Source organism: Pristiophorus japonicus, unplaced genomic scaffold (assembly GCF_044704955.1).
Source record: "Pristiophorus japonicus isolate sPriJap1 unplaced genomic scaffold, sPriJap1.hap1 HAP1_SCAFFOLD_620, whole genome shotgun sequence".
NCBI lineage: Eukaryota > Metazoa > Chordata > Chondrichthyes > Pristiophoridae > Pristiophorus > Pristiophorus japonicus.
The window spans coordinates 8,444-296,801 of record NW_027254532.1 but is presented as its reverse complement, the minus strand read 5'-3'; the positions used below and the strand labels follow the sequence as shown (position 1 = coordinate 296,801).

At 48.7% G+C, this 288,358-nt stretch overlaps 1 protein-coding gene and 2 long non-coding RNA genes across 4 annotated transcripts; 1 reads left to right on the top strand and 2 right to left on the bottom strand.

The window, feature by feature from the left end:
* Positions 1-51,452: 51,452 nt before the first annotated feature.
* LOC139255689 (uncharacterized) lies at positions 51,453-177,253 on the bottom strand. 2 transcript variants are annotated; one of them, XM_070873966.1, is made up of 7 exons: positions 177,021-177,253; positions 162,382-162,732; positions 102,837-103,181; positions 88,790-88,934; positions 79,870-79,913; positions 59,582-59,625; positions 51,453-52,994 (listed from the first exon to the last, which is right to left on the bottom strand). In XM_070873966.1, the coding sequence occupies exons 1-7, from the start codon at positions 177,070-177,072 to the stop codon at positions 52,878-52,880; spliced, it is 1,098 nt and encodes a 365-aa protein (XP_070730067.1). In that variant the 5' UTR covers positions 177,073-177,253; the 3' UTR covers positions 51,453-52,877. The 2 variants fall into 2 exon arrangements, with proteins under 2 accessions (XP_070730067.1, XP_070730066.1); XM_070873965.1 differs by lacking the exons at positions 51,453-52,994; positions 59,582-59,625; positions 79,870-79,913; positions 88,790-88,934 and adding an exon at positions 92,157-92,729 and having other exon boundaries at positions 177,021-177,252.
* A 55,216-nt stretch (positions 177,254-232,469) lies between these two features.
* Positions 232,470-256,235, top strand: LOC139255690 (uncharacterized). Its single transcript, XR_011592062.1, has 3 exons — positions 232,470-232,548; positions 245,356-245,430; positions 256,176-256,235. It is a non-coding gene; the product is annotated as an uncharacterized lncRNA (long non-coding RNA).
* LOC139255692 (uncharacterized) lies at positions 243,180-271,796 on the bottom strand. The gene is made up of 7 exons (XR_011592063.1): positions 271,753-271,796; positions 269,010-269,055; positions 247,938-248,096; positions 245,999-246,337; positions 244,963-245,063; positions 243,938-243,979; positions 243,180-243,794 (listed from the first exon to the last, which is right to left on the bottom strand). It is a non-coding gene; the product is annotated as an uncharacterized lncRNA (long non-coding RNA).
* Positions 271,797-288,358: the final 16,562 nt, after the last annotated feature.

Here is a 288,358-nt window from a genome sequence, read left to right as displayed (position 1 = left end):
GGACCGAGAATGGGACGGACCGGGAGAATGGGGACCGAGAATGGGACGGACCGGGAGAATGGGGACCGAGAATGGGATGGACCGGGAGAATGGGGACCGAGAATGGGACGGACCGGGTGAATGGGGACTGAGAATGGGACGGACCGGGAGAATGGGGACTGAGAATGGGAAGGACCGGGAGAATGGGGACTGAGAATGGGACGGACCGGGAGAATGGGGACTGAGAATGGGACGGACCGGGAGAATGGGGACTGAGAATGGGACGGACCGGGAGAATGGGGACTGAGAATGGGACCGGACCGGGAGAATGGGGACTGAGAATGGGACGGACCGGGAGAATGGTGACTGAGAATGGGACGGACCGGGAGAATGGGGACTGAGAATGGGACGGACCGGGAGACTGGGGACTGAGAATGGGACGGACCGGGAGAATGGGGACTGAGAATGGGACGGACCGGGAGAATGGGGACTGAGAATGGGACGGACCGGGAGAATGGGGACTGAGAATGGGACGGACCGGGAGAATTGGGACTGAGAATGGGACGGACCGGGAGAATGGGGACTGAGAATGGGGACGGACCGGGAGAATGGGGACTGAGAATGGGGACGGACCGGGAGAATGGGGACTGAGAACGGGACAGACCGGGAGAATGAGGACTGAGAACGGGACGGACCGGGAGAATGGGGACTGAGAATGGGACGGACCGGGAGAATGGGGACTGAGAATGGGAAGGACCAGGAGAATGGGGACTGAGAATAGGACCGGGTGAATGGGGACTGAGAATGGGACGGACCGGGAGAATGGGGACTGAGAATGGAACGGACCGGGAGAATGGGGATTGAGAATGGGACGGACCGGGAGAATGGGGACTGAGAATGGGACGGACCGGGAGAATGGGGACTGAGAATGGGACGGACCGGGAGAATGGGGACTGAGAATGGGACCGGACTGGGAGAATGGGGACTGAGAATGGGACGGACCGGGAGAATGGGGACTGAGAATGGGACGGACCGGGAGAATGGGGACTGAGAATGGGACGGACCGGGAGAATGGGGACTGAGAATGGGAAGGACCAGGAGAATGGGGACTGAGAATGGGACCGGGAGAATGGAGACTGAGAATGGGACGGACCGGGAGAATGGGGACTGAGAATGGGATGGACCGGGAGAATGGGGACTGAGAATGGGACGGACCGGGAGAATGGGGACTGTGAATGGGATGGACCGGGAGAATGTGGACTGAGAATGGGCCGGACCGGGAGAATGGGGACTGAGAATGGGACGGACCGGGAGAATGGGGACTGAGAATGGGACGGACCGGGAGAATGGGGACTGAGAATGGGACGGACCGGGAGAATGGGGACTGAGAATAGGACGGACCAGCAAGCCCTTTGGTTGGAGGTAAGTTGCTGCTCTGTGTTTTTCAATTCTTTTAATGTGTTGGGAGCTGTCTGTATGCTTCACTTTCCAGCCTCAGCTCACATTGTGTCCCTGGTTACCATGGTATCCCGATCTTTTTGGCACAGATCAAGGCTCCACCCCCAAAACTAAAGGTCGGGTTAGGCCAAAATGAAGAAATCCAACGGGGAAACTTAGAATCTTTTAGTTTTGGCAAACTTAGGCCCCAAAAACTCGGGCGTAACTCTTCAAGTATGCCAAAAAAACACTTTGGGGAAAACTGAGCACGTAATCTTGCTCATTGAGTTTTATAATTGTGCTGTGTTCGGCTGAACCCAACTGAGATGGTGAAATGAAATGTATTCTTCTGTTTTGATGATTCTGTATTATCTTTGAATGTACAGCAGTTTAATAAAATACTTTATTCCAGTGGAACCCATCGTGATCTCACTATTTGTTGATGAATCATCTTCACGTATCCAGGTATTACATAAGAACAGGTATTACATAAGAACATGAGAAATAGGAACAGGAGTAGGCCATACAGCCCCTCGAGCCTGCTCCGCCATTCAATAAGATCATGGCTGATCTAATCATGGACTCGGGTCCACTTCCCTGTCCGCTCCCCATAACCCCTTATCTCCTTATCGTTTAAGAAACAGTCTATTTCTGTCTTAAATTTATTCAATGTCCCAGCCACAGCTCTCTGAGGCAGTGAATTCCACAGATTTACAACCCTCTGAGAGAATAAATTTCTCCTCATCTCTGTTTTAAATGGGCGGCCCCTTATTCTAAGATCATGCCCTCTAGTTCTAGTCTCCCCCATCAGCAGAAACATCCTCTCTGCATCCACCTTGTCAAGCCCCCTCATAATCTTATACGTTTCAATAAGATCACCTCTCATTCTTCTAAATTCCAATTAGTAGAGGCCCAAACTACTCAACCTTTCTTCATAAGTCAGCCCCCTCATCCCCGGAAACAACCTAGTGAACGTTCTCTGAACTGCCTCCAAAGCAAGTATTTCCTTTCGTAAATATGAAAAACAAAACTACACGCAGTATTCCAGGTGTGGCCTCACCAATACCTTTATATAGCTGCAGTAAGACTTCGCTGCTTTTATACTCCATCCCCTTTGCAATAAAGGCCAAGATTCCATTGACATTCCTGATCACTTGCTGTAACTGCATACTATCCTTTTGTATTTCATGCACCAGGACCCCCAGGTCCCGCTGTACTGCAGCACTTTGCAATCTTTCTCCATTTAAATAATAACTTGCTCTTTGATTTTTTTTCTGCCAAAGTGCATGACCTCACACTTTCCAACATTATACTCCATCTGCCAAATTTTTGCCCACTCACTTAGCCTGTCTATGTCCTTTTGTAGATGTTTCATGTCCTCCTCACACATTGCTTTTCCTCCCATCTTTGTATCCTCAGAAAACTTGGCTACGTGACACTCGGTCCCTTCTTCCAAGTCGTTAATCTAGATTGTAAATAGTTGGGGTCCCAGCACTGATCCCTGCGGCACCCCACTAGTTACTGGTTGCCAAACAGAGAATGAACCATTTATCCCGACTCTTTGTTCTTTGTTAGTTAGGCAATCCTCTATCCATGCTAATATATTACCCCCCAACCCCATGAAATTTTATCTTGTGCAGTAACCTTTTATGTGGCACCTTGTCAAATGCCTTCTGGAAGTCCAAATACACCACATCCACTGGTTCCCCTTTATCCACCCTGTTCATTAGATCCTCAAAGAATTCTAGGTATTCTAAAAGATTTTCCCACTTTAACCATGGCTTGAATTTGATCCTTTCAATAACACACAATATTAAACCAGGCCGACACAGCAGTTTGATGACTGCAATAATGGGAAGATTGCAACATAGCACGACAGTTTTGACGAAAGGTCATTGACCTGAAACGTTAACACTGTTTCTCTCTTCACAGATGCTGCCTGACCTGCTGAGTATTTCCAGTATATTCTGTTTTATTTATCTATTTAACAGACTGCACAACTATTTAAGAATCCGTATTTACTCACCAGCATTTACACACACGATTTTTTTCTGTCGTGTTTAAAGTCTGGAGAATGCTGATGAAGTGTTGCAAAACAGAATCACCAGATCATCAGGAGGAGAAATAGAACCTGTGCTTCGGGAAGAGGGAGCAAGGACAATTGTCCAATTTGGCACTCCAGGGCATCCTCCCCACTCCACATGCCTGACAGGGTTTGCACAATGTGCCAATTCCATCCTCGTCACCCAAAGACACTTGTAAATTCCCCAAATATTTTTATAGCCCTGCGGTGACCCACCAATAACTTGCACCAGATAGATGGGCAAAGTGTTTGCTTGCACCATCACACATTGACCACTGCCCCAAGTGTGATATATTCTTCACAACATCACAAACACACGAGGCCAGAAATTCAGTATCGCTGGAGAGCTGGTGCTCCCCCCACCTTTTTGTGGCTCAGCCACGCAATATTCAGCTCCAAAGGTGAACACATGGGATCCAGCACCAATCAACCCTTCCAAAGTGGATTTTTCAGCAGTGTGTCTGCCTTCATTTGAGCGTTATCACCACTGAGAAATTCAGCATGCAGGTAAGGGTTTTAATGAGCCAGCTGTCTCTGGTCTTTGGCCTTTTTAAAGGTACCACACAAAAGGTTACTGCAGAAGATAAAGGTACGCGGACTCAGAGGAAATGTATTAGCATGGATAGAGAATTGGCTGGCTAACAGAAAGCAGAGAGTCGGGATAAATGGGTCCTTTTCGGGTTGGAAATCGGTGGTTAGTGGTGTGCCACAGGGATCGGTGCTGGGACCACAGCTGTTTACAATATACATAGATGACCTGCAAGTGGAGACAGAGTGTAGTGTAACAAAATTTGCAGATGACACAAAGATTAGTGGGAAAGCGGGTTGTGTAGAGGACACAGAGAGGCTGCAAATAGATTTAGATAGGTTAAGCGAATGGGCTAAAGTTTGGCAGATGGAATACAATGTCGGAAAATATGAGGTCATCCACTATGGAAAAAAAAACAGTAAAAGAATATTATTTGAATGGGGAGAAATTACAACATGCTGCGGTGCAGAGGGACCTGGGGGTCCTTGTGCATGAATCTCAAAAAGTTAGTTTGCTGGTGCAGCAGGTAATCAGGAAGGCGAATGGAATGTTGGCCTTCATTGCGAGAGGGATGGAGTACAAAAGCAGGGAGGTCCTGCTGCAACTGTACAGGGTATTGGTGAGGCCGCACCGAGAGTACTGCATGCAGTTTTGGTCACCTTACTTAAGGAAAGATATACTAGCTTTGGAGGGGGTTCAGAGACGATTCACTAGGCTGATTCCGGAGATGAGGGGATTACCTTATGATGATAGATTGAGTAAACTGGGTCTTTACTCGTTGAAGTTCAGAAGGATGAGGGATGATCTTGTAGAAACATTTAAAATAATGAAAGGGATAGACAAGATAGAGGCAGAGAGGTTGTTTCCACTGGTCGTGGAGACTAGACCTAGGGGGCACAGCCTCAAAATACGGGGGAGCCAATTTAAAGGAATTTCTTCTCCCAGAGGGTTATGAATCTGTGGAATTCTCTGCCCAGGGAAGCAGTTGAGGCTAGCTCATTGAATGTATTCAAATCACAGATAGATAGATTTTTAGCCAATAAGGGAATTAAGGGTTACGGGGAGCAGGTGGGTAAGTGGAGCTGAGTCCACGGCCAGATCAGCCATGATCTTGTTGAGTGGCGGAGCAGGCTCGAGGGGCTAGATGGCCTACTCCTGTTCCTAATTCTTATGTTGTTATGTTTGCAGCAAGGCTCTGAGGGGGGAAGGAGGTTGGAAGGATGGCTGGCGTAAGAGGTGCAAGGAGAGCCAACAGCTTTACTGATATGGAGCTGGAGACACTGATGGACGATGTGGAAGACAGAAGCATACAGTTTCCTGACGTGGGGAGACCTGGCAGACAGGCAGTACATAATGCATGGAGGGAGATTGCAGGGGAGGTGTCAGGCACCTCCATGTAAGTGAGGACGCACCCTCCCCGGAGGGTGCTGGCCAGTCTGCACCCGGCCCTTCCAGGGTGGTGATGGGTCGACGCCTCCTAGCTCTGGGGCGATGGGGATTCTCCTCCTCCTGCACCTCCTCCTTCTCGGGTGGTACTGCTCGCTTGACCTCCAGTAGCTGTCCGCTCGGGTTGTGCAGCAGGCCACGACGATTATGGAGACCCATTGAGTACTGCAAGGTCCCACCAGAGCGGTCCAGGCACCGGAACCTCTGCTTCAGGATACCTATACACTGCTCGATGATGCACCTGGTGCCACAATGAATGTCACTGTATGCATGCTTTGGCACTGTCCTGGGATCTGCAGAGGAGTGAGCAGCCAAGTGGACAGGGGATATCCCTTGTCCCAAGCAGCCAACCGCAATCCTGATTCGGGCCAGGGAAGATGGCGGGCACATTGGTCTGACACAGAATGAACGAATCATGGCTGCTGCCTCCCTTGCTCACTGCCTGTCTGCACGGTGCTGACAGTGATGCCTTCTCCTGCATGTCGCCCTGCTTCTGACCAGGTATATCAGGTCTCCCATCCTCAGGGTGAACCCTGCCAAGCAGGTCTCTGCAGCCCACAGGACTCCACTAAAGAGTCAGACCAGAAAGTTATACAAAAGTACAGGGGTATGTGCAAACATCTGAGCAGCACTCAGCGAGTTTAATGGAGCCAAAACAATTAATAAAACTTTATCAAAAACTAAATACTGCAGACCATGGAAAATGAAATAAAAACACGAATAATTAATAAAACGATATCAAAAGATAAACACCGCGGATGCGGGAAAATGAAACAAAAACAATAATAAGTAATAAAACTTTTTACCTATCAAAGGGGTGTCGCCTTCAAGCATTGCATGGAAAAGCTCGCGGGAGCACTGCCGAGAAAAGTCCTACCTTTTCCTCGGTGAATTTTGCTGTGATAATCCATTCCTAGCGGCCCGCACGCTGCAGAGCTCACCGCTGGAAATCCTCCTTTAGGGCGGCTTCACCGTGTCGTTTCCGGTGGAAGTGAACACCACTTAAATCCTCCCTGAGCTGAATGTGGCTCGGGGAGGGAAAAGTACCCGACCACAGCGGCCCATCGATTTTGGCGATCGACCGTCCAAACTCCGTGGTAGCCGTCACTTCGGGGACAGTGAATTTCGGGCCCACAGATTACAAGATGGCTCTACAGAAAACTTGTCATGTGGCCTTGTCTCACGATCCTTTTTATTGTTTACTTCATTAACACAGTAGTCCACTAGGTGGACCTGCGTGTGCACTAGGTCCGTGCAGCAGAGCTGGGCTCTCGTCGTCTTGGTTAATCCCTGCCACTGGACCAAGACCTCGCTCTGTCAAGCCCGTGTGGTGGCTGGTGTGCAACGGCCACCACACATTTAAAAAATCCACGCACTGACATCTTCCACCCTTCAATAGTTAGTTCAGGACCTGGAATAACAGGTCCTTCATTGAAATACCTGTGACGTGGAAGCAAGTCATCCTCAATTTGAAGGACTGCCTTTGATGATGATGATGATGATTAGGTGGACCATTAGTCCACTAGGGGGAGCTCTATATTTCACTTCTTCCTCCTTAATGAAGAAGTAATCATAACAAAATCATCATACATAACTTGCATGGTTATACACAACAAAAGGTATGGACTTACTTTGACATATTTACAAATGAAACTTAACCACTGGTTTTCTGTTTCGAACAGGATACCTTCACTTCCTTGAACAGAACCTTCCAAACTTGGTGTTGAACTTAGACTCATTCTAGGCTGAGCCTGAGGAGAGCTTTTCTCCAAGGGCAACCCTTGTTCTACATTTTGACTCTCTACAACTTCAGACGGTTTGTCTGGCTGACTCGGACTCGGACTCGGACTTAAATTCTGACTTTCTCTTGGACTTGTTTCTGGTACATCTGATGTAGGATTTGCTACTGGTACTCTAGTTGTAACAAGACTTATCTGATTCCTCAGAAATCATTGAATCATTCCAACTTTCAACTCCATCCACATCTATCGGTAAAATATGATAAATGTGAACAAACCTAAACTTTCCATGATCAAACATCTTGACCAAATATGTGAGAGGATCACCTATCTTCACTATTCTTCCTGGTGCATATAGGTACCAATGATATAGGTAAAGAAATGGGGTGAGGTCCTACAAGCTGAGTTTAGGGAGCACGGAGTTAAGTTAAAAAGTAGGACCTTAAAGGTAGTAATCTCAGGATTGTTACCAGTGCCACGTGCTAGTCAGAACAGGAATCGCAGGATAGCTCAGATGAATACATGGCTTGAAGCGTGGTGCAGAAGGGAGGGATTCCAATTCCTGGAACATTGGAACCGGTTCTGGGGGAGGTGGGACCAGTACAAACCGGACAGTCTGCACCTGGGCAGGACCGGAGCCAATGTCCGAGGAGGAGTGTTTGCTAGTGCTGTTGGGGAGGGGGTAAACTAATATGGCAGGGGATGGAAACCTATGCAGGGAGACAGAGGGAAGTAGAATGGAGGCAGAAGCAAAAGATAGAAAGAAGAAAAGTAAAAGTGGAGGGCAGAGAAACCCAAGGCAAAAATCAAAAAGGGCACATTACAGCAAAATTCTAAAGGGGCAAAGTGTGTTAGAAAGACAAGCCTGAAGGCTCTGTGCCTCAATGCGAGGAGTATTCATAACAAGGTGGACGAATTAACTACACAGGCAGCAATTAATGAATATGATATAATTGGCATCACGGAGACATGGCTCCAGGGTGACCAAGGCTGGGAACTCAACATCCAGGGGTATTCAACATTCACAAAGGATAGACAGAAAGGAAAATCAGGTGGGGTAGCGTTGCTGGTTATAGAGGAAATTAACGCAATAGTAAGCTTGGATGATGTGGAATCTGGATGAGTGGAGCTACGGAATACAAAAGGGCAGAAAATGCTAGTGGGAGTTGTGTACAGACCACCAAACAATAGTAGTGAGGTTGGGGACACCATTAAACAAGAAATTGGGGATGCATGCAATAAAGGTATAGCAGTTACCTTGGGCGACTTTAATCGACATATAGATTGGGCTAACCAAACTGCTAGCATTACACTGGTGGAGGATTTCCTGGAGTGTAGTAGGGATGGTTTTCTAGACCAATATTTCGAGGAACCAACTAGAGGGCTGGCCATCCTAGACTGGGTGATGTGTAATTAATTAGCAATCTTGTGCGAGACCCCTTGGGGAAGTGTGACCATAATATGATAGAATTCTTTATTAAGATGGAGAGTGACAGTTAATTCAGAGACTAGGGTCCTGAACTTAAGGAAAGCTAACTTCGATGGTATGAGACGTGAATTGGCTAGAATAGACTGGCAAATGATATTTAAAGGGTTGATGGTGGATGGGCAATGGCAAACATTGAAAGATCACATGGATGAACTTCAACAATTGTACATCCCTGTCTGGAGTAAACTTAAAACGGGGAAGGTGGCTCAACCGTGGCTAACAAGGGAAATTAAGGATAGTGTTAGATCCAAGGAAGAGGCATATAAATTGGCCAGAAAAAGCAGAAAACCTGAGGATTGTGAGAAATTTAGAATTCAGCAGAGGAAGACAAAGGGTTTAATTTGGAGGGGAAAATAGAATATGAGAGGAAACTTGCTGGGAACATAAAAACTGACTGCAAAAGCTTCTATAGATATGTGAAGAGAAAAAGATTAGTGAAAACAAACGAAGGTCCCATGCAGTCAGATTCAGGTGAATTTATAATGGGGAACACAGAAACGGCAGACCAGTTGAACAAATACTTTGGTTCTGTCTTCACGAAGGAAGACACTAAAAAATCTTCCGGAAATACTAGGGGACCGAGGGTCTAGTGAGAAGGAGGAACTGAAGGAAATCCTTATTAGGCATGAAATTGTGTTGGGAAATTGATGGGATTGAAGTCGGATAAATCCCCGGGGCCTGATAGTCTGCATCCCAGAGTACTTAAGGAAGTGGGCCTTGAAATAGTGGATACATTGGTGATCATTTTCCAACAGTCTATCGACTCTGGATCAGTTCCTATGGACTGGAGGGTAGCTAATGTAACACCACTTTTTAAAAAAGGAGAGTGAGAGAAAATGGGTAATTATAGACCAGTTAGCCTGACATCAGTAGTGGGGAAAATGTTGGAATCAATTATTAAAGATAAAATTGCAGCGCATTTGGAAAGCAGTGACAGGATTGGTCCAAGTCAGCATGGATTTATGAAAGGGAAATCAAGTTTGTCAAATCTTCTGGAATTTTTTGAGGATGTAACTATTAGAGTGGACAAGGGCGAACTAGTGGATGTGGTGTATTTAGACTTTCAAAAGGCTTTTGACAAGGTCCCACACAAGAGATTGGTGTGCAAAATTAAAGCAAATGTTATTGGGGATATTGACGTGGAGAACTGGTTGGCAGACAGGAAGCAGAGAGTCGGGATAAATGGGTTCTTCTCAGAATGGCAGGCAGTGACTACTGGAGTGCCGCAGGGCTCAGTGTTGAGACCCCGGCTCAGTGCTGGGACCTCCGCTCTTTACGATATACATTAACGATTTAGATGAAGGAAATGAGTGTAATATCTCCAAGTTTGCAGATGACACTAAACTGGGTGGCGGTGTGAGCTGTGAGGAGGACGCTAAGAGGCTGCAGGGTGACTTGGACAGGTTAGGTGAGTGGGCAAATGCATGGCAGATGAAGTATAATGTGGATAAATGTGAGGTTATCCACTTTGGGGGCAAAAACACGAAAGCAGAATATTATCTGAATGGCAGCAAATTAGGAAAAGGGGAGGTGCAACGAGACCTGGGTGTCATGGTACATCAGTCATTGAAAGTTGGCATACAGGTACAGCAGGTGGTGAAGAAGGCAAATGGTATGTTGGCCTTCATAGCGAGAGGATTTGAATATAGGAGCAGGGAGGTCTTACTTCTCTCTCTTACTCTACCTCCATCTTGATTCTCTTTCCGTCTTGATTGTTTCTCTTCTACTGACTGTGCCAGGTTTGGCTTTAACAACGAGAACCTGGTTTGTGGCTGTCATTTGAGAAACAACTCTGCTGGTGTTCTCCCAGTAGTGGTATGAGGAGTATTGCGATAAGTAATTAGAAAATTTGCTACATTTTGGTCCAATGTCGTTTCTTTGGATTTGGATCCAACATTTGCTTGATGAGGGCATTTTACAATTTGTACTGTGCGCTCTGCTGCACCATTTAAAGTGTGGTATGGTGGAAGTTTGGTATGTTTCACACCATTTCTGCTCATGAACTGTGCAAATTCTTCTGAACAAAACTGTGGCCCATTATCAGACACAATTTCTTCTGGGAGGCTGCAAGAAGAAAACAATCTTTGAAAATTGTCTCGGACGAGACTTTTCCTAAACCCTCCACCGCCAGATTTCTGGCTAAAAATACTGCGAAGATTTTTCAAATAATACTGGTGAAAAAGTGCATAAAACAGGGAAAAATTACCGCCTGGCGAAAAAATGGATCTTACACGTAGATTCTTGGCGGTTAAACACACAACTTGGCACAATGTGTGGTTCTTAGCCAGAATGGGCGGTAAGTAATCAAACTTTAGACCGAGGCTGCGGTTGGGCCCAGGGAGGGGGAAACTCAAAAAATATTTTTTAAATGAAACAAAAAATAAAAATTTAGGAAACATTCTCAAGACCCTTTTCAACTTAATCATCGTGAAGGAATATAAAAAACCTTTAACTTACCTTTCTTTACCGGGTACTTACCTCCCTCTCTGCTCCGGAGCTTGTCATGGGCGTTTTTTTTGATCTTACGTATGGGTCACCGTTGAGGCAAAACTTGGACTGTGCCGGTTTTTTCGGTGGTGCACACAGATGCATGTGGGCCGTCTGCTCCCAGCGGTATTTTGAAAATATCAATGGGATTCTTTAAAAAATGAAGAGGGAACTTTCGCCGGGTTGTTTTCTGCCGAAAAAGAGCTGTACCTCCGAGAGAACCGCCGAAAATGAAGAGGAAAGTCAAGCCCCTAGTGTTTTACTTGTTATTTTCTGCATCGGAAACACTTCTACCCCCTTCAAATGGCTATCAATCACAATGAACAATTTGCTGTCCTTCTCGCTCAGTAAAATCTACATGTAACCTTTGCCACACCCTAGGAGCCCATTTCCATGGCTGTAATGGTACTGATGGTGGTTGCATGCTTACCGATTGACATGTTGTACACTGACTAATGATGTACTCTATATCTTTATCTAGATCTGGCCACCATAAGTAACTGTGTACAAAACTCTTGGTCAAGCACATTCTTAGGTGCCGGTCATTACGATCTCCTAACAATTTGGACCTGAACTTATTTGGAATAACTGGTCTTGCACCCCACAATCATTATCCACTGATAATTCATTCCTACGAATGAAGTATGGATGAATATGTTTCTCTGATACCTGGTTTAGCCATCCATTTGCTATGTGATCATACACCTTTGACATAACTTGGTCACGTTTGGTTACTCTTCCAATCTCTTCCGCTGTGACTGGCAGTTCATCAATGTATAAAAAAATAGAACACTTCTTCCCTATTGGGCATAACTTGTGATGGGGATGGCAACCTGGACATAGCATCGCATTACTGTGATCAACATTACTTAGATCTACCTTCGAGATGTTTTCAGTTTCTAGTCTTGAGTTCTGGCTCAACGTTCTCCTTGAGTGTGTATGGTACGGGACGTGGCTTTCAGTCTAGCATCCTTCTGTTCCCTGACACTCGCCTTGAAACTTTGAATTGGACTGTCTGTTTCACGGAACAACTTCAGATACTGCTTGATGACATTATCCTTCGATGCAAATCTCATTTCAAAACGAAAAATCTCATTCCAATCCAGCTTCAGTGATCTGAACCAATTTCTACCAATTAAGGCAGGCTTGTCTCCTGCCACTACTAAGAGAGGCAAGCTCTGAAACTGATCCTTGTGTTTCACCGGTATGGTGATACGTCCTACAACAAGGATTTGCTCTCCTGAGTAGCCTCACCACTCTATCTTCGACTTCTCCAATGGAAAATCACTCAATGTGTCGACATATAGCGATTCCGGTATTACGCTCACTGATGCTCCAGTGTCGATTTCCATTGGTATCCTGGTTCCTGCAACGTCTACTTGGATGACGATATTTTGTGAATTGCTGTTAGATACCTTTGTGGTCCTGATGACATGCATCTCCAGAACCTGCTCATCCTGTTGCTTCTCTTCAATGCTACGTAGTCTCTGGCGATTCCTACTTCCTCGGTCCAGTCACTCGTACTGTCACACAGGTATGTGTTCAGACACAAGTCCATGGCACAAGTATGTTGGCAGGTTGGTAACCTGTCAAAGGGTGTTGGGCAGGAATCACCAATAGCATCTTTTCTGTTTCTGTACGTGTTGCCCAGGAACCAGTCTCAGCTGTGAGCCCGTGACGAAGCTGCCCCCAGGGGCATGGGCCCCACCTGTGAAGAGATCGCAAAGTTTCTCTTTAAGGAATGGACTCAGTCGAGAATATTTTGTGCATTTTATTTTTGGCTGAGGGTATTTGTCCTGAGCTGGGGTCACCCTGTGCAGATAAGAAAAAGCTGTTTTTTGTTAAAACTCCAGAGACTGCATGGCAGTTAGCTGTGACAAAAGAACTGTCATTCATCCATTGACAAGGGGCCGTCGGCCAGGAAGGGGGGTCATTGACAAGGGGCCATCGGCCAGGAAGGGGGGCCATTGACAAAGAGCCGTCGGCCAGGAAGGGGGGCCATTGACAAAGGGCCGTCGGCCAGGAAGGGGGGCCATTGACAAAGGGCCATCGGCCAGGAAGGGGGGACATTGACAAAGGGCCATCGGCCAGGAAAGGGGGGCCATTGACAAAGGGCCGTCGGCCAGGAAGGGGGGACATTGACAAAGGCCGTCGGCCAGGAAGGGGGGACATTGACAAAGGGCCATCGGCCAGGAATGGGGGACATTGACAAAGGGCCATCGGCCAGGAAGGGGGGACATTGACAAAGGGCCATCGGCCAGGAAGGGGGGACATTGACAAGGGGCCGTCGGCCAGGAAGGGGGGCATTGACAAAGGGCCGTCGGCCAGGAAAGGGGGGCCATTGACAAGGGGCCATCGGCCAGGAAGGGGGGCCATTGACAAAGGGCCGTCGGCCAGGAAGGGGGGCCATTGACAAAGGGCCGTCGGCCAGGAAGGGGGGCCATTGACAAAGGGCCGTCGGCCAGGAAGGGGGGACATTGACAAGGGGCCGTCGGCCAGGAAGGGGGGACATTGACAAGGGGCCGTCGGCCAGGAAGGGGGGCCATTGACAAAGGGCCGTCGGCCAGGAAGGGGGGCCATTGACAAGGGGCCGTCGGCCAGGAAGGGGGGACATTGACAAGGGGCCGTCGGCCAGGAAGGGGGGCCATTGACAAAGGGCCGTCGGCCAGGAAGGGGGGCCATTGACAAGGGGCCGTCGGCCAGGAAGGGGGGACATTGACAAGGGGCCGTCGGCCAGGAAGGGGGGCCATTGACAAAGGGCCGTCGGCCAGGAAGGGGGGACATTGACAAGGGGCCGTCGGCCAGGAAAGGGGGGCCATTGACAAGGGGCCATCGGCCAGGAAAGGGGGGCCATTGACAAGGGGCCATCGGCCAGGAAAGGGGGGCCATTGACAAGGGGCCGTCGGCCAGGAAGGGGGGACATTGACAAAGGGCCATCGGCCAGGAAGGGGGGACATTGACAAAGGCCGTCGGCCAGGAAGGGGGGACATTGACAAAGGGCCGTCGGCCAGGAAGGGGGGCCATTGACAAAGGGCCGTCGGCGAGGAAAGGGGGGCTATTGACAAGGGGCCGTCGGCCAGGAAGGGGGGCCATTGACAAAGGCCGTCGGCCAGGAAGGGGGGACATTGACAAAGGGCCGTCGGCCAGGAAGGGAGGCCATTGACAAGGGGCCGTCGGCCAGGAAGGGGGGCCATTGACAAAGGCCGTCGGCCAGGAAGGGGGGCCATTGACAAAGGGCCGTCGGCCAGGAAGGGGGGACATTGACAAAGGGCCATCGGCCAGGAAGGGGGGCCATTGACAAGGGGCCGTCGGCCAGGAAGGGGGGCCATTGACAAAGGCCGTCGGCCAGGAAGAGGGGACATTGACAAAGGGCCGTCGGCCAGGAAGGGGGGCCATTGACAAAGGGCCGTCGGCCAGGAAGGGGGGCCATTGACAAAGGCCGTCGGCCAGGAAGGGGGGCCATTGACAAAGGGCCATCGGCCAGGAAGGGGGGCCATTGACAAGGGGCTGTCGGCCAGAAAGGGGGCCATTGACAAGGGCTGTCGGCCAGGAAGGGAGGCCATTGACAAAGGGTCATCGGCCAGGAAGGGGGGCCATTGACAAAGGGTCATCGGCCAGGAAGGGGGGCCATTGACAAAGGGCCGTCGGCCAGGAAGGGGGGCCATTGACAAAGGGTCATCGGCCAGGAAGGGGGGCCATTGACAAAGGGCCATCGGCCAGGAAGGGAGGCCATTGACAAGGGGCTGTCGGCCAGGAAGGGGGGCCATTGACAAAGGGCCGTCGGCCAGGAAAGGGGGCCATTGACAAAGGCCGTCGGCCAGGAAAGGGGGCCATTGACAAGGGGCTGTCAGCCAGGAAGGGGGGACATTGACAAAGGGCCGTCGGCCAGGAAGGGGGGCCATTGACAAAGGGCCATCGGCCAGGAATGGGGGCCATTGACAAAGGGCCATCGGCCAGGAAGGGGGGCCATTGACAAAGGGCCATCGGCCAGGAAGGGGGGCCATTGACAAAGCCACTCTAATATGCAAAAGCACTTCTCATCTCCATCTCAGAAGAAGAGCAGAACAATGAACCCACTCGTTGGCCAGCCAAAGAGGAGCCAGGTCTTTCCCAACACAAAGACTGAGAGAAATGCCCAGACTAAGGGCCATTAGTCCAATACACATGGGTTGGATGGCCCATCACTGACTAAGTGCCCGTGCTTAGAAACAAAATGAGTTTAAAGATTGGCGGGAAAGATAGGGGGTAGCATGACTCCAATAGAGACTGGCTCTTTCCACTTTATTTTTAGCTTGTAGCTTGGAGCTTGCAGCTTGTATCTAGAGAGAGCTTTCTCTCTCTCTCTCTCGCTCTCTCTCTCCACCAAGATCGATGGACCAGAGGAAGAAGTCGCAGTGCTGCAGAAGAAACCGCCGAGACTGAAAACCAGGCAGTGACTTCCCACAGCTGAGCTGAGCGAGGACACCAACAGTGTGTGTAGTGGTGAGCATGATCGCGTGTGTCCCAAGCTGGTAACCAGAGATCCCAGGTGAGCTGGGTGAGACTAAGAGCTCAGGGTTTTCTCAGAAGTGAAGCTTTTCAGGGCTATTCTGGGGAGGAAGCTTCGACTGGGTAATTTGTTGGTAGGGGTGGAGTTAGAATCCACCAGGGAATTACTGCATGTTACTAGGTCTCACTTTGTGCTGTATGTATGTTGTTTGTAACCTGGATTTTATTCTCCACAGAGACAGTGATTTTGTTTTAGTGCAGCATGTTTTTAAACAATGTATGTTAGACCAAATAAAATCAATACGATTTTTCACCGAAGTATTCCTGTCCATGATTTATTCCATTTACACTCTGAATAATAATTCCCGGGTACAGAATTCTCGTCCATCCAGCAATTGGGCTAGTATTGAAACCACTTACACCACCTTATCCACCGGCCTGCTACCAGTGCCACATTAAGGATGTTATAGCAGCGCATTTGTAAAGAGGTGACATGATAGGTCCAAGTCAGCATGGATTTGTGAAAGGGAAATCATGCTTGACAAATCTTTGAGGATGTTTCCAGTAGAGTGGTCAAGGGAGAACCAGTTGATGTGGTGTATTTGGACTTTCAGAAGGCTTTCGACAAGGTCCCACACAAGAGATTAATGTGCAAAGTTAAAGCACATGGGATTGGGGGTAGTGTGCTGACGTGGATTGAGAACTGGTTGTCAGACAGGAAGCAAAGAGTAGGAGTAAATGGGGACTTTTCAGAATGGCAGGCAGTGACTAGTGGGGTACCGCAAGGTTCTGTGCTGGGGCCCCAGCTGTTTACATTGTACATTAATGATTGAGACGAGGGGATTAAATGTAGTATCTGCAAATTTGCGGATGACACTAAGTTGGGTGGCAGTGTGAGCTGCGAGGAGGATGCTATGAGGCTGCAGAGTGATTTGGATAGGTTAGGTGAGTGGGCAAATGCATGGCAGATGAAGTATAATGTGGATAAATGTGAGGTTATCCACTTTGGTTGTAAAAACAGAGAGACAGACTATTATCTGAATGGTGACAGATTAGGAAAAGGGAAGGTGCAACGAGACCTGGGTGTCATGGTACATCAGTCATTGAAGGTTGGCATGCAGATACAGCAGGCGGTTAAGAAAGCAAATGGCATGTTGGCCTTCATAGCGAAGGGATTTGAGTACAGGGGCAGGGAGGTGTTACTACAGTTGTACAGGGCCTTGGTGAGGCCACACCTGGAGTATTGTGTACAGTTTTGGTCTCCTAACTTGAGGAAGGACATTCTTGCTATTGAGGGAGTGCAGTGAAGGTTCACCAGACTGATTCCAGGGATGGCGGGACTGACATATCAAGAAAGACAGGATCAGCTGGGCTTATATTCACTGGAGTTCAGAAGAATGAGAGGGGATTTCATAGAAACGTTTAAAATTCTAATGGGTTCAGACAGGTTAGATGCAGGAAGAATGTTCCCAATGTTGGGGAAGTCCAGAACCAGGGGTCACAGTCTAAGGATAAGGGGTAAGCCATTTAGGACCGAGATGAGGAGAAACTTCTTCACCCAGAGAGTGGTGAACCTGTGGAATTCTCCACCACAGAAAGTTGTTGAGGCCAATTCACTAAATATATTCAAAAAGGAGTTAGATGTAAGTCCTTACTACTAGGGGGATCAAGGGGTATGGTGAGAAAGCAGGAATGGGGTACTGAAGTTGCATGTTCAGCCATGAACTCATTGAATGGCGGTGCAGGCTAGAAGGGCCGAATGACCTACTCCTGCACCTATTTTCTATGTTTCTGTTTCTCTTTCACTTGAGGTCATCTTTACCTCCCAAATTGTCTGCAGACATTCACATATGATTAGGCACCATCATTTCATCCTCCCAAAAGTCCCTCTCAGCCTTCCTCCATTGATTCTGAACAGCAATTTACTCTCAACTTCAAATACACTGCTAACATTGACTTCAAATGCACTCCTGATCATCCTTTGTGACACACATTCTCACCCTCAGCCTCACAATGCCCTGCAAAGCTAACACAAATTTCTTCTCTTTGCAAGGAGATCATTTCTTTTGCTTTACGCACCACTTTACACAATTACACAAACAAATACTTTGAAAAAGTTCACCTAACAACTGACACTTTCAATTTGTTCACTGCCGTGCGATGGGTTACTACTTCTGCACCACTCTGCTTGCCAGCATTGTCTTGTTTAAACCTCCACCTGCTTTGTGCAGCACTCACTGCTCCACCTTACAATTTGAAGCAATCACATCACGTAATCTTCCCTTTGTAAATTGATGCAGCCATTACACATACTCTCAGTTGTCATCATATTATCGTGCCACAAGTCCATTTCCACCCTTCACTTTTAGTGCTTGAGACCAATTGTTTCAGTCGACCGCAAATACATTGACAAAATCTTTTGACACACAGTGATGCTGCACTTGTGACCAATTGACCTTGTGAGCCAACACTGCCCCCGAGCTTGCAAACCACCCGCTTGGCCAGCTTTCCCTTCAGAGCCTTCATGTAAGACTGTCTTTACTTTGCAATGGACTGCAGGAATTCCCCCGACTACTGGTGGCCATTACTTGACTATTTACCCAGTGTCTCTCAGCCTCACTGTGTTGATTGTGGGCAGCAATTGAATGAGTTATTTAAAAGTTGATCTTGCTGCTAGCAGAGAATGGTTTCGATCCATTGACCTCTGGGTTATGGGCCCAGCACACTTCTGCTGCACCACTCTGCTCAGCTGCTTCAAACTAATATTCCACTGGATCTGCATTTCAAACTATCCCCAGGTGCCACATTTCTCTTTCACTGGAGGTCATCTTTACAATCATAGAATCATCGAATCACAGAAATTTACAGCACGGAAGGAGGCCATTTCGGCCCATGGTGTCCGCACCGATCAACAAGAGGCTATCCAGCCTAATCCCACTTTCCAGCTCTCGGTCCGTAACCCTGCAGGTCACGGCACTTCAAGTGTACATCCAAGTACTTTTTAAATGTGGTCAGAGTTTCTGCCTCTACCACCCTTTCAGGCAGTGAGTTCCAGATCCCCACTACCCTCTGTGTGAAGAAATTTTCCCTCAAATCCTCTCTAAATATTCTACCAATTACTTTAAATTTATGCCATCCGCTTGTTGACCCTTCTGTTAAGGGAAACAGGACCTTCCTATCCACTATATCTCGTCTCCTCATAATTTTATCCAGCTCAATGAGATCTCCCCTCAGTCTCCTCTGTTCCAAGGAAAACAAACCCAGTCTATCCAATCTGTCCTCATAGCTAAGATTCTCCACTCCCAGCAACATCCTCGTAAATCTCCTCTGTACCCTCTCCAGTGCAATCACACCCTTCCTGTAATGTGGTGACCAGAACTGCACGCAGTACTGCAGGTGTGGCCTAACCAGTGTTCTATACAGTTCAAGCATAACCCCCCTGCTCTTATATTCTATGCCTCGGCTAATAAAGGCAAGCATTCCGTATGCCTTCTTAACCAACCACCTTATCCACCTGGCCTGCTACCAGTGCCACATTTCTCTTTCACTTGAGGTCATCTTTACCTCCCAAATTGTCTGCAGACATTCACATATGATTAGGCACCATCATTTCTGTTGTGTTCAGACTAAATTCACAGGACTGTATCGCAAGGTCAAACTGTTGTGACCTTGGTCTCTTTATTCAGACTCTGGAGTGGAGAAGCAGCATGGTGAATCACCTTTTATACCTGCTTGTCCCAGGGTGCACAGGTGACCTTTTGGTCTCCCACAGGTGAGCCTAGTGGCAAGTCTTACATTTGTGTAAGGGCTACATACATACATAACATCACTCCCCCCCCAAAGTCTTATTGTGCAAGTTATTTGCAAGTTGAGACGATCTGGTGCCCCGTGTCTCCGGGTCGATCGCCTGGGTTGAAGTTCTGACATTGTTCATCCTTGTGGTTGACGGTGAAGTTGATCGTGTTAGTGGGTCACTGGGAGCCAGGTCCTTTCACAGTGGTTCCTGGTTATCTGTTGTTCGCTGTTTGGTCTTGTCCAAATGCTTTACTCGTTAGCCCGGAACATGGTTTCACAATTACACGCTCTGTTTTCATCACACACACTCCATTCAACCCCTTGGCTAATGCAGTATTGGTGGTCCAACTGGGGCCCTGAACATGGTCTACATCACTTATTCTGATGTTGGGTGGAGGGCCGTGAAATCATGGTGCATTCTCTGCTGGTGGCATGTGGAAGGCTCGGTTCTGAGTGATTCTGTCTGGTGATTGTGTAACACCCAGGATAGCCGGGTCTGTCGGGAGACTACCGTGACACGCGTGGTGCTGACCCTGAGGCCTGGCGAGCCCAGGATGGCCGCAATGGCCTTGAGACTTTCGGTCGTGGCGGGAGGCCTAGTGGTCCCAGTGGAGATTGGGCCGTAGTATGGGGACCCCGGACCACCGACTGTGTGTAGCCGCCCTGCCTTACTTTGCAACATTGGGATGGGTCTATTGTCTCTGCGACGGATAGGTTGCCACATCCCGTCTAGCAGTCCACCTTTGGCCGGCGGTAACGTGGGATCCTGGCTGGTCCAGGTCCTAAGCTGGTGGGCCGTTACGGTTAACCCCTCACTTTCTAGCACTTCCACAACTGCGAGTGTGTCTGCAGGCTGCGCTGTTTCCACCCCGGGGGTGGGCAACGGTGGCCAACTGAGAGCATAGGTGCCGCTCTCTGTGCCTGGCCCGTGGCGGATCATGTTACAGTGCACAGACAGTGTTGGACATTCTCCAAACAACACATCGATAATGGTGCCTCTGCTCTCCCAAACTTGTGGGGTGAGCAGCTTGTCTGACTCGAGCACATATTGGGACAGTCTTTGGTACGTCTCTTTAGTCCCGTGATCACAGGCTGCTGCTTTGTTTAACTTATTTGCTCCATGTTCAATCGTTTGTTGCTGCACAACACTCCCGACCCCGTGCGGTAACATCTCACTTGCTACGAATACTTTGTTAGATACATATACAACTGGTTGGGGTTCGCCCGCTACTTTGGCTTGTTGTAAGGTACCCCCATACAATGGTACATCATTGGCCACGAAAGACCGCTCGCAAGGCTTACATGGTGCACACAATTTATTGGAGCGTAGTGGGTTCCTGGCCTTCTAAGCGGCCGCCCCTTTACCTTTGCCCCAAACCCAGTCGTCTTCCCTGCTGGGCGACACATCCCTCCGTTCTGTTGCAGCGAACTCCCGTGGTCTGGACACTCTCTCGTCCCGTGGTCTGGACATTCTCTCGTCCCGTGGTCTGGACACTCTCCCGTCCCGTGGTCTGGACACTCTCCCGTCCCGTGGTCTGGACACTCTCCCGTCCCCTGGTCTGGACACTCTCTCGTCCCGTGGTCTGGACACTCTCCCGTCCCGTGGTCTGGACACTCTCCCGTCCCGTGGTCTGGACACTCTCCCGTCCCGTGGTCTGGACACTCTCCCGTCCCGTGGTCTGGACACTCTCCCGTCCCCTGGTCTGGACACTCTCTCGTCCCGTGGTCTGGTCACTCTCTCGTCCCGTGGTCTGGACACTCTCTCGTCCCGTGGTCTGGACACTCTCTCGTCCCGTGGTCTGGACACTCTCCCGTCCCCTGGTCTGGACACTCTCTCGTCCCGTGGTCTGGTCACTCTCCCGTCCCGTGGTCTGGACACTCTCCCGTCCCGTGGTCTGGACACTCTCTCGTCCCGTGGTCTGGACACTCTCCCGTCCCGTGGTCTGGACACTCTCCCGTCCCATGGTCTGGACACTCTCTCGTCCCGTGGTCTGGACACTCTCTCGTCCCGTGGTCTGGTCACTCTCTCGTCCCGTGGTCTGGACACTCTCTCGTCCCGTGGTCTGGGCGCCCTCTCGTTCCCGTGGTCTGGACACTCTCTCGTCCCGTGGTCTGGACACACTCTCGTCCCGTGGTCTGGACACTCTCCCGTCCCGTGGTCTGGACACTCTCTCGTCCCGTGGTCTGGACACTCTCCCGTCCCGTGGTCTGGACACTCTCCCGTCCCATGGTCTGGACACTCTCTCGTCCCGTGGTCTGGACACTCTCTCGTCCCGTGGTCTGGTCACTCTCTCGTCCCGTGGTCTGGACACTCTCTCGTCCCGTGGTCTGGGTGCCCTCTCGTCCCGTGGTCTGGACACTCTCTCGTCCCGCGGTCTGGACACTCTCTCGTCCCGTGGTTTGGACACTCTCTCGTCCCGTGGTTTGGGCGCTCTCTCGTCCCGTGGTCTCGACACTCTATCGTCCCGTGGTCTGGGTGCCCTCTCGTCCCGTGGTCTGGACACTCTCTCGTCCCGCGGTCTGGACACTCTCTCGTCCCGTGGTCTGGACACTCTCTCGTCCCGTGGTCTGGACACTCGCTCGTCCCGTGGTCTGGTCACTCTCTCATCCCGTGGTCTGGACACTCTCTCGTCCCGTGGTCTGGACACTCTCTCGTCCCGCGGTCTGGACACTCTCTCGTCCCGTGGCCTGGACACTCACGCGTCCCGTGATCTGGGCACTCTCTCGTCCCGTGGTCTGGACACTCACTCGTCCCGTGATCTGGGCACTCTCTCGTCCCGTGGTCTGGGCACTCTCTCGTCCCGTGATCTGGGCACTCTGTCGTCCCGTGGTCTGGGCACTCTCTCGTCCCGTGATCTGGGCACTCTCTCGTCCCGTGGTCTGGACACTCTCTCGTCCCATGGTCTGGACGGTCTCTCATCCCGTGGTCTGGGCGCTCTCTCGTCCTGTGGTCTGGACACTCTCTCGTCCCGTGGTCTGGACGCTCTCTCGTCCCGTGGTCTGGGCACTCTCTCGTCCTGTGGTCTGGACACTCTCTCGTCCCGTGGTCTGGACGCTCTCTCGTCCTGTGGTCTGGACACTCTCTCGTCCCGTGGTCTGGGCGCTCTCTCGTCCTGTGGTCTGGACACTCTCTCGTCCCGTGGTCTGGACGCTCTCTCGTCCCGTGGTCTGGGCACTCTCTCGTCCTGTGGTCTGGACACTCTCTCGTCCCGTGGTCTGGGCGCTCTCTCGTCCTGTGGTCTGGACACTCTCTCGTCCCGTGGTCTGGACGCTCTCTCGTCCTGTGGTCTGGACACTCTCTCGTCCCGTGGTCTGGACGCTCTCTCGTCCCGTGGTCTGGGCGCCCTCTCGTCCGTGTCGTGATGCCTCCTGCCGTGATCTTCCTCACCAGATATTTTGCCTCTGGTGTCAGGAAGACACACTCGGATTGTTTCGGCCGAAGTCCCACTCCGCATAGTCGACCTGGAGCCTCTTCCATCGTGGCGAAGGGGTCGTCGGCTTCGGGTGGTAGGTACCGCGCCTGTCTCGCTGCTCGGTTGAACTTTACCTCCTCGTGGTTGTGAGGAGCAGTCTGTGACTCAGGGATCTGCGAATGGATCTACACTTCGATGCCTGGTTCAGCTGGAAGTGGGGGTATGCTCGGTCTTTGGGAAAGGGAAGCCTCGTTCACCGGAGGAGGTACACAGAGGTCTTCCCAGTTCCATCGGATCTTCCCCGTCCACCTCCTGCCAAGCAACGTTGGCCCATCACCTGAAACAATCCACAGTGGTAAATCGTGCACTGCTCCCTCATGGAATACTCTTATGTCCACACTACCAATAACTGGTATCAGTTCCTTGGTGTGGGTGCACAGCTTTGCCTGAATCAGGATCAGCTTGGGTCGCTGTGCTCTGTCGCCCCATAGCCTCTCGAAAGCCTTCTGGCTCATGACTGATTGACTCGCCCCCGTGTCTAGTTCCATGGAGACTGGAGTGCCGTTAAGTTCAACTTTTAACATTATCGGAGGGCTTTTGGTGGTGGAGGTATGTATCCCATATACTTCCTCTTCATCCTCAGGTTCAGTTGCCTCTCCTGCTCGTTCAGTGTGATCCTCGCTGGATCGGTCGTCCTCTCCTGACTCTGCCACATGGTGAGTCAGAGATAGTTTGTACATTCGCTGGAGGTGCCCCATTGTTCCACAGCCCTTGCACACATAGGGCTTGAGTCGGCATTGATGAGCTCTATGGCTGCCCCTGCAGTGCCAACATGGTGCTAATGGATACGCATTCACGCCCCACGGTGGACTCTGAGTTACTCTAGGCTTAGGTCTGGCCTTTGTAATCGGGTGGGCCCTGCCCTGTACAGGTCTGCCTGCTGCAAACATTATTTTGTGCACGGTGCTTGCCGGTGAACTTCGATTCTGTGAAGATATCTGTTTTGTGTTATCGCTCGTGGATATGAAAGCTTGGGCTATCGTGAGGGCCTTGCTCAGATCCAGGGATACAGCAGACAGCAGTTTGCGAAGGGTGACCTTGTGGCCAATTCCAAGCATGAAAAAGTCCCGCAACATTTCCCCCAAGGATCCTGCAAAGTCTCACTGCCCCAAATTCTGGCCCTCGGAGCGATGGTGTGTGTAAAAGTGATACCTGGCTTGAGGATGCTCTCCTTTGGCTTGAGGTGTTCCTTTGCCAGCGTACACAGCTCTGTGTAAGATTTGTCTGTTATTTTGACCGGTGCCAGCAAATTTTTCAGGAGGCCACAAACCGAAGACCCACATACGGTGAGGAGAATCACACTGAGCTTGGTCGCTGTCTCAGCCTTGTCCAGCTCGTTGGCCACGAAATACTGGTCGAGGTGCTCCACAAAGGCTTCCCAATCATCACCCTCAACAAATCTCTCAAGAATAACAATGTCAGGCATTACCGAGTAAAATTTCCTGATCTGTTACTCGTCGCCAATTTGTTATGTTCAGACTAAATTCACAGGACTATATTGCAAGCTCAAACTGTTGTGACCTTGGTCTCTTTATTCAGACTCCAGAGTGAGGAAGCAGCATGGTGAATCACCTTTTAGACCTGCTTGCCCCAGGGTGCACAGGTGACCTTTAGGTCTCCCACAAGTGTGCCTCCTAGAGGCAAGTCTTACATTTGGGTAAGGTCTACATACATACATAACAATTTCATCCTCCCAAAAGTCACTCTCAGCCTTCCTCCATTGATTCTGAACAGCAATTTACTCTCAACTTCAAATACACTGCTAACACTGACTTCAAATACACTCCTGATCATCCTTTGTGACACACATTCTCACCCTCAGCCTCACAATGCCCTGCAAAGCTAACACAAATTTCTTCTCTTTGCAAGGAGATCATTTCTTTTGCTTTACGCACCACTTTACACAATTACACAAACAAATACTTTGAAAAAGTTCACCTAACAACTGGCACTTTCAATTTGTTCACTGCCGTGCGATGGGTTACTACTTCTGCACCACTCTGCTTGCCAGCATTGTCTTGTTTAAACCTCCACCTGCTTTGTGCAGCACTCACTGCTCCACCTTACAATTTGACGCAATCACATCATAGAAACATAGAAACATAGAAAATAGGTGCAGGAGTAGGCCATTCGGCCCTTCGAGCCTGCACCACCATTCAATATGATCATGGCTGATCATTCCCTCAGTATCCCATTCCTGCTTTCCCTCCATACTCCTTGATCCCTTTAGCCGTAAGGGCCATATCTAACTCCCTTTTGAATATATCTGACAAACTGGCCTCAATCACTTTCTGTTGTAGAGAATTCCACAGGTTCACAACTCTCTGAGTGAAGAAATTTCTCCTCATCTTGGTCCTAAATGGCTTACCCCTTATCCTTAGACTGTGACCCCTGGTTCTGGACTTCTCCAATATCGAGAACATTCGTCCTGCATCTAACCTGTCCAATCCCGTCAGAATGTTATACGTTTCTATGAGATCCCCTCTCATTCGTCTAAATTTCAATGAATAATAAGCCTCGTCAATCCAGTCTTTCTTCACATGTTATTCCTGCCATCCCAGGAATCAGCCTGGTGAACTTTCGCTGTGTTATGGGCATTAGGCACCTGCTGAATATATCAAAACTTATATAGGTTTAAAGTGGCCGCATATAAAATGGCTGCCCAAGCATGATGGGAACTCAGTTAGTCAAGCAATGAACTGTTGACTGAGGCTGACCGAGCAATGACCTAGTGAGGCCCACTACCGGGAATGCCTTGGATCATCTATTTGAGACAAGATAACTATAACGAACCATTATAGTACCTGGTATGGAATGTCTTTAATCAAGGACTTCGCACAGCAGAGCCCCAAGGAACAGAGATAAGGGGGGGCCTACATAACGAGGTTATTAATCAGCCCGAACTGACAAGAACCGAACATACAGCCCCTGAGGTATCAGGGGAATTCTTTTGGGTTAAAGAAACCTATATGTAATCTATAATCATTATGATTGGATTGTGTCCAGCCGAAGTGGGCTGAGTAACTGCAATGAACTATTGTAAAACATATAAATATCGATGAATTTCTTTGTTCGGTGGAGAGAGGTGCCTGGACTTAGATCAGAGGCTTCCTCCCCGCCGGCGTAAATAAAGGCTGTTTTGGCATTGGAACCGATCCCGAGTGTTGAGTGATTCTTGCGTGAAAACATCCACGCTAACAGTGGCGTCACGAACAGGATTTCCCGGAGTCGCTGGACGCCCTTGGAAAAACCCGGGTGAGTATAAAAAATGTTTAATTATGAAGGGTGTGGGAGGTGGAAGCCGGTTGATCGACACGAGGAGACGGTCTAATATCTCAAACGCCTAGCCTGAGCCTGAATTAAGAGGACTTTAGTCCCACGTGACGGCCAGGAACTAAGTAGGCGTAGGGAACACACTTAGACCGTGGGATCGTGATACCAAGCGACACTTCCCAGACCCAGTAGTGTGATTTGAAAATATACCCCGGAGCACAGTGACCAACGAAAACCAAACCTGTGAACAGAGTCGGACCGACAGGCAAAACGGTGGTAGGTAGTCGCTCAGGAGGCGTGGGGCACTGCGGGAATTGCTTAAACACGTTTTAAGAATTGTATAAGTTTGTGTAACAACAGAACTTGTGACCTGACAGTAGCCAGGAGACGGTCTACTACAAGTTACGCGAGGTAGAAAGCGGACCTCTGAGAGTAGATTCCTAACGGTTCTAGTCCTACCCAAGAATGGCCAATAAAGCAAATAACCTCGAGTGGGGACTGGAAGGGTCCCTTACTCGCCACCTGGCGGAAAAACAAAAGAAACTAATTGAGAATATGATTAAGTCAGGATAGGACCTCTAGGACCCGCCAGCAAATCAGCGGGAATGGTGGGAGAAGGAAAAGAAAGATAAAAATGAAAAGGCTGTGGTCTTGATACTGCGAGCCCACGTAAAATTAACAGAGGAAGTAAATCAATATGTCAGAAATAAAAAAAAACCTGATAGTGATTATCTTAAGTGAAGTATGGATCCAAGAATAGAGCCGGCTAAACAATAAACTGTGTTGAATGAAAAGAGACTTTTGTGAATGTCTGTCTAGGAATAAGATAAAGAACAGAGAAGGGAAACTGTAATGCCTTTTTTAAAAAAAAGAAGCCTGTGTGTGTGTGTCGAGGCTGCAGGCTGGGGAAGTAAGGTCCCATTTTTCCTTTGTGTAAAACCTTGACGTGAAAGCTTCTAGCTCAGTAAAGAGATTTTTACATATGCTGCGTCAGAAGCTAAAGCTTAAAAAAAATGTAATTTATGAGATACTGTATCACAAAATTGAAGTTACAGAGCAAAAGGTTAAAGTTTTTGATCAGCTTCTGAAACAGAAGTTAGGCAAAAAAAAACAGTGTTACCATATTTGACATTTTGTAATTCAACAATAAATATAAATTCTGCAAAAGGGGAGCAGAAATTAGGATGGGAACAGTGAAGAATTAATTTTGTTGTGAAGGTTTCAAGTACCACTGGTTAAGAAAAGGCATAACAAAATGCGATACATTTAAAACAAAAAGTTAAATCTGATCTCTTTAAAAAAAAAATAAAACTAAAAGGCTTGAAAAAAGATGTAACGTACTAAATAAGTGCTGAAAAAAATGTGTTTGCGTGGAAATTCATAACCTCGTCGCCAGTTGTAGTATATGTAAGCATTCTAATAATGACTCCATGAGGTAAGGGTATAGTACTTGAACTGTAGTGACCTTAGTCCGTTTATTGCAGCTCCTTGAGTGAGGACACAATGAGGCGAACTCCCTTTTATACTTGGTTACCTGCAGTTTGCAGGTGACCCTTAGGTCTCCACCAGCAGCTCCCTCTGGTGGTACAGGTATGGAGTGTACAGTGTGAAGGTACATTCAGTGGTCTAGTGTTACAGTATATACATTAACATACATAACATTCCCCATGACCGATGTCAGTCTAACCGGTCTATAATTCCATGTTTTCTCTTTCCCTCCACTTTTAAAAGGTGGGGTTACATTAGCTACCCTCCAATCCATACGAACTGATCCAGAGTCTATAGAATGTTGGAAAATGACCACCAATGCATCCATTATTCCAAGGGCCACTTCCTTAAGTACTCTGGAATGCAGCCTATCACGTCCTGGGGATTTATCGGCCTTCAATCCCATCAATTTCCCTTGCACAATTTCCTAACTAATAAGGATTTCCTTCAGTTCCTCCTTCTCACTGGACCCTCGGTCCCCTAGTATTTCCGGAAGGTTATTTGTGTAGTGTATGTAGGCACCTGTAGTAATGACTCCACGAGGCAGGGTATGATACTTAAACAGTGTAGACTGTAGTCCTTTATTTGCAGCTCCTGAGTGAGGACAACAAGCTGCAAGTTCCTTTTTATACTGGGTCACCTGCAGTGTGCCGGTAACCCTTATGTCTCCAGCAACAGCACCCTCTGGTGTACAGGTAAGGTGTGTACAGTATAAGGATACATTCTGTGTGGCATAACAGTGTTACAGACATCACACAGTAAACAGGCATGCATACACAACAATACTCCCCCCTAAGCATTTTTCATGTCCTTATTGTCATGACCAGGGGAGGTGATCAGTGGTGGGCTATGGGAGGTTGTGGTGAGGGTTGTGTGGTCGCCAGGTGTGACCCCTGTGCTTGAGATTGGCCTCGTACGTTTCTCCTCCCTCACACACAGACCAAGTGGGTGTCACTGTTGTGGGATCCCTCGGGGGGGTAGCCACGGCAGCAGTGGGTGGTGTGTATACACTGTGATGTGGGTAGTTGTGGGGTGGTGGGCAGGGCCACAAGACTGGGTGGGCTCCTTGTCCACCAATTGGGATGAGGGTCAGGTTATCCCAGGGTTTGCCAGGGAAGCTGGAGGATATTGGCCTCAAGCTCCTGGTGTTGGCCCTGGTGGCCAGGGATTGTAGGGCTGGTCTGGTGCAGGTTGCCATTGGTGGTGGCTGGGCTGCCTATTGACCACTGTCCCTGTAGTGGGTCTGCTCCCACTGGCTGTGTGTGTGTCCTGCAAGGGGCATCACATTCATGCCAAAGGTCCAGGCTACATGGTCAGGTAGCCTTCTGGACCTGGGGGTCTCCCATAGGGAGATTCCATTGGCATCGGCATGGTCCCTGTAGGACCCAATGTCCTTTGGCAGTGTCCTACCCGTATACATGATCACACATAGTCGAGCCTGCATTATACATTCTAGCATTTGCATCACTTTTGGGTGTCTTGGTTTCAACAGACATGATTACATTAGGCATTTCACATTCTCTATCATTATTGTTAAGCATAATATACTTGTTCATAACCTTACTGATACCTGCATTCATCTCATTAGTCACATTAGTTAAACCAGCATCACAATTCATTGTTACATTGCATACATTTTCATACTTGGAACCTTTAATCATATCTTTAGCTTTAAAGTCCATGTACTCAAATAGTTGAAACTTCCCCTTTAAATTTCTTTGGTTACCAGTCTCCTTTAAGGGAGCCTTCAAATCCGATTGGTTGTTCGGTGTCATGTGATGCTCCTCCATCCTCACTCGTGGTATGGCGGCAGCCATTTTGATGACAAATGTTTCTCCTCGAGGTGCTGGTGCCTGCAGGTGGTCTTTTCTTCCGCAGGGCCACTTCGCCTGATGTGGACCAGGTTCATCCAATTCCTGCCCAGCAACGTGGGACCGTCGCCAGCTACAATCCACAGGGGGAGTTTGTTCAACACGCCGCCCTGGGAGACCTGGACGTCTACGCTGCCAATGATTTGGATTTTACCTTTGGTATCAGTGAGCAGCTTTGCCTGGACCGGAGACAGTTTTGGTCGATTGGCAGGATTTATCCAAATTTCTTCAAAGGTCATTTGGCTCATCACAGACTGTCTCGCCCCTGTGTCGATCTCCATAGAAACTGGGACCCCGTCAATGTCTACTTTTATCATCCACGGAGAACTTTCAGTGGAGCAGGTCCAGGGGTTGAGCAACTTCACCTCCCTCTGTGTCGGAGCCCTGGTGATCAGCCAACTCTTCAGAGACGCGGTGAGTAAAGCTTTCTCTGCACATCCTTTGAAGGTGCCTTTTCTCTTTGCATGCATAGTCTTTGTAGTGGCACTGGTGGGCCCTGTGGTTTCCTCCACAGCGCCAGCATGGGGCTAGCTGGTTTGCCCCATGTGGTGGACTCAGGGTTGTGGGACTCGGGGCAGCATTTCTGCCCTGAGAAGTATCAATGTGGTGCACTGCTCGCGTCGGTTTAGAGTCCCTTAGTGCTTCATTTAGGTGGTCGCCAAAGTCGCACGGTGCAGCCAGTCTCCTTAAGTGTTGCAATCTTTCTACAAAAGCGTCCCAATCTTCCCCATCGGTAAATTGCTGAAAGTTGCTGAGATTCGACATGCTGAGCGTGTGGGTCGTGACCTCGTATTCCCGTCGCCAGTTGTAGTGTATGTAGGCACCTTATGTAATGACTCCACGAGGCAGGGTATGATACTTAAACAGTGTAGACTGTCGTCCTTTATTTGCAGCTCCTGAGTGAGGACAACAAGCTGTGTGTTCCTTTTTATACTAGGTCACCTGCAGTGTGCAGGTAACCCTTAGGTCTCCAGCAGCAGCACCCTCTGGTGTACAGGTAAGGTCTGTACAGTGTAAGGGTACATTCAGTGTGGCATAACAGTGTTACAGACATCACACAGTAAACAGGGATGCATAAACTACAATTTGTATCTTCCTTAGTGAAGACAGAACCAAAGTATTTGTTCAATTGGTCTGCCATTATTTTGTTCCTCATTATAAATTCACCTGATTCTGACTGCAAGGGACCTACATTTGTCTTCACTAATCTATTTCTCTTCACATATCTATAGAAGCTTTTGCAGTCAGTTTTTATGTTGTAAGGGGAATAGATCGGCGTTTCTACAGATTTACAAACCTCTGAGAGAAGAAATTCCTCATCTTAGTTTTAAATGGGCAGCCCCTTATTCTAAGGTTATGACCTCTATTTGTAATCTCCCCCATCAGTGGAAACATCCTCTCTGCATCCACCTTGTCAAGCCCCCTCATAATCTAATACGTTTCGATAAGATCACCTCTCATTCTTCTGAATTCCAATGAGTAGAGGCCCAACCTATTCAACTTTTCCCCCTCATAGAAACATAGAAAATAGGTGCAGGAGTAGGCCATTTGGCCCTTCAAGCCTGCACCGCCATTCAATAAGATCATGGCTGATCATTCACCTCAGTACCCCTTTCCTGCTTTCTCTCCATACCTCTTGATCCCTTCAGCCATAAGGGCCATATTTAACTTCCTCTTGAATATATCCAATGAACTGGCATCAACAACTCTCTGCGGTAGAGAATTCCACAGGTTAACAACTCTCTGAGTGAAGAAGTTTCTCCTCATCTCGGTCCTAAATGGCTTACCCCTTATCCTTAGACTGTGTACCCTGGTTCAGGACTTCCCCAACATCGGGAACATTCTTCCTGCATCTAACCTGTCCAGTCCCGTCAGAATTTTATATGTTTCTATGAGAGCCCCTCTCTTCCTTCGAAACTCCAGTGAATACAGGCCCAGTCGATCCAGTCTCTCCTCATATGTCAGTCCTGCCATCCAGGGAATCAGTCTGGTGAACCTTCGCTGCACTCCCTCAATAGCAAGAATGTCCTTCCTCAGATAAGGAAAAACTTCTTCACTCAGAGAATTGTGAACCTGTAGAATTCTCTACCACAGAAAGTTGTTAAGGCCAGTTCGTTAGATATATTAAAAAGGGAGTTAGATGTGACCCTTACGGCTAAAGGGATCAAGGGGAATGGAGATAAAGCAGGAATGGGATACTGAAGTTGCATAATCAGCCATGATCATATTGAATGGTGGTGCAGGCTCGAAGGGCCGAATGGCACCTATTTTCTGTGTTTCTATCATCCATTGTGAGTGTGCACACATACAGGCCAGCAATCAACAGGCACTTCAGCTCCTGTATCGTGTTGGTGAGGAACAAGTTAAGGTGAAAGAGAGTGTGGCAGATGTAATGTGAGGAGTTAGGGGAACATGTTCTCAATTTCATCACTCGAGTAAGGTCGGTTAGCCTTTTCCTGCATTGGTTGGGGGTCCGCTGGTGAATGGAGGTCCCTGAAACCTCCTCCACAATTTCCCTCCAGGCTTCGGTGAAGACGCTCCGAGTTTGTCTCCCACCACTTTCAGGGAAGAGTAGCCACCTCCTTCCCTCCACAACTTCCATTCGAGTCTCCAGCTCTGTGTCGCTGAAGCGGCTGGCCCTCCTCAAACCTCCCCTTGCAGCCATCGCCTCAGATGTAAGTCAGAACGGACTCAAGACACAGCTGCAAAACCTGCCCTTTAAGGTTAGCATCAAAGGGCAGGGAGGGGAATGTCGCGCTCCAAACACCACTCCGCTGCCACACCGCTGAAAGCAGCATTACTGCTCCGCTCCGTTTCGGGCCCAAAAAGACCAATTTCCCTCCTAACACCACCCCATCCATCTCGAGGTAAGGGACACTCAAATGCAGTGCATGTGACCCGTTTCGGGCAGATGGAAATTTTGGCCCCTTGGTTTCCCAATATTTCCAGAAGTTTTTTGTGTCTTCTACTGTGAAGACAGAGACAATGTATTTGTTTAATGTCCCTGCCATGTCCTTATTCCCCATTATAAGTTCTCCTCTAAGGGACCCACGTTTACTTTTGCTGCTCCCTTCCTTTTTACACCCTACAGAAACTTTTACAATCGGTTTTTACATCCGACAGAAACTTTTACAATCGGTTTTTACATCCTATAGAAACTTTTACAATCGGTTTTTACATCCTACAGAAACTTTTACAATCGGTTTTTACATCCGACAGAAACTTTTACAATCGGTTTTTACATCCTACAGAAACTTTTACAATCTGTTTTTACACCCTACAGAAACGTTTACAATCTGTTTTTATGTCTCTTGCTATTTTACTCTCATATTCTTTTTTCCCTCTCTTGATCAATTTCTTGGTCATCCTTTGCTGAATTCTAAAATCCTCCCAATCCTCAGTCTTACTACTCCTTTTGCCAACATTATAAGCCTCTTCATTTAATCTAATAACCTCATATTATCTTTATCTTCTTTTGTTAGCACCGGTTGGATCATTTTTCCCGTGGGGTTTTTATTCCTTAAGCGAATGTATATCTATTGTGAAATATAACATTTTTCTTTAAATGTTTGCCATTGCTTAGCTATTGATATCTTTTAATCTAGTTTCTTTTAATGCAGTTTCCCAACCTACCTTAGCCAATGGTCCTCTCATACCCACGTAGTTTGCTTTGTTCAGATTGAAGACCCTGGTTTTAGATGTGACTGAGTCACTCTCAAACGCAACATAAAATTCTGTCATACTATAAAGATTTGCATTTATATAGCCTTTCATGACCACCAGACAATGAAGTATTTTTTGAAGTGTAGTCATTATTGTAATGTGGGAAATGCGGCAGCCAATTTTCACACAGCAAGCTCCCACAAACAGCAATGTGATAATGACCAGCTAATCTGTTTTTTGTTAAGTTGATTGAGGGATAAATATTGGGCAGGACACCAGGAACAACTTCCCGACTCTTCTTCAAAATAGTGCCATGGGATCTTTTACATCCACCTGAGTGCAGATGGCGCCTCAGTTTAACGTCTCATCCGAAAGATGGCACCTGCGACAGCAGTGAACTGGAGTGTCAGCCTAGATTTATGTGCTCAAGTGCCATGGAGTAGGGCTTGAACTCAGAACTTTCTGACCCACTGAGCCACAGCTGACACTATGGACATTATGGTGAAAAAGGCCCCTTTACTACAAGGTTATTAATGAACCCTGTCTCATTGCACAGTACTAGATCTAAAATAGCCTGTTCTCTCATTGGTTCCTCGACATACTGATCTAGAAAACTATCTTGAGTACTTTCCATGAACACGTCCCTCTGTCCTCACCAAACATGCACTTTCCAGCAGGTGTCGCTGGTTAGCACAGGATAATTAAAGATAATCCAGGATAATTAAAGCAGTTACCACAAGTACTCTGGCTGAGATCACTTCATTCAACATGGAGCAAGGATCCAAAGTGAGACACTTTTCACGTGAAGCCACATCAAAGAGCCACTGGAGCTTTGGGAAGAAACACATTCTGAAATGTGTATGTGAGTGGGAAGGAGGGTCTCAAGTCTACGAAGCAACGTTGGTTTGGAGTTGCGCTCTTCAGGATAAACTGACATGGGGTCAGGGGTTACGATGCAGCTCGTGTGGAGGATAAGTTCTCCTCCAATTTGCACACCATCCTGACTTGGAAATATATCGCTGTTCCTTCATCGTCGCTGGGTCAAAATCCTGGAACTCCCTCGGGAACAGCACTGTGGGAGAACCTTCACCACACGGACTGCAGCGGTGCAAGAAGGCAGCTCACCACCACCATCTCCAGGGCAATTTGGGATGGGCAATAAATGCTGGCCTTGCCAGCGACGCCCACATCGCAGTACAAAAATAATCCCTTTTTTCATTTAATCACTCCTGCCTCCCACCCTATCATAGACCTTTCTTATTGTTCTTTCCTCCACTCCCTCTTTCCCTGCCTCTGGACTTGTCTAAAACCTGTTAGATCTCTAACTTTTTCCAGTTCAGATGAAAGGCCAACAAGCTGAAACATTAACTCTGTTTCTCTCTCCACGGATCCTGCCCGACCTGCTGAGTATTTCCCAGTGTTTTCTGTTGTATTTCAGATTTCCAGCATCCAATATTTTGCTTTGGTTAAAAAAGCATACGAGATCCTGGGCTTTATAAATAGAGGCAGAGTACAAAAGCCAGGAAGTTATGCTGAACATATATAAATCACTAGTCCGGCCCCAGCTGGAGTACTGTGTCCAAATCTGGGCACCAGACTTTAGGAAGGACGTGAAGGCTTTGGAGACTGATTGCGAGCTGGATACAGATTCAATAGTAACCTTCAAAAGGGAATTGGATAAATACTTGGAGAACAAATTTCAGGGATATGGGGAAAGAGCGGGAGTGCGACTAACTGGATTACTCTTCGAAAGCACCAGCACAGCCCGAATGGCCTCTTTCTCGGCTGTACTACTCCAGGATTCTATTTAGAATTATAGATTTGAAGTAATTGGTAAAAGAGCCAGAAGTGAGATGAGGAGAATTATTTTTACACAGGAGTTGTGACCTGACCTGCACGGCCTGAAAGGGAGGTGGAAGCAGATTCAATAACTTTCTGAAGGGAGTTGTATAAATACTTAATGGGGAAAATACAGGGCTATGGGGAAAGAGCAGGAGAGGGGGACTAATTGGATAGCTCTATCAAAGAGCCAGCACAGGCACGGTGGGCCGAATGGTCTCCTTCTGTGCCGTACGGTTCGATGATTTAACGTGTTCCCTACTTTATCAGTTTCCTGTCACATTGTCACGTCTCTTCACTTCATTATTTTACTTCTCAGAAGTCTCACTTTTGCAGATATATTTACTCTATTGATGTGTCTGTAGATTGGGGAGAGAGGGTGTCTGTTGTTGTGGGTTTTTAATGTAAAAGGCCAGAGAGCGGTTTGTCTAAACAGACTCTCCCTCCTCCGAACTGAGACCTGAGCCCTTACTCTCAGGCAGCCCAGTTAACCACAAGCACGGTCGGTTACTGGAGAACACGTGATGCCTACTACATTAGGGTGTAAATATCACACTAGGCCTCGTGCAGAGGCTAAACCACTGATCACATTTATGTATAATTAAAAATTATTCACAAAAGCAAAAAACCGCAAGCAGAATACTAAACAGAGCAATAGTTATAGAATTATTTGACAGCAAAGAATGAGGCTTTGAGGCTGATTTTAATCCTTCCCGCCCAGTGAAACTGGGCAGGTGGACAGTTAAGGCATAGAAACATAGACATAGAAAATAGGTGCAGGAGTAGGCCTTTCGGCCCTTCGGGCCTGCACCACCATTCAATAAGATCATGGCTGATCATTCCCTCAGTACCCCTTTCCTGCTTTCTCTCCATACTCCTTGATCCCCTTAGCCGTAAGGCCATATCTAACTCCCTCTTGAATATATCCAATGAACTGGCATCAACAACTCTCTGCGGCAGGGAATTCCATAGGTTAACAACTCTCTGAGTGAAGAAGTTTCTCCTCATCTCAGTCCCAAATAGCCTACCCCTTATCCTAAGACTGTGTTCCCTGGTTCTGGGCTTCCCCAACATCGGGAACATTCGTCCCGCATCTAACCTGTCCCGTCCTGTCAGAATCTTATACATTTCTATGAGATCCCCTCTCATCCTTCTAAACTCCAGTATATAAAGGCCCAGTTGATCCAGTCTCTCCTCATATGTCAGTCCAGCCATCCCTGGAATCAGTCTGGTGAACCTTCGCTGCACTCCCTCAATAGCAAGAACGTCCTTCCTCAGATTAGGAGACCAAAACTGAACACAATATTCCAGGTGAGGCTTCACCAAGGCCCTGTACAACTGCAGAAAGACCTCCCTGCTCCTATACTCAAATCCCCTCGCTATGAAGGCCAACATACCATTTGCCTTCTTCACCGCCTGCTGTACTTGTATGCCAACTTTCAATGACTGATGAACCATGACATCCAGGTCTCGTTGCACCTCCCCTTTTCCTAATCTGCCGCCATTCAGATAATATTCTGTCTTCGCGTTTTTGCCCCCAAAGTAGATAACCTCATATTTATCCACATTATACTGCATCTGCCATGCATTTGCCCACTCACCTAACCTGTCCAAGTTCCCCTGCAGCCTCTTAAGAGTCCCCCTCACAGCTCACACCGCCACCCAGTTTAGTGTCATCTGCAAACTTAGAGATTTTACACTCAATTCCTTCATGTAAATCATTGATGTATATTGTAAAGAGCTGGGGTTCCAGCACTGAGCCTTGCGGCACTCCACCAGTCACTGCCTCCCATTCTGAGAAGGACCCGTTTATCCTGACTCTCTGCTTCCTGTCTGCCAACCAGGTCTCTATCCACGTCAGTATATTACCCCCAATACCATGTGCTTTGATTTTGCACACCAATCTCTTGTGTGGGACCTTGTCAAGAGCCTATTGAAAGTCCAAATACACCACATCTACTGGTTCTCCCTTGTCCACTCTACTTGTTACATCCTCAAAAAATTCCAGAAGATTTGTCAAGCAAGATTTCCCTTTCATAAATCCATGCTGACTTGGACTGATCCTGTCACTGCTTTCCAAATGCATTGCTATTTCATCCTTAATAATTGATTCCAACATTTTCCCCACTACTGATGTCAGGCTAAACGGTCTGTAATTACCCATTTCTCTCTCCCTCCCTTTTTAAAAAGTGGGGTTACATTTGCTACCCTCCAGTCCATAGGAACTGATCCAGAGTCGATAGACTGTTGGAAAATGATCACCAATGCATCCACTATTTCTAGGGCCACTTCCTTAAGTACTCTGGGATGCAGACTACCAGGCTCTGGGGATTTATCAGCCTTCAATCCCATCAATTTCCCTAACACAATTTCCAGCCTAATAAGGATATCCTTCAGTTCCTCCTTCTCACTAGATCCTCGGTCCCCGAGTACTTCTGGAAGGTTATTTGTGTCTTCCTTCATGAAGACAGAACCAAAGTATTTGTTCATTGGTCTGCCATTTCTTTGTTCCCCATTATAAATTCACTCGAATCCGACTGCAAGGGACCTACGTTTGTCTTCACTAATCTTTTTCTCTTCACATATCTATAGAAGCTTTTGCAGTCAGTTTTTATCTTCCCGGCAAGCTTCCTCTCGTACTCTATTTTCCCCTCTTACTTAAACCCTTTGTCCTCCGCTGCTGAATTCTAAATTTCTCCCAGTCCTCAGGTTTGCTGCTTTTTCTGGCCAGTTTATATGCCTCTTCCTTGGATTTAACACTATCCTTAATTTCCCTTGTTAGCCACGGTTGAGCTACCTTCCCCATTTTATTTTTACTCCAGACAGGGATGTACAATTGCTGAAGTTCATCCATGTGATCTTTAAATGTTTGCCATTGCCTATCCACCGTCAATCCTTTAAGTATCCTTCGCCAGTCTATTCTAGCCGATTCACGCTTCAAACCATCGGGATCGGATGGAATCCCTGCTGAAACACTGAAGTATGGCGGAGAGGTACTACCGGCGCGAATACATGACATCATCTCTCTCATCTGGAGGGAGGAGAACATGCCGGGAGATCTCAGAGATGCAGTGATCATGACCATCTTTAAAAAAGAGGACAAATCCGACTGCGGCAACCAGAGGAATCTCTCTGCTATCAGCCACTGGGAAAGTCGTCACTGGAGTCCTCCTCAATCGCTTTCTCCCTGTGGTCGAAGAACTCCTCCCGCAGTCACAGTTCGGATTTCCTCACCTGCGGGGCACAACGGACATGATTTTTGCAGTGCGACAGTTGCAGGGAACAGCAGCAGCCCTTATACATGACCTTCTTCAATCTTACAAAGGCCTTTCGCACTGTCAGCCGTGAGGGTCTATGGAGCATCCTCCTCCGTTTCGGATGCCCCCAAAAATTCATCAACATCCTCCGCCGGCTCCACAAAGACATGCAGGCTGTGATCCTTACCAATGGATCCATTACAGACCCAATCCACGCACGGACCGGGGTCAAACAGGGCTGCGTCATCGCCCCAACCCTTTTCTCAATCTTCCTCGCTGCCATGCTCCACCTCACAGTCAACAAGCTCCCCGCTGAGTGGAACTAAACTACAGAACCAGTGGGAACCTGTTCAACTTTCGCTGTCTCCAGGCCAGGTCCAAGATCATCCCAACCTCTGTCGTCGAGCTACAGTCTGCGGACGACGCCTGCGTCTGCGCACATACAGAGGCTGAACTCCAGAACATAGTCGACGTATTTACTGAGGCGTACAAAAGCATGGGCCTTACGCTAAACATCCGTAAGACAAAGGTCCTCCACCAGACTAGATACAGCAAGCTAAAAGTAAGGTGTGACCATAGTCCTTTATTACAGGTCTCAGAGTGCCTCTCCAACCTGTGAGGCCCCCTTATATACAGCTGCTCCCAAGGGATTGTGGGACCCCTTGGGACTCCAGGGGATAAGCCCTCTGGTGGTTAGACATAGTATTTACAGGTTTACATACATAACCCCCACCCCCGCCCACCAAAAGTTAATAGTGCAACTATTTACAATCTGAGTCGATCTGGGGCCTTCCTTTCCCTGGTTGATCGTCTTGGTGCAAATGCTGGTTTTGGTGAGTCCTTTGTTGGGCCCTCGCTGGCCTTGCTGGGCTGCTGGAGGTGGCGAGTCCTGCTGGGCTGCTGCTGGTGATGGGTTCTGCATCGTGGTCACCCGCTGTGTCGGTTGCTACTTGTGTGTGTTTGGAGGGTCGAAAAAGGTGGAGTCTATTGTGGGTTGTTCTGGATAGTCCGTGAATCTGAGTTTGGTTTGGTCCAAGTGTTTCCTGCAGGTGAGTCCATTTGAGAGTTTGACCACAAACACCCTACTCCCCTCTTTGGCCAAAACAATGCCAGGGAGCCACTTGGGACCTTGTCCATAGTTCAACACAAATACAGGATCATTTATCTCAATTTCACAGGAGACATTTGCGCGATCATGATATGTATTCTGTTGAAGCTGCCTGCTCTCTACCTGTTCATATAGATCAGGGTGTACTAACGAGAGCCTTGTCTTAAGTGCCCTTTTCATGAGCAGTTCAGCGGGAGGGAACCCAGTGAGTGAGTGGGGTCTTGTGCGGTAACTAAGCAGGACTCGGGATAAGCGAGTCTGCAGTGAGCCTCCAGTTACCCTTTTCAAGCTCTGCTTGATTGTTTGAACTGCTCGTTCTGCCTGACCGTTGGGCGCTGGTTTAAACGGGGCAGATGTGACATGTTTGATCCCATTGCGGGTCATGAACTTATTGAACTTGGCACTGGGAAACATGGCCCATTGTCACTTACAAGGACATCAGGCAGGCCATGTGTGGCAAACATGGCCCGTAGACTTTCAATGCTGGCAGCGGACGTGCTTGCCGACATTATCACACATTCAATCCATTTGGAGTACGCATTGACAACCACTAAGAACATTTTTCCCAAGAATGGGCCTGCATAGTCGACATGGACTCTGGACCACGGTTTGGAGGGCCAGGACCATAAACTTAATGGCGCCTCCCTGGGTGCATTGCTTAACTGGGAACATGTATTACATTTGTGCACACAGGACTCTAAGTCTGCATCGATACCGGGCCACCACACGTGGGATCTGGCTATCGCTTTCATCATTACGATGCCTGGGTGGGTGCTGTGGAGATCACTAATGAAAGTGTCCCTGCCCTTTTTTGTCACCACTACCCGATTACCCCATCGGAGGCAGTCTGCCTGTGTGGACATTTTATCTCTGCGCCGCTGGTACGGCTTTATTTCTTCCTGCATCTCTAACAGGACACTAGACCAACTCCCGTGGAGCACACAGTTTTTTACTAAGGACAGTAAGGAGTCCTGGCTCATCCAGGTTCTAATCTGTCGGGCGGTAACAAGTGATTGCTCACTCTCGAATGCTTCCATTACCATAACTAAATCTGCGGGCTGTGTCATCTCCACCCCTGTGGTGGGCAATGGCAGCCTACTGAGAGCATCAGCACAGTTTTCTGTGCCTGGCCTGTGGCGGATGGTGTAGTTGTATGCGGACAATGTGAGCGCCCATCTCTGGATGCGGGCCGATGCATTCGTATTTATCCCCTTGCTTTTAGAAAAGAGGGATATAAGCAGCTTATGGTCGGTGTCAGATTCAAGTTTGAGCCCGAACAGATATTGATGCATTTTCTTTACCCCTTAAACACATGCTAAGGTTTCTTTTTCGATCAAACTATAGGCCCTCTCGGCCTTAGACAGACTCATGGATGCATAAGCAACTGGTTGCAATTTCCCAAATTCATTAGCTTGTTGCAATACACACCCTACCCCGTACGACGACGCATCACATGCTAGTACCAAACGCTAACATGGATCATACAACACAAGCAATTTGTTTGAACATAACAGCTTCCTAGCTTTCTCAAAAGGCATTTTCTTGGCTTTTACCCCATACCCATTCATCTCCTTTACGCAGTAAAGAGTGCAGGGGTTCTAACAATGTGCAAAGACCCAGTAAGAAGTTACCAAATTAGTTCAGGAGTCCTAGAAATGACCGCAGCTCCGTCACGTTCTGTGGTCTCGTTGCGTTCTTGATTGCCTCCGTCTTCGAATCGGTGGGCCTGATGCCATCCGCCGTGATTCTTCTCCCCAGGATCTCCACTTCAGGCGCCAGGAAAACGCACTTCGAGCGTTTTAGCCTGAGCCCCACACGATTAAGCCGACTAAGAACCTCCTCCAGGTTCTGCAGGTGCTCGACGGTGTCCCGACCTGTAACCAAGATGTCGTCCTGGAAGACCACGGTGCGCAGGACTGACTTCAGCAAGCTTTCCATGTTCCTCTGGAATATCGCCATGGCCGATCGAATCCAAAATGAGCATCTGTTGCGTGTTGATGCAGGTGCGGTCTTTCGATGCAGGAGGCCTCCAGCTCCTGCATCATGTAGGCCGAGGTCAAATCCAGCTTCGTGAACATTTTTCCTCCCACCAGCGTCGCAAATAGGTCGTCTGCTTTCAGTAGTGAGTATTGATCCTGCAGTGAGAAACGATTGATAGTTACTTTGTAATCACCACAGATTCTGACGGTGCCGTCTCCCTTGAGGACAGGAACATTCGGACTGGCCCACTCATTGAATTCAATCGGCAAGATGATGCCCTCTCATTGCAGCCTGTCCAGTTCGATCTCCACCCTCTCTCTTATCACGTAAGGTACCGCTCTCACCTTGTGATGGATGGGTCGTGCCCCGGAATCAAATGGATCTGCACTTTTGTTCCTTGGAACTTCCCTATGCCTGGTTCAACAGTGAGGGGAACTTGTTTAGGACCTGGGCACATGAGATGTCATCGACGGATGAAAGCGCTCGGACGTCGTCCCAGTTCCAGCGTATCTTCCCCAGCCAGCTCCTGCCGAACAGTGTGGGACCATCGCCCGGTACCACCCAGAATGATAACTCGTGCACCGCTCCATCGTAGGAAACCTTTCCGGTAGCACTGCCGATTACAGGAATCAGTGCCTTGAGGCCTTGCTGCACCACAACTTATCGAAAGTCTTTTTGCTCATTATGGACTGGCTTGCACCAGTGTCCAGTTCCATGGACACCCGGAGTCCATTTAATTCAACCTTCAGCATTATCAGGGGACACTTTGTGGTAAATGTGTGCACCCCATATACCTCTGCCTCCTCGTTCTGAGTCTCTGGTTCATCGTGGTCCACCGTGGATCTGTCATCCTCTGCAACATGGTGGCTTGCAGGATTAGCAGGGTTTGCAGCTTGCCTGCACATGCGTTGGAGGTACCCATTGTTCCACATCCCTTGGAAACGTACCCTTTGAAGCAGCATGAATGGAAACGATGATCACCCTCGCAGCGCCAACAAGGTGTTAATGGCCTTGCATTCATCACCCTTGATGGTGGACTCAGTCATCTGCGGTCATGCAGTTGCAGGCGTGTAAGTCCAGCCCTGTACATTTCGATTCAAAAACAATGTTACCTTGTTCACAGTACTTGCAGCAGCACTCGTGTGCTGAGAAATGTGTTTGGTATTGTCACTGGTGGCGATAAATGCCTGGGCTATCACGATGGCTTTACTCAAGGTTGGGGTCTGTACAGTTAAAAGTTTGCAAAGTATTACTTCATGGCCAATGCCAAGTACAAAGAAGTCCCGGAACATGTGCTCCAAGTGTCCTTCAAATTTGGAATGTCCTGCAAGGCGCCTTAGCTCGGCGACTTAGCTCGCCACTTCCTGGCCTTCAGACCTCTTGTACGTGTAGAACCGATACCTCGCCATCAGAACGCTTTCCTACCGGTTTAGATGCTCCCGGACCAGTGTGCACAATTCATCGTACGACTTCTCTGTGGGTTTCGCTGGAGCGAGCAGATTTTTCATGAGGCCGTACGTTGGTGCCCCGCAAACGGTGAGGAGGATCGCCCTTCGTTTGGTAGTGTTCGCTTCTCCTTCCAGCTCGTTGGCCACGAAGTATTGGTCGAGTCGCTCCACGGAGGTTTCCCAATCATCTCCCTCCGAAAATTTCTCCAGGATGCCCACGGTTCTCTGCATTGTTGCGATGGGGTTCGCCGTTTGTATCTCGTCGCCAGTTGTTACGTCTTGAATAAAGAGTCAGACTCGATACTGCAAGCTCAAAGTAAGGTGTGACCATAGTCCTTTGTTACAGATCTCAGAGTGCCTCTCCAATCTGTGAGGCCTCCTTCTATACAGGTGCTCCCAAGGGATTGTGGGATCCCTTAGGACTCCAGGGGATAAGCCCTCTGGTGGTTAGACATGGTATTTACAGGTTTATACCTCCTACATGCGCTACTGCGCAAGGGAGACGACTGGGTATGGGGGAATTCACAAGAGGCTGCCTTTAAGAAAGCCAGAAACTTATTGTGTTCTAACAAACTGCTTGTCCTGTATAACCCATGTAAATGATTGGTGTTAGCTTGCGATGTGTCATCATACAGGGTCAGGTGTGTGTTACAACAAGCTCATGAATCGGGAATTTTGCAACCATTTGCATATGCATCGAGGAGTTTGTCCAAGGCCGAAAGGGCCTACAGCATGGTTGAAAAAGAGGCTCTGGCGTGCATTTAAGGGGTAAAAAAAAATGCACCAGTACTTATTGGCCTCAAGTTCGAGCTTGAAACTGACCACAAGCTGCTCATATCGCTATTCTCGGACAGCAAAGGGATTAATATCAATGCCTCTGCCCGCATCCAAAGATGGGCGCTCACGCTGTCGGCATACAACATGTAATCTGCCACAGACCGGGCACAGAGAACTGCACAGATGCTCTCAGTCGGCTACCATTGCCCACCACCAGGGTGGAAATGGCACAGCCAGCGGATTTGCTCATGGTCATGACGAGAAGTCCCCCGTTATGGCGCCCCAGATCAGGACCTGGAACATCCAGGATCCTTTACTGTCCTTGGTAAAAAACTGTGTCCTCCATGGGAGCTGGTCCAGTGTCCCAGTGGAGCTGTCCCTGTAGGCGGACTGCCTTTTGAGGGGCAATTGTGTAGTCTTGCCCAAGAAAGACAGAGACACATTTATTTGCGAACTGCTAAACACCCACCCAGGCATCGTAATGATGAAAGCCATAGACAGATCCCACGTGTGGTGGCCCGGTATCGACTCAGATTTAGAGTATGCGTGCGCCAGTGCAACACTTGCTCTCAGCTGAGCAATGCACCCAGAGAGGCACCGCTAAGTTTGTGGTCATGGCCCTCCAAACCGTGGTCGAGGATCCATGTAGACTATGCGGGCCCATTCCTCGGCAAAATGTTTTTGGTTGTCGTAGACGCTTACTCAAAATGGATTGTGCAATAATGTCTGTAAGCACATCCACGGCCACCATTGAAAGCCTACGAGCTATGTTTGCCACGCACGGCCTGCCTGATGTCCTAGTCAGCGACAATGGGCCGTGCTTCACCAGTGCTGAATTCAAGGAATTCATGACCCGTAATGGGATCAAACATGTCACACCTGCCCCGTTCTCGCCCACATCCAATGGCCAGGCAGAACGGGCAGTTCAGACCATCAAGCAAAGCTTGAAACACGTGTCAGAAGGCTCCCTGCAGACCCGGTTATCCCGAGTACTGCTCAGCTATGGCACCAGACCCCACTCACTCACCGGAATTCCCCCAGCTGAGCTGCTCATGAAAAGGGTGCTTAAAATAAGCCTCTCTCTTGTCCACCCTGATCATCCAAATGGCTCACTGGCACGGTCACAGCCAAAGAGGGGAGTAGGGTGTTTCAGGTCAAACTGACCAATGGACAAACACACAGAAAACACTTGGACCAAATCAAATTGCGGTTCACCAACAGCTACGTACAACCTGAAGAGGACACCACCAACTGTGACCCTCCAACACACACACACAAGTGGCAACTGACATCACAGTTGACCACAAAACCGAACTCATCATCCCCAGCCGCCCGGCAAGGCCGGCTGCCCAACAGCCCAGTGATGAACTGACCAACCCACCCACACCAGCATTGGTACCGAGACGATCGACAAGGGAGCGGAAAGCCCCAGATAATCTCACCTTGTAAATAAGTGTAGTGTTGACTTCATGGGGGAGTGATGTTATGTATTTAACCCTTTGTAATCTGCATCACACCTGACCACCAGAGGCCCACCTGTTGGAGTCCCAAGGGATCCCAGCATCCCTTGGGATCACAGTATATAAGCAGGCCTCCCACGAGGTACCTGTACTCTGGAATCTTAATAAAGGAGCGAAGGTCACACTTGCTCATTACACTCAGTACTCAGTCTGACCATTTATTATGAGTGTAACACTGGCCATTTTTCCACAGTGAGGATTTGGAAAAGTTACATTAAAATATTAGAATTTTACAAAAATGAAGTGTGTTGACAGACGGTTAACGATGGACTGAGATGGAAAGTGACTAACATGCTAATTGGGCTGGATGTTGAAATCGTTTCCCCAAAGCCTGATCAATAAGACATTGCTTGTCCTGTCTCAGTATCTACTCCCTGCTGCTGCTGGGCTTCACTGACAGCCCTTCCCTGCCACTTGTTTTTCTGAAGCTGTTCCTGGGGTTGCTGATGTCATTGGTCAGGCCACATCGATTTTATTGCATTTACAGAAATCACTTACAGCATGTTCAGGTGTTTTGCTAAAATAATTCGACAGTGCTCTTTATGTGGTGCAGAGATTCACAGCCAATCAGTATTTTGCATTTTTAACACAAAATACAAACAATGAGGAAAGCAGAATACAAACAGCGACGAGCACAATTGTCAGGGTGCAGACTGTGGCACTGCTTCACAGTGAGTGATGTGAGGGGGTCTCACCCATTGTGGTGTGGACCACACTATCTACAACACTAAGGGGCTGAAATTGGCCCTTTCTATAAGGCTTCTGGCCATGTGAAAGTGTCGGCCACGGGTCGGTGCGGAATGGCACCGAGTCTCTGCAGAGGGGCCACCATTTTAAAAATTGTTCTTCCTCGAGTTTGGAGCGGTGTAGGGGACGGTTCCGCCTGTTTTCCTGCCGCGGCGTGCACCCGCTGACCCCTTACCGACCGGCAGTGACCCCTTCCCGGAATTACCCCTCGGGAGCAGCCCCACCGCCGATCGGTGCCCCAACAGCTTTTGCTGTCGGTACATTCTCTGTGACTTGGCCACACAGCTGCCCTTAAAGGGGAGGTGGCACTGCCCACGATGCAATCTTATTTTTTTGTCAGCCCGACCCGGCAATTGGGTGTCAAGCCGCTGGCCCGGCCGAAACCCTCCCTGGTGGCCCAGTGTTTGCACTAAAGTGGCTGCAGAGTTCGCGGGCCCTCCCCTTTAACTGATGGGGGAGGGACATTGTGACACGCCAGCGCGATGACATCATCAGCACGGCACTGAAGGCTTGCAGCGTCGGTCACTCTGCCCCGCCCCCATTCCACCCCCTCCAGTAATGGTCACTTCGCTCCGCCCCCACTCCACCCCACCAGTGATAGTCACTCCTCCCCGCCAGGGATGGTTACTCCTCCCCGCCAGTGATGGTCACTCCGTCCCGCTAGTGATGGTCACTCCTCCCTGCCCCCACTCCGCCCCACCAGTGATTGTCACTCTGCCCTGCCCCCACTCCACCCCACCAGTGATAGTCACTCCTCCCCGCCAGGGATGGTTACTCCTCCCCGCCAGTGATGGTCATTCCTCCCCGCCAGGGATGGCACTCCTCCCCGCCAGTGATGGTCACTCCTTCCCGCTAGTGATGGTCACTCCTCCCTGCCCCCACTCCGCCCCACCAGTGATTGTCACTCTGCCCTGCCCCCACTCCGCCCCGCCAGTGATGGTCACTCCTCCCCGCCAGTGATGGTCACTCCTCCCCGCCAGTGATGGTCACTCCTCCCCGCCAGTGATGGTCACTCCTCCCCGCCAGTGATGGTCACTCCTCCCAGTTAGTGATGGTCACTCCGCCCTGCCCCCACTCCGCCCCGCCAGTGATGGTCACTCCTCCCCACCAGTGATGGTCACTCCGCCCCGCCAGTGATGGTCACTCCGCCCCGCCAGTGATGGTCACTCCTCCCCGCCAGTGATGGTCACTCCGCCCCGCCAGTGATGGTCACTCCTCCCCGCCAGTGATGGTCACTCCTCCCCACCAGTGATGGTCACTCCGCCCTGCCAGTGATGGTCACTCCTTCCCACCAGTGATGGTCACTTCTCCCCGCCAGTGATGGTCACTCCTCCCCGTTAGTGATGGTCACTCCGCCCTGCCGCCACTCCGCCCCGCCAGTGATGGTCACTCCTCCCCACCAGTGATGGTCACTCCGCCCCGCCAGTGATGGTCACTCCGCCCCGCCAGTGATGGTCACTCCTCCCCACCAGTGATGGTCACTCCTACCTTGGGGGTAATATATTAGTATGAATAGAGGATTGGCTAACGAACAGAAAACAGAGAGTTGGGATAAATGGTTCAGTCTCGGGTTGGCAATCAGTAATTAATGGGGTGCTGTAGGGTTCAGTGCTGGGACCCCAACTATTTACAATCTAGTTTAACGACTTGGAAGAAGGGACTGAGTGTAACGTAGCCAAGTTTGCTGATGATACAAAGATGGGAGGAAAAGCAATGTGTGAGGAGGACACAAAAAATCTGCAAAAGGACATAGACAGGCTAAGTGAGTGGGCAAACATTTGGCAGATGGATTATAATGTTGGAAAGTGTGAGGTCATGCACTTTGGCAGAAAAAAAATCAAAGAGCAAGTTCTTATTTAAATGGAGTAAGATTGCGAAGTGCTGCAGTACAGCGGGACCTGGGGGAACTTGTGCATGAAATACAAAAGGATAGTATGTAGGTACAGCAAGTGATCAGGAACGCCAATGTAATCTTGGCCTTTATTGCAAAAGGGATGGAGCATAAAAGCAGGGAAGTCTTGCGACAGTTATACAGAGTATTGGTGAGGCCACACCTAGAATATTGCGTGCAGTTTTGGTTTCCATATTTACGAACGGTTATACTTGCTTTGGAGGAAATTTAGAGAAGGTTCACTCGGTTGATTCCGGAGGTGAGGGGGTTGACTTATGAGCAAAGGTTGAGTAGGTTGGGCCTCCACTCATTGGAATTCAGAGGTGATCTTATCGAAACGTATAAGATTATGAGGGGGCTTGACAAAGTGTGGATGTTTCTACTGATAGGGGAGACTAGAACTAGAGGGCATGATAGTAGAATAAGGGGCCGCGCATTTAAAACTGAGATGAGAAATTTCTTCTCTGAGGGTTGTGAATCTGTGGAATTCACTGCCTCAGAGAGCTGTGGAAGCTGGGACATTGAATAAATTTAAGACCATGATCGGATCAGCCATGATCGTATTAAATGGCAGAGCAGGCTCGAGGGGCCGTATGGCCAACTCCTGCTCCTATTTCTTATGTTCCCTGCCCCCACTCCGCCCCGCTGGTGATGGTCACTCCTCCCTGCCCCCACTCCGCCCCTCTAGTGATGGTCACTCCTCCCTGCCCCCACTCCGCCCCTCTAGTGATGGTCACTCCTCCCTGCCCCCACTCCGCCCCTCCAGTGATGGTCACTCCTCCTTGCTTCCACTCCGTCCCTCCAGTGATGGTCACTCCTCCCTGCCCCCACTCAGCCTCTCCAGTGATGGTCACTCCTCCCTGCCCCCACTCCACCCCTCCAATGACGGTCACTCCTCCCTGCCCCCACTCCATCCCTCTAGTGATGGTCACTCCTCCCTGCCCCCACTCCGCCCCGCTAGTGATGGTCACTTCTCCCTGCCCCCACTCCGCCCCTCCAGTGATGGTCACTCCTCCCTGCCCCCACTCCGCCCCTCCAGTGATGGTCACTCCTCCTTGCTTCCACTCCGTCCCTCCAGTGATGGTCACGCCTCCCTGCCCCCACTCAGCCTCTCCAGTGATGGTCACTCCTCTCTGCCCCCACTCCACCCCTCCAATGACGGTCACTCCTCCCTGCCCCCAATCCATCCCTCTAGTGATGGTCACTCCTCCCTGCCCCCACTCCGCCCCGCTAGTGATGGTCACTCCTCCCTGCCCCCACGCCGCCCCTCCAGTGATGGTCACTCCTCCCTGCCCCCACTCCGCCCCTCCAGTGATGGTCACTCCTCCTTGCTTCCACTCCGTCCCTCCAGTGATGGTCACTCCTCCCTGCCCCCACTCAGCCTCTCCAGTGATGGTCACTCCTCTCTGCCCCCACTCCACCCCTCCAATGACGGTCACTCCTCCCTGTCCCCACTCCATCCCTCGAGTGATGGTCACTCCTCCCTGCTCCCACTCCACCCCTCCAGTGATGGTCACTCCTCCCCGCCCCTCCAGTGATGGTCACTCCCCCCTGCCCCCACTCCGCCCCTCCAGTGATGGTCACTCTTCCCTGCCCCCACTCCGCCCCGCTAGTGACGGTCACTCCTCCCTGCCCCCAATCCGCCCCTCCAGTGATGGTCACTCTTCCCTGCCCCCACTCCGCCCCGCTAGTGATGGTCACTCCTCCCCGCCCCCACTCCCACCCTCCAGTGATGGTCACTGCTCCCCGCCCCTCCAGTGATGGTCACTCCTCCCTGCCCCCACTCTGCCCCTCCAGTGATGGTCACTCCTCCCTGCCCCCACTCTGCCCCTCCAGTGATGGTCACTCCACCCTGCCCCCACTCCGCCCCGCTAGTGATGCCCACTGTGCCCCGATGATGAGGCCACTTGAGCCCCACTCCAAAAGACGGCACCAAGTGCTGAATTTCTCCGGTTTACCCGCCCCGTCCATTGGGGCAGCCAGAACACATTGAAAACAGGACAAGAAAGAAAAGAAAGGCTTATTGGGTTTGGATGAAGACAACTCTTCAGCCCACTTGGACTCATCCCTCCGGAACACCAGCCCTCATGTCCCATCCAGCTGTTCCTTAAATGAATCCAGTGGCCTGGGAAAACATTCCAGCTGTTACATAAGAACATTAGAAATAGGAGCAGGAGTCGGCCATTCGGCCCCTCGAGCCTGCTCCGCCATTTAATGTCATGGCTGATCTGATCATGGGCTCAGCTCCATTTCCCCGCCTGCTCCCCATAACCCTTTATATTCCTTTATCGCTCAAAAATCTGTCTATCTCCACCTTAAATATATTCAATAACCCAGCCTCCACAGCTCTCTGGGGCAGAGAATTCCACAGATTTATAACCCTCTGAGAGAAGGTCACCTTCTGTGTGAAGAAGCAGATCCCAATGTCTGTCCTAAGGTTCTCCTCTTTTCCTGGTGTATCTGAAAGTGTTGTTCCGGTGTTTATACAGCTCCTCTAATGGCCTCAGGATGTTCCAAACTGCTTTACAGCCAATGAAGTAGTTTTGAAGTGTAGTCACTGTTGTAATGTAGGAAACATAGCAGCCAATTTACACACAGGAAGCTCCCACACACAACAATATGATAATGACCAGATAATCTTTTTAGTGATGTTGGTTGAGGGATAAATATTGGCCAGGATACCGTGGATAACTCCCCTGCTCTTCGAAATAGTGCCATGGGACTGTTTACATACAACGGCCTTATGGTGAGAGATTGTGTAGAATGGGCCGATACTCTCTGGTGTTTAGAAGAATGAGAAATGATCTCATTAAAACATAAAAGACTTTGAAGGGGATTAACAGGGCAGATGCTGAGAGGTTGTTTCCCGTGGCTGGAGAGTGTGGAAGTTGGGTCATTGAATATATTTAAGACAGAGATCGACAGTTTCTTCACCGATAAGGGAAGAAGGGGTTATGGGAAGCGGGCGGGGAAGTGGAGCCGAGTCCATGATCAGATCAGCCATGATCTTATTCAATGGCGGAGCAGGCTCGAGGGGCCTACTCCTGCTCCTATTTCTTATGTTCTTCAGAGGACAGACGGGGCCTCCGTTTAACATCTCATCCAAAAGACAGCACCTCTGACAGTGCAGCACTCCCACAGTACTGGGAGTGCCAGCCTCCATTATGTGCTCAAGTCTCTGGAGTGGGGCTTGAACCCACAACCTGCTGACACAGAGGCGAGAGAGCTGCCCATTGATCCACGGCTGACACTGGAAATGTGTCTGATTTGAGGTCGCTCGTTGGAAGCCGATGAGCTGAGCTATCCTTACACTCATTATTTTAACTTTTATTTGCCATTTGATAAATGCATCGCTTTAAGCTTTTTATTGTAAATTTAAATAACCTTTCTCCCAGATGCTTTAAACCAGTCTCTGATTGGCTCAAATCCTGCATCAAATTAATGTTTTATTTATTCCGGACACTAAACATCAGCCCATTGAAGTGACCAGATATCGCTATTTGGCAAAACTCAGGTCATTTCTCTCTCCGTTAACACAAGACCTGGGCGATGTGGATATAGCAATTCATTGCCGTAAAGCCAATTGAATCACAACCAGACTCGTACTCCCAGATTCTAGTCAAGAAGCATGTTATTGCTCACTGGCACAGTTAGAGAACATTCAATTTTATTTATTCAATTTTAGTAACAGAGAATCACCCCTGATGGTTTGGTGGGAAAGTGCACTGTGTGGTACTGAGGCAAACAGACCAGGGAGATCCCAGTGGTGTATGTGGGTCTCACTATCTATCCTGAGACAGGGTCCCAGTGGTGTGTGTGGGTCTCTCTATCCTGAGACAGGGTCCCAGTGGTGTGTGTGTGGGTCTCACTATCTATCCTGAGACAGGGTCCCAGTGGTGTGTGTGGGTCTCACTATCTATCCTGAGACAGGGTCCCAGTGGTGTGTGTGGGTCTCACTATCTATCCTGAAACAGGGTCCCAGTGGTGTGTGTGGGTCTCTCTATCTATCCTGAGACAGGGTCCCAGTGGTGTGTGTGGGTCTCACTATCTATCCTGAGACAGGGTCCCAGTGGTGTGTGTGGGTCTCTCTATCTATCCTGAGACAGGGTCCCAGTGGTGTGTGTGGGTCTCACTATCTATCCTGAGACAGGGTCCCAGTGGTGTGTGTGGGTCTCACTATCTATCCTGAGACAGGGTCCCAGTGGTGTGTGTGGGTCTTACTATCTATCCTGAGACAGGGTCCCAGTGATGTGTGTGGGTCTCTCTATCTATCCTGAGACAGGGTCCCAGTGGTGTGTGTGGGTCTCACTATCTATCCTGAGACAGGGTCCCAGTGGTGTGTGTGGGTCTCACTATCTATCCTGAGACAGGGTCCCAGTGGTGTGTGTGGGTCTCACTATCTATCCTGAGACAGGGTCCCAGTGGTGTGTGTGGGTCTCTCTATCTATCCTGAGACAGGGTCCCAGTGGTGTGTGTGGGTCTCACTATCTATCCTGAGACAGGGTCCCAGTGGAAACACATACATTTACCTCAGTGTAGCTGAGTCAGGGAGCGGGTGAGGATTCCTGTTTCTAACCACAGCCTAGTGACCCCTGACAGAAAGTGTGGGCAGTGAGTGAGGATAGAATGATGCCCCAAAGGCTCACGTGTGAAGAATGGTCACTTGGGGCGAGGGAGGGATGGGCCCCGGGACCTATGGGACTTCAGTCCGACAGGGCTCTGCACCTTTGGGTGAGGAAATTCGACAATAATTATTGAGCAGAAATACCAATATACCCCAGTGAACACCTCTCTACCACTCTTTCCTCCTTTAAGATGCTCCTTAAAACCTACCTCTTTAACCAGCTTTTGTTCATCTGCCGCAATTTCTTCGAATGTGGCTCAGTGTCAAATTTATCTGTTTTGTCTTATAACGCGCTGGGAAGTGCCTGGGACGTTTTACTACGTTAAAGGTGCTATATAAATAAAAGCTGTTGTTGTTGTTGAGGTCCTGTGGGATCGGAGGTACCGGCCACAAACACTGTCCTTCACCAAACCACTTGTAGGTGCTAAAGAATGTATTCCCAGTCACTATGGGCGTTTGATGGCAGCATATTCGGTTGTCTCCTCACTGATTATTAATGTCGGGCCCACGGTTTTCTGTCGCAGGAACTGAGTATCGGCGTAATACAGCTCTCCTTCCTCCGACTGAAACACAGTGACATACATAAATACACAGATTACCACACGGAAACAGGCCTCTCCCCCAACCCACGCACTTACTTAAAGCACAAACCCATCAACCCACATCAGAGGCAGAGCCGGGATCCCCTCTCATTTATACATAAGCTGAGGTTCCGTCAGTGTCCTGCTAAAGGCACTGGCCCTCAGTAACGTTCCTGGGGCCTCTGGTACCTGGTCTCAGTGGCCTTTGCTCACGTCTGACCCTCGACATTAACTCGAGGCGGGAGTAGTGAGAGCTGGGGGCTGGGCCGTACGGCAGACCATCAGGCCCTTCACACCGTGAGGCCCGGGAGATTCTAACTCTCAGGCCTGCTCTGCACAGGCCCCGTCGCTGTCCTGCCCAAACACGGCGGGAGGGTGAGCTGGCAGGCGGGAGGGGGGGAGGGGATTACTGGTGGGAGGGAGGGGAGGGGGGGGGGAATTACTGGCGGAGGGAGGGAGGGGGAATACTTAGAGGGAGGGGAGGGAGGGGGATTACTGGAAGAGGGAGGGAGGGAGGGAGCGGGATTACTGGCGGAGGGAGGGAGGGAGGGGGATTACTGGCAGAGGGAGGGAGGGAGGGAGGGGGATTACTGGCAGGAGGGAGGAAGGGAGTGGGATTACTGGCGGAGGGAGGGAGGGGGGGAGGGGGATTACTGGCGGAGGGAGGGAGGGGGAATACTGACAGAGGGAGGGGAGGGAGGGGGATTACTGGAAGAGGGAGGGAGGGAGGGAGCGGGATTACTGGCGGAGGGAGGGAGGGAGGGGGATTACTGGCAGAGGGAGGGAGGGAGGGTGATTACTGGCGGAGGGAGGGAGAATACTGGCAGGAGGAAGGGAGGGAGTCGGATTACTGGCGGAGAGTGGGAGAGAGGGGGTTTACGGAGGGAGGGAGGGAGGGGGTTTACGGAGGGAGGGAGGGAGGGGAATACGGAGGGAGGGAGGGAGAGAGGGGGGATTACTGGCGGAGGGAGGGAGGTAGGGAGATTACTGGCGGAGGGAGGGAGGTAGGGAGATTACTGGCAGAGGGAGGGAGCGGGGAGGGAGATTACTGGTGGAGGGAGGGAGGGAGGGGGATTATTGGCGGAGGGAGGGAGGGAGAGGGATTACTGGTGGAGGGAAGGAGGGAGGGAGGGGGATGACTGGCGGAGGGAGGGAGGGGGATTACTGGTGGAGGGAGGAGGGGAGGGGGATTACTGCCGGAGCGGGGGAGGGGGATTACTGGCAGAGGGAGGGAGGGAGGGGGATTACTGGCGGAGGGAGGGAGATTACTGGCAGAGGGAGGGAGGGAGGGAGATTACTGGCGGAATGGGGGAGGGGGATTATTGGCGGTGCGGGGGGAGGGAAATTACTGGCAGAGGGAGGGAGGGAGGGGGATTACTGGCGGAGGGAGGGAGATTACTGGTAGAGGGAGGGAGGGAGATTACTGGCGGAGGGATGGAGGGAGCGCGTTTACTGGCAGAGGGAGGGAGGGTGATTACTGGCAGAGGGAGAGAGGGAGGGGGTTTACTGGCAGAGGGAGGGAGGGGGATTACTGCCGGAGGTAGGGGGGGAGGTGGATTACTGGCAGAGGGAGGGAGGGAGGGGGTTTATTGGCAGAGGGAGGGAGAATACTGGCAGGAGGAAGGTAGGGAGGGGGATTACTGGCGGAGAGAGGGAGGGAGGGGGTTTATGGAGGGAGGGAGGGGGTTTATGGAGGGAGGGAGGGAGGGGGTATACGGAGGGAGGGAGGGAGGGAGGGGGGATTACTGGCGGAGGGAGGGAGGTAGGGAGATTACTGGCGGAGGGAGGGAGCGGGGAGGGAGATTACTGGTGGAGGGAGGGAGGGAGGGGGATTACTGGCGGAGGGAGGGAGGGGGATTACTGGCGGAGGGAGGGAGAGAGGGGGATTACTGGCGGAAGGAGGGGGAGGGGGATTACTGGCGGAGGGAGGGAGGGAGGGAGATTACTGGCGGAGGGAGGGGGATTATTGGCGGAGAGAGGGGGATTACTGGTGGAGGGAAGGAGGGAGGGAGGGGGATGACTCGCGGAGGGAGGGAGGGGGATTACTGGCGGAGGGACGAGGGGAGGGGGATTACTGGCGGAGAGAGGGTGGAGGGACCTTCCTGTTCCTCCGGCCCCACAAGTCAAATTTATAGCACGTCCCTTTCTCACTTTAAACCCTTGATTAAATCATCCCTCAACCTTCGAAACCCCAGACAATACAAGCCAAGTTCATGCAACATATCCTCATAATTGCACTGTGACAAAGCACTCAGACCGGTTCCTGCTCTTTTAAAGCTTCCTGTCCGAGGCCTCACTGCAACACGCACAGACTCTGGCTGCTGTCTGTCACTGGCACTGAGACACACACAAACACTCTCCACAAACACATACACATACACTCCCCACCCACCCACACACACACTCCCCACCCTCACACACATACACACACACACTCCCCACCCACACGCACTCCCCACCCACCCACACACACACTCCCCACCCTCACACACATACACACACACACTCCCCACCCACACGCACTCCCCACCCACCCACACACACACTCCCCACCCTCACACACATACACACACACACTCCCCACCTACACGCACTGCCCACCCACCCACACACACACTCCCCACCCACACACTCCCCACCCACATACACACACACACTCCCCACACACACACACACTCCCCACCCACACACACACTCCCCACCCACACACACACTCACCACACACACACACACTCACCACACACACTCCCCACCCACACACACACACACTCCCCACCCAAACACACACACTCCCCACCCACACACACACACACTCCCCACACACACTCCCCACCGACACACACACACACTCCCCACCCACACACACACAAACACCCTCCCCACCCACACACACACACACACACACTCCCCACACACACACACACACACACACACACTCACCTTCCCCACCCACACACACACTCCCCACCCACACACACACGCACACTCCCCCCCCCCCCCACACATACACACACACACTCCCCCCACACACACACATTCCCCACACACACGTACACACATAAGAACATAAGAACATAAGAATTAGGAACAGGAGTAGGCCATCTAGCCCCTCGAGCCTGCTCCGCCATTCAACAAGATCATGGCTGAGCCAGATCGAGCCAGTTCTATTTCCATGCTAATACATTTCCTCTGACTCCGCGTACCTTTATCTTCTGCAGTCACCTTTTGTGTGGCACCTTATCGAATGCCTTTTGGAAATCTAAATATACCACAACCATCGGTACACCTTTATCCACCATGCTCGTTATATCCTCAAAGAATTCCAGTAAATTAGTTAAACATGATTTCCCCTTCATGAATCCATGCTGTGTCTGCTTGATTGCACTATTCCTATCTAGATGTCCCGCTATTTCTTCCTTAATGATAGTTTCAAGCATTTTTCCCACTACAGATGTTAAACTAATCGGCCTATAGTTTCCTGCCTTTTGTCTGCCCCCTTTTTTAAACAGAGGCGTTACATTAGCTGTTTTCCAATCCGCTGGTACCTCCCCAGAGTCCAGAGAATTTTGGTAGATTATAACGAATGCATCTGCTATAACTTCCGACATCTCTTTTAATACCCTGGGATGCATTTCATCAGGACCAGGGGACTTGTCTACCTTGAGTCCCATTAGCCTGTCCAGCACTACCCCCCTAGTGTTAGTGATTGTCTCAAGGTCCTCCCTTCCCACATTCCCGTGACCAGCAATTTTTGGCATAGTTTTTGTGTCTTCCACTGTGAAGACCGAAACAAAATAATTGTTTAAGGTCTCAGCCATTTCCACATTTCCCATTATTAAATCCCCCTTTTCATCTTCTAAGGGACCAACATTTACTTTAGTCACTCTTTTCCGTTTTATATATCGGTAAAAGCTTTTACTATCTGTTTTTATGTTTTGCGCAAGTTTACCTTCGTAATCTATCTTTCCTTTCTTTATTGTTTTCTTCGTTATCCTTTGCTGTCGTTTAATATTTTCCCAATCTTCTAGTTTCCCACTAACCTTGGCCACCTTATACGCATTGGTGGCCAAGGTTAGTGGGAAACTAGTAGATTGGGAAACACACAAAGGGTTTCACAGAGACAATCCCTTTGAACAAATCCCAGCCTCGTGTCGGGTGCCCACACACACCGATAATCTGCGGCACCTGCTCCTGACCCTTCCAGCAGCTCACCGTCCCTCTGCCTGCACAATAAGGTGCGACTTAACAGGAGAGAGGAGGCCGGGACAGGAGGGCCCACAGACAAAACCCCGAGAGCCTTTGGAGGGGAGCCGCTTGGAAATGATTGTGCCTGGGAGCAGAGGGATTGGGACAGGCTGAAGCCGGAGGCTTCGCCCTCACTCAGGGACAGGAGCACCTTACGTTATCCCTTCTCTCCCTACTGACATCCTGACCCACCATCACCCAGGGTCCAGTCACACCCAGCGGGCTCAGAGTATTCCCACCGCAGTAATAGTCACAATGTCATTGGGACCCCGATTGCCATTTCGGGTGGGAGCGGGCAGGAGCCTGGGCTGTGCTCACACCGACCCGACCCGACCCACGGGCCATGGAACGACAGATTTAAATGAGGCCGGTGGCTCACAATCGCAGGGAGGAGGGGGAGCTCGGCACCACTGGAACGGTCACCTGACCATCGCTCCCTCAGTCAGTCACCTGACCATCACTCCCCCAGTCAGTCACCTGACCATCACTCCCCCAGTCAGTCACCTGACCATCACTCCCTTAGTCGGTCACCTGACCATCACTCCCCCAGTCAGTCACCTGACCATCGCTCCCCCAGTCAGTCACCTGACCATCACTCCCCCAGTCAGTCACCTGACCATCGCTCCCCCAGTCAGTCACCTGACCATCACTCCCCCAGTCAGTCACCTGACCATCACTCCCCCAGTCAGTCACCTGACCATCACTCCCCCAGTCAGTCACCTGACCATCACTCCCCCAGTCAGCCACCTGACCATCACTCCCCCAGTCAGTCACCTGACCATCACTCCCTCAGTCAGTCACCTGACCATCACTCCCTCAGTCGGTCATCTGACCATTAGTCCCCGGCCCGGGAGTCAAACTAGACCCCAACCTGTGAAAGTCACGTGAGTTCAGGATCAGGCTGGGCCTATTATTAGGGAGGGTCGCTGAGCACTTGGACAATATGAGCTGGTCAGAGAGAGCCAGCATGGATTTGTAAAACAGAACTCATGTCTAACGAACTTAGTTGAATTTTTTGAGGTGGTAGCTAAGGTGCTCGATAAGGGAGAGTCTGTAGATGTTGTTTATATGGACCCAGGCATTGAAAAAGCTTCCACTTTCGAACGGCTGGAGCTGGTCAGTGACATTATCAGAGTCGCCTAGTGACCCAGATGACAGGCTTTGCTACAGCAGGAAATTCAATATTAGTTTTTGTAAATGACAACGAATTCAATGCTTGTTCAGAGTCACACGATCACACTGATGAATTTCTGTTTCCGTGAACAAGGTATGGCAATTCGACCTTATGGCTTTAAAGGGATGCACCACGTGTTACTCAGCTCCACCCGAGCTCCACCTGAGATAGATCAGAATATCTTTAAATGGCGAGAAGCTAGGAACTGTGGAGGAGCGAGAGATTTAAGGGTCCATGCACAGAAATCATAAAACCCAGGGGACTGGTACAAACAATAATTACAAAGGCTGATGGAATGTTGGCCTTTATCTCAGGGGAGCTGGAATACAAAGGGCGGAAGTTATTCTACACTTGGATAAAACTCTGGTTACAACACATCAGGGGCACTGCGTTCAGTTCTAGGCACCACACCCCAGGAAGGATATTGGCCTCGGAGGGGGTGCAGTGGAGATTCACCAGAATGATTCGGGGACTAAAAGGGTTAGATTATGAGAACAGGTTGCACTGACCAGGCTTGTATACCCGAGTATAGAAGATTAAGGGGTGATGGAATTCAGGTGTTTAAGATGATCCGAGGAATTGATAGGGAAGGTACTGTGGGAAACTATTTCCTCTGGATGGTGGAGTCCGGACATGACCTTAACATTAGAGCTCGGCCGTTCAGGGTGAAATCAGGAAACACTTCTTCACACAGAGGGCAGTGGGAATCTGGAACTTACCCAAAAAAGCTGAGGCTGGGGGGGTCAATTAAACATTTCAAAACTGAGATTGATAGATTTTCGTTAGGCAAGGGTATTAAGGGTTACGGAACCAAGGCGGGTAGCTGGAGTTGAGATACAGATCAGCCCTGGTCTAATTGAATGGCGGAACAGTTCGAGGAGCTGAATGGCCTGCTCCTGTTCCTATGTTCCCTCACTCACTGCCATGGTTACTGGTACTGTCCAAGCTACACATGATAAACAGTTGCTTGGTGTGATATCGGGAGGGGCTGTTGCCATTTGTAAACTGTTTCCCAGCAAGAGTCAGCTCCTTCAGAAGAACACTGGTCATAAGTAAAAGAAACACACTATAACGTCCAGGGCTGGAGAGGAAGTGATGAGGTGTATTTAACAGCAGGATATCGGTATAAAAGCTGTTGCTCAGTACTCACCACAGTCGAGGATGCGGCTGCCTGTTTATTAGTCTGGGTTGCAGCTGAAATATAAGAACCTGTGTGAGTTTATTATAGCTGCCACATGTATGACTGATAATCACAGTGAAACCAGTGTGGTCAAATACTCTTCGACTGTATCCCACTCAGCAACCTGCAGCAAACCATGCAGCATACATGTGGTGATAAGCCACACACTCTGTCAGTGCTCTACACTGTACACCACGGGAGTCAGGTGTGGCTCAGTGGGTAGCACTCTCACCTCGGGGTCAGAAGATGGTGGGTTCAAGCCCCACTCCAGGGACTTGAGCCCATAATCCAGGCTGTCACTCCAGGCTGGACTGGTGCACATTCCCCTGAATGATCCTGTACTTGTGGTCTGACACCACCTGTACAATGATGGATAGAAGCCTTTGCTATAGATGCCCACCTTGGGATAGTCATTATGGGTCTTGTTGGCTGTGTATGTGCCATCGATGAGACCCTGCACTTTACAGAAACTGCAACAGGTAAAAGTGCTGTGGCCACTCGAGCTGTTGTCTCCTTTCAATGGACAAAGTGACGAAGGTGTTTCCCCTGCAAACCTCGGCTCCCAGGGCCTGCTTGCGGCATCAGCGGACTGAAGTAATACTAATGTTACAAATGTCTCCAGTGGTGGCTTGAAAGGATCTGATTGCACAAAAGCTCAATGTTGTGATGTTCACCCACAATGGCCATGTCTGTCCCTGTGCTCGGCCCACTCTGGATTCCTGGCTTCAGCACGTGGCATAACTCTGTCACAGACTGCTTCGTGAGTGGAGACAGAAAAGACGGGTCTCCTCAGGTATGGCCAAGTAGGTGTGAAAGTGTAGTAGCTGGGCAGAGTCAGAGTGGGTGCCAGACTCGAGATATAAGCACATCTGTGCTTTTCCTCTCTGTGACACCCTCCACCTCCTCGATCTCCAGGCCAGCCGCTGACAGACCCAATGCAACGTCCATGTTTATCACCAAAATGGCCCAAGCCAAAGTCATCACCAGCATTCTGTGTGACTGTGTCCATGCTGCATTCTCCCTCCTCGGCCTCTATGCAGCCTTTGACACAGTCGACCCACACAATCATCGTCCAACATCTCTCCTCCAGCTCAGTGCTTCCACTTATCTGCATCAATGGCTTCTCTTCTCAAACCTCCCCCAAAGCTGGATCCTTGGCCCCCTCCTTTCTCCCATCTACATGTTACTCCTTAGCAACATTACCCAGACGTTGTACCTCACTACCACTTCGCTCGAGCCCTCCTCGGTCTCTAAATTGTCAGACTGCTTGTCCCACATCCAGCTCTGGATGAGCAGAAATTTTATCCAATTGAATATTGTTTTCGGTCCCCGCCACAAATTCCGTTCCCCCCTCTCCTCTCCCCCCCCTTCCTGACCCCTCTCCCCCTCCCTCCCCCTCTCCCTTCCCCCTCTCTCCCTCCCCTTCCCCATCCCTCTCCCCCCTCCCCCTCCTCTTCCCCCCTCCATCCCTCTCCACAATTCCTGTCTGAGGCTGAACCAGACTGTCATGTATTCAACTATCATTGTAACCCATATATAAGCTGACCTAAGTTGTACACCTTGAGAACATTGACCACAAAGGGGTGAACTTGTGGGAGACACTCCTAACCTGGACTTTCAGGTATAAAAGGGGAAGCTCCACCCACCTTCATCACTTGAGGTCTTGGTAATAAAGGTAACTGGTCACAGAATGACCTTCTCTCAATTATGTGCATTTATACTGTATAGTAAAGATATATCATTGGCGACGAGAAACTGGGATTTAAACCATTTGAGCATGGCAGCACAGAAGAGAGGTACTGTGTTGGTGATGATTGGGATGACTTTATTGAGAGACTACAGCAAAGTTTTGTCACTAAGGAATGGTTGGGACAGGATTCGGCCGACAAACGCAGGGCTCATCTCCTGATGGTTTGTGGATCCAGGACGTACTCCCTGATGAAGGACCTTCTAGCGCCAGAGAAGCTGGCAGACAAGATGTTCGAAGAGCTCAGTAAGTTAATCGGGTTACACTTTAAACCGGCGAGCAGCATGCACATGGCGAGACACTGGTTTTACATGCACCGGTGGCGAGAATGGCAAAGCGTTCCAGACTTCGTGGCAGACCTCCGGCGACTGGCGAGCCTATGTAAGTTCCCAGATGCATGCAGAGCAGAGATGCTGCGAGACATTTTTATTGAGGGCATCAGGCACGCTGGGGTTTTCAGGAAACTGATTGAGACCAAAGACCTGAGCTTGGAAGCGGCGGCTCTGATAGCCCAGACAATTATCTCAGGGGAGGAAGAGACAGGAATGATGTATGACAAAAATCTTAGCTCAAATGCGGCAAACGACCAGGGAATCAACATTGTTAACGCGGCACACAGTTCTCCAGGCAGACAGGAGCAATCCAACATGCCCGAGCATGTAGTCGAACCCAAAGGGGGCATTCAACAGAGACAATGGCTAGCTGAACGGCGATTCCATCGCAATGGACAATGTGGCAGTAATGGGGCCATCAACACCTGTTAATGGTACGCTTAAGGACAGTTGCAGAGACAGTCAGAGACAATCGACTGGTAATGGACCTTTTGTTTCCAACAACAGGGCCTCCAGCTCATGCTGGAGGTGTGGAAGCAAACACCCAGCCAGAGCTTGCAGGTATCAGCAATATACCTGCAGAAACTGCAACGTCAGCGGTCACGGCGCATATGTGCAGGAAGCCTGCAGCAGGTTGATGTACAAGAAGGACAGGTCCAATGTAAGCCCTACGAGGCCAAATTAATACTGGGGGAAATCGCTGGAAGCTGAAGTTCAGCGAGTTCATGTGGAGCACATATACAGTTCATATACCAGGACGCCACCAATAATGATGAAAGTGCTCCTCAATGGCATCCCAGTATTAATGGAGCTAGACACAGGGGCCAGCCAATCCCTGATGAGTATCAAACAGTTCGAAAGGTTGTGGGTGCCCAAGGGCAGGAGGCCAAAATTATTGCCGATTGACGCACAGTTACGGACATAAACAAAGGAGATCATTCCGGTGCTCGGCAGCGCCACGGTAAACGTGACCCACAAAGATTTGGAGAACAGGTTGCCACTCTGGATTGTCCCGGGGGACGGTCCCGCACTGCTGGGGAGGAGTTGGCTTGCTGTCATGAACTGGAAATGGGGCGATGTCAATGCAATTTCTTCTGTGGAGCGAGTATCATGCTCACAGGTCCTGGACAAATTTGACTCATTATTTCAACCCGGAATCGACACTTTCATTGGGGCCAATGTAGTGATTCACATAAACCCGGACGTCAGGCCAGTACACCACAAGGCCAGAGCGGTGCCGTACGTGATGCGGGAAAAGATAGAATGCGAATTGGACCGCCTGCTGAGGGAAGGCACCATCTCGCCAGTTGAATTCAGGGACTGGGTGAGCCCGATCGTGCCGGTGCTCAAGGCAGATGAGTCGGTCAGGATATGTGGCGATTACAAGGCCACCATCAATCGGGTGTCACTCCAAGACCAGTACCCGCTACCGATAGCGGAGGACCTCTTTGCGACGCTATCCGGTGGCAAACTTTTTTCAAAATTGGATCTAACCTCAGCTTACATGACCCAGGAGCTGGCGAGTGAGTTGAAGAAGCTGACCACCATCACGACACACAAGGGGTTGTTTGAGTATAACAGATGTCCGTTCGGGATTCATTCGGCCGCCGCGATCTTTCAGCGAAATATGGAAAGCCTCCTCAAGTCGATTCCAAGGACGGTGGTTTTTCAAGACGACATCCTCATCACGGGTCGCAATACTGAAGAACACCTCCACAACCTGGAGGAGGTGCTACGCAGACTGAACCGGGTAGGGCTGTGACTGAAAAAGGCGAAGTGCGCCTTCTTAGCTCCAGAAGTAGAATTCCTGGGGAGGAGGGTAGCAGCAGACGGGGATCAGACCTACTGCGTCCAAAACAGAAGCAATCCAGAGAGCACCCAGACCCCGTAACACGACGGAGCTGCTTTCGTTCCTGGGGCTCCTGAACTATTTTGGTAACTTTCTTCTCAAATTGAGCACGCTATTAGAGCCGTTACATGTGCTCCTACGCAAAGGTTGCGATTGGGTCTGGGGGGACAGCCAGGAAAGGGCTTTTGATGGAGCATAACAAATTGCGTGCTCTAAAAAACTGTTAACGTTATATGACCCGTGTAAGAAACTTGTTTTAACGTGCGATGCGTCGTCCTATGGTGTCAGGTGTGTGTTGCAGCATGTCAATGCCAATGGGCAGTTACAGCCAGTAGCTTATGCCTCCAGAAGTCTGTCCCAGGCAGAAAGAGGCTACGGGATGGTAGAAAAGGAAGCGCTAGCATGTGTATATGCAGTAAAAAAAATGCACCAGTACCTGTTTGGCAGCAAATTTGAGCTGAAGACAGATCACAAACCACCAATGTCCCTTTTGGTCGACAACAAGGCCAAAAATGCGAATGCATCGGCCCGCATACAGAGGTGGGCACTCACGTTAGCCGCCTATGACTACACAATTCGGCACAGACCGGGCACTGAAAACTGCGCCGATACACTGAGCAGGCTCCCACTAGCCACCACTGAGGGGACAACTGAGCATGATGCTGAGATGGTCATGGCTGTTGAAGCTTTCGAAAGCGAAGGCTCACCTGTGACAGCCCGTCAGATCAAAGTCTGGACAAATAAAGACCCGCTACTGTCCTTAGTTAAGAAATGTGTCCTGAATGGGGACTGGGCAGCCATGTACGGGACATGCCCTGAGGAATTTAAACCGTTTGATAGGCGCAAGGATGAACTCTCGATTCAGGTTGATTGCCTACTGTGGGGAAACCAAGTAGTCATGCCCCAGAAGGGCAGAGAGGTGTTTATCAGAGAACTTCACAATAGCACCCAGGCATTGTCATGATGAAGGCAATTGCCAGGTCACACGTTTGGTGGCCAGGAATCGATGCAGACCTGGAACTTCGTGTTCGCAAGTGCAACAGGTGTGCTCAGCTGGGCAATGCACCCAGGGAAGCCCCCCTTAGCCCCTGGTCCTGGCCCGCCAAGCCATGGTCATGCATCCATGTGGACTACGCAGGTCCTTTCATGGGAAAAATGTTTTTGGTTGTCGTTGACGCCTACTCCAAATGGATTGAGTGTGCCATTTTAAATTCAAGCACATCCTCTGCCACGGTAGAAAGTCTACGGGCAATGTTCGCCGCCCATGGTCTACCGGATGTCTTGGTCAGCAACAATGGCCCGTGCTTCACAAGCACTGAATTCCAGGACTTCATGGCAGGCAATGGAATTAACCATGTCAGAACGGCACTGTTCAAGCCGGCCTCAAACAGCCAGGCGGAACGAGCAGTGCAGATAATCAAACAGGGGATGCTCAGAATCTAAGGGGGTTCCCTACAAAGCCGCTTGTCATGCCTCCTGTTGGCCAATAGATCCCGACCACACTCGCTCACAGGGATTCCACCCGCAGAGCTGCTAATGAAAAGGACGCTCAAAACCAGGTTATCCCTTATACACCCCACCATGAAAGAAATTGTTGAGAGCAGGCGTCAGTTACAATGTGACTACCATGACAGGAATGTGAGGGCGCGATGTATTGATGTCAATGACCCTGTTTTTGTCCTTGATTACGGTGCAGGTCCCAAATGGCTCGCAGGCACTGTGATTGCCCAAGAGGGGATTAGGGTTTTGGTAGTTAAACTTACCAATGGACAAATCTGCCGCAAACACGTGCATCAAACTAAAAGGAGGTTCAGCAACCTCATAGAAGAAGCAGAGGAAGAACATGACGTAGAGTTTACTCCACCACAGGTGACCGAACACCGGAACCAAGTGGAGGAGAGCCCAGTCACTGTGGGCAGTCCGGACAGGCCTGAGGCACCGCAAACAGCAGACACTCAGGCCAGCGCCCAACAACCGGAGCCCCAACTCAGGTGCTCTACAGGGGAGCGTTAACCACCAGAGAGACTTAATCTGTGATCCCAACAAGACTGTGAGGGGGTGGTGATGTCATGTATTCAACTATCATTGTAACCCATGTATAAGCTGACCTAAGTTGTACACCTGGAGAACATTGACCACAAGGGGGTGAACTTACGGGAGACGCTCCTAACCTGGACTTTCAGGTATAAAAGGGGAAGCTCCGCCCACCTTCATCACTTGAGGCTTGGTAATAAAGGTAACTGGTCACAGAGTGACCTTCTCTCAAGTATGGGCCTCGTGTGCAGTTATACTGTATAGTAAGGACATATCACAGACTGTTCGCAACCTTGGTGTCATATTTGGCCCTGAAATGAGCTTTCGACCACATATCCACAGCATAACTAACACCGCCTATTTCCATCTCCGTAACATCACCCGTCTCCACTCTTGCCTCAGCTTATCTGCTGCTGAAGCCCTCATCCATGCCTTTGTTACCTCTAGGCTTGACTATTCCAACGCACTCCTGGCTGGCCTCCCACATTCTACCATACGTAAACGAGAGGTGATCCAAAACTCGACTGCCCGTGTCCTAACTCGCACCAAGTCCCTCACACACTCTCCCCCTCACACACACACACACACACACACACACACTCTCCCCCTCACACACACACACACTCTCCCCCTCACACACACACACACTCTCCCCCTCACACACACACACACTCTCCCCCTCACACACACACACACTCTCCCCCTCACACACACACACACACTCTCCCCCTCACACACACACACACTCCCCCTCACACTCTCCCCCTCACACATACACACTCACTCTCCCCCTCACACACACACACTCTCCCCCTCACACACACACACACACACACACACTCTCCCCCTCACACACACACACACACACTCTCCCTCACACTCTCCCCCTCACACATACACACTCACTCTCCCCCTCACACACACACACTCTCCCCCTCACACACACACACACACTCCCCCTCACACTCTCCCCCTCACACATACACACTCATTCTCCCCCTCACACATACACACTCACTCTCCCCCTCACACACACACACACTCTCCCCCTCTCACACACACACACACACACACACACACACACACACACTCTCCCCCTCACACACACACTCTCCCCCTCACACATACACACTCTCCCCCTCTCACACACACACACACACACACACACACACACACTCTCCCCCTCACACACACACTCTCCCCCTCACACACACACACTCTCCCCCTCACACACACACACTCTCCCCCTCTCACACACACACTCTCCCCCTCTCACACACACACACACACACACACACACACACACACACACACTCACTCTCCCCCTCACACACACACACACACACACACACACACACACACACTCTCCCCCTCTCACACACACACACACACACGCGCACACACACACACACACACACACTCTCCCCCTCACACACTCACTCTCCCCCTCACACACACACACACACACACACACACACACTCTCCCCCTCACACACACACACACACACACACACACACACACACACTCTCCCCCTCTCACACACACACACACACACGCACACACACACACACACACACACTCTCCCCCTCACACACACACTCTCCCCCTCACACACACACACACACACACACACACACACTCTCCCCCTCACCCCTGTGCTCATTGACCTACATTGGCTTCCGGTTAATCATGGCCCCGATTTCAAAATTCTAATCCTTATTTTCAAATCCCTCCATAGCCTCATCTCTCCCTCTATCTGTCAAACGTCCCGTGGTTGCATGGATATGAAATTGGTTAAGTGACAGGAAAAAGAGCGCATCAGAGAGTCATAGGGGTACACAATGCCCCCCGCACGCACCCCGTTTTTTACCATCGGTATGTCACGTGTCACCACAACTGTCCCCTTCAACTTCAGTCCACAGGGGCACCAGGGGGGGTCTCGACCGGGCCAGCGGCCCCCATGCTGCCTGTTGGTGGCCCGGCCGAACCCGCGGTATAATTGTCGGGCTGACCTGGCAGTCGGCCGACAAGAAAAACATGGCGGCAGCGGCAGTGGGTCCTCCCCTTTAAGGGAAGCTGCACGGCCGCTGCAAAAGACCACAGCCTCACCGGGCCACCGGGAAAAGGTTGTTTTGGCACCGCCGAGTGGGCCGAAGATTTTCCCAGGGGAATGTCGCTATCGGGGGGTTGGATCGGCAGTGTGCACGGTGATGATGTGTTTAACACCGATCGGCAGCAGAGGGGTGGTAAGGGTGGGATCGGGGCACCGCCGGGAAAACTCGGGAGAGCAATTGGGCTAGCAGCAGTCATTCCAGCAAAAGTCCCCGGCCACTCCACTCCGCAGTGGGGCCGCTGATTTACGGTGGTAACAGGCCTTCAGGAGAGGGGCGAATTTCAGCCCCATAGAATCATCAAAATTTACAGCACAGAAGGAGGCCATTCGGCCCATCGTGTTGGCGATGGCCGACAAAGAGCTATCAGCCTAATCCCACTTTCCAGCTCGAGGTCCGTAGCCCTGTAGGTTACAGCACTTCAAGTGTACATCCAAGTACTTTTTAAATGTGGTGAGGGTTTCTGCATCGCCCGCCCTTTCAGGCAGTGAGTTCCAGACCTGTTATGTATGCAATAAAGGTTCAAGCTGAGTATTGTTTTACTAAGCAAGGTCCAACCTTGGCTCTGCTTTATTTAGGCCCAAAGTGCCTGACTCGCAAAATGGCTGGCCTTTTATACCTGAGCAGCACCATGAGCGTGCTGCTCAGTGTCCTCCAATAGTGACAATAGAATGTACATACATGACAATACCCACCTCTGAGATCTTATCACAGACTTTCACAGGTTGAGACGGTCCGATGCTTTGTGCTTCCAGGTTGACCGTCTCAGTTCAATTCCAGCCTTGGGTGAGTGTGCGGGGTCTGTTGTGGCTGATGGCTGGATGACTGACTTGTTGGGGGTGGCAGTGGCCATGTCAGGAATTGCAAGTCCATTTTTATTGAACATGTCTGTGATGGAAATTCCAGGTTCACTGATGACCCTTGAACCCACTGAAGGCTGCTGGTAGGTTGGTTGGTCGTCGATGGTTTCTTCGTCCGACTGCTCTGGCTCGTCTGTGTGCCTCAGCTTTGTCTGATCCATGTGGTTCCTGCAAGTTTGCCCATTCTTGAGCTTAATAACAAATACTCTGTTGCCCTCCTTGGCCATGAGCGTGCCAGCGATCCATTTGGGACCCTGACCATAGTTCAACACATGTACAGGATCATTAGCAGAAATCTCGCGTGACACAGTTGCGCGATCGTGGTAACCTTGTTGACTTTGTCTTCTGTATTCAACATGATTATTTAAATCCAGGTGTACCAGAGATAGCTTGGTCTTAAGATCTCTTTTCATCATGAGTTCAGCAGGCGAGACCCCTGTGAGTGTGTGGGGTCTTGTCCTGTAACCAGCAGTATGCAGGACAAGTGGGTCTGCAGTGACCCTTAGGTTACTCTCCTCATGCTTTGCTTGATAATTTGTACTCCATGTTCAGCTTGCCCGTTGGACACAAGCTTGAACGGTGCTGACTTTACATGTTTTATGCTGTTAAGTTTCACAAACTCCTGAAACTCCTGACTGGTGAAACACGACCCATTGTCGCTCATCACTATGTCAGACAGATCACGTGTCGCGAACATGACATTGAGATTCTCTATGGTTTCCGTGGACGTGCTGGATGACATGATTATGCATTCTATCCACTTCGAATAAGTGTCCACCACCACTAAAAACATCTTGCCCAAAGGGACCTACAAGATCTACATGGATCCTGGACCAAGGTTTGGATGGCCGTGACCACAGACTCAGCGGCGATTCCGCTGGTGCTTTGCTGAGCTGCATGCAGATGTTGCACTTATGCATGCATGCTTCCAGCTCAGAATCAATTCCTGGCCACTATACGTGGGACCTGGCGATGGCCTTCATCATCACTCTACCAGGATGTGTGCTGTGTAACTCATGCACAAACTTCTCTCTCCCTTTTTTGGGCATTACAATGCGACTGCCTCACCATATGCAATCTGCTTGAATAGACAGTTCGTCCTTGCGATGAATGTACGGTTTGGCCTCCTCGCACATTTGCTTAGGTATGGCAGACCAATCCCCTTTGAGGATGCAACCCTTTACCACCAATAAAATTGGGAAATGGCTGTTCCAGGTCTTAACTTGTTGAGCCGTGACAGGGGTTCCTTCACACTCAAAAGCATCCATGATTAACATTAGATCCGCCGGTTGTGGCGTTTCCACCTCCGGTGTGGGCAACGGCAACCGGCTCAAAGCATCGGCACAATTCTCTGTGCCAGGTCTGGGGCGAATGATATAATCATAGGCAGATAATGTCAGCGCCCACCTTTGGATGCAGGATGAAGCATTGGTATTGATATCTTTGCTCTCGGAAAACAACGAAATGGGCGGCTTGTGATCGATCTCTAATTCGAACCTCAGACCAAACAGGTATTGATGCATCTTTTTAACACTGTACAACACGCTAAAGCTTCTTTTTCCACCATGCCGTAGGCTCTTTTTGCTTTGGACAAACTTTTGGATGCATATGCGACAGGTTGAAGTTTCCCCGACTCATTGGCTTGTTGGAGTACGCAACCAATTCCATATGACGATGCGTCACAGGCCAAAACTAAACGCTTACATGGGTCATAATGTACCAGCAGCTTGTTCGAGCAAAGCAGATTGGTGGCTTTCTCACAAGCTCTGTCTTGCGATGTGCCCCACACCCAGTTGTTGCCTTTTCTCAATAGCACGTGCAGTGGTTCCAGTACTGTGCTCAATTTAGGTGGGAAGTTACCAAAGTAGTTGAGTAGGCCCCGGAACAACGCAACTCCATCACATTCTGCGACTTGGGTACATTCTTGATGGCCTTGGTTTTCACGTCAGTAGGTCTGATGCCATCAACAGCGATTTTCCTCCGAGGAATTCGACCTCCGGTGTCATGAAGACGCACTTCGAGCATTTCAGTCTGAGTACCACTCTATCCAAATGCAATAGAACCTCTTCCAGGTTGTTCAGATGTTCCTTGGAGTCACGACCGGTGATCAGGATGTCATCTTGGAACACGACGGTTCTGGGAACGGACTTCAGTGGACTTTCCATATTCCTCTAGAATGTTGCTGCAGCCGAGTGAATTCCAAACGGGCACCTGTGGTAAATAAACAGTCCTTTGTGCGTGTTAATGCACATCAGTCTCTTCGGTGTCTCGACCAACTCCTGCATCATATCGGCCGACGTCAAGTCCAGTTTTGTGAACGACTTCCCTCCAGCTAGCATCGCAAACAAGTCATCAGCCTTTGGTAACGGGTACTGATCTTGTTTCAAAACCCTGTTGATCGCAGCCTTGTAGTCTCCACAGATTCTGACTGTGCCATCACTTTTCAGCTCAGGAACAATGGGGCTGGCCCATTCATTAAATTTGACCGGTGATATGATCCCTTCACGCCGGAGTCTGTCCAGTTCAATTTCGACCTTCTCCCTCATCAGATACGGCACTGCCCGAGCTTTATGATGGACGGGTATTGCATCTGAGTCCAGGGGGATCTGCACCTTGGCTCCTGTGAAGTTACCGATACCCGGTTCAAACAGCGAGGGGAACTAGCTCAATACTTGGTCACATGTATCTTCCTCCGATGACAACGCCTTTATGTCATTCCAGTCGCATCTGATTTTCTCCAACCAGCTCCTGCCGAGCAGCATTGGGCCATTGCCTGGAACAATCCACAGCGGTATCTCGTGAACCACACCGTTATATGACACGTTAATTTGTGCACTGCCAATCATCTTTATCAGTTCTTTGGTGTACGTGTGCAGCTTGGTGTTAACAGGGCTCAGCTTGGGCCTCACAGTCTTAGTATCTCACAGCTAATTACATGCCCTCTCGTTCATGATCGATTGACTCGCCCCCGTGTCCAGTTCCATCGATACCGGTATCCCGTTAAACTTCAGATTAATCAACATTGGTTTACTCTTGGTTATGAAAGAGTACAGTCCATACACTTCCTCCTCTGGCATCTTGGATTGTGTATCCGGATCAGCGCTAGTCTGACTCTCATCCTCCACATGGTGTGTCGCAGCTCACTTGCTCATCTGCGGACACTTGCGCTGGAGATGCCCCACTCTCAGACAGCCTTTGCAACTATATTGCTTAAATCGGCACTGCTGGTGCCGATGATTTCCCCCACAACGCTAACACGGAGAAGTCGGATAAATTCCCGCTGGCGGACTTTGGGCAGCCACAGGTTTCGTGAACGCAGCCAGATAGGCCCTGCCATGTGCCGCTCTGCCGAACACCGAATCAATCACATTTACAGTACCTGAGGAGGTTTCGTTCTTCACCGATATTTGCTTTAGACTCCTGTCCATCATCGACTGCGTCGGCGGCAGTCGGGAGCAGCGTCGGAGGTGCGTGGAGAGGCCTATAAAAGGCACAGCAGGGAGTCCGGGGCCCAGCGTCAGAGGTGCGTGGAGAGGCCTATAAAAGGCACAGCAGGGAGTCCGGGGCCCAGCGTCGAGGAGGTGCATGGAGAGGCCTATAAAAGGCACAGCAGGGAGTCCGGGGCCCAGCGTCGAGGAGGTGCGTGGAGAGGCCTATAAAAGGCACAGCAGGGAGTCCGGGGCCCAGCCTCGAGGAGGTGCGTGGAGAGGCCTATAAAAGGCGGGACTTGTGCAGCGACAGGGAGAAGGCAAAAAAGAAGTAGAAAGAAATCAAAAGGTGACGTCACAGCCAAGAGGGTAAGTGATTGGCTGGTGATTGGTGAGTAGTTTTTCTTTTTTCTCTTCTATATCAGTCAGTAACTTTTAACATTGTTGTTGCCAATTTAAGTGTATCTAAGGGTTAAGTCATGGCAGGAGAGCTCGGTCGGGTGTTATGCTCCTCCTGTACCATGTGGGAACTCAGGGACGACACCAGTGTCCCTGACGACTATATCTACAGGAAGTGTGTCCACCTCCAGCTCCTGACGGTCCGCGTTGCGGAGTTGGAGCTGAGGGTGGATTCACTCTGGAGCATCCACGATGCTGAGAATGACGTGAGTATCACGTGTAGCGAGTTGGTCGTACCGCAGGGAAAGGGTCCACAGCCAGATAGGGAATGGAAGACCAACAGGAAGAGCAGTGCAAGGAAGGTAGTGCAGGAGTCCCCTGTGGTCATCCCCCTGCAAAACAGATACACTGCTTTGGGTACTGTTGAGGGGGATGACTCATCAGGGGAGGGCAGCAGCAGCCAAGTTCATGGCACCATGGCTGGCTCTGCTGCACAGGAGGGCAGGAAAAAGAGTGGGAGAGCTATAGTGATTGGGGATTCAATGGTGAGGGGAATAGATAGGCGTTTCTGCGGCCGCAACCGAGACTCCAGGATGGTATGTTGCCTCCCTGGTGCAAGGGTCAAGGATGTCTCGGAGCGGGTGCAGGACATTCTAAAAAGGGAGGGAGAACAGCCAGTTGTCGTGGTGCACATTGGTACCAACGACATAGGTAAAAAAAGGGATGAGGTCCTACGAAACGAATTTAAGGAGCTAGGAGCTAAATTAAAAAGTAGGACCTCAAAAGTAGTAATCTCGGGATTGCTACCAGTGCCACGTGATAGTCAGAGTAGGAATCGCAGGATAGCGCAGATGAATACGTGGCTTGAGCAGTGGTGCAACAGGGAGGGATTCAAATTCCTGGGGCATTGGAACCGGTTCTGGTGGAGGTGGGACCAGTACAAACCGGACAGTCTGCACCTGGGCAGGACCGGAACCAATGTCCTAGGGGGAGTGTTTGCTAGTGCTGTTGGGGAGGATTTAAACTGATATGGCAGGAGGATGGGAACCAATGCAGGGAGACAGAGGGAAACAAAAAGGAGGCAAAAGCAAAACACAGAAAGGAGATGAGGAAAAGTGGAGGGCAGAGAAACCCAAGGCAAAGAACAAAAAGGGCCACTGTACAGCAAAATTCTAAAAGGACAAAGGGTGTTAAAAGAACAAGCCTGAAGGCTTTGTGTCTTAATGCAAGGAGTATCCGCAATAAAGTGGATGAATTAACTGTGCAAATAGATGTTAACAAAAATGATGTGATTGGGATTACGGAGACGTGGCTCCAGGATGATCAGGGCTGGGAACTCAACATCCAGGGGTATTCAACATTCAGGAAAGATAGAATAAAAGGAAAAGGAGGTGGGGTAGCATTGCTGGTTAAGGAGCAAATTAAGGCAATAGTTCGGAAGGACATTAGCTTGGATGATGTGGAATCTATATGGGTAGAGCTGCAGAATACCAAAGGACAAATAACGTTAGTGGGAGTTGTGTACAGACCTCCAAACAGTAGTAGTGATGTTGGGGAGGGCATCAAACATGAAATTATGGGTGCGTGCAATAAAGGTGCAGCAGTTATAATGGGTGACTTTAATATGCACATAGATTGGGTTAACCAAACTGGAAGCAATACGGGAGAGGAGGATTTCCTGGAGTGCATAAGGGATGGTTTTTTAGACCAATATGTCGAGGTACCAACTAGGGGGGAGGCCATCTTAGACTGGGTGTTGTGTAATGAGAGAGGATTAATTAGCAATCTCGTTGTGCGAGGCCCCTTGGGGAAGAGTGACCATAATATGGTGGAATTCTGCATTAGGATGGAGAATGAAACAGTTAATTCAGAGACCATGGTCCAGAACTTAAAGAAGGGTAACTTTGAAGGTATGAGGCGTGAATTGGCTAGGATAGATTGGCGAATGATACTGAAGGGGTTGACTGTGGATGGGCAATGGCAGACATTTAGAGACCGCATGGATGAACTACAACAATTGTACATTCCTGTCTGTCGTAAAAATAAAGAAGGGAAGGTGGCTCAACCGTGGCTATCAAGGGAAATCAGGGATAGCATTAAAGCCAAGGAAGTGGCATACAAATTGGCCAGAAATAGCAGCGAACCCGGGGACTGGGAGAAATTTAGAACTCAGCAGAGGAGGACAAAGGGTTTGATTAGGGCAGGGAAAATGGAGTACGAGAAGAAGCTTGCAGGGAACATTAAGACGGATTGCAAAAGTTTCTATAGATATGTAAAGAGAAAAAGGTTAGTAAAGACAAACGTAGGTCCCCTGCAGTCAGAATCAGGGGAAGTCATAACGGGGAACAAAGAAATGGCGGACCAATTGAACAAGTACTTTGGTTCGGTATTCACTGAGGAGGACACAAACAACCTTCCGGATATAAAAGGGATCGGAGGGTCTAGTAAAGAGGAGGAACTGAGGGAAATCCTTATTAGTCGGGAAATTGTTTTGGGGAAATTGATGGGATTAAATCCCCAGGGCCTGATGGACTGCATCCCAGAGTACTTAAGGAGGTGGCCTTGGAAATAGTGGATGCATTGACAGTCATTTTCCAACATTCCATTGACTCTGGATCAGTTCCTATGGAGTGGAGGGTAGCCAATGTAACCCCACTTTTTAAAAAAGGAGGGAAAGAGAAAACAGGGAATTACAGACCGGTCAGCCTGACATCGGTAGTGGGTAAAATGATGGAATCAATTATTAAGGATGTCATAGCAGCGCATTTGGAAAGAGGTAATATGATAGGTCCAAGTCAGCATGGATTTGGAAAGGGAAATCATGCTTGACAAATTTTCTGGAATTTGTTGAGGATGTTTCCAGTAGAGTGGACAAGGGAGAACCAGTTGATGTGGTATATTTGGACTTTCAGAAGGCTTTCGACAAGGTCCCACACAAGAGATTAATGTGCAACGTTAAAGAACATGGGATTGGGGGTAGTGTGCTGACATGGATTGAGAACTGGTTGTCAGACAGGAAGCAAAGAGTAGGAGTAAATGGGTACTTTTCAGAATGGCAGGCAGTGACTAGTGGGGTACCGCAAGGTTCTGTGCTGGGACCCCAGCTGTTTACACTGTACATTAATGATTTAGACGAGGGGATTAAATGTAGTATCTCCAAATGACACTAAGTTGGGTGGCAGTGTGAGCTGCAAGGAGGATTCTATGAGGCTGCAGAGCGACTTGGATAGGTTAGGTGAGTGGGCAAATGCATGGCAGATGAAGTATAATGTCGATAAATGTGAGGTTATCCACTTTGGTGGTAAAAACAGAGAGACAGACTATTATCTGAATGGTGACAGATTAGGAAAAGGGGAGGTGCAAAGAGACCTGGGTGTCATGGTACATCAGTCATTGAAGGTTGGCATGCAGGTACAGCAGGCGGTTAAGAAAGCAAATGGCATGTTGGCCTTCATAGCGAGGGGATTTGAGTACAAGGGCAGGGAGGTGTTGCTACAATTGTACAGGGCCTTGGTGAGGCCACACCTGGAGTATTGTGTACAGTTTTGGTCTCCTAACCTGAGGAAGGACATTCTTGCTATGGAGTGCAGCGAAGGTTCACCAGACTGATTCCCGGGATGGCGGGACTGACCTATCAAGAAAGACTGGATCAACTGGGCTTGTATTCACTGGAGTTCAGAAGAATGAGAGGGGACCTCATAGAAACATTTAAAATTCTGACGGGGTTAGACAGGTTAGATGCAGGAAGAATGTTCCCAATGTTGGGGAAGTCCAGAACCAGGGGACACAGTCTAAGGATAAGGGGGAAGCCATTTAGGACCGAGATGAGGAGGAATTTCTTCACCCAGAGAGTGGTGAACCTGTGGAATTCTCTACCACAGAAAGTTGTTGAGGCCAATTCACTAAATATATTCAAAAAGGAGTTAGATGAAATCCTTACTACTAGGGAAATCAAGGGGTATGGTGAGAAAGCAGGAATGGGGTACTGAAGTTGCATGTTCAGCCATGAACTCATTGAATGGCGGTGCAGGCTAGAAGGGCCGAATGGCCTACTCCTGCACCTATTTTCTATGTTTCTATGTTTCTATCATACATGATTGAGCGATCTGGATGGCCCTTTTTAAATCCAACTCCTCCACCGCCAGAAGTTTGTGCAGGATCACATCGTAGTTGATACTGAGAACAAAGAAGTCCCGCAGCATGTCTGCCAACACCTTCCTGAACTTACACGGTCCCGCTAGACGTCTCAGGTCAGCAACGAATTCCGCCGTGCTCTGGCCCTCCGATCGAACGTGTGTATAAAACCTGTATCTCGAGATGATGATGCTGTCGTCTGGCTTGAGGTGCTCCCGTACCAATGTACGCAACTACTCGTACGTTTTCTCTGTTGGATCACTAGGCATGAGTAGATTCTTTATCAGACCACAGATCTTTGAACCGTACACAGTGAGGAACACAGCTAGGCGCCGATCTGCATCGTTGACCCACTTCATTTTGTTGGCCATGAAGTACTGGTTCAAATGGCTCACAAAGTCTGCCCAATCTTCTCCCTCCACGACTTGCTCTAAAAATCCAATCGTGTTCATTTTGCAAACAAAGGTTCTTGTATTCTCGTCGCCAAATGTAATGTATGGAATAAAGGTTCAAGCTGAGTACTGTTTAACTAAGCAAGGTACAACCTTGGCTCTGTCTTATTTCGGCTCAAAGTGCCTGACTCTCAAAATGGCTGGCCTTTTATACCTGAGCAGCACCATGAGCGTGCTGCTCAGTGGTCTCCAACAATGACGCCATCTGGTGGCTACAAACAGAATGACTTGGACGTGGGTGCACAGGGCACAATTTCAAAATGTACAGATGACACAATATCTGGAAGTACAGTGAACAGTGAGGAGGATAGTGACAGACCAGGAAGACATAGACAGGCTGGTGAAATGGGCGGACAGGTCGCTGATTAAATTTAACACAGAAAAGTGTGAAGTGATACATTTTGATCAGAAGAATGAGGAGAGGAAATATAAACTAAAGGGTACAATCCTGAAGTGGGTGCATGAACAGAGAGACCTGGGGGTACATGAGCACAAATCGTTGAAGGTGGCAGGATGAGAAAGTGGTTAAAAAAGTATTTGGCATCCTGGGCTTCATAAATAGAGGCATAGAGTACAAAAGCAGGGAAGTTATGGTGAACCTTTATAAAACACTGGTTCGGCCTAAACTGGAGTATTGTGTCCAATTCTGGGCACCACACTTTAGGAAGGATGTGAAGGCCTTAGAGAGGTGCAGAAAATATTTACAAGAATGGTTCCAGGGATGAGGGACTTCAGTTACATGGACAGACTGGAGAAACTGGGGTTGTTCTCCTTGGAGCAGAGAAGATTGAGAGGAGATCTGAGAGAGGTGATCAAAATCATGAGGGGTCCAGACAGAGTAGATAGAGAGAAACTGTTCCCATTGGTGGAAGGGTCGGGAACCAGAGGTCACAGATTTAAGGTGATTGTCAGAAGAACCAATGAGGTAAAACCTTTTGACGCAGCGAGTGGTTATGATCTGGAATGCAGTGCCTGAAAGCTTGGTGGAGGCAGATTCAATCGTAGCTTTCAGAAGGGAATAGGTCAGTCCCCGAAGGGAACAGGTTTACAGAGCTACGGGGAGAGGGCGGGAGAGAGGGACTCACTGAAGTGCTCTTACAGAGAGCCAGTACGGGCTCGACGGGCCGAATGGCCTCCCTCTGTGCTGTAACCATTCCAGGATTCTATTCTATGGTTCTAATTAAATAAATCTGGAATAAAAATCTAGTATCAGTAATGGTGACCATGAAATTACCAGATTCTGGTTCCCCAATGTCCTTTGGGGAATGAAATCTGGCCTATATGTGACTCCAGACCACAGCAATGTGGTTGAGTTCTAACTGCCCTCTGACATGACCGAGCAAGACACACAGTTGTAACAAACTGCGGCCAAGAAATATACTCACTGTGGGAGTAGCATCACCTCACGGGCTGCACCTTCCCAAGGGCAATAAATGCTCTTTGTGAACGATTAAAAAATTCATCGGCCATCTCGGGCCACCTGCTGCAGACACTCTCACCCTGACTTTATCACTTCAAGACTCAACTATTGCAGTGCTCTCCTGGTTGGCCTCACATCCTCCGCCGAACATAAACTTTAGCTCATCCATAACTCTGCTTGCCTATCCTACACTGCAGCACTCCCCACATACACTGCGTCACTCCCCACATACACTGTGTCACTCCCCACACACACTCACACTCCCCACACACATACACCCCATACACACACACACACTCCCCGCACACACACACACACTCCCCGCACACACACACACACTCCCCGCACACACACACCCCATACACACACACACACACACTCTCCACACACACACACTCCCCGCACACACACACCCCATACACACACACACACACTCCCCACATACACTGCGTCACTCCCCACATACACTGCGTCACTCCCCACATACACACACACACTGCGTCACTCCCCACACACACTCACACTGCGTCACTCCCCACACACACACACACACACAATCCCCACACACATACACCCCATACACATACACACACTCCCCACACACACACACTCCCCACGCGCGTGCACACTCCCCAAACATACATTCCCCCCCCACGCACACACACACACTCCCCGCACACACACACACTCCCCGCACACACACACCCCATACACACACACACACACTCTCCACACACACACACTCCCCACTCGCGTGCACACTCCCCAAACATACACTCCCCCCCTCCCCCCACACACACACACACACCCACACACACTGTGTCGCTCCCCATACACACTGTGTCACCCCCCACACACACACTCCCCACACACACTGCGTCACTCCCCACGTGTACTACATCATGAGTCCGGTTTGTGTGGTATAAATGCAGCATTAAATGTTTACATATGAAGTAGCTTGACCCTGTGTCCGTTGCTTCACCTGGGAGCAGTGAGCTGCAACACATCTACACAGCACCAACTCCAAGGTTAACGTTCCAATGGGGGTAACTGAACTCTGTCTGCTCACCAGTGGGAGTGGGTTTGAAATCGGCCGCGGCTGGAGGGATGGAGATTGTGTCTGTGTGTCCGTCTCCACGTGGCTCTTACAGATCTCAGTACAACACGTCCCTCACTGGACACTAAACATCAACATTGCTGAGAGAGGTGGCAAGAATTGAAGTAGAAATTGTTCCAGTGGTGAGCTCTGTTCCAAGTCTGAGGGTGAGGCACATTAGTGATGCCCGACAGAGGGAGCTTTACTCCACAGCTGACTCTCCTATATCTTCACCAGCTTGATGCAGCTATTGAGTGCTTGAAATGGGAAAGTGTTCCATTTTTCAGAGATAACAATAAGTAGAAGATTCATCCGATTGATTTTTAGAAACATCACAAAACAATAAATATTATTCGGACTAATCAGCGGAATGAGTAATGAATTGGGTTTCTTACCACTGACTGTTGCATACACCGTGTTAAGCTCTCCAGCGGGGGGCCTAGGGAGATGGTGCAGAAACAGAAAGTCAATGATTCATTTACAGCATAAATATCAGTGAATGTTTCTGTACAAGAACTTCACACTGGCACTGCTGTGAGCATAAATATCAGTGAATGTTTCTGTACAACTTCACACTGGCACTGCTGTGAGCATAAATATCAGTGAATGTTTCAGTACAACAACTTCACACTGGCACTGCTGTGAGCATAAATATCAGTGAATGTTTCTGTACAACAACTTCACACTGGCACTGCTGTGAGCATAAATATCAGTGAATGTTTCTGTACAACTTCACACTGGCACTGCTGTGAGCATAAATATCAGTGAATGTTTCTGTACAACTTCACACTGGCACTGCTGTGAGCATAAATATCAGTGAATGTCTCTGTACAACTTCACACTGGCACTGCTGTGAGCATAAATATCAGTGAATGTTTCTGTACAACAACTTCACACTGGCACTGCTGTGAGCATAAATATCAGTGAATGTTTCTGTACAACTTCACACTGGCACTGCTGGGAGCATAAATATCAGTGAATGTTTCTGTAGATCAACTTCACACTGGCACTGCTGTGAGCATAAATATCAGTGAATGTTTCTGTACAACTTCACACTGGCACTGCTGTGAGCATAAATATCAGTGAATGTCTCTGTACAACAACTTCACACTGGCACTGCTGTGAGCATAAATATCAGTGAATGTTTCTGTACAACTTCACACTGGCACTGCTATGAGCATAAATATCAGTGAATGTTTCTGTACAACTTCACACTGGCACTGCTGTGAGCATAAATATCAGTGAATGTCTCTGTACAATTTCATACTGGCACTGCTGTGAGCATAAATATCAGTGAATGTTTCTGTACAACAACTTCACACTGGCACTGCTGTGAGCATAAATATCAGTGAATGTTTCTGTACAACAACTTCACACTGGCACTGCTATGAGCATAAATATCAGTGAATGTCTCTGTACAACAACTTCACACTGGCACTGCTGTGAGCATAAATATCAGTGAATGTTTCTGTACAACAACATGACACTGGCACTGCTGTGAGCATAAATATCAGTGAATGTTTCTGTACAACAACTTCACACTGGCACTGCTGTGAGCATAAATATCAGTGAATGTTTCTGTACAACTTCACACTGGCACTGCTGTGAGCATAAATATCAGTGAATGTTTCTGTACAACAACATGACACTGGCACTGCTGTGAGCATAAATATCAGTGAATGTTTCTGTACAACAACTTCACACTGGCACTGCTGTGAGCATAAATATCAGTGAATGTTTCTGTCCAACTTCACACTGGCACTGCTGTGAGCATAAATATCAGTGAATGTTTCTGTACAACTTCACACTGGCACTGCTATTAGCATAAATATCAGTGAATGTTTCTGTACAACTTCACACTGGCACTGCTGTGAGCATAAATATCAGTGAATGTTTCTGTACAACTTCACACTGGCACTGCTGTGAGCATAAATATCAGTGAATGTTTCTGTACAACTTCACACTGGCACTGCTGTGAGCATAAATATCAGTGAATGTTTCTGTACAACTTCACACTGGCACTGCTGGGAGCATAAATATCAGTGAATGTCTCTGTACAACTTCACACTGGCACTGCTGTGAGCATAAATATCAGTGAATGTTTCTGTACAACTTCACACTGGCACTGCTGTGAGCATAAATATCAGTGAATGTTTCTGTACAACAACTTCACACTGGCACTGCTGTGAGCATAAATATCAGTGAATGTCTCTGTACAACTTCACACTGGCACTGCTGTGAGCATAAATATCAGTGAATGTCTCTGTACAACTTCACACTGGCACTGCTGTGAGCATAAATATCAGTGAATGTTTCTGTACAACTTCACACTGGCACTGCTGTGAGCATAAATATCAGTGAATGTTTCTGTACAACTTCACACTGGCACTGCTGTGAGCATAAATATCAGTGAATGTTTCTGTACAACAACTTCACACTGGCACTGCTGTGAGCATAAATATCAGTGAATGTTTCTGTACAACTTCACACTGGCACTGCTGTGAGCATAAATATCAGTGAATGTTTCTGTACAACAACTTCACACTGGCACTGCTGTGAGCATAAATATCAGTGAATGTTTCTGTACAACTTCACACTGGCACTGCTGTGAGCATAAATATCAGTGAATGTTTCTGTACAACAACTTCACACTGGCACTGCTGTGAGCATAAATATCAGTGAATGTCTCTGTACAACTTCACACTGGCACTGCTGTGAGCATAAATATCAGTGAATGTCTCTGTACAACTTCACACTGGCACTGCTGTGAGCATAAATATCAGTGAATGTTTCTGTACAACTTCACACTGGCACTGCTGTGAGCATAAATATCAGTGAATGTCTCTGTACAACTTCACACTGGCACTGCTGTGAGCATAAATATCAGTGAATGTTTCTGTACAACTTCACACTGGCACTGCTGTGAGCATAAATATCAGTGAATGTTTCTGTACAACTTCACACTGGCACTGCTGTGAGCATAAATATCAGTGAATGTTTCTGTACAACTTCACACTGGCACTGCTGTGAGCATAAATATCAGTGAATGTCTCTGTACAACTTCACACTGGCACTGCTGTGAGCATAAATATCAGTGAATGTTTCTGTACAACTTCACACTGGCACTGCTGTGAGCATAAATATCAGTGAATGTCTCTGTACAACTTCACACTGGCACTGCTGTGAGCATAAATATCAGTGAATGTTTCTGTACAACTTCACACTGGCACTGCTGTGAGCATAAATATCAGTGAATGTTTCTGTACAACTTCACACTGGCACTGCTGTGAGCATAAATATCAGTGAATGTTTCTGTACAACTTCACACTGGCACTGCTGTGAGCATAAATATCAGTGAATGTTTCTGTACAACTTCACACTGGGACTGCTGTGAGCATAAATATCAGTGAATGTCTCTGTACAACTTCACACTGGCACTGCTGTGAGCATAAATATCAGTGAATGTCTCTGTACAACTTCACACTGGCACTGCTGTGAGCATAAATATCAGTGAATGTTTCTGTACAACTTCACACTGGCACTGCTGTGAGCATAAATATCAGTGAATGTTTCTGTACAACTTCACACTGGCACTGCTGTGAGCATAAATATCAGTGAATGTTTCTGTACAACTTCACACTGGCACTGCTGTGAGCATAAATATCAGTGAATGTTTCTGTACAACTTCACACTGACACTGCTGTGAGCATAAATATCAGTGAATGTCTCTGTACAACTTCACACTGGCACTGCTGTGAGCATAAATATCAGTGAATGTTTCTGTACAACAACTTCACACTGGCACTGCTGTGAGCATAAATATCAGTGAATGTCTCTGTACAACTTCACACTGGCACTGCTGTGAGCATAAATATCAGTGAATGTTTCTGTACAACTTCACACTGGCACTGCTGTGAGCATAAATATCAGTGAATGTCTCTGTGCAACAACTTCACACTGGCACTGCTGTGAGCATAAATATCAGTGAATGTTTCTGTACAACTTCACACTGGCACTGCTGTGAGCATAAATATCAGTGAATGTTTCTGTACAACAACTTCACACTGGCACTGCTGTGAGCATAAATATCAGTGAATGTCTCTGTACAACTTCACACTGGCACTGCTGTGAGCATAAATATCAGTGAATGTTTCTGTACAACTTCACACTGGCACTGCTGTGAGCATAAATATCAGTGAATGTCTCTGTACAACTTCACACTGGCACTGCTGTGAGCATAAATATCAGTGAATGTTTCTGTACAACTTCACACTGGCACTGCTGTGAGCATAAATATCAGTGAATGTTTCTGTACAACTTCACACTGGCACTGCTGTGAGCATAAATATCAGTGAATGTTTCTGTACAACTTCACACTGGCACTGCTGTGAGCATAAATATCAGTGAATGTTTCTGTACAACTTCACACTGGGACTGCTGTGAGCAGGAAAGAGCACAGAAGCTTCAAAGAACGTCTCTCTCTTAAAATGAAATTCTGCACAAGTCATGACCGTTTGGTTGATGTTCGATCGACTCCTGATTGAAGTGGGTTATGTTTGTCTCCTATACATAACAACAACAACTTGTATTTATATAGTGCCTTTAACGTAGTGAATGTCCCAAGGTGCTTCACAGGAGTATTATTTGAGATAAAGAATTTGACACTGAGCCACATAAGTAGAAATTGGTGCAGGTGACCAAAAGCTTGTTCAAAGAGTTAGGTTTTAAGGAGCGTCTTGAAGGAGGAAGGAGAGGTAGAGAGGTCTAGGCAGGGAGTTCCAGAGCTTGGGGCCCAGGCAACAGAAGGTCAGCGAGCACAGGGGTGATGAGTGAGCAGGACTTGGTGCGAGTTCGGACACGGGCTGCCGAGTTTTGGATCACCTCTAGTTTACGTAGGGTATAATATGGGAGATCAGCCAGGAGTGCTTTGGAATAGTCAAGTCTAGAGGTAACAAAGGCATGGATGAGGGTTTCAGCAGCGGATGAGCTGAGGCAAGGGCGGAGATGGGTGATGTTACGGAGGTGGAAATAGGCGGTTGTAGTTATGCTGTGGCTATGTGGTCGAAAGCTCATTTCAGGGTCAAATATGACACCAAGGTTGTGAACAGTCTGGTTCAACCTCAGGCAGAAGTTGGAGAGTGGGATGGAGTCAGTGGCTAGGGAACGGAGTTTGTGGCAGGGACCGAAAACAATGAACATAAGAACATAAGAAATAGGAGCAGGAGTAGGCCATACAACCCCTCGAGCCTGCTCCGCCATTTAATATGATCATGGCTGATCCGATCATGGACTCAGGTCCACTTCCCTGTCCGTTCCCCATAACCCCTTATGCCCTTATCAGTGAAGAAACTGTCTATCTCTGTCTTAAATATATTCAATGCCCCAGCTTCCACAGCTCTCTGAGGCAGCGAAGTCCACAGATTTACAACCCTCTGAGGGAAGAAATTCCTCCTCATCTCAGTTTTAAATGGGCGGTCCCTTATACTAAGATTATGCCTCCTAGTTCTCGTCTCCTGTATCAGTGGAAACATCCTCTCTGCATCCACCTTGTCATAGAAAAACATAGAAACATAGAAAATAGGTGCAAGAGTAGGCCATTCGGCCCTTCGAGCCTGCACCACCATTCAATGAGTTCATGGCTGAACATGCAACTTCAGTACCCCATTCCTGCTTTCTCGCCATACCCCTTGATCCCCCTAGTAGTAAGGACTACATCTAACTCCTTTTTGAATATAGTTAGTGAATTGGCCTCAACAACTTTCTGTGGTAGAGAATTCCACAGGTTCACCACTCTCTGGGTGAAGAAACTTCTCCTCATCTCGGTCCTAAATGGCTTACCCCTTATCCTTAGACTGTGGCTTACCCCTTATCCTTAGACTATGCCGAAGAAAGGCAGAGAGAAATTTGTACATGATCTACATAGCACTCATCCCGGTATTGTCATGATGAAAGCCATTGCCAGGTCTCATGTATGATGACCTGGAATTGACTCTGATCTGGAATCATGTGTGCATCAGTGCAACACTTGCATGCAGCTAATTAAAGCATCAGCGAAATCGCCGCTGAGTCTGTGGTTGTGGCCATCTAAACCACGGTCCAGGATCCACATTGACTTTGCAGGTCTCTTCCTGGGAAAGATGTTTTTAGTTGTGGTGGATGCATATTCCAAGTGGATATGGTGTATAATCATGTCATCCAGTACATCCACAGCTACCATTGAAACATAGCAACATAGAAAATAGGTGCTGGAGTAGGCCATTCGCCCCCTCGAGCCCGTACTGCCATTCAACGAGTTCATGGCCGAACATGCAACTCCAGCACCCCACTCCCGCTCCCCCGCCACACCCCCCAATAGCGAGGACCACATCTAACTCCTTCCCGAACACATTTAGTGAATTGGCCTCAACAACTTTCCGTGGTAGAGAATTCCACAGGTCCACCACCCCCCGGGCGAAGAAGTTTCCCCCCCATCTCGGCCCCAAATGGCCCACCCCCATCCCTAGACCGTGACCCCCGGTCCCGGACCCCCCTAACACCAGGAACATCCCTCCCGCATCCAACCTGTCCAAACCCGCCAGAACCCTAAACATTTCCATGAGATTCCCTCTCACTCCTCCGAACTCCAGCGAATACAAGCCCAGTCGATCCAGCTCCCCCCCCTCACCCAGACACGTCAGTCCCACCATCCCGGGAATCAATCCGGTGAACCCTCGCTGTACCCTCTCAACAGCAAGAGTGTCCCCCCTCAAGTCAGGAGACCAAAACTGCACACAACACTCCAGGCACAGCCTCACCAGGGCCCTGCACAACCGCAGCAACACCTCCCCACCCCTGCACTCAAATCCCCCCGCCATGAAGGCCAACACGCCACCCGCCCTCCCAACCGCCTGCCGTACCTGCATGCCAACCCCCAGTGACCGATGTCCCACGACACCCAGGTCTCGTTGCACCTCCCCTTTTCCTAATCTGTCACCATTCAGATAATAGTCTATCACTCTGTTTTTACCACCAAAGTGGATAACCTCACATTTATCCACATTATACTTCATCTGCCATGCATTTGCCCACTTACCTAACCTATCCAAGTTCGCAGCAGCCCACCAAACTGTGCTCCAGCAAATTGTTGGGGATGTTGAGGTGCTGCCCCGGGGGAGTGGCACTGGGTCAGTGGAGCAGGAACCTGCTGTCCTTTCTCAGTATGACAGCTATCCTGATCCCACCACTGCCACTCCGCCATTGCACTTGTCGCTGGCCGTCATCCAGCCAGCCCAGACTGCTGCTGCCCAGCCTGAGGTGGTGGAGTCTACAGCCAAGCCTTCCAGGCCCAGAGCTGGTCGAGGGTGTCCTGCAAGGCCTTCTGTAGTATCTGGCCCTGACACGCAGCAGTCTTCCACCAGCCGTGCCTCAGCGGAGGAACGCTAGACTAGTTAAAGCAAAAAGGGGATAGAAGGAAATGCACAAGGGTGATTAGTAAATATATTATGTTGTTCTGATATAAATTTGGATTGGAATTTTTAATCTTTGCTGTTGTCTCTCATTTCAGTTTTGGGGCTTTGGAATGGAAGGGAAAATGGATGTGGTCATGGGGACGTCCAAAGGAACCGGGAAGTGGGATGGAACTCTGATGAGACGGTCACGGATCTCAGAATCTTATACGTATCGAAACGATCACCTCTCATTCTTCTGAATGCCAATGAGTAGAGGCCCAACCTGTGATGCAGACAGTTTCCATCTGACAGTGCAGAATTAGGTATTAGCAGGCAATAGGCTGGGCCGCTGTGGTAGTTGAGTTAGTGCAGAGGTCTATGTTGGTCAGGGTGTATTAGGCCAGTGTATTTTGTAGATGGGGTCAGGACTAGAAAAGCATTGGTGCATCTTGGAGATTAATGATCCCGGTGACTGCGTGCATCATGTTGTGTCTTTGATCCCGCTTGTCACAATGATGTCAGGAACCAGAGCTCAGAGGATAGCCTTTGTCTCTCAGGAGCCATGATCCCAGTCTGCCTTCTCCTTGAAAGAGTTTAGGCACAGTGGACGGTCTTAAAATGGAGGGATCAGTACATTCACCGCATGATGAGCTGGTCACTGAACTGCACATTGAGGGGGTTAGAAACCCCTGGAGTTCAGGAAGACCGTGGTGTAATGTGTAGGGTCCAAGGTGGGCACGGATACCAACAACAATGCCTTGGACTTTGGCGAATCCTGTGATATGGAATAATTCCAATGCAGTGCATCACAACTAATAAAACAAAACTGCACTTTAAAAAATACAATCACCAGCCGCAGCTCTCAAATCCCACGTCCATCATCAAAAACGCTGCTGTGGAAAAGCCAGAAGCCCTTTGCGTACCGACCTGCTGAAAGCACTGGCTCACTTTATGTGGGTGAGCAGAGCACAATGGACATTGATCCTGGGAAAACTGGGGAATGCTGCTAGCCATCATTAGCATTCATTTCCACAGATTACAAGATGTAAAATGGGCTCCTGCACGTTTTCCACACGTGCGTTAGAGCGGTCTAACAGGATTCCCCGCACTATTTCCTGGCCCAGGTGCCATTCCGTTATGACCCACTGACTGGGAAGTATGGCACCAGATATTCCCAGAGTTACCAAGGATGAGGGGGTCTGTGTTACAAGGATAGGCTAGAGCGCCTGAGATGGAATTTTCTTCAAACAGGAAGATTGAGGGAGGATTTGATCGAGATGTTCAAAGTGATAAAAGGAGTAGATGAGTTACAGACAGATAGACGCTTTACATTGGCAGTTATATGGAAGACACAAGGCCGTGAGCACATGGACCCCCGGCTGAGCGCACAGCCTGAAGCAGCGCTCCCACCTGGAAAATTCCAGCCGTAAAATTTCAAAGGTGCAGAAGGAGGGAAGGGCAGAAAGAGAAAACACAACAACGAGAGCACGGGACAGAGATACAGAAGGACAATAAGAGAAAGGGAGGGAAAGGTTGAGATACAGTCACATGGAGAAAACAGGTGGGACAATGAGAGTGTGTGGCAGCGAGAGAGAGAGAGAGAGAGAGAGAGCGGGCGATACAGATGGATAGAGAGAGGCAGAAGGAGAAGGAGAGAAACACTGAAAGAGAGAGGGTGTAAAACACAAAACTCCTTTAATCACCTGAGAAGTTGCAGTGTATTTTCTAACTGGGTGATTTAATGCTGTTTATGTTTGCATTTATTTATCCGTACAGGAAGAGAAAACCCTCAGTCCCCAGCTAGTCTGCCCCCATTCTTGGGCTGATTCCATCCCCTGCACCAATCAATATCAGACTGAAATGAGACGGGAAATGAAACTGTATTTACCCTTCCGCTTTTAATCTGCTTTGAAAACATGCCCATTTTTTCACGTAGAATACTGCGGCTATGATGATGCAGAGTAAGGCGGCCAATACCAGGGCACAGACTGCAATGCTGATGATGATATTCAGAGACCGCTTTTCAGATAACTCTGTAAAATATCAAAAGGTGACGTATAGTTCAATAGCAGTAAGGTGAATCGAGTAAAGACTCGGATTCCTGTCCTTCAGAAAACCAGGTTTAATATAAGCACAACCGAGACAGGCAGCTCCCCCTCGGTATAACATTAAAACCAGGTTTAATATAAGTACAACCTAGACAGACAGCTCCCCCTCGGTATAACATTAAAACCAGGTTTAATATAAGTACAACCGAGACAGACAGCTCTCCCTCGGTATAACATTAAAACCAGGTTTAATATAAGTACAACCTAGACAGACAGCTCCCCCTCGGTATAACATTAAAACCAGGTTTAATATAAGTACAACCTAGACAGACAGCTCCCCCTCGGTATAACATTAAAACCAGGTTTAATATAAGTACAACCTAGACAGACAGCTTCCCCTCGGTATAACATTAAAACCAGGTTTAATATAAGCACAACCGAGACAGGCAGCTCCCCGTCGGTATAACATTAAAACCAGGTTTAATATAAGCACAACCGAGACAGACAACTCTCCCTCGGTATAACATTAAAACCAGGTTCAATACAAGTACAACCGAGACAGACAGCTCTCTCTCGGTATAACATTAAAACCAGGTTTAATATAAGTACAACCGAGACAGACAGCTCTCTCTCGGTATAACATTAAAACCAGGTTTAATATAAGTACAACCGAGACAGACAGCTCTCTCTCGGTAGAACATTAAAACCAGGTTTAATATAAGCACAACCGTTAAGTTCCCTCAGTAACCTTTTCCTGCTTTCTCTCCATACCCCTTGGTCTCTTTAGCCGTAAGGGCCATATCTAACTCCCTCTTGAATATATCCAATGAACTGGCATCAACAACTCTCTGCGGCAGGGAATTCCACAGGTTAACAACTCTCTGAGTGAAGAAGTTTCTCTTCATCTCAGTCCTAAATGGCCTAGCCCTTATCCTAAGACTATGTCCCCTGGTTCTGGACTTCCACAACATCGAGAACATTCTTCCCACATCTAACCTGTCCAGTCCCGTCAGAATCTTATACGTCTCTATGAGATCCCCTCTCATCCTTCTAAACTCCAGTGAATTAAGGCCCAGTTGATCCAGTCTCTCCTCATATGTCAGTCCAGCCATCCCTGGAATCAGTCTGGTGAACCTTCGCTGCACTCCCTCAATAGCAAGAATGTCCTTCCTCAGATTAGGAGACCAAAACTGAACACAATATTCCAGGTGAGGCCTCACCAATGCCCTGACCAATTGCAGTGAGACCTCCCTGCTCCGATACTCAAATCCCCTAGCTATGAAGGCCAACATACCATTTGCCTTCTTCACCGCCTACTTTGGCTGGGGGAGAGATGTACTTGGTCTGGGGTAAGGTACTTTGGCTGGGGGAGGGATGTACTTGGACTGGGGTAAGGTACTTTGACTGGGGGAGGGATGTACTTGGTCTGGGGTAAGGTACTTTGACTGGGGGAGGGATGTACTTGGACTGGGGTAAGGTACTTTGACTGGGGGAGGGATGTACTTGGACTGGGGTAAGGTACTTTGACTGGGGGAGGTATGTACTTGGACTGGGGTAAGGTACTTTGACTGGGCGAGGGAAGTACTTGGTCTGGGGTAAGGTACTTTGACTGGGGGAGGGATGTACTTGGACTGGGGTAAGGTATTTTGACTGGGGGAGGGATGTACTTGGACTGGGGTAGGTACTTTGACTGGGGGAGGGATGTACTTGGACTGGGGTAAGGTACTTTGACTGGGGGAGGGATGTACTTGGACTGGGGTAAGGTACTTTGACTGGGGGAGGGATGTACTTGGTCTGGGGTAGGTACTTTGACTGGGGGAGGGATGTACTTGGACTGGGGTAAGGAACTTTGACTGGGGGAGGGATGTACTTGGACTGGGGTAAGGTACTTTGACTGGGGGAGGGATGTACTTGGTCTGGGGTAAGGTACTTTGACTGGGGGAGGTATGTACTTGGTCTGGGGTAAGGTACTTTGACTGGGGGAGGGATATACTTGTACTGGGGTAAGGTATTTTGACTGGGGGAGGGATGTACTTGGACTGGGGTAAGGTACTTTGACTGGGGGAGGGATGTACTTGGTCTGGGGTAAGGTACTTTGACTGGGGGAGGGATGTACTTGGTCTGGGGTAAGGTATTTTGACTGGGGGAGGGATGTACTTGGACTGGGGTAAGGTACTTTGACTGGGGGAGGGATGTACTTGGTCTGGGGTAAGGTACTTTGACTGGGGGAGGGATATACTTGGATTGGGGTAAGGTACTTTGACTGGGGGAGGGATGTACTTGGACTGGGGTAAGGTACTTTGACTGGGGGAGGGATGTACTTGGTCTGGGGTAAGGTACTTTGACTGGGGGAGGGATATACTTGGATTGGGGTAAGGTACTTTGACTGGGGGAGGGATGTACTTGAACTGGGGTAAGGTACTTTGACTGGGGGAGAGATGTACTTGGACTGGGGTAAGGTACTTTGACTGGGGGAGGGATGTACTTGGACTGGGGTAAGGTACTTTGGCTGGGGGAGGGATGTACTTGGTCTGGGGTAAGGTACTTTGACTGGGGGAGGGATGTACTTGGACTGGGGTAAGGTACTTTGACTGGGGGAGGGATGTACCTGGACTGGGGTAAGGTACTTTGACTGGGGGAGGGATGTACCTGGACTGGGGTAAGGTACTTTGGCTCGGGGAGGTATGTACTTGGACTGGGGTAAAGTACTTTGCCTGGGGGAGGGATATACTTGGACTGGGGTAAGGTACTTTGGCTCGGGGAGGTATGTACTTGGACTGGGGTAAAGTACTTTGCCTGGGGGAGGGATATACTTGGACTGGGGTAAGGTACTTTGGCTGGGGGAGGAATGTACCTGGACTGGGGTAAGGCCCTTGCTGTCTTCTGGGGATCTCTGTCCTCTGTCGCTTCACGAAGTCAAAGTGGATCGAATTACAATGTGCAAAGTCAGTGAGACCTTGGGATGGGCGGTTCCAGTTACACATTCCAGTGAAACTTCAGGGTGTGGCTTATCCTCCACAAGGACCAATCATTGACAAAGGGTGGAGCATGGCGGCCATTTTTGCAGTACAAATTTGTGTGCCCATTTCTTTTCCCATGTCTGTTTTCCCCTCTCCCTTCCCTTTTGTTCTGAGTGGCCCACACCCAAAATGTCAACTCCTCAGTTTTCTCTACAAAAAACAGACTTGCCGAGACATTCCGTATGTTCTGTTGTTGTTCCAGAGTTTTGATCCATTCTTACATCGCCACTATTCAACTCTGGCATTTCGCACATCACTAACAACATTCCCACTCTCTGTTCCACAGCACGACAGTAACCACTGTGTCTGACGGTATATTTCCACTGGTCCACCCCACTGTGTGAAGGTTACATATGTTCCCAGTAAGGAGCTGTTACTGTGACCCTGCCAGTGTGAGTTAACATTGACTTGCCGGTTACATTGAGCTGGGTTCCTGCTCCATAGATGTAGCTCCACACACTGCAGCTGTAGGCAGCAGTATCACTGAGGGACACATTCACGATGGTCAGAATGTAACTGTTACTGGTGATGTTCCTGGAAGGCAGAAAACGGTCGTGGATGCCCCGGGACTTGGTAATGGTGCCATTCACAAACTGGCTCATCACCCACTCGCTGTTGTTCCCGGGTCGCTGGCAGTGCCAGTGGACATCAGCGTTACTCACACTGGCATTGTACATGGCACATTGTAACTGCACGGTTTCACCCTCTGGGACCTTGCTGACTGTTGGATGCTGAACAAGGACCGGATCAGCCAATGGATCTGTACATGGGAAATATATGGAGCTTAACACAAAGAAATATATTTCTCCAGCGTTCAAAGTTTAACAATTTATAACATTTGGAGTTAGAAGGTTATGGGTTCATGTCCCACTCCAGAGACTTCAGCACATATCTAGACATTCCAGTGCAGTATGGAGTGCAGTAGGCTGACACTCCCAGTGCAGTGCTGAGGGAGTGCTGCACTGTCCGAGGTGCCAGCTTTTGAATGAGTTGTTAAACCGAGGCCCCGTCTGCTCTCTCAAGTGGATGTAAAAGATCCCACGGCACTATTTTGAAGAAGCGCAGGGGAGTTATCCCCAGTGCCCTAGTCAATATTTATCCCTCAATCAACATCACTAAAACAGATTATGTGGCCATTATCACATTGCTGTTTATGGGAGCTTGTTGTGTGCAAAGTGGCTGCCGTGTTTCCTACATTACAACAGTGTCTACATTTGAACAAGTACTTCATTGGCTGTAAAGTGCCTTGGGACATCATGAGGTCATGAAAAGCACTTTAGAAATTCAAATCTTTCTTTCTCAGAGTCACAGTGTCGTGGGTTCAAGTCCCACTCCAGAGATCCCAGCACATATCTAGACACTCCAGTGTAGTATGGAGGGTGTGCTGCACTGTTGGAGGTGCTGTTATTGAAATGAGATGTCAAACCAAGATTGCCATCTCAGTTGGATGTAAAAGATCTCACGGCATTATTCGAAGATTAGCAGGGGAGTTCTCCCAGTGTCCAGGCCAACATTTATACCTAAAACACATGATCTGGCTATTTAATGAATTGCTGTTTGTGGGACCTTGTGTGTTTCCTAAATTACAACAGTGACTACACTTCACATGTACTTCATTGGCTTATGTAAAGTGCTTTGAGACATCCCGAGACTGAAAGGCGCTATAGAAGTGCAGGTTCTTTCTCTTAGTGTCTATCCCTGGCGCCTCCAAAAGGCCAATGGAAGGCTGGGACCAGGCATATCCGGGTCCAGGAATAATTTGCAGCCCTCCCATGCACTCCAGGCAGAGTTATAGCAGCAGAGTGGTCGAGAGCTGTGGATAAGAACATAAGAAGTTACGGACATTGGAACAGGTTCTGGGGGAGGTGGGACCAGTACAAACCGGACGGTCTGCACCTAGGCAGGACCGGAACCAATGTCCTGGGGGGAGTGTTTGCTCGTGCTGTTGGGGAGGAGTTAAACTAATATGGCGGGGGATGGGAACCAATGCAGGGAGACAGAGGGAAACAAAAAGGAGACAAAAGCAAAAGACAGAAAGGAGATGAGTAAAAGTGGAGGGCAGAGAAATCCAAGGCAAAAAACAAAAAGGGCCACTGAATATAAAGGGGCTGGAGGAAGGGTCAAAACTAAAAATCATGGTTTAAAAACTAGTCTTAAAACAGTCTACCTAAAAGCACGCAGCATTCGAAATAAAGTAAATGAGTTGACGGCACAAATCATTACAAATGGGTATGATTTGGTGGCCATTGCAGAAATGTGGTTGCAAGTTGGCCAAGACTGGGAATTAAACATACAGGGGTATCTGACGATTCGAAAAGATAGACAAGAAGGGAAAGGAGGTGGGGTAGCTCTGTTAATAAAGGATGATATCAGGGCAGTTGTGAGAGATGATATTGGCTCTAATGAACAAAATGTTGAATCATTGTGGGTGGAGATTAGAGATAGTAAGGGGAAAAAGTCGCTTATAGGCCCCCAAATAATAACTTCATGGTGGGGCTGGCAATAATCAAGGGAATAATGGAGGCATGTGAAAAAGGAATGGCAGTAATCATGGAGGATTTTAACCTACATATCGATTGGTCAAATCAAATCGCACGGGGTAGTCTGGAGAAGGAATTCATAGAATGCATACAGGATTGTTTCTGAGAACAGTATGTTACAGAACCTACAAGGGAGCAAGCTATCTTAGATCTGGTCCTGTGTAATGAGACAGGAATAATAAACGATCTCCTCGTAAAAGATCCTCTCGGAATGAGTGACCACAGTATGATTGAATTTGTAATACAGATTGAGGGTGAGGAAGTAGTGTCTCAAATGAGCGTACTATGCTTAAACAAAGGCGACTACAGTGGGATGAGGGCAGAGTTGGCTGAAGTAGACTGGAAACACAGACTAAATGGTGGCACAATTGAGGAACAGTGGAGGACTTTTAAGGAGCTCTTTCATAGTGCTCAACAAAAATATATTCCAGTGAAAAAGAAGGGCGGTGAGAGAAGGGATAACCAGCCGTGGATAACCAAGGAAATAAAGGAGAGTATCAAATTAAAAACCAATGCGTATAAGGTGGCCAAGGTTAGTGGGAAACTAGAAGATTGGGAAAATTTTAAACGACAGCAAAGAATGACTAAGAAAGCAATAAAGAAAGGAAAGATAGATTACGAAGGTAAACTTGCGCAAAACATAAAAACGGATAGTAAAAGCTTTTACAGATATATAAAACGGAAAAGAGTGACAAAAGTAAATGCTGGTCCCTTAGAAGATGAGAAGGGGGATTTAATAATGGGAAATGTGGAAATGGCTCAGACTTTAAACAATTATTTTGCTTCGGTCTTCACAGTGGAAGACACAAAACCATGCCAAAAATTGCTGGTCACGGGAATGTGGGAAGGGAGGCCTTGAGACAATCACTATCACTAGGGGGGTAGTGCTGGACAGGCTAATGGGACTCAAGGTAGACAAGTCCCCTGGTCCTGATGAAATGCATCCCAGGGTATTAAAAGAGATGTCGGAAGTTATAGCAGATGCTTTCGTTATAATCTACCAAAATTCTCTGGACTCTGGGGAGGTACCAGCGGATTGGAAAGCAGCTAATGTAACGCCTCTGTTTAAAAAAGGGGGCAGACAAAAGGCAGGTAACTATAGGCCGGTTAGTTTAACATCTGAAGTGGGAAAATGCTTGAAACTATCATTCAGGAAGAAATAGCGGGACATCTAGATAGGAATCGTGCAATCAAGCAGACGCAGCATGGATTCATGAAGGGGAAATCATGTTTAACTAATTTACTGGAATTCTTTGAGGATATAACGAGCATGGTGGATAGAGGTGTACCGATGGATGTGGTGTATTTAGATTTTCAAAAGGCATTCGATAAGGTGTAACACAAAAGGTTACTGTAGAAGATAAAAGTATGCGGAGTGAGATGAAATGTATGAGCATGGATAGAGAATTGGCTGGCTAACAGAAAGCAGAGAGTCGAGATAAATGGGTCCTTTTCAGGTTGGAAATCGGTGTTAGTGGTGTGCCACAGGGATCGGTGCTGGGACCACAACTGTTTACAATATACATAGATGACCTGGAAGAGGGGACAGAGTGTAGCGTAACAAAATTTGCAGATGACACAAAGATTAGTGGGTAAGCGGGTTGTGTCGAGGACACAGAGAGGCTGCAGAGATTTAGTTAGGTTAAGCAAATGGTCTAAGCTTTGGCAGATGGAATACAATGTCGGAAAGTGTGAGGTCATCCACCTTGGGAACAAAAACAGCAAAAGGGAATATTATTTGAATGGGGAGAAATTACAACATGCTGTGGTGCAGAGGGACCTGGGGGTCCTTGTGCATGGATCCCAAAAAGTTAGTTTGCAGGTGCAGCAGGTAATCAGGAAGGCGAATGGAATGTTGGCCTTCATTGCGAGAGGAATGGAGTACAAAAGCAGGGAGGTCCTTCTGCAACTGTATAGGGTATTGGTGAGGCCGCACCTGGAGTACTGCGTGCAGTTTTGGTCACCTTACTAAAGGAAGGATTTACTAGCTTGGAGGGGGTACAGAGACGATTCACTAGGCTGATTCCGGAGATGAGGGGGTTACCTTATGATGATAGATTGAGTAGACTGGGTCTTTACTCGTTGGAGTTCAGAAGGATGAGGGGTGATCTTATAGAAACATTTAAAATAATGAAAGGAATAGACAAGATAGAGGCAGAGAGGTTCGGGGAGACTAGAGCTAGGGGGCACAGCCTCAAAATACGGGGGAGCAAATTTAAAACCGAGTTGAGAAGGAATTTCTTCTCCCAGAGGGTTGTGAATCTGTGGAATTCTCTGCCCAAGGAAGCAGTTGAGGCTAGCTCATTGAATGTATTCAAGTCACAGATGGATAGGTTTTTAACCAATAAGGGAATTAAAGGTTATAGGGAGCGGGCGGGTAAGTGAAGCTGAGTCCACGGCCAGATCAGCCATGATCTTGTTGAATGGCGGAGCAGGCTCGAGGGGCTAGATGGCCTACTCTTGTTCCTAATTCTTATGTTCTTCTGTTCTTATGTAGGAGGAGGAGTAGGCCATTTGGCTCCTCGAGCCTGCTCCGCCATTCAATAAGATCATGGACTCAGCTCCACTTTTCTGCCCATCTCCGGAATCAACCTGGTGAACCTTCTCAGAACAGCCTCCAATGCAAGTATATCCTTCCGTAAATACGAAGACTAAAACTGCATGCAGTGCTCCAGGTGTGGCCTCACCAATACCCTGTGTAGAAGTGTGATGATAGAATTAGATTAATTCTCACTGGAGCAGGGATATTTCATTGAGAGAGGACATGAAGCAGGTTTTTAAAATGCTGAAAATAGACTGGGATATAGAGGGCATAATTTCAAAGTTTGCAGATGAGGAGGAAAGCAGCAGCCTCCAGGAGGACTGGTGAAATGGGCAGATACATGGCAGATGCAATTTAATGCAGAGAAGTGTGAAGTGATGCATTTTGAAAGAAAAAATGAGGAACGGTAATATGAACTAAATGGTGCAATTATAAAGTGGGTGCAAGAACAGGGAGCCCTGGGGGTTCACATACACAAATCTTCATAGTGGCAGGACAAGTTGATGAGGCTTTAAAAGAGCTAAAAACCCTGGGTTTATAAATCGAGGTGTAGTGTACAAAAGCAAGGAAGTGATGCTAAACGTCCATACATCACTGGTTAGGCCTCAGCTGGACTATTGTGTCCAATTCTGGGCACCACACTTTAGGAACGATGTCAAGGCCTTGGCGAGGGTGCAGAGGAGATTTACTAGAATGAGACCAGAGATGAGGGACTTCAGTTATGTGGAGAGACTGAAGAAGTTAGGATTGTTCTCCTTAGAGCAGTGAAGTCACAGGGGAATTTAATCGAGGTGTTTAAAATTCTGAGGGGTTTCGCTGGAGTAAATGAGGATGAAATGTTTCCAGTGTGGGGAGGATCAGTAACCAGAGCACACAGATTGAAGATAATTAACAAAAGTACCAGGGGGGAGGGGGGAAAGAGATGAGAATTCCTTTTTACGCAGCGAGTTGCTGTGATCTGGAATGTGCTGCCTGAAAGGGCGGTGGAAGATTCAATAGTAACTTTCAAAATGGAATTGGATAAATACTTGAAAAGGAATAAAATTGCAGGGCTGTGGGGAAAGAGCAGGGGCAGTGGGACTAATTGGATCGTTCTTTCAAAGAGCCAGCACGGGCATGATGGGCCGAATGGCCTCTTTCTGTGCTGTAAGATTATATAAAAGCTTGGATAAAGTGTAAACTTTATCAAAGTTTGATTCAAATAGAAGGAAGTCGGAGCATAAAACTGGTCAATGGGACTGTGGAGCGAGAACAGCTTGTATTGTGAGACAGCAAGTACCTAAAATATACAGCGCATGGTGTTTGTCTCAATGTTATACCAGTGATGGTCATCCCTGCCCTACTTCAATAACTGCACTTGGTGCGAGGGGGAACACATCCTCTGCCCAGAACATCGCAAATCCCAGCCAAACAATTTTTATAGAATTAACCACAAATCATTATTTCAGGTGAATTTATAAAGAATGAATGGATCCTGTAGGGAGCGGAAAGGAGCTGCATAAAAATCAGTTTAGAAAAATCCAAAGATGTTTTATAAATACATTAAGAGTAAGAGGATAACTAAAGAAAGAGTAGGGTCTCTATAGAGACCATAAAGGTAATCTGTGTGTGGAGGCAGAAGACGTGGGTATGGTTCTTAATGAATACTTTGCGTCTGTTTTCACAAAAGAGAGGGGTGATGCAGACATTGCAATCAGGGAGGAGGAGTGTGAAATATTACTTGAAATAAACATAGTGAGCGAGGAAGTATAATGGGTTTCGCATCTTTGAAAGTGAATAAATTCCCAGGCCTGGAAGAAATGTACCCCAGGCTGCTAAGAGAAGCAAGAAAGGAAATAGCAGAGGCTCTGACCATCATTTTCCAATCCTCTCTGGCTATAAGTATGGTGCCGGAGGACTGCTAACGTTGTACCGTTGTTTAAAAAGGGAGAAAGGGCTAGATCGGTTAGCCTAACCTCGTTGGCAGGAAAATTACTTGATTTACAAATACATGGATTAATCAAGGACAGTCAGCATGGATTTGTTAAGGGAAGGTTGTGTCTGACTAAATTGATTTAATTTTTTGAGGAGGTAACAAGGAAGTTCAATGAGGGTATTGCGATTGATGTAGTGTATATGGATTTTAGCAAAGCTTTTGATAAGGTCCCACATGGCAGACAGGTCACGAAAGTAAAAGCCCATTGGATCCAGGGCAAAGTGGCAAGTTGGATTTAAAATTGGCTCAGAGGCAGGAAGCAAAGGGTCATGGTCTATGGTTTTTGTGACTGGAAGGCTGTTTCCAGTGCGGTTCTGCAGGGCTCAGTGCTGGGTTCCTTGCTTTTTGCGGTATATACCAATGATTTAGACTTGAATACAGGAGGTATGATTAAGAAGTTTGTAGATGATACAAAAATTGGCCGTGTGGTTGATAATGAAGAAGAAAGCTGCGGACTGCAGGAAGATATCAATGGATTGGTCAGGTGGGCAGAACAGTGGCAAATGGAATTCAATGCAGAAGTATGAGGTAATACATTTGGGGAGAGCTAACAAGGTGAAGAGATATGATGGTAAGTACTGCAGGGAATCGAATAAGGCCAGGGTGATCTCCTGGACTGGTTTCGATCACCTGGACGGGTCGGAGAGGAATTTCCCAGATTTTCTTTCTCCAATTGGCCTGGGTTTTTAATCTGGTTTTTGCCTCTCACAGGGGATCACATGGCTCCGGTTGGGGTGGAGTGTAGAATGTTTCGGTGCAAGGGGTGTCACAATTATGTGGGGCAGACTGGTTGGGCTGGGTGCTCTTTACCTTTCCGTCATTGTTCATAGGTTTATTTGTAACCTTCAGGGATGCTGACCGAGGGGCATGTGGCTCTTTGTCATCCAGCGTGGACATGATGGGCCAAAATGGCCTCCTTCTGCGCTGTAGATTTCTATGTTTCTAATAAATGGTAGGACACTGAGAAGTGTAGAGGAACAGGGGGACCTTGGTGTGCATGTCTACAGATCCCTGAAGGTAGCAGGACAGGTAGATAAGGTGGCTAAGGCGGCATACGGGATACTTTACTTTGTTCGCCGAGGCATACAAGAGCAGGGAGGTTATGCTTGAACTGTGTAAAACACTAATTAGGCCACAGCTGGAGTACTGCGTGCAGTTCTGGTCAACACATTACAGGAAAGATGTGATTGCACTAGAGAGGGTAGAGAGGAGATTTACAAGGATGTTGCCTGGAGTGGAGAATTGTAGCTATGAGGAAAGATTGGATAGGCTGGGGTTGTTTTCTTTGGAACAGAGGAGGCCGAGGGGAGACCTAATTGAGGAGTATAAAATTATGAGGAGCCTAGATAGAGTGAAAAGGATGGACCTATTTCTTTTAGCACAGGGTTCAATAACCAGGAGGCATAGATTTAAAGTAATTGGTAGGAGGTTTAGAGGGGATTTGAGGAGAAAGCTTTTCACCCAGAGGTTGGTGGTTATCTGGAACACACTGCCTGAAAGGGTGTTGGAGACAAAAACACTCATAGCATTTAAAAAGTACTTGGATGTGTACTTGAAGTGCCGTAACCTACAGGGCTATGGGCCAAGAGCTGGAAAATGGGATTAGCCTCGAAAGCTCTTTGTCAGCCGGCACAGACACGATGGGCCGAATGGCCTCCTTCTGTGCTGTAAATTTCTATGGATCTATGGTTCTATGGTGAGGGAGGGGAGAGGTGGGTGGGGGAGGGAGGGGATGTAGGTGGGGGACGGGGATGTGGGTGGGGGAGGGGGGATGTTGGTGGGGGAGGGGGATGTTTGTGGGGGAGGGGGATGTGGCTGGGGGAGGGGGATGTTGGTGGGGGAGGGGAAGATGTGGGTGGGGGAGGGGGATGTGGGTGGGGGAGGGTGGATGTGGGTGGGGGAGGGGGATGTGGGTGGGGGAGGGGGGATGTTGGTGGGGGAGGGGGATGTTGGTGGGGGAGGGGGATGTGGCTGGGGGAGGGGGATGTTGGTGGGGGAGGGGAAGATGTGGGTGGGGGAGGGGGATGTGGGTGGTGGAGGAGGGATGTGGGTGGGGGAGGGGGATGTGGGTGGGGGAGGGGAAATGTGGGTGGGGGAGGGGAGATGTGGGTGGGGGAGGGGGAGATGTGGGTGGGGGAGGGGGAGATGTGGGTGGGGGAGGGGATGTGGGTGGGGGAGGGGGAAATGTGGGTGGGGGAGGGGGATGTGGGTGGGGGAGGGGAATGTGGGTGAGGGAGGGGGATGTGGGTGGGGGAGGGGGATGTGGGTCGGGGAGGGGGATGTGGGTCGGGGAGGGGGATGTGGGTGAGGGAGGGGGATGTGGGTGGTGGGGGGAGATGTGGGTGGGGAAGGGGGGATGTGGGTGGGGGAGGGGGATGTGGGTGGGGGAGGGAGATGTGGGTGGGGGAGGGGGAGATGTGGGTGGGGGAGGGGATGTGGGTGGGGGAGGGGGAAATGTGGGTGGGGGAGGGGGATGTGGGTGGGGGAGGGGAATGTGGGTGAGGGAGGGGGATGTGGGTGAGGGAGGGGGATGTGGGTCGGGGAGGGGGATGTGGGTGAGGGAGGGGGATGTGGGTGGGGGAGGGGGATGTGGGTGGGGGAGGGGAGATGTCGGTGGGGAAGGGGGGATGTGGAAGGGGGGATGTGGGTGGGGGAGGGGGGATGTGGGTGGGGGAGGGAGATGTGGGTGGGGGAGGGGGAGATGTGGGTGGGGGAGGGGGGATGTGTGTGGGGGAGGGGGAGATGTGGGTGGTGGAGGGGGTGGGGGTGTGGCGGAGGGGGAAGGGACGTGGGGAGGGGGAGGGGGGATGTGGGTGGGGGAGTGGACGTGGGGGAGGGGGAGGGGTGATGTGGGTGGGGGGGACGTGGGGGAGGGGGAGGGGTGATGTGGGTGGGGGGGACGTGGGGGAGGGGGAGGGGTGATGTGGGTGGGGGGGACGTGGGGAGGGGGAGGGGACGTGGGGGATGGGGGGATGTGGATGGAGGAGGGGACATGGGGAGGGGGGATGTGGGTGGGGTTAGGGGACGAAGGGGAGGGGGGATGTGGGTGGGGGGGGAACGTGGGGGAGGGGTGATGTGGGTGGGGGGTGACGTGGGGGAGGGGGAGGGGTGATGTGGGGGGGGGGGTACGTGGGGGAGGGGTGATGTGGGTGGGGGAGGGGACGTGGGGGGGGGGGACGTGGGGGAGGGGGAGATCAGTACAGCCCGGGTTCAGCTTTCCCGATGTGAAACTTTGAATGGGCCGCGCCGCCCGTTAAAGGGACCACGCATCAAAAAGCAAATGCAGGGTAACACTGATGGGGATATGTGTGGGTGTGAATGGTAACTTGGGCAAGGAGTCAGGGCCTGTGGACTGGACCATCACGAGGAGAAAATAGGCGCAGATAAATGTGAGAAATTATTGCAAAACTATCTGCTGCTGAGTTGCACTGTGACGGATTACTGGCACTTTAACGTTTAGTAATGTTGAATTTTAAAAGAATCAAATCGCCTTAGAATTCCTAATCCCTGTCAGTATAAGTGAAATCATACTTTAGGCGAAACAATATATTTCCATCAAGTTTGGGAAGCTCCTGTGTTCTATTGAGAAGTGAAGTGTGTATAAGAGGGATCCCACAATGCCGTGCTCCCAGTGAGAAGCCACAGTCCCATGGAATGTGGGTCAGATATAGGGCCACAACATCACAGCCCCAATTCTCCAGTCCATGCTCCCAGTGTGTGTGTGCCTCTCGACTGGGAGTGTATTGTTGTAAAATTACCCTCTATGTAGTAACGCTGTTATAAATAAAACCAAATGTAACTTATACTTACTGGTTACATTGAGCTGGGTTCCGCTCCCGCTGATATCGCCCCACACTTTACAGTAATAGGCGGCAGTGTCACTGGGCTGCACGTCTGTGACTGTCAGAATGAAGCTGTTATTGGAGGTGTCTCTGGAAGGCTGGAGACGGTCAGTGGAACCTGGGCTCCCTCGTGTGCTGCCACTTGCCTCATGTGTTAAAACCCACTCCGTATCTTGCCCCGGTAGTTGCCGGTACCAGTGGACATCGGTGTCGCTCACTCTGGCGTTCCACATGGTGCACTGTAACCGCGCCGTGTGACCCTCTGTGACACGTTCCAGGCTCGGAGACTGGGTCAGGACAGGGACAACTGCACCTTTAATGGGAAAATATCAATCACTTAAAAACCGGTCTGAAGGTTGATAAATGTCTGAAATGTTTCAATGAAAACTGCAGGCAGCTCACCTGAGCTTCAGTAAATTCTAAACAAATGATCATTATATGGCCTGATATGAAAAGCTCCAGGATTTCTTTGCTTCATGCATACATCTGCCTCTGCCACTTCCTCCCCAACCTCCCCGAGTCTTCCTCCCTGATCCCCATCACTGCAGATTCTCCCCAATCTCCCTCCCATGCCTTCTCTTCACTTATTTCCCAAATGATGCTCACACCCTGGCCCATTGATTTCTTCTCCATACACCTCCTGACTCCTCTTTATCCCTTACTGTGTAGCTCACACTACTAGTGACTTTCCTCAAACATTCAAAACCAGTCATCAATCCCCTCCTCAAACAAGCCACCCACCCGCCTGTCCTCTCTGCCTGCTGACCCATCTTCACCTAAACTCCAAGCCCAACCCTCTCAATGCTGCCTGTTCCAATCTGTCCAGTCCAATTCCAGCTTACAGCATTGAAGTGGCCCTGCCCAAGGTCACACCTGATACCCTACAACACTGATATCCTTATCCATGCTCCTGTCACCTCTGGTCTTGATGGCTCCAATGCTCTCATTGCTGGCCTCACATCCTCAGTGAACTCGACTGATTTGTCCAAAATACAGTCGCTCATATTGTGGAAAGTATTTTTATCTAAGCTGATACCATATGGTATTTGTGTGCCTTTTGATTAAAATGGAGTCCTGGCCCTTCCAGAACTTTCTGCATTTTAGCAGTCAGCTTGCATAAACAGCTAAACCTGCTGTTAGATGGCTGATGGCCATCAGACAGCTAGGAGACAAGTCATGCTGAGACAAGTAACCCCCCCATGGTGCTCTCCTATTGTCTACACTACAGGAGTTCCATGTCACCCCACCCTTATCTTCTAGCCATTATCTCTTTCCGAGACCTCATCCATCTGATGCAAATAGATAAACTGACCAGGAAATTGAAACAATCCTGACACAATACAAGACAGGTGATAGCCCATTACCTATGACTCATGGAGTAATGGCCGTTTGGCTTTCTGATAACCCTGACAAAAGGAAATATCTGGATACCATGACAGGACCAGGATATAGTAATTAACTCTTTATCTGTATTCACTGACTGTGAGACAGAGCAATACACAGGGAGAGGCCAGAACTTTGGTTTTACTGTATAAATATCTTGTTAAACTGAACCATTTCGGAGGTGTTCACTTAGCCCTTGACTGAGTGTGACCTACCCCTTGCGAGCAAGTAAATTAAAAAGAAACTTCTACCGGAGCTGTAAGTGTCGGAGTCATTCTTTTCGGAGGTCGAGATTTCGACAATATCCTGAACAAGTACTTTGGTTCGGTATTCACGAAGGAGGACCAAACAATCTTCCGGATATAAAAGGGGTCAGAGGGTCTAGTAAGAAGGAGGAACTGAGGGAAATCCTTATTAGTCGGGAAATTGATGGGATTGAAGGCCGATAAATCCCCAGGGCCTGATAGACTGCATCCCAGAGTACTTAAGGAGGTGGCCTTGGAAATAGCAGATGCATTGACAGTCATTTTCCAACATTCCATAGACTCTGGATCAGTTCCTATCGAGTGAAGGGAAGCCAATGTAACCCCACTTTTTAAAAAAGGAGGGAGAGAGAAAACAGGGAATTATAGACCAGTCAGCCTGACCTCAGTAGTGGGTAAAATGATGGAATCAATTATTAAGGATGTCATAGCAGCGCATTTGAAAAAAGGTGACATGATCGGTCCAAGTCAGCATGGATTTGTGAAAGGGAAATCATGCTTGACAAATCTTCTGGAATTTTTTGAGGATATTTCCAGTAGAGTGGACAAGGGCGAACCAGTTGACGTGGTATATTTGGACTTTCAGAAGGCTTTCGACAAGGTCCCACACAAGAGATTAATGTGCAAAGTTAAAGCACATGGGATTGGGGTTAGTGTGCTGACGTGGATTGAGAACTGGTTGTCAGACAGGAAGCAAAGAGTAGGAGTAAATGGGTACTTTTCAGAATGGCAGGCAGTGACTAGTGGGGTGCCGCAAGGTTCTGTGCTGGGGCCCCAGCTGTTTACATTGTACATTAATGATTTAGACGAGGGGGTTAAATGTAGTATCTCCAAATTTGCGGATGACACTAAGTTGGGTGGCAGTGTGAGCTGCGAGGAGGATGCTATGAGGCTGCAGAGTGACTTGGATAGGTTAGGTGAGTGGGCAAATGTATGGCAGATGCAGTATAATGTGGATAAATGTGAGGTTATCCACTTTGGTGATAAAAACAGAGAGACAGACTATTATCTGAATGGGGACAGATTAGGAAAAGGGGAGGTGCAACGAGACCTGGGTGTCATGGTACATCAGTCATTGAAGGTTGGCATGCAGGTACAGCAGGCAGTTAAGAAAGCAAATGGCATGTTGGCCTTCATAGCGAAGGGATTTGAGTACAGGGGCAGGGAGGTGTTGCTACAGTTGTACAGGGCCTTGGTGAGGCCACACCTGGAGTACTGTGTACAGTTTTGGTCTCCTAACTTGAGGAAGGATATTATTGCTATTGAGGGAGTGCAGCGAAGGTTCACCAGACTGATTCCCGGGATGGCGGGACTAACCTATCAAGAAAGACTGGATCAACTGGGCTTGTATTCACTGGAGTTCAGAAGAAAGAGAGGGGACCTGATAGAAACGTTTAAAATTCTGATGGGTTTAGACAGGTTAGATGCAGGAAGAATGTTCCCAATGTTGGGGAAGACCAGAACCAGGGGACACAGTCTAAGGATAAGAGGTAAGCCATTTAGGACCGAGATGAGGAGAAACTACTTCACCCAGAGAGTGGTGAACCTGTGGAATTCTCTACCACAGAAAGTTGTTGAGGCCAATTCACTAAATATATTCAAAAAGGAGTTCGATGAAGTCCTTCCTACTAGGGGGATCAAGGGGTATGGCGAGAAAGCTGGAATGGGGTACTGAAGTTGCATGTTCAGCCATGAACTCATTGAATGGTGGTGCATGCTAGAAGGGCCGAATGGCCTACTCCTGCACCTATTTTCTATGTTTCTATGTTTCTATGTCCCACAGGAAATCCTCCTCACTGTCTTCGTACAGAGGCTCCCTGTCCCTCAATGCACTAAATATAAACTATTGTCCTCAGCTTCAAATCTCTGACTGGCCTTGTGCCACCTCCATCCTTCTGTAACCTCCTCCAGGCCGATAACCTCGGCACTCTTTGCTTCTTTAGCTGTGCATTCACTCCTCCTTCCCCTCCCACCATTGGTGGAAAAGCCTTTCGTTGCCTCAGCCTACTCTCTGGAGCTCCCTCGTTAAACCCCTCTATAATGCATTTGCTTCTTGGGTTCTTGCTTTAAGAATTCATAGCCACATATTGCTATCAAGAACTAGTTGGTTTATGAACAAAGATTTAACAATCCCACTACACAACTTGGGGAGGACAGAGCCAGATCAGTAATTCCCTCATGTTGGTCCTCTCACCAGCTGCCACAAGCCCAGTCTGGCAGCAATGTCCCTCAGGACTCGGCCAGCTTGGTCAGTGCTGGTACTCCCGAGTCTTGGTGATGGACATTGAATCTGCCGAGCCAGAGTACATTCTGTGCCCTTGCTACCCTCAGTCCTTTCTCCAAGTGGTGCATATACAAAGTGTGCACTTGCCTTTCGAAGTGGTACCTGGCATTAGACACGAGGAAACAATTTATTTGCAGAGGTTCGTTTGAGAAGGCAAAAAAGATAATTTCAGGAGACCAGAACTCTGCCAGGAATCTCGCTGCCAGATGGTCGGAAAATCGTGGGCGGCATCTGCTGAATCTTCCATATATTGTCCCAGTGGGCGAGGCTTCCAACATTACTCTTTTACAGTCACACTCTAGTCGTACATCGATGTGTTTGTTTAAATCATAAATTGTTAGTTCACAGACCTCAGGGTTCCGACCAGGTTGGTCATGTTCTCTCTCTGGGTCACATCCTCCCAGACCCACAACAGTCTGTGTGTATTGGGTACATTCCAGACCCACAACAGTCTGTGTGTATTGGGTACATTCCAGACCCACTACAGTCTGTGTGTATTGGGTACATTCCAGATCCACTACAGTCTGTGTGTACTGGGTACATTCCAGACCCACTACAGTCTGTGTGTATTGGTACATTCCAGATCCACTACAGTCTGTGTGTATTGGGTACATTCCAGACCCACGACAGTCTGTGTGTATTGGGTACATTCCAGACACACTACAGTCTGTGTGTGTTGGACACATTCCAGACACACTACAGTCTGTGTGTGTATTGGGTACATTCCAGACCCACTACAGTCTGTGTGCATTGGGTACATTGCAGACCCACGACAGTCTGTGTGTATTGCATACATTCCTGACCCACTACAGTCTGTGTATATTGGGTACATTCCAGACCCAATACAGTCTGTGTGTATTGAGTACATTCCAGACCCACTACAGTCTGTGTGTATTGGGTACATTCCAGATCCACTACAGTCTGTGTGTATTGGGTACATTCCAGACACACTACAGTCTGTGTGTATTGGGTACATTCCAGACACACTACAGTCTGTGTGTGTTGGACACATTCCAGACACACTACAGTCTGTGTGTGTATTGGGTACATTCCAGACCCACTACAGTCTGTGTGTATTGGGTACATTCCAGACCGACTATAGTCTGCATGTATTGGGTACATTCCAGACCCACTACAGTCTGTGTGCATTGGGTACATTTCAGACCCACTATAGTCTGCGTGTATTGGGTACATTCCAGACCCACTATAGTCTGTGTGTATTGGGTACATTCCAGACCCACTACAGTCTGTGTGTATTGGGTACATTCCAGACCCACTGCAGTCTGTGTGTATTGGGTACATTCCAGACCCACTACAGTCTGTGTGTATTGGGCACATTCCAGACCCACTACAGTCTGTGTGAATTGGGTACATTCCAGACCCACTACAGTCTGTGTGTATTGGGTACATTCCAGATCCACTACAGTCTGTGTGTATTGCGTACATTCCAGACCCACTACAGTCTGTGTGTATTGGGTACATTCCAGACCCACTACAGTCTGTGTGTATTGGGTACATTTCAGACCCATTACAGTCTGTGTGTATTGGGTACATTCCAGACCCACTTTAGTCTGCGTGTATTGGGTACATTCCAGACCCACTACAGTCTGTGTGTATTGGGTACATTTCAGACCCACTATAGTCTGCGTGTATTGGGTACATTCCAGACCCACTTTCGTCTGCGTGTATTGGGTACATTCCAGACCCACTACAGTCTGTGTGTATTGGGTCCATTCCAGACCCACTGCAGTTTGTGTGTATTGGGTACATTCCAGACCCACTACAGTCTGTGTGTATTGGGCACATTCCAGACCCACTACAGTCTGTGTGTATTGGGTACATTCCAGACCCACTACAGTCTGTGTGTATTGGGTACATTCCAGACCCACTACAGTCTGTGTGTATTGGGTACATTCCAGACACACTACAGTCTGTGTGTATTGGGCACATTCCAGATCCACTACAGTCTGTGTGTATTGGGTACATTCCAGACCCACTACAGTCTGTGTGTATTGGGTACATTCCAGACCCACTACAGTCTGTGTGTATTGGACACATTCCAGACCCACGACAGTCTGTATGTATTGGGCACATTCCAGACTCTCGACAGTCTGTGTGTATTGGGCACATTCCAGACCAACTACAGTCTGTGTGTATTGGGTACATTGCAGACCCACGACAGTCTGTGTGTATTGGGCACATTCCAGACCCTCTACAGTCTGTGAGTATTGGGTACATTCCAGACCCACTACAATCTGTGTGTATTGGGTACATACCAGACCCACTACAGTCTGTGTGTATTGGGTACATTCCAGACCCACTACAGTCTGTGTGTATTGGGTACATTTCAGACCCACGAAAGTCTGCATGTATTGGGTACATTCCAGACCCACGATAGTTTGCGTGTATTGGGTACATTCCAGACCCACTACAGTCTGTGTGTATTGGGCACATTCCAGATACACTACAGTCTGTGTGTATTGGGTACATTCCAGACCCACTACAGTCTGTGTGTATTGGGTACATTCCAGACCCACTACAGTCTGTGTGAATTGGGTACATTGCAGACCCACGACAGTCTGTGTGTATTGGGCACATTCCAGACCCACTACAGTCTGTGTGTATTGGGTACATTCCAGACCCACTACAGTCTGTGTGTATTGGGTACATTGCAGACCCACGACAGTCTGTATGTATTGGGCACATTCCAGACACACTACAGTCTGTGTCTATTGGGCACATTCCAGACCAACTACAGTCTGTGTGTATTGGGTAAATTCCAGACCCACTACAGTCTGTGTGTATTGGGTACATTCCCGACACACTACAGTCTGTGCGTATTGGGTACATTCCAGACCAACTACAGTCTGTGTGTATTGGGCACATTCCAGACCCACTGCAGTCTGTGTGTATTGGGTACATTCCAGACCCACTACAGTCTGTGTGTATTGGGTACATTCCAGACCCACTACAGTCTCTGTGTATTGGGTACATTCCAGACCCACTACAGTCTGTGTGTATTGGGTACATTCCAGACCCACTACAGTCTGTGTGTATTGGGCACATTCCAGACCCACTGCAGTCTGTGTGTATTGGGTACATTCCAGGCCCACTACAGTCTGTGTGTATTGGGTACATTCCAGACCCACTAAAGTCTGTGTGTATTGGGTACATTGCAGACCCACTACAGTCTGTGTGTATTGGGTCATTCCAGACCCACTACATTCTGTGTGCCTTGGGTACATTCCAGACCCACTACAGTCTGTGTGTATTGGGTACATTCCAGACCCATTACAGTCTGTGTGTATTGGGTACATTCCAGACACACTACAGTCTGTGTGTATTGGTTACATTCCAGACCCATTACAGTCTGTGTGTATTTGGTACATTCCAGACCCACTATAGTCTGCGTGTATTGGGTACATTCCAGACCCACTACAGTCTGGGTGTATTGGTTACATTCCAGACCCATTACAGTCTGTGTGTATTTGGTACATTCCAGACCCACTATAGTCTGCGTGTATTGGGTACATTCCAGACCCACTACAGTCTGGGTGTATTGGGTACATTCCAGACCCACTACAGTCTGTGTGTATTGGGTACATTCCAGACCCACTACAGTCTGTGTGTATTGGGCACATTCCAGACACACTACAGTCTGTGTGTATTGGGCACATTCCAGACCCACTACAGTCTGTGTGTATTGGGTACATTCCAGACCCACTACAGTCTGTGTGTATTGGGTACATTCCAGACCCACTACAGTCTGTGTGTATTGGGTACATTGCAGACCCACGACAGTCTGTGTGTATTGTATACATTCCAGACACACTACAGTCTGTGTATATTGGGTACATTCCAGACCCACGACAGTCTGTGTGTAGTGGGCACATTCCAGATCCACTATAGTCTGTGTGTATTGGGTACATTCCAGACCCACTACAGTCTGTGTGTATTGGGTACATTGCAGATCCACGACAGTCTGTATGTATTGGGCACATTCCAGACACACTACAGTCTGTGTGTTTTGGGCACATTCCAGACCAACTACAGTCTGTGTGTATTGGGTACATTCCAGACCCACTACAGTCTGTGTGAATTGGGTACATTCCCGACACACTACAGTCTGTGCGTATTGGTTACATTCCAGACACACGACAGTCTGCGTGTGTTGGACACATTCCAGACACAATACAGTCTGTGTGTGTACTGGGTACATTCCAGACCCACGACAGTCTGTGTGTATTGGGGACATTCCAGACCCACTACAGTTTGCGTGTATTGTGTACATTCCAGACCCACTACAGTCTGTGTGTATTGGGCACATTCCAGACCCACTACAGTCTGAGTGTATTGGGCACATTCCAGACCCACTACAGTCTGTGTGTATTGGGTACATGCCAGACCCACTACAGTCTGTGTGTATTGTGTACATTGAAGACCCACGACAGTCTGTATGTATTGGGAACATTCCAGACACACTACAGTCTGTGTGTATTGGGCACATTCCAGACCAACTACAGTCTGTGTGTATTGGGTAAATTCCAGACCCACTACAGTCTGTGTGTATTGGGTACATTCCCGACACACTACAGTCTGTGTGTATTGGGTACGTTCCAGACCGACTGCATTCTGTGTGTATTGGGCACATTCCAGACCCACTGTAGTCTGTGTGTATTGGGCACATTCCAGACCCACTACAGTCTGTGTGTATCGGGTACATTCCAGACCCACTACAGTCTGTGTGAATTGGGTACATTCCCAACACACTACAGTCTGTGCGTATTGGGTACATTCCAGACCCACTACATTCTGTGTGTATTGGGTACATTCCAGACCCACTACAGTCTGTGTGCATTGGGTACATTCCAGACACAACAACAGTCTGTGTGTGTTGGGTACATTCCAGACCCACTACAGTCTGTGTGTATTGGGTACATTCCAGATCCACTACAGTCTGTGTGTATTGCGTACATTCCAGACCCACTACAGTCTGTGTGTATTGGGTACATTCCAGACCCACTACAGTCTGTGTGTATTGGGTACATTTCAGACCCATTACAGTCTGTGTGTATTGGGTACATTCCAGACGCACTTTAGTCTGCGTGTATTGGGTACATTCCAGACCCACTACAGTCTGTGTGTATTGGGTACATTTCAGACCCACTATAGTCTGCGTGTATTGGGTACATTCCAGACCCACTTTCGTCTGCGTGTATTGGGTACATTCCAGACCCACTACAGTCTGTGTGTATTGGGTCCATTCCAGACCCACTGCAGTTTGTGTGTATTGGGTACATTCCAGACCCACTACAGTCTGTGTGTATTGGGCACATTCCAGACCCACTACAGTCTGTGTGTATTGGGTACATTCCAGACCCACTACAGTCTGTGTGTATTGGGTACATTCCAGACCCACTACAGTCTGTGTGTATTGGGTACATTCCAGACACACTACAGTCTGTGTGTATTGGGCACATTCCAGATCCACTACAGTCTGTGTGTATTGGGTACATTCCAGACCCACTACAGTCTGTGTGTATTGGGTACATTCCAGACCCACTACAGTCTGTGTGTATTGGACACATTCCAGACCCACGACAGTCTGTATGTATTGGGCACATTCCAGACTCTCGACAGTCTGTGTGTATTGGGCACATTCCAGACCAACTACAGTCTGTGTGTATTGGGTACATTGCAGACCCACGACAGTCTGTGTGTATTGGGCACATTCCAGACCCTCTACAGTCTGTGAGTATTGGGTACATTCCAGACCCACTACAATCTGTGTGTATTGGGTACATACCAGACCCACTACAGTCTGTGTGTATTGGGTACATTCCAGACCCACTACAGTCTGTGTGTATTGGGTACATTTCAGACCCACGAAAGTCTGCATGTATTGGGTACATTCCAGACCCACGATAGTTTGCGTGTATTGGGTACATTCCAGACCCACTACAGTCTGTGTGTATTGGGCACATTCCAGATACACTACAGTCTGTGTGTATTGGGTACATTCCAGACCCACTACAGTCTGTGTGTATTGGGTACATTCCAGACCCACTACAGTCTGTGTGAATTGGGTACATTGCAGACCCACGACAGTCTGTGTGTATTGGGCACATTCCAGACCCACTACAGTCTGTGTGTATTGGGTACATTCCAGACCCACTACAGTCTGTGTGTATTGGGTACATTGCAGACCCACGACAGTCTGTATGTATTGGGCACATTCCAGACACACTACAGTCTGTGTCTATTGGGCACATTCCAGACCAACTACAGTCTGTGTGTATTGGGTAAATTCCAGACCCACTACAGTCTGTGTGTATTGGGTACATTCCCGACACACTACAGTCTGTGCGTATTGGGTACATTCCAGACCAACTACAGTCTGTGTGTATTGGGCACATTCCAGACCCACTGCAGTCTGTGTGTATTGGGTACATTCCAGACCCACTACAGTCTGTGTGTATTGGGTACATTCCAGACCCACTACAGTCTCTGTGTATTGGGTACATTCCAGACCCACTACAGTCTGTGTGTATTGGGTACATTCCAGACCCACTACAGTCTGTGTGTATTGGGCACATTCCAGACCCACTGCAGTCTGTGTGTATTGGGTACATTCCAGGCCCACTACAGTCTGTGTGTATTGGGTACATTCCAGACCCACTAAAGTCTGTGTGTATTGGGTACATTGCAGACCCACTACAGTCTGTGTGTATTGGGTCATTCCAGACCCACTACATTCTGTGTGCCTTGGGTACATTCCAGACCCACTACAGTCTGTGTGTATTGGGTACATTCCAGACCCATTACAGTCTGTGTGTATTGGGTACATTCCAGACACACTACAGTCTGTGTGTATTGGTTACATTCCAGACCCATTACAGTCTGTGTGTATTTGGTACATTCCAGACCCACTATAGTCTGCGTGTATTGGGTACATTCCAGACCCACTACAGTCTGGGTGTATTGGTTACATTCCAGACCCATTACAGTCTGTGTGTATTTGGTACATTCCAGACCCACTATAGTCTGCGTGTATTGGGTACATTCCAGACCCACTACAGTCTGGGTGTATTGGGTACATTCCAGACCCACTACAGTCTGTGTGTATTGGGTACATTCCAGACCCACTACAGTCTGTGTGTATTGGGCACATTCCAGACACACTACAGTCTGTGTGTATTGGGCACATTCCAGACCCACTACAGTCTGTGTGTATTGGGTACATTCCAGACCCACTACAGTCTGTGTGTATTGGGTACATTCCAGACCCACTACAGTCTGTGTGTATTGGGTACATTGCAGACCCACGACAGTCTGTGTGTATTGTATACATTCCAGACACACTACAGTCTGTGTATATTGGGTACATTCCAGACCCACGACAGTCTGTGTGTAGTGGGCACATTCCAGATCCACTATAGTCTGTGTGTATTGGGTACATTCCAGACCCACTACAGTCTGTGTGTATTGGGTACATTGCAGATCCACGACAGTCTGTATGTATTGGGCACATTCCAGACACACTACAGTCTGTGTGTTTTGGGCACATTCCAGACCAACTACAGTCTGTGTGTATTGGGTACATTCCAGACCCACTACAGTCTGTGTGAATTGGGTACATTCCCGACACACTACAGTCTGTGCGTATTGGTTACATTCCAGACACACGACAGTCTGCGTGTGTTGGACACATTCCAGACACAATACAGTCTGTGTGTGTACTGGGTACATTCCAGACCCACGACAGTCTGTGTGTATTGGGGACATTCCAGACCCACTACAGTTTGCGTGTATTGTGTACATTCCAGACCCACTACAGTCTGTGTGTATTGGGCACATTCCAGACCCACTACAGTCTGAGTGTATTGGGCACATTCCAGACCCACTACAGTCTGTGTGTATTGGGTACATGCCAGACCCACTACAGTATGTGTGTATTGTGTACATTGAAGACCCACGACAGTCTGTATGTATTGGGAACATTCCAGACACACTACAGTCTGTGTGTATTGGGCACATTCCAGACCAACTACAGTCTGTGTGTATTGGGTAAATTCCAGACCCACTACAGTCTGTGTGTATTGGGTACATTCCCGACACACTACAGTCTGTGTGTATTGGGTACGTTCCAGACCGACAGCATTCTGTGTGTATTGGGCACATTCCAGACCCACTGTAGTTTGTGTGTATTGGGCACATTCCAGACCCACTACAGTCTGTGTGTATCGGGTACATTCCAGACCCACTACAGTCTGTGTGAATTGGGTACATTCCCAACACACTACAGTCTGTGCGTATTGGGTACATTCCAGACCCACTACATTCTGTGTGTACTGGGTACATTCCAGACCCACTACAGTCTGTGTGCATTGGGTACATTCCAGACACAACAACAGTCTGTGTGTGTTGGACACATTCCAGACACACTACAGTCTGTGTGTGTATTGGGTACATTCCAGAACCACGACAGTCTGTGTGTATTGGGTACATTCCAGACCCACGACAGTCTGTGTGTATTGGGTACATTCCAGACCCACTACAGTCTGTGTGTATTGGGTACATTCCAGACCCACTACAGTCTGTGTTTATTGGGTACATTCCAGACCCACTAAAGTCTGTGTGTATTGGATAAATTCCAGACCCACTACAGTCTGTGTGTATTGGGCACATTCTAGACACACTACAGTCTGTGTGTATTGGGCACATTCCAGACCCACTCCAGTCTGTGTGTATTGGGTACATTCCAGACCCACTACAGTCTGTGTGTATTGGGTACATTCCAGACCCACTACACTCTGTGTGTATTGGGTACATTGCAGACCCACGACAGTCTGTGTGTATTGTATACATTCCAGACCCACTAAAGTCTGTGTATATTGGGTACATTCCAGACCCACTGCAGTCTGTGTGTACTGGGTACATTCCAGACCCACTACAGTCTGTGTGTATTGGGTACATTCCAGACCCACTACAGTCTGTGTGTATTGGGTACATTCCAGATTCACTACAGTCTGTGTGTATTGGGTACATTTCAGACCCACTATAGTCTGCGTGTATTGGGTACATTCCAGACCCACTATAGTCTGCGTGTATTGGGTACATTCCAGACCCACTACAGTCTGTGTGTATTGGGTACATTCCGGACCCACTGCAGTTTGTCTGTATTGGGTACATTCCAGACCCACTACAGTCTGTGTGTATTGGGCACATTCCAGACACACTACAGTCTCTGTGTATTGGGCACATTCCAGACCCACTGCAGTCTGTGTGTATTGGGTACATTCCAGACCCACTACAGTCTGTGTGTGTATTGGGTACATTCCAGACCCACTACAGTCTGTGTGTATTGGGTACATTTCAGACCCTCTACAGTCTGTGTGTATTGGGTACATTCCAGACCCTCTATAATCTGCGTGTATTGGGTACATTCCAGACCCACTAGTCTGTGTGTATTGGGTACATTTCAGACCCACTATAGTCTGCGTGTATTGGGTACATTCCAGACCCACTATAGTCTGCGTGTATTGGGTACATTCCAGACCCACTACAGTCTGTGTGTATTGGGTACATTCCAGACCCACTGCAGTTTGTGTGTATTGGGTACATTCCAGACCCACTACAGTCTGTGTGTATTGGGCACATTCCAGACACACTACAGTCTCTGTGCATTGGGCACATTCCAGACCCACTGCAGTCTGTGTGTATTGGGCACATTCTAGACACACTACAGTCTGTGTGTATTGGGCACATTCCAGACCCACTCCAGTCTGTGTGTATTGGGTACATTCCAGACCCACTACAGTCTGTGTGTGTTGGGTACATTCCAGACCCACTACACTCTGTGTGTATTGGGTACATTGCAGACCCACGACAGTCTGTGTGTATTGTATACATTCCAGACCCACTAAAGTCTGTGTATATTGGGTACATTCCAGACCCACTGCAGTCTGTGTGTACTGGGTACATTCCAGACCCACTACAGTCTGTGTGTATTGGGTACATTCCAGACCCACTACAGTCTGTGTGTATTGGGTACATTCCAGATTCACTACAGTCTGTGTGTATTGGGTACATTTCAGACCCACTATAGTCTGCGTGTATTGGGTACATTCCAGACCCACTACAGTCTGTGTGTATTGGGTACATTCCGGACCCACTGCAGTTTGTCTGTATTGGGTACATTCCAGACCCACTACAGTCTGTGTGTATTGGGCACATTCCAGACACACTACAGTCTCTGTGTATTGGGCACATTCCAGACCCACTGCAGTCTGTGTGTATTGGGTACATTCCAGACCCACTACAGTCTGTGTGTGTATTGGGTACATTCCAGACCCACTACAGTCTGTGTGTATTGGGTACATTTCAGACCCTCTACAGTCTGTGTCTATTGGGCACATTCCAGACCCACTACAGTCTGTGTGTATTGGGTACATTCCAGACCCACTACAGTCTGTGTGTATTGGGTACATTTCAGACCCACGAAAGTCTGCATGTATTGGGTACATTCCAGACCCACGATAGTTTGCGTGTATTGGGTACATTCCAGACCCACTACAGTCTGTGTGTATTGGGTACATTCCAGACCCACTACAGTCTGTGTGCATTGGGTACATTGCAGACCCACGACAGTCTGTGTGTATTGCATACATTCCAGACCCACTACAGTCTGTGTATATTGGGTACATTCCAGACCCAATACAGTCTGTGTGTATTGAGTACATTCCAGACCCACTACAGTCTGTGTGTATTGGGTACATTCCAGATCCACTACAGTCTGTGTGTATTGGGTACATTCCAGACACACTACAGTCTGTGTGTATTGGGTACATTCCAGACACACTACAGTCTGTGTGTGTTGGACACATTCCAGACACACTACAGTCTGTGTGTGTATTGGGTACATTCCAGACCCACTACAGTCTGTGTGTATTGGGTACATTCCAGACCGACTATAGTCTGCATGTATTGGGTACATTCCAGACACACTACAGTCTGTGTGTGTTGGACACATTCCAGACACACTACAGTCTGTGTGTGTATTGGGTACATTCCAGACCCACTACAGTCTGTGTGTATTGGGTACATTCCAGACCGACTATAGTCTGCATGTATTGGGTACATTCCAGACCCACTACAGTCTGTGTGCAGTGAGTACATTTCAGACCCACTATAGTCTGCGTGTATTGGGTACATTCCAGACCCACTATAGTATGTGTGTATTGGGTACATTCCAGACCCACTACAGTCTGTGTGTATTGGGTACATTCCAGACCCACTGCAGTCTGTGTGTATTGGGTACATTCCAGACCCACTACAGTCTGTGTGTATTGGGCACATTCCAGACCCACTACAGTCTGTGTGAATTGGGTACATTCCAGAACCACTACAGTCTGTGTGTATTGGGTACATTCCAGATCCACTACAGTCTGTGTGTATTGCGTACATTCCAGACCCACTACAGTCTGTGTGTATTGGGTACATTCCAGACACACTACAGTCTGTGTGTGTTGGACACATTCCAGACACACTACAGTCTGTTTGTGTATTGGGTACATTCCAGACCCACTACAGTCTGTGTGTATTGGGTACATTTCAGACCCATTACAGTCTGTGTGTATTGGGTACATTCCAGACCCACTTTAGTCTGCGTGTATTGGGTACATTCCAGACCCACTACAGTCTGTGTGTATTGGGTACATTTCAGACCCACTATAGTCTGCGTGTATTGGGTACATTCCAGACCCACTTTCGTCTGCGTGTATTGGGTACATTCCAGACCCACTACAGTCTGTGTGTGTATTGGGTACATTCCAGACCCACTACAGTCTGTGTGTATTGGGTACATTTCAGACCTTCTACAGTCTGTGTCTATTGGGCACATTCCAGACCCACTACAGTCTGTGTGTATTGGGTACATTCCAGACCCACTACAGTCTGTGTGTATTGGGCACATTCCAGACCCACTGCAGTCTGTGTGTATTGGGTACATTCCAGACCCACTACAGTCTGTGTGTGTATTGGGTACATTCCAGACCCACTACAGTCTGTGTGTATTGGGTACATTTCAGACCCTCTACAGTCTGTGTCTATTGGGCACATTCCAGACCCACTACAGTCTGTGTGTATTGGGTACATTCCAGACCCACTACAGTCTGTGTGTATTGGGTACATTTCAGACCCACGAAAGTCTGCATGTATTGGGTACATTCCAGACCCACGATAGTTTGCGTGTATTGGGTACATTCCAGACCCACTACAGTCTGTGTGTATTGGGTACATTCCAGATACACTACAGTCTGTGTGTATTGGGTACATTCCAGACCCACGACAGTCTGTGTGTATTGGGTACATTCCAGACACACTACAGTCTGTGTGTGTTGGACACATTCCAGACACACTACAGTCTGTGTGTGTATTGGGTACATTCCAGACCCACTACAGTCTGTGTGCATTGGGTACATTGCAGACCCACGACAGTCTGTGTGTATTGCATACATTCCAGACCCACTACAGTCTGTGTATATTGGGTACATTCCAGACCCAATACAGTCTGTGTGTATTGAGTACATTCCAGACCCACTACAGTCTGTGTGTATTGGGTACATTCCAACACACTACAGTCTGTGTGTATTGGGTACATTCCAGACACACTACAGTCTGTGTGTGTTGGACACATTCCAGACACACTACAGTCTGTGTTGTGTATTGGGTACATTCCAGACCCACTACAGTCTGTGTGTATTGGGTACATTCCAGACCGACTATAGTCTGCATGTATTGGGTACATTCCAGACCCACTACAGTCTGTGTGCATTGAGTACATTTCAGACCCACTATAGTCTGCGTGTATTGGGTACATTCCAGACCCACTATAGTCTGTGTGTATTGGGTACATTCCAGACCCACTACAGTCTGTGTGTATTGGGTACATTCCAGACCCACTGCAGTCTGTGTGTATTGGGTACATTCCAGACCCACTACAGTCTGTGTGTATTGGGCACATTCCAGACCCACTACAGTCTGTGTGAATTGGGTACATTCCAGACCCACTACAGTCTGTGTGTATTGGGTACATTCCAGATCCACTACAGTCTGTGTGTATTGCGTACATTCCAGACCCACTACAGTCTGTGTGTATTGGGTACATTCCAGACACACTACAGTCTGTGTGTGTTGGACACATTCCAGACACACTACAGTCTGTTTGTGTATTGGGTACATTCCAGACCCACTACAGTCTGTGTGTATTGGGTACATTTCAGACCCATTACAGTCTGTGTGTATTGGGTTCATTCCAGACCCACTTTAGTCTGCGTGTATTGGGTACATTCCAGACCCACTACAGTCTGTGTGTATTGGGTACATTTCAGACCCACTATAGTCTGCGTGTATTGGGTACATTCCAGACCCACTTTCGTCTGCGTGTATTGGGTACATTCCAGACCCACTACAGTCTGTGTGTATTGGGTACATTCCAGACCCACTGCAGTTTGTGTGTATTGGGTACATTCCAGACCCACTACAGTCTGTGTGTATTGGGCACATTCCAGACCCACTACAGTCTGTGTGTATTGGGTACATTCCAGACCCACTACAGTCTGTGTGTATTGGGTACATTTCAGACCCACTACAGTCTGTGTGTATTGGGTACATTGCAGACCCACGACAGTCTGTGTGTATTGGGCACATTCCAGATCCACTACAGTCTGTGTGTATTGGGTACATTCCAGACCCACTACAGTCTGTGTGTATTGGGTACATTCCAGACCCACTACAGTCTGTGTGTATTGGGTACATTTCAGACCCACTATAGTCTGCGTGTATTGGGTACATTCCAGACCCACTTTCGTCTGCGTGTATTGGGTACATTCCAGACCCACTACAGTCTGTGTGTATTGGGTACATTCCAGACCCACTGCAGTTTGTGTGTATTGGGTACATTCCAGACCCACTACAGTCTGTGTGTATTGGGCACATTCCAGACCCACTACAGTCTGTGTGTATTGGGTACATTCCAGACCCACTACAGTCTGTGTGTATTGGGTACATTTCAGACCCACTACAGTCTGTGTGTATTGGGTACATTGCAGACCCACGACAGTCTGTGTGTATTGGGCACATTCCAGATCCACTACAGTCTGTGTGTATTGGGTACATTCCAGACCCACTACAGTCTGTGTGTATTGGGTACATTCCAGACCCACTACAGTCTGTGTGTATTGGACACATTCCAGACCGACTATAGTCTGCATGTATTGGGTACATTCCAGACCCACTACAGTCTGTGTGCATTGAGTACATTTCAGACCCACTATAGTCTGCGTGTATTGGGTACATTCCAGACCCACTATAGTCTGTGTGTATTGGGTACATTCCAGACCCACTACAGTCTGTGTGTATTGGGTACATTCCAGACCCACTGCAGTCTGTGTGTATTGGGTACATTCCAGACCCACTGCAGTCTGTGTGTATTGGGTACATTCCAGACCCACTACAGTCTGTGTGTATTGGGCACATTCCAGACCCACTACAGTCTGTGTGAATTGGGTACATTCCAGACCCACTACAGTCTGTGTGTATTGGGTACATTCCAGATCCACTACAGTCTGTGTGTATTGCGTACATTCCAGACCCACTACAGTCTGTGTGTATTGGGTACATTCCAGACACACTACAGTCTGTGTGTGTTGGACACATTCCAGACACACTACAGTCTGTTTGTGTATTGGGTACATTCCAGACCCACTACAGTCTGTGTGTATTGGGTACATTTCAGACCCATTACAGTCTGTGTGTATTGGGTTCATTCCAGACCCACTTTAGTCTGCGTGTATTGGGTACATTCCAGACCCACTACAGTCTGTGTGTATTGGGTACATTTCAGACCCACTATAGTCTGCGTGTATTGGGTACATTCCAGACCCACTACAGTCTCTGTGTATTGGGCACATTCCAGACCCACTACAGTCTGTGTGTATTGGGTACATTCCAGACCCACTACAGTCTGTGTGTATTGGGTACATTTCAGACCCACTACAGTCTGTGTGTATTGGGTACATTGCAGACCCACGACAGTCTGTGTGTATTGGGCACATTCCAGATCCACTACAGTCTGTGTGTATTGGGTACATTCCAGACCCACTACAGTCTGTGTGTATTGGGTACATTCCAGACCCACTACAGTCTGTGTGTATTGGGTACATATCAGACCCACTATAGTCTGCGTGTATTGGGTACATTCCAGACCCACTTTCGTCTGCGTGTATTGGGTACATTCCAGACCCACTACAGTCTGTGTGTATTGGGTACATTCCAGACCCACTGCAGTTTGTGTGTATTGGGTACATTCCAGACCCACTACAGTCTGTGTGTATTGGGCACATTCCAGACCCACTACAGTCTGTGTGTATTGGGTACATTCCAGACCCACTACAGTCTGTGTGTATTGGGTACATTTCAGACCCACTACAGTCTGTGTGTATTGGGTACATTGCAGACCCACGACAGTCTGTGTGTATTGGGCACATTCCAGATCCACTACAGTCTGTGTGTATTGTGTACATTCCAGACCCACTACAGTCTGTGTGTATTGGGTACATTCCAGACCCACTACAGTCTGTGTGTATTGGACACATTCCAGACCCACGACAGTCTGTATGTATTGGGCACATTCCAGACCCTCGACAGTCTGTGTGTATTGGGCACATTCCAGACCAACTACAGTCTGTCTGTATTGGGTACATTCCAGACCCACTACAGTCTGTGTGTATTGGGTACATTTCAGACCCACGAAAGTCTGCATGTATTGGGTACATTCCAGACCCACGATAGTTTGCGTGTATTGGGTACATTCCAGACCCACTACAGTCTGTGTGTATTGGGCACATTCCAGATACACTACAGTCTGTGTGTATTGGGTACATTCCAGATCCACTACAGTCTGTGTGTATTGGGTACATTCCAGACCCATGACAGTCTGTGTGTATTGTGTACATTCCAGACACACTACAGTCTGTGTGTGTTGGACACATTCCAGACACACTACAGTCTGTGTGTGTATTGGGTACATTCCAGACCCACTACAGTCTGTGTGCATTGGGTACATTGCAGACCCACGACAGTCTGTGTGTATTGCATACATTCCAGACCCACTACAGTCTGTGTATATTGGGTACATTCCAGACCCAATACAGTCTGTGTGTATTGAGTACATTCCAGACCCACTACAGTCTGTGTGTATTGGGTACATTCCAGATCCACTACAGTCTGTGTGTATTGGGTACATTCCAGACACACTATAGTCTGTGTGTATTTGTTACATTCCAGACACACTACAGTCTGTGTGTGTTGGACACATTCCAGACACACTACAGTCTGTGTGTATTGGGTAAATTCCAGACCCACTACAGTCTGTGTGTATTGGGTACATTCCCGACACACTACAGTCTGTGTGTATTGGGTACGTTCCAGACCCACTGCATTCTGTGTGTATTGGGCACATTCCAGACCCACTGTAGTCTGTGTGTATTGGGCACATTCCAGACCCACTACAGTCTGTGTGTATCGGGTACATTCCAGACCCACTACAGTCTGTGTGAATTGGGTACATTCCCGACACACTACAGTCTGTGCGTATTGGGTACATTCCAGACCCACTACATTCTGTGTGTATTGGGTACATTCCAGACCCACTACAGTCTGTGTGCATTGGGTACATTCCAGACACACTACAGTCTGTGTGTGTTGGACACATTCCAGACACACTACAGTCTGTGTGTGTATTGGGTACATTCCAGAACCACTACAGTCTGTGTGTATTGGGTACATTCCAGACCCACTACAGTCTGTGTGTATTGGGTACATTCCAGACCCACAACAGTCTGTGTGTATTGGGTACATTCCAGACCCACTACAGTCTGTGTTTATTGGGTACATTCCAGACCCACTAAAGTCTGATTGTATTGGATAAATTCCAGACCCACTACAGTCTGTGTGTATTGGGCACATTCTAGACACACTACAGTCTGTGTGTATTGGGCACATTCCAGACCCACTCCAGTCTGTGTGTATTGGGTACATTCCAGACCCACTACAGTCTGTGTGTATTGGGTACATTCCAGACCCACTACACTCTGTGTGTATTGGGTACATTGCAGACCCACGACAGTCTGTGTGTATTGTATACATTCCAGACCCACTAAAGTCTGTGTATATTGGGTACATTCCAGACCCACTGCAGTCTGTGTGTACTGGGTACATTCCAGACCCACTGCAGTTTGTCTGTATTGGGTATATTCCAGACCCACTACAGTCTGTGTGTATTGGGCACATTCCAGACACACTACAGTCTCTGTGTATTGGGCACATTCCAGACCCACTGCAGTCTGTGTGTATTGGGTACATTTCAGACCCACTACAGTCTGTGTGTGTATTGGGTACATTCCAGACCCACTACAGTCTGTGTGTATTGGGTACATTTCAGACCCTCTACAGTCTGTGTGTATTGGGTACATTCCAGACCCACTATAATCTGCGTGTATTGGGTACATTCCAGACCCACTACAGTCTGTGTGTATTGGGTACATTTCAGACCCACTATAGTCTGCGTGTATTGGGTACATTCCAGACCCACTATAGTCTGCGTGTATTGGGTACATTCCAGACCCACTACAGTCTGTGTGTATTGGGTACATTCCAGACCCACTGCAGTTTGTGTGTATTGGGTACATTCCAGACCCACTACAGTCTGTGTGTATTGGGCACATTCCAGACACACTACAGTCTCTGTGTATTGGGCACATTCCAGACCCACTGCAGTCTGTGTGTATTGGGTACATTCCAGACCCACTACAGTCTGTGTGTATTGGGTACATTCCAGACCCACTACAGTCTGTGTGTATTGGGTACATTGCAGACCCACGACAGTCTGTGTGTATTGGGCACATTCCAGATCCACTACAGTCTGTGTGTATTGGGTACATTCCAGACCCACTACAATCTGTGTGTATTGGGTACATTCCAGACCCACTACAGTCTGTGTGTATTGGGCACATTCCAGACCCACGACAGTCTGTATGTATTGGGCACATTCCAGACCCACTACAGTCTGTGTGTATTGGGCACATTCCAGACCCACTACAGTCTGTGTGTATTGTATACATTCCAGACCCACTGAAGTCTGTGTATATTGGGTACATTCCAGACCCACTGCAGTCTGTGTGTACTGGGTACATTCCAGACCCACTACAGTCTGTGTGTATTGGGTACATTCCAGACCCACTACAGTCTGTGTGTATTGGGTACATTCCAGATTCACTACAGTCTGTGTGTATTGGGTACATTTCAGACCCACTATAGTCTGCGTGTATTGGGTACATTCCAGACCCACTATAGTCTGCGTGTATTGGGTACATTCCAGACCCACTACAGTCTGTGTGTATTGGGTACATTCCGGACCCACTGCAGTTTGTCTGTATTGGGTACATTCCAGACCCACTACAGTCTGTGTGTATTGGGCACATTACAGACACACTACAGTCTCTGTGTATTGGGCACATTCCAGACCCACTGCAGTCTGTGTGTATTGGGTACATTCCAGACCCACTACAGTCTGTGTGTGTATTGGGCACATTCCAGACCCACTACAGTCTGTGTGTATTGGGTACATTTCAGAACCTCTACAGTCTGTGTGTATTGGGTACATTTCAGACCCACGAAAGTCTGCATGTATTGGGTACATTCCAGACCCACGATACTTTGCGTGTATTGGGTACATTCCAGACCCACTACAGTCTGTGTGTATTGGGCACATTCCAGATACACTACAGTCTGTGTGTATTGGGTACATTCCAGATCCACTACAGTCTGTGTGTATTGGGTACATTCCAGACCCACGATAGTCTGTGTGTATTGGGTGCATTCCAGACACACTACAGTCTGTGTGTGTTGGACACATTCCAGACACACTACAGTCTGTGTGTGTATTGGGTACATTCCAGACCCACTACAATCTGTGTGCATTGGGTACATTGCAGACCCACGACAGTCTGTGTGTATTGCATACATTCCAGACCCACTACAGTCTGTGTGTATTGAGTACATTCCAGACCCACTACAGTCTGTGTGTATTGGGTACATTCCAGATCCACTACAGTCTGTGTGTATTGGGTACATTCCAGACACACTACAGTCTGTGTGTATTGGGTACATTCCAGACACACTACAGTCTGTGTGTGTTGGACACATTCCAGACACACTACAGTCTGTGTGTGTATTGGGTACATTCCAGACCCACTACAGTCTGTGTGTATTGGGTACATTCCAGACCGACTATAGTCTGCATGTATTGGGTACATTCCAGACCCACTACAGTCTGTGTGCATTGGGTACATTTCAGACCCACTATAGTCTGCGTGTATTGGGTACATTCCAGACCCACTATAGTCTGTGTTATTGGGTACATTCCAGACCCACTACAGTCTGTGTGTATTGGGTACATTCCAGACCCACTGCAGTCTGTGTGTATTGGGTACATTCCAGACCCACTACAGTCTGTGTGTATTGGGCACATTCCAGACCCACTACAGTCTGTGTGAATTGGGTACATTCCAGACCCACTACAGTCTGTATGTATTGGGTACATTCCAGATCCACTACAGTCTGTGTGTATTGCGTAAATTCCAGACCCACTACAGTCTGTGTGTATTGGGTACATTCCAGACACACTACAGTCTGTGTGTGTTGGACACATTCCAGACACACTACAGTCTGTTTGTGTATTGGGTACATTCCAGACCCACTACAGTCTGTGTGTATTGGGTACATTTCAGACCCATTACAGTCTGTGTGTATTGGGTACATTCCAGACCCACTTTAGTCTGCGTGTATTGGGTACATTCCAGACCCACTACAGTCTGTGTGTATTGGGTACATTTCAGACCCACTATAGTCTGCGTGTATTGGGTACATTCCAGACCCACTTTCGTCTGCGTGTATTGGGTACATTCCAGACCCACTACAGTCTGTCTGTATTGGGTACATTCCAGACCCACTGCAGTTTGTGTGTATTGGGTACATCCCAGACCCACTACAGTCTGTGTGTATTGGGCACATTCCAGACCCACTACAGTCTGTGTGTATTGGGTACATTCCAGACCCACTACAGTCTGTGTGTATTGGGTACATTCCAGACCCACTACAGTCTGTGTGTATTGGGTACATTGCAGACCCACGACAGTCTGTGTGTATTGGGCACATTCCAGATCCACTACAGTCTGTGTGTATTGGGTACATTCCAGACCCACTACAGTCTGTGTGTATTGGGTACATTCCAGACCCACTACAGTCTGTGTGTATTGGACACATTCCAGACCCACGACAGTCTGTATGTATTGGGCACATTCCAGACCCTCGACAGTCTGTGTGTATTGGGCACATTCCAGACCAACTACAGTCTGTGTGTATTGGGTACATTCCAGACCCACTACAGTCTGTGTGTATTGGATACATTTCAGACCCACGAAAGTCTGCATGTATTGGGTACATTCCAGACCCACGATAGTTTGCGTGTATTGGGTACATTCCAGACCCACTACAGTCTGTGTGTATTGGGCACATTCCAGATACACTACAGTCTGTGTGTATTGGGTACATTCCAGACCCACTACAGTCTGTGTGTATTGGGTACATTCCAGACCCACTACAGTCTGTGTGTATTGGACACATTCCAGACCCACGACAGTCTGTATGTATTGGGCACATTCCAGACCCTCGACAGTCTGTGTGTATTGGGCACATTCCAGACCAACTACAGTCTGTGTGTATTGGATACATTTCAGACCCACGAAAGTCTGCATGTATTGGGTACATTCCAGACCCACGATAGTTTGCGTGTATTGGGTACATTCCAGACCCACTACAGTCTGTGTGTATTGGGCACATTCCAGATACACTACAGTCTGTGTGTATTGGGTACATTCCAGATCCACTACAGTCTGTGTGTATTGGGTACATTCCAGACCCACGACAGTCTGTGTGTATTGGGTACATTCCAGACACACTACAGTCTGTGTGTGTTGGACACATTCCAGACACACTACAGTCTGTGTGTGTATTGGGTACATTCCAGACCCACTACAGTCTGTGTGCATTGGGTACATTGCAGACCCACGACAGTCTGTGTGTATTGCATACATTCCAGACCGACTACAGTCTGCATGTATTGGGTACATTCCAGACCCACTACAGTCTGTGTGCATTGGGTACATTTCAGACCCACTATAGTCTGCGTGTATTGGGTACATTCCAGACCCACTATAGTCTGTGTGTATTGGGTACATTCCAGACCCACTACAGTCTGTGTGTATTGGGTACATTCCAGACCCACTGCAGTCTGTGTGTATTGGGTACATTCCAGACCCACTATAATCTGTGTGTATTGGGCACATTCCAGACCCACTACAGTCTGTGTGAATTGGGTACATTCCAGACCCACTACAGTCTGTGTGTATTGGGTACATTCCAGATCCACTACAGTCTGTGTGTATTGCGTACATTCCAGACCCACTACAGTCTGTGTGTATTGGGTACATTCCAGACACACTACAGTCTGTGTGTGTTGGACACATTCCAGACACACTACAGTCTGTTTGTGTATTGGGTACATTCCAGACCCACTACAGTCTGTGTGTATTGGGTACATTTCAGACCCATTACAGTCTGTGTTTATTGGGTACATTCCAGACCCACTTTAGTCTGCGTGTATTGGGTACATTCCAGACCCACTACAGTCTGTGTGTATTGGGTACATTTCAGACCCACTATAGTCTGCGTGTATTGGGTACATTCCAGACCCACTTTCGTCTGCGTGTATTGGGTACATTCCAGACCCACTACAGTCTCTGTGTATTGGGTACATTCCAGACCCACTGCAGTTTGTGTGTATTGGGTACATTCCAGACCCACTACAGTCTGTGTGTATTGGGCACATTCCAGACCCACTACAGTCTGTGTGTATTGGGTACATTCCAGACCCACTACAGTCTGTGTGTATTGGGTACATTCCAGACCCACTACAGTCTGTGTGTATTGGGTACATTGCAGACCCACGACAGTCTGTGTGTATTGGGCACATTCCAGATCCACTACAGTCTGTGTGTATTGGGTACATTCCAGACCCACTACAGTCTGTGTGTATTGGGTACATTCCAGACCCACTACAGTCTGTGTGTATTGGACACATTCCAGACCCACGACAGTCTGTATTTATTGGGCACATTCCAGACCCTCGACAGTCTGTGTGTATTGGGCACATTCCAGACCAACTGCAGTCTGTGTGTATTGGGTACATTGCAGACCCATGACAGTCTGTGTGTATTGGGCACATTCCAGACCCTCTACAGTCTGTGAGTATTGGGTACATTCCAGACCCACTACAGTCTGTGTGTATTGGGTACATACCAGACCCACTACAGTCTGTGTGTATTGGGTACATTCCAGACCCACTACAGTCTGTGTGTATTGGGTACATTTCAGACCCACGAAAGTCTGCATGTATTGGGTACATTCCAGACCCACGATAGTTTGCGTGTATTGGGTACATTCCAGACCCACTACAGTCTGTGTGTATTGGGCACATTCCAGATACACTACAGTCTGTGTGTATTGGGTACATTCCAGACCCACTACAGTCTGTGTGTATTGGGTACATTCCAGACCCACTACAGTCTGTGTGAATTGGGTACATTGCAGACCCACGACGGTCTGTGTGTATTGGGCACATTCCAGACCCACTACAGTCTGTGTGTATTGGGTACATTCCAGACCCACTACAGTCTGTGTGTATTGGGTACATTGCAGACCCACGACAGTCTGTATGTATTGGGCACATTCCAGACACACTACAGTCTGTGTCTATTGGGCACATTCCAGACCAACTACAGTCTGTGTGTATTGGGTAAATTCCAGACCCACTACAGTCTGTGTGTATTGGGTACATTCCCGACACACTACAGTCTGTGCGTATTGGGTACATTCCAGACCAACTACAGTCTGTGTGTATTGGGCACATTCCAGACCCACTGCAGTCTGTGTGTATTGGGTACATTCCAGACCCACTATAGTCTGCGTGTATTGGGTACATTCCAGACCCACTACAGTCTGGGTGTATTGGGTACATTTCAGACCCACTATAGTCTGCGTGTATTGGGTACATTCCAGACCCACTATAGTCTGCGTGTATTGGTTACATTCCAGACCCACTACAGTCTGTATGTATTGGGTACATTCCAGACCCACTACAGTCTGTGTGTATTGGGTACATTCCAGACCCACTACAGTCTGTGTGTATTGGGCACATTCCAGACACACTACAGTCTGTGTGTATTGGGCACATTCCAGACCCACTACAGTCTGTGTGTATTGGGTACATTCCAGACCCACTACAGTCTGTGTATATTGGGTACATTCCAGACCCACTACAGTCTGTGTGTATTGGGTACATTGCAGACCCACGACAGTCTGTGTGTATTGTATACATTCCAGACACACTACAGTCTGTGTATATTGGGTACATTCCAGACCCACGACAGTCTGTGTGTATTGGGCACATTCCAGATCCACTATAGTCTGTGTGTATTGGGTACATTCCAGACCCACTACAGTCTGTGTGTATTGGGTACATTGCAGACCCACGACAGTCTGTATGTATTGGGCACATTCCAGACACACTACAGTCAGTGTGTTTTGGGCAAATTCCAGACCAACTACAGTCTGTGTGTATTGGGTACATTCCAGACCCACTACAGTCTGTGTGAATTGGGTACATTCCCGACACACTACAGTCTGTGCGTATTGGGTACATTCCAGACACACGACAGTCTGCGTGTGTTGGACACATTCCAGACACAATACAGTCTGTGTGTGTATTGGGTACATTCCAGACCCACTACAGTCTGTGTGTATTGGGTACATTCCAGACCCACGACAGTCTGTGTGTATTGGGTACATTCCAGACCCACTACAGTCTGTGTGTATTGTGTACATTCCAGACCCACTACAGTCTGTGTGTATTGGGTAGATTCCAGACCCACTATAGTTTGCGTGTATTGGGTACATTCCAGACCCACTACAGTCTGTGTGTATTGGGTACATTCCAGACCCACTACAGTCTGTGTGTATTGGGTACATGCCAGACCCACTACAGTCTGTGTGTATTGTGTACATTGAAGACCCACGACAGTCTGTATGTATTCGGCACATTCCAGACACACTACAGTCTGTGTGTATTGGGCACATTCCAGACCAACTACAGTCTGTGTGTATTGGGTAAATTCCAGACCCACTACAGTCTGTGTGTATTGGGTACATTCCCGACACACTACAGTCTGTGTGTATTGGGTACGTTCCAGACCCACTGCATTCTGTGTGTCTTGGGCACATTCCAGACCCACTGTAGTCTGTGTGTATTGGGCACATTCCAGACCCACTACAGTCTGTGTGTATCGGGTACATTCCAGACCCACTACAGTCTGTGTGAATTGGGTACATTCCCGACACACTACAGTCTGTGCGTATTGGGTACATTCCAGACCCACTACATTCTGTGTGTATTGGGTACATTCCAGACCCACAACAGTCTGTGTGCATTGGGTACATTCCAGACACACTACAGTCTGTGTGTGTTGGACACATTCCAGACACACTACAGTCTGTGTGTGTATTGGGTATATTCCAGAACCACTACAGTCTGCGTGTATTGGGTACATTCCAGACCCACTACAGTCTGTGTGTATTGGGTACATTCCAGACCCACTACAGTCTGTGTGTATTGGGTACATTCCAGACCCACTACAGTCTGTGTTTAGTGGGTACATTCCAGACCCACTAAAGTCTGTGTGTATTGGATAAATTCCAGACCCACTGCAGTCTGTGTGTATTGGGCACATTCTAGACACACTACAGTCTGTGTGTATTGGGTACATTCCAGACCCACTACAGTCTGTGTGTGTATTGGGTACATTCCAGACCCACTACAGTCTGTGTGTATTGGGTACATTTCAGACCCTCTACAGTCTGTGTGTATTGGGTACATTCCAGACCCACTATAATCTGCGTGTATTGGGTTCATTCCAGACCCACTACAGTCTGTGTGTATTGGGTACATTTCAGACCCACTATAGTCTGCGTGTATTGGGTACATTCCAGACCCACTATAGTCTGCGTGTATTGGGTACATTCCAGACCCACTACAGTCTGTGTGTATTGGGTACATTCCAGACCCACTGCAGTTTGTCTGTATTGGGTACATTCCAGACCCACTACAGTCTGTGTGTATTGGGCACATTCCAGACATACTACAGTCTCTGTGTATTGGGCACATTCCAGACCCACTGCAGTCTGTGTGTATTGGGTACATTCCAGACCGACTATAGTCTGCATGTATTGGGTAGATTCCAGACCCACTACAGTCTGTGTGCATTGGGTACATTTCAGACCCACTATATTCTGCGTGTATTGGGTACATTCCAGACCCACTATTGTCTGTGTGTATTGGGTACATTCCAGACCCACTACAGTCTGTGTGTATTGGGTACATTCCAGACCCACTGCAGTCTGTGTGTATTGGGTACATTCCAGACCCACTACAGTCTGTGTGTATTGGGCACATTCCAGACCCACTACAGTCTGTGTGAATTGGGTACATTCCAGACCCACTACAGTCTGTGTGTATTGGGTACATTCCAGATCCACGACAGTCTGTGTGTATTGCGTACATTCCAGACCCACTACAGTCTGTGTGTATTGGGTACATTCCAGACACACTACAGTCTGTGTGTGTTGGACACATTCCAGACACACTACAGTCTGTTTGTGTATTGGGTACATTCCAGACCCACTGCAGTCTGTGTGTATTGGGTACATTTCAGACCCATTACAGTCTGTGTGTATTGGGTACATTCCAGACCCACTTTAGTCTGCGTGTATTGGGTACATTCCAGACGCACTACAGTCTGTGTGTATTGGGTACATTTCAGACCCACTATAGTCTGCGTGTATTGGGTACATTCCAGACCCACTTTCGTCTGCGTGTATTGGGTACATTCCAGACCCACTACAGTCTGTGTGTATTGGGTACATTCCAGACCCACTGCAGTTTGTGTGTATTGGGTACATTCCAGACCCACTACAGTCTGTGTGTATTGGGCACATTCCAGACCCACTACAGTCTGTGTGTATTGGGTACATTCCAGACCCACTACAGTCTGTGTGTATTGGGTACATTCCAGACCCACTACAGTCTGTGTGTATTGGGTACATTGCAGACCCACGACAGTCTGTGTGTATTGGGCACATTCCAGATCCACTACAGTCTGTGTGTATTGGGTACATTCCAGACCCACTACAGTCTGTGTGTATTGGGTACATTCCAGACCCACTACAGTCTGTGTGTATTGGACACATTCCAGACCCACGACAGTCTGTATGTATTGGGCACATTCCAGACCCTCGACAGTCTGTGTGTATTGGGCACATTCCAGACCAACTACAGTCTGTGTGTATTGGGTACATTGCAGACCCACGACAGTCTGTGTGTATTGGGCACATTCCAGACCCTCTACAGTCTGTGAGTATTGGGTACATTCCAGACCCACTACAGTCTGTGTGTATTGGGTACATTGCAGACCCACGACAGTCTGTGTGTATTGGGCACATTCCAGACCCACTACAGTCTGTGTGTATTGGGTACATTCCAGACCCACTACAGTCTGTGTGTATTGGGTACATTGCAGACCCACGACAGTCTGTATGTATTGGGCACATTCCAGACACACTACAGTCTGTGTCTATTGGGCACATTCCAGACCAACTACAGTCTGTGTGTATTGGGTAAATTCCAGACTCACTACAGTCTGTGTGTATTGGGTACATTCCCGACACACTACAGTCTGTGCGTATTGGGTACATTCCAGACCAACTACAGTCTGTGTGTATAGGGCACATTCCAGACCCACTGCAGTCTGTGTGTATTGGGTACATTCCAGACCCACTATAGTCTGCGTGTATTGGGTACATTCCAGACCCACTACAGTCTGGGTGTATTGGGTACATTTCAGACCCACTATAGTCTGCGTGTATTTGGTACATTCCAGACCCACTACAGTCTGTGTGTATTGGGCACATTCCAGACACACTACAGTCTGTGTGTATTGGGCACATTCCAGACCCACTACAGTCTGTGTGTATTGGGTACATTCCAGACCCACTGCAGTCTGTGTGTATTGGGTACATTCCAGACCCACTACAGTGTGTGTGTATTGGGTACATTGCAGACCCACGACAGTCTGTGTGTATTGTGTACATTCCAGACACACTACAGTCTGTGTATATTGGGTACATTCCAGACCCACGACAGTCTGTGTGTATTGGGCACATTCCAGATCCACTATAGTCTGTGTGTATTGGGTACATTCCAGACCCACTACAGTCTGTGTGTATTGGGTACATTGCAGACCCACGACAGTCTGTATGTATTGGGCACATTCCAGACACACTACAGTCTGTGTGTTTTGGGCACATTCCAGACCAACTACAGTCTGTGTGTATTGGGTACATTCCAGACCCACTACAGTCTGTGTGAATTGGGTACATTCCCGACACACTACAGTCTGTGCGTATTGGGTACATTCCAGACACACGACAGTCTGCGTGTGTTGGACACATTCCAGACACAATACAGTCTGTGTGTGTATTGGGTACATTCCAGACCCACTACAGTCTGTGTGTATTGGGTACATTCCAGACCCACGACAGTCTGCGTGTATTGGGTACATTCCAGACCCACTACAGTCTGTGTGTATTGTGTACATTCCAGACCCACTACAGTCTGTGTGTATTGGGTAGATTCCAAACCCACTACAGTCTGTGTGTATTGGGTACATTCCAGACCAACTACAGTCTGAGGGTATTGGGCACATTCCAGACCCACTACAGTCTGTGTGTATTGGGTACATGCCAGACCCACTACAGTCTGTGTGTATTGTGTACATTGAAGACCCACGACAGTCTGTATGTATTGGGCACATTCCAGACACACTACAGTCTGTGTGTATTGGGCACATTCCAGACCAACTACAGTCTGTGTGTATTGGGTAAATTCCAGACCCACTACAGTCTGTGTGTATTGGGTACATTCCCGACACACTACAGTCTGTGTGTATTGGGTACGTTCCAGACCCACTGCATTCTGTGTGTATTGGGCACATTCCAGACCCACTGTAGTCTGTGTGTATTGGGCACATTCCAGACCCACTACAGTCTGTGTGTATCGGGTACATTCCAGACCGACTACAGTCTGTGTGAATTGGGTACATTCCCGACACACTACAGTCTGTGCGTATTGGGTACATTCCAGACCCACTACATTCTGTGTGTATTGGGTACATTCCAGACCCACTACAGTCTGTGTGCATTGGGTACATTCCAGACACACTACAGTCTGTGTGTGTTGGACACATTCCAGACACACTACAGTCTGTGTGTGTATTGGGTACATTCCAGAACCACTGCAGTCTGTGTGTATTGGGTACATTCCAGACCCACTACAGTCTGTGTGTATTGGGTACATTCCAGACCCACTACAGTCTGTGTGTATTGGGTACATTCCAGACCCACTACAGTCTGTTTTTATTGGGTACATTCCAGACCCACTAAAGTCTGTGTGTATTGGATAAATTCTAGACACACGACAGTCTGTGTGTATTGGGTACATTACAGACCCACTACAGTCTGTGTGTGTATTGGGTACATTCCAGACCCACTACAGTCTGTGTGTATTGGGTACATTTCAGACCCTCTACAGTCTGTGTGTATTGGGTACATTCCAGACCCACTATAATCTGCGTGTATTGGGTACATTCCAGACCCACTACAGTCTGTGTGTATTGGGTACATTTCAGACCCACTATAGTCTGCGTGTATTGGGTACATTCCAGACCCACTATAGTCTGCGTGTATTGGGTACATTCCAGACCCACTACAGTCTGTGTGTATTGGGTACATTCCAGACCCACTGCAGTTTGTGTGTATTGGGTACATTCCAGACCCACTACAGTCTGCGTGTATTGGGCACATTCCAGACACACTACAGTCTCTGTGTATTGGGCACATTCCAGACCCACTGCAGTCTGTGTGTATTGGGTACATTCCAGACCCACTATAGTCTGCGTGTATTGGGTACATTCCAGACCCACTACAGTCTGTGTGTATTGGGTACATTGCAGACCCACGACAGTCTGTGTGTATTGGGCACATTCCAGATCCACTACAGTCTGTGTGTATTGGGTACATTCCAGACCCACTACAGTCTGTGTGTATTGGGTACATTCCAGACCCACTACAGTCTGTGTGTATTGGGCACATTCCAGACCCACGACAGTCTGTATGTATTGGGCACATTCCAGACCCACTACAGTCTGTGTGTATTGGGCACATTCTAGACACACTACAGTCTGTGTGTATTGGGCACATTCCAGACCCACTCCAGTCTGTGTGTATTGGGTACATTCCAGACCCACTACAATCTGTGTGTATTGGGTACATTCCAGACCCACTACACTCTGTGTGTATTGGGTACATTGCAGACCCACGACAGTCTGTGTGTATTGTATACATTCCAGACCCACTAAAGTCTGTGTATATTGGGTACATTCCAGACCCACTGCAGTCTGTGTGTACTGGGTACATTCCAGACCCACTACAGTCTGTGTGTATTGGGTACATTCCAGATTCACTACAGTCTGTGTGTATTGGGTACATTTCAGACCCACTATAGTCTGCGTGTATTGGGTACATTCCAGACCCACTATAGTCTGCGTGTATTGGGTACATTCCAGACCCACTACAGTCTGTGTGTATTGGGCACATTCCAGACCCACGACAGTCTGTATGTATTGGGCACATTCCAGACCCACTACAGTCTGTGTGTATTGGGCACATTCTAGACACACTACAGTCTGTGTGTATTGGGCACATTCCAGACCAACTACAGTCTGTGTGTATTGGGTAAATTCCAGACCCACTACAGTCTGTGTGTATTGGGTACATTCCCGACACACTACAGTCTGTGTGTATTGGGTACGTTCCAGACCCACTGCATTCTGTGTGTATTGGGCACATTCCAGACCAACTGTAGTCTGTGTGTATTGGGCACATTCCAGACCCACTACAGTCTGTGTGTATCGGGTACATTCCAGACCGACTACAGTCTGTGTGAATTGGGTACATTCCCGACACACTACAGTCTGTGTGTATTGGGTACATTCCAGACCCACTACATTCTGTGTGTATTGGGTACATTCCAGACCCACTACAGTCTGTGTGCATTGGGTACATTCCAGACACACTACAGTCTGTGTGTGTTGGACACATTCCAGACACACTACAGTCTGTGTGTGTATTGGGTACATTCCAGAACCACTGCAGTCTGTGTGTATTGGGTACATTCCAGACCCACTACAGTCTGTGTGTATTGGGTACATTCCAGACCCACTACAGTCTGTGTGTATTGGGTACATTCCAGACCCACTACAGTCTGTGTTTATTGGGTACATTCCAGACCCACTAAAGTCTGTGTGTATTGGATAAATTCTAGACACACGACAGTCTGTGTGTATTGGGTACATTACAGACCCACTACAGTCTGTGTGTGTATTGGGTACATTCCAGACCCACTACAGTCTGTGTGTATTGGGTACATTTCAGACCCACTATAGTCTGCGTGTATTGGGTACATTCCAGACCCACTATAGTCTGCGTGTATTGGGTACATTCCAGACCCACTACAGTCTGTGTGTATTGGGTACATTCCAGACCCACTGCAGTTTGTGTGTATTGGGTACATTCCAGACCCACTACAGTCTGCGTGTATTGGGCACATTCCAGACACACTACAGTCTCTGTGTATTGGGCACATTCCAGACCTACTGCAGTCTGTGTGTATTGGGTACATTCCAGACCCACTACAGTCTGTGTGTATTGGGTACATTCCAGACCCACTACAGTCTGTGTGTATTGGGTACATTGCAGACCCACGACAGTCTGTGTGTATTGGGCACATTCCAGATCCACTACAGTCTGTGTGTATTGGGTACATTCCAGACCCACTACAGTCTGTGTGTATTGGGTACATTCCAGACCCACTACAGTCTGTGTGTATTGGGCACATTCCAGACCCACGACAGTCTGTATGTATTGGGCACATTCCAGACCCACTACAGTCTGTGTGTATTGGGCACATTCTAGACACACTACAGTCTGTGTGTATTGGGCACATTCAAAACCCACTCCAGTCTGTGTGTATTGGGTACATTCCAGACCCACTACAATCTGTGAGTATTGGGTACATTCCAGACCCACTACACTCTGTGTGTATTGGGTACATTGCAGACCCACGACAGTCTGTGTGTATTGTATACATTCCAGACCCACTAAAGTCTGTGTATATTGGGTACATTCCAGACCCACTGCAGTCTGTGTGTACTGGGTACATTCCAGACCCACTACAGTCTGTGTGTATTGGGTACATTCCAGATTCACTACAGTCTGTGTGTATTGGGTACATTTCAGACCCACTATAGTCTGCGTGTATTGGGTACATTCCAGACCCACTATAGTCTGCGTGTATTGGGTACATTCCAGACCCACTACAGTCTGTGTGTATTGGGTACATTCCGGACCCACTGCAGTTTGTCTGTATTGGGTACATTCCAGACCCACTACAGTCTGTGTGTATTGGGCACATTCCAGACACACTACAGTCTCTGTGTATTGGGCACATTCCAGACCCACTGCAGTCTGTGTGTATTGGGTACATTCCAGACCCACTACAGTCTGTGTGTATTGGGTACATTTCAGACCCTCTACAGTCTGTGTGTATTGGGTACATTCCAGACCCACTATAATCTGCGTGTATTGGGTACATTCCAGACCCACTACAGTCTGTGTGTATTGGGTACATTTCAGACCCACTATAGTCTGCGTGTATTGGGTACATTCCAGACCCACTATAGTCTGCGTGTATTGGGTACATTCCAGACCCACTACAGTCTGTGTGTATTGGGTACATTCCAGACCCACTGCAGTTTGTGTGTATTGGGTACATTCCAGACCCACTACAGTCTGTGTGTATTGGGCACATTCCAGACACACTACAGTCTCTGTGTATTGGGCACATTCCAGACCCACTGCAGTCTGTGTGTATTGGGTACATTCCAGACCCACTACAGTCTGTGTGTATTGGGTACATTCCAGACCCACTACAGTCTGTGTGTATTGGGTACATTGCAGACCCACGACAGTCTGTGTGTATTGGGCACATTCCAGATCCACTACAGTCTGTGTGTATTGGGTACATTCCAGACCCACTACAGTCTTTGTGTATTGGGTACATTCCAGACCCACTACAGTCTGTGTGTATTGGGCACATTCCAGACCCACGACAGTCTGTATGTATTGGGCACATTCCAGACCCACTACAGTCTGTGTGTATTGGGCACATTCCAGACCAACTACAGTCTGTGTGTATTGGGTACATTCCAGACCCACTACAGTCTGTGTGAATTGGGTACATTCCCGACACACTACAGTCTGTGCGTATTGGGTACATTCCAGACCCACGACATTCTGTGTGTACTGGGTACATTCCAGACCCACTACAGTCTGTGTGTATTGGGTACATTCCAGACACACTACAGTCTGTGTGTGTTGGACACATTCCAGACACACTACAGTCTGTGTGTGTATTGGGTACATTCCAGACCCACTACAGTCTGTGTGTATTGGGTACATTCCAGACCCACTACAGTCTGTGTGTATTGGGTACATTCCAGACCCACTACAGTCTGTGTGTATTGGGTACATTTCAGACCCACTATAGTCTGCGTGTATTGGGTACATTCCAGACCCACTACAGTCTGTGTGTATTGGGTACATTCCAGACCCACTACAGTCTGTGTGTATTGGGCACATTCCAGACACACTACAGTCTGTGTGTATTGGGCACATTCCAGACCCACTACAGTCTGTGTGTATTGGGTACATTCCAGACCCACTACAGTCTGTGTGTATTGGGTACATTCCAGACCCACTACAGTCTGTGTGTGTTGGGTACATTGCAAACCCACGACAGTCTGTATGTATTGGGCACATTCCAGACACACTACAGTCTGTGTCTATTGGGCACATTCCAGACCAACTACAGTCTGTGTGTATTGGGTACATTCCAGACCCACTACAGTCTGTGTGTATTGGGTACATTCCCGACACACTACAGTCTGTGCGTAGTGGGTACATTCCAGACCCACTACAGTCTGTGTGTATTGGGTACATTCCCGACACACTACAGTCTGTGTGTATTGGGTACATTCCAGACCCACAACAGTCTGTGTGTATTGGGCACATTCCAGACCCACTGCAGTCTGTGTGAATCGGGTACATTCCAGACCCACTACAGTCTGTGTGTATTGGGTACATTGCAGACCCACTACAGTCTGTGTGTATTGGGTACATTCCAGACCCACTACAGTCTGTGTGTATTGGGTACATTCCAGACCCACTACAGTCTGTGTGTGTTGGGCACATTCCAGACCCACTGCAGTCTGTGTGTATTGGGTACATTCCAGGCCCACTACAGTCTGTGTGTATTGGGTATATTCCAGACCCACTACAGTCTGTGTGTATTGGGTACATTCCAGACCCACTACAGTCTGTGTGTATTGGGTACATTCCAGACCCACTACATTCTGTGTGTCTTGGGTACATTCCAGACCCACTACAGTCTGTGTGTATTCGGTACATTCCAGACCCATTACAGTCTGTGTGTATTGGGTACATTCCAGACACACTACAGTCTGTGTGTATTGGTTACATTCCAGACCCACTACAGTCTGTGTGTATTGTAGACATTCCAGACCAACTACAGTCTGTGTGTATTGGGTACATTCCAGATCCACTACAGTCTGTGTGTACTGGGTTCATTCCAGACCCACTACAGTCTGTGTGTATTGGGTACATTCCAGACCCACTACAGTCTGTGTGTATTGGGTACATTCCAGATCCACTACAGTCTGTGTGTATTGGGTACATTCCAGACCCACTACAGTCTGTGTGTATTGGGTACATTCCAGACACACTACAGTCTGTGTGTGTTGGACACATTCCAGACACACTACAGTCTGTGTGTGTATTGGGTACATTCCAGACCCACTACAGTCTATGTGTATTGGGTACATTTCAGACCCATTACAGTCTGTGTGTATTGGGTACATTCCAGACCCACTACAGTCTGTGTGTATTGGGTACATTTCAGACCCACTATAGTCTGCGTGTATTGGGTACATTCCAGACCCAATACAGTCTGTGTGTATTGGGCACATTCCAGACACACTACAGTCTGTGTGTATTGGGCACATCCCAGACCCACTACAGTCTGTGTGTATTGGGTACATTCCAGACCCACGACAGTCTGTGTGTATTGTGTACATTCCAGACCCACTACAGTCTGTGTGTATTGGGTACATTGCAGACCCACGACAGTCTGTGTGTATTGGGCACATTCCAGATCCACTACAGTCTGTGTGTATTGGGTACATTCCAGACCCACTGCAGTCTGTGTGTATTGGGTACATTCCAGATCCACTACAGTCTGTGTGTATTGGGTACATTCCAGACCCACTACAGTCTGTGAGTATTGGGTACATTGCAGACCCACGACAGTCTGTATGTATTGGGCACATTCCAGACACACTACAGTCTGTATGTATTGGGTACATTGCAGACCCACGACAGTCTGTGTGTATTGGGTACATTCCAGACCCACTACAATCTGTGTGTGTTGGGTACATTCCAGATCCACTACAGTCTGTGTGTACTGGGTACATTCCAGACCCACTACAGTCTGTGTGTATTGGGTACATTCCAGACCCACTACAGTCTGTGTGTATTGGGTACATTCCAGATCCACTACAGTCTGTGTGTATTGGGTACATTCCAGACACACTACAGTCTGTGTGTATTGGGTACATTCTAGACACACTACATTCTGTGTGTATTGGGTACATTTCAGACCCACTATAGTCTGCGTGTATTGGGTACATTCCAGACCCACTATAGTCTGCGTGTATTGGATACATTCCAGACCCACTGCAGTCTGTGTGTATTGGGTACATTCCAGACCCACTGCAGTTTGTGTGTATTGGGTACATTCCAGACCCACTACAGTCTGTGTGTATTGGGCACATTCCAGACACACTACAGTCTGTGTGTATTGGGCACATTCCAGACCCACTACAGTCTGTGTGTATTGGGTACATTCCAGACCCACTACAGTCTGTGTGTATTGGGTACATTCCAGACCCACTACAGTCTGTGTGTATTGGGTACATTGCAGACCCACGACAGTCTGTGTGTATTGGGCACATTCCAGATCCACTACAGTCTGTGTGTATTGGGTACATTCCAGACCCACTACAGTCTGTGTGTATTGAGTACATTCCAGACCCACTACAGTCTGTGTGTATTGGGCACATTCCAGACCCACGACAGTATGTATGTATTGGGCACATTCCAGACCCTCTGCAGTCTGTGTGTATTGGGCACATTCCAGACCAACTACAGTCTGTGTGTATTGGGTACATTCCAGACCCACTACAGTCTGTGTGAATTGGGTACATTCCTGACACACTACAGTCTGTGCGTATTGGGTACATGCCAGACCCACCACATTCTGTGTGTATTGGGTACATTCCAGACCCACTACAGTCTGTGTGTATTGGGTACATTCCAGACACACTACAGTCTGTGTGTGTTGGACACATTCCAGACACACTACAGTCTGTGTGTATTGTGTACATTCCAGACCCACTACAGTCTGTGTGTATTGGGCACATTCCAGACACACTACAGTCTGTGTGTATTGGGCACATTCCAGACCCACTACAGTCTGTGTGTATTGGATACATTGCAGACCCACGACAGTCTGTGTGTATTGGGCACATTCCAGATCCACTACAGTCTGTGTGTATTGGGTACATTCCAGACCCACGACAGTCTGTGTGTATTGGGCACATTCCAGATCCACTGCAGTCTGTGTGTATTGCGACATTCCAGACCCAATACAGTCTGTGAGTATTGGGTACATTGCAGACCCACGAGAGTCTGTATGTATTGGGCACATTCCAGACACACTACAGTCTGTGTGTATTGGGTACATTGCAGACCCACGACAGTCTGTGTGTATTGGGTACATTCCAGACCCACTACAGTCTGTGTGTATTGGGTACATTCCAGATCCACTACAGTCTGTGTGTACTGGGTTCATTCCAGACCCACTACAGTCTGTGTGTATTGGGTACATTCCAGACCCACTACAGTCTGTGTGTATTGGGTACATTCCAGATCCACTACAGTCTGTGTGTATTGGGTACATTCCAGACCCACTACAGTCTGTGTGTATTGGGTACATTCCAGACACACTACAGTCTGTGTGTGTTGGACACATTCCAGACACACTACAGTCTGTGTGTGTATTGGGTACATTCCAGACCCACTACAGTCTGTGTGTATTGGGTACATTTCAGACCCATTACAGTCTGTGTGTATTGGGTACATTCCAGAACCACTACAGTCTGTGTGTATTGGGTACATTTCAGACCCACTATAGTCTGCGTGTATTGGGTACATTCCAGACCCACTATAGTCTGCGTGTATTGGGTACATTCCAGACCCACTGCAGTTTGTGTGTATTGGGTACATTCCAGACCCACTACAGTCTGTGTGTATTGGGCACATTCCAGACACACTACAGTCTGTGTGTATTGGGCACATTACAGACCCACTACAGTCTGTGTGTATTGGGTACATTCCAGAACCACTACAGTCTGTGTGTATTGGGTACATTCCAGACCCACTACAGTCTGTGTGTATTGGGTACATTGCAGACCCACGACAGTCTGTGTGTATTGGGCACATTCCAGATCCACTACAGTCTGTGTGTATTGGGTACATTCCAGACCCACTACAGTCTGTGTGTATTGGGTACATTCCAGACCCACTACAGTCTGTGTGTGTTGGGCACATTCCAGACCCACGACAGTCTGTATGTATTGGGCACATTCCAGACCCTCTGCAGTCTGTGTGTATTGGGCACATTCCAGACCAACTACAGTCTGTGTGTATTGGGTACATTCCAGACCCACTACAGTCTGTGTGAATTGGGTACATTCCCGACACACTACAGTCTGTGCGTATTGGGTACATTCCAGACCCACTACAGTCTGTGTGTATTGGGTAAATTCCAGACCCACTACAGTCTGTGTGTGTTGGACACATTCCAGACCCACTACAGTCTGTGGGTATTGGGTACATTTCAGACCCACTATAGTCTGCGTGTATTGGGTACATTCCAGACCCACTATAGTCTGCGTGTATTGGGTGCATTCCAGACCCACTACAGTCTGTGTGTATTGGGTACATTCCAGACCCACTGCAGTTTGTGTGTATTGGGTACATTCCAGACCCACTACAGTCTGTGTGTATTGGGTACATTCCAGAACCACTACAGTCTGTGTGTATTGGGTACATTGCAGACCCACGACAGTCTGTGTGTATTGGGCACATTCCAGATCCACGACAGTCTGTGTTTATTGGGTACATTCCAGACCCACTACAGTCTGTGTGTATTGGGTACATTCCAGACCCACTACAGTCTGTGTGTATTGGGTACATTCCAGACCCACTACAGTCTGTGTGTATTGGGTACATTCCAGATCCACTACAGTCTGTGTGTATTGGGTACATTCCAGACCCACTACAGTCTGTGTGTATTGGGTACATTCTAGACACACTACATTCTGTGTGTATTGGGTACATTTCAGACCCACTATAGTCTGCGTGTATTGGGTACATTCCAGACCCACTATAGTCTGCGTGTATTGGATACATTCCAGACCCACTGCAGTCTCTGTGTATTGGGTACATTCCAGACCCACTGCAGTTTGTGTGTATTGGGTACATTCCAGACCCACTACAGTCTGTGTGTATTGGGCACATTCCAGACACACTACAGTCTGTGTGTATTGGGCACATTCCAGACCCACTACAGTCTGTGTGTATTGGGTACATTCCAGACCCACTACAGTCTGTGTGTATTGGGTACATTCCAGACCCACTGCAGTCTGTGTGTATTGGGTACATTGCAGACCCACGACAATCTGTGTGTATTGGGCACATTCCAGATCCACTACAGTCTGTGTGTATTGGGTACATTCCAGACCCACTACAGTCTGTGTGTATTGGGTACATTCCAGACCCACTACAGTCTGTGTGTATTGGGCACATTCCAGACCCACGACAGTATGTATGTATTGGGCACATTCCAGACCCTCTGCAGTCTGTGTGTATTGGGCACATTCCAGACCAACTACAGTCTGTGTGTATTGGGTACATTCCAGACCCACTACAGTCTGTGTGAATTGGGTACATTCCTGACACACTACAGTCTGTGCGTATTGGGTACATTCCAGACCCACCACATTCTGTGTGTATTGGGTACATTCCAGACCCACTACAGTCTGTGTGTATTGGGTACATTCCAGACACACTACAGTCTGTGAGTGTTGGACACATTCCAGACACACTACAGTCTGTGTGTATTGGGTACATTCCAGACCCACTACAGTCTGTGTGTATTGGGCACATTCCAGACACACTACAGTCTGTGTGTATTGGGCACATTCCAGACCCACTACAGTCTGTGTGTATTGGGTACATTCCAGACCCACTACAGTCTGTGTGTATTGGATACATTGCAGGCCCACGACAGTCTGTGTGTATTGGGCACATTCCAGATCCACTACAGTCTGTGTGTATTGGGTACATTCCAGACCCACGACAGTCTGTGTGTATTGGGCACATTCCAGATCCACTACAGTCTGTGTGTATTGGGTACATTCCAGACCCAATACAGTCTGTGAGTATTGGGTACATTGCAGACCCACGACAGTCTGTATGTATTGGGCACATTCCAGACACACTACAGTCTGTGTGTATTGGGTACATTGCAGACCCACGACAGTCTGTGTGTATTGGGTACATTCCAGACCCACTACAGTCTGTGTGTATTGGGTACATTCCAGATCCACTACAGTCTGTGTGTACTGGGTTCATTCCAGACCCACTACAGTCTGTGTGTATTGGGTACATTCCAGACCCACTACAGTCTGTGTGTATTGGGTACATTCCAGATCCACTACAGTCTGTGTGTATTGGGTACATTCCAGACCCACTGCAGTCTGTGTGTATTGGGTACATTCCAGACACACTACAGTCTGTGTGTGTTGGACACATTCCAGACACACTACAGTCTGTGTGTGTATTGGGTACATTCCAGACCCACTACAGTCTGTGTGTATTGGGTACATTCCAGACCCACTACAGTCTGTGTGTATTGGGTACATTCCAGACCCACTACAGTCTGTGTGTATTGGGTACATTCCAGACCCACTACAGTCTGTGTGTATTGGGTACATTGCAGACCCACGACAGTCTGTGTGTATTGGGCACATTCCAGATCCACTACAGTCTGTGTGTATTGGATACATTCCAGACTCACTACAGTCTGTGTGTATTGGGTACATTCCAGACCCACTACAGTCTGTGTGTATTGGGCACATTCCAGACCCACGACAGTCTGTATGTATTGGGCACATTCCAGACCCTCTGCAGTCTGTGTGTATTGGGCACATTCCAGACCAACTACAGTCTGTGTGTATTGGGTACATTCCAGACCCACTACAGTCTGTGTGAATTGGGTACATTCCCGACACACTACAGTCTGTGCGTATTGGGTACATTCCAGACCCACTACAGTCTGTGTGTATTGGGTAAATTCCAGACCCACTACAGTCTGTGTGTATTGGGTACATTCCAGACACACTACAGTCTGTGTGTGTTGGACACATTCCAGACCCACTACAGTCTGTGGGTATTGGGTACATTTCAGACCCACTATAGTCTGCGTGTATTGGGTACATTCCAGACCCACTATAGTCTGCGTGTATTGGGTGCATTCCAGACCCACTACAGTCTGTGTGTATTGGGTACATTCCAGACCCACTGCAGTTTGTGTGTATTGGGTACATTCCAGACCCACTACAGTCTGTGTGTATTGGGTACATTCCAGAACCACTACAGTCTGTGTGTATTGGGTACATTGCAGACCCACGACAGTCTGTGTGTATTGGGCACATTCCAGATCCACTACAGTCTGTGTTTATTGGGTACATTCCAGACCCACTACAGTCTGTGTGTATTGGGTACATTCCAGACCCACTACAGTCTGTGTGTATTGGGCACATTCCAGACCAACGACAGTCTGTATGTATTGGGCACATTCCAGACCCTCTACAGTCTGTGTGTATTGGGCACATTCCAGACCAACTACAGTCTGTGTGTATTGGGTACATTCCAGACCCACTACAGTCTGTGTGAATTGGCTACATTCCCGACACACTACAGTCTGTGCGTATTGGGTACATTCCAGACCCACTACAGTCTGTGTGTATTGGGTACATTCCAGACCCACTACAGTCTGTGTGTATTGGGTACATTCCAGACACACTACAGTCTGTGTGTGTTGGACACATTCCAGACCCACTACAGTCTGTGTGTATTGGGTATATTTCAGACCCACTATAGTCTGCGTGTATTGGGTACATTCCAGACCCACTACAGTCTGTGTGTATTGGGTACATTCCAGACCCACTGCAGTTTGTGTGTATTGGGTATATTCCAGACCCACTACAGTCTGTGTGTATTGGGCACATTCCAGACACACTACAGTCTGTGTGTATTGGGCACATTCCAGACCCACTGCAGTCTGTATGTATTGGGCACATTCCAGACCCACTACAGTCTGTGTGTATTGGGTACATTGCAGACCCACTCCAGTCTGTGTGTATTGGGCACATTCCAGACCCACTACAGTCTGTGTGTATTAGGTACATTCCAGACCCACTACAGTCTGTGTGTATTGGGTACATTGCAGACCCACGACAGTCTGTATGTATTGAGCACATTCCAGACACACTGCAGTCTGTATGTATTGGGCACATTCCAGACACACTACAGTCTGTGTCTATTGGGCACATTCCAGGCCCACTACAGTCTGTGTGTGTTGGGTACATTCCAGACACACTGCAGTCTGTGTGTATTGGGTACATTCCAGACCCCCTACAGTCTGTGTGTGTTGGGTACATCCCAGACCCACTACATTCTGTGTGTCTTGGGTACATTCCAGACCCACTACAGTCTGTGCGTATTGGGTACATTCCAGACCCACTACATTCTATGTGTATTGGGTACATTCCAGACCCAGTACAGTCTGTGTGTATTGGGTAAATTCCAGACCCACTACAGTCTGTGTGTATTGGGTACATTCCAGACCCACTACATTCTATGTGTATTGGGTACATTCCAGACCCACTACCGCCTGTGTGTATTGGGTACATTCCAGACCCACTACAGTCTGTGCGTATTGGGTACATTCCAGACCCACTACATTCTATGTGTATTGGGTACATTCCAGACCCACTACCGCCTGTGTGTATTGGGTACATTCCAGACACACTACAGTCTGTGTGTGTTGGACACATTCCAGACACACTACAGTCTGTGTGTATTGGGTACATTCCAGACCCACTACAGTCTGTGTGTATTGGGCACATTCCAGACACACTACAGTCTGTGTGTATTGGGCACATTCCAGACCCACTACAGTCTGTGTGTATTGGGTACATTCCAGACCCACTACAGTCTGTGTGTATTGGATACATTGCAGACCCACGACAGTCTGTGTGTATTGGGCACATTCCAGATCCACTACAGTCTGTGTGTATTGGGTACATTCCAGACCCACGACAGTCTGTGTGTATTGGGCACATTCCAGATCCACTACAGTCTGTGTGTATTGGGTACATTCCAGACCCAATACAGTCTCTGAGTATTGGGTACATTGCAGACCCACGACAGTCTGTATGTATTGGGCACATTCCAGACACACTACAGTCTGTGTGTATTGGGTACATTGCAGACCCACGACAGTCTGTGTGTATTGGGTACATTCCAGACCCACTACAGTCTGTGTGTATTGGGTACATTCCAGATCCACTACAGTCTGTGTGTACTGGGTTCATTCCAGACCCACTACAGTCTGTGTGTATTGGGTTCATTCCAGACCCACTACAGTCTGTGTGTATTGGGTACATTCCAGATCCACTACAGTCTGTGTGTATTGGGTACATTCCAGACCCACTACAGTCTGTGTGTATTGGGTACATTCCAGACACACTACAGTCTGTGTGTGTTGGACACATTCCAGACACACTACAGTCTGTGTGTGTATTGGGTACATTCCAGACCCACTACAGTCTGTGTGTATTGGGTACATTCCAGACCCACTACAGTCTGTGTGTATTGGGTACATTTCAGACCCACTATAGTCTGCGTGTATTGGGTACATTCCAGACCCACTATAGTCTGCGTGTATTGGGTACATTCCAGACCCACTGCAGTTTGTGTGTATTGGGTACATTCCAGACCCACTACAGTCTGTGTGTATTGGGCACATTCCAGACACACTACAGTCTGTGTGTATGGGGCACATTACAGACCCACTACAGTCTGTGTGTATTGGGTACATTCCAGACCCACGACAGTCTGTGTGTATTGGGTACATTCCAGACCCACTACAGTCTGTGTGTATTGGGTACATTGCAGACCCACGACAGTCTGTGTGTATTGGGCACATTCCAGATCCACTACAGTCTGTGTGTATTGGGTACATTCCAGACCCACTACAGTCTGTGTGTATTGGGTACATTCCAGACCCACTACAGTCTGTATGTATTGGGTACATTCCAGACCCACTACAGTCTGTGTGTATTGGGTACATTCCAGACCCACTGCAGTTTGTGTGTATTGGGTACATTCCAGACCCACTACAGTCTGTGTGTATTGGGTACATTCCAGAACCACTACAGTCTGTGTGTATTGGGTACATTGCAGACCCACGACAGTCTGTGTGTATTGGGCACATTCCAGATCCACTACAGTCTGTGTTTATTGGGTACATTCCAGACCCACTCCAGTCTGTGTGTATTGGGTACATTCCAGACCCACTACAGTCTGTGTGTATTGGGCACATTCCAGACCATCGACAGTCTGTATGTATTGGGCACATTCCAGACCCTCTACAGTCTGTGTGTATTGGGCACATTCCAGACCAACTACAGTCTGTGTGTATTGGGTACATTCCAGACCCACTACAGTCTGTGTGAATTGGGTACATTCCCGACACACTACAGTCTGTGCGTATTGGGTACATTCCAGACCCACTACAGTCTGTGTGTATTGGGTACATTCCAGACCCACTACAGTCTGTGTGTATTGGGTACATTCCAGACACACTACAGTCTGTGTGTGTTGGACACATTCCAGACCCACTACAGTCTGTGTGTATTGGGTATATTTCAGACCCACTATAGTCTGCGTGTATTGGGTACATTCCAGACCCACTATAGTCTGCGTGTATTGGGTACATTCCAGACCCACTACAGTCTGTGTGTATTGGGTACATTCCAGACCCACTGCAGTTTGTGTGTATTGGGTACATTCCAGACCCACTACAGTCTGTGTGTATTGGGCACATTCCAGACACACTACAGTCTGTGTGTATTGGGCACATTCCAGACCCACTGCAGTCTGTATGTATTGGGCACATTCCAGACCCTCTACAGTCTGTGTGTATTGGGCACATTCCAGACCAACTACAGTCTGTGTGTATTGGGTACATTCCAGACCCACTACAGTCTGTGTGAATTGGGTAAATTCCCGACACACTACAGTCTGTGTGTATTGGGTACATTCCAGACCCACTACAGTCTGTGTGTATTGGGCACATTCCAGACCCACTACAGTCTGTGTGTATTGGGTACATTCCAGACCCACTACAGTCTGTGTGTATTGGGTACATTGCAGACCCACGACAGTCTGTGTGTATTGGGCACATTCCAGACCCACTACAGTCTGTGTGTATTAGGTACATTCCAGACCCACTACAGTCTGTGTGTATTGGGTACATTGCAGACCCACGACAGTCTGTATGTATTGAGCACATTCCAGACACACTACAGTCTGTATGTATTGGGCACATTCCAGACACACTACAGTCTGTGTCTATTGGGCACATTCCAGGCCCACTACAGTCTGTGTGTGTTGGGTACATTCCAGACACACTGCAGTCTGTGTGTATTGGGTACATCCCAGACCCACTACATTCTGTGTGTCTTGGGTACATTCCAGACCCACTACAGTCTGTGCGTATTGGGTACATTCCAGACCCACTACATTCTATGTGTATTGGGTACATTCCAGACCCACTACAGTCTGTGTGTATTGGGTAAATTCCAGACCCACTACAGTCTGTGTGTATTGGGTACATTCCAGACCCACTACATTCTATGTGTATTGGGTACATTCCAGACCCACTACCGCCTGTGTGTATTGGGTACATTCCAGACCCACTACAGTCTGTGCGTATTGGGTACATTCCAGACCCACTACATTCTATGTGTATTGGGTACATTCCAGACCCACTACCGCCTGTGTGTATTGGGTACATTCCAGACCCACTACAGTCTGTGTGTATTGGGTACATTTCAGACCCACTACATTCTATGTGTATTGGGTACATTCCAGACCCACTACCGCCTGTGTGTATTGGGTACATTCCAGACCCACTACAGTCTGTGTGTGTTGGACACATTCCAGACACACTACAGTCCGTGTGTGTATTGGGTACATTCCAGACCCACTACAGTCTGTGTGTATTGGGTACATTCCAGACCCACTACAGTCTGTGTGTATTGGGTACATTCCAGACCCACTACAGTCTGTGTGTATTGGGTACATTCCACACCCGCTACAGTCTGTGTGTATTGGGTACATTTCAGACCCACTATAGTCTGCATGTATTGGGTACATTCCAGACCCACTATAGTTTGCGTGTATTGGGTACATTCCAGACCCACTAGAGTCTGTGTGTATTGGGTACATTCCAGACCCACTACAGTCTGTGTGTATTGGGCACATTCCAGATACACTACAGTCTGTGTGTATTGGGCACATTCCAGACCCACTACAGTCTGTGTGTATTGGGTAAATTCCAGACCCACTAGAGTCTGTGTGTATTGGGTACATTCCAGACCCACTACAGCCTGTGTGTATTGGGTACATTGCAGACCCACGACAGTCTGTGTGTATTGGGCACATTCCAGACCCACTACAGTCTGTGTGTATTGGGTACATTCCAGACCCACTACAGTCTGTGTGTATTGGGTACATTGCAGACCCACGACAGTCTGTATGTATTGGGCACATTCCAGACACACTACAGTCTGTATGTATTGGGCACATTCCAGACACACTACAGTCTGTGTCTATTGGGCACATTCCAGGCCCACTACAGTCTGTGTGTGTTGGGTACATTCCAGACCCACTGCAGTCTGTGTGTATTGGGTACATTCCAGACCCACTACAGTCTGTGTGTATTGGGTACATCCCAGACCCACTACATTCTGTGTGTCTTGGGTACATTCCAGACCCACTGCAGTCTGTGTGTATTGGGTACATTCCAGACCCATTACAGTCTGTGTGTATTGGGTACATTCCAGACACACTACATTCTGTGTATTGCGTACATTCCAGACCCATTACAGTCTGTGTGTATTGGGTACATTTCAGACCCACTATAGTCTGCGTGTATTGGGTACATTCCAGACCCTCTATAGTCTGCGTGTATTGGGTACATTCCAGACCCACTACAGTCTGTGTGTATTGGGTACATTCCAGACCCACTACAGTCTGTGTGTATTGGGTACATTCCAGACCCACTACAGTCTGTGTGTATTGGGCACATTCCAGACACACTACAGTCTGTGTGTATTGGGCACATTCCAGACCCACTACAGTCTGTGTGTATTGGGTACATTCCAGACCCACTACAGTCTGTGTGTATTGGGTACATTCCAGACCCACTCCAGTCTGTGTGTATTGGGTACATTGCAGACCCACTACAGTCTGTGTGTATTGGGCACATTCCAGATCCACTACAGTCTGTGTGTATTGGGTACATTCCAGACCCATTACAGTCTGTGTGTATTGGGTACATTGCAGAACCACGACAGTCTGTATGTATTGGGCACATTCCAGACACACTACAGTCTGTGTGTTTTGGGCACATTCCAGACCAACTACAGTCTGTGTGTATTGGGTACATTCCATACCCACTACAGTCTGTGTGAATTAGGTACATTCCCGACACACTACAGTCTGTGCGTATTGGGTACATTCCAGACACACTACAGTCTGTGTGTGTTGGACACAATCCAGACACACTACAGTCTGTGTGTATTGGGCACATTCCAGACCCACTACAGTCAGTGTGTCTTGGGTACATTCCAGACCCACTACAGTCTGTGTGTATTGGGTACATTCCAGACCCACTACAGTCTGTGTGTATTGGGTACATTGCAGACCCACGACAGTCTGTGTGTATTGTGCACATTCCAGATCCACTACATTCTGTGTGTATTGGGTACATTCCAGACCCATTACAGTCTGTGTGTATTGGGTACATTGCAGACCCACTACAGTCTGTGTGTATTGGGTACATTCCAGACCCACTATAGTTTGCGTGTATTGGGTACATTCCAGACCCACTACAGTCTGTGTGTATTGGGTACATTCCAGACCCACTACAGTCTGTGTGTATTGGGTACATTCCAGACCCACTACAGTCTGTGTGTATTGGGTACATTGCAGACCCACGACAGTCTGTGTGTATTGTGCACATTCCAGACCCACTACAGTCTGTGTGTATTGGGTACATGCCAGACCCACTACAGTCTGTGTGTATTGGGTACGTTCCAGACCCACTGCAGTCTGTGTGTATTGGGTACATTTCAGACCCACTATAGTCTGCATGTATTGGGTACATTCCAGACCCACTATAGTCTGCGTGTATTGGGTACATTCCAGACCCACTACAGTCTGTGTGTATTGGGTACATTCCAGACCCACTACAGTCTGTGTGTATTGGGTACATTCCAGACCCACGACAGTCTGTGTGTATTGGGTACATTCCAGACCCACTGCAGTTTGTGTGTATTGGGTACATTCCAGACCCACTGCAGTTTGTGTGTATTGGGTACATTCCAGATCCACTACAGTCTGTGTGTATTGGGCACATTACGGACCCACGACAGTCTGTATGTATTGGGCACATTCCAGACCCACTACAGTCTGTGTGTATTGGGCACATTCCAGACCAACTGCCGTCTGTGTGTATTGGGTACATTCCAGACCCACTACAGTCTGTGTGAATTGGGTACATTCCCGACACACTACAGTCTGTGCGTATTGGGTACATTCCAGACCCACTACAGTCTGTGTGTATTGGGTACATTCCAGACCCACTGCAGTCTGTGTGTATTGGGTACATTCCAGACACACTGCAGTCTGTGTGTGTTGGACACATTCCAGACGCACTACAGTCTGTGTGTGTATTGGGTACATTCCAGACCCACTACAGTCTGTGTGTATTGGGTACATTCCAGACCCACTGCAGTCTGTGTGTATTGGGTACATTCCAGACCCACTACAGTCTGTGTGTATTGGGTACATTCCAGACCCACTACAGTCTGTGTGTATTGGGTACATTTCAGACCCACTATAGTCTGCATGTATTGGGTACATTCCAGACCCACTATAGTTTGCGTGTATTGGGTACATTCCAGACCCACTACAGTCTGTGTGTATTGGGTACATTCCAGACCCACTACAGTCTGTGTGTATTGGGCACATTCCAGACACACTACAGTCTGTGTGTATTGGGCACATTCCAGACCCACTACAGTCTGTGTGTATTGGGTACATTCCAGACCCACTACAGTCTGTGTGTATTGGGCACATTCCAGACCCACTACAGTCTGTGTGTATTGGGCACATTCCAGACACAGTACAGTCTGTGTGTATTGGGCACATTCCATACCCACTACAGTCTGTGTGTATTGGGTACATTCCAGACACACTACAGTCTGTGTGTATTGGGTACATTCCAGACACACTACAGTCTGTGTGTATTGGGTACATTCCAGACCCACTACAGTCTGTGTGTATTGGGTACATTGCAGACCCACGACAGTCTGTATGTATTGGGCACATTCCAGACACACTGCAGTCTGTGTCTATTGGGCACATTCCAGACCAACTACAGTCTGTGTGTATTGGGTAAATTCCAGACCCACTACAGTCTGTGTGTATTGGGTACATTCCCGACACACTACAGTCTGTGTGTATTGGGTACATTCCAGACCCACTACAGTCTGTGTGTATTGGGTACATTCCAGACCCACTACAGTCTCTGTGCATTGGGAACATTCCAGACCCACTACATTCTGTGTGTCTTGGGTAAATTCCAGACCCACTACAGTCTGTGTGTATTAGGTACATTCCAGACCCATTACAGTCTGTGTGTATTGGGTACATTCCAGACACACTACAATCTGTGTGTATTGGTTACATTCCAGACCCACTACAGTCTGTGTGTATTGTATACATTCCAGACACACTACAGTCTGTGTATATTGGGTACATTCCAGAACCACGACAGTCTGTGTGTATTGGGCACATTCCAGACCCACTACAGTCTGTGTGTATTGGGCACATTCCAGACACAGTACAGTCTGTGTGTATTGGGTACATTCCAGACCCACTGCAGTCTGTATGTATTGGGTACATTCCAGACCCACTACATTCTGTGTATTGCGTACATTCCAGACACATTACAGTCTGTGTGTATTTGGTACATTCCAGACCCATTACAGTCTGTGTGTATTTGGTACATTCCAGACCCACTATAGCCTGCGTGTATTGGGTACATTCCAGACCCACGACAGTCTGTGTGTATTGGGTACATTCCAGACCCACTACAGTCTGTGTGTATTGGGTACATTCCAGACGCACGACAGTCTGTGTGTATTGGGCACATTCCAGATCCACTACAGTCTGTGTGTATTGGGTACATTCCAGACCCACTACAGTCTGTGTGTATTGGGCACATTCCAGATCCACTACAGTCTGTGTGTATTGGGTACATTCCAGACCCACTACAGTCTGTGTGTATTGGGTACATTCCAGACCCACTGCAGTCTGTGTGTATTGGGCACATTCCAGACCCACTACAGTCTGTGTGTATTGGGCACATTCCAGACCCACTACAGTCTGTGTGTATTGGGCACATTCCAGACCCACTACAATCTGTGTGTATTGGGTACATTCCAGACCCACTACAGTCTGTGTGTATTGGGCACATTCCAGACCCACTACAGTCTGTGTGTATTGGGCACATTCCAGACCCACTACAGTCTGTGTGTATTGGGTACATTCCAGACCCACTACAGTCTGTGTGTATTGTGCACATTCCAGACCCACTAAAGTCTGTGTGTATTGGGCACATTCCAGACCCACTACAGTCTGTGTGTATTGGGTACATTCCCGACACACTACAGTCTGTGTGTATTGGGTACATTCCAGACCCACTACAGTCTGTGTGTATTGGGTACATTCCAGACCCACTACAGTCTCTGTGCATTGGGAACATTCCAGACCCACTACATTCTGTGTGTCTTGGGTAAATTCCAGACCCACTACAGTCTGTGTGTATTAGGTACATTCCAGACCCATTACAGTCTGTGTGTATTGGGTACATTCCAGACACACTACAATCTGTGTGTATTGGTTACATTCCAGACCCACTACAGTCTGTGTGTATTGTATACATTCCAGACACACTACAGTCTGTGTATATTGGGTACATTCCAGAACCACGACAGTCTGTGTGTATTGGGTACATTCCAGACCCACTGCAGTCTGTATGTATTGGGTACATTCCAGACCCACTACATTCTGTGTATTGCGTACATTCCAGACACATTACAGTCTGTGTGTATTTGGTACATTCCAGACCCACTATAGTCTGCGTGTATTGGGTACATTCCAGACCCACGACAGTCTGTGTGTATTGGGTACATTCCAGACGCACGACAGTCTGTGTGTATTGGGCACATTCCAGATCCACTACAGTCTGTGTGTATTGGGTACATTCCAGACCCACTACAGTCTGTGTGTATTGGGCACATTCCAGATCCACTACAGTCTGTGTGTATTGGGTACATTCCAGACCCACTACAGTATGTGTGTATTGGGTACATTCCAGACCCACTGCAGTCTGTGTGTATTGGGCACATTCCAGACCCACTACAGTCTGTGTGTATTGGGCACATTCCAGACCCACTACATTCTGTGTGTATTGGGCACATTCCAGACCCACGACAGTCTGTGTGTATTGGGTACATTCCAGACCCACTGCAGTCTGTATGTATTGGGTACATTCCAGACCCACTACATTCTGTGTATTGCGTACATTCCAGACACATTACAGTCTTTGTGTATTGGGCACATTCCAGACCCACTACAATCTGTGTGTATTGGGTACATTCCAGACCCACTACAGTCTGTGTGTATTGGGCACATTCCAGACCCACTACAGTCTGTGTGTATTGGGCACATTCCAGACCCACTACAGTCTGTGTGTATTGGGTACATTCCAGACCCACTACATTCTGTGTGTATTGGGCACATTCCAGACCCACTACAGTCTGTGTGTATTGGGTACATTCCAGACCCACTACAGTGTGTGTGTATTGGGTACATTCCAGACCCACTACAGTGTGTGTGTATTGGGTACATTCCAGACCCACTACATTCTGTGTGTATTGGGCACATTCCAGACCCACTACAGTCTGTGTGTATTGGGTACATTCCAGACCCACTACATTCTGTGTGTATTGGGCACATTCCAGACCCACTACAGTCTGTGTGTATTGGGCACATTCCAGACCCACTACAGTCTGTGTGTATTGGGTACATTCGAGACCCACTACATTCTGTGTGTATTGGGTACATTCCAGACCCACTACATTCTGTGTGTATTGGGCACATTCCAGACCCACTACAGTCTGCGTGTATTGGGTACATTCCAGACCCACTACAGTCTGTGTGTATTGGGCACATTCCAGACCCACTACAGTCTGCGTGTATTGGGTACATTCCAGACCCACTACAGTCTGTGTGTATTGGGCACATTCCAGACCCACTACAGTCTGTGTGTATTGGGCACATTCCAGACCCACTACAGTCTGTGTGTATTGGGCACATTCCAGACCCACTACAGTCTGTGTGTATTGGGCACATTCCAGACCCACTACAGTCTGTGTGTATTGGGCACATTCCAGACCCACTACAGTCTGTGTGTATTGGGCACATTCCAGACCCACTACAGTCTGTGTGTATTGGGCACATTCCAGACCCACGACAGTCTGTGTGTATTGGGTACATTCCAGACCCACGACAGTCTGTGTGTATTGGGCACATTCCAGACCCACTACAGTCTGTGTGTATTGGGTACATTCCAGACCCACTACAGTCTGTGTGTATTGGGTACATTCCAGACCCATGGACGAGTTTCTCACGGGACTCGATTAATAAATAGTTTCTGGCTTTCAACTCCAAAATGAGATGATCTTCTTCACCGCCTTGCCATTATGAAAGCCGATTGCACATTCCTTAATTAATTTGCTAGCTGAAGGATGATTATTTGGGTCGAAATTCAGGCCCGCCAGAAACCTGACGCATCTCCTGTTTTTGGTGTTTTTTCTGCCGCGCTGGAAGAGGTTGCCTCTTTCACAAAATTTAGCTCTTTGGCTTTTTTTCTGGCAGAACCGGAAGTCGGTCAAAATGGAGGCGGAAGTGAGGCAGTAAGCTGATCGACCGTGGGAGGGGTGGGTAAGCTGATCGACTGTGGGAGGGGTGGCAGTGGGACAGTGAGCTGATCGACTGTGGGAGGGGTGGAAGTGGGGCAGTAAGCTGATCGACCGTGGGAGGGGTGGAAGGGGGCAGTAAGCTGATCGACCGTGGGAGGGGTGGAAGGGGGCAGTAAGCTGATCGACCGTGGGAGGGGTGGAAGTGGGACAGTGAGCTGATCGACCGTGGGAGGGGTGGAAGTGGGGACAGTAAGCTGATCGACTGTGGGAGGGGTGGAGGTGGGGCAGTAAGCTGATCGACCGTGGGAGGGGTGGAAGTGGGGACAGTAAGCTGATCGACCGTGGGAGGGGTGGAAGTGGGGCAGTGAGCTGATCGACCGTGGGAGGGATGGAAGTGGGGCAGTAAGCTGATCGACTGTGGGAGGGGTGGAAGTGGAACAGTAAGCTGATCGACCGTGGGAGGGGTGGAGGTGGGGCAGTGAGCTGATCGACTGTGGGAGGGGTGGAAGTGGGGCAGTAAGCTGATCGACCGTGGGAGGGATGGAAGTGGGGCAGTAAGCTGATCGACTGTGGGAGGGGTGGAGGTGGGGCAGTAAGCTGATCGACTGTGGGAGGGGTGGAAGTGGAACAGTAAGCTGATCGACCGTGGGAGGGGTGGAGGTGGGGCAGTAAGCTGATCGACCGTGGGAGGGGTGGAAGTGGGGCAGTAAGCTGATCGACTGTGGGAGGGGTGGAGGTGGGGCAGTAAGCTGATCGACTGTGGGAGGGGTGGAAGTGGAACAGTAAGCTGATCGACCGTGGGAGGGGTGGAGGTGGGGCAGTAAGCTGATCGACTGTGGGAGGGGTGGAAGTGGAACAGTAAGCTGATCGACCGTGGGAGGGGTGGAGGTGGGGCAGTAAGCTGATCGACCGTGGGAGGGGTGGAAGTGGGGCAGTAAGCTGATCGACTGTGGGAGGGGTGTAAGTGGGGCAGTAAGCTGATCGACCGTGGGAGGGGTGGAAGGGGGCAGTAAGCTGATCGACCGTGGGAGGGGTGGAAGTGGGGCAGTAAGCTGATCGACCGTGGGAGGGGTGGAAGTGGGACAGTAAGCTGATCGACCGTGGGAGGGGCGGAAGCGGAGGCGGGTTGCTGTCATTCGTCAGCCTGCCGCTGATGATGTCATGACACATGTGCGTCACCACATCTCTCCCCTTCACTTAAAGGGGGAGCCTTCGCCATTTTAAAACTCTGGTCCACTGGGCCACCAGGGAGGGTTTCGGCCGGGCCAGCAGCCTGTGGGCGGCCTGGCCAAAACCGGGGCATAACTGTCGGCCCGACCGGACAGTCGGCCTACAAAAAAAAATATGGCGGCCGCGGCAGTGCGCCCCCCATTTGAAGGGCTGCCGCTCCTCATAGGACTGCTCCTGGGCCTGGCCAAGGGGGCCATTAGCCGATCCGGGCAGCAGGCGGTCGAGGGGGTCGTTCAGCCTGACTTCCACGGCTAGGTTCGCTCCAGCTTGTCCCTGGAGATGGAGCACGCGGTGTCCACCGGTACGCTCGTGGCCTTCCGCGAGAGGTGGGCGCTGGAGGGACTGGAGTGCATCTTCACCCCCGGCAACCAAATTTTAATTTGTCCATTTATCGTTTAAAAAGTTTTATTGGTTAATTTGTCGGTTTTAGTGCCCCTTTTATAAGGGGGTACTTGATTCTTGTTTCACACAAGAATAGTTGAAGGGGTGCCATGCTGCCCCGTTGTATACAATTCCAACAAGGTGCTCCAACATCAAAACTGTCGGGTCACCGCGCGGCAGATCGAAGATTTCTCACGGTGAATTTGGCTGGAGGTTCGGGAGATTGGCGGTGCACACTTTGATTATGCACTTGTGGAGACCGTCGGAAAAACTACCGAGGTGAATTTCTTTGCCGGCGGCATTTTGACCCCAAATTGGCGGCCATTCGGTTCCGCCGCACGGCTGCTGCTTTCTGATGGTGAGGCCTTTTCGGGAGGCTGAATTCCGGCCCCATTGTAGCCTGGAAAGTGTGGAGAGGTCATTTGTTTGCAATGATGAGTGCAGATTTGGTCACTAACAGATGCAGGGGCTGAAGTTGCCCCCCCACTTACCGATATTTAAGAGTGTTCTCTGCCCCAATATTCGGCACTTTGGCGTCTATTTGCGGTTGGGGCGGTGCTGAGGGGCGGAAGTGCCCTTTGGTCGATCGGTGCCCAGACGAGGCGTCAGTGATGCGCTGCTCACTTCAGCACGTCGCTGATGATACCAGCGTGATGTGGATGTGTCCCGTCACACTGCCGTGTCACAAAGTCCCTCCCCTTCAGTTAGAGGAAGTTTCGTTGGGCGCACTGGGCCACCAGGGAGACTTTGGGCTGGGCCAGCGGCCTGGCACCCAAGACAGGGTGCATGCTGCCTGTCGGCGGCCCGGCCGAACCCGTGGCCACCATTGCCGGTAGTGCAGCCTCCCCTTTAAGGGTGGACATGCCGCACAGGCACACGCAGCTTCCCGCAGGGGAAAGCTGTCAGTGGCACCGACCGGCGGTAACATCGCTCCCGCGGGGCAATTCCTCACTGGGATTGGTAAGGGGAGCACCGCGGTACAGTGTGGGATCGGTGTGTGCCTGACGGGCAGCAGCACGGAATCCCGTTCCTGTCGCTCCTGGACCGGGGCAATTTAGGATGGGTCGGCCCAGCCATCTCCCCCCGGTCGGTGAGGCCTATCTGTCCACTGCCTCCTCTTAGAGGCGGTAATGGAGCTTAAGAGGGGTACAATTTCAGCCCTGCATTGTTTTATATCTGTGTCAGCTGTGGCTCAGTGGGTAGCACTCTCACCTCGGAGTCAGAAGGTTGTGGGTTGAAGTCCCACTCCAGGAACTTGAGCACAAATCCAGGCTGAGCCTCCCAGTGCAGTGCTGAGGGAGTGCTGCACTGTCACAGGTGCCGTCTTTCGGATGAGACGTTCAACCGAGGCCCCGTCTGCTCTCTCAAGTGGACGTAAAATATTTCATGTCACTATTTTGAAGAAGAGCAGGGAAGTTATCCCTGGTGTTCTGGCCAATATTTAGCCCTTAATCAACATCACAAAAAACTGATTATCTGGTCATTCACTGCTGTTTGTGGGAGCTTGCTGTGCACTAATTGGCTGCCACGTTTCCCACATTACAACAGTGACTACACGTCAAATGTACTTCATTGGCTGTAAAGCGCTTTGAAACGTCCAGTGGTCGTGAAAGGTGCGAGATAAATCCCTTTATTTCTATATATATTTATCTCCCTGTCAGTGTCAGGATTTAACCAGGAGGCTCTCTTTTATTCCTATTACTGCACTTTTCCTTCAACATGTATTTTCCCGTTGAATCCTGTGTGTGAGGTTTTGTCCCACCATGTGCTCACACGCTTTTGTTCAATTAAAAACAAATGGAGTTTGTCCCAGAATTCACCCTCCATTCTGTGTTTAGAACTTCCACTCAGTGTTGTTACTGTAAAAGTGACAACGTTGTATAATATTTACTTAAACACGAGATGCTGGTATAGTAACATTATTAGATATCAAACCAATATAATGTAGAATGTACTTACTGGTTACATTCAGCCGGTTTCCATTTCCATAGATTGATCCCCAAATACCACAGATATAGACCGCGCTGTCTCTGTGCTCCACGCCTCTGATGGTCAGAATGCAGCTGTTACTGGCAACATCTCTGGAAAGCTGAAACCGCTCAGAGACACCGTGTGATCGGTAAATCCTGCCATCTGCAAAATGACTTAATATGTGTTTCCTGTCCTGTGAGAGGTACCAGTGTACAGTATATTTATCCACACGGTCATTCACATTGCTGCTCTCCAGGGTACACCCAAACTGCACCGTCCCACCCTCGGGCACCGTCACAACTTCTGGGGACTGGATTAGAACCGGACTTGCCTTTCGACCTGTGAATAGTAAATAACTGATGATCAGAACAGATGAGGAACAGCATAAAGTAATAACTTGAAACTGAAGCGATTATAAAATCTCCTGTCTGTTTGCGAATGGATATTGTGTGTGATCAGTAATTTGTAGCCGAGTTGTTCAAACATATCCTGAGCTTAGCTGTCCCACATTGCCCTGTACTGACCAACAATCCCAGTGTGAACAGGCAGCCCAAAAACACACACACTGCAACTGAACTCAGAACTCCTGCTGTGGATATGTTCTTTGCTGCCTTTACCACGGAGGTTGGTATTAAAAGGATCAGAAAATCAGGAAAAAGTTGCCAGTTTTAGTGATATTTTGCGATACCCAACACCAGATTCTGATGTAGGTTCAGATACAGAAGGCTCTCGGTCCACTTCGTTTCATCCTTCCAGAATTCCAATACTACCATCGTCCCATTGCAGCGTCCAGCGGTTTGTAAACCTGTCCCGTGTTCTGGCCTCGCCTGGGAACCTGTTCCAGCTTTTGATCACCGTCTTCAAATAACTGAGTCCTGAACTTGGCCTTTACAATCCTGACTGTGCCCTCCTGCCCTGGTTATATCTGAAAGTATTGTTCTGGGTTTGCTTTAACTTCCTCCACAAGTGGCTGTAAATAGGGCTTCAAACTAAACTAAAAAATGGCGGGGAGTGGGGGCAGGAGTCATGTGAGGGGAAATTTAGAGATCTAAAGATAAAGATGCAATAGAGCAGTGTAGCGATTTGGATAAAAATAGGCAGAGTGTGACAGGAAAGGACAGAGTTTAAGGTCAAAGTAGGGAATAACGATAAAAAATTACATTAAAGGCTCTTTATCTGAATGCATGGAGCATTCATAATAAGATAAATGAAGGAGTGGCACAAATAGAGATAAATGGGTTTGATCTAATAGCCATTACAGAGACATGGTTGCAAGGTGACCGAGGTTGGGAACTAAATGACCCAGGGTACTTGACGTTTTGAAAAGACAGGCTGAATGGTAAAGGAGTGGGGGTAACCCTGATAATAAAGGATGATATAAGGACACAAGAGAGAAAGGGACTAAAATACCCACTGCTGGAAACGGGGCACACCTGCCCTGCTTCTCTTGTATTTACCGGCGAAGTGAATGCGGTGGCCTCGAGCAAAATTCAATGTTTTTGTGTTTTTCCGGCGGACAAGAAGTCGGTAATAATGAGGGTTATGCGGCAATGAGCGGAAGTTCGGACTTGAGGAGTGGAAGTTGGGGGCGGGCAGAGTAACCGACGCTGTCAGTCATCAGCGTGACGCAGATAACGTCATCACGGTGCCACATCACCTCGGCTCCCTCCTTCAGGTAAAGGGGAGGGCCGCTGCGATTCTTTAAGTTCAGTCCACTGGGCCACCAGGAGGGTTTCGGCCGGGCCAGTGGCCTGGCACCCAAGAAGTAGTGCGTGCCAGGCTGCCTGTTGGTGGCCCGGCCGAACCCGGGACATAATTGTCGGACTGACATGGCAGTCGGCTGACAGAAAAAAAGCATGGTGGCAGCGGCAGTGGGTCCTCCCCTTTAATGGGAGACACACCACCATTTTACAAGGACTACAGCCTCACTGCACCAGCAGAAAAAAGCAGCTTTTGGCACCGCGCAGCGGGAGCAAGATATTTCCGGCTGAATTTCACCCACGGGGAGGTGGGAAGATCGGGCTTAGGACGGGTCGGCAGCAGCAGAACGCTGGGTGGGGAGCGGGTCACCGCCGGGATACCGCAGTGTGGCCGCTGATTTCCAGCGGTAACAGGCCTTAAGGGAAGGGGAAGTTTCGATGCCACAGGATTTTGGGTCAGACGATCAGGAAGTAGAATCAGTCTGGGTGAAGGTAAGGAATAACAAGGGGCAGAAAACACTGGTGGGAGTAGTATATAGGCCCCCTAACACTAGCTATACTGTTGGACAGAATATTAATCAAGAATAGTATGAACTTGTAACAAAGGTAATGCAATAATCGTGGAGGACTTTAATCTTCATATAGACTGGATAAATCAAATTGGTGAAGGTAGTCTGGAGGATGAGTTCATGGAATGCATTCGGGACACTTTCCTAGAACAATACGTCATGGAACCAACCAGGGAACAGGTTACTTTAGATCTTGTATTGTGCAATGAGACAGGGTTAATTAGCAATCTCATCGTAAAGGATCCTGTGGGGCAGAGTGATCATAATACGACAGAATTTCACGTTACATTTGTCATGTATTCAATTGTCATTGTAACACATGTATACACCGTGAGAACATTGACCACTAGGTGGTGAACTTGTGGGAGACACTCCGAATCTGGACTTCCAGGTATAAAAGGGGAAACTCCACCCACCTTCATCACTTGAGTGCTGGCTAATAAAGGTTACTGGTCACAGAGTGACCCTCTCTCAAGTATGGGCCTCGTGTGTATTTGTACTGTATAATAAGGGCATATCATTGGCGACGAGAAACTGGGATTTAAACCATGCGAGCATGGCCACGAGCAGCACAGAAGAGAGGTACTGTGTTGGTGATGATTGGGACGACTTTATTGAGAGACTACAGCAAAGTTTCATCACTAAGGAATGGTTGGGACAGGATTCGGCCGACAAACGCAGGGCTCATCTCCTGATGGTTTGTGGATCCAGGACGTACTCCCTGATGAAGTACATCCTAGCGCCAGAGAAGCCGGCAGACAAGACTTTTCAAGAGCTCAGTAAGTTGATCAGGGAACACTTTAAGCCGGCGAGCAGCATGCACATGGCGAGACACCGGTTTTACATGCACCGGCAACGAGAAGGGCAAAGTGTTCCAGACTTCGTGGCAGACCTCCGGCGACTGGCAAGCCGAAGTAAGTTCCCAAATGCATGCAGAGCGGAGATAGAAACATAGAAACATAGAAAATAGGTGCAGGAGCAGGCCATTCGACCCTTCGAGCCTGCACCGCCATTCAATGAGTTCATGGCTGAACATGCAACTTCAGTACCCCATTCCTGCTTTCTCCCCATACCCCCCCGATCCCCCCAGTAGTAATGACTACATCTAACTCCTTTTTGAATATATCTAGTGAATTGGCCCCAACAACTCTCTGTGGTAGAGAATTCTACAGGTTCACCACTCTCCGGGTGAACAAGTTTCTCCTCATCTCGGTCCTAAATGGCCCACCCCTTATCCCCAGACTGTGATACCTGGTTCCAGACCTCCCCAATATTAATAAGAACATAAGAATTAGGAACAGGAGTAGGCCATCTAGCCCCTCGAGCCTGCTCCGCCATCCAACAAGATCATGGCTGATCTGGCCGTGGACTCAGCTCCACTTATCCACCCGCTCCCCATAACCCTTAATTCCCTTATTGGTTAAAAATCTATCTATCTATCTATCCCACCCCCCCGAGTCCACCTCCCCCGTCCCCGCTCAATCCACACTCTCCCCCCACCCCCCGAGTCCACCTCCCCCGTCCCCGCTCAATCCACACTCTCCCCCCACCCCCCGAGTCCACCTCCCCCCCGTCCCCGCTCAATCCACACTCTCCCCCCACCCCCCGAGTCCACCTCCCCCCCGTCCCCGCTCAATCCACACTCCCCCCCCACCCCACCCCCCACACCACCCCCCCCCACCCCACCCACCACCCCCCACCCCCCCCCCACCCCCACCCCCTGAGTCCACACCCCCCCACCCCCGCTCAATCCACACTCCCCCCACCCCCTGAGTCCACCTCCCCCCATCCCCGCTCAATCCACACTCCCCCCACCCCCCGAGTCCACCTCCCCCCGGTCAATCCACACTCCCCCCACCCCCCGAGTCCACCTCCCCCCACCCCCGCTCAATCCACACTCCCCCCACCCCCTGAGTCCACATCCCCCCACCCCCGCTCCCCCCACCCACACCCCCACCCCCCACCACACCCCCCCACCCCCCCCCCACCCACACCCCCCCCACACCCCACACACCCACCCACCCCACACCCCCGACCCCCGCTCAATCCACACTCTCCCCCCACCCCCCGAGTGCACCCCTCCCCCCACCCCCGCTCAATCCACACTCCCCCCCACCCCCCGAGTCCACCACACCCCCGCCCCCGCTCAATCCACCCCCCCCCACCCCGAGTCCACACCTCCTCCCACCCCCGCTCAATCCACACTCCCCCCCCCCCCACCCCGAGTCCACCTCACCCCACCCCCGCTCAATCCACACACTCCCCCCTACCCCCCGAGTCCACTACGCCCCCCGCCCCCGCTGAATGCACACTCTCCCCCTCTCCGCGAATCCACAGTTCCTCCCCCCCGACCCCTGCTGAATCCACAGTCCCCCCCCCCCCCATCCAAGGCAAGTCAAAAAATCTCCTTTGTGCGGCCACAAATCCCCCTTGCCCCAAACTCCAACCCACTTCCCCCATTTACCTGGAAGTTGTCGGGCCGCCAGGGGCCACCGGATCATCATCTCCAGCAGACACTCTGTGCCCTCTTCCCAGCCTGGAGTGGGCGGCAGTCTTTATACAGACCCGGGAGGTGCAGAGATCACTCCCCAAGACCCACTCTGGGTTAAAATCGACCGGCGGTATTTATACAGACCCGGGAGGTGCAGAGATCACTCCCCAAGACCCACTCTGGGTTAAAATCGACCGGCGGTATTTATACAGACCCGGGAGGTGCAGAAAGACCACTCCCCAAGACCCACTCTGGGTTAAAATCGACCGGCGGTATTTATACAGACCCGGGAGGTGCAGAGATCACTCCCCAAGACCCACTCTGGGTTAAAATCGACCGGCGGTATTTATACAGACCCGGGAGGTGCAGAAAGACCACTCCCCAAGACCCACTCTGGGTTAAAATCGACCGGCGGTATTTATACAGACCCGGGAGGTGCAGAGATCACTCCCCAAGACCCACTCTGGGTTAAAATCGACCGGCGGTATTTATACAGACCCGGGAGGTGCAGAGATCACTCCCCAAGACCGACTCCGGGTTAAAATCGACCGGCGGTATTTATACAGACCCGGGAGGTGCAGAGATCACTCCCCAAGACCCACTCTGGGTTAAAATCGACCGGCGGTATTTATACAGACCCGGGAGGTGCAGACATCACTCCCCAAGACCCACTCTGGGTTAAAATCGACCGGCGGTATTTATACAGACCCGGGAGGTGCAGAGATCACTCCCCAAGACCCACTCTGGGTTAAAATCGACCAGCGGTATTTATACAGACCCGGGAGGTGCAGAGACCACTCCCCAAACCCACTCCGGGTTAAAATTGACCGGCGGTATTTATACAGACCCGGGAGGTGCAGAGACCACTCCCCAAACCCACTCTGGGTTAAAATCGACCGGCAGTATTTATACAGACCCGGGAGGTGCAGAGACCACTCCCCAAACCCACTCCGGGTTAAAATTGACCGGCGGTATTTATACAGACCCGGGAGGTGCAGAAAGACCACTCCCCAAGACCCACTCTGGGTTAAAATCGACCGGCAGTATTTATACAGACCCGGGAGGTGCAGAGATCACTCCCCAAGACCCACTCCGGGTTAAAATCGACCGGCGGTCTTTATACAGACCCGTGAGGTGCAGAGATCACTCCCCAAGACCCACTCCAGGTTAAAATCGACTGGCAGTATTTATACAGACCCGGGAGGTGCAGAGACCACTCCCCAAACCCACTCCGGGTTAAAATTGACCGGCGGTATTTATACAGACCCGGGAGGTGCAGAAAGACCACTCCCCAAGACCCACTCTGGGTTAAAATCGACCGGCAGTATTTATACAGACCCGGGAGGTGCAGAGATCACTCCCCAAGACCCACTCCGGGTTAAAATCGACCGGCGGTCTTTATACAGACCCGGGAGGTGCAGAGATCACTCCCCAAGACTCAGTCCTGGTTAAAATCGACCGGCAGTATTTATACAGACCCGGGAGGTGCAGAGATCACTCCCCAAGACCCACTCCGGGTTAAAATCGACCAGCAGTATTTATACAGACCCGGGAGGTGTAGAGAGACCACTCCCCAAGACCCACTCCGGGTTAAAATCGACCAGCGGTTTTTATACAAGGCCGGGGAGGTGCAGAGAGACCACTCCCCAAGACCCACTCCAGGTTAAAGACCCCAGAGAATGACCTGTGAAGTGCTCCGGTGGGGATCTGGAAAAGATTAAAGGGCAGAAGTGATTTGTGCAGAAGACAAAAGGAGGCCGAATGGGAGAAATAAAATAAATAAAAGACTTATACGAAACGCAGAGTGTGAGTAGAATGAGAAGAATGAAACACTGGTCATGCTGCTGTTTAACCTGTGGTCAAATCTGATTTTTAATTTGCATTCTGAAAACCTGAGCGATACAGTAAATAAAGGGGAGCAGTTTCAGCAGGAGATCTTTCCATTCCCAATACAATAAATGTGTTATTTAAAGAGAGAATCCCTTCACAGCACAGGGATGTACAACAGTGACTCCCTTCAGTAGGTACCATTGGCTCACTCCATTCCCCCCGAACGTGGCAGCTAACAAACTCCCATTGGAACAGCTATTTCAATTGCTCACTATCTGCAATTTATCTTTTCAAAGTTCCATTATATGTGTCTTCCCTTGTCCACCGCCCCTCCCTTAGTTCCACATTGGCAGCCACTTGACCAATTAGAATGATGGTTTCTGAATCAGGGTCAATCCTCCAATCCATTTGTCTCAATCCTTCCCTCATCTCTTTAAATTTAGCAATTATAAAGTTGTAAACCTGGCTCCTGGCCTTTGGTATAATTGGGTCTCAGATAGAAACATACACAGGATGCGGCCATTCGGCCCATGGTACCTGTGCTGGCCCTTTGCAAGAACTATTCAATTACTCCCATCCCCTGCTCTCTCCCCATAGCCTTGCAGAATTTTCCTTTTCAAGTATTTATCCAATTTCCTTTTGAAAGTTGTTATTGAATCTGGTTCCACCGCACTTTCAGGCAGTGCACTCCAGATCATAACAAAGGGGAGGGGTACTGATGGGGGCAAGGTGGTTCATGGTCAAACATGACAGCCCCCTGCCACGCTACTCACTGCTTCCCCACTGCCCCATACCATGCTACTCACTGCCTTCCCCACTGCCCCATACCATGCTACTCACTGCTTCCCCACTGCCCCATACCATGCTACTCACTGCTTCCCCACTGCCCCATACCATGCTACTCACTGCTTCCCCACTGCTCCATAACATGCTACTCACTGCGTTCCCCACTGCCCCATACCATGCTACTCACTGCTTGCCCACTGCCCCATACCATGCTACTCACTGCTTCCCCACTGCTCCATAACATGCTACTCACTGCGTTCCCCACTGCCCCATACCATGCTACTCACTGCTTCCCCACTGCCCCATACCATGCTACTCACTGCGTTCCCCACTGCCCCATACCATGCTACTCACTGCTTCCCCACTGCCCCATACCATGCTACTCACTGCTTCCCCACTGCCCCATACCATGCTACTCACTGCTTGCCGCCAGGGGAGGGGGGATGGTGAAAATGGTCAGGGAAGGGGGAGGGGGAGTGAACACGGTCGGGGGAGGGGGTGAACACTGTCAGGGGAGGGGGAGAGGGTGAACACGATCGGGGGGGTGATGGGGTGAACACGGTCGGGGGAGGGGGAGGGGGTGAACATGGTCGGGGGAGGGGGATGGGGTGAACACGGTCGGGGGAGGGGGAGGGGGTGAACACGGTCGGGGGAGAACAGTGTCGGGGGAGGGGGTGAACACGGTCGGGGGAGGGGGAGGGGATGAACAGGGTCGTGGAAGGGGGAGGGGGTGAACACGGTCGGGGAGGGGAGGGGGTGAACACGGTCGGGGAGGGGGAGGGGGTGAACACGGTCGGGGGAGGGGGTGAACACGGTCGGGGGAGGGGGGAGGGGGTGAACACGGTCGGGGGAGGGGGTGAACACGGTCGGGGGAGGGGGAGGGGGTGAACACGGTCGGGGAGGGGGAGGGGGTGAACACGGTCGGGGGAGAGGGATGGGATGAACATGGTCAGGAGCGGGGGAGGGGGTGTACACTGCCGGAGGAGGGGGAGCTGGTGAACATGGTCGGGGGAGGGGGAGGGGGTGAACACGGTCGTGGGAGGGGGAGGGGTGACCACGGTCGGGGGAGGGGGAGGGGGTGAACACGGTCGGGGGAGGGGGAGGGGGAGGGGTGAACACGGTTGGGGATGGGGAGGGGGTGAACACGGTCGGGGGAGGGGGAGGGATGAACACGGTTGGGGGGGGCAGGGCGAGGGGGTGAACACGGTCGAGGGCGGGGGAGGGGGTGACACGGTCGGGGGAGGGGGAGGGGGAGGGGTGAACACGGTCGAGGGCGGGGGAGGGGGTGAAGACGGTCGGGGGAGGGGGAGGGGGTGAACACGGTCGGGGGAGGGGGAGGGGGAGGGGGTGAACACGGTCGGGGGAGGGGGAGGGGATGAACACGGTCGGGGGAGGGGATGAACAGGGTCGTGGGAGGGGGAGGGGGAGGGGGTGAAGACGGTCGGGGGAGGGGGAGGGGGTGAACACGGTCGGGGGAGGGGGAGGGGGAGGGGTGAACACGGTCGGGGGAGGGGGAGGGGGTGAACACGGTCGGGGGAGGGGGAGAGCACGGTCGGGGGACGGGCAGGGGGTGAACATGGTCGGGGGAGGGGGAGAGCACAGTCGGGGGAGGGGGATGGGGTGGGGGTGAACACGGTTGGGGGAGGGCGAGGGGGTGAACACGGTCGGGGGAGGGAGTGAACTCTGGAGGGGGAGGGGGAGGGGGTGAACTCTGGAGGGGGAGGGGGAGGGGGTGAACTCTGGAGGGGGAGAGGGAGGGGGTGAACACGGTCGGGGGAGGGGATGAACAACGGGAGGGGGAGGGGGTGATCACGGTCGGGGGAGGGGGAGGAGAGAACACGGTCGGGGGAGGGGGTGGGGGTGATCACGGTCGGGGGAGGGGGAGGAGAGAACACGGTCGGGGGAGGGGGTGGGGGTGATCACGGTCGGGGGAGGGGGAGGGGGTGAACACGGTCGGGGGAGGGGGAGAGCACGGTCGGGGGAGGGGGAGGCGGTGATCACGGTCGGGGGAGGGGGAGGGGGTGAACACGGTCGGGGGAGGGGGAGGGGTGAACACGGTCGGGGGAGGGGGAGGGGGTGATCACGGTCGGGGGAGGGGGAGAGCACGGTCGGGGGAGGGGGAGGCGGTGATCACGGTCGGGGGAGGGGGAGGGGGTGAACACGGTCGGGGGAGGGGGATGGGGTGAACACGGTCGGGGGAGGGGGAGGCGGTGATCACGGTCGGGGAGGGGGTGAACACGGTCGGGGGAGGGGGAGGGGGTGATCACGGTCGGGGGAGGGGTGAACACGGTCGGGGGAGGGGGAGGGGGTGATCACGGTCGGGGGAGGGGGAGGGGTTGAACATGGTCGGGGGAGGGGGAGGGGGTGAACACGGTCGGGGGAGGGGGAGGGGAGAACACGGTCGGGGGAGGGGAGAACACGGTCGGGGGAGGGGAGAACGCGGTCGGGGGAGGGGAGAACACGGTCGGGGGAGGGGGAGGGGGAGGGGATGAACACGGTCGGGGGTCCTCCAGCCCTTCAACCCTCCGGGAACTCTGCACTCTAATTCTGGCCTCTTGTGCATCCCCCACTTCCTTCGCCCCACCATTCTGGTGGCCGTGCCTTCAGCTGTCTGGGCCCGAAGCTGTGGCATTCCCTCCCTAAACCTCTCCACCTCTACTTCCTTTCGGTCACTCCTTAAACCCGACCTCTTCACCTGGCTTAATATCTGTTCATGTGGCTCGGTGTCAAATTGTGTCTGATACCGTTCCTGAGAAGCACCTTGTGAGGGTTTATTACGTTAAAGGCACTATAAATACAAGTTGTTCTCATTGAATGGGTCGGGCTGCAGCCCACAATTGGATTTGTGCAGCCACAAACACACTCGGCAAACAGCGAGGGGGAGCCCAGCTTCTCCAAGTATTGGCGGACCGGATTAAACACACGGAGAACTGCAAACCCCAAATTCTGGTTCGAAAACGAATGGAGTTGTGAGCATCAGTGAATAAATGGGAGCAGTGGCAATACCAACAAATCAGTGAGTTAGTGGGACAGTGAGAACTGAACCAACTCCAGAGCCATGGACACACGGAAATCAATTCCTGAAGCAGCAGGCACATCAGCAGATGAATGGATTAACAGCAACATTGGTGAATTGAGAGAGAATGGGCTAGCAACAAATCAATAAAGGAAGGGAGCAGCTGGCACTGGTGAACTAATATCCCTTCTTACCTTTGCTGCCACTGCTTCCTGCCCCCGAGGCTGTTAACCCACTTTCACTGGTTCACCAGCGGTTTACGTTTCAAAGCACTGTGACCCATCCTCGTGTATTTGCTGACTACAAGGCAAGTTCAAAACACTAAAGGTGGTTTCAGCGAAGAAAGAGGCTTTTACTTTGCTGCAGCACTTGGACAGTTAATATATATTTGTATAATATAATCAGTTTATGTTCTTTCAAAAATTCCTGTGTAAAATCCACTGGTGGCTGTATTTTAATATAGATTGCTGTATAGATAGAGACATATCAATAGGTGTATTCCACTCAATGATGTTCACAAACACCCCATACAAGTAAAACACATTCAAAAATATTCTGATTTGTCTTTCTTGGATCCAAAATGGATGACCTCACACTTCCCTGTAATAAACCCCACCTGCCATAGTTTTGCCCACTCACTGAGTCTGTCGATGTATCTTTGTAACTTTCTGTTCACATCTGCACAACTTACTGTGTCTCCTAACTCAGTGCCATCTTGGATGTGTAACTCTGTCCCTCCATCCAAATCACTAATAAATATGGTGAAGAGCTGAGTCCCGATCCCTGGGAAACACCACTTGTCACCTCCTGCTAATCAGAGTACCTGTCACTGTCTCCTATCTCTCAACCAATGACCAACACATGTCACTGAGTCCCCTTCAATTCCATGCCTTCTCATGTTTGATAATCTGTCAGGAACCTGATCTTTCTGGAAGTTCATGCAGACCACATCCATAGACACTCCCCTATCCACCATGTGAGTGAGATCCTAAACACATTCAGCTCGATGAACCAGACATGACCTAGTCTTCACAATCCGTGCTGGCTCTCTTTGATCAGCTCAGACTTGTCCACGTGCTCGGTCACTCTGTCCCTGGTGATCTATTCCAGCAACTTCCCCACAGCTGACATTAAACTGACAGGTCAGTAGTTACTTGGGGGCCAAGTTTTGGCCTGAGTTGCTCCTGTTTTTTTGGAGCAACTGGTTTAGAATAGAGTATCTTAGAAATTGCAATTCTCAGCATTTAGTTTGCTCCAGTTCTAGTCAGTTGGAACAGTTTCAGTTTGGAACAGCTTTTTATTTTCAAAAGGGGGCGTGTCCGGCCACTTTTGAAAGTTTAGGCAGTGAAAACATACTCCAAACTAACTTAGAATGGAGTAAGTGTAGATTTTTGTACGCTCAGAAAAACCTTGTCTACACTTAGAAAATCAGGCGTAGGTTACAAATCAGGCGTAGGGAATGGCAGGGTTTAAAGGGAAGTTTACAAACATTAAACACTTCAGTTTTACAAATAAAGAACCATCATCAATAATAAATGATAAATACATTAATAAATCAACCAATAAATCAATCAAAACAAAATAAACAAACATTTTTTTAAAATTAAAAAATCAATAAATAAAACATTTTCTACTTGCCGACTGCAGCACCGGGAGTCCTCCAACAGCGTGCTGGGACATCCCCCGCCCCAGTGTGTCTCTATCTCTCTGTCTGTCAGAGTCTGTGTTTCTGACAGTGAGGGGAGGGGGAAGGGGGAGGGGGAGGAGGGGGTGGGGAGGAGGAGGGGGGAAGAGGGGGTGCGGCAGGGAGAAGGGAGGGGAAGGGGGGAAAAGGGGAGGAGAGGGGAGAGAGGGGAGGGGAGGGGAGAGAAGGGAGGGAGAGAAGGGTGGGAGGGAGAGAAGGGAGTGGGGGAGGGAGGGAGAGAAGGGAGTGGGGGAGGGAGGGAGCGAAGGGAGGGGGGAGGGAGGGAGGGAGAGAAGGGAGTGGGGGAGGGAGGGAGACAAGTGAGGGGGAGGGAGGGAGAGAAGGGAGGGAGGGAGGGAGAGAAGGGAGGGAGGGAGGGAGAGAAGGGAGGGGGAGGGGAGAGGGAGGGAGAGAAGGGAGGGGGAGGGAGGGAGAGAGAGAAGGGAGAAAGGAGAGGGAGGCTGAACGGGCCGGGCCCAAGACTTCGGGCTGGGCCTGTTTTTAGCACCGGATTTCCAGGTAGGCGCCGTCGGGTCCAGGGTCCGTGGTCCGTTGGGGGTCGGGATCGCGGGTCGGGGTGGGTGGGGGCGGAGGTCGGGTCGGCAGGGGGTCGTGTCCGGTCCGGGGGGGGGAGCGGGAGTCGAGTCAGGGGGGAGGGGGAGGTGAAGGTCGGGGGGTGGGGGGGTCGGGTCGGGTCCGGTAGGGGGGAGCGGGAGTCGAGTCGGGTCGGGAGGAATCAGGAGCTGGGCGTGGGAGGTGCAGCCTTATCCACGCAGCCCCAGTGAGGCCATTCGGCCAGGGCTAGGGGCTGCGTGCTTCGGGCCCCTCCCACACAGTTTTGGGCACCTGGAGCTACTGCACATGCGCGCCCACTGTAGTGCGCATGTGCAGAGGTCCCGGCACTGTTTTCAGAGCAGGGACCTGGCTCCGCCCCCCACAGCTCGTGATGCGCCGCGCCCAGCTCCAGAGGACCTGCAGGGAGCCGGAGAATAGGTAAGTTTTTTTTTAAGGCACACTTTGTGGCGTGAAAAACGGGCGTCCAGTCGGGGCGTGGCCCGAAACTTGGGCCCTTGCTTTCTGCCTCCTCCCTACTTCAAATATGGAGCACCATTTTCAATTTTACAGACCAAGGACATAATTCCTGATTCTAGAGAACTCTGGAAAACAATGAAACACATCTACAATTTCCTCACTGGTTTCTTTTAATATCCGGGGTGGTAACCAGCAGGTCCTGGAGATCTGTCTCTCTTCAGTCACAATATTTACACAGTGACATTTTTTACATGCATTAACTCCAGTAAGTTCTTCGAAATGGATGCAAAGTTTCCATTGCCCAAGTCTGCCATGCCCTTATTATCTATTATAGTCTCGCCTGTATCTGTCTTTATTGGGCCCACATTCCCCTTCAGCTGCTCCCTTTCTCCAAATAAACTGAAACACCCATCAGTGCCTTTGTCACCTCGAGACTTGACTATTCCAACACACTCCACATTCAACCCTACGTAAGCTAGAGGTGATCCAAAACTCGGCTGTCCGTGTCCTAACTCGCACCAAGTCCCACTCACCCATCACCCCTGAGCTCGCTGACCGACATTAGCTTCCGGTTAAGCAATGCCTCGATTTCAAAATTCTCATCCTTGTTTTCAAATCCCTCCATGGCCTCGTTCCTCCCTATCTCTGTAATCTCCTCCAGCCCCACAACCCCTGCCCCCCCGCCCACGCAAGATATCTGCGCTCCTCTAATTCTGCCATCTTGCCCATCCCTGATTATAATCGCTCCACCATTGGTGGCCGTACATTCTGTTGCCTGGGCCCCAAGCTCTGGAACTCCCTGCCTAAACCTCTCTACCTCTCTTTCCTCCTTCAAGATAATCCTTAAAACATACCTCTTTGACCAAGCTTTTGATCACCTGCACTAATTTCTGCTTATGCAGCTCGGTGTCAAATTTTATCTCTCATACTCCTGTGAAGCCCCTTGGGAAGTTTCACTACGTTAAAGGTGCTATATAAATACCAGTTGTAGTTGTTGATAACTTCTGCTGTTTGCTTTGATAATCTTCACCAGTTTTTTCTGTATTCCTTTATGCAGCTCTTACTTTTTTTGTATCCCTTTGTTGCTTTATTTCCACATTGCCTTGCATTTGTGTCAGCCTTTGCTTTTACTATAATACTGTTTCTTACCTCACAGGAGGGGCCAGCCTACTGATAGCTCACCCAACGCCTGTTCTTCACAAGTGAATCTGAACAATACATCGTGGATGGCTTCTCAGCCTGGAAGAGCAGTTGATCCTATTGGTCTCCACACCCCAGCAGTCACACACACAGACCAGGAGTGGGATAACTGGGCAGCGTGGCTCAGTGTCACATCTTACCGGGTATTTGTCCACTGAACCATGAGAAATCCCAACATATCTCAATTCTTAAACATAAATATCTGACTGCAAAATACCCGACTCACACCACCCGGCCACAATCCCGAAATCAAACTCAGAAATGTGATCATATGAAACCAAACCCAGGTTAGGTGCCCCCACTCTGGGCATTTACTTACCCACTGCGACACAGAGGGTCAGAGTCACGGCTGTGAGCCTCGGGCCAAACATTTCAAATTAATTATTTTTAAAAGATGAAATTCCTGTTCATTCACACACTGTATAATATGCTACCGTCGATGTTTCAGAGATAGCTGATTGTCACTGAACTTCCTTACAGGGTTCTCACAGCTCAAGTACAAACCACATAAAGAGGAACGAATAACAAGAGCAAGTGGGCCGTCCTCTGGAAAAAACATATTCACACAAAGAAAGACTTGCATTTATATAGCGCCTTTCACGAGCACCAGATGTCTCAAAGCGCTTTACAACCAATGAAGTACTTTTGGAGTGTAGTCACTGTTGCAATGTGGGAAACGGGGCAGCCAATTTGTGCACAGCAAGCTCCCACAAACAGCAATGTGATAATGACCAGATAGCCCGTTTTTGTTGTTGATTGAGGGATAAATATTGGCGAGGACACAGGGATAACTTCCCTGCTCTTATTTGAAATGGTGCCATGGGAGCTTTTACATCCACCTGAGAGCAGACAGGGTCTCAGTTTGTCTCATCCGAAAAACAGCACCTCCGACAGTGCAGCACTCCCTCAGCACTACACTGGAGTGTCAGCCTAGATCTATGTTCTCAAGTTCCTGGAGTGGGACTTGAACCCACAACATTCTGACTCAGAGGTGAGAGAGCGACCCACTGAGCCACAGTTGACACTTACAAACAAGCAGCGAAACTAGTTTGTACCAATCGCTTTTGAATGCAGTATTTCCCGTTCGAGTCGAGAAGCACAGTATGGGCCAGGCTGAGTGGACCCGTGGGTCTATTCCCGTCCAGAATTTTCAAATATTCTTAAAATATCACTAGAAATGTAACACTTGAGAAATCCTCTCAACGGAGCTGAAAATCTGCATCCCTTCCGGCACATTCCTGCAGTAACTCCGGTGGACCTTTGGTAAAAAGGCCACAAGTTGGGCCTGGGCCCTGGATACCCAGGTCCTGCCCTTACGTGGGTGAACCTGCTGGGTCTGGTAAGGGGTGAGGCCTCTGCCCGGCCCAAACAGGCCAGCGACGTAGGAGGTGGTGAAGTGAGGGACTCCCAACACTGAGAATTCCGGCATTCCCTGCCTCTCACTCACTGGGCATACCACAGGAGGCCGGAACCAGTGGACCAGACAAAGTGAGGCCAGGAGTACCAGCTTCTTCGAAGGTGAAGGTGGGGCCGGGAGAACAAGGCTGGTCAGGTGTGGTTCAGTGGGTCACTCTCTCACCTCCAGGTCAGAAGGTTGTGAGTTCAAGTCCCACTCCGCACTCCTCAACACATCATCCAGGATCACACTCCAGTGCAGTACTGAGGGAGTGCTGTGGTGTTGGAGGTGCCATCATTCGATGAGACATTAACCGAGGCCTTGTCTTCCCTCTCAGGTGGATGTAAAATATCCCACGGCACTAACCAAAGAATAGGGGCGTTCTCCCCGGAGTCCTGGCTAAGATTTATCCCTCAACCAACATCACTAAAACTGATTATCTGGTCATTATCACATGCTGCTAGTGGGATCTTGCTGTGCACAAATTGGTTGCTGCGTTTCCGATGTTACAACAGTGACTACACTTGTAAATTACTTCATTGTCGGTAAAGTGTGTTGGGACGTTCTGCGGTTGTGAAAGGTCTGTAGAAATGCAAGTCTATCTTTCTTTCGTTATTGGTTCCTTTCACTGGTAGCTGTGGGTCCCTGATACACCCGCTTCTCTTGCTGCTATTTAGATTACTGCTTCAAAGTAAACCAGCAAACTGGGGCCAGAGGATACAAACAAAAATTAGAGCAAAGTACATTTAAAACTGAGTATCAGAGGGCTAAATGTTTCAACGCTGTACAGGAACACTGGGATTATTCTAACTGAAATAGGACCATGTGACAAGTTAGGATACTCGAGGGATCAGAAGGGACCATTTTGCCTTTTCTCATCCCACAGAGATCTGGGAATAGATACACAAATCTCTAAACATAGCAACACAATTTGATCAAGGCATAAAGAGTGCAAACAAAGTACGAGGGTTCATTTGTAAAAATAGTATTCAAAAAAGTAGGAAGGTTTTGTTAAATTAGTGCAGAACCTTGCGTCGACCACACTTGGAACTATTGTAGCGGTTCTGGTCTCCATACTACAAAAAGGATATTGAACCACTGGAGAAAGTGCAGGAAAGATTTACAAGCACCTTCTCAGAATTCAGAGGGTGCAACTTTGGGGAAAGATTGAGCAGCCAGCGACTCTTTTCTCTGCAAAAGATGAAGAGGAGACCTGATTGAGGTCTTTAAAACCATGAAGGGTTCGATAGGGTGGGTGTGGAGAGATTGTTTCCACCTGTGAGTGAGTCTAGAATAAAGGGACAGAAATAGGTAAGATAGTCACTAACAGATCAAATAAAGAATTTAGGAGGGATCTGTTGACAGAGAGTGGTGAGAATGTGGAACTCGATGCCACACAGAGCAGTTGAAGCTGGTGGCTTGGTGCATCCATGAGGGAGAAGGGATCGAGGGATACTATGGCAGGGTGGGAAGTGGTAAAGAAAGAAAGACTAGCATTTATATAGCGCCTTTTATGATCACCGGATGTCTCAAAGCGCTTTACAGCCAATGAGGTACTTTTGGAGTGTAGTCACTGTTGTAATGTAGGAAACGCGGCAGCCAATTTGCGCACAGCAAGCTCCCAGCAAGTGATAATAACCAGATAATCTGTTTTTTTTGTTATGTTGATTGAGGGATAATTGGCCAAGACACCGGGGATAACTCCTCTGCTCTTCTTCCAAATAGTGCCATGGGATCTTTTACGTCCATTTGAGAGAGCAGACGGGACCTCGGTTTAACGTCTCATCCGAAAGACGGCATCTCCGACAGTGCACCACACTGGAGTGTCAGCCTAGACTTTTTTGTGCTCAAGTCTCTGGAGTGGGACTTGAACCCACAACCTTCTGACTCAGAGGCGAGAGTGCTACCCACATTTTTTTAATATAATTTATTCAACATTAAAAACATTTACAACATCGTGATCATTCCACTGTATCATACAAATCCTTTCCATCACTCGCACAGCCGTTCCTCCAACACACAGTAACATCAGAACCTGAAGTTTAATTTGTCTCCCGTAACATATATTAATCTATAGTACTTTAAAAATGATCATAACCAAACCTTCCGAACTCTTTCTAGGATATCCTCATCCCAAAAAGACAAAACAGGTCAGTGCTTTAAAACGCTGCAACAACTGCTGCAATTTCTTCTCCCCCCTCAGTCCGTTCACATTAATCGAGACCAATGTATCGTGGCTCCTAATAAAAGTGTGCCTGATAATTCCCATCATTTAATCTCTGGCTCTTCCCTTCTCTCAAGCTGCTTCTCAACTTTTGGGGCCGCTGTTGCTTTCTCCTGCAGCCTCCGGCTCTTTTTCACCTCCTGTTTGAACCTTCCCTGCCGTTTCAGCCTCTTCCTTACAATCGGTTTAGGCCGAGGAGCTGCCCCTTCTCCCTCCTTCTGCCTCTCACTAACCTTTCCCTTTGCACATAATGGCACCCCACCCCCCACTTCCATATCTCCATCCCCCTGACTCCTCACTCTCGAGCTCTTCTGTAATCTCCCGTCCCTGCCCCCCGTCAGATACATCGGCCCCGAACTTGTGGAAGCTAAGTTCTGCCCAAGTTCCACCCAAAGGACCGCTGAGATACCTGACGGTACTTTGGGCGGGAGTTTGGTGGAAAAGTCCTGGAAAGACCGCTCGGCGGCAAAAAAAACATTTACACCATGAATCTGGGCGGCAGTGGGCGGGACCTCCCAATCTCAGCACCAAATGCAATCCTCGGCAAAGTACCGCCGCGGATTGAGTCGGGCCCAGGGAGGGCGAACAGATAAAATTCAAACTTTCCAAAAAATAAAAAAACACTGGAAAGCCTTCAGGGGACCCCATCCACATGAATCGCTGGAAAATAAAAATAAAAGAAGTTTACTAACCTTTTTTTGCGGGATTCGTACTTACTGTTGAGCTTAGACCTGCCTCCACGCGGTGATCCTTCCCCCTGCTGCAGCGGACTCCCGCCTGGACCAAACTGGCAGCTCGGCGGGCGGGAGGACACTGACGTGAGTTGCACACCAGCGGACAGTTCCCAGCGGTCTTCCCTGCCCGCCGGCGGGAGGTCTCCACCAAACTGGCTGGGAGGGGAGACCGCCCATTAAACCCAGTGGCAGCGGGCGGTGAGTGCACCAAGTTCGGGCCATTATCTCCCTTCGACAGTCTTCCTGCTATCGTGGTTTCTCCAACAGTGCCGCTCCCTTCGGCCTCAGCTCCACCACTGACCCTTGCTCCCCGTTTCTTCTCTCTCTGGGACAATGGTGCGTCTTCACCTATCTTGCTCCCTTTTGGCTTCTTTGTCTCCCCACTCGTTGTCCTGCTGCCCCTTTAAGACTCCTGCCTCTTGCACCCTCTCCTTGTCTTGCCCCCTCCTGCTCCCCAGGATATCTGACTCCCCGCCTTTCTTTGGAGTACTTACACTTACCCCGCTCCCACCTCCGCTCTCCCCACGGACACCCGATTCCTTAGGGTGAGCTGAGCCGTATTATGGCTCGACTCTGCCCTTGACCCATGCTGCCCCCCGCTGTCTTTGTCCTTTTCCACCACACTTGGTATGTTTTCCACCATCTCCGTCCTGTTCTCTGCTCCACAATTTTCTGCCTCTTCTTGTGCTCTTTTCTCATTCCGTTCGCCAGCAGTGTCCTCCGCCTGCTCTGCTCCTCCAGCCACTCCACTCACACCTCCTGCTCGTTCTCCCATCTCCTCGTCACTCGAGGGGCTTCCTTCTGCCTCACACTCAGAGGGTGGGGCCTTTGTGACACACCCCACAGCTCTCTGGCTTGCAGCTCCAAGTAATGTGTCCAGATTCACCGCAGTTATAGCAGTACAGGTCTGGACAGCTTCTTCCAAGCTGGTCGTGTCCGAGACAATAATAGCAAATCTTCACCTGGTTACCATGCAGTACCCGGAAGTACTGCAGTCCTTCCATTGTCTCAAATTTCATGCTGGGTAATGACATCATCCCCTCTGGGAAGCACGTCTTTACATAACGGGTTCCACCTGCTTCCCGCGTTCCTGGAGAGTATCTCCTCTTTATTGCCGAGCAAATTTTAATGTCCCACGACTTCAACTTTTTTATTAGCACATGGTCCTCAATATAAACCGTCAGGTTTAAGAATGAGACCACCACCTCTTCAGAGTACAGCAGAGATACATCCAAGAACTTATCACCAACCTTCAAACTCAGTAAAAGTCTTCCCACCTCCTCTCAGCCACTGACCGTCACCTCGAACCCAACATTGGGCTTTGGTCGGCAGGCAAAGCAGCTTCTCTCACCGCAGTCCTCATGTACTGCCTGGATAATGTCCCAAGCTCGTATCTCCTTATCCTCGCACTGCACCACCACCGTGTTTTCTTTTCCCAATCTCCTGGGGTCCCGGCCCAAATCTTTGGGTCTTTTATTCTCCCTTCCCCCAACATTTTCTCCCCTGATTAAATGCATCCTGGGAACATTGTCCTCTGAGGGGCCCAGCACTCCGGGTCCCTGCACTCCGGGTCCCTCAGCAGACATCAGTTCATGGGCCAAAATGGCCCTAAAACCCAACAGCAACTTTTTACAAACTCACTCCAAGCCCCCAGCATTAATCAAACAACCAGCAGTCCCTGCTCACTCCTGGCCCCTCCCACCGAGAGAGTGCTACCCACTGAGCCACGGCTGATGGTAATTCGAGTGGGAGGAGCTTGTGTGGTGTATCAACAGCGGCGCGGACCCATTGGGCCTCAGGGCCTGTGTGCGTTGTAGATTATGTATAATTCATCCCTAATTCTTCCTACGTTCTTAACATTACCACTTATTATAGGATATCAGGTCAGCATTTACAGGAAATACCATGGTTGGGCATTTTCCTGTTGTGGTACGGCTTCTAAAAATAATTAGACCAATTTTAGCAGAAGAGGTTGTTCGTGGCCCAGTTTTGGATGCAAATCATGTGTATGAAGGACCAAAATCTGTTCCTGTTATGGAAGTGAATTAAAGAAGCTGTGAAAGAGGAAGTTAATTCTAACTAATACATCGAAACATAAAAAATAGGAGCAGTAGTAGGCCATTCAGCCCTTTGAGTCTGCCCCGCCATTCAATATGATCATGGCTGATCCTCTATCTCAACACCATATTCCCGCTTTTTCCCCAGACCCCTTGGTGTCTTTTGTGTCCTGAAATCTATCTGTCTCCCTCTTAAATATACTCAGTGACTTGGTCTCCACAGCCTTCTGTGGTCGAGAATTCCACAGGTTCACCACCTTCTGAGTGAAAAAATCTCTCCTCATCTCGGTCCTAAATTTCCTACCCCATATCCTGAGACTGTGACCCCTTGTTCTAGACTTCCCAGCCTGGGGAAACATCCTCCCCATATCCAGTCTATCCAACCCCATCAGAATTTATATGTTTCAATGAGATCCGCTCTTATTCTTCTAAACTCTAGTGAATATAGGCCTAGTCGACCAAATTTCTCCTCATACGACAGTCCTGCCATCCTCGGAATCAGTCTGGTGAACCTTCGCTGCACTCCCTCTATGGCAAGTATATCATTTTAGGTAAGGAGACCAAAACTGCACACAATACTCCAGGTGTGGTCTCACCAAGACCCTGTATAACTGTAGTAAGACATCCTAGCTCCTGTACTCAAATCCTCTTGCAATGAAGGCCAACATACCATTTTCCTTCCTAACTGCTTGCTGCACCTGCATGTTTGCTTTCAGTGACTGGTGTACAAGGACACCCAGGTCCCTCTGTACATCGACACTTCCCAAGCCATCACCATTTAAATAATACTTTGTCCTTATGTTTTTCCCACTAAAGTGAATAACTTCACATTTATCCACGTTATACTGCATCTGCCATGTGTTTGCCCACTCACTCAACCGATCTAAATCGCCTTGCAGCATCTTTGCATCCTCCTCACAGCTCACAATCCCACCTAGTTTTGTGTTGTCAGCAAACTTGGAAATATTACATTTGGTTCCCTGCAGATTATTTATGGATTGACGGTTTTTGAAAGAGCGGCTTTGTTTGTGGGTTTGATGACGTGTGTACATTCACTTTAAACTGGGGATAACACTCACCACTGCTGATGGTCACTTGGGTGTGCACAGTGACATTTAAGGTTCAATCAGTCTGGTTACAAATGTCACAGATAAGAGAGTGTTGTAGGAAGTAGGCACCTTTAGAATATATCAGAATACTAGGCATTAGGCACCTGCTAGATATATCTAAACGCATATAAGTTTAAAGTGGCCACACATAAAATGGCTGCCCAGGCATGATGGGAAATCAGGTAGTCAAGCTGTGAACTGTTGAATGTTCAATGACCGAGCAATAACCCTGTGAGGCCCACTATAGGAATGCCTTGAATGCAGGATAAGAATAATGAGGAGAGAACCCATCTCCCGTATTCAAGGCCATAAACCAATTAATTCCCCAGGAAGAAAGAGATAAGAGAACCCATCTCCTGTAAACAAGGTTATAAACCAATTATTTCTCCAAGAAGAAAGAACTAGGGAGAGAACCTATATCAATCAGCCCAAGCTGACAAGAGACGAACACATGGTTCCTGAGACATAAGGGGAATTCTATTGGGTTAAAAGAACCTATATGTAATCTATAATCGTTGTGATTGGCTTGTGTCCAGCCGTGATGGGCTGTGTAACTGCAGTAAACTGTTTGTAACTGTTGTGAAACATATAAAAGTGAATGTAACCCTTTGTTCTGTGGAGAGAAGCCTGGACTCAGTCTTGTGATTTCCTCCCCGCTAGCGTTAATAAAGGCCGCATCAGCATTGGAACCGACTCTGAGTGTTGAATGATTCTTCTGAGAAAACACTAACGCTAACAGAGAGGACAAGAACAAATGATTTTGAAAGTTCCTCCTTGTTACTGTGTTTTCACTATTTTACTGGAGAGGAAACTGTGAGGTTGTGATCTGGGCACACTTAGACCGCCTTCTTCCACTTCTGTAATATCGCCCGTCTCTGCCCCTGCCCATCTGCTACTGAAACCCTCCCACGTTCCCTACAGACACAACTATTCCAACAGTCTCCTGGCCGGCCTCACATCTTCACCCTCCATAAACTTGAACTCATCCAAAACTCTGCTGCCCTTAGCCTAACTCGCACTAGTCCCATTCACCCATCACCCGCTGTGCTCGCTGACCAACATTAGCTCCCAGTCACCAACACCTCAAATTTAAAATTCTCATCCTTGTCTTGTAATCTCTCCGTGGCCTCGCCCGTCCCTTCCTCTGTAACCTCCTACAACTCTATAACCCTCCGAGGCCTCTGCGTTCCTCCAAATTTGGCCTCTTGTGCATCGCTCATCCTCTTCCCCCAAACATTGGTGGCCGTGACTTCAGCCGTCTAGGCCCTAATCTTCCTTCCCAAACCTCTTCACTTCTCCACCTCTCTCCTCAAGATGCTGCTTAAAGCATAGCTCTTTAACCAAGTGTTGGATCACCTGCCTTCTTTAGTGACTCGGTGTCTAATTCTTGTCTGATTACACTCCTGTGAAGCACCTTGGAACACTTTTCGACATGAAGGCGCTATATAAATGCAAGTTGTTGTTATCTCAGTTTCCAAATTCCAGATATACATTTTTGACAGAGAATCACAATTTATAGGGAGAGAGAGACAGATACAAACACAAAGAATGGGCTGGATCAGCCTCGGAAATATCACTCAAAATTCCACTTGTCTGGATGTGTGCAGCTACAACAACACTCAAAGCTCGACACTATCCCAGATTAAACAACGACTCCCTCCACCACCGACACACCGTGTCTGCAGTGAGCACTAACTCACTATCCCAGATTAAACAACGACTCCCTCCACCCCCGACACACCGTGTCTGCAGTGAGCACTAACTCACTATCCCAGATTAAACAACGACTCCCTCCACCACCGACACACCGTGTCTGCAGTGAGCACTAACTCACTATCCCAGATTAAACACCGACTCCCTCCACCACCGACACACCGTGTCTGCAGTGAGCACTAACTCACTATCCCAGATTAAACAACGACTCCCTCCACCACCGACACACCGTGTCTGCAGTGAGCACTAACTCACTATCCCAGATTAAACAACGACTCCCTCCACCCCCAGCACACCGTGTCTGCAGTGAGCACTAACTCACTATCCCAGATTAAACAACGACTCCCTCCACCACCGACACACCGTGTCTGCAGTGAGCACTAACTCACTATCCCAGATTAAACAACGACTCCCTCCACCACCGACACACCGTGTCTGCAGTGAGCACTAACTCACTATCCCAGATTAAACAACGACTCCCTCCACCACCGACACACCGTGTCTGCAGTGAGCACTAACTCACTATCCCAGATTAAACAACGACTCCCTCCACCCCCGACACACCGTGTCTGCAGTGAGCACTAACTCACTATCCCAGATTAAACAACGACTCCCTCCACCACCGACACACTGTGTCTGCAGTGAGCACTAACTCACTATCCCAGATTAAACAACGACTCCCTCCAGGTTAAACTATTGTCTCCCCTTCCATCTGAAAGTCTTGAATGAGCTCGCTACCCCCGTCCTTCACTCTGCTGCTCTCCCCTCTCTCGCTGCTCTCCCCCTCCCTAGCTACTCTCCCCCTCGCGACACCCCTCCCTCCCTACTCCCCTTCCCTACTCTCCCCTTCCCTCCCTCCCTCCTCCCCTGCTCCCACTCCCTCCCACCTTCGTTCTCCACCCACGCCCTCTCCCTCACTCGCTTCTCTCCCCCTCCCTCCCTACTCCCCCATCACTCCCTCACTGCTCCCCCTCCCTCGCTACTCCCCCATCACTGCTCCCCCTCCCTCCCTGCCACCTTCACTCTCCTCCCTCCCAGTCTCCCCCTCACTCTTCCCTTCCCTTCCTCACTGCTCCCCCACCTCACTCGCTGTTCTCCCTCCTTACTCCCCCATCGCTGTTCCCACTCCCCCTTCCTCCGTGCTCCCCTTCCTCCCTCGCTCTTCTCCCTCTCCCTCCCCCCTCCCACCTTCGCTCTCCCCGCTCCCAGTCTCCCCCTCACTCTCCCCCGCCTCACTCACTGCTCTCCCCCTCCCATGCTCTCTCCCTCACTGCTCCTCCACCTTACTCGCTGCTCCCCCTCTCTCGCTACTCCCTTATCACTGCTCCCACTCCCTCCCTCATTGCTCCCCATACCTCCCTCCCTCACTGCTCTTCCCCTCCCTCTCTGCTCCCACTCCCCCCTCCCTCAGTCTCCCACTCCCACCCTCGCTCTCACCCTCCCTTACTTGCTCTCACCCTCCCTTCCTTGCCACATTCCCTCTCCCCCTCCCTCACTCGCCGCCCCCTCCTTCCCACATTCCCTCCCTCATCTCTGCCCCCTCCTTCTCACATTCTCTCCCTCACTCGCCGCCCCCTCCTTCCCACATTCCCTCCCTCACTCGCCGCCCCCTCCTTCCCACATTCCCTCCCTCACTCGCTGCCCCCTCCTTCCCACATTCCCTCCCTCACTCGGCGCCCCCTCCTTCCCACATTCCCTCCCTCACTCGCTGCCCCCTCCTTCCCACATTCCCTCCCTCACTCGCTGCCCCCTCCTTCCCACATTCCCTCCCTCACTCGCTGCCCCCTCCTTCCCACATTCCCTCCCTCACTCTCTGCCCCCTCCTTCCCACATTCCCTCCCTCACTCGCTGCCCCCTCCTTCCCACATTCCCTCCCTCACTCTCTGCCCCCTCCTTCCCACATTTCCTCCCTCACTCTCTGCTCCCTCCTTCCCACATTCCCTCCCTCTCCCCCTCCCTCCCTCCCTCTCCCCCCCCACATTCCTTCCCTCGCTCGCTGCCCCCTCCTTCCCATGTTCACTCCCTCACTGCTTTCCCCCTCCCTCCCGCGCTGCTCCCCCATCCCTCGCTCATCTCCTCTCCCCCTCCCTCCCTCGCTCCTCTCACCCATATTCACTCGCTCGCTCCGTTCTCCTTTTGATAATCTTGGCTCTCTCTCTCACAATGCTCTCAGGGCTCTCTCTCTCTCAGATGTACTAATATCCCCCGAGGCACAGACCTGAAGTACGATTGCTACTTGTTTTCAGCTGTATAAAGTGCAACTTTTCTGATCACATAATGTAGGGCTCAATTTTCCCCAGTGATTTGCGCCGGTTTTTTGGAGCAGTTCTTTTTGGGCCAAGTTGAAAAACCAGTTTCCCCAATCAATCTGCAGCAGTGTAACTCAGTTAGTTATGATTTTTTAGGTCAGTTTTTTTTCAGCCAAAGGGGGCGTAACCAGTCACCTACGCCAATTAGGGAAGTTTGGCCAGCTGAGAGTTACTCCAGTTGTGCTTAGGCCAGTGTATGTGGCCTCTGCTGAAAAACCTTCCCTCGAGTTAAGGAAATGGTGCAGGCAAGGAAATCGGCGCAGCAAGTGCCCGGACACACTGAAAGAATTGAAAAACATAGCAGCAACTTACCGCCAACCCCGCCTGAAGGCTGTCCGGTTCCAGGTTCACACACAGGAGAGTGAGGAGAGGAGAGAGGGGAGAGAGAGAGAGAGAGAGAGAGAGAGAGTGCGAGAGAGAGTGTTTTTCAATTCTTTTAATGTGTTGGGAGCTGTCTGTATGCTTCACTTTCCAGCCTCAGCTCACATTGTGTCCCTGGTTACCATGGTATCCCGATCTTTTTGGCACAGATCAAGGCTCCACCCCTAAAACTAAAGGTCGGGTTAGGTCACGCCAAAATGAAGAAATCCAACAGGGAAACTTAGATTTTTTTTTTGGCGTACTTCAGGCCCCAAAAAATAGCGTAACTCTTCAAGTACGCCAAAAAAACACTTTGGGGAAAATTGTGCCGTAATCTTGCTCATTGAGTTTTATAATTGTGCTGTGTTCGGCTGAACCCAACTGAGATGGTGAAATGAAATGTATTCTTCTGTTTTTGATGATTCTGTATTATTTTTGAATGTACAGCAGTTTCATAAAGTATTTTATCGCAGTGAAACCCATCGTGATGTGTCTATTTGTTGATGAATCATCTTCACGTATCCGGATATTCTAAATAATCTTCCCACTTTAACCATGGCTTGAACTTGATAATTTCAATAACACACAATATAAAACCAGACTGACACAGCAGTTTGATGATTGCAATAATGGGAAGATTGTAACATAGCACGACAGTTTTGACGAAAGGTCATTGACCTGAAACGTTAACGCTGTTTCTCTCTCCACAGATGCTGCCTGACCTGCTGAGTATTTCCAGTATATTCTGTTTTATTTATCTATTTAACAGACTGCACAACTATTTAAGAATCCGTATTTACTCACCAGCATTTACACACATGATTTTTTTCTGTCGTGTTTAAAGTCTGGAGAATGCTGATGAAGTGTTGCAAAACAGAATCACCAGGTCATCAGGTGGAGAAATAGAACCTGCGCTTCGGGAAGAGGGAGCAAGGACAATTGCCCAATTTGGCACTCCAGGGCATCCTTCCCACTCCACATGCCTGACAGGGTTTGCACAATGTGCCAATTCCATCCTCGTCACCCAAAGACACTTGTAAATTCCCCAAATGTTTTTATAGCCCTGCGGTGACCCACCAATAACTTGCACCACATAGATGGGCAAAGTGTTTGCTTGCACCATCACACATTGACCACTGCCCCAAGTGTGATATATTCTTCACAACATCACAAACACACGAGGCCAGAAATTCAGTATCGCTGGAGAGCTGGTGCTCCCCCCACCTTTTTGTGGCCATTAGTGCCAGCATTTCTTTCATGGCTCGGCCACGCCATATTCAGCTCCAAAAGTGAACAAATGGTTTCCAGCGCTAATCAACCCTTCCAAAGTGGATTTTTCAGCGGTGTGGCTGTCTTAATTTGAGCGTTGTCACCACTGAGAAATTCAGCATGCAGGCAAGGGTTTCGAATGAACCAGCTGCTCCCTGGCCTTTTTAAAGGCCAGAGTTTGCAGCAAGGCTCTGAGGGAGGAAGGAGGTTGGAAGGATGGCTGGCATAAGAGGTGTAAGGAGAGCCAACAGGTTCACTGATATGGAGCTGGAGGCATTGATGGATGGTGTGGAGGACAGAAGAATATGGTTTCCTGACGTGGGGCGACCTGGCAGTACATAATGCATGGAGGGAGATTGCAGGGGAGGTGTCAGGCACCTCCATATACGTGAGGACGTACCCTCCCAGGAGGGTGTTGGCCAGTCTGCACCAGGCCCTTCCAGGGTGATGATGGGTCGACGCCTCCTAGCTCTGGGGTGACAGGAATCCTCCTCCTCCTCATGTGGAATTGCTGGCTCAACCTCCAGTATCTGTCCTCTCATGATGGCCAGGTTGTGCAGCATGCAACAGACCACGACGGTTATGGAGACCCATTGAGGAGAGTAGTGCAAGGTGCCACCAGAGCAGTCCAGGCAACGGAACCTCTGCTTAAGGATACCTATACACTGCTCAATGATGCACCTGGTGCCACAATGAATGTCACTGTATGCATGCTTTGGCACTGTCCTGGGATCTGCAGAGGAGTGAGCAGCCAAGTGGACAGGGGATATCCCTTGTCCCCAAGCAGCCAACCGCAATCCTGATTCGGGCCAGGGAAGATGGCGGGCACATTGGTCTGACGCAGAATGAATGAATCGTGGCTGCTGCCTCCCTTGCTCACTGCCTGTCTGCACGGTGCTGACAATGATGCCTTCTCCTGCATGTCGCCCTGCTTCTGACCAGGTATATCAGGTCTCCCATCCTCAGGGTGAACCCTGCCAAGCAGGTCTCTGCAGCCCACAGGACTCCACTAAAGAGTTAGACCAGAAAGTTAGACAAAAGTACAGGGGTATGTGCAAACATCTGAGCAGCACTCAGCGAGTTTAATGGAGCCAAAACAATTAAGAAAACTATATCAAAAACTAAATACTGCGGACCATGAAAAATGAATTAAAAACACTAATAATTAATAAAACTATATCAAAAGATAAACACTGCGGATGCTGGAAAATGAAATAAAAACAGTACTAAGCAATGAAACTTTTTACCTACCAAAGGGCCCCAGCGGTGTCGCATTCGAGCATCGCATCGAAAACCTCGCGGGGGCACTGCTGGGAAAAGTACTACCTTTTCCTCGGTGAATTTCGCTGTGGTACTCCATTCCAAGCTGCCCGCACACTGCAGAGCTCACCGCTGGAAATCCTCCTTTAGGGCGGCTTCACCGCATCGTTTCCGGCGGAAGTGAACACCACTTAAATCCTCCCTGAGCTGAATATGGCTCGGGAGAGAAAAGTACCCGACCATGGTGGCCGATCGATTTTGGCGATCGACCGTCCAAACTCCGCAGTAGCCGTCCCTTCGGGGACGGTGAATTTCGGGCCCACAGACTACAAGATGGCTCCACAGAAAACTTGTCATGTGGCCTTGGCTCATGATCCTTTTTATTATTTACATCATTAGTTGCATTACCACAGTAGTCCACTAGGTGGACCATTAGTCCACTACGGGGAGCTCTATATTACCCTTCTCCCTCCTTAATGAAGAAGTAATCATAACAAAATAATCATCATACATAACTTGCATGATTATACACAACAAAAGATATGGATTTAATTTGCCATATTTACAAATGAAACGTAACCACTGTTTTTCTGTTTCGAAGAGCTTATCTTCGCTCCCTTAAACAGAACCTTCTAAACTTGGTGTCGAACTTAGACTCATTCTAGGCTGAGCATGAGGAGAAATTTTCTCCAAGGGCTGAGAATCTGTATCAATGTAGCTACCAACTTTATATGTATTATCCATACTAATTTCAAATGTAGTAACTCAATATAAAATGGCCGCTCATGGTTATTGCTGACACATCACTGTAGGGGAAAACAATGAGTAACTTGTCTTTGTGGAACGGCCTTGAGGGACCGTATCATAAAGTGAATGTAGCAACAGATGTAGGGGCTAAACTGAAGAAATACCTAGAGAAGCAGAACTGTGCGTGCCTTCCTTGCCTGCAAAACAAAGATAAGCTGGAGATGACTTAATCTTCACTCATGATTAGGGACTTGCTTACTTCACTGTGTAAATGACTAACTTAGCTTGTATCTATGCCACGGTAATTGATGTGATAGGACAATGAAAAGGGGTGTACCGATCTTCAACTGTATAAACTGTTTTTCTTTTGTAATGATTTTTGCTTGCTCTGGTGGATTCGACAGACTCATGAAGTCGGTGCCCCTTTATCAGAGCAAGACCCTTCATTGATGAAGTTTGAATAAAGTTAGTCTGAACTAAACTTTAAAGTATTCGAGTCAGTGTATTCGCTGAAACAGATTGAGGTAAAAGAATCCGTATCTACAGGGCAACCGTTGATCTACATTTTGACTCTCTACAACTTCAGACTTTTGTCTGCCTGACTCGGACTCAGACTTAAATTCTTACTTTGTCTTGTACTTGTTTCTCGTACATCTGATGTAGGGTTTGCTACTAGTACTCTAGTTGTGGCTCCTTAGAAATAATCGAATCATTCCAACTTTCAACTCCTTCCACATCTGTCAGTAAAATGTGAACAAACCTAACCTTTCCATGATCAAACATCTTGACCAAATATGTGCGAGGATCACATATCTTCACTATTCTTCCTGGTAACCACTTTAACCATTCATGGTGATGGTTCTTCACTCTCACCTTCTGATTCAATTTCACACCTCTCTCTCTTACGCTACCTCCATCATGATTCTCTTTCTGTCCTGATTGTTAAAGCCTGGGTGTCATGGTACATCAGTCATTGAAGGTTGGCATGCAGGTACAGCAGGCGGTTAAGAAAGCAAATGGCATGTTGGCCTTCATAGCGAGGGGATTTGAGTACAAGGGCAGGGAGGTGTTGCTACAATTGTACAGGGCCTTGGTGAGGCCACACCTGGAGTATTGTGTACAGTTTTGGTCTCCTAACCTGAGGAAGGACATTCTTGCTATTGAGGGAGTGCAGCGAAGGTTCACCAGACTGATTCCCGGGATGGCGGGACTGACCTATCAAGAAAGACTGGATCAACTGGGCTTGTATTCACTGGAGTTCAGAAGAATGAGAGGGGACCTCATAGAAACGTTTAAAATTCTGACGGGGTTAGACAGGTTAGATGCAGGAAGAATGTTCCCAATGTTGGGGAAGTCCAGAACCAGGGGACACAGTCTAAGGATAAGGGGGAAGCCATTTAGGACCGAGATGAGGAGGAATTTCTTCACCCAGAGAGTGGTGAACCTGTGGAATTCTCTACCACAGAAAGTTGTTGAGGCCAATTCACTAAATATATTCAAAAAGGAGTTAGATGAAGTCCTTACTACTAGGGGAATCAAGGGGTATGGTGAGAAAGCAGGAATGGGGTACTGAAGTTGCATGTTCAGCCATGAACTCATTGAATGGCGGTGCAGGCTAGAAGGGCCGAATGGCCTACTCCTGCACCTATTTTCTATGGTTCTATGTTTCAAACTTGGCACAATGAGAACCTGGTTTGTGGCTGTCGTTTGAGAAACAACTCTGATGGTGTATGAGGAGTATTACGATAATTAATTAGAAAATTTGCTACTTTGTGGTTCAATGACAACTGTCGTTTCTTTGGATTTGGATCCAACATTTGCTTGATGAGGACACATTTTACAATTTGTACTGTGCGCTCTGCTGCACCATTTAAAATAGGGTGGTCTAGTGGAACTTTAGTATGTTTCACATAGTTTCTGCTCATGAATAGTGCAAATTCTTCTGAACAAAATTGTGGCTCATTATCAGACACAATTTCTTCTGGAGGTCGAATGAAGAAAACAATCTTTGCAAATTGTCTAGGGCTAGACTTTCCCTAAACCCCCACCACTAGATTGCCGCCCAAAAAGACTGCTAAGATTCTTCAAATAACACTGGCGAAAAATTCCATAAAACGGAAAAAATACCACCCAGCGAAAAAATGGATCTTACACGTAGATTCTCAACAACCTGGCACAATGGGCGGTTCATAACCAGAATGGGCAGTAAGTAATCAAACTTTAGACCAAGGCTGTGGTTGGGCCTTGGGGGGAGGGGGAGGGGCAAACTCAAAAAATATTTTTTCAATCAAACGAAAAATAAAAATTTAAAAAGCATTCTCAAGACCCTTTTTAACTTAAAAATAATTAATAAAAAACCTTTAACTTAGCTTTCTTTTCAGGGTACTTACCTACCTCTCTGCTCTGGTGTTTTCGTGCTCCTCCTGTGCTATGTGTGCGGGAAGTGTATCCAGCTGCAGCTCCTGACAGACTGCATTGTGAAACTGGAGCAGTGCATGGATTCACTCTGGAGCATCCGCAATGCTGAGGATGTTGTGACTAGCACATTTACTGAGTTGGTCACACCGCAGGTAAAAGTTACAAAGGCAGATGGGGAATGGGTGACCATCAGGCAGAGCAGGAGTAGGAAGGTAGTGCAGGGGTGCCCTGCGGTCATTTCCCTCCAAAACAGATATACCGCTTTGGATACTGTTAGGGGAGATGGCTCATCAGGGGAAGGCAGCAGCAGCCAAGTTCATGGCACCATGGGTGACTCTGCCGCATAGGGCAGGAAAAAGAGTGGGAGAGCTATAGTGGTAGGAGATTCTATTGTAAGGGGAATAGATAAGCGTTTCTGCGGCTGCAATCGAGACTCCAGGATGGTATGTTGCCTCCCTGGTGCAAGGGTCAAGGATGTCTTGGAGCAGCTGCGGGGCATTCTGGAGGGAGATGGTGAACAGCCCGTTGTCGTGTTGCATATGGGTATCAACGACATAGGTTAAAAAACGGGATGAGGTCCTACAAGCTGAATTTAGGGAACTAGGAGTTAAATTAAAAAGTAGGACCTCAAAGGTAGTAATCTCAGGACAAACCGGACGGTCTGCACCTGAGCAGAATCGGAACCAATGTCCTGGGGGGGTGTTTGCTAGTGTTATTGGGGAGGGTTTAAACTAATATGGTAGGGGGATGGGAATCTATGCAGGGAGACAGAGGAAGTAAAATGGGGGCAGAAGCAAAAGATAGAAAGGAGATAAGGAAAAGTGGAGGGCAGAGAAATCAAAGGCAAAAATCAAAAAGGGCCACATTACAACATAATTCTAAAAGGACAAAGTGTTAAAAAAAACAAGCCTGAAGACTCTGTCTCAATTTGAGGAGCATTCATAAGGTGGATGAATTAACTGCACAGATAGCTGTGAACGGATATGATGTAATTGGGATTACAGAGACATGGATCCAGGGTGACGAAGGCTGGGAACTCAACATCCAGGGGTATTCAATATTCAGGAAGGATAGACAGAAAGAAAAAGGAGGTGGGGTAGCGTTGCTGGTTAAAGAGATTAACGCAATAGTAAGGAAGAACATTAGCTTGGATGATATGGAATTTGTATGGGTCGAGCTGCGGAACACCAAAGGGCAGAAAACGCTAGTGGGAGTTGTGTACAGGTCACCAAACAGTAGTTGTGAGATTGGGGATGGCATCAAACATGAAATTAGGGATGCGTGCAATAAGAGGTACAGCAGTTATCATGCGAGACTTTAATCTATATAGATTGGGCTAACCAAACTGCTAGCAATACAGTGGAGGAGGATTTCCTGGAGTGTATAAGGGATGGTTGTCTAGTCCAATATGTCGAGGAACCAACGAGAGAGTTGGCCATCCTAGACTGGGTGTTGTGTAATGAGAAATTAGCAATCTTGTTGTACGAGGCCCCTTGGGGAAGAGTGACCATACTATGGTAGAATTCTTGATTAAGGTGGAGAGTGACACAGTTAATTCAGAGACTAGGGTCCTGAACTTAAAGAAAGGTAACTTCGATGGTATGAGACATGAATTGGCTAGAATAGACTGGCGAATGATACTTAAAGGGTTGACGGTGGATAGGCAATGGCAGACATTTCAAGATCACATGGATGAACTTCAACAATTGTACATCCCTGTCTGGCATAAAAATAAAATGGGGAAGGTGGCTCAACAGTGGCTATCAAGGGAAGTTAGGGATAGCATTAAATCCAAGGAAGAGGCATATAAATTAGCCAGGAAAAGCAGCAAACCTGAGGACTGGGAGAAATTTAGAATTCAGCAGAGAAGGACAAAGGGTTTCATTAGGAGGAGGAAAAGAGAGTATGAGAGTAAGCTTGCAGGGAACATAAAAACTTACTGCAAAAGTCTCTATAGATATGTGAAGAGAAAACGCTAAGTGACAAGAAACCTTGCAGTTAGAATCGGTGAAGTTATAATGGAGAACAAAGAAATGGCAGACCAATTGAACAAATACTTTGGTTCTGTCTTCATTAAGGAAGACACAAATAACCTTCCGGAAATACTAGGGGACTGAGGGTCCAGCGAGAAGGAGGAACTGAAGGAAATCCTTATTAGTGTTCGGGAAATTGATGGGACTGAAGGCCGATAAATCCACAGGGCCTGATAGTCTGCATCCCAGAGTACTTAAGGAAGCAGCCCTAGAAATAGTGGATGCATTGGTGGTCATTTTACAACATTCTATAGACTCTGGATTAGTTCCTATGGATTGGAGAGTAGCTAACGTAACCCCACTTTTTTAAAAAAGGAGGGAGAGAGAAAACAGGGAATTATAGACCGGTTAGCCTGACATCGGTAGTGGGGAAAATGTTGGAATCAATTATTAAAAACGTAATAGCAGCGCATTTGAAAAGCAGTGACAGGATCCGTCCAAGTCAGTATGGATTTATGAAAAGGAAATCATGCTTGAAAAATCTTCTAGAATTGTTTGAGGATGTAACTGGTAGAATGGACAAGGGAGAATCAGTGGATGTGGTGTATTTGGACTTTCAAAAGGCTTTTGACAAGGTCCCACACAAGAGATTGGTGTGCAAAATTAAAGCACATGGTATTGGGGGTAATGTATTGATCTGGATAGAGAACTGGTTGGCAGACAGGAAGCAAAGAATAGGAACAAACGGGTCCTTTTCAGAATGGCAGGCTAGTGGGGTACCGCAAGGTTCAGTGCTGGGACCCCAGATATTTACAATATGCATTCATGATTTAGACGAAGGAATTGAATGTAATATCTCCAAGTTTGCAGATGACACTAAGCTGGGTGGCAGTATGAGCTGTGAGGAGGATGCTAAGAGGCTGCAGGGTAACCTGGATAGGTTGGGTGAGTGGGCAAATGCATGGCAGATGCAGTATAAATGTAGATAAACGTGACGTTATCCACTTTGGTGGCAAAAACAGGAAGGCAGAATATTATCTGAATGGTGACAGATTAGGAAAAGGGACGGTGCAATGAGACCTGGGTGACATCAGTCATTGAAAGTTGGCATGCAGGTACAGCAGGCGGTGAAGGCGGCAAATGGCATGTTGGCCTTCGTAGCGAGAGGATTTGAATATAGGAGCAGGGAGGTCTTACTGCAGTTGTACAGGGTCTTGGTAAGACCACACCTTGAGTATTGTGTACAGTTTTGGTCTCCTAATCTGAGGAAGGACATTCTTGCTATTGAGGGAATGCAGTGAAGGTTCACCAGACTGATTCCCGGGATGGCAGGACTGACATATGAAGAAAGACTGGATTGACTAGGCTTATATTCACTGAAATTTAGAAGAATGAGAGGGGATCTCATAGAAACATATAACATTCTGACGGGATTGGACAGGTTAGATGCAGGAAGAATGTTCCTGATGTTGGAGAAGTCCAGAACCAGGGTACACAGTCTAAGGATAAGAGGTAAGCCATTTAGGACCGAGATGAGGAGAAACTTTTTCACTCACGAGAATTGTTAAACTGTGGAATTCTCTACCACAGAAAGTTGTTGAGGCCAGTTCGTTAGATATATTCAAAAGGTAGTTAGATGTGGCCCTTACGGATAAAGGGATCAAGGGGTATGGAGAGAAAGCAGGAATGGGGTACGGAAGTTGCATGATCAGCCATGATCATATTGAAGGGCCGAATGGCCTACTCCTACACCTATTTTCTATGTTTTTTTTGATCTTACGTATGGGTCACCGGTGAGGCAAAACTTGGACCGTGGTGGTTTTCTCAGTGGTGCATGCAAATACACGTGAGCGGTCTGCTCCCCAGCAGTATTTTGAAACTCTCTTTAAAAAAAAAAAGAAGAGGGAACTTTCGTTGGGTGGTTTTCTGCCGAAAAAGAACTGTACCTCCAAGATAACCGCCGAAAATGAAGAGGAAAGTCTCGCCCCTAGTGTTTTACTTGTAATTTTCCGCATCGGAAACACCTCTACCCCCTTCAAATGGCTATCAATCACAATGAACAATTTTATGTCCTTCTAGCTCAGCAAAATCTACATGTAACCTTTGTCACACCCTAGGAGCCCATTTCCATGGCTGTAATGATACTGATGGTGGTTTCTTGCTTACCGATTGACATGTCGTACACTGACTAATGATGTACTCTATAGGCGAGATTTTTCACTTTTTTTGCATGCTTAACGCCCACTTTACTGCTGAAATTACGTAATGCTCATATATCGCCCATTTAGCCACAAAATGGAAACTGCCAGGCATTTTTTGAGAACTTATTGCCAAGCATTACTTTCCCCATGTGCTTAACGCCGGGAAAAAATAATACCGCCCGCCCACGTTTTTGGGGTGGAATCATCAGAATGGGCGAAATCAACGGCCGTATCACCCAGCGTTACTTTCCACTCGGAATTAATGCCGAGATTCAATAATACCGCCCGCCCACGTTTTTTTGTCGTCAGGAGCACATTTGACAAAACTAACGCCCAGGAGATCGCTCACCGTCACTTTCACCATCTCGCGCACATATCGGCCAAAGAAAGTGGAACTGTTCTCAACTAACGCCAGCGGTGTGGCTGCCATTTTTTTAAATCGCAGGTCGCTTCATTCAAAAGTCTGCTTCAACTTCGGGGGAGTTTGCATTGGCTCTGGAGTTCTTCTCAGCTGAAGTGACCATCTCAACAGACATGTTTTCAGACTCTGGACTCTAGGTGTATTTTAGTGAGGAAATTATTGCTTCTGATCAATCGCCATTATACTTTCATTGCAATGGGGCCAGCCATTTCTCAGCCTGCATCGATTAACACGCAGATGCTGCAGAGTGCAGATGGCTCAATGTGTGATGCACATCATTATGTCCCCAATTTATGACGTGCAAGAATGACGTGGAGGGGGTCCAGACCATACACACCCCGCACGTACAAGGAAAAGAGTCTTACCTCAATGTCTCCGACCACACCTGCCTTCGGAGGCTGTGCTTCCACAAGGTGGTGATCAGTGAAATATGTGAGCTCATCAGGCCACATATGCAGCCTGCCATCAGGGCATCGGTGTCGATCGAGGTGGTTATGTCTTTAATACTCTTATGAATCACTCCATGTGGTCTAGTATTGTACTTGAGCTGTTGTGACCTTAGTCCCATTTATTGTAACTCCAGAGTGAGGCACAAGCCTCACACCGATGGGCCCTGCACACCTATGCAGGTGACCCTCAGCTCTCCCACAGCAGTGCCCTCTGGTGGCACACCTTGTGACTATACAGTTAGTATACATGGTCTACATACATGACATCATTTCCCCCCCCCCCCCCCCCAAGTCTTTAATGCAAATTGGCTCATACATTAACGGTGACCTGGGCTTTGCTCTTCCTGGTTGACCGTTGGAGGGTTGCTTCGAGCTTGGGTGGATTGGTAATGAGATTTATTACCAGTGGAGGTGCCCGTGGTTTCTGGTTGTGAGTCCATGACTACTCCATTCTCTACCCCCCCACCACACAGAGATCATGCTAATGGCCCATTACATGCAAGTTGTATTCAAGTTCATCACATGGGTTTTACATTTACATCTTGGTACATTTGCTGGGTGGATTACAGTTGCATTTCTTTTAGTGTGGTACATTTACATGATCAGTACAAGTATATCAGTACAGGTACACAAGGACAGTCTAGTTCCAGCACGGCCAGATAAGATCCGGGTCATCTGGTATTGGCGCAGCGTCCCATGCTAGTGGGTCTGTGGGTGAGGTGAGCTAATTTTGCTCGAGTTGCCGGAGCTCAGGGCTCTTGCCGTTACTCCTAGTGTCGGGCAGGCCCAAAGACAGCTGATGTGTGTCTGTGGCCTCTCTGTCCTTTTCGTTTGCACAGTGTCGCTGCTGCTCCCTGGGAAGCGGTCTGAGCGAGTGAGCGTTTTGTCTAAGTGACGGTGGGGCTGCCTCATCTTGTCTAGCAGTTCGCAGGGGACTGCTGACTTGCTTTCCTTGAGAGCATCGTTGTGAGCACTCTCTAGTTTGGGATCGTGGCTGGTCCAGGTCCCATTTGGAGGAGCCGTTGGCAGGTGACCCTTCACTCTTGGGCATTGCCATGGTGGCGAGTGGGTTTGTGGGCTGCGCCTTTTCCACCCGGGTGGTGGACGACGGTAGCCGACTGCGAGCATAGACACAGTTTATTGTTTCTGGCCCGTGGCGGTTCATGCCATCGGTTGCAAGCAATGTAAAACCGATCTGAGGCAGGGTATCGCTACCGGTGCCTCTGCTCTCCGGGGATCATTTACTCTTGTCTACTTGTCTACTTGTGTCAGCTGTGGGGACACTTTATGATACATCGTTCTGGTCCCGAGGACGCGAGAAGGATAGACTTTATCAGCTTCCCCATGACCAAGGAGGCTCAGACTGACAGGGCTGGAGCATTCTACCGCATTGCTAAGTTACTCAGGGTGCAGGGAGCTATACAATGCACTCACATCACCATGCGGCCACCTTCTCAGGACCCGGAGCGTTTTCGTAACAGAAAAGGATTTCACTCCCGGAAGGTCCAACTAGTTGTCGACCTTAACCAGTGAATGCCAAATGTCCGGGCACCTTCGATCAGACTCACATCCTGCGTGAGAGCGCTGTCTCTGACATCTTTAAGAGTCAGCTACAAGACAGTGCTGGATGCTTGGTTGTAACAGATATGGCCAAGCCACCTGGTTAATGAGTCCCTTCCTTACACCCACACCGAGGTCGAGAAGCGATACAACAGGAGCCACAGAGACACACGCAATGTGGTCCAGAAAACAATAACTGTGCTTAAGTAGTGCTTCAGATGTCTGGACCACTCAGGAAGGGAGCTACAATACAACCCTGAGCAAGTAGGTAAACTTGTGGTCATGTGCTCCATGCTGCACAACCTGGCTATCAGGTGGGGCCAAGAATTGCGTGAAGGGACTGATGCTCCACCTCAGGAGAGAGAGGAAGAGGATGATGAGGGGCTGGACGCTGACCTAGGGCCAGACAATCAGGTTGGCTATGCAACCATGCCCACGACCCACTCCAGACCGCAGGAAAGGGCCCGTGGTGGCTACATAACTACAGGACTCTTACGTGAGGAGCTGATATCTGAACGATTTGCCTGAAAGAACATTGATGTGAGTGACAACGCTGACACACTGCTATGTTTGTGCAGTTCAGATATCAATGGTGCCCATCACATTGGCGCCAGTTAAAGTTTACGTTGATTGAAGTTAAGTTGTATTTAATCCTTTCATGTTAAGGAATCACCAGTGCATAACGGTCCAGCTGTCTGAAACAATGCGCAACAAGTTATGTTCAATAAAAAAAAATTATACCAACATTGGTCTGAAATCGTAAGTATCACAGGCAATAAACACCCAACTCCCGCCCACTCACCATTTTTTCCACCATTGACATCAATCAAATGTTCAACATGTCCAGCAACACAGAATACAAAGGCAAAGCAAGAGGGTGGTTCCCAGCCCCCATACATTACAACAAATTGCATACACCCAGATGGAGATATAACACAGCCATCACCCGCGGACATGCACCCTTCCCCTTCCTTCCCCTCTTCTTCTCCCCACCTCTACCCCTTTCCCTTCTCTCTCCACAGTGCCTGGCTGAGGAGCTGCTCAGGCAGTGCCTCATTGGGGGGAGATGAAGGCAGATGCGGTGGTTGCACAGGTACGGGAGCCGGGGGGGGAGGGGTTGCCAAGGGTGCAACATTCTCTGATGCAGAAGCAGGATCTTGGTCCTTGCCCTCATCTGTCGTTTGCAGTGGTGGTGCGGAACCTAGGGGTGGAGTGCCACGCTCTGGGGCCACTGGGAGGCCTGTGCCAGCAGTGTTCCTGGCTATCGTATCCAAGGCCTCCGCCATCCGTGGAATGTACTCAGTCATGGTTGTCAGCTGTCGGGATATGCCCCCTAATGCTTCGATGAGCTGGTCACCAACGTCTACAATCCTCCTGGACAACTGTACCATTTCTCCGCTCTCATGTGGCGCTCGTCGAACAGACATGCCGTGTCAACGAGGCCTCCGCGGGGTCGGCGCTGTTCTGGGGACAAATGGGATGCCTTGTGGCGAGGTGCTTGGGGCTGGCACCTCCAGGCAGGAATGACCGGAAGACCACTAGATGGCCTTGGGGTGGAATGGCTTCTGGAGCGTGGCAGTGCAGGTTTCTCAAAGTCCGCGGAGAACAGACCCAGCGGATTGACGGGCGAGAATCGGAGCTCTTCAGCAGCAGATGTAGGATCGTCCGGAGAGTCCGGCCCTGCGCCCCCACCTCTGGCCTCTGTGGTCTTGCCTGGGGCCGCGCTGCTGGCTGAGCTGAAAAGCACAAATGAGGTTATTAGAGAAGGGGGTGCTAGGGTCACAAGACGGGTCCAGCGCTACACACAGCATATGCACAACAAAAGCACCACCTCTCTCAAAATCATCACAGACATCACATTTCATGACCATCAACACATTGTGCATTGCAATGATTTTCATTAGGCCAGCATTATTTCTAGGACAATTTTAGAAATCATCTATCATATATGATTGTTCAGATATGAGTGGGTGTGGCACCTATTGACTTTACATCATGCAATGGTGTAAGCTTTACTCACGTGGCATCACTTCAGGGTCTGCAGATACTTCCCCACGAGTGCAAGCAATCGCTCCTCCGTCTTAGTGATGTTGCTGGGGACTGACTGGTGGCCCCCCACCCGTTCGCCTCTGCACAGACCTCAATAGCTTCTTCTGTAAAAGGTGACAGGATGACATGGCATGAGATCATTGCTTGATATTATTGCTAGGTACTGTCAGAGACTGATACAACACATAATAATCATGATTACATCTGTTGGTTATGATAATGATAGTCACTCATGACTGTTACAAATCAAATTATATAAATACATAAGTGCATGTAAATCAATGTAATACTTACTCTTGCGGATCCCACAAGGTCGTTCCATCATTTGCGGCATTGGTTGCCCTCACGAACCTTGTTGGTCGCCGACAAAACCACCTCTGCAATCTTGGTCCATATCTTCTGGTAGGCCTTTGGGGCAGGCTTCCCACGCCCTCCCTGTGTCAAATCATCCCAGTGTAACTCGACCTCCTGCAGGAGGGAGGCATTTGCCTTGTTAGAGAACCTCCTGGCTCTTTTGCTCCCTTCAATGTGCTCCTCTCCCACCTCACTGCTCTCTCCAGCATCAGTCTCCACAGTGTGCTGTGATGCCTCCTCCTCTCCCTCCATTATAGGCCAAATTTGGGCAAATATGTGGCTTGTAACAGCTAATTTTTGTTTCCCTATTTGCTGTAAAGCTCTAAAGTCTCCCTCCTTCCTCCCAAAGCAGCCACACCACACCCAGACACGCCTTCAGTCCCTCTCAGCCCCCTCTCTCTGTCTCCTCTTCTGCGCATGTCATGATGACCCTTGACGTCCTGAATCGGGGGAATCAAGCATTGCCATGTATTTGCTAAGGACGGCGACACTTTACGGCAGAAGGTCAGCGAGATTTAACACTTCCGCCCATTTCATATCGCTCGCGGTAACGGCCATTTTAAAAAATGGGGACAAGGTGCTTTGAGAATGGGCGAGAAGCCGGTGATCTGAAACCCTTTTTTACCGTCCACGCCGGAAATAATGTCCATTTTTGGGTGATAAGCACAAAAGTGGAAAATCTAGCCCTATATCTTTATCTAAACCTGGCCACCATAAGTAACTGTGTACAAAACTCTTGGTCAAGCACATTCCCAGGTGCCGGTCATTACGATCTCCCAACAATTTGGACCTGAACTTATTTGGAATAACTGGTCTTGCATCCCACAATCTTTATCCACTGATAATTTATTCCTACAAATGAAGTATGGATGAATATATTTCTCTGATACCTGCTTTGGCCATCCATTTGCTATGTGATCATACACCTTTGACATAACTTGGTCACATTTGGTTACTCTTCCAATCTCTTCAGCTGTGACTGGCAGTTCATCAATGTATAAAAAAAAAGAACACTTCTTCCCTATTGGGCATAACTTGTGATGGGGATGGCAACCTGGAAATAACATCAGCATTACTGTGATCAACATTACTTAGATCTACCTTCAAGATAATATTTTCAGTTTCTAGTCTCAAGTTCTTGCTCAACTTTCTCCTTGAGTGCGTATGGTACGGGACGTGGCTTGCAGTAAACTTGGTCTAGCGTCCTTCTATACCCTGACACTTGAAACCTTGAATTGGACTGCCTATTTTATGTAACACCTTTGGATACTGCTTGATGACATTATCCTTCGATGCAAATCTTGTTTCAAACGAAAAATCTCATTCCAATCCAACTTCAGTGATCTGAACCAATTTCTACCAATTAAGGCAGGCTTATCTCCTGCCACTACAAGCTCTGAAACTGATCCTTGTATTTCACCAGTATGGTGATACGTCCTACCACAAGGGTTTGCTCTCCTGAGTAGCCTCACCACTCTATCTTCAACTTCTCCAATGGAAAATCACTGAACTTGTCGACATATAGCGATTCTGGTATTACGCTCACTGATGCTCCAGTGTCGATTTCCATTGGTATCCTGGTTCCTGCAACGTCTACTTGGATGACGATATTTTGCGAATTGCTGTTAGATACCTTTGTGGTCCTGATGACATGCATCTCCAGAACCTGCTCATCCTGTTGCTTCTCTTCAATGCTACGTAGTCTCTGGCGATTCCTACTTCCTCGTTCCAGTCACTCATACTGTCACACAGGTATGTGTTCAGACACAAGTCCATGGCACAAGTATGTTGGCAGGTTGGTAACCTGTCAAAGGGTGTTGGGCAGGAATCACCAATAGCATCTTTTCTGTTTCTGTACGTGGAACCAGTCTCAGCTGAGTGTTCCTGTGACGAAGGCTGCACCAGGGCCACAGGGCCCCCACCTGTCACAGGTACATCTGGGCCAGGAGATTTAGGTAGTGAGTGAGAGGAACCACTGAGCACAAATGAGGAGGAACAAGTGGAGATGAGAGTGAAAATGCAGGAATTTGCTGGATGGAGGGACAGCTCACATCTTCCCTCAGTTGCACAGCCAATGATTATAATCTCGTGAATATTTATAGTGCAGAGGTGGTCATTCAGCCATTGTGTCTGTATCAGCTCTTTACCAGAGAGGTCCAAATACCCTTCTCTCTCCCCATAACCCTGTATCGTCCTCTGTTTCAAAGATACACTTCTTTAAAAGATGCAATGGTCTTCAGAATCAGAAAAAGTGACGACGCTGTGGAATTGTAAAAACCTCTGATTCACTAATGTCCTTTAGGGAAGAAAATTGCCATCCTTACTCAGTCAGACCTGTATGTGATTCCAGTCCCACACCAACAGGGATAATCGTAACTGCCCTCTGAAGTGACCGAGCAAACCACGCGATTGTATAAAAAAATGACAAAGAATAACTCCCGACCTAACAGTACTATGGGAGCACCTTCGCCACATAGACTCCAGCGGTTCATGGCGGCTCACCATCACCACCTTCTCAGGGTGACTAGGGATGGGCAATAAATGCCAGTCTTACCAGCGATACCCACATCCCAGGAATGAATTTTAAAATGTGGTTTCGCCCCCAGTGTACATTTGATTTTGTCTATTTCACATTTGCAAGATCTTATTCAGCAATTATTTTTGACATTTTTTTTCGTAAAAAATGTGTGATCAGTGCTTCATACCATCCACACAACGTTCTCTCCTCCCTCCATTTCCTCTGGTTTCGATGGCTAGATTTCTGACCTGTCATCTGATTATTGCTTATCCCTTTCCAAACCTGCCTGAATAGTTCTGCTTTCCTGTAATATACGTATGCCTGGGTTTACCTGCCACCAAGGAGAGCAACCGTCTGAGGTCATTGGGCCACAGACACACACGTGCAGCCCTTGTATATAAAGATAGCCTCCATGTTTAATCTGTTATTCGAGAGCTTATAAAGTAGTCAGGTCACACCTGATTGAGTTCACGGTACTAAGCCCATTGAGTTATTGCATACGCAACATTTGGTGACGAGACACAATACGAACTTTCACACGCACACAAAAAAAAATGAGCAGCTTTGGAATCCTGGAGCAATTCGTGGAGGGAGAAGACTGGGAGGATCTTACAGATTGCCTCGACCAGTACTACGTGGCCAACAAGATGGATGAATACGCTGACGCAGTTAGGTGCAGGGCGGTTTTCCTCATGGTTTGTGGTCCAAAAATCTATGGCCTCAAAGAATCTGCTCTCACCTGCATGTCCAACGGAAAAGGCCTATGAGGAATTGTGTGCTCTGATTCGGGACCATCTCAAACCTAAAAAAAACATAATTATCTTGAGATATCGCTTTTACAAGCATGTTTGTTCTGAGGGCCAGGATGTGGCAGAATTTGTTGCCGCAATGAGACGTCTCGCTGGGCCGTGTAAGTCTGGAACTGCATTGGAAGACAAGCTGCATGACGTCTTTGTAATAGGCATAAACCACGAGGTGATCCTGCAGAAGCTGCTGGCTGCGGAGACGCTGGATCTGAGCAGGGCCATCACGATCGGCCAGGCTTGCCTGACCACGGTCGATAGTACAAAGCAGATATCCTCGCAGAGTCGGAAGGCCACGGCAAGTACTGTGCACTAGATTGTGTCGTCGGTTGGCAGAACTACACCTGGCAGGGCCGACCCGACTGTGTTTGTGAAACCTGTAGCTGCTCGAAGTCCGCCATTGGGCACAAATCTGATTTCACCCTGTTAGCGTTGTGGGGTCAATCATTGGCCTCATCAGTGCCGTTTCAGACAGTATATTTGTAGAGGCGAAAATGGAGCACCTTCAGCGGATGTGTCCGCAGCTCAGCAAGTGTGCTGCGACGTACCACGTGGATGATGATGACCAATGCGACCCGAGATACCCGAGGAGGAAGTGTACAGTGTACATTCGTTCCTGACAAAGAGCCAACCGATAATGATTGAAGTAAAATTGAACGGCGTGCCCGTATCTATGGAATTAGACACGGGTCGAGTCAGTCAATTATGAGTCAGAGGACTTTCAAAAAGCTGTGGGACACAAAGGCCGTGAAACCCAAGCTTAGTCCAGTAAATGCAAAATTGCGTATCTATACCAAAGAGCTCATACCAATGATTGGCAGTGCAGCAGTCAAGGTGTCGTACGATGGGGCGGTTCATGATCTATCGCTGTGGATAGTTCCAGGCAATGGTCCAATGCTGTTCGGCAGGAGTTGGCTCAAAAAAAGAAGGTGGAACTGGAACGATATTAAAGCTTTGTCATCGGTGGATGACACTTCATGTGCTCAAGTGCTGAGCAAATTTCCCTCGCTGTTTGCACCAGGCATCGGAAACTTCACGGGAGCCAACGTGCAGATCCACCTGGACTTGGATGCAAGACCCATCCATCACAAAGCCCGGGCGGTCCCGTATATGATGGGGGAGAAGGTCGAAATCGAACTGGACAGATTCCAACGTGAAGGGGCCATTTCACCTGTCGAATTTAATGAATGGGCTAGTCCCATTGTTCCTGTGCTGAAGAGTGATGGCACTGTCAGGATTTGTGGAGACTACAAGATTGCGATCAACAGAGTTTCGAAACAGGATCAGTACCCGTTACCAAAGTCTGATGACCTGTTTGCAATGCTAGCCGAGGGAAAGTCATTCACCAAACTGGATCTGACGTCAGCCTATATGACACAGGAGCTTGTCAAATCGTCGAAGAAACTTACGTGCATCAATATGCATAAAGGGCTGTTCATTTACAACAGGTGTCCTTTCGGAATTCGCTCGGCTGCAGCTATATTTCAGAAAAACATGGAGAGTTTACTGAAGTCCGTCCCTCGAACCGTGGTGTTCCAAGACGACATTCTGGTCACAGGTCGTGACACTGCCAAACCCTGCACAACCTGGAAGAGGTTCTACGTCGTCTGGACAAAGTGCGGCTCAGGCTGAAATGTTCTCCCCTACACTCACTCTCTCACTCTCTCATTCTCTCTCACTCTCTCCTACGGACTCGAAAACAGAGGCCATCAAAAATGCACTGAGACCCCAGAATGTGACGGAGCTGGGGACGTTCCTTGGTCTTCTCAACTACTTCAGTAATTTCTTACCTAATTTGAGTACATTATTAGAGCCACTGCACATGCTGCTCAGAAAAGGCGACAACTGAGTTTAGGGTGTATCTCAAGACAGGGCCATCGAGAAGGCTAGAAATCTGCTTTGTTCCAACAAATTGCTGGTATGTTATGACCCATGCAAGAGTTTAGTATTGGCCTGTAACGCTTCATCACATGGGGTGGGTTGCGTGCTCCAACAATCCAATGAATCGGGCAAACTGCAACCCGTTGCGTACGCGACGAGAAGCATGTCTAAAGCGGAAAGAGCCTACGACATGGTAGAGAAAGAAGCTTTAGCCTGCGCATATGGGGTTAAAAAGATGCACCAGTATCTGTTTGGGCTTCGTTTCGAGCTTGAAACCGATCACAAGCCGCTCATATCTTTGTTTTCAGAGCATAGAAGTATCGATACCAACGCGTCGTCCCGCATCCAGAGATGGGCACTGACATTATCTGCCTATGATTATGTCATTCGCCATAGACCTGGCACTGAGAATTGTGCCGATGCATTTAGCCATTTGCCATTGCCCATGCCGGAGGTGGAAATGCCACAGCCCGCAGACCTACTGTTGGTCATGGATGCCTTTGAGAGTGAAGGGTCGCCTGTCACTGCTCAACAAGTTAGGACTTGGACCAGCCAGGATCCGATCCTATCAGTTATAAAATGTTGTGTCCTTAGTGGTGATTGGTCTGCCTTTCCCAGGGAAGTGTATGATGAGACCAAACCTTACAACCGTCGCAAAGATGAACTATCCACCCAATCTGATTGTTTGCTATGGGGTAATCATGTTATGCCCAAGAAGATCAGGGCGAGATTTGTTTGTGATTTACACAGTACCCATCCCGGTATTGTGATGATGAAGGCTCACATTTGGTCGCCTGGCATAGAATCTGATTTGGAGTCATTTGTACAACACTTGCATGCAGTTAAGCAATGCGCCAGTGGTATCTCCGCTTAGTCTGTGGTCGTGGCCATCTAAACCATGGTCGAGGATCCACAGACTATGCGGGTCCTTTCCTGGGCAACGTGTTTTTAGTGGTGGTGGATGTGTATTTCAAATGGATAGAATGTGTAATCAAGTCATCCAGTACATCCACAGCCACTATTGAGAGCCTTCGTCCCATGTTCGGCACTCATGGTCTGCCAGACATCGTTATGAGCAACAATGGATCGTGCTTCACGAGTTTCGAGCTTCAAGAGTTTCTGAGACTCGATGGTATCAAGAACGCAAGGTCAGCACCATTCAAACCCACATCCAATGGTCAAGCGGACGTCCAAATTAGGGATGCGTGCAAAAAAGGTACAGCAGTTATCATGGGTGACTTTAATCTACATATAGATTGGGCTAACCAAACTGGTAGCAATACGGTGGAGGAGGATTTCCTGGAGTGCATTAGGGATGGTTTTCTAGACAAATATGTCGAGGAACCAACTAGAGAGCTGGCCATCCTAGACTGGATAATGTATAATGAGAAAGGGCTAATTAGCAATCTTGTTGTGCGAGGCCCCTTGGGGAAGAGTGACCATAATATGGTAGAATTCTTGATTAAGATGGAGATTGACACAGTTAATTCAGAGACTTGGGTCCTGAACTTAAGGAAAGGTAACTTCAATGGTATGAGACGTGAATTGGCTAGAATAGACTAGAGAATGATACTTAAAGGGTTGACGGTGGATAGGCAATGGCAGACATTTAAAGATCACATGGATGAACTTCAACAATTGTACATCCCTGTCTGGAGTAAAAATAAAACAGGGAAGGTGGCTCAACCATGGCTAACAAGGGAAATTAGGGATAGTGTTAAATCTAAGTAAGAGCCATATAAATTGACCAGAAAAAGCAGCAAACCTGAGGACTGGGAGAAATTTAGAATTCAGCAGAGGAAGACAAAGGGTTTAATTAGGAGGAGGAAAAATAGAGAATGAGAGGAAGCCTGCAGGGAACATAAAAACTGAGTGCAAAAGCCTCTATAGATGCGTGAAGAGAAAAAGATTAGTGAAGAGAAATTTAGGTCCCTTGCAGTCAGAATCAGGTGAATTTATAATGGAGAACAAAGAAATGGCAGACCAATTGAGCAAATACTTTGGTTCTGTCTTCATTAAGGAAGACACAATTAACTTTCCGGAAATACTGGGGACCGAGGGTCCAGCGAGAAGGAGGAACTGAAGGAAATCCTTATTAGTCAGGAAATTGTGTTAGGGAAATTGATGGGACTGAAGGCTGATAAATCCCCAGGGCCTGATAGTCTGCATCCCAGAGTACTTAAGGAAGCAGCCCTAGAAATAGTGGATGCATTGGTGGTCATTTTACAACATTCTACAGACTCTGGATCAGTTCCTATGGATTGGAGAGTAGCTAAGGTAAACCCACTTTTTAAAAAAGGAGGGAGAGAGAAAACAGGGAATTATCGACCGGTTAGCCTGATATCGGTAGTGGGGGAAATGTTGGAGTCAATTATTAAAGATGTAATAGCAGCGCATTTGGAAAGCAGTGACAGAATCTGTCCAAGTCAGTATGGATTTATGAAAGGGAAATCATGCTTGACAAATCTTCTAGAATTGTTTGAGGATGTAACTAGTAGAGTGGACAAGGGAGAACCAGTGGATGTGGTGTATTTGGACTTTCAAAAGGCTTTTTACAAGGTCCCACACAAGAGATTATTGTGCAAAATTAAAGCACATGGTATTGGGGGTAATGTATTGACGTGGATAGTGAACTGGTTGGCAGACAGGAAGCAGAGAGTCGGGATAAACGGGTCCTTTTCAGAATGGCAGGCAGTGACTAGTGGGGTACCGCAAGGTTCAGTGCTGCGACACCAGCTATTTACAATATACATTAATGATTTAGACAAAGGAATTGAATGTAATATCTCCAAGTTTGCAGATGACACTAAGCTGGGTGGCAGTGTGAGCTGTGAGGAGGATGCTAAGAGGCTGCAGGGTGACTTGGACAGGTTAGGTGAGTGGGCAAATGCATGGCAGATGCAATATAATGTAGATAAGTGTGAGGTTATCCACTTTGGTGGCAGAATATTATCTGAATGGTGACAGATTAGGAAAAGGGGAGGTGCAACGAGACCTGGGTGTCATGGTACATCAGTCATTGAAAGTTGGCATGCAGGTACAGCAGGCGGTGAAGAAGGCAAATGGCATGTTGGCCTTCATAGCTGGAGGATTTGAGTACAGGAGCAGGGAGGTCTTACTACAGTTGTACAGGGCCTTAGTGAGGCCTCACCTGGAATATTGTGTTCCGTTTTGGTCTCCTAATCTGAGGAAGGACATTCTTGCTATTGAGGGAGTGCAGCAAAGGTTCACCAGACTGATTCCCAGCATGACAGGACTGTCATATGAAGAAAGACTAGATCGACTGGGCCTGTATTCACTGGAGTTGAGAAGAATGAGAGGGGATCTCATAGAAACATATAAAATTCTGATGGGATTGGACAGGTTAGAGGCAGGAAGAATGTTCCCGATACTGGGGAAGTCCAGAACCAGGGGTCACAGTCTAAGGATAAGGGATAAACCATTTAGGACTGAGATGAAGAGAAACTTCTTCACTCAGAGAGTTGTTAACCTGTGGAATTCTCTACCGCAGAAAGTTGTTGAGGCCAGTTAGTTAGATATTTTCAAGAGGGAGTTAGATATGGCCCTTACGGCTAAAGGGATCAAGGGGTATGGAGAGAAAGCAGGAAAGGGGTACTGAGGTGAATGATCAGCCATGATCTTATTGAATGGTGATGCAGGCTCGAAGGACCGAATGGCCTACTCCTGCACCTGTTTTCTATGTTTCTAACCATCAAGCAGAGCCTGAAACGCGTAACTCACGGTTCTTTGCAGACTCGCTTGTCACGCACGCTGCTTAGTTACAGGACGAGACCCCACACGCTGACCAGGGTCCCCCCTGCTGAACTGTTGGAGAGTCTCAAGACCAGGCTCTCGCTTGTCCACCCTGATCTTAACGATCACGTCGAAAACAGACGTCAACATTAGAAGTGGTATCATGATCGCACTGCCGTGTCACGTGACATCTCGATTAATGATCCTGTGTATATGCTAAATTATGGTCAAGGCCCCAAGTGGGTCACTGGCACTGTTACAACCAAGGAGGGTAACAGGGTGCTTATTGTCAGGCTGACTAATGGTAAAACATGGAGGGGGCACATTGATGAGACAAAATTGCGGCACACAGACGAACCGGAACAGCTTGAAGAAGATACCATCAATGACCAACCGATTCATATTCAGCCATCAGAAGACCCTGCTGTTGTCAATGAATCTGGACCTTCAATCCCCGACATGGACACTGCCATTCCCATTAGATTGGCTACCCTGCCTCAAGGGTGGCAGTGTGAGCTGCGAGGAGGATGCCATGAGGCTGCAGAGTGACTTGGATAGGTTAGGTGAGTGGGCAAATGAATGGCAGATGAAGTATAATGTGGATAAATGTGAGGTTATCCACTTTGGTGGTAAAAACAGAGAGACAGACTATTATCTGAATGGTGACAGATTAGGAAAAGGGGAGGTGCAACGAGACCTGGGTGTCATGGTACATCAGTCATTGAAGGTTGGCATGCAGGTACAGCAGGCGGTTAAGAAAGCAAATGGCATGTTGGCCTTCATAGCGAGGGGATTTAAGTACAGGGGCAGGGAGATGTTACTACAGTTGTACAGGGCCTTGGTGAGGCCAGACCTGGAGTATTGTGTACAGTTTTGGTCTCCTAACTTGAGGAAGGACATTCTTGCTATTGAGGGAGTGCAGCGAAGGTTCACCAGACTGATTCCCGGGATGGCGGGACTGACCTATCAAGAAAGACTGGATCAACTGGGCTTGTATTCACTGGAGTTCAGAAGAAAGAGAGGGGACCTTACAGAAACGTTTAAAATTCTGATGGGTTTAGACAGGTTAGATGCAGGAAGAATGTTCCCAATGTTGGGGAAGTCCAGAACCAGGGGTCACAGTCTGAGGATAAGGGGTAAGCCATTTAGGACCGAGATGAGGAGAAACTTCTTCACCCAGAGAGTGGTGAACCTGTGGAATTCTCTACCACAGAAAGTTGTTGAGGCCAATTCACTAAATATATTCAAAAAGGAGTTAGATGAAGTCCTTACTACTAGGGGGATCAAGGGGTATGGCGAGAAAGCAGGAATGGGGTACTGAAGTTGCATGTTCAGCCATGAACTCATTGAATGGCGGTGTAGGCTAGAAGGACCGAATGGTCTACTCCTGCACCTATTTTCTATGTTTCTATGTTAAGTCATGAATGACTCAGAGAGCTCACCCAGATCTGGAATTGAACTGAGACGATCAACTAGGGAGCGGAAAGCCCTGGACCGTCTCAATTTGTAAATAGGACTTATACCAAGATCTTGGAGGGGGGGTGATGCAATGTATGTATGCCCGGGTTTACCTGCCACCAGGGGGAGCGATCGTCAGAGGCCATTGGGCCACAGACACACACGTGCAGCCCTTGTACATAAAGAAAGCCTCCATGTTTAATCCGATATTCGAGAGCCAATAAAGTAGTCAGGTCGCATGTGATTGAGCTCACGGTACTAAGCCCATTGAGTTATGGCATACACAACATTTCTTACTTGTCCAACCCTGCAGTTTGGTCCTGGTCTTGGACTTACCAGTACAGCTTTGTCTCGAGGTCGCATTTTACTCCCTCAGCAGTCTTTCTCACAGGATTCCACAAATTCTGTTCAAATAATTCAAGTAACCTGTTCCCACCACCCTTTCAGGCAGTGCATTCTAGATCTCAATCACTCGCTGCGTAAAAAAATGTTTCCACATGTCGCCTCTGGTTCTTTTGCCAATCACCTTCAATCTGTGTCCTCTCATTACCGACCCTTCTGCCACAAGAAACAATTTCTCCTTATTTCCTCTATCAAGATTTTGAACAGCTCCATCAAATACTGCCTTAACCTTCTCTGCTCTAAGGAGAACAACCCAGTTTCTCTAGTCTTCCCATGTCACTGAAGTTTTTCATCCCTGTTACCATTCTGGTAAATCTCGTCTGTGCCCTCTTCAAGGCCTTGACATCCTTCCTAAAGTACAGTGTCCAGAATTGGCCACAATACTCCAGCTAGGGCTTAACCAGTGTGTTATAAAGGTTTAACATCATGTCCTTGCTTTTGCACACTATGCCTCTATTAATATAGCAAAGGATCCTGCAAGCCTTTTTAATAGCCTTTTCACCTTGTGCTGCCACCTTGAAAGATTTGTATACATAGACCCCCAGGTCTCTCTGTTCTTAGAAACATAGAAATTAGGTGCAGGAGCAGGCCATTCGACCCTTCGAACCTGCAGCGCCATTCAATAAGATCATGGCTGATCATTCAACCTCGGTACCTCTTTCCTGCTTTCTCTCCACACTCCTTGATCCCTTTGGCCGTAAGGGCCATATCTAACTCCCTTTTCAATATATCTAACGAACTGACTTCAACAACTTTCTGCGGTAGAGAATTCCACAGGTTAACCACTCTCTGAGTGAAGAAGTTTCTCCTCATCTCGGTCCTAAATGGCTTACCCCTTATTCTTAAACTGTAACCCCTGGTTCTGGAACTCCCCAGCAACGGGAACATTCTTCCTGCCTCTAACCTGTCCAATCCCATCAGAATTTTATATGTTTCTATGAGATCCCCTCTCATTCTTCAAAACTACAGTGGATACAAGCCCAGTTGATCCAGTCTCTCCTCATATGTCAGTCCTGCCATCCTGGAATCAGTCTGGTGAACCTTCGCTGTACTCCCCCAATAGCAAGAACGTCCTTCCTCAGATTAGGAGACCAAAACTGAACACAATATTCCAGGTGAGGCCTCACCAAGATCTCCCTGCTCCTATACTCAAATCCCCTAGCTATGAAGGCCAATATGCCATTTGCCTTCTTCACCACCTGCTGTACCTGCATGCCAACTTTCAATGACTGATGTACCATGACACCAGGTCTCGTTGCACCTCCCATTTTCCTAATCTGTCACCATTCAGATAATGTCCTGTCTTCCTGTTTTTGCCACCAAAGTGGATAAGCTCATATTTATCTACATTATATTGTATCTGCCATGCATTTGCCCACTCACCTAGTCCAAGTCACCCTGCAGCCTCTTAGCATCCTCCTCACAACGCACACTGCCACCCAGCTTAGTGTCATCTGCAAACTTGGAGATATTACATTTAATTCCTTCGTCTAAATCATTAATGTATATTGTAAATAGCTGGGGTCCCAGCACTGAACCTTGCGGTACCCCACTAGTCACTGCCTGCCATTCTGAAAAGGACCCGTTTATTCCTACTCTTTGCTTCCTGTCTGCCAACCAGTTCTCTATCCACGTCAATACATTACCCCCAATACCATGTGCTTTAATTTTGCACACTAATCTCTTGTGTGGGACCTTGTCAAAAGCCTTTTGAAAGTCCAAATACACCACATCCACTGGTTCTCCCTTGTCCACCCTACTAGTTACATTCTCAAGAAGTTCCAGAAGATTTGTCAAGCATGATTTCCCTTTCATAAATCCATGCTGACTTGGACCGATCCTGTCACTGCTTTCCAAATGCGCTGCTTTTACATCTTTAATAATTGATTCCAACATTTTCCCCACTACCGATGTCAGGCTAACTGGTCTATAATTCCCTGTTTTCTCTCCCTCCTTTTTTTAAAAGTGGGGTTACATTAGCTACCCTCCAATCCATCGGAACTGATCAGAGTCTATAGAATGTTGGAAACTGACCACCAATGCAGCCACTATTTCGAGGGACACTTCCTTATTTACTCTGGGATACAGACTATCAGGCCCCGGGGATTTCTCGGCCTTCAATCCCATCAATTTCCCGAACACAATTTCCTGACTAATAAGGATTTCCTTCAGTTCCTCCTTCTCGCTAGACCCTCAATCCCCTAAGGTAAGTCCGGAAGGTTATTTGTGTCTTCCTTAGTGAAGATAGAACCAAAGTATTTGTTCAATTGGTCTGCCATTTCTTTGTTCCCCATTATAAATTCACCTGATTCTGACTGCAAGGGACCTACATTTCTCTTCACTAATCTTTTTCTGTTCCAATATCTATAGAGGCTTTTAACCTGGATGTTGAGTTCCCAGCCTTGGTCACCCTGGAGCCATGTCTCCGTAATCCCAATTACATCATATCCGTTAACAGCTATCTGAGCAATTAATACTTCGACCTTATTACGAATGCTCCCGCATTGAGACACAGAGCCTTCAGGCTTACTTTTTTAACACTCTTTGTCCTTTTAGAATTATGTTGTAATGTGGCCCTTTTTGATTTTTGCCTTTGATTTCTCTGCCATGCATTTACTTGTCTCCTTTCTACCTTTTGCTTCTGCCCCCATTTTACTTCCTTCTGTCTCCGTGCCTAGATTCCCATCCCCCTGCCATATTAGTTTAAACCCTCCCCAACAGCACTAGCAAACACTCCCCCGAGGACATTGGTTCCGGTCTTGCCCAAGTGCAGACCGTCCAGTTTGTACTGTCCCACCTCCCCCAGAACCGGCTCCAATGTCCCAGGAATTTGAATCCCTCCCTCTTGCACCATTCCTCAAGCCACGTATTCATCTTAACTATCCTGCTATTTCTACTCTGACTAGCACGTGGCAGTGTTGCAATCCTGAGATTACTACTTTTTAATTTAACTCCTAGCTCCCTAAATTCAGCTTGTAGAACCTCATCCCGTTTTTTTTTACCGATATCGTTGGCACCTATATGCACCATGACAACTGGCTGTTCACCCTCCCCATCCAGAATGCCCTGCAGCCGCTCCTCTCCAAAGACCCTGAATGTGTTGCTGCCTCCTAAGTCTGTGCCCATCTTTCCCGCAATTCCATGTTTGAATCCCTCCAATCCAGTTTCCACGCCTGCCTCAGTACTGAAATGGCTCTCATCAAAGTCACAAATGACATCCTTCTGTGACTGTGACAAAGGCAAACTATCCCTCCTTGTCTTTCTTGACTTGTCTGCAGCCTTTGACACGGTTGACCACTCTATCCTTCTCCAATGCCTTTCCACCATTGTCCAGTTGGATGAAACTGCTCTCGCCTGGTTCCACTTTTATCTATCTAATCGTAGCCAGAGAATCACCTTCAAAGGCTTCTCTTCAAGCCCCAGCATCGTTACCTCTGGGATCCCCTCAAGGATCTATCCTCGGCCCCCACCTATTTCCGTCAATTTCCACATGTACACTGATGACACAAAGCTCTACCTCATTACCACTTCTCTCGACCCCTCCTCAGATGTCTGCTTGTCCGACATCCAGTTCTGGATGAGCAGAAACTTTCCCCAATTGAATACTGAGAAGACTGAAGCCATTGTTTTCTGTCCCGACCACTAACTACGTTCCCCAGACACCGACTCTATCCCTCTCTCCAACTTATGTCTGAGGCTGAACCATACTATTCGTAACCTTGGTGTCATATTTGATGCTGAAATGAGCTTTCGACCACATATCCACAGCACAAGTAAGACTGCCAATTTCCACCTCCATAACAACCCTTGTCTCAGATCATCCGCTGCTGAAGCCCTCATCCATGCCTTTGTTACCTTTAGACTTAACAATTCCAGCGCACTCCTGGCTGGCCTCCCACATTCTACCCTACGTAAACTAAAGGTGATCCAAAACTCGGTTTCCGTGTCCTAACTCGCAACAAGTCCCGCTCACTCATCACCCCTGAGCTCGCTGACCTACATTGGCTCCCAGTTAAGCAACGCCTCAATTTCAAAATTCTCATCCTTGTTTTCAAATCCCTCCAAGGCCTTGCCCCTCCCTTTCTCTAATCTCCTCCAGCCCCACAACCCACGCCGAGATGTCTGCGCTCTTCTAATTCTGCCCTCCTGAGCATCCCTGATTATAATCGCTCCACCATTGTTGGCCGAGCCTGCTATTGCCGAGGCCCTAATTCCCTGCCTAAACCTCTCCGCCTCTCTACCTCGTTTTCCTCCTTCAGGACGCTCTTTAAAACCTACGTCTTTGATCAAGCCAGCCCTAATTTCTCCTGATGTGGTTCGGTGTCGAATGTTTTGTCTCATAGTACTCCTGTGAAGCGCTGTGGGACGTTTCACTACGTTAAAGGCTCTATATAAATATAAGTTGTTGTAGTTGTTGTTTTGAGGATGAAGAAATCACTTTCTGCTCCCTCACTTCTATTCAACATCCACACCATACTGGAGTTTTAAACTTCTCACGACAATGTATTTGCTTCATGGGTTCTTTACTTAGGAAAGGATAGCAAATCATTGCTATTAAGAACTAGTTAGTTTATGAGCAAAAGGTTTAACAATCCCACTACACATTACCAGTTCAACTATTTTAGTTGTGCACTTTAAACAAATGCCCCCTGCAAGGGGAGGGTCACACTCAAAAATAATTTTTTTTCCAGTGCCCCTTTTTTTTGTTTTTTTTCCCCCCCGAGGACACCAAAAATCCCACAAATTATACAAGTGCCCCCTGGCTAAAAGTGGGGGTGGGGCGTCACTAAAACCGACAAATGAAACTTTAAACATTAAGGATCAAATTAAAATGTGGTTGCCGGGGGTGATGATGCACTCCAGTCCCTCTGGCGCCCACCTCTCGCAGAAAGCCATGAGCCCCCGGTGGACACCGCATGCTCCATCTCCAGGGACACCCTGGCGCGAATGTAGCCGTGGACGAGAGGCAGGCAGTCGTGTAGAACGACCCCCTCGACCACCCGCTGCCTGGACCGGCTGATGATCTCCTTAGCCGTGCCCAGGAGAAGTCCTACGAGGAGGCCCTCCGACCTACCTGCTTCCCTCTGCACAGGGTGCCCAAAGATCAGGAGTGTGGGACTGAACGCTGCCAAAAATCGAGGAGCAGCCTCTTCAAATATCAACAGCTCTACAACTATTTTGTTACAAACAAAACAAACATTAATCAAGTGCCCCCTGACCACAGGGTGTGAACTTGCGGGAGACACTCCTCACCTGGGTTTCCAGGTATAAAACGGGAGGTCCCACCCAGGGTCAACACTTCTTGGTCCTGGCAATAAAGGTGAAGGTCACAGAGTGACCGTGTCTGATATATTTATGCCTCGTGTGAGTTTGTAACAAGGTGCAGAGACACTACATCTGGCGACGAGAAACGGGAATCATCGAACCACGAGGATGGCCACCGGTGGCACAGAGGAATGTTACTGTGTGGGTGAGGACTGGGACGACTTCATGGAAAGACTCCAGCAGAGCTTTGTCACAAAGGACTGGCTGGAAGAGACAGCAGCTGACAAGTGGAGGGCGCATCTACTGACCAACTGCGGACCACAGACGTATGCGCTGATGAAAGACCTGCTCGCACCCCAAAAGCCGGCAGACAAGTCTTTTGAAGAGCTCAGCCAGCTGATCAGTGAGCATCACAAGCCGGCGAGTAGTATACACATGGCCCAGCACCGGTTCTACTCTCACTAGCGTCGGGAGGGACAAAACGTCTCAGACTTCGTGGCGGAACTGCGGCGCTTGGCCAGTCTCTGTAAGTTCTCCAATGCCTGCAGGGGGGAGATGTTAAGGGACTGTTTCATCGAGGGCATTAATCATGCCGGCATTTTCAGGAAGCTCATAAAGACTAAGGACTTGACTTTAGAAGGGGCGGCGTTGATAGCTCAGACCTTTATGGCAGGGGAAGAGGAGACCAAGCTAATTTACGCGTGCAGCCCTGGTCCCAACGTGGCGATGGACCAGGGAGTTAACATTGTGAATGCGGTTAGGGACCCCACAGGCAGGCAAGGGCATTTCGAAATCGCCCAGGCAGCAACAGGCTACAAGGTGGGCCCACAACAAGGGATCGGCAATTCACGCCATCTCGATGAACAATGCGTCCCGCGATGGGACCATTAACACCCACCATCAGAGTGCTTAGAAACAACCAAATGGGCAATCAGAGAGGAATGCCTGGAAATAGTCCTTTTGTTAACAGCAACCTCAATTTCAGCTCATGCTGGAGGTGCGGGGGTAGACACACTGCGAAAAGCTGCAGGTTCCAGCAATATACCTGTAGGATTTGTAATGTCAGTGGACACTTGGCCAGGATGTGCAAAAAGGCAGTAGCGAGGCTAATCTGCGAGACAGAGGAACCAGACGAGGGGTCTGCAATGCAGAATGAGGCCTGGGGTAAAGCCATAGATGGTGAAGTTCAGCGGGTTCATGTGGCTGACGTCCACAGCTCATACACTAAAACGCCACCCATGATGATGAAAGTCTTACTGAATGGCATCCCGGTGCAAATGGAGCTGGATACCGGAGCTAGCCAGTCACTCATGAGCGCCCAACAATTTGAGAGACTATGGCCACACAGAGCTAGCAGGCCCAAACTGGAACGCATTGAGACGCAGCTACGGACGTACACCAAAGAGATCATCCCAGTGCTGGGCAGTGCAAACTTGGTGTTAACACATAATGGATTACAGAACCGGCTGCCACTCTGGATCGTTCCGGGAAATGGCCTCGCGTTTTTGGGGAGGAGTTGGCTAGCTGAGATGAATTGGAAATAGGGGGGATGTGCACGCCATTTCATCTGTGGAGCGAAGTCCATGCTCACAGGTCCTGCAAAAATTCGGGTCACTGTTTCAACCTGGTGTCGGAATGTTCAAGGGCACTAAAGTAGTGATACACATCACTCCGGACGCCAGACCAGTGCACCACAAAGCCAGAGCAGTGTCGTATGTGATGCGTGAAAAAAATTGAATGTGAACTAGACAGGCTGCTCAGAGAGGGCGTAATTTCAACCATTGAATTCAGTGACTGGGCAAGTCCCATCATTCCCGTCCTCAAAGCAGATGGCTCGGTTAGGATTTGTGGCGACTACAAAGCCACCATCAACCGAGTGTCACTGCAAGACCAATACCTGCTTCCGAGAGCGGAGGACCTTTTTGCCACACTGGCAGGTGACAAGCTGTTCACGAAGTTGGACCTCACTTGACTCAGGAACTGGCTGAAGAATCCAAGCTTTTGACCACCATCACGACACACAAGGGATTATTTGTCTACAACAGGTGTCCGTTTGGCATTCGTTCGGCAGCAGCCATCTTTCAGAGAAACATGGAAAGCTTGCTCAAATCCATTCCTGGAACGATCGTGTTCCAAGACCACATTCTCACAACGGGGAGGAGGTGTTACGCCGATTGGATCGGGTAGGCTTACGGCTGAAAAAGGCCAAGTGTGTGTTTTTGGCCCCAGAGGTCGAGTTTTTGGACAGGAGGGTTGCCGCAGACGGGATCCGGCCCACTGAATCAAAAACAGAGGTGATCCGCCGGGCGCCCAGGCCCGGCAACACGTCGGAGTTGCAATCATTCCTGGGACTCTTGAACTATTTTGGGAACTTTAGCACATTGTTGGAACTGTTACACATGCTCCTGCGTAAAGGTTGTGAATGGTTTTGAGGGGGACTGTCAAGAACGGGCTTTCAATAAGGCAAGGAACCTGCTGTGTTCCAACAAACTGTTGACTTTGTATGACCCCTGTAAAAACCTGGTCTTAACATGCGATGCGTCATCCTACAGGGTTGAGTGTGTGTTGCAGCAGGGTAACGATGACGGCCGACTCCAACCGGTGGCTTACGCCTCCAGGTCGCTCTCCCAGGTAGAGCGTGGATACGGCATAGTCGAGAAGGAAGCACTCCCGTGTGTTTATGGTGTGAGAAAGATGCACCAGTACCTTTTTGGTAGACAGTTCTAGCTAGAGACGGACCACAAGCCCTTAACATCCTTGTTGTCGGACAGCAAGGCTGTCAATGCCAATGCATCAGCTCGCATACAGCGCTGGGCTCTCACGCTGGTTGCGTATGACTACACCATACGGCACTGGCCAGGCACCGAAAATTGCGCTGGCGCGCTCAGCAGGCTTCCACTGGCCACCACCGAGGGGTCATCGGAGCAGAGCGCTGAGATGGTCATGGCCGTTGAGGCTTTTGACACTGTGGGCTCCCCCATCACAGCCCACCAGATCAAACTCTGGACCAACAGGGACCCCCTCCTATCCATGATAAAGAAATGCGGCCTGACTGGGGATTGGGCGCCCGCACACAGGGCATGCCCCGAGGAAGTCAGACCGTTTCAGAGACGGCTGGATGAGCTCTCCATCCAAGCCGACTGCCTGCTATGGGGCAGCCGGGTCGTCATGCCCCAGAAAGGAGGGGAAGCGTTCATCAGGGAACTCCACAGCGAGCACCCTGGCATCGTGTTAATGAACGCCATTGCCCGGTCACATGTATGGTGGCCGGAGATTGACTCAGACCTGGAACACTGGGTTCGCAGGTGCACGACGTGTGCCCAGCTGGGCAATGTCCCCAGAGAGACCCCACTCAGCCCGTGGCCCTGGCCACCAGAACATGGTCACGTATTCACATAGTCTATGCGGGCCCGTTCATGGGTAAAATATTCCTGATCGTTGTCGATGCATACTCGAAGTGGATCGAGTGCATCATATTGAACTCGTGCACGACATCCATCACCATGGAGAATCTGCGTACGGTTTTCGAGACCCATGGCTTGCCGGACATCCTGGTCAGCGACAATGGCCCGTGTTTCACCAGCCATGAATTCCAGGAGTTTATGTCGGGCAATGGGATCAAGCACGTCCGGACAGCGCCGTTAAAGTCGGTTTCCAATGGCCAGGCGGAACAGGCAGTCCAAGTCATAAAACAGGGCATGCTACGTATCCAAGGACCCTCCCTTCAGTACCGCCTATCGCGCCTCCTGCTGGCCTACAGGTCCCGCCCACACTCGCTCACAGGAGTCCCGCCAGCGGAACTCCTCATGAAACACACACTCAAGTCGCAGCTGTCCCTCATTCACCCAGCCCTGGCAGACATTGTTGAGGGCAAGCGCCAGTCCCAAACCGAGCTCCATGATCGAGGCTCAAGGGGGAGGTGTATAGAAATAGATGACCCAGTATTTGTTCTTAACCATGCTTTGGGACCCAGGTGGCTAAAGGGCACCGTAACTGGCAAAGAAGGAAATAGAGTCATGGTGGTCAGATTAAACAACGGGCAGATATGCCGCAAACACTTGGACCAAGTGAAGAAAAGGTTCACTTGGAAAAGGGACACGGAGGAACCTGAAGAAGAGCATGAGATGGCACCCACACCACTGCCAGCGCACGAGCAACAAAGACAGCCCTCAGCATGCACAGTCCCTGCGGCCAGCCCGGACAGGCCGGAATCACCTCAAGTGACAGAGACACGTGCTGAGGCTCAGCCACCAGAGCCACAACTGCGGCGCTCCACGAGAGAGCGTCGACCACCCGACAGGCTTAACCTCTGAAACAAAAAGACTTAAGGGGGGAGGTGATGTCATGTATTCAACCATCTTGCAATGACATAGTCATGTAACTGTAACTCATGTACACGGTACCTGTACCCTAGAAATGCACACCCTGACCACAGGGGGTGAACTTGCGGGAGACACTCCTCACCTGAGTTTCCAGGTATAAAAGGGGAGGTCCCACCCAGGGTCAGCACTCCTTGGTCCTGGTAATAAAGGTGAAGGTAACAGAGTGACCGTGTCTGATATATCTATGCCTCATGTGAGTTTGTAGTAAGGTGCAGGGACACTACGGGAGGGGGCGACATTCAAGACTTTTCAAGTGCCATTGTTTTTTTTTAGGGCAGTTAAAAACACAAATTCTACAAGTGCCCCCTGGCTAAACACTAAAACCTGGCAATAAAACAAATTAAACTTTAAAAGATATAAAATCAAATTCAAATTTGGTTGCCGGAGGTGATGATGCACTCCAGTCCCTCCGGCGCCCACCTCTCGCGGAAGGCCACGAGCGTACCGGTGGACACCGCGTGCTCCATCTCCAGGGACACCCTGGCTCAGTTGTAACCGCAGAAGAGAGGCAGGCAGTCGGGCTGAACGACCCCCTCGACCGCACGCTGCCTGGACTGGCTGATGGCACCCTTGGCCGTGCCCAGGAGCAGTCCTACGAGGAGGCCCTCGGACCTACCCGCTCCCCTCCGCACAGGGTGCCCAAAGATCAGGAGTGTGGGACTGAAGTGCAACCAGAAATTGAGGAGCAGCCCCTTTAAATAATGGAACAGGGACTGCAACCTCCCACACTCGATAAAAACATGGAACACGGACTCTTCCAGACCGCAGAAATTGCAGGCGGCCTGGGAGCCCGTGGCACCGGCTTAAAAATTTATTACACACGACTGCTCCATGCACCACCCTCCAGGCCATGTCCCCGATAAATAGTGGGAGGACTCCCGTGTAGCGTGCAAGCCATGGCATGTCCGGACGGCAGGCGAGGATGGCAATGTGGAGAGTGTGCAGGAGCAGCCCGTACAGGAAATCCCTCCGCGCGGAACTGAAAGGCACGGAGGGGATTTCCCCGAGGCGGCTCAAGTTGTGAGGCGCCGGCTCAACAGCTCTGCAACTCTTTTAGTTGAAACAAAATAAACAGTTAGATCAAGTTCCCCCCGATCTGGGGGACACTCCAAACATTTTTCCAGGCCCTTTTTAAAAAAAATTTTTGTGTTTTTTGTGGTTTTCTTTTGGTTTTTTTGGGGCCCTAGAACCGGAAATTTACAAGTGACCCCTATAAAAGGAGAGGGGAACACTAAAACCCGGCAATTAAAACAAATTAAACTTTAAAACATATAAAATCAAATTAAAATTTGGTTGCCGGGGGTAACGATGCACTCCAGTCCCTCCGGCGCCCATCTCTCGTGGAAGGCCGCGAGCGTACCGGTGGACACCGCGTGCTCCATCTCCAGGGACACCCTGGCTTGGATCTAAGCGCGGAAGAGAGGCAGGCAGTCAGGCTGAACGACCCCCTCGACCGCCCGCTGCCTGGACCGGCTGATGGCACCCTTGGCCGTGCCCAGGAGCCGTCCTACGAGGAGGCTCTCGGACCTACCCGCTCCCCTCCGCACAGGGTGCCCAAAGATCAGGAGTGTGGGACTGAAGTGCAACCATAAATTGAGGAGCAGCCCCCTTAAATAATGAAACAGGGGCTGCAACCTCGCACACTCGATAAAAACATGGAACACGGACTCTTCCAGACCGCAGAAACTGAGGCGGCCTGGGAGCCCGTGAGCCAGCTTAAAGATTTATTGCATGGGACTGCTCCGTGCACCACCCTCCAGGCCAAGTCCCCGATAAATAGTGGGAGGACTCCCATGTAGAGTGAACTCCATCAGGGACCCCCGCCTCCTCCGGACGGCAAGATGGTGCGCCATGATGTGTTCGGACGGCAGGCGAGGATGGTAAGGTTGAGAGTGTGCAGGAGCAGCACGTACAGGAAACCCCTCCGCGCAGAACTGAAAGGCACGGAGGGGATTTCCCCGAGGCGACTCAAGTTGTGAGGCGCCGGCTCAACAGCTCCACAAACCTGTGAGCATACTCACAGAGTATACATGACACTCACTAACCTTCGAACCCACCAGACACTAAGCAACAATTCTACAAAACCAGAGGGCCGTGGATGCTCAGTGAGTGTATTCAAGACAGATGGATAGATTTTTGGGATATTAATAGAGTTAAGGGATATGGAGATAGTGCAGGAAGGTGGAGGTCAGGTAGAAGATCAGCCATGATCTTACTGATGTTGGAGCTGGCTTAAAGGGCTGAATGGCCTCCTCCTATTTCTTATGAATTGCCTCCTGTGGTTAAAGTCCAGCCCATCCCCCCCAATATCTGCACCCCCCACAATAGTCCCCCAATAGCCTCCCGGCCCCAATATTCCCCCCCAATATCCCCACGCCCCCTTCGCAATATCCTCCCCCCCCCAATATTCCCCCACCATCCCCCTAAAATCCCCACACCCCTAATATTCCCATCCCTCCAATATCCCCATCAATATCCCCACCCCCCCCATATCCCCCCCAAAAATAGCCCCACCAATAACCCCACCCCAAAATCCCCATATATCCCCTCCACCCTCCAATATCCCCCTCCCCCCCGCCAATATCCACATCCACCCGTCTGTCAGGGGCAGTACTGAGGGAGCGCTGCACTGTCGGAGGGGCAGTACTGAGGGAGCGCTGCACTGTCGGAGGGGCAGTACTGAGGGAGTGCCGCACTGTCGGAGGGGCAGTACTGAGGGAGTGCCGCACTGTTGGAGGGGCAGTACTGAGGGAGTGCCGTACTGTCGGAGGGCAGTACTGAGGGAGTGCCGCACTGTCGGAGGGGTAGTACTGAGGGAGTGTAGTCACTGTTGTAGTGTGGGAGGCGCGGCAGACAATTTGCGCACAGTGAGCTCCCACAGGCAGCAATGTGGTGGTGATCGAGTAATCTGTTTTTTTGTTGCGTTGATTGAGGGATAGATATTGGCCCGGGACACCGGGGATAACTCCCCTGCTCTCTTCAAGGTAGTGCCAGGGGATCTTTTGCATCCACCCGAGAGGGCAGACGTTTAATGTCACATCCGAAAGACGGCACCTCTGATAATGCAGCGCTCCCTCAGTACTGACCCTCCGACAATGCAGCGCTCCCTCAGTACTGGCCCTCCGACAATGCAGCGCTCCCTCAGAACTGACCCTCCGACAATGCAGCGCTCCCTCAGTACTGGCCCTCCGACAGTGGCTGTAAAGTGCTTTGAGACATTCGGTGGTCGTGAAAGGCGCTATATAAATCCAAGTCTTTCTTTCATCGACCTAGCATCCACAGCCCTCTGGAGTAGAGAATTCCAAATATTCACAACCCTCTGAGTGAAGTGAAGAAATGTCTCCTCATCTCGGACTTAAATGGCCTACCCCTTCTCCTGAGACTGTGACCCCATCGTTCTAGATTCTCCAACCAGCGTAAACAACCTCTCAGCATCTACCCTGCAATCCCCCTCAGTATTTTATATTTTTCAATGAGATCACCTCCCATTCTTCTAAACTCCAGAGAGGATAGGCCCACTCTACACAATCTCTGCTCATAAAGACAGCCCTCTCAACCCAAGAATCAATCTAGTGAACCTTTGTTCCACCGCCTCGAAGGCAAGTATATCCTTCCTCAGATAAGGAGACCAAAACTGTGCACAGTACTCCAGGTGTGGTCTCCCCAAAGCCCTCGGGTGGATGTGGGGGATCCCATGGCCCAATTTCGAAGAAGAGTTTAAAAGGGGTAGGCCATTTAGGACTGAGATGAGGAGAAACTTCTTCACTCAGAGAATTGTTAACCTGTGGAATTCCTTGCCGCAGAGAGTTGTTGATGCCAGTTCATTGGATATATTCAAGAGGGAGTTAGATATGGCCCTTATGGCTAAAGGGCTCAAGGGGTTTGGAGAGAAAGCAGGAAAGGGGTACTGAGGTGAATGATCAGCCATGATCTTATTGAATGGTGGTGCAGGCTCGAAGGGCCGAATGGCCGACTCCTGCACCTATTTTCTATGTTTCTATGTTTCTATGTCTCATCCGAAAGAGTTGTCCCCAGGGTTCTGGCAGATATTTATCCCTCAATCAACATTGCAAAGCAGTTTGTCTGGTCATTGTCGCATTGCTGTTTGTGGGAGTTGCTTGTGCGCAGGTTGGCCGCCTCATTTCCCACATTACAACAGTGATGGATGTAAAGCGCTTTGAGATGCGAGGTGGTCATGAAAAGTGTTGTATAAAGGCAAGTATTCCTTTTATATATATATATATAAACAAAAACTTTAAAAAAATATACACACATACATATACACACACACACATATATAATCTCAGTGAATGGCGGAACAGGCTCAAGGGGCTGAATGGCCTCCTTTGCTGTGTTCCTATGACAGGGAGGGGCACCAGTAAATGGGGGATAGGGGAGGGGCACCAGTAAATGGGGGATAGGGAAAGGCACCAGTATATGGGGGCAGATAGGGGAGGGGCACCAGTAAATGGGGGATAGGGAAAGGCACCAGTAAATGGGGGCAGATAGGGGAGGGGCACCAGTAAATGGGGGATAGGGAAAGGCACCAGTAAATGGGGGATAGGGGGAGAGGGGCACCAGTAAATGGGGGATAGGGGGATAGGGGAACCAGCCCACACTGCGATATGTGTGCGCACTAGGTCCATGCAGCAGAGCAGATCTCCAGTCGTCCTGGTTAACCCTTGCCACTGGATAAAGGCCTAGCTCTGTCAAGCCCGTGTGCAACGGTCACCACACGTTAAAAAAATCCACGCACAGGCATCTTCCACCCCCTCAATTGGTGTTCAGGATCTGGAACATGGGGTCCTTCATTGAAACATCTGTGAACCCATGTGGAAGCAAGTCATCCTCGTTCAAGGGACCGCCGATGATGATGATGATTGTGTGAGTGAGCGAGAGACCATCAGTGGATGTATATGTGTATGTGAGAGAGAGAATACCAGACACTGTGAAAGAAAAAGCCTTACATATGGAGAACATGATAGAAACTTTGGGCTCAAAATTGGCCAGGGGCTGCTCCGTTTTGTTTGGAGCAACTTGATTTTTCTGGAGTATCTTAAAAATCCCCATTTTGCACATTCAATTTGCGCCAGTGTAAGTGAGTTAGTTACGATTTTTTGAGTTTAGTTTAGTTTTTCTCAAAAGTGGGCGTTACAGCCATCTAAGCCAGTTTTGGCCATTTAGGCCACTTTGGCCAGCTAATAGTTACTCCAAATCTACTTAGGCCAGCGTATGTGACCACTTGTGGCCATTTGTGAAAACCCTTGGAGAGTTAAGAAATCAGCGCAGGTAGGTACATCGGAGGCCAGCAGAACTTAATGACTTGATTAAAGAATGTGAATAGGATCAAACAGCTATACAGGACATCATATGACAAACTTCGCAAAGTTAATTTACTATACAAACAGAAGCATTCATGGAAGCTTAAACTACAAAAATAAAAGTAAAAGATAGTTGAATTAAATTGCCCTAATCTTTCAACTAATTTAAACAACTATTTGTTTGCAATGATTATACTGGGCCAAAATTGAGCCCATATTATCTAAATAAAGTCTACTTCAATAAATAAGATATTCTCTCAGTGTTCCTCCGTCACTTATGTTCTTCTTTCACAATAGCACCAGGTAAATAGGCTTGACAAATGGTCACCACTATTCACAAGAGACAAAATATATTTGCATAATTTTTTTCAAAATATCCAAATAAAAAATAGAAGCAAGTCCTACCCTACCTTCATCTTCAGCACAGGAAGGCAGCGGGCCAGCATGTGCAGTAGGCCACTTGACTTGGGATAGGGGCGGAACGTACCAGCAGCCGGTATGATGATGATGATCAGGTCCCATGCTGCAGCACGCACACTGAGAGGCTGGGGGCGAGGAGCTACTGCGCATGTGCACACACCCCAACGCGCATGTGCAGACGTCCCGGCACTGTTTTCAGCGCAGGACGCTGGCTCCGCCCCCGACTCGACTAGCCACGCTGCGCGAAGACCCGGGAGAGGCCGGACAGCAGCCAAAGTGGGGACGCATTTTTTCGGAGCACTTTTCAACGCAAAAAAGCGGCGCATCTCCGGTAAATGCGCCGAAAAAAGAGGTGGGACAATTTTGAGCCCTATGTCAGGACAAAGAGAAGGGAGGAGAGGCTTATACAAGAGGACGAGAGAGATCGAGAAAGACTCAAACACACCCAACTTTAATCAGTGACATGTTTTAAAATGCCGATATTCTGTCTTTTTCTACACTGAAGTAAGCTTCCTGTTGGTTACTGTGGTACTTCCCTGTACAATCTCTAAATGCTCAGATCATGGATATTATTTAAAACTGGACTGAAACAAATTACCAGTAACCAGGACATTTGCCACCTATATGGTCATCAGCTTGAAACTACCGTCAGTCGTAGGGAGAAGAGCCACCTTAAAATGAATCGCTATTTGAAGTTAACGAAAGGTTCATGTATATTGCTCCATAAAACAGAGCGTTCTCAGACTTATTTTGAGTAACACACGACATCCACTGGCAACCTATTAAAAATGGTGCACAGGATGCATTTCCTGTTTGACTGTCACATTTCCTGTGTGACTGTCACATTTCCTGTGTCACACTTTGGGTGTCACACCTTCTCATATGCAAATTTCTCCCAGCCGATAGGATCAAATTTCACATTCATCAACCACCAACAGATCATAACTGCACAGGTGGAGAACGTGAGAATCAGCAGGTAACAAGCAGGAATGAAAAACACCAAAACACGAAGCTCCAAAAACTACAAATTAAGATGTGCAGTCAGCAGTCGCTATGACAGGCCCAGGCAAACCAATTCACATCTGGTTTCTTCATCTAACATCAACAGGTTAAAAAATACATTGAATCAAATACGTAAGATTTTCAACTTGCGTAAAACTGCTGTTGTGAGCTGACACCCAGTGTAGAATCCACCCAATCCTCATTGCACAAGACAAGGTTCTTTTTTTTTAAATTAGCCAATCTCCTGTGACGTTGTACATTGTAACCGTAATGTCTTTGTGTTGTTCTTCTTGACTTGTCTGCAGACTTTGACATGATTTACCATTCCATCCTCCTCCAAACCCTCTCCACCGTTGACCAGCTGGGTGGGACTGCACTCACCTGGTTTCAATCTTATCTATCTAACCGTTGCCAGAGAATAGTTTCTCTTCCTACTCCTGCATGTTAACTCTGGTTCCCCCCCACAAGGATCTATCCTTGGCCCCCTCCTATTTATCATCTACATTGGCAACATCATTCAAAAATACAGGGCCAGTTTCCACACATATGCTGATGACACCCAGCTTCACCTCACGACCACTTCTCTCCACCCCGTCACGGTCTCTAAATTGTCAGACTGCCTATCCAACATATAGTACTGGATGAGCAGAAATGTTCTCCAATTAAATATTGGGACAACCAAAGCCATTGTTTTCAGTCCCCGTCACCAACTCCGTTCCCCAGCCACTTACTCCATCCCTGTCCTGTCTGAGGCTGAACCAAGCTGTTCACAACCTTGGTGCCATATTTGACCCGGAAATCAGCTTCCAAACATTTATCTGCAGCTTAACTAAGACCACCTAGTTCCAACTCTGTAACATCGATCGTCTCCGACCCTGCCTCAGCTCATCCGCTGCTGAAACCCTCATCCATGTCTTTTTACCTTTATTCTTGAATATTCAAACATTCTATCCTACAAACTTGAGATCATCCAAAACTCGGCAGCCCATGTCCTAACTCACACCAAGTCCCACTCACCCATCACTCCTGAGCTCGCTGACCTACATTGGCTCCCAGTTAAGCAACGCCTCAATTTGAAAATTCTCATCCTTGTTTTCAAATGCCTCCACGGCCTCGCCCTCCCTTTCTCTGTAATCTCCTCCAGCCCCACAACCCCTCGAGATGTCTGCGCTCCTCTAATTCTGCCCTCCTGAACATCCCGGATTATAATCGCTCCACCATTGGTGGCCATGCCTTCTGTTGCCTGGCCCCAAGCTCTGGAACTCCCTGCCTAAACCTCTCCGCCTCTCTACCTCGTTCCTCCTTCAAGATGCTCCTTAACAACAACAACTTGTATTTATATAGTGCCTTTAATGTAAAACGTCCCAAGGCGCTCCACAAGCTCGGTCAAAGAGGTAGGTTTTAGGGAGAGCCTAAAAGGTGTAAAGAGTAGAGAGGTCCCCCGCAACTTTCCTTACATCTCGGTTCTTTTCTGCTGTTGTCTTTTTTTGTCTGAACTTATTTTTTGTGCACATCAGCTCCCTGCAGAATCTATTCCCTCCTTCACCCTGTCTTGCACTCTTGCTCCTGTTCTGCCCCTCCTGAAAACATTGCAATCTGATGTGTTTATGTTGCACTCCTGCACAATTCCCAGCCAGGTTTGTCAGTGCTGTTAAATCCGTGCCACCATTGTTTCTCATTCCCTCAGTAAGCCCCACACTCCCAGCATTGACAGACTTTATCTTTTGGCCGTATTTAAAGCTGCTCCTTGCCCTTGTTTATCTGTCCAAGCTCACACTTCCTTTCAGGATTGTTGCTGCACACAACTCATTGATTTGATTTCCCGCTTCTATTCCTTCTCATGCTGTGATTGACCACAAATGGTTTGTTTGTATATTTGGGTCATCCGGTTCAAACTTCCCGCGCGCCCAACCGTCCCCGCCCCGCGCGGGGGCCCCGCCCACCGGCCCGCCCCGCGCGGCGCTGGGGACCAATCAGAATGGCGAGTGGATGAGGCGGGAACAGCGGAGCGGCGCCGCGGTTGGAGGCGATGGCGGCCGGTGAGCGGAGGCTGAGCCCGGGCCCGGGCGGGCGGGGAGAGGCTGGGGGCCGGGGCCGGGGCCGGGGCCGGCCTGCAGTGAGCGGGGGGCGGACCCGGGCGGGGGATGGATGGATGGGGTTAGGGGGGAGTGGGCTCCAGGGGCCGAGGTGGTGCGGGGGGGGGGAGGCAGTGAGCGGGGCGGGGATAAACTCCCTCCAACACTCCCCAGTCAGGGCAGTAACTGCGGCCAATGCCAATAGTTCCCGGGACAACTCCATCTTCCCTCCTGCAGCACACAGGCTCACAGTCCTGGCTGAGAACGTGGGGCCAATCCTTTCAACCCACATCCCAATATGATCGCTTGTATTCGAGCTGTGACAACAATGTGGGGAAGTGAAGTGACATTGAGCCACCTGTGGACCATGGACGGTAACAGGAGACAGCGCGTGTATACAACACATCATCACCATCACAGGCAGTCCCTCGGGATCGGGGGACACTTGCTTCCACTCTAACACTGAGTTGTCAGGTGACGGAACCGTCCAATTGGGGAATGACAGTCTGTGCCACAGGTGGGACACACAGTGGTTGGAGGAAAGGGTGGCTGGGACTGGTTTGCCGCACGCTCCTTCCGCTGCTTGCGCTTGGTTTCTGCACGCTCTCGGCGACGGGACTCGAGGTGCTCAGCGCCCTCCCGGATGCTCCTCCTCCACTTCGGCTGGTCTTTGGCCAGGGACTCCCAGGTGTCAGTGGGGATGTCGCACTTTATCAGGGAGGCTTTGAGGGTGTCCTGGAAACATTTCCTCTGCCCACCTGGGGCTCGTTTCCCGTGTACGACTTCCGAGTAGAGCACTTGATTTGGGAATCCTGTGTCTGGCGTGCGGACAATGTGGCCCGCTCAGCGGAGTTGGTCGAGTGTGGTCAGTGCTTCGATGTTGGCCTGATCGAGAACACTGACGGTGCCTCTGTCCTCCCAGGGGATTTGCAGGATCTTGCGGAGATATCGTTGGTGGTATTTCTCCAGCGCTTTGCGGTGTTTACTGTACATAGCCCACGTCTCTGAGCCATACAGGAAGGCGGGTATCGCTACCTCACTGTCGACTATAAGCTTGGTGCCAGATTTGAGGTCCTGGTCTTCAAACAATTTCTTCTTCAGATGACTGAAGGCTGCACTAGAGACGGTGTTGGACCTCGTCATCGATGTCTGCCCTTGCTGATAATAGGCTCCCGAGGTATGGAAAATGGTCCACGTTGTCCAGGGCCGTGCCGTGGACTTTGATGACCGGGACACAGTGCTATGTGGCGGGGTCAGGTTGGTGGAGGACCTTTGTCTTACGGATGTTTAGTGCAAGGCTATGCTTTCGTAGCCTCAATGATGGTGTTGACCATGGCTTGTAGTTCGGCCTCTGAGTGTGCGCAGAAGCAAGCGCAGTACAGTATACTTCATGGTAGAAGACAAAAACATCCCAATAATGGATAATCAAGGGGCTATCAGGAGGAACTGAAAACAATCACTGTCACTAAAGAAGAAGTACTCAGTAAAATAATGGGACTAAAGGTGGATAAGTTCCCTGGATCTGATGGCTTGCATCCTAGGGTCTTAAAAAAAGTGACTGCAGAGATAGTGGATGCATTGGTTGTAATTTAACCAAAATTCCCTGGATTGTGGGGAGGTCCCAGAGGCTGGAAAACTGCAAATGTAATGCCCCTATCTAAAAAAGGAGGCAGACAGAAAGCAGGAAATTATAGACCAGTTAGCCTTACATCTGTCGTTGGCCAAATGCTGGAGTCCATTATTAAGTAAGCAGTAGCAGGACATTTGGAAAAGCATAATTCAATCAAGCAGAGTTAGCATGGTTTCATGAAAGGAAAAACATGTTTGACAAATTTGCTGGAATTCTTTGAGGATGTAACGTGCAGGGTGGTTAAGGGGGAACCAGTGGATGTGTATTTGGATTTCCAGAAGGCATTCGATAAGATTACTGCACAAGATAAAAGTTCATGGGGTTGGGGATAATATATTAGCACGGATAGAGAATTAGCTAACTAACAGAAAACAGAGAGATGGGATAAATGGGTCATTTTCCGTTTGGTAAACAATAACTAGTGGGGTGCTGCAGAGATCGGTGCTGGGGCCTCAACTATTTACAATCTATAATAATGATTTGGATGAAGGGATTGAGTGCAATGAAGCCAAGTTTGCTGATGATACAAAGATGGGTGGGAAAGCAAGTTGTGAGGAGGGCACAAAACATCTGCAAAGGGATATAGACAGGCTGAGTGGGCAAAAATTTGGCAGGTGGAGTATAATGTGGGAAAGTGTGAGGTTATCCACTGGCAGAATTTTTTTTTAAAAGCAAATTATAATTTAAATGGAGAAAAATTGCAAAGTGCTGCAGGGATAAAGATGGAGAAGGTAGAATATGAGAATAAATTAGCAAGAAATATAACAACATACAGTAAGAGCTTCTACAGGTATGTCAAAAGGAAACGAGTAGCTAAAGTAAACGTTGGTCCCTTAGAGGATGAGACTCGGGAATTAATAATGGAAAAACAGGGAAATGGCAGAGACTTTGAACAAATATTTTGTATCGGACTTTACAGTAGAGGACACTAAAAACATCCCAATAATTGATAATTGAGCTATTGTGGGGTGGGAGGCGGGGGTAGACTTGAAACAATCACTATCACTAGACCATAAGTTTGGTGCCAGATTTGAGGGCCTAATCTTCGAACACTCTCTTCCTCAGGCGGCCGACGGTTGCACTGGAGGCGGTGTTGAACCTCGTCGTCGATGTCTGCCCTTGCTGATAATAGGCTCCCGAGGTATGGAAAGTGATCCACGTTGTCCAGGGCCGGGCCGTGGATCTTGATAACTGGGGGGCAGTGCTGTGTTGCGGGGTCAGGTTGGTGTAAGGCCAATGCTTTTCGGTGAAGATGTCGACGATGACTTGGAGTTCAGCCTCTGAATGTGCGCAGACACAAGCGTCGTCCACGTACTGTAGTTTGATGAGAGGGTGCGAGACCCGCCCTCCTGTATGGTTCATATACAGTACACACCTCACATCGCTGGAGAAGTAACTCCAGCGATGCCTCCGCAAGATCCTGCAAATCCCCTGAGAGGACAGACGCACCAATGTCAGTGTTCTCGATCAGGCCAACATCCCCAGCATCAAAGCACTGACCACACTCGACCAGCTCCGTTGGCCGGGCCACATTGTTCGCATACCGACACAAGACTCCCAAATCAAACGCTCTACTTGGAACTCCTACACGGCAAGCGAGCCCCAGGTGGGCAGAGCTTTCTCCTAGAGCTTTACTGGACACTGATGCATTTCTAAACAGCCAAACAAACCTGTTGACAAGCCATTGCTCTTTTACATAGAAACATAGAAACCTACAGCACAGAAGGAGGCCATTCCGACCCATCGTGTCCGTGCCGGCCGACAAAGATCCACACGGCCCTCGGTCAGCAGCTCTGAAGGTTACAGATAAACCTATGAACAATGTGGAAAATCTAAAAAGCCTAACCAGTCCACCCCCACACAACCGCGACACCCCTTTCACCGAAACATTCTATATCCCACCCCAACCGGAGACAGGTGATCTCCTGAGCGAGGCAAAAACCAGATTTTAAAATCCAGGCCAATTGTGGAAAAACAAATCTGGGAAAATTCTTCTCCGACCCATCCAGGCGATCGAAACTTGTCCCGGAGATCACCCTGGCCATATTCGATTCCTGCAGTATTTGCCATCTTATCTGCGCCATCCAACAAGAGGTTATCCAGTCTAATCCCACTTAGCAGCTGTAGTTCCGTAACCCTGCAGATTACGGCACTTTTAAGTGCCCATCCAAGCACCTTTTAAATGTGGTGAAGGTTTCTGTATCTGTTACGCTCATAAGAAAGTGATACAATTGAGTACTGTATGCAATGAGTAAGTGTGACCCTAGCTCCTTTAATTAAACTCCAGAGTGTCGGTACAGCATGGGAGGCCTGCTTATATACAGTGCTCCCAAGGGATGCTGGGATTCCTTGGGACTCCAAACAGGTAGGCCCTCTGCTGGTGGTATGATACAGGTTGCCAAGAGTTACATACATAACAGTATCCACCACCCTTCGGGCATTGAGTTCCAGACCCCCATAACCCTCTGAGTGAATAAGCCTCCCCTCAAATCCCCTCGGAACCTTCCACCAACCACCTTAAAACTAAGCCCGCTCGTAATTGACTCCTCAACCAAGGGAAATAGTTCCTTGGTCTCCACTATATCCAGGCCCCTCAAAATGTTATACACCTCAATGAGGTCTCCTCTCGACCTCCTCTGTTCCAAATGAGAACAAAGCTAGCCTATCCAATCATTTCTCATAGCTAAAATTCTCCAGTCCAGGCAACATCCTCATAAATCTCCTCTGAAGCCTCTAGTGCAATCATATCTTTCCTGTAATGGGGTGACCAGAACTGCACGCAGTACTCCAGCTGTGGCCTAACTAGTGTTTTATACAGTTCAAGCATAGCCTTCCTGCTCTTGTATTCTATGCCTCGGTTAACAAAGGCAAGTATTCCGTGTGCCTTCTTAACCACCTGGCCTGCTATCTTCAGTGATCTGTGGACATGCACTCCTAGGTCCCTCTGTTCCTCTACACCCTTGTGTCCTACCATTTATTGTGTATTCCCTTGCCTTGTTGGCCATCCTCAAATGCATTACTTCACACTTCTCCGGAATGAATTCCATTTGCCACTTTTCTGCCCACCTGACCAGTTTATTGATATCTTCCTGAAGTCTACAACTTCCTTCTTCATTATCAACTATGTTATATATGTAAACTTGTATTTACTCTACAGCCACCAGAGGGCTTATCCCCTGGAGTCCCAAGGGATCCCTTAATCCCTTCGGAACACAGGTATTTAAGGAGGCCTCACAGGTTGGAGAGGCACTCGGGAGACTTGCAATAAAAGACTAAGGTCACATTTTACTTTGAGCTCACAGTGTTCAATCTGACTCTTTCTCCATACATAACTACTGGCGACGAGATACAGATAGCGAACCCAAAGATGCAGAGAACTGGGCATCCTGGAGAAATTCTCGGAGGGAGATGATTGGGAAACTTTTGTGGAGTGACTCGACCAATACTTCGTGGCCAACGAGCTAGATGGGGAAGAGAACGCTGCCAAATGAAGGGCAATCCTCCTCACCGTCTGGGGCACCAACGTATGACCTCGTGAAGAATCTGCTCACCCCAGCGAAACCCACGGAGAAATCGTACGATGATTTGTGCACACTGGTCCGAGAGCATTTGAACCCGAAGGAAGATGTTCCAATGGCGAGGTACCGGTTCTACAGCGACAAAAGGTCTGAAGGCCAGGAAGTGGCGAAATATGTCTCCGAGCTAAGACGCCTTGCAGGACATTGCGAATTTGAAGGACATTTGGAGCACATGCTCTGAGACTTTTTCATATTTGGCATTGGCCACGAAAACCATACTTCGCAAACTTTTGACTGTAGAGACCCCAACCTTGAGTAAGGCCATAGCGATAGCCCAGGAGTTCATTGCCACCAGTGACAATACGAAGCAAATCTCTCAGCACACAAGTGCTGCTACAAGTACAAGCAAATCTCTCAGCACACAAGTGCTGCTACAAGTACTGTAAACAAAGCAATGTTGTTTTTGAATCGTAATGTACAGGGCAGGTCACACACACCTGCAGCTGCACGTCCACAGATGTCTGAATCCACCATCGAGGGTGATGAATGCAAGGCCATTAACACCTTGTTGGCACTGCGGGGGTAATCATCTTTTCCATTCATGCCAATTCAAAAAGTACGTTTGCAAGGGCTGTGGAACAATGGGACACCTCCAACGAGTGTGCAGGTGAGCTGCAAATCCTGTCAAACTTGCAAACTACCATGTTGCAGAGGAGGACGGATCAACGGAGGATCACGACGAACCAGAGTCTCAGACCGAAGACTCAGGTATATGGGGTGCACACATTTACCATGAAGTGTCCCCCGATAATGCTGAATGTTGAACTAAATGAACTCCCGGTGTCAATGGAGCTGGACACGGGCGTGAGCCAGTCCATCATGGGCAAAAAGACTTTCGAAAGATTGTGGTGCAACAAGGCCTCATGGCCAGTTTTAACTCAAGTTTGCATGAAACTAAGAACTTAAACAAAATAACTTATTCCTGTAATCGGCAGTGCTACCGTATAGGTCTCCTATGATGGAGCAGTGCGCAAGCTACCACTCTGGGTGGTACCAGGCAATGGTCCCACCCTGCTTAGCAGAAGCTGGCTGGGAACGACATGCTGGAACTTGGACAACGTCCGAGCGCTATCGCCTGCTGACGACACTTCGTGTGCCCAGGTATTAAACAAGTTTCCTTTGCTGTTCGAACCAGGCATCGGGAAATTCCAAGGAGCAAAAGTGCAGATCCACCTAATTCCGGGGGCTCAACCCATCCATCGCAAGGCGAGAGCAGTACCGTACATGATGAGAGAAAGGATAGAGATCGAGCTAGACCAGCTGCAAAGAGAGGGCATCATTTCACCGATCGACTTCAACGAGAGGGCCACTTCTATCGTCCCAGTCCTCAAAGGAGACAGCACGGTCAGAATCTGGCGATTACAAAGTAACTATCAATCGTTGATCCCTGCAGGACCAATACCCACTACCAACGGCCGACGACCTCTTTGCAATGCTGGCGAGAGGAAAGACGTTCATGAAGCTGGATCTGATTTCAGCCTACATGACGTCTGATCTGGAGGAATCATCGAAGGCCCTCACCTGCATCAACACGCACATAGGTCTTTTTGTTTATAACACATGCCCATTTGGAATCCGATCAGCGGTGCCGATATTCCAGAGAAACATGGAAAGCTTACTGAAGTCGGTCCCACACACTGTGGTCTTCCAAGATGACATCTTGGTCACAGGTCGGAACACAGACGAGCATCTGTAGAACCTGGAGGAGGTTCTTAGTCGACTCAACCGCGTGGGGCTCAGGTTAAAATGCTTGAAGTGCATTTTCCTGGTGCCTGAAGTGGAGTTCTTGGGAAGGAGAATCACGGCAGGCGGCATCAGGCCCACCAACGCGAAGACGGAGGCAATCGAGAACGCACCGAAGCTACAGAACGTGACGGAACTGCGGTCGTTTCTGGGACTCCTGAACTACATTGGTAACTTCTTACCGGGTCTCAGCACACTGTTAGAACCATTGCATGTCTTACTACGAAAAGGGGACGAATGTGTTTGGGGCAAAAGCCAAGAAAATGCTTTTGTATAAGCGAGAAAATTGTTATGCTCAAACAAATTGCTTGTGTTGTATGATCCATGTAAGCGTTTGGTACTGGCATGTGATGCGTCGCCATATGGCGTCGGTTGGGTACTGCAGAAGCCAATGATTTCGGGAAACTGCAACCGGTTGCTTATGCATCCAGGAGTCTGTCTAAGGCTGAGAGAGCCGACAGCATGATTGAAAAAGAAGCGTTGCGTGTGTCTATGGGGTAAAGAAAATGCATCAATACCTGTTTGGGCTAAAATTCTAATTGGAAACTGACCATAAGCCACTTACATCCCTGTATTCCGAGAGTAAAGGGATAAATACCAACGCATCGGCCCGCATCCAGAGATGGACTATCACGTTGTCCGCATACAACTACGCCATCCGCCACAAGCCAGGCACAGAAACTGCGCCGATGCTCTCAGTAGGCTGTCATTGCCCACCACGGGGGTGGAAATGGCGCAGCCCACAGATCTAGCCGTGGTTATGGAAGCATTTGAGAGTGAGCAATCACCTGTCACTGCCCGGCAGATCAAAACCTGGACAAGCCAGGACTCCTTATTATCTCGAGTCAAAAGCTGTGTGCTTCATGGGAGCTGGTCCAGTGTCCCAGTGGAAATGCAGGAAATGATTAAGCCATGGCAGAAAGGATGAAATGTCTATACAGGCAGACTGCTTTCTGTGGGGCAATCGAGTAGTGGTCCCCAAGAAGGGCAGAGACCTCCACTGACCTCCACAGTACCCACCCAGGCATCGTAATGATGAAAGCGATAGCCAGATCCCACGTGTGGTGGCCCGGTATTGATGCGGACTTAGAGTTCTGCATTCACAGATTCAATATATGCTCGTAGTTAAGCAATGTACCCAGGGAGGCGCCGCTAAGTTTATGATCTTGACCCTCCAAACTGTGGTCTAGGGTACACGTCAACTATGCAGGTCCATTCTTGGGTAAAATGTTCCTTCTGGTTGTAGACGCGGATTCCAAGTGGATTGAATGTGAGATAATATCGGCGAGCATGTCTGCTGCCACCACTGAAAGTCTGCGGGCCATGTTTGCCACTCACGGCTTACCCGATGTCCTGGTGAGCAACAATGGTACCCATGTTTTACCAGTGCTGAGTTCAAAGAATTCATGACCCGTAACGGGATCAAACATGTCACATCTGCCCCGTTTAAACCAGCATCCAATGGTCAGGCAGAGAGAGCAGTGCAAACCATCAAGCAAGGCTTGAAGAGGGTAACTGCAGACTTGCCTACCCTGCGTCCTGCTTAGCTACCGCACGAGATCCCACTCGCTCACTGGGATCCTACCTGCTGAACTGCTCATGAAAAGAGCACTTAAGACAAGGCTCTCATTAGTTCACCCTGATCTACATGAACAGGTAGAGAGCAGGCGGCTTCAACAAAGTGCCTACCATGATAGGGCAAATGTGTCATGCGAGATTGAAATCAATGATCCTGTTTTTGTATTGAATTATGGACAAGGTCCCAAGTGGCTTCCCGGAACTGTCGTGGCCAAAGAGGGGAGTAGGGTGTTTCGGGTCAAACTTTCAAATGAATTCATTCACCGGAAACGCTTGGACCAAATCAAACTCAGATTCACGGACTATCCAGAGCAACCCACCTTGGACCCTACCTTTTTTGACCCCCCAGCATACACACCAGCGGCAACCGGCACCACGGTTGAGCACGATGCAGAACCCAACACATCAGGCAGCTCAGCAAGACCAGCTGCACAGCAGCCCTGCGAGGGCCCAACAAATGATTTAACAATATCAGCTTTTACACCGAGACGATCAACCAGGGCAAGAAGGGCCCCAGATCGACTCACGTCGTGAATAGTTACACTATTGACTTTGGGAAGGAGTGTTATTTTTGTAAACTTGTAATTACTCTGTACAGCCACCAGCGGGCTCATCCCCTGGAGTCCCAAGGGATCCCATAAACCCTTGGGAGCACAGGTATTTAAGGAGGCCTCACGGGTTGGAGAGGTACTCTGGAGACCTGCAATAAAAGACTACGGTCACACTTTACTTTGAGCTCACAGTGATCAGCCTGACTCTTTCTCCATACATAACAAACCACACTGCCAATTTTTGTATCATCTGCAACCTTCTTAATCATATCCCCTACATTAAAGTCCAAATCATTGACATATACCACAAAAAGCAAGGGACTGAGTACTGAGCCTTGCGGTGCTCCACTGGAAACAGCCTTCCAGTCACAAAAACACCCATTGGCCATTAATACACTTTGCTTCCTACATCTGAGATTCTTTGGATCCTTTATTTCTTCCTTTTTCCTCAACCATGGATGCCCCTCTATCATGGTTAACATGGCCCTCAACTGTGTCCATTCTATTTCCCTCATTATTCCCCAACCTGCTCGACCTTTCTTCATGTGACAATCCCTTCATCTCAGGAATCAACCTCGTGAACCTTCTTTGAACTGCCTCCAATGCAAGTATGTCCTTTCTTAAATAAGGAGAGCAAATCTGTACGCAGTACTCCAGGCGTGGTCTTACCAACACCCTGTACAGTTGTAGCAGGACTTCCTTACTGTTATAGTCCATCCATTTTGCAATAAAGGCCAACATTCCATTTGCCTTCCTAATTATTTGCTGTACCTGCATGCTATAACCTTTTGTGTTTCATGTACAAGGACCCACAGATCCCTCTGTACCGCAGCATTTTGTAATCTCTCCCCATTTAAATAATAATTTAATATCCTTCAGGACTGGGACAGCTTGGTCAGTAGTGGTGCTACCGAGCCACTCTTGGTGATGGACATTGGAGTTCCCCACCCAGAGTACATTCTGTGCCCTTGCTGCTCTCAGTGCTTATTCCAAATGCCGTTCAATATTCAAGAGTACTGATTCATCAGCTGAGGGAGGGCAGTCGGTGGTAATCAGCAGGAGGTTTCCTTGCCCATGCTTGACCTGAAACCATGAGACTTCATGAGGTCCTTAGTCAATGTTGAGGACTCCCAGGGCCACTCCCTCCCAACTGTATACCACTATGCCATCACCACAAGTGGTTCTATCCTGCCGGTGGGACAAGACATACCCAGAGGTGGTGATGGAGGAGCCTGGGACATTGGCTGATAGATTTGATTCCGTGAGTATAACTGTCAGGTTGTTGCTTGACTAGTATGTGGGACAGCTCTCCCAATTTTGGCACAAGTTCCCAGATGTTAGTGAGAAGGACTTTGCAGGGTTGGCTGGGCTGGGTATTCCTTTGTCGTGTCTGAAGCTGGTGCTGAGGTAGATGCTGGGTGGTCTGTCCGGTTTTATTATTATTACTGTTTTTAGAGCCTAGTTAAGAGTTAACCATATTGCTGTGGGACTGGAGTCACATATAGGCTAGACCGGGTAAGGGCGGCAGATTTCCTTCCCGAAAGGACATTAGTTTAGGTTTTTACGACAATCATGGAGTTTCATGGTGACCATTACTGACATTAGCTTTTTATTCCAGATTTTATTTATTTATGTAATTACTGACCGAATGCGATCAAGCTTGACTCCTAAATAGGAGGGTTTTGGGCATGGTTTACCTCAGTGCTGCAAAAGGAGACTTGATGGGTGTTGAGGTGGAATGTCGAGATGTCAGTCTCTTGATTTGTCCGAAGTTGCCATCGGTGGAAGTAAGCCTCCATTCTCTGTAAACAACTGGTAAGGGTCACTTCGGTGATGGACAGCCTCTCCAGCACTTTATAACTAGTACAGAGGAAGGAGATTGGGCAGTAGCTGGAGGCTTCACAAGTGTTCTTCCCCTGCTTCAGGAGGGCAATTAATTTAGTCTCCCTCCAAACCGGTGGAATTTTACCGGTTGCCAGTACCTCAGAGAAGAAGGAGATCAACCATCTCTTCGCTTTGGGTCCCAGTGCTTTTAAGAATTCGGGATAAACACCATCTGGACCAACAGCTTTTCCAGGTTTGATTGTCGACGGGGTTATTTTTGTACTGACTTAAGACTGGATCAAAATTCTGAAACAAAAGGTAGATGCAATCCATTAACATTTTATTCTGAAGGGTTGGTTTGATTTGGCTTAACTCATTATATTGACATGAATTGCTATATTGGCATCAATCACTAACTTAGTTTGAATTACTATATTTGATATAGTTACCATGTATATCGAGTTGGAATCCGCTTGAAGATCACTTGATTTCTGTAATTTAAAACAAATGTTTGGAATCAGACTGAATCCATTAACTGAGTCCATGTAGCTTGTCTGTCTCATCGGAGAACTCTGCAATGGGTGGTGTGATCTAATCTGTGAGACAGGCTTCTGAAATGAAGAGAGTAACTCTCTCTGATATTTGCCGTGCTACTTCTCCACATGGCTACAGATTGGTACAGGCAGCTTTCTCCGAGGGCCATAGGTGGGATGGCAATATCTGCTCCATCACTCCTCTGAAGCCTGAGGTGGCTCACATGCACCTGATCCTTGGACCTGAACGTCACTGCGAATATAGCAGATGCTGTAGAGCTTGGTGCCCGATGCAGGGTGTAATAAGCCTGCAGCTGAGCCCCAGTCTGTCAGGTGAGTGAGAGAGGCTTTTAAAATGGATTCTGCTTTTTCACCTACAAAGCACATATATTCTGCTTGTTTCACTTAAAACAGCATGTGTTCTACCTGTTCAAAATAAACCCTGTCCAAGGGCAGTTGTGATAGCTGCTGATGTTGCCCCCATAAAGACATGACATAGGATTACATCGGATATATGGCACAGAACAGGCCATTTGGCCCAACCAGTCCATGCCAGCGTTTATGCTCCACTCGAGCTTCCTCCCATCCTTCCTCATCTAAATTTATCAATATTACCCTCTATTCCCTTCTCCCTCATATGATTGTCTGGCCTCCCCTTAAATGCATCTATACTATTCGTTTCAACCACTCCCTGTGGTAGCGAGTTCCACATTCTCACCATTCTCTCGGTAAATAAATTTCTTTTGAATTCCCTATTGGATTTCTTGATGGCTATCTTATAATGATGGCCTCTAGTTATGCTCTTACCCACAAGTGGAAACATTCTCGATCCACTCTATCAAAACCGTTCATAAATTTAAAGCCCTCTGAGACTACCCCTCAGCCGAAGTTTTTCAAGAGAAAAGAGACCTAATCTGTTCATTCATTCTTGATAGGTATACCTTGCATTTCTGGTATCATCCTTGTAAATCTTCTCTGCACCCTCTCCAGTGCCTCTTTATTTCCTTGTTATGATATGACGACCAGAACTGTACGCAATACTCTAAGGGTTAGAAATTCAATTTTGTTTTAATACCGCTATGACTCTGCTACTGCTACGAGGCCTAACATTCAGGATAAAATGCGCCCAGGGGTAAAAATCGGCGTTGCACAAGGATTCGTGGCGCAAATCGCAAATTTGCTGCAACTTTTCTCCGAGGCCGATACCGCTACGAGTTGGGCCTAGGGAGGGTGGAAAACACCCCCAAAAATTGCAAAAGAATAAAAAAAATCACAAGACACTTAGCTATCGAAAATAATTTAAAAATAAAAACTGTAACTTACCTTTTTTGCAGGTCTTCATACCTACCGCTGTTCCAAGGGCTGCAACGCAGACGGGAGCGCTGAGAATCAGAGGACACAGATTTAAGGTGATTGGCAAAAGAACCAAAGGCAACATGAGGGAAAGCTTTTTTACGCAGCGAGTGGTTGGGATATGGAATGCGCTGCCTGAAAGGGGGGTGGAGGCAGATTCAGTTATGGTTTTCAAAAGGGAATTGGATAAGTACCTGAAGGGAAAAAAAATTGCAGGGCTACAGGGAACGGGCGGCTGTGTGGGACGAGCTTAAGTGCTCTTCCAGAGAGCCAGCACAGGCTCAATGGGCCGAATGGCCTCCTGCGCTTTAACTATTCTATGACTCGAATTGGAAAAACTCAGTGTTTCAACTAGTGTACTGTATAAGGGCTTCATTGGGCTTCCTTTTAAGGTAAGATGTTGACACTATGGTCTAAAGGGATGTGGGCATGAAAAACCTCAAGCCAGCAGAAGTGTTGTATGCAGGATGCAGAGTAAGGGCTCTACTCTGGTCAGGATCTGCAGAGCTTGTATATTGAGACCACGTTCCCAACAAATAGTTCTGTGTATTTGGACCAATGCAGTGGTGGGAATTGGGAGTTCTCTGTATGAAGGGAGTCCTATGTTACCGGCCTGATAGTTACCTCCTTGGAGAGATGAGGTTTAATCTGTCTTTGGTTTGCATAGAGTTCAGAACCAGTCGGTGCCAATAAAGTCTTGTTGCTGGTTGGTGGTGCTAAATTCTTAAAGGGTAAAAAGCGCCTCAGTGATGATTGGTGCTGGTGACCTCTTGGTGCCGACTGATGCTGGTGAGTCCATTGTGTTGGTTGAAGTTGCTGATCCTTCAGTTCTCGGCAATGCTGGTATTTCTCTAGCACTTGTTCAGTCTTGCTTTGCCCTGAAATGAAGCGTCTAGTTTGGTATTTTCTGGAGGTACATGCTTCTCTGTTGGCAGATCTCAACTCCTTGGGCTTCTGGGAAAACTGAAAAAAGGAAAGCAAGAAATCCAGATAGGTCACTTTAGGCAACAGCATATTTGGTTCTTTAGTGTCTCTCAACAATCTAAGGTGTCTGTCTTGGCTCAGTTGGTAGCACTCTCATCTCTGAATCAGAAGGTCGTGTGTTCAACATAAGAACATAAGAATTAGGTACAGGAGTTGGCCATTTGACCCCTCGAGCCTGCTCCGCCATTCAGTAAGATCATTGCTGATCTTCGACCTCGACTCCACTTTCCCGCACTATCCCCATATCCCTCGATTGCCTTAATATCCAAAAATCTATCGATCTCTGTCTTGAACATACTCAACAACTGAGCCTCCACATTCAAGTCTAGAGAACGATCTCTGTGCTGGAACGGACAGGCCCAAAGCTCACCCAATATCGGGCTTCTCATTTACACCAAACCGACGAGCTGCAGACACCTGCTCGGATCTCCCCAGGCAGCACGGCGTTGAAGAGTATTTGAATTTGTGGTTACTGCATCAGGTATCGGTCTCGGGAGAAGGGGATGTGCCCGGGAGAGGGGGGAATCTGGACAGGTGGGTGGGGGGGCACTCCTGCACCTGTCGGCTCCACATTCATGAAAGCATTTATTTTAAACTTGCCCTTTTGCTGGTGGCCTCCAGCGGCTCCATTGAGGGGCGCTGGTTAGGCCGCAGAAAGACCTGGTTTTCTTGAATGCAACCGGCCTGGTGCCAGCTGTGTTCAGGCAAACCAGTTTGGTAAAGGAAGCATCAACCAGGCACTCGGCCCCTGATTTGCAAATGCAAAGGACTAATGGCTGTTTCAGACGTGGGCCTTGGATGCCTCTTTTGATGCCTATACCAATATGGTGGGGCGGCGCACACCCAACGTGGAATGTACACGTGCTGCTTGACCACTACACTGGACATTTTGGCGCCCGTTTTATGCCTGTAAAATGGATTCAAAGTCATCGAATTTCTAGGCCCTAATGCTTTAAATACTCCAGAACATTAACAAAAGGCTGGCACTGGGCCAACCAACTCGACTCACTTGTGAGTGTCCGGGAAGAGAGGTATTTTTATAATCGCGTGCTGGCAATGTAGTAGCAGTGTGGACAGACGGGGCTGTAAAGGAAATCACAGAATGTCACCAACACCGAGTGTAGATAGGAACACGCAAACATGGAGGTTGGGGAAAGGCCATTGCAGTCCATTGGGTGGTCCCAAAGTTCACAAAAACCCAAACTGTACTGTCGTCAATAGCCCAAAACACTTCTTTCACCAAAAGAATCTACTCAGCTCCCTCTTGAATTCACTAATACTCTCACCTTTCAATGACTCAAACAATAGAAAAATACTAAACATGCTGGAAATCTGAAATAAAAACAGAAAACGCTGGAAATACTCACAGCACCTATGAATGCCCATCTTTCCCTGGCTGTGTACTTGCTTAAAAACTGTCCATCTCTAACCCCTTCCAGTTCTGACAAAAGGTCATCATCCTGAAACGTTAACTCTGTTTCTCGCTGCACAGTTGCTGCTGATCTGCAGAGTATTTCCAGTATTTTCTGTTCTTATCCCTTCAATGACTATGGGCAGCTGATCCAGATGTGGTAGTTACCGTGAAATATTTATTTAAACGTACAGGATTGCAGTTTCCCGAACCATGCCTGTCTGATACAGAAGACAAGAGCAACTCCAGCAATGAGAGTAAGTGCCAGCACAGCCCCCACACTGATCCAGACAATCCTCAGGTCTTCATCCATTTGCACGTTAGGATCTGTGAAAGTGAGAGGGACATGTAAGGGACTGGACTAACAGAATAAGGTATTTGCCATCAAATATTGGACCTTTACCAGCCCTGATCCACAAGGTGATGTCAGACGCAGATATAACATTATTACAATGTGAACTGTACTTATTGGTTACATTGAGCTGCTCCCACTGATATCTCCCCACACTTTACAGTAATAGGCGGCAGTGTCACTGGGCTGCACATTTGTGACTGTCAGAATGAAGCTGTTATTGGAGGTGTCTCTGGAAGGCTGGAGACGATCAGTGGAACCTCGGCTTCCTCGTGTGCTGCCACTTGCCTTCTGTGTTAAAACCCACTCCATATCTTGCCCCGGTAGTTGCCGGTACCAGTGCACATCGGTGTCACTCACTCTGGAGTGCCGCATGGTGCACTGTAACCGCGCCGTGTGACCCTCTGTGACACGTTCCAGGCCTGGAGACTGGATAACTACTCCTTTAAGGGGAAAGGAAAGATAGAAATAGCTTGAAGACCATCGACAGATGGGGAGGTGTTCTACGTGCTTAAATGCAAAGCACAATATTGCATTGTTCAGCAAAATCAATTCCAATAATTAACTAGTAGAGTTAGTTAATTACTAATTCATGAGAAGAGAAACCTTTTAATGCAGAGCTTGTATTGAACTGTTGGCACCATTGGGAGATTTGAACTCATGACGGGTTGCTAGTCTAGTCCCATAACCATTAGCCTAGCGGTTACTGTACTGGACAGTCTCCTTCCAATCAGTAGTGATAGAAGGATTCATCTGTAGTGCCATCAAGCGACACCTACTCATTAATAGCCACCTCTCTTTCCGTTGAGTTTCCACTTCAGCCATTCAGCTCCAGATGTCATAACAGCCTTGATGCAAACATGGACACAAGGCAGCTTTCCAATCTGTATGGCACCAAAGAGCCTCAACAAAATTAGGTAAATGGCCTGTAGCTGAGGCCATACCTAACACACAGGAAGATGTTTTGGTTGTCAGAGGACAATCATTTCAGCCCTGGGACATTATGCTTCGTTCCTTTGTCCCAACCATCTGCAGCTGCTTCATCAATGAATTTCCCTCCATCATAATGTCAGAAATGGGGCTGTTCACTTGTGATTTCCACAGCAGACCCTGGACTACATCTAGGCTTGGGTTGACATTTGGCAGGTAACATTTGTGGCCTATCAATTGGCGCATTGAATTTACAATCCTCTTCCTCGCTGGAAGAGGAACCAGTGCTGTGGTGTAGGATTTAAATTCACATCATGTGGGGGGGCGGGCAATGAAAGAACAAGATAAGGAAACAGAAAGGAAAGAAAAATGGACAAGGAATGTAGGAATAAGGAGTGGCCGTAGGTTCTATTAAGTCGGCCTGAGATGGCAGGCGGGGCCTCAGTTTAATGTTCATCTGAAAGACGGCACCTCCGACAGTGCAGCACTCCTTCAGTACTGCCCCTCCAACAGTGCCATACTCCCTCAGTACTGCCCCTCCGACATTGCAGCACTCGCTCAGTACTGCCCCTCTGACAGTGCCATACTCCCTCAGTATTGCCCCTCCGACAGTGCAGCGCTCCCTCAGTACTGCACCTCCGACCATGCAGCACTCTCTCAGTACTGCCCATCCGACAGTGTAGCACTCCCTCAGTGCTGCCCTTCCAACAGTACAGTGCTCCCTCAGTACTGCACCTCCGACAGTGCCATACTCCCTCAGTAGCTCCCCTCTGAGAGTGCAGCGTTCCCTCAGTATTGCCCCTCTGACAGTGCCATACTCCCTCAGTACTGCCCTCCCAACAGTGCAGCGCTCCCTCACTACTGCCCCTCCGACAGTGTAGCGCTCCCACAGTACTGCCCTTCCAACAATGCAGCGTCCCTCAGTACTGACCCTCGGACAGTGCCTTTCTCCCTCAGCTGCTCCCCCGACAGTGCCGTACTCCCTCAGAACTGCCCCTCCGACAGTGCAGCGCTCCCTCGGTATTGCCCCTCTGACAGTGCGGTGCTCCCTCGGTACTGCCCCTCCGACAGTGCAGCATTCCCTCAATACTGCCCCTCCGATAATGCGGCGCTCCCTCAGTGCTGCCCCTCCGACAGTGCGGCGCTCACACAGTGCTGCCCCTCCGACAGTGCAGCGCTCCCTCAGTACTGTCCCTCCGACAGTGCAGCACTCCCTCAGTACTGCCCCTCCGACAGTATAGCGCTCCCTCAGTACTGCCCCTCTGATAGTGCAGCACTCCCTCAGGAAGGAAGGATGTAATCGGAGATTGATAGTGGGGGAGAGAGAGAGGGAAGCCACGATTGTGTGGCTGGGGGAGAGAGAGAGGCCACGATTGTGTGGGTGGGGGAGAGAGAGGTCATGATTGGGCAGGTGGGGGAGAGAGGGAGGCCATGAATGGGCGGGTGGGGGAGAGAGAGGCCATGATTGGGCGGGTTGGGGAAGAGAGAGGGAGGCTATGATTGGGCAGCTGCGGGAGAGAGAGGGAGGCCACGATTGGGCGGCTGGGGGAGAGAGAGGGAGGCCATGATTGGGAGGGTGGGGGGGGAGAGAGAGAGAGAGACCAAGATTGGGTGGGTGGACGGGGAGAGAGGGCACGATTGGTCGGGCAGGAGAGAGTGAGAGAGAGAGAGAGAGGCTACGATTGGGCGGGTGGGGGAGAGAGCGGCCATGACTGGGCGGGCGGCGGGGAGAGAGAGAGAGAGAGAGGCCATGATTGGGCGGGTGTGGGGTGTTATATTTGTAACCTTGTATATATCTTGTACCGCCACCAGAGGGCTCATCCCCTGGAGTCCCAAGGGATCCCACAATCCCTTGGGAGCACAGGTACTTAAGGAGGCCTCCCAGGCTGGAGAGGCACTCTGGAGACCTGCAATAAAAGACTAAAGTCACACTTTACTTTTAGCTCACAGTATCCAGTCAGACTCTTTATTCATACATAACAACTGGCGACGAGATACAGATGACAAACCCAACGATGCAGAGAACAGTGGCAATCCTGGAGAAATTTTTGGAGGGAAATGATTGGGAAGTCTTCCAGGAGCGACTCGACCAATACTTCGTGGCCAACGAGCTGGAAGGATAAGCGAACACTGCCAAACGAAGGGCAATTCTCCTCACCGTCTGCGGGGCACCAACATATGGCCTCATGAAAAATCTGCTTGCTCCAGCGAAACCCAGAGAGAAATCGTACAATGATTTATGCACACTTGGCTGGGAACATCTGAACCCAAAGGAAAGCATTTTGATGGCGAGGTACCGGTTCTACACCTACAAAAGTTCTGAAGGCAGGAAGTGGTGAGTTATATCGCTGAGCTAAGACGCCCTTGCAGGACATTGCGAATTTGAAGGACATTTGGAGCACATGCTCAGAGACTTTTTCGTACTTGGCATTGGCCATGAAATGATACTTCACAAACTTTTGACTGTGTAGACCCCAACCTTGAGTAAGGCCATAGCAATAGCCCCGGCGTTCATTGCCACCAGTGACAATACTGAGCAAATCTCTCAGCACACAAGTGCTGCTACAAGTACTGTGAACAAAGTGATGTTGTTTTCACATCGCAACGTACAGGGCAGGCTCCACACGCCTGCAGCTGCACGTCCGCAGATGTCTCAGAGTCCACCATCAAGGGTGATGAATGTAAGGCCATTAACACCTTGTTGGCGCTGCATCATTTCCATTCATGCTGCTTCAAAGGGTACGTTTGCAAGGGCTGTGGAACAATGGGACAGCTCCAATGTATGTGCAGGCGAGTTGCAAATCCTGTTAATCCTGCAAACCACCATGTAGCAGAGGATGAACAGATCCACGGCAGATCATCACGAACCAGAGCCTCAGACTGAGGAGGCAGAGGTATATGGGGTGAACACATTTAGCACAAAGTGTCCCCCGATAATGCTGAAGGTTGAACTAAATGAACTCCCGGTGTCAATGGAGCTGGACACTGGTGCGAGCCAGCCCATTATGAGCAAAAACACTTTTGATAAATTATGGTGCAGCAAGGCCTCAAGGCCAGTCTTGACTCCAATCCTCACAAAACTGAGACCTTACACAAAGGAAATGATTCCCATAGTCGGCAGTGTTACTGTAAAAGTCTCCTACGATGGAGCGGTGCACAAGCTACTACTCTGGGTGGTACCGGGCGATGGTCCCACGCTGCTTGGCAGGAGCTGGCTGGGAAAGATACGCTGGAACTGGGACGACGTCCACGTGCTCTTGCCCGCTGACGACACTTCGTGTGCCCAGGTCTTAAACAAGTTCCCTTCACTGTTCAAACCAAGCATCGGGAAGTTCCAAGGAGCAGAAATGCAGATCCATCTAATTCCAGGGGTGTGACCCATCCATTACAAGGGAAGAGCAGTACCGTACATGATGAGAAAAAGGGTAGAGATCGAGCTAGGCCAGCAGCATCATATCGCTGATCGAATTCAATGAGTGGGCCAGTCCGATCGTTCCAATCCTCAAGTGAGATGGCACCGTCAGAATCTGTGGTGATTACAAAGTAACTATCAATCGTTTCTCCCTGCAGAATCAATACCCACTACCAAAGTCCGACGGCTTTTTGCCACGCAGGTGGGAGGAAAGATGTTCACGGATCTGGACTTGACCTTGGCCTACATGACGCAGGAGCTGGAGGAATCATCGAAGGGCCTCACCTGCATTAACACACACAAAGGTCTCTTCATTTATAACAGATGCCATCCGCCACAGACCAGGCACAGAAAACTCTGCCCATGCTCTCAGTAGGCTGCCATTGCCCACCACGGGGGTGGAAATGGCACAACCCGCAGATTTAGTCATGGTAATGGAAGCATTTGAGAGTGAGCAATCACCTGTCACAGCCCAACAGATTAGAACTTGGACAAGCCAGGAACCCTTACTTGCCCTAGTTAAAAACTGTGTGCTGCACGGGAGCTGGTCCAGTATCCCAGTGGAAATGCAGGAACAGATAAAGCTGTACCAGTAGCACAAATATGAAATGTCTATACAGGCAGGCTGCCTTCTGTGGGGCAATCGAGTAGTGGTCCCCAAGAAGGGCAGAGATACCTTCATTAGTGACCTCCACAGCATCCACCCAGGCATCGCAATGATGAAAGTGATATCCAGATCCCACGTGTGGTGGCCCGGTATCGATGCGGACTTAGAGTCCTGCATGCACAGATGTAACACATGCTTGCAGTTGAACAATGCACCCAGGGAGGCGTCACTAAGTTTATGGTCTTAGCCCTCCAAACCGTGGTCTAGGATCTATGTCAACTATGCAGGCCCGTTCTTGGGTAAAATGTTTCTCGTGGTTGTAGATGCGTTCTCCAAATGGATTGAATGTGAGATAATGTTGGCAAGCACGTCCGCTGCCATCACTGAAAGCCTGCGGGCCATGTTTGTCACGCATGGACTACCCAATGTCCGTGTGAGCGACAATGGGCCATGTTTTACCAGTGCCGAATTCAAAGAATTCATGACCCGCAACGGGATCAAACATGTCACATCTGCCCCGTTCAAATCAGCATCCAATGGTCAGGCAGAAAGAGCAGTGCAAACTATCAATCAGGGCTTGAAGAGGGTAACTGAAGGCTCACTGCAGACTCGCCTATCCTGAGTCCTGCTTAGCTACCGCCCGAGACCCCACTCGCTCACTGGGATTCCACCTGCTGAACTGCTCATGAAAAGGGCACTTAAGACAAGGCTCTTGTTAGTTCACCCTGATTTACATGAAGCCGCCTGCTCTCTTCCTGTTCAACAAAGCACATATTATGATAGCTCAAATGTGTCACGCGAAATTGAAATCAATGATCCTACATTTGTATTAAATTATGGACAAGGTCCCAAGTAGATTCCTGGCACTGTTGTGGCCAAAGAGAGCAGGGTGTTTCGGGTCAAACTTTCAAATGGACTCATTCACTGGAAACACTTGGACCAAATCAAACTCAGATTCACTGAGCAACCCACTTTGTACCCTACTTTCTTTGACCGCCCCCCCCCCCCCGCCAACATACACACCAGTGCCAACCGACACCACGGTTGGCCACGAAGCAGAACCCATCATCCACAGCAGCCCAGCAGGACTCACCATACTAGGCAGCTCAGCAAGGCCAGCTGCACAGTAGCCCAGTGACGGCCCAACAGATAATTCACCAATACCAGCGTCATTTGTACCGAGACGATCAATCACGGCAAGAAGGCCCCCAGATCGACTCACCTTGTAAATAGTTACACTGTTGACTTTGTGGGGAGTGTTGTTATATATGTAACCTTGTATATACCTTGTACAGCCACCATATGGCTCATCCTCTGGAGTCTCAAGGGATCCCACAATCCCTTGGGAGCACAGGTACTTAAGGAGGCCTCCCAGGCTGGAGAGGCACTCTGGACACCTGCAATAAAAGTCTAAGGTCACACTTTACTTTGAGTTCACAGTATCCAGTCAGACTCTTTATTCATTCATAACAGGGGGAGAGAGAGTGAGAGAGAGACCACGATTGGACGGGTGGGGGAGAGAGAGGCCATGATTGGGCGGGCGTGTGAGAGAGAGAGAGAGAGAGGCCACGATTGGGCGGGTGGGGAGAGAGAGAGAGAGAGAGAGAGAGGGGCCATGATTGGGCGGTGTGAGAGAGAGAGAGAGAGGCCACGAGTGGGGGAGAGAGAGAGGCCATGATCGGGCAGTGGTGGGGAAGTGAGAGAAGCCACGATTGGGTGGGGGAGAGAGAGAGAGGCCGCGATCGATGGGGGGATAAGAGAGAGAGGCCACGATTGGGTGGGGGGGGAGAGTGAAAGAGAGAGAGGGAGGCCACGATCGGGCGGGGGGCAGAAAGAGAGAGGCCACCATTGGGCGGGGGAGGGGGGGGAGAGAGGACACGATTGGGCAGGGGGGGAGAGAGGACACGATTGGGCGGGGGGTGAGAGGCTACAATCGATGTAGGTGATGGCGGGGGGTGCAGTCCTGCCCCTCTTGCCCCAGAAGCAGTGCTGGAACATGCACTTACCTTGTGGATTGGGCCGCTCCCGCCTCCCTTTCACTGCCGGATTACCCGACTCCCGGGAAACCTGCGCAGGAGCTGCCTTGCTTCATTTTCAGTTCTGATCCCGAGCGCCGCACTTTCCAGAACCTCTCCCCATTATTCACCTAATCCCAGACACTGGGTGTTGTCAGGCTCTTGACTCTATAGGCCTTGTCGCCAAGCCTGATCCTGGTCCTCTGCCAGTGTCCACACACACACACACTTTCCGGCAGGGACCATGGGTTAGTCATTTAGTGTGGGAACCATGGCTGCCTTGTCCTTCCCCACTGCAGAGTTGCTAAAGTCAACGTTAACGTGCCAACTGCTGGCCTCATTAGCAGATCCTCAGGACAGCCCAACCCTGGCATTTCCCCTTGTGATGAACACATGATTCACATTTGGAGCCACTGCTGGCTCCTATTTAAATGCCACATTAACACACACACCATTTCAGTTGGGTCGCTTTTGAATTCAGGCAGGAGCTGTCTTTGGAATTTTAATTTCTTATGTTATATATGTAAACCTGTAAATACCTTGTTTAATTATTAGAGGGCCCATCCCCTGGAGTCCCAAGGGATCCCACAAGCCCTTGGGAGCAGCTGTACTTAAGGAGGCCTCACAGGCTGGGGAGGCACTCTGGAGGCCTGTAATAAAAGACTACGGTCACACTTTACTTTGAGCTCTCAGTATCTGGTCAGACTCTTTATTCATACACAACATTATTGTTCTATTAAACCAACAACTTCTTTGTGAAAATAAAACCCTTCCCATCTTGGACAATCCATCCTTTCCCCCTGCCCTGCTGTGGGTCGGATACAGGTCCCAGTGCGGTCTGTTCCTGTGAACCTGCGAGTGATAGCTAACATTTACATACCGATGACATTCAGCTGGGTTCCTGCTCCATCGATACGGCTCCACACACTGCAGATATAGGCAGCGGTGTTTCTGTGCTGCACGCCTGTGATGGTCAGAATGAAGCTAATACTGGTGACATCCCTGGAAGACTGAAAATGGTCAGCAAAACCCCGCTACTTTTTTAATGTATTATTTGTGTAATGAAGTATCATCTCCTTGTGTGTACCAGGGAGCTGTTGGGACCAGTGAACATCCACTTGCCTGACGTTGTCTTTCTTCATGGTGCAGCCGTAAGCTCACAGTCTGACGCTCTCTCACGCTATAGACTGTCGGAGACTGAACCAGTACTAGTTCCGCCACTGCACCTGGGAATGTGATTGGTAAGTAAATAAATATAACTTAACGTAAGAATGACTTGCATTTCTATAGTGCCTTTCACAACCTCAGGACGTCCCAAAACGCTTTGCAGCCTGGTGTGTAGTCACTGTTGTAATGTAGGAAAGGCGGCAGCCAATTGCAAGCTCCCACGAACGGCTTTGTGATAAAGACCAGATAATCTGTTTACAACAACAACTTGTATCTATATAGCGCCTTTTAATGTAGTAAAATGTCCCAAGGCACTTCACAGGAGTGTTATAAGACAAAAATGTGACATCGAGCCACGTAAGATGGGGCAGATGACCAAAAACTTGGCCAAAGAGGTAGGTTTTAAGGAGCATCTCAAAGGAGGAAAGAGAAGCAGAGAGGTTTAGGGAGAAATTCCAGAGCTTAGGGCCGAGGCAGCTGAAGGCATGGCCACTGATGGTTGAATGATTATAATCAGGGATGCTCAAGAGGGCAGAATATGAGGAGCACAGACATTCTCGAGGGGGGGGGGGGCGGTTGTGGCATTGGAGGAGATTACAGAGATAGGGAGAGGCGAGGCTATGGAGGAATTTGTAAACAAGGATGAGAATTTTGAAATCGAGGCAAATGTTGATTGAGGAATAAATATCGGCCCAGGACACGGGCGATAACCCTTCTTCTTCGAACTCTTCTACGAAATAGTGCCAAGGGATCTTTTACATCCATCTGCGAGAGCAGACGGGACCTCGGATTAATGTCTCCCCCGAAAGACGGCACTTCCGACACTGCAGCACTCCCTCAGCACTGCAATGGAGTGCCAGCCTAGATTTATGAGCTCAAGTCTCTGGAGTGGGACTTGAACCCACAGCCCAACAGTACAATATATCCCAACAGTGGATAGTCAAGGGGCTATAATGGAGGAGGAACACAATCACAATCACTAATGAGGTGGTACTCATTAAATAATGGGACAAAAGGTGTAGAAATCCCCTGGACCTGATGGCTTGCATCCTAGGGTCTGATTAGTGGATTAGTGGATGCATTGGTTGTAATTTACCAAAATTCCTTGGATTCTAGGGAGGTCCCAGCAGATTGAAAAACTGCAATTGTAACACCCCTATTTAAAAAAGGAGGCAGAAAAAAAGCAGGAAACTATAGACTAGTTAGCCTGACATCTGTGGTTGGGAAAATGTTGGATTCCATTATTAAAGAAGCAGTAGCAGAACATTTAAAAAAGCAGAATTCAGTCAGGCAGAGTCAGCATGGATTTATGAAAGGGAAGTTGTTATATATGTGGACTTGTATTTACTCTGTACAGCCACCAGAGGGCTCATCCCCGGGAGTCCCAAGGGATCGCATAATCCCTTGGGAGGACAGATATTTAAGGAGGTTTCACAGGTTGGAGAGGCACTCTGGAGACCTGCAATAAAAGACTAAGGTTACACTTTACTTTGAGCTCACAGTGTTCAGTCTGACTCTTTCTCCATACACAATAACTGGCAACGAGATACAGATAACAAATCCAAAGATGCAGAGAACAGTGGGCATCCTGAAGACATTTTCGGAGGGAGATGATTGGGAAACTTTTGTGGAGCGACTCGACCAATACTTCGTGGCTAACGAGCTGGATGGGAAAGAGAGCACTGCCAAATGAAGGGCAATCCTCCTCACCGTCTGTGGGGCACCAACGTATAGCCTCATGAAGAATCTGCTCACTCCAGCGAAACCCACGGAGAAATTGTACGACGATTTGTGCACACTGGTCCGAGAGCATTTTAACCTGATGGAAGGCGTTCTGATGGCGAGGTACCGGTTCTACACCTACAAAAGGTCTGAAGGCCAGGAAATGGCAAGTTATGTCGCCGAGCTAAGTGCATTGCAAATTTGAAGGACATTTGGAGCACATACTCCGAGACTTTTTCGTACTTGGCATTGTCCACAAAACCATACTTCTCAAATTTTTGACTGTAGAGACACCAACCTTGACCAAGGCCATAGCGATAACCCAGGCATTCATTGCCACAAGTGACAATACGATGCAAATCTCTCAGCACACAAGTGCTGCTACAATTACTGTGAACAAAGTGATTGGCTAACTAACAGAGAACACAGAGTCGGGATAAATGGTTCATTCTCGAGTTGGCAATCAATAACTAGTGGGGTGCTGTGGGGATTAGTGCTGGAACCTAACTATTTACAATCTACATTAACGACTTGGATGAAGGGACCGAGTGTAACGTAGCCAAGTTTGCTGATGATACAAAGATGGGAGGAAAAGCAACGTGTGAGGAGGGACAAAAAATTTGCAAAAGGACATAGATAGGCTAAGTGAGTGGGCAAAGATTTGGCAGATGGAGTATAAAGTGTAAGGTTATGCACGTTGGCAGAAAAAATCGAAGAGCAAGTTATTATTTAAATGGAGAAAAATTACAAAGTGCTGCAGTACAGCGAGACCTGGGGGTCTTGGTGCATGAAACACAAAAGGTTAGTATGCAGATACAGCAAGTGATCAGGAAGGCCAATGGAATTTTAGCCTTTATTGCAAAGGGGATGGAGTATAAAAGCAGGGAAGTCTTGCTACAGTTATGCAGGGTATTGGTGAGGCCACATCTAGAATATTGCGTAAAATTTTGGTTTCCATATTTAAGAAAGGATATACTTGCTTTGGAGGTAGTTCAGAGAAGGTTCACTAGGTTGATTCCAGAGATGAGGGAGTTAACTTATGACGAAAGGTTGGGTAGTTTGGGTCTCTACTCATTGGAATTCAGAAGAATGAGAGGTGATCTTATCGAAACGTATAAGATTATGAGGGGGCTTGACAATGTGGATACAGAGAGGATGTTTCCACTAATAGGTGAGACTAGAACTAGGGGGCATAATCTTAGAATAAGGGGCCGTCAATTTAAAACTGAGATGAGGAGGAATTTCTTTTCTCAGAGGGTTGTAAATTTGTGGAAGTCGCTGCCTCAGAGAGCTGTGGAAGCTGGGACATTGAATAAATTTAAAACAGAGACAGTTTCTCAACCGATAAGGGAATAAAGGGTTATGGAGAGCGGGCAGGTAAGTGGACCTGAGTCCATGATTGGATCAGCCATGATCATATTAAATGGCGGAGCAGGCTCGAGGGGCCGTATGGCATGCTCCTGCTCCTATTTCTTGTTATGTTCTAGCCTTCCGACTCAGGTGGGAGTGCTGCCCACTTCTCCGAGAGAACTCACTCTTGCTGAACTTACAACCAAGGTCCTGAACTTAAGGAAAGGTAACTTCGATGGTTTGAAGCATGAATTGGCTAGAGTAGACTTGCAAATGATATTTAAAGGGTTGACAGTGGATATGCAATGGCAAACATTTAAAGATCACATGGATGAACTTCAGCAATTGTACATCCCTGTCTGGAGTAAGAATAAAATGGGGAAGGTGGCTCAACCCTGGCTAACAAAGGAAATTAAGGATAGTGTTAAATCCAAGGAAGAGGCATATAAATTGGCCAGAAAAAGCAGCAAACCTGAGGACTGGGAGAAATTTAGAATTTAGCAGAGGAGGACAAAGGGTTTAATTAAGAGGGAGAAAATAGAGTATGAGAAGAAGCTTGCCGGGAACATAAAAACTGACTGCAAAAGCTTCTATAAATATGTGAAGTGAAAAAGATTAGTGAAGACAAACGTAGCTCCCTTGCAGTCGGATTCAGGTGAATTTATAATGGGGAACAAACAAATGGCAGACCAATTGAACAAATACTTTGGTTCAGTCTTCACAAAGGAAGATACAAATAACCTTCCAAAAGTACTAGGGGACCGAGGGTCAAGTGAGAGGAGGAACTGAAGGATATCCTTATTAGGTGGGAAATTGTGTTAGGGAAATTGATGGGATTGAAGGCCGATAAATCCCCGGGGCCAGATAGTCTGCATCCCAGAGTACTTAAGGAAGTGGCCCTAGAAATAGTGGATGCATTGGTAATCATTTTCCAACAGTCTATCAACTCTGGATAAGTTCCTGTGGACTGGAGGGTAGCTAATGTAACACCACTTTTTAAAAATGGAGGGCGAGAGAAAATGGGTAATTATAGACCGGTTAGCCTGACATCAGTCGTGGGGAAAATGTTGGAATCAATTATTAAGGATGAAATAGCAGCACATTTGGAAAGCAGTGACAGGATCGGTCCAAGTCAGCTTGGATTTATGAAGGGGAAATCATGCTTGACAAATCTTCTGGAATTTTTTGAGGATGTAGTTAGCAGAGTGGACAAGGGAGAATCAGTGGATGTGGTGTATTTGGATTTTCAAAAGGCTTTTGACAAGGTCCCACACAAGAGATTGGTATGTAAAATCAAAGCACATGGTATTGGGGGTAATATACTGATGTGGATCGAGAACTGGTTGGCAGACAGGAAGCAGAGAGTTGGGATAAATAGGTCCTTTTCAGAATGGCAGGCAGTGACTCGTGGAGTGCCGCAGGGCTCAGTGCTGGGACCCCAGCTCGTTACAATATACAACAATGATTTGGATGAAGGAATTGAGTGTAATATCTCCAAATTTGCAGATGACACTAAACTGGGTGGCGGTGTGAGCTGTGAGGGGTCGCTAAGAGGCTGCAGGGTGACTTGGACAGGTTAGGTGAGTGAGCAGATGCATGGCAGATGCAGTATAATGTGGATAACTGTGAGGTTATCCACTTTGGGGGCAAAAACGCAAAGACAGACTATTATCTGAATGGTGGCAGATTAGGAAAAGAGGAGGTGCAACGAGACCTGGGTGTCATGGTTCATCAGTCATTGAAAGCTGGCCAGATGCAGCAGGCGGTAAAGAAGGCAAATGGTATGTTGGCCTTCATAGCAATGGAATTTGAGTATAGGAACAGGGAGGTCTTACTGCAGTTGTACAGCGCCTTGGTGAGGCCTCACTTGGAATATTGTGTTCAATTTTGGTCTCTTAATCTGAGGAAGGACGTTCTTGCTATTGAGGAAGTGCAGCAAAGGTTCACCAGACTGATTCCCGGGATGGTCGGACTGACATATGAGGAGAGACTGGATCAGCTGGGCCTTTATACATTGGAGTTTAGAAGGATGAGAGGGGATCTCATAGAAACATACAAGATTCTGACGGGACGGGACAGGTTAGATGCGGGTAGATTGTTCCCAATATTGGGGAAGTCCAGAACCAGGGAACACAGTCTTAGGATAAGGGGTAGGCCTATTAGGACTGAGATGAGGACAAACTTCTTCACTCAGAGTTGTTAACCTGTGGAATTCCCTGCCGCAGAGAGTTGTTGATGCCAGTTCATTGGATATATTCAAGAGGGAGTTAGATATGGCCTTTACGGCTAAAGGGATTAAGGGGTATGGAGAGAAAGCAGGAAAGGGGTACTGAGGGAATGATCAGCCATGACCTTATTGAATGGTGGTGCAGGCTCGAAGGGCCGAATGGCCTACTCCTGCACCTATTTTCTATGTTTCTGTGTCTCTACTGCCTGATGTGAATTACTGACCAGCTTGCTTTTTGCCCACCAGATGCCAGGTTGCTCTGTATTTAATGACGTACACTAACAGTGTTGAACAGGAAGGGAGGAATTGTATGTGGGAGTGTTATAGCTAGAATATTCTGGCCGGTGATCTTGTACATTATTGCACGCTGCACATGCTGAGAATGCCATTGCCAGAATATGGTTTGAAACTGTAGACCTGTTGGAGAGAAGCCCCAACTCTTGAGACAAGGCGAGGCTTTCAAGTATAGGCTTTAGGGAAGACAGTAAAAGACAATTCAATAGATACATTTAATCATGTTATTGTGAGAGGGTCTTCATATTTAGAATTTTATATTATGTTTAAACTTTATTTCTGACATTAGAAAATTAATTTATGGCGAATAAATTGCAATTATTATTGGTCAGTCAGTGGTCAGCGGAAAATGAACGGCGCTCACCGTTCATTACACTTAAGGTTAAACATTTGTTTGCTTAGCACCACCCGTTAGTGCCCAAGAGGCGGGGGGTGGGGGGGGCACTAGAACATAAGAATATAGAAATAGAAGCAGGAGTCGGCCATTTGTCCCCGCAAGCCTGCTCCGCCATTTAATCAGATCATGGCTGATTTGATCTTGGGCTCAGCTACACTTCTCCGCCCACTCCCCATAATCCTTATCATTGAAACATATACTTGCATTGGAGGTAGTTCAGAGAAGATTCACTCATTTGATTCCTGAGGTGAAGGGATTGACTTATGAAGAAAGGTTGAGCAGGTTGGCCTATACACGTTGAAGTTCAGAAGAATGAGAGATGATCTTATTAAGACATATAAAATAATGAGGGGGCTGGACAAGGTAAATGCAGAGAGGATGTTTCCACTCATGGAGTTATCTAGAACTAGGGTGCATAGTTTTCGAATAAGGGGTCGCCCATTTAAAACTGAGATGAGGAGGAATTTCTTCTCTCGGTTGTACATCTGTGGAATTCTCTGTGCCAGAGAGCTGAGGAGGCTGGGTCATTGAATATATTTAAAGCGGAGATAGCAGAATTTTGAGCGATAAGGGAGTAAATGCATATGGGGAGCGGGCTGAAAAGTTGAGCTGAGCCAATAATCAGATCAGCCATGATCTTATTGAATGGCGGACCAGGTTCGAGAGGCCCTTTGGCCTACTCCTGTTCCTATTTCCTATGTCTCTTATATTTACACAGTACCAGATCTAAGATAGCCTGCTCCCTGGTTGTTTCCACAATGTACTGTCCAAGGAAACCATCCCAGATACACTCTATGAATTCTTCCTCAAGGCTATCGTGCCCAATTTGATTTGTCCAATCAATATATAGAGTAAAATCACCCATGATTATTGCCGGAACTTTCTTACAAGATTCCAATACTGCTTTATTTATGCTCTGCCCAACAGTGTAGTTTCTGTTAGGGGGCCTATAGACTATGCCCACCAATAACTTCTTCCCCTTATTGTTTCTTATCTCCACCCAAATTGATTCCACATCTTGATCTTCTGAGCCAATATCATTTCTCATTACTGCACTGATCTCATCCTTTATTAACAGAGCTACCCCACCTCCTTTTCCATTCTGTCCATCCTTCCGAATTGTCAAAAATCCCTGAATTTTCAGTTCCCAGCCTTGGTCACCTTGCAACCATGGCTCTGTAATGGTTATCAGATCGTACCCATTTATATCTATTTGTGCCGTCAATTCATCTGTCTTGTTACAAATGCTGCGTGCATTCATATAAAGTGCTTTTGATTTTGTCTTTTACCATTTTCCCTGCTTTGACCTCACTTTCTGATACACTTATGTTTATAAATTCTGTCCCTTCCTGTCACACTCTGGTTATCATTTCCCCCATCGCTCCCCTGCTCTACTGCCTTCTAGCCGCTAAGCACTTGCTGCCCGAGTGCCGCGCTGTCGGTGCCTGCCGTGAACCTCAGTGGTGGTTTAGCAGCGGCGCTATCAGTTAACGCCGTGCACTCTAGCACCACCCACTTGGTGACGTCATGGGTGTACAACGCCACGTTAGTGCCGCGATCCTGAACTTCACTCCTTTCGCCTGCCATAGCGCCTGGCACCGTCACCGACAGGGAGAGCGGGTGTTCCATGGAAGCTCCTGGGGCGATGTTATAGAGCAGGAGCCTGTGGCTGGTCAGTTGTAAAATCTTTTAACATTGCCGTGATTCTGTGAGGTCGCACATACTGCTGCCGATGTTTCCAACGCTCCCTTCACCTTTCTGTCATTTTTCAGGTTTCCGAGCACCAGACCTTCATTATCCATGCAGTGCTACCACCCCTAGAGCCCTCAAAGTAGCGTAGAACGCTTCCCTAAGTGCTCCGCTCCCCTCTTGGGGCGCTACTAGTGAATATCCCGTTTGGACACGGTAAACATCGCCCGGCGCTAATATTAGAACAGATTTTTAGGCCTAAGACTCTCTGTGGGCTTTTGCACTGTAACTTGCGATAATCAGAGAGTACAAACAGCGCGGTGCCCTCGACAGGGGATCTAGGACCTGTTTGAACACACCGTGATTCCTCCCGCAAAATCTGCACCATTGTAAAAAAAAAAGTATTATGAGTAATTGGATTGGTTAACAAATCATGACAGTGAAATGTTGGGTTTTTTCGATATAAAATGTTGACATGGGCCTTGAATTTTCTCGCAATCCTCAGCACTTGCACCATTATTGTGCTAAAAAAGAGCGAGGAAATTGGTTTTTTGACACATTTATGTACTGTGGGAAAACTCTCCATCCTCTCCAGAGGTTTTCGGGCCCGAGGACCATGGGAAGTGGATGGTGCCAATAAGTGTTCACCCATGTCCCTGATTACAGAAACAGGAAAGGGTTTATTTAAACTCAATATTGCAGATTTGTGACCAGTCTTGAGTTTCATCGAACAATAAAAGTGTGCCGGAGCTGAGCTACCTTCGGTGGACTGGATTGAATCGGTTTGGAGAATATAAAGGAGCAAAGCAAGTGCTGGTCATCCTGAGACAAGGGGCACTCCATCACACATGGTGCAGTGAGAGTTTCAGCCCCTATCGGCCACTGGAGAACCAGTTAAAATGGAAGAATAAAATGTTGTCCTGAAGTTGTGAACTGGCTGTCAGAGTTACAGCAGCAGCAGTTATTTCTCCAGATGTTTGAACACTCAAAGGACTGACACCATCGACCACAACAGACCCAGAAGGTTTGGCAGGCTGCTCTAACACTATCCAGCAAGATGCCCATTGAACACCACCTTCCTACAGTGCCTATACTTTATAAGCCGATTATAAAGTCCAGTCGTAGCCCGAGAATCACCTGCAACTGCTTCTTTTCCCTAACCACCGACTCCATCCCTCTCCTGGCAACTGTCTGAGGCTGGACCAGACCGCTCGCAACCTTGGTGTCGCACTTGACCCCGAGATGAGCTTCTGACCACATATCCGCACCATCACCAAGATCGTCAACTTCAACCTCTGTAGCATGGTCAGACTCTGCCCCTGCCTCAGCTTATCTGTTGTTGAAACCTCCCATCCATGCCTTTGTTACCTCTAGACTTTACCCTTGTGCTCGTGACCTAAATTGGCTCCTGGTCTGTTAATGCCTCAAAAATTCTCATCCTTGTTTTCAAATCCCTCATCCCTCCCTGAATTCCACCAGCCCTACAACCCTCCGAGATCTCAGCGCTCCTCCAATTCTGGCCTCTTGTGCAACCTCGATTTCAATCGCTCCAACATTGGCGGCCATGCCTTCAGCTGCCTCGCCCCTAAGCACTAGAATTCCCTCCCTAAACCTCTCCGCCGCTCGACCTCTCTCTCCTCATTAAAACCTACTACTTTGACCAAGCGCAGTGTCACATTTTGTTTGATAATGCTCCTGTGAAGTGTCTTGGGATGTTTTACTATGTTACAGGTGCAAGTTGTTGTTATGCATGTGAATCCTCTGAGGGCTACTGGCAGGAATAAAATCAGAAAATGCTGGAAACATTCAGCAGGTCAGAGCATCTACGGAGAGAGAAACAGAGTTAACGTTTCAGGTTGATGGTCCTTCGTCAGTTCTGACCTGCTGAGTATTTCCAGCATTTTCTGTTTTGATTTCCGATTTCCAGCATCCGCAGTGTTGTGCTTTTGAGTCGCTGACAGGGTTTTCTGTACATGTTGAACCTCCCTTATCCAGAACCCTGGAAACCTGGCCTGTTCTGCATAAGGGATTTTTCCAGATGAGGGGTGGTCATGTTAAATTGGATGGTACAGGTACTGAGCAAGGGGATATCAGGGCTGGCTGGCTTGGGGCTGGGAGTGCGGCAGAGAGATCATGGGGCGGGGGGGGGGTGGATCGCGGGGTCAGGCCAACGATTGCTGGAGTTGGCAGCGAGGAAGGACTTCAATTTGTTCATGTAGGACTTCTGAGCATGTGCCACCGGTGGCCGGGAATGGTTCTGGACGAGGGGTGGCTCTGGATATGGGAGTTCTGGATAAGAACATAATAACATCATAAATAGGAGCAGGAGTAGGCCATACGGCACCTCAAGCCTGCTCTGCCATTTAATACGATGTTGGCTGATCCGATCATGGTCTCAGATCCACTTCCCTGCCCGTTCCCCATAACCCCTTATTCCCTTATCGGTTCAAAAACTGTTTATCTCTATCGTAAATTTATTCAGTGTCCCAGCTTCAATAGCTCTCTGAGGCAGTGAATTCCACAGTTTTACAACCCTCTGAGGAAATAAATTTTTCCTCATCTCACTTTTAAAACGGCCCCTTATTTTAAGATTATGCCCCCTAGTTCTAGTCTCCCCTATCAGTGGAAACATTCTCTCTGTATCCACCTTGTCAAGCCCCCTCATCATCTTATACATTTCGATAAGATCACCTCTCAATTCCAATGAGTAGAGACCCAACCTACTCAACCCTTCCACATCGGTTAACCCCCTCATCTCCGGAATCAACCTTGTGAACCTTCTCTGAACTGCCGCCAAAGCAAGTATATCCTTTCGTAAATATTCCAGGTGTGGCCTCACCAATATCCTGTATAACTGTAGCAAGACTTCCCTACTTTTATACTCCATCCCCTTTGCAATAAAAACCAAGATTACATTGGCCTTCCTGATCACTTGCTGTACTGTAGCACTTTGCAATCTTTCACCATTTAAATAATAACTTGCTCTTTGATTTTTTTCTGCCAAAGTACGTGACCTCACACTTTCCAACATTATACTCCATCTGCCAAATTTTTACCCACTCACTTAGCCTGTCTACGTTCTTTTGCAGATTTTTTGTGTCCTCCTCACCCATTGCTTTTCGTCCCATCTTTGTATCGTCAGCAAACTTGGCAACGTGACACTCAGTCCCTTCTTCCAAGTCGTTAATATAGATTGTAAATATTTGGGGTCCCGGCACTGATCCCTGTGGCACCCCACTAGTTACTGATTGCCAACCCGAGAATGAACCATTTATCCTGACTCTCTGTTTTCTGTTTGTTAGCCAATCCTCTACCCATGCTAATATATTACCCCCAACCCCGTAACTTTTATCTTGTGCAGTAACCTTTTATGTGGCACCTTGCCTTCTGGAAGTCCAAATACACCACATCCACTGGTTCCCCTTTATCCATCCTGTTTGTTGCATCCTCAAAGAATTCCAGCAAATTTGTCAAACATGACTTCCCCTTCATAATCCATGCTGACTGCCTGACCGAATTATGCTTTTCCAAATGTCCGACTACTACTTCTTTAATAATGGACTCCAACATTTTCCCAACCACAGATGTTAGGCTAACTGGTCTATAGTTTCCCGCTTTTTGTCTGCCTCTTTTTTTAAATAGGGGCGTTACATTTGCAGTTTTCCAATCTGCTGGGACTTCCCCAGAATCCAGGGAATGTTGGTATATTACAACCAGTGCATCTACTATCCCTGCCGCTACTTCTCTTAAGAGCTTAGGATGCAAGCCATCATGTCATGGGGATTTATCTGCCTTCAGACCCATTATCTTACTGAGTACCACCTCCATTGTGATTGTGTTAAGTTCTTCGCCCCTCCCCCCTCCATTGCCCCTTGACTATCCACTGTTGGGATATTGTTAGTGTCCTCTACTGTAAAGACTGATACAAAATATTTGTTCAGAGTTTCTGCCATCTCCATGTTCCCCATTACTAATTCCCCGGTCGCGTCCTCTAAGGGACCAATATTTACTTTAGCCACTCTTCCTGTTTATATACCTATAGAAACTCTTGCTATCTGTTTTTAAGGGAGGTTCAAGCTGTACTTGAAATGAAGGCACAGGTTTCACCCACTCAGTGTTTAAAGTGAGAGTGAGAGTGTGGGGCAGTAATAATGTCCAATGAAGCCTTTTTTCCACAGCCTCAGAGATGTGATCACACAGTCACGGCAATGTTTGCACCGCAAGTTTAACGTTGGTGCATAGCTAAAGTTCCATTGCAAATCCAGTGTCAGGATTTAACTCCACTCTGGAGTGAGGTGCAGTGAGAGTCAAAGTCCGACATTAATCCAGAGCGCCATTTGGATATCCTGTTAAAGGTGCTATATAAATGCAAGTTATTGTTACGCAGACAGGTACAGTGCTCTTTCCTAAACGGGCAGCCAGGAGCCAAGTCATACTTAAAGCCAAACTCCAGCTCCCGTCTCACACCAGAAGTTGGTGTAAATGCACGCTGAATGGAATCTGCCAATATAATAATGCTGCTTCCTCTTCTGAGGCACACACGTTGAAATTGGATATTAATAAATTCAGCACATTGCTAGATCACTGCAGAATATGTATGTCTAACAGGACACGGTTTCGCAATCAGTAACAGAACCCATCAAAAGTCGAACATACTGAAGCAAACATTCACTACTTCCGAACCAAACTGGAACAAGTACCTACCCACAGAAGAGCAGAGGGTCAGAGTGAAAACCAGGAACATTTTACAGATCATTCCAACTGGAAAGCGTGCCCCTGCAGCCACTAATCTATCAGACACTATAATCTATCAGATAAGCAGATGTTACTTGGTGACACCAGTTACTTGTGACAAATCATCAGGTGGTACGTAGAGGGAGGAGGGACAGATATCAAAGCAAACAGGCTGACAAGACTTCAGTGATACTAAATGAAAAGGATAATACAATAATTGGGTTGTGCGTAAGGCAGCTTGGAAGCAAATTCCGAATTCTGGTCTAACTCCTTAACTGCAGTTATTTTCCCAGCTCCTGCTCCCACCAGAGGAACTGAGTGTTTCTACCCATTGTCAACAGTACCTTTTACATCTTCCAATCTTCAAAATGTGGTTCCAGGGAAGCCAAGCTGATGAAAGAAAGTGATGCAAGGTTTACGAACCAATATAATGAATACAGGACAGCTACAAAAGGATAAATAAGAGAGTAACAGAGTTAACTAGCAATAAAAACATAAAGGAAATAAAAAGGCTTCAACAAGCATATTGGGTAGTGAGCAGGTAGTCAGGGCTACTGAGAGATAGGGGAGACAAAGGTAGTCGTGGGAGGGTGGGAATGAAAGAGATATGACATAAGGCCTTTGTCTCAGCTTTCATAGAGGAGGTGGTTATTGAGATGTAGAACCAGCAGAGGTGGGGGTTATTATTCACAGAGATTGGACACAACACACAACTTAAACTTAAGGTAGGTGGATGGTTTCCATCTCAGGATCTTGAGGGAAATGAGTGAAGAAATACTTCAAATGGGCACCCAGCACAAAGGGGCAGAAGGGGAAGCTCACATTAACGGTAACGATGGCACCTCTGCTTGGGCCCACATGCCACCTTTGCCCCTATGTCCAGCTGCTTCCATGTTGCATCCTCACTAATTCCATCCTGGCATCTTACCTGTCCGAGCATCAGCACTGATACGCCCATTAGTGAGGCACTGGACAGTGAGAAGGGTTATCACCAGGCGAACCACTAGTGAGAATGAAGACCGAGGAGTGGAAGAGAGGATCAGTACCGTTCCACCATGGCAGGAGAAGAAACAACAGTCCTCCCAGGCCAATGATTTGGGAGCATCAGTCTCGTGAGCAGCTGGTGGAGACAGTTTCCACGCATGTGGTTGAGAGGATGGACAAGTGGGAGGAGTCCAGCACCAACATCTGCAACAATATTTATTCTTCCTGCACCTCCCAAAAGACTCCAAAAAGACTGATCAACCTACTCCTCCCCCTTAATACTTTTCTGCTAACTTGACTCCCCAGATTTCGAACCCCTCCCTCCCAAAATGGCGAGCTACCATATGATTAATTATAACGTGCCTTCAGCTTGGTGGTTCCATGTAAATGAGGCCTGACCCTGAAAATGAATCCGGCTTCTTACAGCCTACCTCAACAACAACAACAACTGGTATTTCTATAGCACCTTTAACACAGTGAAACATCCCAAGGTGCTTCACAGGAGTATTATGAGACAATAAAAATTGACACCAAGCCACATAAGGAGAAATTAGCGCAGGTGATCAAAAGCTTGTTCAAAGAGGTAGGTTTTAAGGATTGTCTTGAAGGAGGAAAGAGAGGCAGAGAGGTTTAGACAGGGAGTTCGAGAGCTTAGGGCCCAGGCAACAGAAGGCATGGCCACCAATGGTTGAGTGATTATAATCGGGGATGCTCAAGAGGGCAGAATTAGAGGAACGCAGAGATCTCGAATAATGACGGACAGGAAAAGACCTCCTGCTCCATCCAGCCTGTCCCACACAATTGTGATACCTTGTGTACTACAATATATACACTCCACCCCACTCAAAACCATGTGATTTCCTGGGAGAGATGAAAAAACAGAAAGAAACCCAGGCCAAATGAGGGAAAAATGCGGGAAATTCCTCTCCGCCCCCTGCCCCCAGGTGATCGAAACTAATCCGGGAGATCACGCTGGCCCTGATAATTTCTTGCAGTACCTACCTATTGTATGAGGTGATCTCCACCCCAACCAGAAACAGGTTCAGCTCTCGCTTGAAGAAATTCACTGAATCCGTGTCCATCGCATGAGCCAGCAGTCTGTTCCAGGGTAGAAACATAGAAAATAGGCGCAGGAGTAGGCCATTCGGCCCTTCGAGCCTGCTCCACCATTCAATGGCTGATCATTCCCTCAGTACCCCTTTCCTGCTTTCTCTCCATATCCCTTGATCTTCTTAGCCATAAGGGCCATATCTAACTCCCTCTTGAATATATCCAATGAACGGGCATCAACAACTCTCTACGGCAGGGAATTCCACAGGTTAACAACTCTGAGTGAAGAAGTTTCTCCTCATCTCAGTCCTAATTGGCCTACCCCTTATCCTAAAACTGTGTCCCCTGGTTCTGGACTTCTCCTACATCGGGAACATTCTACCTGCATCTAACCTGTCCCGTCTGTTTCTATGAGATTCCCTCTCATCCTTCTAAACCCCAATGTATAAAGGCCCAGTTGATCCAGTCTTTTCTCATACGTCAGTCCTGCCATCCCAGGAATTAGTCTGATGAACCTTCGCTAAACTCCCTAAATAGCAAGAACGCCCTTCCTCAGATTCGGAGACCAAAACTGAACACAATATTCCAGGTGAGGCCTCACCAAGGTCCTGTACAACTGCAGTAAGACCTCCCTGCTCAAATACTCAAATCCCCTAGCTATGAAGGCCAGGGTCCGTCCGCTGTTCCCTGGGCAAAGAACCACCTCCTAACATCTAACCTCGATCTGGCCTTACAAAATTTCACATCGTGACCCCTGGTCCTCCCTAACCTTTGTAATTGGAACAAACTGTCAACTCGAACATAATCAATTCCCTTCATTATCTTATAAACCTTGATAAGATCAGCCCTAAGTCTTCTCCAATATGTAGAGTCCCAGCTCGTTTAGCCTACCTTGATAACTAGGAAACTTTAAACTGGGAACTAGTCAAGTGGCTCTCCTCTGCACCCTTTTCAAAGCCTCAAAATCACCCACCATGTGAGGAGACCAAAACTGACACAGTGTTCCACTGCAGCCTGAGGAAGGTCTCTTACAAGGGTAGAAAGTATACTCACTATTTTAGGATCTCTCCGCCCATCACCTGCCCGATGAATGCTCCACTTCAAGATTATCCCTGGGTCTCTAAGTGTAGTAGATCATTTACTATGAAGATAATTCCTCATGTGGGGAGAGGGGGTGAAAATGGGTACCTTTGAACCAGGCTGTGAGTGACAGTTTCATTCAATGGTCAGCGGCACCTTTATAATATTTGCTTAATATCAGTCTGGGCTTCAAAGCGAAGGATGGGTATAACTGTTCCTGAATTTGAAACTTTTGTTCATTGAAACTGATTATTTTTGTCAATTGCACCTCGCTCCTATTTTACTATCGGAATAACATGCCCATGGAAGACGTGCCAATCGCTGTCTCAGCCTTCACATTTTAACCGAATATGGTTTGCAGAATCAAACGTGGGCCTGAGTTGAGGAAATAGGCTGAGAAATGAGCAGGGGCCAAAGGAAGCACTGTGTAAAGTCTGTGGTTTATGTGCTTAGCTCTCAAGCTTGATCTTTATGTCGTTGTGAACAAGTTTCTCACACATTATTCAGCAGAAGCTTTTTATTTTTCATTTCACTGATGCAAGTAAATGTCAGAAAAAATTAAACTTTACAAAAACCTCAATATTTGATGCAGCAAAACCACTTAATGTAAGTTAACAACAAGAACAACTGGTATCTATATAGCACCTTCAACAGGGTACAACGTTCCATGATGCTTCACAGGAGCATTATAAAGCACAATTTCAACTGAACCACAGAAAAGCTTAGAAACAGAAATTTACAGCGCAGAAGGAGGACATTCCGTCCCATCGTGTCTGCAGCAGACGACAAAGAGCCACACGGCCCTTCGTCAGCAGCCTAAAGGTTACATACAAACCCATGAACAATAACGGAAAGACAAAGAGCACCCAGTCCAACCAGTCCGCCACACAGTACTGCAACACCCCTTATACTAAAAACATCGACACTCCACCCCAACTGGAGCCATGTGATCTCCTGGGAGAGGCAAAATCCAGATAAAAACCCAGGCCAATTAAGGGAGAAAAAATCTGGGAAAATTCCTCTCCGACCCATCCAGGCGATCGAAACTAGTCCAGGACATCACCCTGGCCATTTGTATTCCCTGCAGTACTGACCATTATATCTGCGCCGACCAACAAAAGGTCATCTAGTCTAATCCCAGCTCTTGGTCCGTAACCCTGCAGGTTACAGCAATTTAAGTGCCCATCCAACCATCTCTTAAAAGTGGTGAGGGTTTCTGCATCCACCACTCTTCCAGGCATCGAGTTCCAGATCCCCACAACCCTCTGTGTAAAGAAGAACCCTCCCACAAATCCCCTCTAAATCTTCCACCAACCACCTTAAACCTCTGCCCCCTCGTATTAGCCCCCTCCATCAATGGAAATAGACCCTTACTATCTACTATCTCCAGCCCCTCAATATTTTGTACACCTCGATGAGGTCTCCCCTCAACCTCCTCTGTTCCAATTAGAACAAACCCAGCCTATCCAATCTGTTCTCATAACTGAGATTCTCCATTCCAGGCAGCATCCTAGCAAATCTCCTCTGCAACCTCTCTCGTACAATCACGTTCTTCTTATAATACGGCGACCAGAACTGCATGCAGTACTCCAGCTGTGGCCTAACCAAAGCATTATACAATTAAACATAACCTCCCTGCTCTTATATTCTATGCCTTGGCCAATAAAGGCAAGCATTCTGTATGCCTTCTTAACCACCTTATTCACCTGACCTACTTTCAGGGATCTGTGGACAAGCACTCCAAGGTCCCTTTGCCCATCTACATTATTAAGTGGCCTACCGCTTAATGTGTATACCCTTTGCTTATTAGCCCTCCCAAAGTGCATCACCTCACACTTCTCTGAATTAAATTCCATTTGCCACTGCTCTGCCTACCTGACCCGTAGATTGATATCCTCCTGCAGCCCATGACTTTCCTCTTCATTATCAACCACACAGCCAATTTTAGTGTTGTCTGCAAACTTCTTAATCATACTTCCAATATTCAAATCTAAATCGTTGATTTGTACCACAAAAAGCAAGGGACCCAGTACTGAGCCCTGCGGAACCCCACTACAAATATCCTTCCAGTCACAAGAACATCCATCAATCATTACCCTTTGCTTCCTACCTCCAAGCCAATTTTGGATCCAACTTGACACTTTGCCTTGGATCCCATGGCCTTTAACCTTCATGACCAGTCTACCATGCGGGACCTTATCAAAAGCCTTGCTAATCTTACGCACTACCCTCATCGACCCTCTTGGTTACCTCCTCAAAAAATTCAATCAGGTTAGTCAAACACGACCTTCCCTTAACAAATCCGTGCTGACTGTCCCTAATTAATCCTTGCCTATCCAAATGCAGATTTATCCTGTCTTTCAGGATTTTCTCCAATAATTTTCCCACCACTGACGTTAGGCTGACTGGCCTGTAATTACTCGGCCTATCACTTTCTCCCTCCTTAAACAAGGGTACTACATTAGCAGTCCTCCAATCTTCTGGCCCATATCCAAAGAGGACTGGAAAATGATGGCCAAGGCCTCTGCTATTTCCTCTTTTACTTCACTCAACACCCTGAGATGCATTTCATTTGGGCCTGGGGACTTATCTACTTTCAAAGCTGCTAAACCCCTAAATACTTCCTCTCTCACTATATTCATCCAGAATATCACACTCCTCCTCGATAGCAGTATCTGCATTACCACTTGCCTTTGAGGAAACAGATGGCAAGTATTCGTTAAGAACCCTACCAACATCTTCTGCCTCCTCACAGAGATTACCCTCATGGTCTCTAATACCCTTTCCTTAGTTACCCTCTTACTCTTAATATATTTATAGAACATCTTAGGGTTTTCCTTAATTTTACTGGCCAAGAATTTCTCGTGCTCTCTCTTAGCATTCCTAATATCCTTTTTAATTTTACCTCTTATCTTTCTATATTCCTCTAAAGTATTTAGCCATTGATATGTGACATAAGCGTCCCTTTTTTTCTTAATCCTCCCCTGTAAGTCCCTAGACATCCAGGGGGCTCGAGAATTATTTTTCCCAGCATTTTTCTGTTAGGACACATGTTTGGCCTGAACCTTTCGGATCTCCTCCTTGAATGCCTCCCACTATTCCGGCACCGAGTTACCCACAAGTAGCTGTTTCCAGTCCACTATAGACACATCACTCCTTAACTTAGCAAAATTAGCTTTTTCCCAATTAGTAACTTTTATTTCAGGCCTATTCTTGTCCTTATCCATAACCAACTTGAATCTGACTGAATTATGGTCACTAGCACCCAAATGCTCCCCCACTAATACCCCTTCATCTTGCCCAGCTTCATTCCCCAAAACCAAATCCAAGCCTGCCCCCTCTCGTGTTGGGCTTGTTGCATACTGACTAAAACATTCTCTTCAATGCATTTCAAGAATTCCGCACCCTCTATACCCTTCACACTAAATTTGTCCCAATCAATATTTCCATCGTTAAAATCCCCTACTATTACTACCCTATGGTTTTTAGACTTCACAGCCTACATATTTGCTCCTCTATCTCCCCCCCACTGTTTGGAGGTCTATAATACACTCCCAGCTGTGTGATCGCCCCTTTTTTATTTTTCAATTCGACCCATATGGCCTCAGTTAATGATCCCTCTAACATATCATCCCTCCTTACCGCTGTAATAGTTACTTTAATTTGTACTGCAACCCACCCCGCCCCCCCCCCCCTTTTTACCCCCTTCTCTATCTTGTCTAAATATCCTGTAGCCAGGATTATTAAATTTCCAAACCTGCCCCTCTTTCAGCAATGTTTCTGTAATGGCTATAATGTCATACTCCCAAGTGTCTATCTACGCTCTTATCTCATCCGCCTTATTCGCTATACTCCTTGCATTAAAGTATATACCATTCAGCACAGGAAGATCTCCTTGCTTACTACATACTAAGCCCTGTTTCCTCTGTTTTACAGATTCGCTTTGTAGGTTCTTGCTATCCAACTTCTGCTTTACTTCCTTCCCTTTTGAATTTGTTCTCAGGTTCCCATCCCCCTGCCAAGCGAGCTTCAGCTCTCCCCAACTACACCAGCAAAACTCTCTGCGAGGTTATTGGTCCCGGCGCTGTTGAGGTGCAACCCGTCCGGTTTGTACAGGTCCCATCTCCCCAGAAGCAGTCCCAATGCCTCGACTTTAAAGCCCTCCCTCCTGCACCAATTTTCCAGCACGTGTTCATCCTCTCTATCCTTCTATACTTGCACTCATTAGCACGTGGCACTGATAGTAACCCGGAGATAACTACCTTTGAGGCCCTACCCTTGACCCTGGCACCAGGGAGGCATAAAACCATTCGGGAGTCACGTCTCCGGCCACAGAAACGCCTGTCTGTTCCCCTAACTATAGAATCCTCCATCACTCGGAGTTTTCTGTTCTTCGTCCCTCCCCCCTGTGCAGCTGAGCCAGCTTGGTGCCTTCGTCCTTACCGATACTCAGAATTAAATATTGGTTTGAAAGCGAGATGGACTCATGCCTAGCACACTTACTACGTCTGGTGGTCACCCACTTCTCTGCCTGCACTCTTGGTCAAAGAGGTAGGATTTAAGGAGCATTTTAAAGGAGGCCGGAGAGGCAGAGAGGTATAGGGAGAGAATTCCAGAGCTTAGGGCCATGGAAGCTGAAGGCACGGCCGCCAGTGGTTCAGCAATTAAAATCAGGGAAGCTCAACAGGGCAGAATTAGAGGAGCGCAGACATCTCGGGTTGGGGGCGTGGCGGGGGGAGCTGCAGTGTTGGGGGGGGCAGTTGTGAGGCTGAAGGAGATTACAGAGATAGGGAGGGACAAGGTCATGCAGGGATTTGATAAGAAGGATGAGAATTTTAAAATTGGGGCATTGCTTAAATGATAGCCAATATAGGTCAGAGAGCACAAGGGTGATAGATTAACTAGATTGAGCGAGTTAGGACAGCAAAGTTTTGGATGACCTCAAATTCACATAGTGTTGAATATGGAAGGCCAGGCAGGAGTACGTTGGAATAGTCAAGTCTAGAGGTAACAAAGACATAGATGAGGGTTTCAGCAGCAAATGAGCTGAGGCTGGGGCAGAGACGGGCGATGTTACGATGTGGAAATAGGTGGTCTTAGTTTTGGCGCGGATATTTGGTCGGAAGCTCATTTCAGGGTCAAATACGACAGCAAGGTTGCGAACCGTCTGGTTCAACCTCAGACAGAGGTTGGGGAGAGGGATGGAATCAGTGGCGATGGAATGGAGTTTGTGGCAGGGACCGAAGACAATGGCTTCGGGCTTCTCAATATTTAATTGGAGAAAATCTCTGTTCATCCAGTACAGGATCGGACAAGCAGTGTGATCATTTAGAGAGAGTGGAGGGGTCGAGACACGTGTCGTGAGGTAGAGCTGGATGTTGTTAGCATACATGTGGAAACTGATGCTGTGTTTTTGCCAAAAGGCAGCATGTAGATGAAAAATAGAAGGGGGCCAAGGATAGATCATTAGGGGACACCAGAGGTAACATTGCAGGAGCAGGAAGAGAAGCCATTGCAGGTGATTCTCTGGCTACGATCAGATAGATAAGAATGGAACCAGGCGAGTGCAGTCCCACCCAGCTGGACGATGGTGGAGAGGTATTGGAGAAGGATGGAGTGGTGAACCATGTCAAAGGCTGCAGACAAGTCAAGGAGGACAAAGAGCGATAGGTTACCTTTGTCACAGTCACATCGGATTTCATTTGTGACTTTGATAGCCATTTTGGTTCTGTGGCAGGGGTGAAGACCTGATTGGAGGGATTTAGTATGGAGTTCCAGGAAAGATGGGCACTGATTTGGGAGGCGACAACATGTTCAAGGACTCTGGAGAGGAAATGGAGGTTGGAGATGGGCTGGCACTTTACAAGGACGGAGGGGACAAGGATTTAATTTTTGAGAGGGGTGATGGTGACAGATTTGATGGAGAGGGTGACAGTACCCGAGGAGAGAGAACCACTAACAATGTCAGCTAACATGGGATCCAGAAAAGGAAGTTGTGTGGTCAGCAGTTTAGTGGGAATGGGTTTGATGGGGCAGCATGTGGCTTATGTGGACTAGATTGGGTCGGAGGGGGCACGAGGGAAGATCAGAGAACAATTAGAGGGCTGGGCCAGGGAGGATCCTGGTGGGCTAGGGGTAGGGAGGGAAGTGGCAGGGGCAGCTGAATGGATGGTCACAATCTTAGAGACAAAGACGTTCATGAGCTCCTCACACTTGTTGTTGGAGGTGAGGGTGGAGGAGACAGGAGAGAGGGGTTTAAGAAGACGGTTAACAGTAGAGAAAAGAAGCTGGAGGGTTTATCTTTACATTGCAAAATGATTCTGGAATAGTGAGCGATTTTGGCAGACCAGAGCAGGACCCGATAGTTGTTTATGTGGTCCAGCCAGATCTGGTGGTGAATGGTGAAACCAGTTGTCCGCTTTACCCGTTCAAGTCTGCGTACCTTGTACTTAAGGGAGTGAGGATGAGGGCTGTACCATGGGAACGGCCAGGGTGAGAGACAGTACTGGTTTTATTAGGGACTAGGGCACCAAAGGTGGTGGCGAGGTTGTTGTGGAGCAGATCGGTGACTGCAGAAATGTCGTGGTGAATGGAGGGCCAAAGGCTGGACTGTTGGGATTTTGGACTTGCAGTTGTGAGTTACGAAAGTTTTTTTTCTAAGGCAGACACAAAAGGAAGTAGGTTTGGGGGTGGGGAGGGAGCAGGATGTGGGGGGAGAGCGATGCAAAGAAGTGGTCAGAAATGGTCCTTTCTGTGATTGAGACGATGGGAGTCGCAAGGCTACATGAGATGGCAAGGACACGTGTATTGCCTTGAAACTTCTTCAGCAGTCCCTCGGAGTCGAGAATGACTTGCTTCCACACTAATGAGTTCTCAAATGAATGATGAGTCCAATGCGGGTCCTACAGTCTCTGTCACAGGTGGGGCAGACGGTGGTTGGAGTGATGGCTGGGTACGGTGCTTGGATTGTCGTGCGCTCCTTCCGCTGTTTGCGCTTGGCTTCCGCGTGCTCCCGGCGAAGAGGCTCGAGGTGTTCGGCACCTTCCCGGATGCTTCTCCATTTTGTGCTGTCTTGGGCCAGGGATTCCCAGGTGTCGGTGGGGATGTTGCACTTTTTCAAGGAGGCTTTGAGGGTGTCCTTGAAGAGTTTCCTCTGCCCATTTGGGACTCGCATGCCGTGTCGGAGCTCTGAGCAGAGCACTTGTTTTGAGAGTCTAGTGTCGGGCATGTGGACAATGTGGCCTGTCCGTCGAAGCTGATCGAGTGTGGTCAATACTTCGATGCTGGGGATGTTGGCCTGAGCGAGAACACTGACATTGGTGCACCTAGACTGCCAATGGATTTGCAGGATCTTGCGCAGGCAGTGTTGGTGTGGTACTTCTCCAGTGCTTTGAGGTGCCTGCTGTACATAGTCCATATCTCTGAAGCATATAGGAGTGCGGGTAGACCATGAGCTTGGTGCCAGGTTTGAGGTCCTGGTCTTCAAGCACTCTCTTCCTCAGGCGATCGAAGGCTGCACTGGCACACTGAAGGCGGTGTTGGACTTCATCATCGATGTCTGCCCTTGTTGACAGTGGGCTCCCGAGGTATGGAAAATGGTCCACGTTGTCCAAGGCCTTGTCATGGATCTTGATAATCGGGGGTTAGTACAGTGTGGCGGAGGCAGCTTGGTCGAGGACCTTTGTCTTACGGGTGTTTAGAGCAAGGCTCATACTCTCGTACACTTCGGTGAAGGTGTAGTCGATGGTTTGGATTTCGACCTCCGTGTATGCGCAAATGCAAGCGTCGTCTACGTACTGTAATTCAATGACAGAGGTTGGATGAACATGGAGGCGACGGAGTTTGAACAGTTTCCCGTTTGTTCTGTAGATTAGTTCCACTCCAGCAGGGAGCTTATTGAGGGTGAGATGGAGCATTGTAGCAAGGAAGATGGAGAAGAGCGTTGGTGCAATGACACAGCCTTGCTTGACTCCGGTCCACATGTGCATTGGGTCTGTGGTGGATCCATTGGTCACGGCTTGCGTGTCATCGTGAAGCTGGCAGAGGATGGTGACAAACATTTGAGGGCTGATGAATTTGAGGAGGATACTCCATAATCTCTCACGGTTGACAGTGTTGAAGGCCTTTGTGAGGTCAAAGAAGGCCATGTACAGAGGTTGATGCTGCTCCCTGCATTTCTCTTGAACTTGACGCGTGGTGAAGATCATGTCTATTGTGCCCCTTCGTGGCCGGAATCGCATTGTGACTCTGGGAGAGGCTCTTCAGCCACTGGGAGAAAGCGATTGAAGAGGATACTTGCGATGACTTTCCCTGTGGCTCACAGCAGGGAAACTCCTCTGTAATTACCACAATCGGACTTGTCACCTTTTTTGAAGATGGTCACGATTACAGCATCTGAGAGCTCCAGGCATGCTCTCCTCCTTCCAAATAAGAGAAATGAGTTCATGGATTCGTGCTTTTCCACCATGCTATAGTGCTTCAGCGGGGATTCCATCTGGTCCTGAGACCTTGTTGTTCTTCAGTTGTCGCATGGCCTTTTCAACCTCATGCCGGGCTGGGGTTGTGCTGAGGTGATGGTGGGTAGCATGCTGCAGAATGAAGTCGAGGACATTCATGTCAAAGACAGATTCTTGGTTAAGGAGATCTTCGAATTGTTCCTTCCAGCGGGCACTGACTGCCTCTCTGTCCTTAATGAATATGTCTCCGTTCTTGGCCCACAAGTGGGTTGGACCTTGGGTGCTTGGGCCATAGGTGGTCTTGACTGCGCTAAAGAATCCACGCATGTCGTGGTTGTGGGCTACTTGCTGGATCTCCTGCGCTTTTTCCACCCACCATTTGTTCATTCGGTCACGAGTTTTATTTTGGACATCAACCTTCAGACGTTGATAGAGCTGCTTTCTTGTTCTCGAGTTATGATGCTCTTTGCAGTTCAAGAATGCCTTGCGTTTGCGACTTATTAGCTCCTGGACCTCCTGGTCGTACTCATCGAACCAGTCTTGGTGTTTCCTGGTGGAGTGACCGAGTGTCTCTTCACAGGTGCTAATTATGGAGGCCTTGAGGCGGAGGGGTTTAGGGAGGATATTCCAGAGTTTAGGGCCTAGGCACACAGACTACAGTGGACACTCTGCGTCTCCGGTTCACTGGAAGTCGTCAGGTTGGTTGTGAGATGCTGGCTGAATGGAGCTTTCTTAGCAGGGTCTTTGAGTACTCCAGCATCAATTTCTGTTGCTGCCGTTGTTTTGGGGCTACATTGTCCGTCCAGCAGTTGTCAGTCCTGTCATGGCGCGGGTGATGCACACGTCCTTGTGGTCCCTCACACAAACAATGATGTAGTCTCGCAGATACCAGTGCTTGGAGCCAGGCTGTTGCCATGAGGCCTTGTACTTTGGGTCGCTGGGTTCCCTGATGTAAGGAGAAAATCTATCAGTGGTGTTTGCAGGGCAGGCATCCCCAGTGGCTGGCATCCTCACCTCATATTCCCTCTTTCTCCCCTGCTGTACCACCTGAAGCTTTTTTAAATCATTCTTTGCAATGTGTGTGTCGCGGCCAAGCCCTGCATTTACTGCCCATCCCCAGCTGCCCTTGAGAAGGTCGTGGTGGGCTGCCTTGTTGGACCGAAGTAGTCTGTGTGCCTAGGCCCTAAACTCCGGAATATCCTCCCTAAACCCCTCCGCCTCACTACCTCTCTCTCCTCCTCTGAGACGCTCATTGAAACCTACCTGTTTGACCAAGCTTTTGGTCACCTGTCCTAATATCTCCTCATGTGGTTCGGTGTCAAATGTTGATAATGCTCCTGTGAAGCACCTTGGGACATTTTACTACATTAATGGTGCTATGTAAATGCAAGTTGTTGCTTTTCAAGGTACTCCCACCGTGCTTTTAGGGAGGGAGTTCCTGGATTGTGACCCAGCAACAATGAATATACATCGAAGTCAGGATGGTGTGTGACTGGAGAAATTGGATGTGGTGGTGTTCCAATGTCCTTCTAGATGGTGGAGGTCGTGGGATTCGGAAATGCTGCCGAAGAAGCCTTGGTCAGATGCTGCAGTCCATGCAGTAGTAAATGTTCACTGCAGACACGGTGTGTCGGTGGTGGAGGGAGTAGTTGTTTAATCTGGGATAGTGAGTTAGTGCTCACTGCAGACACGGTGTGTCGGTGGTGGAGGGAGTCGTTGTTTAATCTGGGATAGTGAGTTAGTGCTCACTGCAGACACGGTGTGTCGGTGGTGGAGGGAGTCGTTGTTTAATCTGGGAGAGTGAGTTAGTGCTCACTGCAGACACGGTGTGTCGGTGGTGGAGGGAGTCGTTGTTTAATCTGGGATAGTGAGTTAGTGCTCACTGCAGACACGGTGTGTCGGTGGTAGAGGGAGTCGTTGTTTAATCTGGGAGAGTGAGTTAGTGCTCACTGCAGACACGGTGTGTCGGTGGTGGAGGGAGTCGTTGGTTAATCTGGGATAGTGAGTTAGTGCTCACTGCAGACACAGTGTGTCGGTGGTGGAGGGAGTCGTTGTTTAATCTGGGATAGTGTCGAGCTTTGAGTGTTGTAGCTGCACAACAGTGGAATTTTGAGTGATATGGCCGAGGCTGATCCAGCCTATTCTTTATCTTTGTATCTGTCTCTCTCTCCCTATAAATTGTGATTCTCTGTCAAAAATGTATATCTGGAATTTGGAAACTGAGATAACAACAACTTGCATTTATATAGCGCCTTCATTTAGAAAAATGTTCCAATGTGCTTCACAGGAGTGTAATCAGACAAGAGTTGACATCGAGCCACTAAAGAAGGCAGGTGATCAAACACTTGGTCAAAGAGGTCGGCTGTAAGCAGCATCTTGAGGAGAGAGAGGTGGAGAAGTGAAGAGATTTGGGAAGGAAGATTCGGGCCTAGACGGCTGAACCAATGGTTGGGGGAAGAGAATGAGGGATGCACAAGAGGCCAAATTTGGAGGAACGTAGAAGTCTCAGAGGGTTATAGAGTTGTAGGAGTTTACAGAGGAAGGGATGGGCGAGGCCACGGAGAGATTTAAACACAAGGATGAGAATTTTAAATTTGAGGTGTTGGTGACTGGGAGCTAATGTTGGTCAGCGAGCACAGGGGGTGATGGATGAATGGGACTAGTGCGAGTTAGGCTAAGGGCAGCAGAGTTTTGGATGAGTTCAAGTTTATGGAGGGTGGAAGATGTGAGGCCGGCCAGGAGAGTGTTGGAATAGTTGTGTCTGTAGGGAACAAGAGCATGGGTGAGGGTTTCAGTCGCAGATGGGCAGGGGCAGAGACGGGCGATATTACAGAAGTGGAAGAAGGCGTCTAAGTGTTCCCAGATCACAAGCTCACAATTTCCTCTCCAGTAAAATTGTGAAAACACAGTAACAAGGAGGAACTCTCAAAATCATTTGTTCTTGTCCTCTCTTATTTGTGACATTTGTAACCAGACTGATTGTACTGGCTGCCTTAAATGTCACTGTGCACAGCCCAAGTGACCATCAGCAGGGGTGGGTGTTATCCCCAGTTTGAAGTGTATGTACACACGTCATCAAACCCACAAACAAAGCCGCTCTTTCAAAAATGGTCAATCCATAAATAATCTGCAGCGGTTTTATTTACACTGCCTCCTTAATGACACTTCCGTAACAGGAACAGATTTTGGTCCTTCATACACGTGATTGGCATCCAAAACCGGGCCATGAACAACCTCTTCTGCTAAAACTGGTCGAATTATTTTTAGAAGCCGTACCACAACAGGAAAATGCCCAACCATGGTATTTCCTGTAAATGCTGACCTGATATCCTATAATAAGTGGTAATGTTAAGAATGTAGGAAGGATTAGGGATGAATTATACATAATCTACAACGCACACAGGCCCTGAGGCCCAATGGGTCCGCGCCGGTGTTGATACACCACACAAGCTCCTCCCACTCGAATTACCATCAGCCGTGGCTCAGTGGGTAGCACTCTCTCGGTGGGAGGGGCCAGGAGTGAGCAGGGACTGCTGGTTGTTTGATTAATGCTGGGGGTTGGAGTGAGTTTGTAAAAAGTTGCTGTTGAGTTTTGGGGATATGTTTTTCCAGTTTTGGGGCCTTTTTGGCCCATAAACAGCAGCCAGATGTCTGCTGAGGGACCCGGAGTGCTGGGCCCCTCAGGGAACAATGTTCCCAGGATGCATTTAATCAGGGGAGAAAATGTTGGGGGAAGGGAGAATAAAAGACCCAAAGATTTGGGCCGGGACCCCAGGAGATTGGGAAAAGAAAACACGGTGGTGGTGCAGTGCGAGGATAAGGAGATACGAGCTTGGGACATTATCCAGGCAGTACATGAGGACTGCGGTGAGAGAAGCTGCTTTGCCTGCTGACCAAAGCCCAATGTTGGGTTCGAGGTGACGGTCAGTGGCTGAGAGGAGGTGGGAAGACTTTTACTGAGTTTGAAGGTTGGTGATAAGTTCTTGGATGTATCTCTGCTGTACTCTGAAGAGGTGGTGGTCTCATTCTTAAACCTGACAGTTTATATTGAGGACCATGTGCTAATAAAAAAGTTGGAGTCGTGGGACATTAAAATTTACTCGGCAATAAAGAGGAGATACTCTCCAGGAACGCGGGAAGCAGGTGGAACCCGTTATGTAAAGATGTGCTTCCCAGAGCGGATGATGTCATTACCCTGCAACATGAAATTTGAGACAATGGAAGGACTGCAGTACTTCCGGGTACTGCATGATAACCAGGTGAAGATTTGCTGTTATTGTCTCGGACACGACCAGCTTGGAAGAAGCTGTCCAGACCTGTACTGCTATAATTGCGGTGAATCTGGACACATTACTTGGAGTTGCAAGGCAGAGAGCTGTGGGGTGTGTCACAAAGGCCCCACCCTCTGAGTGTGAGGCAGAAGGAAGCCCCTCGAGTGACGAGGAGATGGGAGAATGAGCAGGAGGTGTGAGTGGAGTGGCTGGAGGAGCAGAGCAGGCGGAGGACACTGCCGGCGAACGGAATGAGAAAAGAGCACAAGAAGAGGCAGAAAATTGCGGAGCAGAGAACAGGACGGAGATGGTGGAAAACATACCAAGTGTGGTGGAAAAGGACAAAGACAGCGAGGGGCAGCATTGGTCAAGGGCAGAGTCGAGCCATAATACGGCTCAGCTCACCCTAAGGAATCGGGTGTCTGTGGGGAGAGCGGAGGTGGGAACGGGGTAAGTGTAAGTACTCCAAAGAAAGGCGGGGAGTCAGATATCCTGGGGAGCAGGAGGGGGCAAGACAAGGAGAGGGTGCAAGAGGCAGGAGTCTTAAAGGGGCAGCAGGACAACGAGTGGGGAGACAAAGAAGCCAAAAGGGAGCAAGATAGGTGAAGACGCACCATTGTCCCAGAGAGAGAAGAAACGGGGAGCAAGGGTCAGTGGTGGAGCTGAGGCCGAAGGGAGCGGCACTGTTGGAGAAACCACGATAGCAGGAAGACTGTCGAAGGGACATTATATAAGAACATAAGAAATAGGAGCAGGAGTCGGCCATACGGCCCCTCGAGCCTGCTCCGCCATTTAATACCATCATGGCTGAGATAAACCGAGACACTGTCTGCTCTCAGGTGGATGTAAAAGCTCCTATGGCACCATTTCAAAGAAGAGCAGGGGAGTTATCCCCGTGTCCTCGCCAATATTTATCCCTCAATCAACAACAAAAACAAATTATCTGGTCATTATCACATTGCTGTTTGTGGGAGCTTGCTGTGCACAAATTGGCTGCCCCGTTTCCCACATTACAACAGTGACTACACTCCAAAAGTACTACAGTGGTTGTAAAGCGCTTTGAGACGTCTGGTGCTCGTGAAAGGCGCTATATAAATGCAAGTCTTTCTTTGTGTGAATATGTTTTTCTAGAGGACGGCCCACTTGCTCTTGTTATTTGTTCCTCTTTATGTGGTTTGTACTTGAGCTGTGAGAACCCTGTAAGGAAGTTCAGTGACAATCAGCTATCTCTGAAACATCGACGGTAGCATATTATACAGTGTGTGAATGAACAGGAATTTCATCTTTTAAAAATAATTAATTTGAAATGTTTGGCCCGAGGCTCACAGCCGTGACTCTGACCCTCTGTGTCGCAGTGGGTAAGTAAATGCCCAGAGTGGGGGCATCCAACCTGGGTTTGGTTTCATATGATCACATTTCTGAGTTTGATTTCGGGATTGTGGCCGGGTGGTGTGAGTCGGGTATTTTGCAGTCAGATATTTATGTTTAAAAATTGAGATATGTTGGGATTTCTCATGGTTCAGTGGACAAATACCCGGTAAGATGTGACACTGAGCCACACTGCCCAGTTATCCCACTCCTGGTCTGTGTGTGTGACTGCTGGGGTGTGGAGACCAATAGGATCAACTGCTCTTCCAGGCTGAGAAGCCATCCACGATGTATTGTTCAGATTCACTTGTGAAGAACAGGCGTTGGGTGAGCTATCAGTAGGCTGGCCCCTCCTGTGAGGTAAGAGACAGTATTATACTAAAAGCAAAGGCTGACACAAATGCAAGGCAACGTGGAAATAAAGCAACAAAGGGATACAAAGAAAGTAAGAGCTGCATAAAGGAATACAGAAAAAACTGGTGAAGATTATCAAAGCAAACAGCAGAAGTTATCAACAACAACAACTGGTATTTATATAGCACCTTTAATCTAGTGAAACTTCCCAAGGGGCTTCACAGGAGTATTATGAGAGATAAAATTTGACACCAAGCTGCATAAGCAGAAATTAGTGCAGGTGATCAAAAGCTTGGTCAAAGAGGTATGTTTTAAGGATTGTCTTGAAGGAGGAAAGAGAGGTAGAGAGGTTTAAGGCAGGGAGTTCCAGAGCTTGGGGTCCAGGCAACAGAAGGCACGGCCACCAATGGTGGAGCGATTATAATCAGGGATGGGCAAGAGGGCAGAATTAGAGGAGCGCAGATATCTCGGGCGGGCGGGGGGGGCGGGGGTTGTGGGGCTGGAGGAGATTACAGAGATAGGGAGGGGCAAGGCCATGGAGGGATTTGAAAACAAGGATGAGAATTTTGAAATCGAGGCATTGCTTAACTGGAAGCTAATGTCGGTCAGCGAGCTCAGGGGTGATGGGTGAGTGGGACTTGGTGCGAGTTCGGACACGGACAGCCGAGTTTTGGATCACCTCTAGTTTACGTAGGGTTGAATGTGGAGGCCGGCTAGGAGTGTGTTGGAATAGTCAAGTCTCGAGGTGACAAAGGCACTGATGGGTGTTTCAGTTTATTTGGAGAAAGGGAGCAGCTGAAGGGGAATGTGGGCCCAATAAAGACAGATACAGGCGAGACTATAATAGATAATAAGGGCACGGCAGACTTGGGCAATGGAAACTTTGCATCCATTTAGAAGAACTTACTGGAGTTAATGCATGTAAAAAATGTCACTGTGTAAATATTGTGACTGAAGAGAGACAGATCTCCAGGACCTACTGGTTACCACCCCGGATATTAAAAGAAACCAGTGAGGAAATTGTAGATGTGTTTGTCATTGTTTTCCAGAGTTCTCTAGAATCAGGAATTATGTCCTTGGTCTGGAAAATTGCAAATGGTGCTCCATATTTTAAGAAGGTGGAGGCAGAATGCAAGGGCCCAAGTTTCGGGCCACGCCCCGACTGGACGCCCGTTTTTCGCGCCACAAAGTGTGCCTTAAAAAAAACTTACCTATTCTCCGGCTCTCAGCAGGTCCTCTGGAGCTGGGTGCGGCGCATCACGAGCTGTGGGGGGCGGAGCCAGGTGCCTGCGCTGAAAACAGTGCTGGGACCTCTGCACATGCGCACTACAGTGGGCGCGCATGTGCAGTAGCTCCAGGTGCCCAAAACTGTGTGGGAGGGGCCTGAAGCACACAGCCCCGAGCCCTGGCCGAATAGCCTCACTGGGGCTGCGTGGATAAGGCTGCACCTCCCACGCCCAGCTCTTGCTTCCTCCCGACCCGACCCAACCCCCCCCACCCCCCGACCCTCACCTCCCCACCCCCGACTCAACTCCCGCTCCCCCACCCCCCGCACCCGACCCGACCCCCCCCCCACCCCCTGACCCTCACCTCTCCCCCCCCCCCCCCCGACCTCCGCACCCATTCCCCCCCCCGACCCACAATCCCGACCCCCACCGGATCCCGGTCCATGGACCCTGCACCCGACGGCACCTACCTGTAAACCCGGTGCTAAAAACAGGCCCAGCCCGAAGTCTTGGGCCCGGCCCATTCAGCCTCCCTGTTCAGCCTCCCTCTCCTTTTCTCTCCTTTCTCCCTTCCCTCCCTCCCGCTCCCCCTCCCTTCGCTCCCTTCTCTCCTTCCCTCCCCCCTCCCTTCACTCCCTCCCTCCCCCCTCCCTTCTCTCCCTCCCTCCCCCCTCCCTTCTCTCCCTCCCTCCCCCCTCCCCCTCTCTCCCCCTCCCTTCTCTCCCTCCCTTCTCTCCACTCCCCTCCTCTCTCCTCCCTCCCCTCCCCTCTCCTCCCTCTGCTCTCCTCCCCCCTCCCCTCTCCTCCCTCTCACCCTCTCCCCCCCTCCCCTCCCTTCTCCCTGCCGCCCCCCTCTCGCCCCCTCCTCCTCCCCATCCCCCTCCTCCCCCTCTTCCCCCCCCCC

What these genes read in the sequence shown, in the direction of transcription:
- LOC139255689 (XM_070873965.1), bottom strand. Translation starts at nt 177,072, where the DNA reads ATGTTTGGCCCGAGGCTCACAGCCGTGACTCTGACCCTCTGTGTCGCA. An exon ending in AAACCGGCTGAATGTAACCA is followed by an intron (nt 103,182 to 162,381) that starts GTAAGTACATTC and finishes TTCCCATTAAAG; the next exon opens with GTGCAGTTGTCCCTGTCCTG. An exon ending in AACCCAGCTCAATGTAACCA is followed by an intron (nt 92,730 to 102,836) that starts GTAAGTATAAGT and finishes TCCCATGTACAG; the next exon opens with ATCCATTGGCTGATCCGGTC.